The sequence below is a fragment of the Capra hircus genome, chromosome 1, assembly GCF_001704415.2.
Source record: "Capra hircus breed San Clemente chromosome 1, ASM170441v1, whole genome shotgun sequence".
In the NCBI taxonomy this organism is placed as follows: domain Eukaryota; kingdom Metazoa; phylum Chordata; class Mammalia; order Artiodactyla; family Bovidae; genus Capra; species Capra hircus.
Genome location: NC_030808.1, coordinates 5,419,012 through 5,707,369, shown reverse-complemented (window position 1 = coordinate 5,707,369; position 288,358 = coordinate 5,419,012). Strand labels below are relative to the sequence as shown.

Below are 288,358 nucleotides of genomic sequence, written 5' to 3'. Positions count from 1 at the left end.
AATTTGCTGCAACATGGATGGACCTAGAAATTGCCATACTGTGTGAAGCAAGTCAGACACAGAAAGATAACTATATCTCTTATATGTGGAACTATGGGGGGAGAGGGTACAAATGCACTTATTTACAAAGCAGACAGATGTAGAAAGCAAACTAATGGTTACCAGGAGATGGGGGGACATAAATTGGGAGATATGACTGACATACACACACTACTATATATATAAAATAAATAATTAAAATCAACCTACTGTATAGCACAGGCAACTCAACTCAGTACTCAGTAATAACCTATATGGTAAAAGAATGGATATATGTACATGTATCATTGATTCACTTTTCTGTACACTTGAAACTAACACAATATTGTAAGTCAACCATACTCCAATAAAAAGGGGGAAAAAAAGAGAGAGAGAGAGATCCCTGGGTGATTCCCGTAGGCAGTCAAGGCTAAGAGCCAGTCTGGACAATAAGTTCCACAGGAATTCACAAGAAAGGGAGATGACTCCCATCTGGGGAGGACAAATGCTACCTTTAGTTTCTTCTCATATTGTGGAAGAGACATTATGTTCTCTTTAGAAAGTGTCTGTGTATGGGTTTATTATTGTTAACAAAATGACATATTTATACAGCATCCGTCCAAGAAGTAGAGCATTTTTATAGACACCACTTAATCTCGTTTATCTTCAATTCATCCCATGTAATGTAATTAGAAGAAAAATTTATTACAAATACAGACAAAGCAGATCAGTACTTTGCCTGAATTTACACAGCAAGTTTATTCTGAAAATCTGACTCCACTGAATTTGCTTCCCAGAAAGGTTTCAAAAAGAAAAATCTTTAAACAGTCCTGGCTAAAATGAATCTGTTCAACTCTGAAATTTATCCAAATATACAATTAGCACATGCGTACCCCATAATATTCATTGGATATTCATTGGAAGGACTGATGCTGAAGCTGACATTCCAATACTTTGGCCACCTGATGTGCAGAACTGACTCATTGGAAAAGACCCTGATTCTGGGAAAGATTGAGGGCAGGAGGAGAAGTGGGTGACAGAGGATGAGATGGTTGGATGGCATCAATGACTCGATGAACATGAGTTTGAGAAATGAGGTAATATCCTGAAGTTTCAATAATCCTCCTACTTTCCTATTTTACTGTCCCCATAAGTCAACAACATTGAATACACTAACGGGTTTACTCAGCTAAGGTTTTCACCTGTCCAATTTTCCCAGAACTTTCCCACTTTTAGTACTAAAAGTCCAGTGCCCAGTAAACCTCTCAGTCCTGGGCAAACTTGGACAGTCTCTATTGAAAGTAGAAGTAACCATTCTTGGAGCCTGAGAACCTGCATTCCTAACAAGTCTCCACGCGATGCTGAAGCCCTTAGATGCAGAATCACACTTTGAAAATAAATACTGGAGGTACAGAGCTTCTCCGATAGTTGGTAAAGAATCTGCCTGCAATGCAGGAGACCCTGGTTCAATTCCTGGGTCGGGAAGATCTGCTGGAGAAGGGATAGGCTACCCACTCCAGTTTTCTTGGGCTTCCCTTGTGGCTTAGTTGGTAAAGAATCCACCAGCAATGCAGGAGACCTGGGTTCGATCCCTGGGTTGGGAAGATCCCCTGGAGAAGGGAAAGGCTACCCACTCCAGTATTCTGGCCTGGAGAATTCCATGGACTGTATAATCCATGGGGTTGCAAAGAGTCAGACACTACTGAATGACTTTCACTTCATTAACTCAGTATATTCAAAATATTACTTTAGGGATTCCCAGGTAGTGCTAGTGGTAAAGAACACACCTGCCAATGCAGGAGACCTAAGAGGCACGGCATCGATCCCTGGGTTGGAAATATCCCCTGGAAGAGGGCATGGCAAGCCACTCCAGTATTCTTGCCTAGAGAATCCCATGGAGTGAGGAGCCTGGAGGGCTACAGTCCATAGGCTCACAAAGAGTCAGACAAGACTGAAGTGACCAACATACACTGGAGGTACTAGGCAGACTTCAAGTTGAGCATCGGTAACAGCTGGTACAGATGGCACAGCCGCTGTCTTGGCACCAAGGAGCTAGAAGCAGACCATGTTAGGTAGAGATATATCCTAGGGACGAAGACTAACATGGCAGGACTCAGGCTATGAGGAACTGGAGTACCAGCCAGATAATCACAAGAGAATCTCCATCATAAAGAAGCATGACCAGCACTTCCCTGGAAGTCCTGCCCTTCCAATGCAGGGGGCACAGTTTCGATCCCTGGTCAGGGAACAAAGATTCTACATGCCTTGAAATGTGGCCAAAATTTAATTAATAAATAAAATGAAAATTAACAAAAAAGAAAAAATGAGAAAATTCTGAACAGAAAAATATTTTTAAAAAAAGAAATATGGCCAAGACCCTTCTACTAGATATCCAGTTTGCCCAGAACTTTCATGGGTTCTCAACCTTAGATCAAGGCAAAATTCAGTTCTAGGGCAACAGTGCAAGGCTTAGTCACTCAGTTGTGTCCGACTCTTTGCGACCCTGTGGACTATAGCCTGACAGGCTCCTCTATCCATGGAATTCTCCAGAAAAGAATACTGGAGTGGGTTGCCATGCCCTCCTCCAGGAGATCTTTCCAACCCAGGGATCGAATCCAGATCTCCCACATTGCAGGTGGATTCTTCTCCATCTGAGCCACCAGGGAGCCCACAACAGTGCAAGGTCCCAGACTTAATGTCCAGTCACTGGAGCCCCTGAATTAGGAATTCTTAAAGATCCTCTGACAAGGATAAAAGTGTGAGGACCCACCATCCTTGTTTTCCCAGGACTTTCCTGATTTTAGCACTGAGCTGCCAAGGCCTGAGTAATTTCTCGGTCCTAGGACAGTTGGTCACTCTAAAAGTGATCTTAGGAGACCGGAACCCAGATCCACCTGTATCTCCTGGTCTGGTGGCTGCAACCATAAGAGACAAGGGCAAAGGTAAGTCAAAGATTGGCCAGTTGGAGATGTGGGCAGCGAATCAGGATGGTCATATCCGCCTATGGTCTTCAAGAGAGGGGAAAAGGGCAGTCAGAGAAGTAGTCTATAAATGTTGAAGTGCATTTGCTTTAAATGGTCAAAAAACGCTGAACGACTCCACAGGCCTGCAGTTTTTCTAAACTCATGAAAGTGGAAAAGTTCAGCACAAACAGAGTAATCCAGACACCCCGTAGATGGAAGTCATCCTCACTGCCTTTTGACAATCATCACACACACTTAAGATCCCATTGTAAGTATAATCTTAAAGAGCCCTGATATGTACACACACATCCCAATAGGGAAAAAAAATTTTGTAAACATTGGCAGAGTATGCTCTGTTATTCTGGATGCCCCCTCCCCACAAAAAAAATCAGCCAAGTAGAGTAAACATAGTTCAAGATGATTGAAACACCAAAGAATATTTAAATCTAGGAAAACATTCTGTTGGTTGAAACATAATTTCACCTAAGATCCTTAGTGCCATTAGCTAGCATAGTTATCAACATTCCACTAGTAATTAACATTCCACCAGAATGGGAAGCATGAGGCCACTATGGACAAAAGCACATACTATGAGTTATAATAGATTTTTAAGTTGTTCTTCATGAAGGTCACTCATATACTGTACAAAAACAGATTGAGGGGCTTCTCTGTTGGTCCACTGATTACAACTTCACCTTTTATTGCAGAGGGTGCAGATTTGATCTGTGGTCGGGGAGTTAAGATCCCACATGCCTCATGGCCAAAAAGCCAAAACATAAAACAGAAGCAATCTTGTAACAAAGACTTTAAAACTGGTCCACATTAAACAATCTTTTGAAAAACTATATTTAAGAATTGAAAACAAAACATTTTCCAACCATAACAAGGATCATCTTTCAGGAAAGTACCTAAACCAGCATAAAGAATCCACCAGCTAATGCTGAACTAACCCAAATCCCCAGGCACCAAGCATACCTTGCTGAACGCTGCTTACATGGAAATAATCTCCTGGGTCACACTTAAGATAGTCGCTATGGTGATGAACTTCAGTCTAAATGGATGAGGAAAAAGAATGCCCCAGCATGCTGAGTCTTCATGGATTGAGAAGAAATAGATACAACCAGCATCTTCAAAATGCAAGTATAAGGACTTCCCTGGTGGTCCAGAGGTTAAGAATTCACCTTGCAATGCAGGACATGCATTCGATCCCTGATTGGGGAACTGAGATTCCATATGCTGAGGGGCAACTAAATCTGCATTCCACAACTACTGAGCCTTTGCAACAGCTAAAGAGCATGTGCACCTTAATGAAGACCTCAAGTGCCACAACTAAGACCCAACACAGCCACAGAAAGAAGGAAAGGAAGAAAGATGTATGTGAAATATATCGGGGCATCCTGATGGCTCAGATGGTAAAGAATCTGCCTGCAGTGCAGGAGACCCATTGCCTGGAGAATTTCATGGACAGAAGAGCTTGGTGGGCTACAGTCCATGGGGTCACAAAAGAGTCAGACACGACTGAGCAACTAACACACATATACATATTTTAAATGCAAGTATGTTTCTCCTGAATGAGCCAATTGTCCAATAAAATGAAACAGAAGGACCCAAGGAGGACTCCCTCAAAGAGCCTGAGTGAGAGTTCAGAGAAGGAAATGGCAAGTGACTCCAGTATTCTTGCCTAGAGAATCCCAGGCACAGAGGAGCCTGGTGGGCTGCTGTCTATGGGGTCGCACATGAGTCAGACACTGCTGAAGTGACTTAGCAGCAGCAGCAGAGAGTTCAGAGCACACTGAAAAAAGACTGAAAATCTCCTGGATAATCTTGGAGAAAGTGCCAAAGAAACACAGGTTGACTCACTCGTGCAATCACTCATTCAACAAATAGTTTTTGAGTGACATCTGTATGACACCAGATCCAGGTGTTTGAGTATTCCCCAAATTCCTAAGTGGAAGCCTTAATACCGTAATGTGATGGTATTGGGAGGCGAAGTCTTTAGGAGGTGGTTAGATCATGAAGGTGAAGCCCGCATGATGGGTTTTGGTGCCTTTATAAGAAGAAACAAGCAAACTTGCTCTACCTCTCTCTGCCATGTAAGAATACCATGAGAAGTTGGCCGTTGATAAACCAGAATGCGGGCCCTTACCAGACACTGAATCTGCTGCTTTCCCCACTAAATGTGTTACTGAGACATAGAGGGTGTAAGTGGTTGTAACCCCTACTAGACTCTGGGACCTACTCAGCAAACACAATAGCTACACCAGTTCTAAACAATACATCTGGGGGGAAACATTGAAGTTTAAGGTTTTGTTTTGTTTTGTTTTCCAAACTGAGAAACTACTGCACACTGTAATGAAATGTTCTGCTCATTCAGAATTAATCTCTAGAGAGGTGGCTGGCGGAGGTCCCACCTCCCATTATGGAAAAACCCAAGAGGCAGAAGACTTACCTGCTCTAAGTCAGAGAATGGGCCTTTCCTCCGCCCAGGTCTAAGCCAGGCTTTGCCTCCCTGCATTCTTGCCAGAGCCTGGCTCTCCTTATATGTCTATTGATTAAAAAAAAAAAAAAAAAAACTAAGTTAGCCAGAGTCAAATCCTGTATTTGAAACCAAGACTCCTGGGCATGATACATCCACACAATTATATGAGAAAATACCTTTGAAATATTTTTTTAGTGAGTGGGTAGTGGTGTTGGAGAAGACTCTTGAGAGTCCCTTGGACTGCAAGGAGATCCAACCAGTCCATTCTGAAGGAGATCAGCCCTGGGATTTCTTTGGAAGGAATGATGCTAAAGCTGAAACTCCAGTACTTTGGCCACCTCATGCGAAGAGTTGACTCATTGGAAAAGACTCTGATGCTGGGAGGGATTGGGGGCAGGAGGAGAAGGGGATGACAGAGGATGAGGTGGCTGGATGGCATCACTGACTGGATGGACGCGAGTCTGAGTGAATTCCAGGAGTTGGTGGTGGACACGGAGGCCTGGCGTGCTGCGATTCATGGGGTCGCAAAGAGCTGGACACGACTGAGCGACTGAACTGAACTGAGAAGATAGAAAGGGGTGAGAGAAGAAGACAGAAAGGGAAGGGAAAATGAATGTTCCATCCATCAGAGGGAAAAAAGTTTTAAAAAGTGTACTGTCTTTTGATTTCTTTTGGACTCAACTTATGGATCCATGAGCCAATGGCCACTGGTAGTCAGTATATTAGTAGAAATCAATTTGTGGGGACAGAAGGAACAAACACAATGTCATGCCTACACAAACAGCAGCAGGTTGATAATTCAAAACTACAAAAAAAAAAAAAAATCTGTACCCCTCCAAACAATAACTGGTCCCTGACATCTACAGGCCAAGTATTGTCAGACTCATGTCCATGGCTGTCAGTATGCAATGTCATTTTCACTATCTGTGCACAAGTTAGTGGAAAACAAACCAAAAAAACCACTGTTCAGATTCTTTTTTAAATCTAATCTGTGTTGTATAATTGTTTACTAAATTTTTTTTTCTTTGCAGAGGGAACAGGGCTTAATTTATGAGCAAATTGCTAGGGGGAATTTTTATTAACCACACAATTTCTTTTTAAGAGGGTTCATATATTAGAAGAGAACCCCTTCCCTCCTCCTCACCCCTTCTCCCTGGCATTATTGTCTAGAAGCCATCTCTGTCAGAGGGGAGGAAAGGAGTTCCCTTTGGGAAAAGGAGCAACTCTAATTCCTAGGTAATAGAATCCTGACTCTGCTGTGGAAATGTGGAAGAGGTGCCATTAACCTCTCCCTGTTTTGGGATTATTCTTTTAGTCTGGTATTCTTTGAAAGCGAAAAGTGAAAGTTGCTCAGTAATATCCAACTCTTTGCGACCCCCATGGACTATAGCCCATGAGGCTCCTCTGTCCATGGAATTCTCCAGGTAAGAATACTGGAGCGGGTTGCCATTCCCTTCTCCAGGGGATCTTCCCAACCCAGGGATCAAACCCAGGTCTCCCACATTGCAGGTGGATTCTTTACCGTCTGAGCCGCCAGGCAAGTCCCAGGTGTTCTTTAGGGGCAACTAATTTACTAACTTTTTTTAGTATGAAATCTATTTATTCAAAATAATCATTAATCTTTTCTGTTTTCTGAAGTTCATTGCCAAGACTCTTGAAAATGGGCTTCCCTGGTGGCTCATGGGTAAAGAACCCACCTGTCTCTGCAGAAGAAGTGTGTTCAATCCCTGGGTCAGGAAGATCCCCTGAAGAAGGAAATGGCAACCCACTCCAGTATCCTTGCTTGAGAAATTCAATGGACAGAGGAGCCTGACCGGCTACAGTACATGGGGTCACAAAAGGGTCAGACGTGACTTAACAACTAAGCAACAAAAAATATATTATGTGGCACTTCCAGACGTTAAAAGCAAAAATGATGGTGCTTAAGCTCCGGATTTTCAGTTCCGCAGCATAAACACAACATAGCAAGGCACAGACGCTGGGCATTTCTACCTGGAGTCACTCTGCCTTATTATCAGGCTGGACTTAAATATCCTTCCCTGGAAGGGGCACAAAACCTCGCATTGTAAGACAAACGCTCTGGAGTCAGTACAAAGAGGCGCAGTCATGTTTCAGGATGTGGTTTCAGCCAAAGGTGATAGGATCACAAAGCTGGGTTAAGAGAGGAAGAAACAATCAGAAGTTGTCTTGAGTGTCTTCCAGCTACCTGGAGTCTTCCTGTTCTTTTCCCTCTCTCACTCTCTAAGAATCTCAGTTACCGCTGATGGGAATAATTAGTCATAAGAGCCAGAAGCAAAAACTTTGGGACACTTGAGCTCTTTGGAACACAATGTGATAATAGTAGGGAACTCAGAAATGAATCACTGAATCGAGGGTGGATTCTATTACAGCTGAGAACCTGTGCTATGATATTAATTGAAAAGATTGTTCTGAACTATATATGAGTTAAAACACTCTCAAAACATTGTGTTCCACCCAAAAACTATTAACTCTCCAGTAGTCACACCCAGGTGACAAATATTTACTCTCTGGATCTTTGGTCTAGTTCACTTTTCCATCATTAGAAGATTCAACATAAAGGTGTCACATTACATACAGATAACTGTGTTAATGATAATCATCCATTCATTGATTCATACATTCAAGCCTGGAAAAAACATAAACATACATAAGCATGATACATATTCATTCACAAATATCACAAAACCTCTATCTTCCAAAATGATTGATTTGACATGCTTCAGTTGTCTAAGTTTCTCAGTGGGAATTTAATTCCTGGTCAGTATCATGCAACTCAAAATAACCTCAACTGTGGCTGGTACTCATCCTTTGTAAATGGAAAACAGAGAGTTTTCTTTAGCTACTTTCTCTTCACTTCTCACATTAACCTAAATTTCCATATAACCCTTGGCCATGTAATTCTACATAGAAATGTACATATAAAGACATCTACATATATGAGTATTGTTAGTTATTTCACAGAAGTAGATATGCTACAAATGAACCTATCTATGAAACAGAATCAGAGACATAAGGAGTAGACTGGTAGACTGGTGGTTGCCAAGGGGGAGTGTGGGGAGAAGACTGGACTGGTAGTTTGGGATTAATGTAGATGCAAATTGGCATTAAAGAAGGAATAAACAGCAAGGTCCTACTGTATAGCACAGGAAGCTACATTCAATATCCTGTGGTAAATCAGAATGAAAAAGAATGTGTACATATATACGTATATGTCTATATAATTGAGTGATTTCACTGTACAACAGTAATTAACACAACTTTGTAATTCAATTATACTTCAACATAAAATCAATTTTAAAAAGGGAGACAACCCTACAATTTGTATATCTGGCTCTCCTCACTCCAAAGTACCTTGTGGAAGTCACCACTGGTCAAGAGATTAGCACTAACTCATTATTTCTAATAAGTTTTTGCCTCTATAAACATAAAGCCTTATATATAGATGCCTTCTTTTCTATGGAACAGAGTCCATGAACTGGAATTGCTGAGCCAAAAAGTATACGTATTTTTTAAATTTAATAGATGTTGGCAGATGGATTTCCCAAAACCTATAACACTTCATATTTCTACCAACCATGAGAGTAATCCATTCCCTAAGTCACCACCAGTAATAGTACCATAGTTCTTTTCCAATTTTGTCAGTCTGGTGTAAACTGACATTTTATTTTTATTTTTATTTGAATTTTGCTTGCTAATAATGAATTTGAGAATCTTTCTATTAACTTATTGGCCAGTTTGGATTGCCCATTTTTCAGTTATTTCTCTTTTTTGTTAAACGTTTAGCTGTTTTGACAAGTCAGTTACAAATATTTTATTCTAAAATGAATGCTTGTCTATTGTTTTGTCATATCAAGGTTCTTAGTGTCTATAAATTTAAACATGCCATCTTTTATAGCTTCTGGATTTCTATAGCTTCTGAAAAAAGTGGTCCTCAGTGCATAGAATTTATATATTTAGTTTTTAGATCATCTTATATGACTTCAGTGATTTTATTAATATTTTGACCATGTAAGCTTTTTAGCCATCTGGAATTTATATTTAAATATAGAATAAGAAGCGGGGCCTCTTATTCTAGAAGACAGCTCAGTTGGCAGAGCAGAGGACTCTGCTGGAGTGAGTGAGCTGTGGCAATCCTTAGGTTGTTGGTTCAATTCCTGCTGGAAGGACTTCATGTGATCTTTAGGGGTTTCCCCAGTGGCTCAGTTTGTAAAGAATCTGCCTGCAATGCAGGGATGCAGGTTCGATCCCGGGGTCAGAAGATCTGCTGGAGAAGGGGATGGCAACCCACTCCAATATTCTTGCCTGGGAAATCCCACGGATAGAGAAGCCTGGTAGGCTATCGTCCCTGGGGCTGCAAAGAGACAGACATGACTTAGCTACTAAATGACCACCAAGCTTTTTAGACATCTGGAATTTATATTTAAATATAGAATAAGATAGCGACCCACTTTTCTTCCAAATAGGTAGACTATTTTCCAAACATCATTTATTAAATGATTGATTTGATTTCTCCCTAAAATGATCTACCACTTTAGAAATATACATAACACTGGACTCTGTTTCTTCACAGTGTATTCTATTCCTTTACCGATACAATATGACTAAGACACAGTAGCTTAATTAGACGTTCAGGATCTCTCACTATCCGCCCTTTGCATATTTTCTTAGCTATTCTGGGGCATCTGTTCTTCAACATGGACTTTAACCTTCTCTGACCAATCATCTTCCCAGAAAGTACCAATTCTAATTTTACTGCACTATGTTTACACATTTATTAGGTGTATGTACTTAAGGTTTGTGTTATTAACTACTCTTGTCCAACAAGTGTGCTTTCCATTTGTTCAAATCTTCCTTAATTTCTTTCAGTAAGATTTTATCATTTCCCTTATAGAGAAAATGTATCTATCTTACCCAATTAATTTTTAAGAATTTTATATTTTTCAGTGATTGTAAATAAGAAAATTTTCCCATTTCTCTATGTATTTTGTTAAAGTATATAAAAACTATTGCCTTTTAAAAAATTTATCTTGTATCCATGCCCTCACCAAGTTGTCCTTTTCAAATCTAGTGATATTTAGTACAGCATCTTAAATTTTCTAGGTATACAAAATCATCATCAAAAAGAGATAATTTTATCAAATTTTTTCAAAATAAGTTTATATCCTTTTTTTTTTTTTCAGTTGGCTACACTGGGCAACTTGGAGGATCTTAGTTCCCTGACCAGGGATTGAACCTGGGCCCCTGCAGTGAAAGCACCAGGTCCTCACCACTGACCCACCAGGGAACTCACAATAAATCATTTATTTTCTTACCTTCTGTATCCACCAGCACCTCCAAGATAGTGTTAAGCATAATGGTGGTAGTGCTGTCCCTATTTAGCTAATTTAATTAAAACAGTTTTTATGTTTTAAAATTGAAAACATTTGCTGAGTGGCTTTATATTTTCTTATTTCATAATCTATCTTTCTTGATAATTTTACAAGAAATAGCTAATGATTTCTATCAAATGCCTTTTAAGCATCTAGTGGTAAAATTACTTTTTTTCTTCGATGTATTCATAGAATAGATTATGATGATAGATTTCCTGATACTCAAAAACTCATAAAATCTTGAATGGGGAAACTGCTCTGTAAAATGCATTGCAGATACTGTTTTGTAAAATTTATTAAGAGTTACATTTTCCTGAGACTTCCCTGGTGGTCCAGTGGCTAAGGCTCCTTGCTCCCAGTACAGGAGGCCAGGTTCCATCCCTGGTCAGGAAACTAGATCCCACATGCTGCAAATAAGAGTTCACATGCCACAGCTAAGACTTCATGAGACCAAATTAATAAATACTTTTTTAAAAAATTACCTTCTACATTCCTTAGCAACCTATGGTTTTATTTATTGGCCATCTTTAGCAGATCTGTTTGAAAGTTATTTCAGCTTGATATAATGGATTTGAAAGCTTTCCTTCAACAGTTCAAACAACACTGCAGTAATCTACTTTTTAAAGATTTAAATTCTCCAATCCAGGCTTCAACAGTACATGAACCGTGAACTTCCAGATGTTCAAGCTGGTTTTAGAAACAGCAGAGGAACCAGAGATCAAATTGCCAACATCCACTGGATCATGGAAAAAGCAAAAGAGTTCCAGAAAAACATCTATTTCTGCTTTATTGACTATGCCAAAGCCTTTGACTGTGTGGATCACAACAAACTGTGGAAAATTCTGAAAGAGATGGGAATACCAGACCACCTGACCTGCCTCTTGAGAAAACTATATGCAGGTCAGGAAGAAACAGTTAGAACTGGACATGGAACAACAGACTGGTCCCAAATAGGAAAAGGAGTACATCAAGGCTGTATATTGTCACCCTGTTTATTTAACTTATATTCAGAGAACATCATGAGAAACACTGGGCTGGAAGAAGCACAAGCTGGAATCAAGATTGCTGTGAGAAATATCAATAACCTCAGACATGCAGATGACACCACCCTTATTGCAGAAAGTGAAGAGGAACTAAAAAGCCTCTTGATGAAAGTGAAAGAGGAGAGTGAAAAAGTTGGCTTAAAGCTCAACATTCAGAAAACAAAGATCATGGCATCTGGTCCCATCACTTCATGGGAAATAGATGGAGAAAGAGTGGAAACAGTGTCAGACTTCATTTTTGGGGGCTCCAAAATCACTGCAGATGGTGATTGCAGCCATAAAATTAAAAGACGCTTACTCCTTGGAAGAAAAGTTATGACCAACCTAAATACCGTATTCAAAAGCAGAGACATTACTTTGCGAACAAAGGTCCATCTAGTCAAGGCTGCGGTTTTTCCAGTGGTCAGTATGGATGTGAGAGCTGGACTGTCAAGAAAGCTGAGTGCCAAGGAATCGATGCTTTTGAACTGTGGTGTTGGAGAAGACTCTTGAGAGTCCCATGGACTGCAAGGAGATCGATCCAACCAGTCCATTCTGAAGATCAGTTGTGGATGTTCATTGGAAGGACTGATGCTAACTAAAGCTGAAACTCCAGTACTTTGGCCACCTGATGCGAAGAGCTGACTCACTGGAAAAGACTCTGATGCTGGAAGGGATTAGGGGCAGGAGAAGGAGACGACTGCCGGGAGCCAGCGTGAGGAATCCCACCCGTGACAAGGTCATGCGGCAGAGATATGATGGGCAAGGCGAGTCAGATCTCAGGTTTTCCCCCTGGTATTTCCTGAGCATGTACCCCAAAAATCCAAAGTCTGCCAGCCTTTGTACTCTGCTTTTCCACTCTCCTGGCACACTCTGGAAAAAGGCAACTCAGGGCTTTAGTCTTCTGCATTTTGAAAGAGTGTTTCAATCCAAAAACCCCACTGATGACTTTCTAGCCTGCCTGCAGGACTCATACAGCTGCACACGTGATTGCTTGAGGCCTCCCGACCGTGGGAGGCACAGGAAGCTTAAAACATCCTGGAATGTAGGGGCTTCCGAGGAATCAAAATCATTAGAATAGGACTGATTAAAGGCTTCATTTGTTGAGCCAATACTTGCTACCAAATTTTCATATCTTTTGTTTGTAGATATAGTTGGTATATAGAAAAACAGGTAGTAGACCTGGTATTAGCAACATCAGAACTTTGAGTTAAGTACTTTCTTTGTTATAACCCACTGCACCTTTGTTCTACAGGAATGTAACTTTATTTAGTACTTTGAGGGTGATGCAGAGTAAAGAAAAAACACTTCTAGGGAAATAGAGTTTTTTGGTTGATAGACAATTATCCAGGAAGAGAGCCATAAAAATGTTAACAGGCCCCCTGGCCAGAAGATAATGTAAACCTCCTGAGACCTTTTGTATAAGGGAAGATATGCAAGAAAAAAGCCTGGTCTCAATGAGGGTCAGGACTGCTGCCCCTGCATAACTCCGCATATTCCATTATTTCTTTATGTACAACTTGGGGTATATAAGCTGATTTTGAAAAGAAAGTCTTGAGTTTTGCACTGATGCTGGGCTTCCCCATATCGTTCTTTTCTCCCCTTTTTCGGCCGAATTCCCATCTGGAGTGGGGAGGCTCACCATGTCTACTTACTTGTCCTGGCTTCTAAGACCCACATGAAAGGGAGCCTAAGGCGGGGCACCCTTCAATATTCAAGTGGGCACCAGTGGCCTAACGTAGATGGTGCAAACCTCTTGTCTCAAGGTTTTATTGGTTTTCCCCGTAAACCAAGTTATTCAGCTCCTTTTTCTCCACCTAAATTTCCTACTATACTACTTCTTCCTAATCTAATCTTATATTTCTAAATAAATAAGTTTTCCTCACCTATCCATCTCCTCTTCGAATCACCCTGGATCCTCTGGGGCTGGACCCCGGCAGACGACAGAGGATGAGATGGCTGGATGGCATCACTGACTCGATGGACGTGAGTCTGAGTGAACTCCGGGAGTTGGTGATGGACAGGGAGGCCTGGCATGCTGCAATTCATGGGGTCACAAAGAGTCGGACACGACTGAGCGACTGAACTCTACTGAACTGAACTGAACTGAACTGAATAACTTTCGGGCTCAAGATATAAAGAATCTTGATGGCTCAAGTGGTAAAGTATCCACCTTCAATGCAGGAGACATTAGAGTTGCAGGTTCGATCCCTGGGTCAGGAAAATCCCCTGGAGGAAGAAATAGCAACCCACTCTAGTATGCTAGCATAGAAAATCCAATAGACAGAGGAACCTGGGGGGCTGCAGTCCAAGGGGCCACAGAGTAAGACACTACTGAGCACACAACCATGAGGATGATGAATCTGAGAGCATATGATCATGGTGTCTTTCTCACTGCCTCTAAAATGTAACCTAATCTTAAGTCAGCTTTGTTAACTTTTATTTTGTTACGAAATCCTCTATTTTTTTCAAGGTGTTTCCAATTTATTACTCTACTACTGTTACTTATATTTTTGTATCATGGTTGTTTTATTTTATTTTCTATCTGTATTTATTGTTTTTTCTTGTCCTTAGTATTTACCCCTTTTCTAATCCTTGGAGCAGGGTTACAAGGGGCTCATCTATTTTATGGGTATTTTAAATTTTTTTCTTTTGGATTTGTTTATTCTTTTTTCTAATTTTTATGTGTTGTTCATTAATTTCAGATTTCATTTCTTATAACGCATCTCTTGCTTTATTTTGGTTTTCTCTTTCTAATTATTTAAATGGTTTATTATTTCGTCTATTTGGGTTTCTCTTTTAATAACGATGGGATTAAAAGCTAAAGCTCTTCCTGAGTACAGATTTTGATAGCTTCCAAAGGTTTAGATATGAAGTGTTCTCCTTAACACTTTTTCAACATAGTTTGTAATTTCATTTTTAATATTTTACTTGAGCCAAAGATTATCTAACTCCTTAGAAAAAAAGTTATAACCAACCTAGATAGCATGTTGAAAAGCAGAGACATTACTTTGCCAACAAAGGTCCGTCTAGTCAAGGCTATGGTTTTTCCAGTGGTCATGTATGGATGTGAGAGTTGGACTGTGAAGAAGGCTGAGCGCCAAAGAATTGATGCTTTTGAACTGTGATGTTGGAGAAGACTCTTGAGAGTCCCTTGGACTGCAAGGAGAGCCAACCAGTCCATTCTGAAGGAGATCAGTCCTGGGATTTCTTTGGAAGGAATGATGCTAAAGCTGAAACTCCAGTCCTTTGGCCACCTCTTGAGAAGATTTGACTGATTGGATAAGACTCTGATGCTGGGAGGGATTGGGGGCAGGAGGAGAAGGGGACAACAGAGGATGAGATGGCTGGATGGCATCACGGACTCGGTGGACGTGAATCTGAGTGATCTCCGGGAGTTAGTGACGGATAGGGAGGACTGGCGTGTTGCGATTCATGAGATCGCAAAGAGTCGGACACGACTGAGCGACTGAACTGAACTGAAATGAACTGAACTGAACTGAAAGATTATCTAGTACGCTTTTCAATTTCCAAAGAAGACATTTTAGGCCAATTTTTTCTTATGTTTCTCAATATTGTTGAATTTGATCAGGAATTTTGAACTACCAGATTTCTACTTTAAAATTATTGAAGTTTAAGGACTTTCCTGGTGGTCCAGTGGGTAAGACTCTGTGCTGCCACTGTAGGAGGTGCAGGTTCAATTCCTCTTCAGAGAACTAAGATCCCAAATGCTTTGAGGTTTAGCCAAAAAGTAAATAAAACTGTTGAAGTTTAAAAATCCTGACCACTCCCCACAGCAGATCCTACTGAAATAACAAAAGAAGTCACCCTGAGACCCCTTAATGGGACACAGCAACATCTCCATGACCCCAACTAGGTAAGCTGTATAAGCGCCATGACAGCCTGAAACAGATACAAAAGACAGACCTTCACCCTTCATCTTCCCAGTGAAGATTTCTTGGGGTCTCCAACTCTCAAGGGAGATTTGAGGCAGGAGATGGATGGACCCCAGGCTGAGCAGGTGGAGCCTGTCCCCTGTGAACAGATACTCTGAGACAAAGACAATAGCAGGAGGGAGAAGGCACTGAGCCCTGCCCAGATTAGAGATAAAAAGACCCCATAGTCCTCATTCCTGAGGTCAAAGAGACCATCCGGACTGCACACGCACAGAAAGGCTCCTTGGAGGTCAAAAGGGAGGGAGCACCACCCCACAGTAAGTGATGTCAACCTACCCATAATCCTCTTTGCTAGAATCCATCTCGACTAGGAGATGCACACATGTGAGAGAGCCTTGCGTGCTAGTTGCTCAGTCGTATCCAACTCTAGGCAACCCTGAGATAAACTGAAGATGGACTCAGAACCAGATAAAGCAAAGTGACTGGCCAGAGGAAACTGGAAGAAATGCCCCACGAGTGCTCGACTCTCTCTGGGTGTGTGACTCCGAGTTCACCAGCATGTGCTTGTTCACATCTACTCTTTTTTCTCCTGATAAACACTTTACTTATTTCACAACCAAAAAATATATTTTTTTAACTAAAAAACTTTGAGTTAAAAAAATAGTAATAGTAATGAAATGACTGAAGTTTTCTGAAACCAAGTCCAGTATAGGAATAAGATCTATTTTGTAAATGTTCTATAAACATGTGAAAAATATTTATTCCCCCTTGGAAGGATGTATGGTTTAATACACATCTATTAAATAAAGCTTACTGATTGCACCATTCTTTTTTGTATGTCCTTCTTTTGTTTTTAACTAGAGTTGCCCAACTGTGGATGGTAAATGTTTTGTCTTCCACAAAAATGCTATTTTTACAAATTTTTCCTTTATTCGTAAAATATTTTGATTAATTGAAGAAAGTAGGAAAAACCACTAGACTATTCAGGTATGACCTAAATCAAATCCCTTATGATTATACAGTGGAAGTGAGAAATAGATTTAAGGGCCTAGATTTGATAGATAGAGTGCCTGATGAACTATGGAATGAGGTTCGTGACATTGTACAGGAGATGGGGATCAAGACCATCCCCATGGAAAAGAAATGCAAAAAAGCAAAATGGCTGTCTGGGGAAGCCTTACAAATAGCTGTGAAAAGAAGAGAGGTGAAAAGCGAAGGAGAAAAGGAAAGACATAAGCATCTGAATGCAGAGTTCCAGAGAATAGCAAGAAGAGATAAGAAAGCCTTCTTCAGCAATCAATGCAAAGAAATAGAGGAAAACAACAGAATGGGAAAGACTAGAGATCTCTTCAAGAAAATTAGAGATACCAAGGGAACAGTTCATGCAAAGATGGGCTCGATAAAGGACAGAACTGGTATGGACCTAACAAAAGCAGAAGATATTAAGAAGAGGTGGCAAGAATACAAAGGAGAACTGTACAAAAAAGATCTTCACGACCCAGATAATCACGATGGTGTGATCACTCATTTAGAGCCAGACATCCTGGAATGTGAAGTCAAGTGGGCCTTAGAAAGCATCACTACGAACAAAGCTAGTGGAGGTGATGGCATTCCAGTTGAGCTATTTCAAATCCTGAAAGATGATGCTGTGAAAGTGCTGCACTCAATATGCCAGCAAAATTGGAAAACTCAGCAGTGGCCACAGGACTGGAAAAGGTCAGTTTTCATTCCAATCCCAAAGAAAGGCAATGCCAAAGAATGCTCAAACTACTGCATGATTGCGCTCATCTCACGTGCTAGTAAAGTAATGCTCAAAATTCTCCAAGCCAGGCTTCAGCAATATGTGAACTGTGAACTTCCAGATGTTCAAGCTGGTTTTAGAAAAGGCAGAGGAACCAGAGATCAAATTGCCAACATCCGCTGGATCATGGAAAAAGCAAGAAATTTCCAGAAAAACATCTATTTCTGCTTAATTGACTATGCCAAAGCCTTTGACTGTGTGGATCACAATAAACTGTGGAAAATTCTGAAAGAGATGGGAATACCAGACCACCTGACCTGCCTCTTGAGAAAACTATATGCAGGTCAGGAAGAAACAGTTAGAACTAGACATGGAACAATAGACTGGTTCCCAATAGGAAAAGGAGTACATCAAGGCTGTATATTGTCACCCTTCTTATTTAACTTATATGCAGAGTACATCATAAGAAACGCTGGACTGGAAGAAACACAAGCTGGAATCAAGATTGCCAGGAGAAATATCAATAACCTCAGATATACAGATGATACCACTATTATGGCAGAAAGTGAAGAGGAACTAAAAAGCCTCTTGATGAAAGTGAAAGAGGAAAGTGAAAAAGTTGGCCTAAAGCTCAACATTCAGAAAATGAAGATCATGGCATCCAGTCCCATTACTTCATGGGAAATATTGAGGAAACAGTGGAAACAGTGTCAGACTTTATTTTTTGGGGCTCCAAAATCACTGCAGATGGTGATTGCAGCCATGAAATTAAAAACGCTTACTCCTTGGAAGAAAAGTTATGACCAACCTAGATAGTATATTCAAAAACAGAGACATTACTTTGCCAACTAAGGTCTATCTAGTCAAGGCTATGGTTTTTCCTGTGGTCATGTATGGATGTGAGAGTTGGACTATGAAGAAGTCTGAGCACCAAAGAATTGCTGCTTTTAAACTGTGGTGTTGGAGAAGACTCTTGAGAGTCCCTTGGACTGCAAGGAGATCCAACCAGTCCATTCTGAAGGAGATCAGCCCTGGGATTTCTTTGGAAGGAATGATGCTAAAGCTGAAACTCCAATACTTCGGACACCTCATGTGAAGAGTTGACTGATTGGATAAGACTCTGACGCTGGGAGGGATTGGGGGCAGGAGGAGAAGGGGATGACAGAGGATGAGATGGCTGGATGGCATCACTGACTCGTTGGTTGTAAGTCTGAGTGAACTCTGGGCATTGGTGACGGACAGGGAGGCCTGGCGTGCTGCGATTCATGAGGTCACAAAGAGTCAGACACGACTGAGAAACTGAACTGAACTGAACTGATAGTTAGCTGTTTATTTGGTGCAAACAGATTTATAAATGTAATATACTCTTCATAGACTGTCCTTTTATTATTACATAATGTACTTCAGTGCATTTAACTTTAAATTTGACCTTATCTGTCATTAATATTGCCATTTTTTGCATAAAATAAATTGCACTTGTGTCAGAAAAATAGATGTTCTGGGTCTTGTAAAGAACCGCCAAAGAATGTACTCCTTTTGCCGAAAGGATTCTATGAGCCACCATCCATGTAAGTCTTTATACTGTTTAACTAGCCAGCATTCATGTCAACAAGGGCTTCCCTGATAATTCAGTTGGTAAAGAATCCGCCTGCAGTGTAGGAGATCTCAGTTCAGTTCCTGGTTTGTGAAGATCCGCTGGAGAAGAGAAAGGCTACTCACTCCAGTATTCTGGCCTGGAGAATTCCATGGACTGTATAGTCCATGGGGTCACACAGAGTCAGACACAACTGAGTGATTTTCACTTTCATTCATGTAACAAAGCTATAAAAGTTCTAGAACAATGGTCTTGAGTGGTCAGATGCTCATTAAAAAGCGTCCAGATTGAGTCAGGTATTATAGTTTGTTTTGACTTTTAGATGGTAATAAACTCTTGCTTTGTGGGTCACCTTGACCCAACTCAGCCTGTAATCACACTATTAAGAAGACCTTTTATCCTTGCTCTTATCTTGCTGTGACTAGACCACAAAACATCTGCAAAGTTCCACCAGACACTCCTTTTTATTTGAATTTGTCTCGTATCTCTTTGTTCAGTCTTTAATTTCAGCCATTAACACTGCCTATTTTCTTGTAAATAGCTTGTAGGTACATGTTGCTTTGATCCCAGTCTACACTCCCTGTCAACTATATTCCTTTATATTTTCTTCCACCAAGATGTTCTATCTCATCTCTACTTCTTTCTCAACGTGGGTAAGATGAAAGATGAGGCCCATAGAATATCTTCATCACCATCACTCCTCGCCTTCTCACCCTCTGCCTCCAATGAGAACCTTGAGTGCTTCTACTTCCCACTACTCTCTGCAGTCATCAATTCTTAGGTCTTTCTGAGTTAGTGTAGTACATATTAGAAATGTCAAACGAAAAACCTTCTACACAGTAAAGGAAATAATCCGCAAAGTGAAAAAGCAGTCTATGCTAAGTTGCTTCAGTCATGTCCGACTCTTTGCCACCCCATGGACTGTAGCCTCCCAGGCTCCTCTGTCCATGGGATTCTCCAGGCAAGAATACTGGAGTGGGTTGCCATGCCCTCCTCCAGGGGATCTTCCCAAACCACGGACTGAACTCACCTCTCTTACGTCTTCTGCACTGGCAGACAATTTCTTTACCACTAGCGCCACCTGGGAAACCTTTAGGAAATAATCCACAAATTGAAAAGGCAATCTATAAATAGGAAATATTTGTAAACCATATAGATAAAGGTTAATATCCAAAATGCATAACATAAGGACCTCAAAGCACAAAATAGCAAAAAACAAAACCTTCAAAACATCCAATTTAAATATAAGCAAAGGACCTGAACAGACATTTCCCCAAAGAAGATATACCAACGGTCATTGGGTATATGAAAATGTTCTCAACATCACTGATCATCAAAAAAATAAAAATCAAGCCACTATGAGATATCACCTCATACCTGTTAGGATGGCCATTATCAATAAAGCAAATGATAACAATTATTGGTGAAGATATGGAGAAAAGGAAAATTTTATTATGCTGTCGGTGGGAATTAAATCAACGTAGCCACTGTGGAAAAATGTTACGGCAGTTCCCTGAAAAGTTAAAAATAGAATAGATTTACTCTAGCCATTGCATGTCTGGGCATATATCCAAAGGAACTGAAAGCAGGTATATATGTAGTTCCGTGTTCACTGCAGCATTCTGCGCAAATGCCAAGACATGGAAACAACTCGTATGTCCATCAACAGAGGAATGGAGAAAGAAATGCATATACATCCACTGGAATGGTTTTTCACCTAAAAACGGTAGGAAATCCAATCATATGCAACACTGTGATGAACCTGGAGGATGTTATGCGAGGTGAAACAAGCCAGACAGGGAAGAACAAATGCCACATGATCCCACTAATATGCGGAATTTCAAACAGTCTAACTCGCAAGAGCTGAGTGCAGAGGGTAGTTACTGGGTGCTTGGTGAGGGGGCACGGGAACAAAAAGGTACTGGTCAAAGAATACAAAGTTATACAAGTTATGCAAGATGAATAAATCCTAGAAATCTTCTGTACACCATTGCATCCATAGTTAACAATACTAAATTTTCTACCTGAAGCTTTACTCAGAGGCTAAATGTCCTTTTCACAAAAGGACTGAACTTTATATGTAACTTCAGTTCATGAACTTTAGGGGTAAACAGGAAGGAAGAAAGGGAGGGAAGGAGGGAGAAAGACATTTACTTCTGCTCACCATTATTACTTTATTTTCTCCATCTTAAGATTTCGGTTGTGGTTCATTTGTTGTTCAGTTAGAGTATTTTCACAAGTACTGATGGTGAAGGACAGGGAAGCCTGGCGTACTGCAGTCCATGACTGAGCAACTGAACAACAACTTTTGATAAAGAGGTACATGGTTGATAACTTCATGCTCACATATCTTTCATGCTGACAGGCCCTTGATCACTTACTTGAGAATACTTTGGATTGCAGCTCTTTGATTGTTGCTACTCTACTATCAGTTTTCAGTGAATTACTTTCAAAAATAAATACATGTCATTGTCCAGTGTTTATTGGATATTTGCTTTGGTTGTCTGTTCCTCTGCCTAGAGCTTTATAACATTCTCTTCATTATTAAAGTTTGAGGACTTGATTAGTATATGTGTCTCTCTATCAGTATTTGGGCCTTTTTTTATTGGTAAAGCCTATAATCTGGGAAGCCCTTAAAACCTACAATCTTAGGACTTTATTTACTTCAGATAAATGTTTTACTAGTATTTGTTTAATTATGCTTCTCTTCTGGGTTTTTTCCCCCTTAGAAATGCTGATTGTTTCCACAATCAGTTCAGTTCAGTTCAGTTTAGTCGCTCAGTCACATCTGACTCTGTGACCCCATGGACTGCAGCACGCCAGGCCTCCCTGTCCATCACCAACTCCCGGAGTTCACTCACTCATTTCCATCGAGTCGGTGATGCCATCCAGCCATCTCATCCTCTGTCATCCCCTTCTCCTCCTGCCCCTAATCCCTCCCAGCATCAGGGTCTTTTCCAATGAGTCAGCCCGTCGCATGAAGTGGCCAAAGTATTGGAGTTTCAGCTTCAGCATCAGTCCTTCCAATGAACACCCAAGGACAAATCTCCTTTAGGATGGACTGGTTGGATCTCTTGCAGTCCAAGGGACTCTCAAGAGTCTTCTCCAACACCACAGTTCAAAGGGTCTTTTCCAATGAGTCAGTTCTTCACAACAGGTGGCCAAACTATTTGAACTTCAGCTTCAGCATCAGTCCTTCAAATGAATATTCAGGACTGATTTCCTTTAGGATGGACCTGTTGGATCTCCTTGCAGTCCAAGGGACTCTCAAGAATCTTCTCCAACACCACAGTTCAAAAGCATCTATTCTTTAGTGCTCAGCTTTCTTTATAGTCCAACTCTCACATCCATACATTAACTACTGGAAAAACCATAGCTTTGGCCAGATGTACCTTTGTTGGCAAAGTAATGTCTCTGCTTTTTAATATGCTGTCTACATTGGTCACAGCTTTTCTTCCAAGGAGCAAGAGTCTTTTAATTTCATGGCTGCAGTCACCATCTGCAGTGATTTTGGAGCCCAGAAAAATAGTCTCCTACTGTTTCCATTGCTTCCCCATCTGTTTTCCAAGAAGTGATGGGACCTGATGTTTTGATTTTAGTTTCTTGAAAGTTGATATTTAAGCCAGCGTTTTCATTCTCCTCTTTCACTTTCATCAAGAGGCTTTTTAGTTCCTCTTCACTTTCTGCCATAAGGGTGGTGTCATCTGCATATCTGAGGTCATTGATATTTCTCCTGGCAATCTTGATTCCAGCTTGTGCTTCATCCAGTCTGGAATTTCGCATGATGTACTCTTCATATGAGTTAAATAAGCAAAGTGACAATACACAGCCTTGATGTACTCCTTCCCAATTTGGAAATAGTAGCTTTGTCTTACACTTGTTTTTATCTGCCACAGAATCTATGAAAATGTCACATAAAGAATAGACATTAAGACACTTATTGGTGATTCAATATTTTAATCCCTAGATTTTTCCGTATTACCTTAATCATTTCAATAATTGGCATTACCCTAAAACACCAAACTGATTCTTTCCAGCAGATGAAATTGTGAGTATATATTATTTGTTATTCATTTGCTCTTTTATGTATAAACCATTCACTTATCCTGTTTATCTGTTGAACACTGGCAGCTCCATCTATTTCATATGACTTATTGGAGTTATTATACCTATTCATGGGCTTCCCAGGTAGAGACAGTGGTAAAGAACCTGCCTGCTAATGCAAGAATCTTAAGAGACACAGGTTCTATCCTTGGGTCTGGAAGATCCCCTGAAGAAGGGCATGGCAACCACAACCATTCTTGCCTTGAGAATCCTATGGACAGAGGAGCCTGGAGGGCTACATTCCACAGGGTTGCACAGAGTTGGACACAACTGAAGTGACTTAGCACTGCACACACGCATACCTATTCACAACTATTACTTTTTATTAAAGAATTACTTTGGCTAAGAATTGGCCCAGAGAAATCCTTGGGGAATAATAGTTCAAATTCAAGGAATTGGTGACTTAAAATGAGCTGGTCTTTAATTCTGTTGAAATGTAAAAGCCTGTATCTGAAAACAGTGGGCAACATAAGCAAATAGGCAACTTTTAACAGGTAGTACACTTCTATGGCTGTTCACGTAGAAACTTTAATGAATTTTCACAATCCAACCAAAATAGCTTATTAGCATTCCATCCAATAGGGCAAAATAATTTTTCATAGTTTCTAAGCAGCTCTCACATCCAGAGACCATTTTAAAAGTTTATGTTTAACTTAAGACTTAGTCTTTTTCATGTCATGTATTTCAATGGGTATAGTAGCGGTATAGAATGGAAAGAGAGTTTGTAATAGATGATTCAGACTGTGCTCTTGGCCAGACTAGAGAGTAGCTATTGACCTTCCTGAAGCTACTTGTACTCTTGTAACCCCTTGTCCTCTTTGGCAAAATAGGAATAACAACTTCCCACTCCAGAATAGCAGTATAAACTCTGATGGCATGAAGAATTTTTACAGATTTTTCTTCCTTAGAAAACATCTCCTAAAGACATAATGTTATTTCTAGAAAGCTGTGTTTCTAGTGACAGACAACATCTTGCATGTACTTTGTCAATTAAGTCTGTTAGAATAATTAAGTTTATCACAAATATGCCAGTAGAGACAAAGGTCACTGATATTCTAGTGAAGTCACAGATTCAAGTGAAAAGTGGATAGTAAGCTAAGGGTTGGAGAAGGAAAGGGCAACCCAGTCCAGTATTTTTGCCTGGAGAATCCCATGGACGGAGGAGCCTGGCAGGCTACAGTCCATAGGGTCCCAAGAGTTGGACACCACTTAGCGACTAAACCACCACCACCACCCATGCTAAAGGTTATCATGCTGGCATGTACATTACAAGTTTTGGTATTAATGTAATCCCTATAACAAACATATTCTAATGAATAAGATTTACTTTAACAAAACATATAATAAACCAATACAATTTCACATTAAAAAACTATGATGATTACATTTTACAGCCATGTTTAAAGTCAGAAGTTCTCAAAGTTAGAAATCAATGGTCCTTAAAACAGTTAAAGGAAACTTCTTTCTATTACATTTTCCCTAATCTTAGCAAACAGACTTGAAAAAGAAAATTCAATTTTATTATAAAAAGAATCTAGACACAGATAGATATAACTTAAATTTTACACAACTAGTTCTTCATTAAACTGATTAACACAAAGCTGCTAGTTTGAGTTATAATTTCTATTTAGGACTAAATAAAAATATGAGGCTTAGAATTCTCTATTACCAACCTAAAAGATGCCAATAATAATCTTTATAATGATAATGATAATATTGAAAGTAGGTAACACTTACTGAGTACTTAAGATTTTCCAGAATTTTAGTATGAATGTTTTATTAATCCCCAGAACCACAATATTAGGTGGCTACTATTAGGGCTTCTTAGGTGGTGCTAGTGGTAAAGAACCCACCTGCCAATGCAGGAGGTGTGGGTTCTATCCCTGGCTTGGGAAGATCCCCTGGAGGAGGGCATGGCAATCCACTCCAGTGTTCTGTCTGGACAATTCTATGAACAGAGTAGCCCACTGGGCTACAGTCTACAGGGTCACAAAGAGTTGGACACGACTGAAGCAACTTCATCCTGGGTGTTCTTTGGAAGGAATGATGCTAAAGCTGAAACTCCAGTACTTTGGCTACATCATGCAAAGAGTTGACTCATTGGAAAAGACTCTGATGCTGGGAGGGATTGGGGGCAGGAGGAGAAGGGGACAACAGAGGATGAGATGGCTGGATGGCATCACTGACTCGATGGACATGAGTTTGAGTTTGATGGACGGGAGTTGGTGATGGACAGGGAGGCCTGGTGTGCTGCAGTTCATGGGGTCGCAAAGAGTCGGACATGACTGAGTGACTGAACTGAAGCGACTTCATACATGCACTATTATGACATTCATTTCACAGATGAGGAAACGACAAAGAAGTGTGAAATAAAATTCTTATCTATGGCAAGACAAGAAAAATTTACATATAAAAATTCTTCTCTGCCCCTTGGCCTCCCCTCTGCCCCTCCACTGTGCCTTGTATGTTTGCATTATGCATGGATCAAACCTTCCTCATCAGCAGGAATGGCTGCTCAACGATAAATAGCCACATTCTCCCAGCATCAACAAACGAATGCATGGCTAAGTCTCTTCAGTCTTGTCCAACTCTTTGCAACTCTATAGACCATAGCCCACTAGGCTCCTTTGTCCATGGAATTCTCAAGGCAAGAATACTGGAGTGGGTTCCAGTGGGTTCCAGATGCCCTCCTCTGGGGCATCTTTCTGACCCAGGGATTGAACCTGTGTCTTTTACAGCTCCCACATTGGCAGGCAGGTTCTTTACCAGTAGCATCAACTGGGAAGCCCAGCACCAACAAGACAATTTCTTAAATGCTAACATTTCTCTTGATCTTGTAAAGGGTCAGATGACCCACCACGATGGCACTTAAATCTGGATTATGTAAACTGTCAATAATAGGTCACTTAATGTACAGCCCTCTGTACTAAAAATGACCTATATAAGCTGTGTCTTGACTTCTGACAGGTAGAATAGTTCTCAGAGCATTCTGAAATGGTCTTCCATGTTATAATCTTCAAACTTGGTTCAAATAAAATATTCTGATTCTTTTTAGATTGACTGATTAATTTTTCATTGACGGAAGTTAAGGTCACAGAGCTAGGAAGAGATAAATTCTCATCCAACCTATGCCCTTAAGAGTTAAAACCATTTGTACCTCTCATAATTCAACAGCTTGGATTGCCCTTTTTCTCATAAAAGAACTTAATATGACAATGCTATTTTTAATGGAGTAATCTGCATCTTTGATATAGGGTTTTCAGATGCTACTTTCTGGCCTTCCCTGGTGGCCCAGAGGAAGGAAATTGCCTGCAAAGCAGGAGACCTGGTTTTGATCCCTGGGTCAGGAAGATACCCTGGAGGAGGGCAAGGCAAACCACTCCAGTACACTTGTGTAGAGAACCCCATGGAGAGAGGAGCCTGGTAGGCTGCAGTCCACAGGGTCACATGGACACAACTAACAGCAGAGCGCAGGCGCACCAAGCATGGCGAGAGGAGCTACCCCGCGTCCGAGGGGAGAAGCCAGGAGGACCCCATGCTTGAAGGGCAGTGGCCGAGAGGAGCTACCCCACATCCGAGGTCAGGGGCAGAAGCCAGGAGGACCCCATGCTTGAAGGGCAGTGGCCAAGAGGAGTTACCCCACATCCGAGGAGAGAAGCCAGGAGGACCCCATGCTTGAAGGGCAGTGGCCAAGAGGAGCTACCCCACATCCGAGGTCAGGGGCAGAAGCCAGGAGGACCCCATGCTTGAAGGGCAGTGGCCAAGAGGAGCTACCCCACATCCGAGGAGAGAAGCCAGGAGGACCCCATGCTTGAAGGGCAGTGGCCAAGAGGAGCTACCCCACATCCGAGGAGAGAAGCCAGGAGGACCCCATGCTTGAAGGGCAGTGGCCAAGAGGAGTTACCCCACATCCGAGGTCAGGGGCAGAAGCCAGGAGGACCCCATGCTTGAAGGGCAGTGGCCAAGAGGAGCTACCCCACATCCGAGGAGAGAAGCCAGGAGGACCCCATGCTTGAAGGGCAGTGGCCAAGAGGAGCTACCCCACATCCGAGGAGAGAAGCCAGGAGGACCCCATGCTTGAAGGGCAGTGGCCAAGAGGAGTTACCCCACGTCCGAGGTCAGGGGCAGAAGCCAGGAGGACCCCATGCTTGAAGGGCAGTGGCCAAGAGGAGTTACCCCACATCCGAGGTCAGGGGCAGAAGCCAGGAGGACCCCATGCTTGAAGGGCAGTGGCCAAGAGGAGTTACCCCATGTCCGAGGTCAGGGGCAGCCGCCGAGAGTGCCAGGATGCGACGGCACAGGAACGGCTGAGAGGAGCTACCCCACGTCCCAGGCCAGGGGCGGCAGATGGGAGGAGCCACCCCACATCCAAGGAGCGGTGGCTGCACAGGCTCAGGAGGGCCTAGCGGAGCTATCCCACGTTGAAGGTCAGGAACGGCGGCGTTAAGGAGATGCCCCTTGTCCAAGGTAAGGAGCAGTGGCTGTGCTTTGCTGGAGCAGCCTTGAAGAGATAGCCCAAGCCCAAGGTAAGAGAAACCCAGGTAAGATGGTAGGTGTTGCAAGAGGGCATCAGAGGGCAGACACACTGAAACCATACTCACAGAAAACTAGTCAATCTAATCACACTAGGACCACAGCCTTGTCTAACTCAATGAAACCAAGCCATGCCCGTGGGGCAACCCAAGAAGGGCAGGTCATGGTGGAGCGGTCTGACAGAATGTAGCCCACTGGAGAAGGCAATGGCAAACCATTTCAGTATTCTTGCCTTGAGAACCCCATGAACAGTATGAAAAGGCAAAATGATAGGATACTGAAAGAGGAACTCCCTAGGTCAGTAGGTGCCCAACACGCTACTGGAGATCAGTGGAGAAATAACTCCAGAAAGAATGAAGGGATGGAGCCAAAGCAAAAACAATACCCAGTTGTGGATGTGACTGGTGATAGAAGCAAGGTCCGATGCTATAAAGAGCAATATTGCATAGGAACCTGGAATGTCAGGTCCATGAATCAAGGCAAATTGGAAGTGGTCAAGCAGGAGATGGCAAGAGTGAACGCTGACATTCTAGGAATCAGCAAACTAAAATGGACTGGAATGGGTGAATTTATCTCAGATGGCCATTATATCTACTACTGTGGACAGGAATCCCTTAGAAGAAATGGAGTAGCCATCATGGTCAACAAGAGAGTCCAAAATGCAGTACTTGGATGCAATCTCAAAAACGACAGAATGATCTCTGTTTGTTTCCAAGGCAAACCATTCAATATCACAGTAATCCAAGTCTATGCCCCAACCAGTAACGCTGAAGAAGCTGAGCTGAACGGTTCTATGAAGACCTACAAGACCTTTTAGAACTAACACCCAAAAAAGATGTGTTTTTCATTATAGGGGACTGGAATGCAAAAGTAGGAAGTCGAGAAACACCTGGAGTAACAGGCAAATTTGGCCTTGGAATGCAGAATGAAGCAGGGCAAAGACTAATAGAGTTTTGCCAAGAAAATGCAGATGTTACTTTCCACAAAATACTTTTTAATCTCTTTCACCTCATCATACTGCCTTCCTTTATTTATCTTTCCTTTGTCTCTTTTATTGATTATTCCTTCCTTTTCAGTTCAGTTCAGTCACTCAGTCGTGTCCGACTCTTTGCGACCCCATGGACTGCAGCACACCAGGCTTCCCTGTCCATCACCATCTCCCGGAGCTTGCTCAAACCCATGTCCATTGAGTCGATGATGCGTCCAACCACCTCATCCTCTGTCATCCCCTTCTCTTTCTGCCTTCAGTTTTCACCAGCATCAGGGTCTTTTCAAGTGAGTCAGTTCTTCACATCAGGCAGCCAAATTATTGGAGTTTCAGCTTCAGCATCAGTCCTTCCAATAAATATTCAGGAATGATTTCCTTCAGGATTGACTGGTTGGATCTCCTTGCAGTCCAAGGGACTCTCAAGAGTCTTCTCCAACACCACAGTTCAAAAGCATCAATTCTTCAGCACTCAGCTTTCTTTATAGTCCAACTCTCACATCCATACACGACTACTGGAAAAAACATAGCTTTGACTAGATGGACCTTTGTTGGCAAAGTAATGTCTCTGCTTTTTAATATACTGTCTAGGTTGGTCATAACTTTTCTTCCAAAGAGCAAGAGTCTTAATTTCATGGCTGCAGTCAGCATCTGCAGTGATCTTGGAGCCCATAGAAATAAAATGTGTCACTGTTTCCATTGTTTCCCCATCTATTTGCCATGAAGTGATGGGACCAGATGCCATGACCTTAGATTTCTGAATGTTGAGTATTAAGCCAACTTTTTCGCTCTCTTCTTTTACGTTCATCAAGAGGCTTTTTAGTTCCTCTTCACTTTCTGCCATAAGGGTGGTGTCATCTGCATATCTGAGGTTACTGATATTTCTCCCAGCAATCTTGATTCCAGCTTGTGCTTCATCCAGTCAAGCATTTCTCATGACGTACTCTGCATGTAAGTTAAATAAGCAGGGTGACAATATACAGCCTTAACGTACTCGTTTCCCTATTTGGAACCAGTATGTTGTTCCATGTCCAGTTCTACCTGTTGCTTCTTGACTTCCATACAGATTTCTCAGGAGGCAGGTCAGGTGGTCTGGTATTCCCATCTCTCGAAGAATTTTCCACAGTTTGTTGTGATTCACACAGTCAAAGGCTTTGGCATAGTCAATAAAGCAGAAGTAGATGTTTTTCTACAACTCTTTTGCTTTTTCAGTGATCCAATGGAATGTGGCAATTCGATCTCTGGTTCTCTACTTTTTGTAAATCCAGCTTAAACATCTGGAAGTTCGCAGTTCACCTACTATTGAAGCTTGGCTTGGAGAATTTTGAGTACTATTTTGATAGTGTGTGAGATGAGTGCAGTTGTGCAATAGTTTGAACATTTTTGGCATTGCCTTTCTTTGGGATTGGAATGAAATCCTTTTCCAGTCCTGTGACCACTGCTGAGTTTTCCAAGTTTGCTGGCATATTGAGTGCAGCACTTTCACAGCATCATCGTTTAAGATTTGAAACAGCGCAACTGGAATTCCATCACCTCCACTAGCTTTGTTCGTAGTGATGCTTCCTAAGGCCCACTTGACTTCGCATTAAAAAGTCTAGGACCAGGAATTCTCTGGTGGTCCAGTGGTTAGGACTCTTCACTGCAAGGCCCAGGTTTGATCCCTGGTCAAGGAACTAAGTGAGGCTTCTCTAGTCGATCAGCAATAAAGAATCTGCCTGCAATGCAAGAGACATAGGAGACACAGGTTCAACCTATGTGTCAGGAAGATCCCCTGGAGGAGGGCATATGACAACCCACTCCATATTTCTTGTCAGGAAAATCTCATGGACAGAGGAGCCTGGCAGGCTATGGTCCATGGGGTTACAAAGAGTCAGACACGACTTAAGTGACAGACCATGCATGCTTGCAGTGAACTAGATCGCACAAGTGGTGCAGCATAGTCAAAAAAAAAAAAAAGGCTAGGATTAAAGCAAAGAAGAAGATAATATATGCCTTTAGTAATCCAGAGTTATTCTAGAAAATATCAGCATAAGATTTGGGTAGTGATGAGGGAAAGAGAGCGAAGTGACTTGAGGGCATTACTTGTCTAATTCAGGGGAAATATAGACATTGAAAAGTTTTAGGACTCAATAGAAAAATAAATAAATACGACAGGGAGTTCCCTGGTGGCCCAGTACTTAGGATTCCAGACTTTAATTGCCATGGCCTGGGTTCAATTCCTGGTGAGGAATATCCTGCAAGTCACGTGTTATGTTCATAAAAGGAAAAATAAATAGATATAACAATAAACTTAAGCAAGGACCAACCACTGTAAGAATGAAAAGAGAATGTATAGTTTTAAGCACAGAGGAGAAAACTCAATCTATTCAATGGAAAGTGGGAAATTGAAATTATAGTCACAAATTTCCCCTCTTATAAACACACCCAGATGGTGAGTTCTAATAAAATTTAAATAAAAATGCATTTCCCAGTATAAAGATATATATAGTCTAGATTTTGTGATATTTGTGGCAATTTGATTTATTTTTTTTTAAGATTTAAAATGTATTATTTTTTTTTAATTTTAAAATCTTTAATTCTTACATGCGTTCCCAAACATGAACCCCCCTCCCACCTCCCTCCCCATGATTTATTTTATTTTTTATTTTATTCACAGATAGTTGATGCACAATGTTATACGTTACAGGTGTAGTAGAAGGAAATGGCAACCCGCTCCAGTATTCTTGCCTGGAGAATCCCATGGACAGAGGAGCCTGGTAGGCCATGGTCCATGGGGTCACAGAGAATCGGGCACAACTGAAGTGACTAAGCACGCACGCACAATATAGTGATTCATAGTTTTAAAGGTTATAATGCATTTATAGTCTTAAAATACTGGCTATATTCACTGTGTTGTACAATATATGCTTGTAGTTTATGTTATACCAAATATTTTGTACTTCTTAATCCCCTACATTGCCTCTCCCCACCCTCTTCCCTTTGGTTAACACTAGTATGTTCTTTGTATCTTTGAGTTAGCTTCTTTTTCATCATAGTCACTAATTTGCTCTATTTTTAGATTCCACGCATAAGTGATATCATACAATAAAACAAAAAAAAAATGCATTTCCCAGCTCCACCAATGAGACTATGTGAGCTTTGAAGGAGGTTATATTGTCTCTCTGAGTTATAATTTCTTCTTCTGTAAAAGGAAGTTATTATTGTACATAAAGAACTTAGCACAATGTCAGAGTAAAAGGCGCTCAGTAAACACTAACTAAGGCTTTTACCATTCTTACTCATGTTTATTGCTATTTTTACTCCTGTTTCTGCTCCCATTGCTCATGTCTCTTTATAGTCTCCTGAAAGTGTTAGTCTTTCAGTTGCATCTGACTCTTTGCAACCCCATGGACTGTAGCCCACCAGGCTCCTCTGTCTGTGGAATTCTCCAGGCAAGAATACTGGAGTGGGTAGCAATTCCCTTCTCCAGGGGATCTTCCTGATTCAGGGATCGAACCTGGGTCTCCTGCCTTTCAAACAGATTCCCAGTTGAGCCACCAGGGAAGCCCTACTTTCCTGAACCCCTGACAGAATGAACAAACTCACGATAAACCTATCAATAATTTTTTTTGTTTGACTTATGCAAATAATTAGCTTTGGCAGACATGAGGAGTATTTCTTTGTAAGATGAGATCCAGACAAAGAAAAGTTTGTGTGAACTCCGAAGTAAGCCAGAAGTAATATTATAGGGTGGCACCACTATGGAGTAAGGTGCACCAGGAAGTGTGAGTTATAAAGACTGACTGATTTGGGTGTGGAAGTCAAATTCTTGCCCAGTTGGAGTAAGTTAGAAAAATAAGCTGAGAAGAGCTCATCCTTGCTCGAGATTTGCTGGCAGGGAGTCAGGAGGCACATCATTATGTAGGTCTGTACATCAAACCCCTGCATCCTCACCTCTGTTTAATGAATGTTGTTGTTGCTGTTTTAGTTGCAGGTCATGTCCGACTCTTTTGACTCCATGGACTGTCGCCCTCCAAGCTCCTTGTCCATGGGCTTTCCCAGGCAATAATACTGGATTGGGTTGCCATTTCCTCCTTCAAGGGATCTTCCCCAACCAGGGATCAAACCCATCTCCTGTGTTGACAGGCAGATTCTTTACCACTGAGCCACCAGGGAAGCCCTGTTTAATGAATAGCAAATCTCAATTTGAAGTTGGCTTTGCAGATAGTCAGTGCTCAAGAAATGTTTATCAATTTATCAACTTTGGTCATATGTCAGTTTAGCAATTTCAATAATTGTATCAGCCTGTCAACTAGATCATACATAATCATCTTTAGATTCCAAGCATTTCCAAAACTGACATGCTTATCAACATCAGATCTTCAGACTAAGGAGACCCCACTTACTGGAGTAAAATTCAAACCAAGAGTTTATTTTACTCATTATGAATGAACAAAAGAAAATTTGCTTTTATTATCCACCTCTACATAGCTATGGTAACCTGTTCTACCTCTCAGGAAATATGACTTGAAAATTTAGTAGAATACTTATTGGGGACAAGAAAAATGAACACCTGAAGAGGCTGGAAAATATATTGAGGATAAATGCCTAAGCTCATAGCGAAATGTTTGGCAAGATAAAGAATGTCAATCTCAGTGTGAAATACACAGTGGATTCAGTAACTATTTTTCCTACCAAAATTTCTCTTCAAAAAACAAGCAGTGCAGACTAGGCTGTGTTTCATAATGGAAAAAAAATAAAAAGCATACCTTAGGAACTAGTTCAGGGAGATATTTTAGTTGCCTTGCTTTGTTTTTCAGTTAATCATTTGACTATTTTGTGCACTTCCTTCCCTTGGGGAGATATTGTGAATCTGATCTGATTGTTTTCTTAAACCTGTTTCGTGTGTGCAAAATACTTTTGGTATTTGCAAATTTATAAAATGTTCTTAACCTCAAGAGAAAATAAATAAGTTAGAGAAAATTAAAACAAGTTCAAATTATTAAGCACATTTTTTGAAATCCCTCAAGTGTAGGAAGAATGTAGGAAGAAAAGAACAACAGTCAGGCTTGGTCCAGAACCTAGAGAAATCTCTGAAGACGTCAAAAATGATTTCATATGAATATGGTGTATGGTCTTCTTTTTCCCTGAAGATTCTTTTTTTAAAAAAAAAAAAAGAAAAAAAAGGAAGACTTGGATAAAAGCATGAAAGAGGTAAGCTTATCAGAAATCAGATTTGGCAAGGTTATTTTAGTGTATTTAGACTTTCCCAGTCCACCAAACTTAGCATCTAGTGATAATTCAGTTCCTTTCAAATCAGTAGGAAGGGACCCATCTGAGCACTAAGGATGTATAAGAAGATGGACAAGACTGGATTCTAACCCATGCAAAGTAGTTAAGATGATGAAATTGGTTAAAATTTTAAAATGATATTATAATATTTTATGAGATATTATGACATATAACTATGACACAATCATATTACAATGAGAATTTTCAAGGTCATCTCCCATAAATCAAAAGAGATGAACTCTACTTCTGGTCTGTTTAATCCTTCTTAACCCTTAAGCTTTGATCCCACATCTGTTTCATATTCTACAAAACTTTTCAACTTGCTTGTTGCTAATACTGCATACAGGATTCCACTATAAATACCCTTTGTTTTTTCTGATTTTATTGGAGTATAGTTGATTTACAATGTTCTGTTAATTTCAGATGTACAGCAAAGTGATTCAGTTATACATATATATTCATTCTTTTTCAGATTCTTTTTTCATATAGGTTATCACAGAATACAGAGTAGAGTTCCCTGTGCCATACAGCAGATCCTTGTTGTCTATCTATCTTATATATTGTAGTGTGTGTATGCTAATCCCTAGCTCCTGATTTATCTCTCTCCCCTCCTCAAAATCAACACTCCTTGATTTTGGTTCTAAAAAATCACAGAAGGAGAGTCTTTAGCCCCAAGGAAGCACAACATGCAGGGGCAACAGAGGATGGTGGCTAAGAACACAGACTTCAGAGGTGGATGATTTTGGTATAAATCTCAGGGTCACCAGTGGGCAACTTTGGGACAGTTAGTTAATCTCTCCAAGACTCAGTTTCCCCATCTTAAAAATGGGTATATTGGACTTCCTTCATGGCTTGGTGGTTGAGAATCCACCTGCCAATGGAGGGTTCATGGGTTTGATCCCTGGTCCAGGAAGGTTCCACTTGCCAAGAGGCAACTAAACCCACGTACCACAAATACTGAGCCTGCGCTCCCTAGAGCCCATGCTCCACAACAAGAGAAGTCACCAGAAGGAGAAGCCCTCGTATTGCCTCCAGAGAGTAGCCCCCGCTTGCCGCAACAAGAGAAAACTTTCGTGTAGCAACGAAGACACAGCACAGCCAAAAAAAAAAAATAAAACAAAATGACTATATTAATAGTTCCTACCTCATAGAGTTGTGAAAATCATATGATGCAGCAATTGTAAGAAATACTTAGAAAGCTAGTGGAAGTAAATGTTAGCTACATGTTCGCTCTGATTAACTTTTGGTATAGGTATATTCATTCATGCATTCCACAAACATTTCTGGATTGTCTATTCTGCACCAGATGCTGGTCTAGGCACTGAACCTCAACAGCAAATAAGACAGACAAGGTCCCATAGAGTTTCTACTCTCACCTCAACAGGGAAATGGGCTCCTTTAGGAAAGAGAGTATCTAACACCATTTTGTATCTCCCATGGTGCTTTGCACAAGACAGAGGATAGGTGTTTGGGAGGAAATTATAAGTGGAAGAAAAACAGACATACTTCAAAAATCTTGCACTCTTGGGCAAAGAAAATACCAATTATGTAGACACATCAATTCTATTCTTCTAAGAAGATCTGGAATCTAGTCACTTAACATTTCTTAAGAGGACTTCTTGGTAATTGAAAATATAAAGGATTATATGAAGTTTCCACTGTATCATGACCAAAACATGGCATGGTACAGTGGAAACTTCATATAATCCTTTATATTTTCAATTACCAAGAAGTCCTCTTAAGAAATGTTAAGTGACTAGATTCCAGATCTTCTTAGAAGAATAGAATTGATGTGTCTACATAATTGGTATTTTCTTTGCCCAAGAGTGCAAGATTTTTGAAGTATGTCTGTTTTTCTTCCACTTATAATTTCCTCCCAAACACCTATCCTCTGTCTTGTGCAAAGCACCATGGGAGATACAAAATGGTGTTAGATACTCTCTTTCCTAAAGGAGCCCATTTCCCTGTTGAGGTGAGAGTAGAAACTCTATGGGACCTTGTCTGTCTTATTTGCTGTTGAGGTTCAGTGCCTAGACCAGCATCTGGTGCAGAATAGACAATCCAGAAATGTTTGTGGAATGCATGAATGAATATACCTATACCAAAAGTTAATCAGAGCGAACATGTAGCTAACATTTACTTCCACTAGCTTTCTAAGTATTTCTTACAATTGCTGCATCATATGATTTTCACAACTCTATGAGGTAGGAACTATTAATATAGTCATTTTGTTTTATTTTTTTTTTTGGCTGTGCTGTGTCTTCGTTGCTACACGAAAGTTTTCTCTTGTTGCGGCAAGCGGGGGCTACTCTCTGGAGGCAATACGAGGGCTTCTCCTTCTGGTGACTTCTCTTGTTGTGGAGCATGGGCTCTAGGGAGCGCAGGCTCAGTATTTGTGGTACGTGGGTTTAGTTGCCTCTTGGCAAGTGGAACCTTCCTGGACCAGGGATCAAACCCATGAACCCTCCATTGGCAGGTGGATTCTCAACCACCAAGCCATGAAGGAAGTCCAATATACCCATTTTTAAGATGGGGAAACTGAGTCTTGGAGAGATTAACTAACTGTCCCAAAGTTGCCCACTGGTGACCCTGAGATTTATACCAAAATCATCCACCTCTGAAGTCTGTGTTCTTAGCCACCATCCTCTGTTGCCCCTGCATGTTGTGCTTCCTTGGGGCTAAAGACTCTCCTTCTGTGATTTTTTAGAACCAAAATCAAGGAGTGTTGATTTTGAGGAGGGGAGAGAGATAAATCAGGAGCTAGGGATTAGCATACACACACTACAATATATAAGATAGATAGACAACAAGGATCTGCTGTATGGCACAGGGAACTCTACTCTGTATTCTGTGATAACCTATATGAAAAAAGAATCTGAAAAAGAATGAATATATATGTATAACTGAATCACTTTGCTGTACATCTGAAATTAACAGAACATTGTAAATCAACTATACTCCAATAAAATCAGAAAAAACAAAGGGTATTTATAGTGGAATCCTGTATGCAGTATTAGCAACAAGCAAGTTGAAAAGTTTTGTAGAATATGAAACAGATGTGGGATCAAAGCTTAAGGGTTAAGAAGGATTAAACAGACCAGAAGTAGAGTTCATCTCTTTTGATTTATGGGAGATGACCTTGAAAATTCTCATTGTAATATGATTGTGTCATAGTTATATGTCATAATATCTCATAAAATATTATAATATCATTTTAAAATTTTAACCAATTTCATCATCTTAACTACTTTGCATGGGTTAGAATCCAGTCTTGTCCATCTTCTTATACATCCTTAGTGCTCAGATGGGTCCCTTCCTACTGATTTGAAAGGAACTGAATTATCACTAGATGCTAAGTTTGGTGGACTGGGAAAGTCTAAATACACTAAAATAACCTTGCCAAATCTGATTTCTGATAAGCTTACCTCTTTCATGCTTTTATCCAAGTCTTCCTTTTTTTTCTTTTTTTTTTTTTAAAAAAAGAATCTTCAGGGAAAAAGAAGACCATACACCATATTCATATGAAATCATTTTTGACGTCTTCAGAGATTTCTCTAGGTTCTGGACCAAGCCTGACTGTTGTTCTTTTCTTCCTACATTCTTCCTACACTTGAGGGATTTCAAAAAATGTGCTTAATAATTTGAACTTGTTTTAATTTTCTCTAACTTATTTATTTTCTCTTGAGGTTAAGAACATTTTATAAATTTGCAAATACCAAAAGTATTTTGCACACACGAAACAGGTTTAAGAAAACAATCAGATCAGATTCACAATATCTCCCCAAGGGAAGGAAGTGCACAAAATAGTCAAATGATTAACTGAAAAACAAAGCAAGGCAACTAAAATATCTCCCTGAACTAGTTCCTAAGGTATGCTTTTTATTTTTTTTCCATTATGAAACACAGCCTAGTCTGCACTGCTTGTTTTTTGAAGAGAAATTTTGGTAGGAAAAATAGTTACTGAATCCACTGTGTATTTCACACTGAGATTGACATTCTTTATCTTGCCAAACATTTCGCTATGAGCTTAGGCATTTATCCTCAATATATTTTCCAGCCTCTTCAGGTGTTCATTTTTCTTGTCCCCAATAAGTATTCTACTAAATTTTCAAGTCATATTTCCTGAGAGGTAGAACAGGTTACCATAGCTATGTAGAGGTGGATAATAAAAGCAAATTTTCTTTTGTTCATTCATAATGAGTAAAATAAACTCTTGGTTTGAATTTTACTCCAGTAAGTGGGGTCTCCTTAGTCTGAAGATCTGATGTTGATAAGCATGTCAGTTTTGGAAATGCTTGGAATCTAAAGATGATTATGTATGATCTAGTTGACAGGCTGATACAATTATTGAAATTGCTAAACTGACATATGACCAAAGTTGATAAATTGATAAACATTTCTTGAGCACTGACTATCTGCAAAGCCAACTTCAAATTGAGATTTGCTATTCATTAAACAGGGCTTCCCTGGTGGCTCAGTGGTAAAGAATCTGCCTGTCAACACAGGAGATGGGTTTGATCCCTGGTTGGGGAAGATCCCTTGAAGGAGGAAATGGCAACCCAATCCAGTATTATTGCCTGGGAAAGCCCATGGACAAGGAGCTTGGAGGGCGACAGTCCATGGAGTCAAAAGAGTCGGACATGACCTGCAACTAAAACAGCAACAACAACATTCATTAAACAGAGGTGAGGATGCAGGGGTTTGATGTACAGACCTACATAATGATGTGCCTCCTGACTCCCTGCCAGCAAATCTCGAGCAAGGATGAGCTCTTCTCAGCTTATTTTTCTAACTTACTCCAACTGGGCAAGAATTTGACTTCCACACCCAAATCAGTCAGTCTTTATAACTCACACTTCCTGGTGCACCTTACTCCATAGTGGTGCCACCCTATAATATTACTTCTGGCTTACTTCGGAGTTCACACAAACTTTTCTTTGTCTGGATCTCATCTTACAAAGAAATACTCCTCATGTCTGCCAAAGCTAATTATTTGCATAAGTCAAACAAAAAAAAATTATTGATAGGTTTATCGTGAGTTTGTTCATTCTGTCAGGGGTTCAGGAAAGTAGGGCTTCCCTGGTGGCTCAACTGGGAATCTGTTTGAAAGGCAGGAGACCCAGGTTCGATCCCTGAATCAGGAAGATCCCCTGGAGAAGGGAATTGCTACCCACTCCAGTATTCTTGCCTGGAGAATTCCACAGACAGAGGAGCCTGGTGGGCTACAGTCCATGGGGTTGCAAAGAGTCAGATGCAACTGAAAGACTAACACTTTCAGGAGACTATAAAGAGACATGAGCAATGGGAGCAGAAACAGGAGTAAAAATAGCAATAAACATGAGTAAGAATGGTAAAAGCCTTAGTTAGTGTTTACTGAGCGCCTTTTACTCTGACATTGTGCTAAGTTCTTTATGTACAATAATAACTTCCTTTTACAGAAGAAGAAATTATAACTCAGAGAGACAATATAACCTCCTTCAAAGCTCACATAGTCTCATTGGTGGAGCTGGGAAATGCATTTTTTTTTTGTTTTATTGTATGATATCACTTATGCGTGGAATCTAAAAATAGAGCAAATTAGTGACTATGATGAAAAAGAAGCTAACTCAAAGATACAAAGAACATACTAGTGTTAACCAAAGGGAAGAGGGTGGGGAGAGGCAATGTAGGGGATTAAGAAGTACAAAATATTTGGTATAACATAAACTACAAGCATATATTGTACAACACAGTGAATATAGCCAGTATTTTAAGACTATAAATGCATTATAACCTTTAAAACTATGAATCACTATATTGTGCGTGCGTGCTTAGTCACTTCAGTTGTGCCCGATTCTCTGTGACCCCATGGACCATGGCCTACCAGGCTCCTCTGTCCATGGGATTCTCCAGGCAAGAATACTGGAGCGGGTTGCCATTTCCTTCTACTACACCTGTAACGTATAACATTGTGCATCAACTATCTGTGAATAAAATAAAAAATAAAATAAATCATGGGGAGGGAGGTGGGAGGGGGGTTCATGTTTGGGAACGCATGTAAGAATTAAAGATTTTAAAATTAAAAAAAAATAATACATTTTAAATCTTAAAAAAAAATAAATCAAATTGCCCACAAATATCACAAAATCTAGACTATATATATCTTTATACTGGGAAATGCATTTTTATTTAAATTTTATTAGAACTCACCATCTGGGTGTGTTTATAAGAGGGGAAATTTGTGACTATAATTTCAATTTCCCACTTTCCATTGAATAGATTGAGTTTTCTCCTCTGTGCTTAAAACTATACATTCTCTTTTCATTCTTACAGTGGTTGGTCCTTGCTTAAGTTTATTGTTATATCTATTTATTTTTCCTTTTATGAACATAACACGTGACTTGCAGGATATTCCTCACCAGGAATTGAACCCAGGCCATGGCAATTAAAGTCTGGAATCCTAAGTACTGGGCCACCAGGGAACTCCCTGTCGTATTTATTTATTTTTCTATTGAGTCCTAAAACTTTTCAATGTCTATATTTCCCCTGAATTAGACAAGTAATGCCCTCAAGTCACTTCGCTCTCTTTCCCTCATCACTACCCAAATCTTATGCTGATATTTTCTAGAATAACTCTGGATTACTAAAGGCATATATTATCTTCTTCTTTGCTTTAATCCTAGCCTTTTTTTTTTTTTTTGACTATGCTGCACCACTTGTGCGATCTAGTTCACTGCAAGCATGCATGGTCTGTCACTTAAGTCGTGTCTGACTCTTTGTAACCCCATGGACCATAGCCTGCCAGGCTCCTCTGTCCATGAGATTTTCCTGACAAGAAATATGGAGTGGGTTGTCATATGCCCTCCTCCAGGGGATCTTCCTGACACATAGGTTGAACCTGTGTCTCCTATGTCTCTTGCATTGCAGGCAGATTCTTTATTGCTGATCGACTAGAGAAGCCTCACTTAGTTCCTTGACCAGGGATCAAACCTGGGCCTTGCAGTGAAGAGTCCTAACCACTGGACCACCAGAGAATTCCTGGTCCTAGACTTTTTAATGCGAAGTCAAGTGGGCCTTAGGAAGCAATCACTACGAACAAAGCTAGTGGAGGTGATGGAATTCCAGTTTGCGCTGTTTCAAATCTTAAACGATGATGCTGTGAAAGTGCTGCACTCAATATGCCAGCAAACTTGGAAAACTCAGCAGTGGTCACAGGACTGGAAAAGGATTTCATTCCAATCCCAAAGAAAGGCAATGCCAAAAATGTTCAAACTATTGCACAACTGCACTCATCTCACACACTATCAAAATAGTACTCAAAATTCTCCAAGCCAAGCTTCAATAGTAGGTGAACTGCGAACTTCCAGATGTTTAAGCTGGATTTACAAAAAGTAGAGAACCAGAGATCGAATTGCCACATTCCATTGGATCACTGAAAAAGCAAAAGAGTTGTAGAAAAACATCTACTTCTGCTTTATTGACTATGCCAAAGCCTTTGACTGTGTGAATCACAACAAACTGTGGAAAATTCTTCGAGAGATGGGAATACCAGACCACCTGACCTGCCTGCCTGAGAAATCTGTATGGAAGTCAAGAAGCAACAGGTAGAACTGGACATGGAACAACATACTGGTTCCAAATAGGGAAACGAGTACGTTAAGGCTGTATATTGTCACCCTGCTTATTTAACTTACATGCAGAGTACGTCATGAGAAATGCTTGACTGGATGAAGCACAAGCTGGAATCAAGATTGCTGGGAGAAATATCAGTAACCTCAGATATGCAGATGACACCACCCTTATGGCAGAAAGTGAAGAGGAACTAAAAAGCCTCTTGATGAACGTAAAAGAAGAGAGCGAAAAAGTTGGCTTAATACTCAACATTCAGAAATCTAAGGTCATGGGCATCTGGTCCCATCACTTCATGGCAAATAGATGGGGAAAACAATGGAAACAGTGACACATTTTATTTCTATGGGCTCCAAGATCACTGCAGATGCTGACTGCAGCCATGAAATTAAGACTCTTGCTCTTTGGAAGAAAAGTTATGACCAACCTAGACAGTATATTAAAAAGCAGAGACATTACTTTGCCAACAAAGGTCCATCTAGTCAAAGCTATGTTTTTTCCAGTAGTCGTGTATGGATGTGAGAGTTGGACTATAAAGAAAGCTGAGTGCTGAAGAATTGATGCTTTTGAACTGTGGTGTTGGAGAAGACTCTTGAGAGTCCCTTGGACTGCAAGGAGATCCAACCAGTCAATCCTGAAGGAAATCATTCCTGAATATTTATTGGAAGGACTGATGCTGAAGCTGAAACTCCAATAATTTGGCTGCCTGATGTGAAGAACTGACTCACTTGAAAAGACCCTGATGCTGGTGAAAACTGAAGGCAGAAAGAGAAGGGGATGACAGAGGATGAGGTGGTTGGACGCATCATCGACTCAATGGACATGGGTTTGAGCAAGCTCCGGAGATGGTGATGGACAGGGAAGCCTGGTGTGCTGCAGTCCATGGGGTCGCAAAGAGTCGGACACGACTGAGTGACTGAACTGAACTGAAAAGGAAGGAATAATCAATAAAAGAGACAAAGGAAAGATAAATAAAGGAAGGCAGTATGATGAGGTGAAAGAGATTAAAAAGTATTTTGTGGAAAGTAACATCTGCATTTTCTTGGCAAAACTCTATTAGTCTTTGCCCTGCTTCATTCTGCATTCCAAGGCCAAATTTGCCTGTTACTCCAGGTGTTTCTCGACTTCCTACTTTTGCATTCCAGTCCCCCTATAATGAAAAACACATCTTTTTTGGTGTTAGTTCTAAAAGGGTCTTGTAGGTCTTCATAGAACCGTTCAGCTCAGCTTCTTCAGCGTTACTGGTTGGGGCATAAGACTTGGATTACTGTGATATTGAATGGTTTGGCCTTGGAAAAAAACAGAGATCATTCTGTCGTTTTTGAGATTGCATCCAAGTACTGCATTTGGACTCTCTTGTTGACCATGATGGCTACTCCATTTCTTCTAAGGGATTCCTGTCCACAGTAGTAGATATAATGGCCATCTGAGATAAATTCACCCATTCCAGTCCATTTTAGTTTGCTGATTCCTAGAATGTCAGCGTTCACTCTTGCCATCTCCTGCTTGACCACTCCAATTTGCCTTGATTCATGGACCTGACATTCCAGGTTCCTATGCAATATTGCTCTTTATAGCATCGGACCTTGCTTCTATCACCAGTCACATCCACAACTGGCATGTAAATAACCTATATTTTGTTAATTGCATCATTAATAGCATTATCTATTTAGAGCAGCACTATCCAATACAAACATAATATGACCCACTGACATCTGTAAATTAAATGTTTTCATTTCCTATTCAAAAAGTGAAAATAAATTGAAATTTAATACTATTTTGTTTCACCCAGTATGTTCAAAATAGTAATGTTTCAATATGCGATCAATATTTTTAAATTATTAATGAGATATTTTATGGTCTTCTTTACAATTCACAGTATATTTTACACTTGCGGCATATCTCATTTCATAGATACTAAATTTTCAGGCCTCAGTAGCCCCAGGTGGGTGGATGGTGCAGGTCTGAAAGATGCTGGATTTTAAAAGAGCTGCACAAGCCCTGTATGCCCACTACCAGCTCCCTCAGCTTTCCACTGGGGGCCAGTACAAGTTAGCACTTCAAATTAGCCCACCTTTTACATCCGCCATGCTGTGTCTTTAGAGATTTGAAACTGGAGTCCAAAGTTTAAATCGCTTTTCATTGGTCTTAGTTGTACCATGTTAAGAAAATAAACTCAGTGATGATTAATGTACTATTCCCCTATTGCTACTTTAACAAATTACCACAAACTTAGTGGCTTAAAACAATATAAATCTACTCTCTTACAATTCAGGAGATCAGAAGTCTAAAAATGGGTTGGCAGGGCTGCATTCCTTCTGGAGTCTCCAGGGGAGAATCCATTTCCAGCTTCTAGGGCTCACCTGTGTTCCTTGACTTGTTGACATCCTCCACTTAAATTTTTTTTTTTTTTTTTCCCCACTGCTGGGCATGTAGAATCTTAGTTCCCCAACCAAGGATTGAACCCGCCCCTCCTGCATTGGAAGTGTGGGGTCTTAACTACTGGGCCACCAGGGAAGTCCCTGTCCTCCATTTTCAAAACCAGCATCTTCAAACCTTTCTCTCAACCTGCTGCATCCATCACCACGTTTCCTATGCCTGCTCTGACTCTGACCCCTCCCTCTTAGAAGGAACTTTTTGACTATTTTGAATGCACTTCTATAACGTAAGATAATCTCCTAGTACGAAGAACACTAATTTAATCACCTATGTAAAGAATTGATGCTTTTGAACTGTGGTGTTGAAGAGGACTCTTGAGAATCCCTTGGAATGCAAGGAGATCCAACCAGTCCATCCTAAATGAAATCAGTCCTAAACATTCATTGGAAGGACTGATACTGAAGCTGAATCTCCAATACTTTGGCCACCTGATGCAAAGAACTGACTCACTGGAAAAGACCCTGATGCTGGGAAAGATTGAAGGCGGGGGGAGAAGGGGACGACAGAGGATGAGATGGTTGGATGGCATCATGGACACAATGGACATGAGTTTGAGTAGGCTCTGGGAGTTGGTGAGGGACCGAGAAGCCTGGCGTGTTGCAGTCCATGGGGTCCCACAGAGTCAGACATGACTGAATTGAGCTTAAAGTCCCCTTTTGCCAGGTAAGGTAAATTTTCACAGATTCTGGGAAGTAGAATGTGAACGGGCTTCCCTTGTAGCTCAGTTGGTAAAGAATCTGCCTGCAATGCAGGAATCTGCCTTCAATGCATGAGACCCGGGTTTGATTTGTGGGTTGTGAGGATCCCCTGGAGCAGGAAATGGCAACCCACTCCAGTATTCTTGCCTGGAAAATCCCATGGACAGAGAAGCCTGGTGGGCTACAGTCCAAGAGGTCATAGGAGTCAGATATGACTTGGAGACTAAATCACCAACCACAGAATGTGGACATCTTTGGGGGACCATTATCCTGTTCACCATGATTAAATATGTGCAACTTAGGTAAAATTCTGTCACAACACATTTAGTTATGACATCCATCTATATGGGCTTCCCGGGGGGCTCGGCAGTAAAGAATCTTCATGGAATGCAAGAGATGCAGAGTTCAGTCCCAGGGTCAGGAAGATCCCCTGGGGGAGGAAATAGCAATCCACTCCAATATTCCTGCCTGGAGAATCCTATGGACTGAGGAGCCTCGTGGTGGGCTACAGTCCGCAGAGTCTCAAAGAGTTGGACATGACAGAAGCGACTCGTAGATCTACCTGTGACAAAAACTAGCTAGGTCCTAGATGAATCCTTACTGTTTCAAGCAATATCTCAAAAGCATGAATACATAGTACAATAAATGTTAGAAATGTGCTCAGCATTTGTTTTTAATAAGGATTTGGCAGTCTAGAAGTAATTTAAGCTGGAAGCTTGTACTTTTTGATCACCTTCACCCAATTTAAAAGGTACAACAGGTCGAAAGGTGCAAACTTCCACTTCAAATTACCTCTAAAAACTGCCAAATCCTACTTATTAAAAACATTATACAGAGTGAAGTAAGTCGGAAAGAGAAAGATACATATCGTGTATTAAGACATATACATGGAATCGAGAAAGATGGTACCAATGCATCTATTTGCAAGGCAGCAGTGGAGAAACAGACATAGAGAACAGACTTATGGACACAGGGGAGAGGGGAGGAGAGGGTGAGATGTACGCAGAGAGTAACATGGAAACTTACATTACTGTATGTAAAATAGATAGCCAATGGGAATTTGCTGTATGACTCAGGGACTAGGGGCTCTGTATCAACCTAGAGGGGTGGGATGGGGGAGGAGATGGGAGGGAGGTTCAAAAAGGAGGGGATATATGTATACCTATGGCTGACTCATGTTGAGGTTTGACAGAACACAACAAAATTCTGTAAAGCAATTATCCTTCAATTAAAAAATAAATTAATAGCAACCCACTCCAGTATTCTTGCCTAAACAATCCCATGGACAGAGGAGCCTGGTGGGCTACAGTCTATGGAATCGTAAAGAGTCAGACACGACAAAGCAACTAACACTTTGACTTTTGAATGGCTTTCACAAAACAGTGGGGTCCCAGATCCTTCTGGTGGCAACAAGATAGTCACATCCAAAGAACATTTTCTCTCTCTCTCTTTTTTTTTTTTTTTTTTGGCTGCACCGTGTGGCTTTTGGAGTCTTAGTTTCCTGATAGGTACTAAACCCAGGCCCTAGGCAATGAAAGCACTGAATCCCAACCACTGGACCACCACGGAATTCCTCCAGTGAATATTTTCATGGTGCGGATTCAACTATATGCACACTCAGCAAAAAAAAAGAACATTAACAATTCTAATAGTGCACACCATTTTTCTTTCTGTTTTTCTGTTGTTTAGACGTACGTTTTGTGTGTATTAGGTAAGTGGTACAGGAAACTTTGTGTTTCTGCATCCTGGTTTCAGTTCCCGTGTGCCCATCATGATGTGTGCATCTCATCTTCCTGAGTGTGGTTCTAGTGTCTGAAGATAGGTGTTGTCCATACAAGTGGCCCTTTCAAAGCCAGTCACAGAATTCATCTGGGTGTTTAACTGGAAGAAAACAAACCAACCCTCACTCTCTTCCACTGCTTCTGGAAAAACTGCCTCTGTTAGACTTACAGACAGATGATGTCTGGGTGTTGGTCCCAACCCATGGCTGATGGAATCTGAAAGGTAATTTTAACATTGGGCTGGGCTAGTCCATCAGTCAGAAAAGCAAACCACTCTAGATTTTTCAGAGGATTTAAAATGGGGATTTAGGTTATGAAATTGTTCATAGGATGAAGGGGTAAATGGGAGAGGCTGAACTGCCCGGCGATGGGGAATTGAGGGGAAGCAGATACAGCCCCCCGGAGCGGCTCAGATGCACACGGCCTGGTGCTGACTTTGCAGACTCTGGGCTGTCTGCTCCTGCAGGAGCCTGTGCACGTGTGTCTGCTTAGAACACAACGGCTTCCGCCTTGCTCCTACTGCCTTGCCTCCCACAAGTGCCTCCCATGGGCGGCCCCTTAGCAGTACCCTGCTGGCAAAGGAAATCAAGTCCCCAGGCTTCTATCCTCTTCTGTACAGGGGGGAGCATAGAAAAGGAGGTGTGAGTGAACAACATCCCATGCTATGATGTCCCCCTCTGGGCTGAGATGCAACAACCCTTCTCCTGAGGATTCTCTGATGTTGTTCATGTACCACCATGATGTACGATGTTGGTTAATTCATCCACAAAGCTAGACATTCTCCCAAACTTGCCATCATGGGAGAAGGAAGAATACAGAGGGTGAGTTTTAGAAGTCCTTGGTCACCAGTATATCCCCAGACCTATCACGGTGTTGTGCACATAATAGACACTCAATAAATGTTCAGGAGACAAATGAGGATCTTCTTTTCAACAAGTGTTTTGCCCTAGTCACCTCTTTCTGTCTAACAGACATACCAATCTTCATGCTGATGGGAATATGAATTACATGTTCCTTCTGGGGACAAGGGCTTCCCTTGTGGCTCAGCTGGTAAAGAATCTGCCTGCAATGTGGGAAACCTGGGTTCAGTCCCTGGGTTGGGAAGATCCCCTGGAGAAGGGAAAGGCTACCCACTCCAGTATTCTGGCCTGGAGAATTCCATGGACTGTATGGTCCACAGGGTTGCAGAGTCAGACACACTGAGCAACTTTCACTTCTGGAGGACTATCTGGTAGAATACATCAGAGCCTTCAGAATGTACATATTCTGAGTGTCTAAACAGGTCCCTTTCAGGGAGACCAAGAAAAGCCAGGTCCACTGTGCAGCACACAAAGAATGTGAACTAATGCGGGGGCCAAGGTCAGTTCTGCTGTGTCCTCCAGAAACTGTGACGCCAGGCACAGTGTCTGGCATGGAAGGCCACCCAAGACCACCTTTGCCCCCCAGGTAGTGGTGGGGCTGGAACCTTATACACCAAAGAAGGACAAGGAGGCACCTCTCTGACCCCTTCCTGCTGCAGGCGTCTGAAGCAACCCAGGAAGTCAGGGAGGGTCAGAGGGAGAGAAAGGATGAAGGAAGCAGAGTCAGAGTGGAGCAACACCAGAAGGGCAGGGTCCGCTGTGGTCGTCTTTGAAAATGAAAAGGCCACCAGCCAAGGAATACAGGCGGCCTCTAGGAACCGGGAAAGGTGAGGAAGTGAATTCTTCCCCAGCATGCCAAGGAGGAACACAGCCTTGATGACACCTTGATTTTAGAGACCCATGTCAGACTGCCGACCTGCAGAACTATAGCATAATAATTTGCGTTATTTAAAGCCACTAAACTCGCAGCAATCTGTGATGGCATCAACAGGAAACTCCTGCCCTGCCAGCTCTCTCCCCTGTCCCAGAAACCCCAGCGGACTCAGAGGCACAGGCTCTCCATGCCAGGCTTCAAGACCACCAGTGCTCCGTGAGCTGCCCCTGCCCCTCTGTGGATAATCGGGAAGAGGTCCCAGTCAGCCCATGGGGAGTTCAGAGTTCTACCCCGGGCCCCAGTAGGGAACAGGCCTGCCAGCTGCCGCATGTGGAAAAGAGCACTTGTGCTTTGGAGTCTGAAGGGCCTGAATCCAAATCCTGAATTTGCCCTTTACTAAGTGTGTGACTGTGGACAAGACACTTAACCTCTTGCTGCCTCAGTTTCCTTCCGTGTAAACTGGGGAGAGTGGTACAAGCCTTAGAAGACTGTTTGAGTAAACAAGTTCACACAGGTAAAGTGCTTAGAACAGTGCCTGACACCTAATAAATATGCCCAAAAATGTGAGAAAAAATAATTAAAAATTAAAAAGATAAAAACAAATGCTAGGCATTTAGGTTCTGGATGTAATGCACAACACGACGACTATCACAATATAGTGAATATTTGAAAGTCACTAGGAGAGGACTAAAAGTTCTCAATATAAGAAAAAAGTGTGTGACTGTGAAGTGATCGACATTAACGAGAATGATGGTGGTGATCATTTCCCAATACACACATATATCAAATCATTAAGTCATTTGTCTTAAACTTATACAATGTTATATGGCAATTATGTCTCAACAAAACTGGGAAAAAAGAAATAACTTATATTTATGCTCTGGCTGACCTGCCTCTTGAGAAATCTGTATGCAGGTCAGGAAGAAACAGTTAGAACTGGACACGAACAACAGACTGGTTCCAAATAGGAAAAGGAGTAAGTCAAGGCTGTATATTGTCACCCTGCTTATTTAACTTACATGCAGAGTACATCATGAGAAATGCTGGACTGGAAGAAGCACAAGCTGGAATCAAGATTGCTGGGAGAAATATCAATAACCTCAGATATGCAGATGACACCACCCTTATGGCAGAAAGTGAAGAGGAACTAAAAAGCCTCTTGATGAAAGTGAAAGAGAAGAGTAAAAAAGTTGGCTTAAAGCTCAACATTCAGAAAAGTAAGATCATGGCATCCGGTACCATCACTTCACGGGAAATAGATGGTGAAACAGTGGACACAGTGTCAGACTTTATTTTGGGGGGCTCCAAAATCACTGCAGATGGTGACTGCAGCCATGAAATAAAAAGACGCTTACTCCTTGGAAGAAAAGTTATGACCAACCTAGAGAGCATATTGAAAAGCTGAGACATTACTTTGCCAACAAAGGTCTGTCTAGTCAAGGCTATGTTTTTTCCAGTGGTCATCTATGGATATGAGAGTTGGAGTGTGAAGAAAGCTGAGTGCCAAAGAGTTGATGCTTTTGAACTGTGGTGTTGGAGAAGACTCTTGAGAGTCCCTTGGACTGCAAGGAGATCCAACCTGTCCATTCTGAAGGAGATCAGCCCTGGGATTTCTTTGGAGGGAATGATGCTGAAGCTGAAACTCCAGTAGTTTGGCCACCTCATGAGAAGAGTTGACTCATTGGAAAAGACTCTAATGCTTGGGGGGGATTGGGGGCAGGAGGAGAAGGGGACGACAGAGGATGAGATGGCTGGATGACATCACTGACTGGATGGCGGTGAGTCTGAGTGAACTCCGGTAGTTGGTGATGGACAGAGAGGCCTGATGTGCGGTGATTCATGGGGTTGCAAAGAGTCGGACACAACTGAGCAACTGAACTGACTGAACATAAGGAAAGTCAAGATAATAGGTACCTGAATCAAGGCTAGAGAGAAAAATTCTGCACATCTGTATTACCTGTTTTTAAGCTGCTTATCCAAATTTGCCAGGGTGAATCTTCACTCACACTCTCAATTAATTAGTGCCACTTCTAGCATAAGCAAACCATAAAAGTTTATTTTCTAACAAGAATGTAATAAAGTTTCTGATTGGCATCGTGTTCTTTGATAAATTTATGCCACAAAGGAGAAAATATTTAAAATCAAATCGACAAATAGTTAATGAGAATAATATGAGGAAGGCATAGAGTCCAGCGGAGAATGCTTCATAACTTAAACTATAAATTCAACTTTCTTAAGAGTAACAGTTACTTAAAGAATTTCATTAGCAATTATACAGGCAAAATGATTTGACTCACAAACTGCTCATTGATCCTGCTGGAATGCAGTTCTTTGAAGGCTGTCTTTTTGGCTTAACCATCTTCTCAGATTCTATTAATACACTAAAAGAGGCAGTAATTGAAATTATAAAACATGTGGTCCTGAACTGCCTGGAACACCATCTGAACACTCTGGACCCTATGGTCCATAGGGTTGCAAAGAGTTGGACATGACAGAAATGACTTGGCAAGCACGTACATCTTCTTTGGATATACTCACGTGACAGGGAGAGAGTGGAAGACAGCAAACTCTCTGATGTCTCTTCTTGTTGTGTTTAGTTGCTAAGTTGTGTCTGACTCTTTCATGACCCCATGGACTGTAGCCCACCAGGCTCCTCTGTCCATGGGATTTTCCAGGCAAGAATACTGGAATGGCTTGCCATTTTCTTCTCTAGGGAATCTTCCTGACCCAGGGATCGAACTCACATTTCTTACGTCACCTGAATTGGCAGGCAGGTTCTTTACCACTGAACCACCTGGGAAGCTGATGTCTCTTCTTATAAGGACATTAATCCCATCATGAAGGCCTGCCCTCTCATGACCTCCTCTGAACGTAATTACCTCCCAAAGTCCTCACCTCCAAATACCATCGCATCGAGGGTGATGGTTTCTTCGTGAGAACTGTGGGGAGGTGAGGACGCCACACTTTGGTCCACAGGCGGGCAGATGCAAGATGTAGGCAAAGAAGAGTCTTGGAATGACAGTGTATGTTTCAGCAACACCGATCAAAGTCAGCCCTTCGGTCGTCCTCCAGCTCTCGCAGCGACGTCTTCCACACCAGGATGAAGTAAACGCGATTACTGCCGACAGCTCGTATGTCTAGCTCTCTAAACATGGTTTCAATGTGCTACCTCCAAAGCGTGTCTTCTATCCAAAGGTGCAGCTTTGTAGTTAAACAATTACATCTTGAAGTGATGTAACAGAGAAGAACAAACCTGACTCCATGTTACAGCTATTCCTTTAGCTCCAATCTTTGTGCTCTGTTACCTGTGCTTAGTCCTGCTGGTTCTGCAACTTTGGTAAAAATTAAAAAAAAAAAAAAGGAGGGGTTGCCTGTGGCCTGAACGTGCTGCCCAGCTGGCGCTAGTGGTAAAGAACCTGCTTGCCAATGCAGGAGACTTAAGAGATGCAGGTTTGATCCCTGGGTCAGGAAAATCCCCTGCAGGAAGAAAAGGCAACCCACTCCAGTATTCTTGCCTGGAGAAGTCCATGAACAGAGGAGCCTGGTAGGGTACAGTCCATAGAGTTCCAAAGAGTCAGTCACAAATGAAGAAACTTAGCACACAGGCTCCCATATCCTGAATTATATAGAACAGTCCATTCTCAAGGCTCTGACCTTTAACGGTGCAACACTTTCCCAGTCATATAGAGATAAAATGTTGCAGAACAGAGAATAGCATTTGTCTTGTTTATAGCAACGTTGTGACCAGACCTACCTGTGGACAGATGCAAAAGCAAAGAATTCTAGCACCTAAGAGTGTGCAACTTTATAAAAGAAGCCTGAATTCTAACTCAGGTAAGATGGTTCTTGGGTTCCAGTGCACCATCTTCTCAGATGGATGGCTTTCTGAGGAAAGTTGCTGTTCCTTGAACTTGTCTCTAGATTTTTTTGGCTTGTTTTGTGAGAAGTGAAGGAGAAGGCAATGACACCCTACTCCAGTACTCTTGCCTGGAAAATCCCATGGACAGAGGAGCCTGGTAGGCTGCAGTCCATGGGGTCACGAAGAGTCGGACACGACTGAGTGACTTCACTTTCACTTTTCACTTTCATGCATTGGAGAAGGAAATGGCAACCCACTCCACTGTTCTTGCCTGGAGAATCCCAGGGATGCTGGAGCCTGGTGGGCTGCCGTCTATGGGGTCGCAGAGTCGGACACGACTGCAGCGACTTAGCAGCAGTAGCAGTAGCAGTGGGAAGTGAAGGAGATGGGAATACCAGACCACCTGACCTGCTTCTTGAGAAATCTGTAGGCAGGTCAGGAAGCAACAGTTAGAACTAGACATGGAACAGCAGAGTAGTTCCAAATAGGAAAAAAAAAGTACATCAAGACTGTATATTGTCACCCTGCTTATTTAACCTCATGATGCAGAGTACATCATGAGAAATGCTGGGCTGGAGGAAGCACAAGCTGGAATCAAGATTGCCAGGAGAAATATCAACAACCTCAGACACGCAGATGACACCACCCTTATGGAAGAAAGTGAAGAAGAACTAAAGAGCCTCTTGATGAAAGAGAAAGAGGAGGGTGAAAAAGTTGGCTTAAAGCTCAACATTCAGAAAAGTAAGATCATGGCATCTGGTCCCATCACTTGATGGCAAATAGATGGGGAAACAGTGGAAACAGTGGCTGATTTTATTTTGGGGGGCTCTAAAATCACTGCAGATGGTGACTGCAGCCATGAAATTAAAAGACACTTACTCCTTGGAAGGAAAGTTATGACCAACCTAGACAGCATATTGAAAAGCAGAGACATTATTTGTCAACAAAGGTCTGTGTAGTGAAGGCTATGGTTTTTCCAGTAGTCATGTATGGATGTGAGAGTTGGACTATAAAGAAAGCTGAGTGCGAAGAATTGACGCTTTTGAACTGTGGTGTTGGAGAAGACTCTTGAGTGTCCCTTGGACTGCAAGGAAATCCAACCAGTCCATCCTAAAGGAGATCAGTCTTGGGTGTTCATTAAGAACTGATGTTGAAGCTGAAACTCCAATACTTTGGCCACATGATGCGAAGAGCTGACTCATTGGAAAAGACCCTGATGCTGGGAAAGATTGAGGGCAGGAGGAGAAGGGGACGAGAGAGAATGAGATGGCTGGATGGCATGGACATGGATTTGGGTGGACTCTGGCAGTTGGTGATGGACAGGGAGGCCTGGCGTGCTGCGATTCATGGGGTGACAAAGAGTTGGACACGACTGAGTGACTGAATTGAACAGATACAAGCTCGCTGCATGCTAAGCTGTCCATGGGATTCTCCAGGCAAGACTACTGGAGTGGGTTGCCATACCCTCATCCAGGGGTTCTTCCTGATCCAGGGATAGAACCCTTGTCTATTAGGTCTCCTGCACCAGCAGGTGGGTTCTTTACCACTAGAGCCACCTAGGAAGCCCTGTGCGAGCTTGGGACTTGGTGAAAATGTCTGCAGAGATTGAGCTTTCTTGAATTGATAGCTCTACAGAGAAACCAAAAGCTAGGTAGGAATATGACTTTCTTACCAAACCTCACTTTTTAAAATATTCTTATTTTTCTTGAAATGGAAATGGATAGGATAAAGTTTCATAAGCCAGGGAAAAGATGCAGTTTATGATTCCTAAACTAAAATATCACTGTGCAGAAAAGAGAAGTAAATGATGAATATCCACAATGATCATTTTTATGAAAACTTAGTTTCCAGAAGATACTGAATTTTATTCAGGATTAGTCTTTTTAAAAAAAAAAAGGAAAGGGTAGTTATTAATGGCAGAGATTAACTGGAAATGTTTATTTCTGTGCTTTATTCTGTATAAACACAATGTGATTATGCTTTCTGTTATGAATTTCAGTAAAACATGATTTAAGACTACAGCAAGGGTGCCATTAAAATGTGAATATTAACTTTCCAATAATTTCTAGAAATTGAAATGGAATCTGTTTGGCACTAACATAACATTTTGACACCAATGAAAATATTTTATGTAGTTATGTAAGTGATAAAAATAAACGTTTTATAAAAACTTATCCAGAAAGACTTATAACTAGGAAAAACAATCATAATTAACAAGATTTCATAAAGTACACAGCAGCCAAAGACAACTTTTAGACCAGCTGAAAGTGATGAGGTCATTGCTGGTCCTAAGTTCATAAGATCTGAGCACCTGTAGAGATTCTTTTTAAAAGCACTTAAAAGAATTAATTTTCCAACCATGGACAGCCTGATGGTCTCCCTCTTTTATGTGACTCTGTATTGTGCCAAACTAATGGAATTGAATGCATGCTTCAACTTTGCTAGCAGCTGTTCCTATGGTACAGAAGTAAACGTGTAAACCCTACCCGAACCAGCTGGAAAAAAAGATATGAATCTACTATTTCTGAATTTATTATGAAGCCTAGATTTTGTTTCCAGGATAGAATGTGTCCAAAGCAACCAAATTTAAGAAGAGAGTTGTGAAATCATCCAGTAGATGAGTAACCATCTTGACAATTCAACTGGCTAACGCAAACAGAACTGTATTGGCAGGTAACCCACTGTTTACTGCACTGGCTATGCAGTATTGAATTCTTTTTAACATTTTTAACCAAGATTATTATAGCATGAGAATATTAACAACAGCAGTGTCAGAAGGACAAAAACCAGTTTTGTCAAGCATACACGTGCTCAGTCGTGTTCTGACTCTTTGTGACCCCATGGACTGTAGCCCACCAGACTCCTCTGTCCATGGGATTTTCCAGGCAAGAATACTGGAGTGGGTTGCCAATTTCTAAATTTACAAGGTATACTGAGGATATACCTATAACAGAAGACGTTTCATTTACATGCTTATCTTTTGATTCTACATTTATTTTCATAAAAATATTAAAAATTACATTTCTAAAGCTAACCAAATACATACACACACTTCATATATATATATATATAGTTTCAGTTTGCTCTTTAAGCAGTTTTAGGTTCACAGAAAATTGAATAGAAAGTACAAAGTTTAAATATATGTGATGTATGAAACTGAAGCTGAAGCTCCAATACTTTGGCCACCTGATGCCAAGAACTGACTCGTTGGAAAAGACCCTGATGCTGGGAAAGACTGAAGGCAGGAGGAGAAGGGGTCAACAGAGGATGAGATGGTTGGATGGCATCATTGACTCAACGGACATGAGTTTGAGCAAGCTCTGGGAGATGGTGAAGGACAGGGGAGCCTGGCATCCTGCAGTCAGTGGGGTCCCAAAGAGTCCGACACGACTGAGCTACTGAACAAAAACTAAATGTATGTGTATACATTACAACACTACTGATCCAGTCTGGGTTGAATCCCAGGAAATTTCTGTAAAAGATCAGAAAAAGCTATGTGTAAGAAAGTTAATTACAGTGATATTCATAATAGTGAAAACCCTGGAGAAAACTAAATGTTTACCAATTGATATTTATCCATTCCAGATAGAAATTGTTTTATATTTTCAAAGAATAAAAAGCTATATGGCAATTAAGAGGAATAAACTAATTAAAATCTTAGTTAATGTTGAGTGGAAGGAAATTTGAAGAAAAATATGTTCAACCTGTTACCAGTTATACAAATATGAAAACACATAAATTAGATGTTGTCTATGAATGCATGAATAAAGCTTAAAAAATGGGTTAGATGAATACTGAATCCATGAAAAGAAGTTACTTTGGGTTGAGGATTATGAAATGGAACTGAAGGTGAGTACAGAAAGAACACCCAATTCACTTGTAACATTTTCATTGTCATATTTTAAAACTATTTTAAGGAAACGTGAGCAAATACTGTTATTTGTCAATTCTGGGTGGTGGCTATTCAAGGTTTTTAAAAACATTATCCAAGTACTTCGTATTTTTATTTCTCAAATTTAAAACATTAGATGTCAATGTTTTATTGAGAAGGAAATTTCCAAAAGTTGACTCAAAAAGACTGCAAATACCTGAATAGTTTAAAATCTATAGAAGATTCCCCCAAAACACCAGAGAATACCCTCTGAAAACGGCACCAAGCCCAACTAGTCCTATAGGTAAGTTTTATATACTTCAGAAATAATGTCCTATGGAAACCTAACCCTGATACAAAACAGAACTAGTTCATTAGCACTCCAAATTCAGCAGTGCATTTTAAAAATACTTTTTTAAATTTATTTATTTACTTGTGAGGGCACTATGTCTTCATTGCAGTGCCTTGGCTTTCTGTGTAGTTGCAAGCAGTGGCTACTTTCTAGCTGTGATGCAAGGGGCTTCTCACTTCCCTGGTTTCTCTTGTTGCAGATCAACGGCTCTAGAGCTCAGGCTCAGGAGTTGTGGTGCTTGGTGGGGAGAGGGGGTTGTAGACGTCACACATGTGGAATTGTCCCAGAGCAGGGATTCAATACAAGGAAGTCTCAGCAGTGTATTAAATGAAAAAAAAATGCATCCTCTTGCATGAGTGAGGTTTATAAAAAGAGAACATTCATGATACAGCATCAAGAAGGCAATTTTTGTAATATTACTAAAAAATGAAATAAGGGAAAAAATCTTAATCTAAAGGCTCAAGGCTGAACGTTCAACTGATGGAAAGAAAAAAATTCGTTAAATTTGGTAACCATTCTATTATGGATTTTTTTCGAATCCTTGCAAACTAGAATAGAAGAAAACTTCTAAATATATAGAGAAAACATTCTCCTTAGTCAAAAACAACAAAGGCTGCCTCTACCCAGCGCTAGTCCATAAACTAAAATAAAATTTAATATTCGAAAGAAGGAAACAAACGTGAGAAGTTGCTGATTATACAACTGTCTAATTAGCAATGGAAAGACACCCGCGGACCAGCCCTATAAGAGGCTCCGCGCCGGCCCTGATGCCCCGCCCCCAAGCCCAGGCCCGCGCCCTTGCACGTACGCATGCGCAACTTTGGCGCACGCGCGCCGGCCAAAGAGAGGGGAAAGATGGCGGGGCCCAGCTTCCCAACGCCGCTGCACGGACATGTGGGCCGCGGCGCCTTCAGCGACGTGTACGAGCCCGCGGAGGACACTTTTCTGCTGCTGGACGCACTCGAAGCAGCGGCGGCCGAACTCACGGGGTGCGAGGAGGGCAGGGTCCCCGCGGGAGAGGGCTCGGGAGTCCTGGAGAGGCGGCGGCCCAGGACCGAGGCAAGGACTGTCGCTGCCCTCCCCGCGAGGAGGCGGTGTCGGCCCGCCTGGGGACAGCTGACACCAGAATACTGTAACTGAGGGTTTTCCCGTGGATACACACAATCAGTGCGGCAGGGAGCTAGCTGCTTTCTTCCCAAGGTGCTGTTCTGGTTTCAGGGGCTCCGTGCTTCCTCACCACTTCAGGTGTATCATTTCCTATCAGCTGTTAATCTGAAGAGCCTGAAGGGTAGCGATATTATAACACGTTCAAAAGCAAAACGTCCTGAGAACGCTGCCTCGCAATATGACCGTATTTAGTAAATATCAGTGCCCCGTGGCATTATTGAATCTACGCAGTACATAAAAGCATCCTCCAGCAGTGGAAGGGCACCAAAAAGAAATGAGGTTGTAAAATATTGGAGTAGGGGAGTGTATTTAAACCCACTGGATAGCATACTCATCTACCCAGCAAAAGCCTGGCCACGTGTGGTTACTGGGCACTTGAAATGTGACTAGCACTGAATTTTTTTTAAATGAATTTTTAATTGTAAAAAAAAATTAAAGTTACATGCAGCTAGCTACCTATAGAATATACCCTGGCTTATAATAAGTATTAACGTTGATTTGTTGAAGTGCTCATATAGATTTTAATATAAAAAGTGAATACTTACAGTGTCATTTTTTAGATGAAAGCAATTGGGGTAGTTAGATTTAATTATTTTGGGCTTCCCGGGTAGCTCAACTGGTAAAGAATCCACCTGCAGTGCAAGATACCCCTCACTTCGATTTCTGGGTTGGGAAGTTCCATTCCTGGGTTGGGAAGTTCCCCTGGAGAAGGGATTGGTTACGCACTGCAGTATTCTTGGGCTTCCCTGGTGGTTCAGATAGTCAAGAATCCCCATGCAAAGTGGGAGACCTGTACTCCATCCCTAGGTTGGGAAGATTCCCTAGAGGAGGGCATGGCAACTCACTTCAGTATTCTGGACTGGAGGATTGCCATGGACAGAGCAGCCTGGTGGGCTACAGTCTGTGGGGTCCCCAAAAGTCCACACGACTAAGCACACAGCACACACAGATTTAAAGATCAAAAGTTGAAATGGGTTTTTTTCAGGGTGAAACTAACAGCTGTCAGGCTTAGAAGGTCCAAATTGTATTTGTTTATCTCTCTTGGTCAGGTTTTTCTGTGTATAAATTGCCCCAACTCTTATTAAACCAGTTTTTCATTGTAAGCATTGGAACTTTTGGATCTACTGGAATACAGAATGGAACAGTACTGTTTTATAACATATCTTTTAAGATTTTAAAGCACAAATTGCCTTGCTGTAAAAGGAACTATTTTTATTTTAAAGTCTTGGGTATTTCTGGTCATGGAATTCTAATTATTTATGAGGCCATAATAGTTATTTTCAAATAGAAGCCTCCTGGTAAGATTCAACAGACCTTCCTACAACACAGTAAAGCCTTGTCAGATGTACAGAGTGGTTCCAGAAGTTAGAAACCCCTCAAGTCTGTTGTTTTTGAATATTTCATTTGGGAAGTTAGGTGCTAGTGAAGTCGCTCAGTTGTGTCCGACTCTTTGCTACCCCATGGAGTATAGCCCACCAGGCTCCTCTGTCCATGAGATTTTTCAGGCAAGAATACTGGAGTGGATTGCCATTTTCTTCTCTAGGGGATCTTCCCAACCCAAGGATCAAACCCTCATCTCCTTAGGTGCTAGAGTGCCCCTTAAATACCGTCAAATCTATTTCTGGAATGGGGATGATTTGTACTTTTACTATATATACAAGATTATGTTGTTGTTTAGTCACCAAGTCATGTCCAACTCTTCGCAACACCCCTGGACTATAGCCCGCCAGACTCCTCCGTCCATGGGATTTCCCAGGCAAGAATACTGGAGTGGATTGCCATTTTCTTTAGGGAATCTTCCCAACCCAGGGATCAAACCCTCATCTCCTGCGTTGTCAGGTGGATTCTTTACCACGGGGTCACCAGGGACGCCCATGTACAAGATTATAGGGAAGGATAAGTACAGTATAATCAAGAATTTATGTATTTAATTGCATTCTTAAGAGTATTATTAATATTCTAAGGTCAGATTACTTGGATGTTTTCCCAATTCAGTGTAGACATGTATAAATACAGGATTTCTCTGCTGCTCTAAATCTATTATTAGTAGAAGGCAGGGGTGCTCTTGTCTTCCCCTCAGATATGCTGATGGATTCATGAGTTACTTCAAAATGAGAGAAACATCTTTTATAAATAAATGTTGTAATAATACCTTTTCATTTTTAGGAAACACCAAACTAGGAGCTCCTTCTGGGAAAAGCTGATGTCTTCCATATTAATATTTCCAACCCTAAATTAACATTCCATTGTTTATGTAATGTTTTGTGAAAATCAAAAACTATTATTTTACAGACTTCAGTCACACACCCAAAATTTCAACAGTTTTGAACACTAAATGAGCACTAAGTGATTGTTGGAAATTAGCTTATTTATAAATTTCTTTTATATTTCCATGTATTTTCAGGTGAGGGATGATTCTGGGAAATAGACATTAAAAGTAGAATGAGTTATTTTCCATGATGTGTATTTTAATACCACTGTGCTACTATTTATTTTATTTTGTGTTTTTAGAGTGGAAATATGCCTCGAGGTGGGCTCAGGGTCTGGAGTGGTATCTGCATTCCTAGCCTCTGTGATCGGGCCTCAAGCTTTGTATATGTAAGTGTAAGTATACACATTCATCCACACCTTGGTCTAAGAGATTCACTGTGACTATGACTGCTTGAATGAAACCATTTTTGTAAGTGGATAATATGTATCTGATAGTGTCTATTTTAAGTGTACTCTGAGAGTCCCTTGGACTGTAAGAAGATCCAACCAGTCCATTCTAAAGGAGATCAGTCCTGGGATTTCTTTGGAAGGAATGATGCTAAAGCTGAAACTCCAGTACTTTGGCCACCTCATGCGAAGAGTTGACTCATTGGAAAAGACTCTGATGCTGGGAGGGATTGGGGGCAGGAGGAGAAGGGGATGACAGAGGATGAGATGGCTGGATGGCATCACTGACTTGATGGACATGAGTTTGAGTGAACTCCGGGAGTTGGTGATGGACAGGGAGGCCTGGCGTGCTGAGATTCATGGGGTCACAAAGAGTCAGACAAGACTGAGTGACTGAACTGAACTGAGGACTCTGATTACAAGTTATGCCTCCCTAAAAGTGACAAATGCATGTTCAAAATTGTCCCATTATGCTGCATAATTATAGAAGCCACATAATAATTTTAAGTCATCTATAAATTTGAATCATTTTTAGATAATTTATCAGAAAAAAATTGGAACATAATGAAATTTCTTTATAGAAGATTTGAGAATATAGAAAATATAAACAAGAAAATAAAAATCACCCATAAATTTTACCACACGTGGCCCAACTGCTTCATTTCTTTCTTTACTTCCTGTGTTTTTATTTAATACTGTATGATGAGCATTTTCCTTTTAAATTTCATTTTTGGTAGCTGCATAGTATTTCTCCATTGGATTCATAATTTAATAAATTCCTTCAGATATGTTTGCATGTAGCTATATCCTACTCTTGGACTTTACATCAATATAACAATTTTTTTCATTAGTGTGACAAATCCAAATTGTTTTCCTATTCACCATTATTAAAGTATTTCAATTTTTTTCTAAATCTACTTTATATAAAAGGAGTGGGACATTCTTTGAATTTTTATCCATAGACATAGGGTATAGTTTTTTCTTTTCTGTTTATAGGTGCACCGATGTCAACCCTGAGGCAGCAGTGTGTACCCTGGAGACTGCACGCTGTAACAAAGTCCACATTCAACCAATAATTACAGATTTGGTAAGCTGTTACTCTTTGCCCAGCAGTGTAATAATTAATTTTCTTTTCAGTTAAGTTAAGGTCAAGATGATTTACATCAAAGAAACTTGAGTGGTTAATTAATTATCTTTTAACCCAGTACAGTACAGTGCAGTTCATTCAGTCATGTCCGACTCTTTTAACCCACTAGACAAAGTAAATTCTTAACTGATCAGTTCAGTTCAGTTCCGTCGCTAGTTGTGTTCTACTCTTTCCGATCCCATGAATTGTAGCACGCCAGGCTTCCCTGTCTATCACCAACTCCCAGAGTTTACTCAAACTCATCTCCATTGAATCGGTGATGCCATCCAACCATCTCATTCTCTGTTGTCCCCTTCTCCTCCTGCCTTCAATCTTTCCCAGTATCAGGGTCTTTTCCAGTGAGTCAGCTCTTCGCATCAGGTGGCCAAAGTATTGGAGTTTCAGCTTCAACATTAGTCCTTCCAATGAATATTCACGACTGATTTCCCTTAGGATGGACTGGTTGGATCTCCCTGCAGTCCAAGGGACTCTCAAGCGTCTTCTCCAACAACACAGTTCAAAAGCATCAATTCTTTGGCACTCAGCTTTCTTTATAGTCCAACTCTCACATCCATACTTGACTACTGGAAAAACCATAGCCTTGACTAGATGGACCTTTGTTGGCAAAGTAATGTCTCTGCTTTTTAATATGCTATCTAGGTTGGTCATAACTTTCCTTCCAAGGAGTAAGCGTCTTTTTATTTCATGGCTGCACTCACCATCTGCAGTGATTTTGGAGCCCAAAAGTGATTTTGGGCTCTTAAGCTAAAACAATCCACCTTTTCCACAATCCAAAGGAAACTTCTGCTGGCTTGTACAGATCAGGTATCATTCAGTCAGGAGTGAAGAGAATCCATCAAACCAGCTTTAATAAAAAGAGTGGATGGCTTCAGGCACGGCTAGCTTCAGGAGCTCAAAAGATGTTACAGGCATCTTTTTCTTAGTTCTAAACTTCTTTCTAGTAGCTCTGTTCCTCCGCAGTCTTTGGCTGCATAGTAGCAAGATGCTTGCATCTCCGTATCTTATTTCTCAGCAACCCTATAGGGAAAGAAACACTTTCTATTTTCAGTTACTATAGCAGAAACCCCAGACTGAGTACCATTTGTATCAACTTCTGTCATATGCCCATCTCTCAGTCTGTTACTGTGATCCAGGGGGATTAGATACGCACGAGATTGACTTGAGCCTGAGTGGTAGTCCCACTCCCGCAGCTGGGTTGAAATAAACCCTACCCGTACCACTCCTATTGAGGAGTGGAGGTAGAGCTTCCTCAACGAAAGTCAAGGAGACATCATCAGAAGAAAGGCAGAACAGGTCCAAGGCTGGTAAAAACAACAGATGGCAACTCCAGAACCATTATTTTAAGTTACACATCATAATTTCTCAATTCCAGATTTTAGAATATTTTCGATTATATGAGTAAGATTTGGATAATTTTGAACCTTTTTTTACTTATAAATATTAATGACTTTTTCTAAGCAAAAATCATGATAGTATGTACAAAGTGGGCCTAAGACATATACTTTCATGTTGTTTGGCCTGTGTTACTCTTAGACTGATAAAGTTTTGAGGTTTTTCTTTTTTTTTAACTCACAAATGATTTAAGGAATCAAGCCAAAGATCTAAGAAATTTTGTATCACTAGAAGTCATTAGTGCTATTATTAAAAATTAGACTATCAAGAAAGGTACTTAGTTGATTTACATGAAATCAGTATGGTAATTTTGCTCTTGAAATTTTTAATATGTCCATGAAGTGAAGTCGCTCAGTCATGTCCGACTCTTTGCGACCCCCATGGACTGTAGCCTACCAGGCTCCTCTGTCCATGGGATTTTCCAGGCAATAGTCCTGGAGTGGATTGCCATTTCCTTCTCCAGGGGATCTTCCCAACCCAGGGATCGAACTTGGGTCTCCCGCATTGTAGACAGACGCTTTACTGTCTGAGCCACCAGGGAAGTCCTAATATGTCCATAATTAGTATTATATGTTTTTTTTGGTATAACAACAAAACTTTAGAGATAGAAGAAATAAGTCACTAAACTAATACAGTGATAAATCCAGAGTTTATGCCCAGATTGTCTGAATCAAAATCTAGAGGTCTCACAGCTTTTAAAGGTGGAAGTCAGTTCTAAAGCTGTCAGAATCCATTTTGTCAATAGTGAAAGTTGACTATAATACTCAGTGCTGACTTGTGGCTAAGAAAATAGAAAGAGGTAGGTATGAAGTGAAGTGAAAGTTGCTCGGTCATGTCCAACTCTTTGTGACCCCATGGACTATACAGTCCATGGAATTGTCTATGCCAGAATACTGAAGTGGGTAGCCATTATCTTCTTCAGGGGATCTTCCCAAGCCAGGGGTTGAACCTAGGTCTCCCGCTTTGTAGGCGGATTCTTTACCAGCTGAGCCACAAGGGAAGATCACTTTGCCAAACTTTATATTTATTTGTATTCAGAACACTAGATATGAGGCTTCCCTGGTAGCTCAGACGGTAAAGCGTCTGCCTACAAGGCAGGAGACCCGGGTTTGATCCCTGGGTCAGGAAGATCCTCTGGAGAAGGAAATGGCAAGCCACTCCAGTACTCTTGCCTTCTTGTATTCAGAACACTAGATATAGATTATCACAACTATCAAAAACTGTTATTTTGGATAATTGAGTTTGTTTACAAAGTTTGTATTTCCTTTTTAGCTTTAGAAGGAAGTCTTTTTCAAATGTGTCTTACACACTTCCTTACATTCTTTTTTTTTTTCTTACATTCTTAAACTGAACATAATTTTACCTTTTAGTGATTCAAGGCCATTAATATGAATATCAGTCATCATTCTGTACTGTATGTGATGACAAGGCTTATTAGATTCTAAGTTTTTATTTCTTGCAGTGATTCTGAGTTTTTATTTTCTCTCCTCTTTGTCTTTTCACTTGCTTTATGTTGTCATATTTCACTGCTCCTCATAGATAGCACTTCCTCTCTCTTTTCATATGCTTTGTGCTAGAAATGCATGGATGTGTGCTAAGTCAGTTCAGTTGTGTCCAACCCTGCGACCCTGTGGGCTGTAGCCTGCCAGGCTCCTCTGTCCATGGGATTCTCCAGACAAGAATACTGGAATGGGTTGCCATGCCCTCCTCCCGGGGGTCTTCCTGACCCAATGATTGAACCCATGTCTCCTACATTGCAGGCAGATTCTTTTACTGCTGAGCCACCAGGGAAGCCCTTGTGCTAGAATATCAAGCAATTGATTTAGTTAGATTTGTATTTAAACTAAGAGTTTAACAGTTCTGAACAGTTCTATAGAAAGTTGTATCAGTTCAAAGATTTATAAGATGCCAAACAACTGATGTTTTTAGTGTCTCTTCCCACTATTTTTAGTTCTTTTTTTCTTTGATGTGTAATTGTTTCAGCCAGTACATTTACAAGTTACTAAAGAAGTAGAAAAGTACAGCCCCATCATCTGATATTTTTGTCATGAATATATGTTTTCTGTCATCTTATAAAACTTTTCCGTCAGTTGTAGAAAATAAGTATTTAAGTTAGCAGCTATAAATTTAAAGTTGTGTACAAATCTATGTAAAATATACGAGAGCTTGCCTCCTTCTTATTTTATCTTCTAAAAGTGAGCCCAGAGTGTAGCTATTGAAGCTATTGAAGAGTGTTCATTCTGATAAATAGCTTATTTTCCTTGTTTATAGGTGGAAACATGTTTTTTTTTTAATCTGAATCAAAATACAAAAATATTTATATCCATTTCTGTCTTAAACATGGGCTCTAACACACTTTTGTCTAAAAACGTGGGAGAATATATTTAAAGATTGATTGATTGATCTATCCAGCCATCTACTTATTTATTTATTTCTGGGTCCAGCTTAAAATTCTGACTCTCTTGAACATTTTTTAGGTCAAAGGCTTGCTACCAAGATTGAAGGAAAGTGTTGATCTTCTTGTGTTTAATCCTCCTTATGTTGTGACTCCACCTGAAGAGGTAAGACATATGGCAAAATTTAATTACTAATATTTTCAGCTCTTTTCTATCTCAGATCAAACGTACTTCATCAAATGACATCAGTCAGCTGCTAATAACAGACTGCTCTGATTTTACTCTTGTGTGAAAGTGAAAGTCGCTCAGTCATGTCCAACTCTTTGTGACTACATGGACTATACAGTCCATGGAATTCTCTAGGCCAGAATACTGGAGTGGGTAGCCATTCCCTTCTCCAGGGGATCTTCCCAACCCAGGGATCGAACCGAGGTCTCCCGCACTGCAGGTGGATTCTTTACCAGCTGAGCCACAAGGGAAGCATGAGAATACTGGAGTGGATACCCTGTCCCTTCTCCAGCAGATCTTCCCAACCCAGGAATCAAACTGGGATCTCCTGCATTGCATGTGGATTCTTTACCAACTGAGCTATCAGGGAAGCCTGATTTTACTCATAATTGTCTATTATTGAATACTGTTTGGTAGACATAGGAAAGGAGCCTGAAATTAATGGAAATTCAAACTGTGATCCATATCTAGTCTTTAAAATCCCATGTATATCAGGCCATGGTATTTAAATCGTATGTGTGTGTGTACCTTTATCATGAATAACAAATCTGCAAAACAAAATATTTTACTCAGCCTTAAATTCACATAGGAATTATCTCTGAAAGGCTCAGGTATCCTCCTTTCACAGGTATTTGGAAGTGGGGGAAGAGGAGAAACAATTCTCACTTCAGGTAGGAAAAGATATAACCTTGAAATACATAATTATAAAGTTTTCAGTCATGAAGAGGTAAACCATATTAGAAGTGTTAGGTACTCAGTCATGTCTGACTCTTTGTGACCCTATGGACTCTAGCCCGCCAGGCCCTTCTGTCCATGGAATTTCCCAGGCAAGAATACTGGAATGGGTTGCCATTTTCTGCTCCAGGGGATCTTCCTGATCCAGGGATCAAACCCCCATCTCCTGTGCTTCTTGCATTGCAAGTAGATTCTTTACCCTCTGTGCCACCAAGGAAGCCAACCATATTAACCACTTCCGAATTTAAAAAAGAATGGACAAAGCAGACAGAAGTGTAATAATGGACTAACGCTTTCCTTTGAATTATTATACCTATTTTATTCTTTGATTATAAGCAAGGCGGATAAATCTTGCATTCATCTCCACCGAGAAGGGAGAGGTCTGCATTGCTGCTGCCGCTCGTAGTGAAAAGCTGTTTCTCCCTTGACATCAGTTCAGTTCAGTTCAGTTGCGCAGTCCTGTCCGACTCTTTGCGACCCCATGAGTCGCAGCACGCCAGGCCTCCCTGTCCATCACCAACTCCTGGAGTTCACTCAAACTCATGTCCATCAAGTCAGTGATGCCATCCAGCCATCTCATCCTCTGTCGTCCCCTTCTCCTCCAGCCCCCAATCCCTCCCAGCATCAGAGTTTTTTCCAGTGAGTCAACTCTTCACATGAGGCGGCCAAAGTAGTGGTGTGTCAGCTTTAGCATCATTCCTTCCAGAGAAATCCCAGGGCTGATCTCCTTCAGAATGGACTGGTTGGATCTCCTTGCAGTCCAAGGGACTCTCAGGAGTCTTCTCCAACACCACAGTTCAAAAGCATCAATTCTTCGGCGCTCTGCCTTCTTCACAGTCCAACTCTCACATCCATACATGACCACAGGAAAAACCATAGCCTTGACTAGACGGACCTTAGTCGGCAAAGTAATGTCACTGCTTTTGAATATGCTATCTAGGTTGGTCATCACTTTTCTTCCAAGGAGTAAGTGTCTTTTAATTTCATGGCTGCAAAAACCATCTGCAGTGATTTTGGAGCCCCCAAAGATAAAGTCTGACACTGTTTCCACTGTTTCCCCATCTATTTCCCATGAAATGATGGGACCGGATGCCATGATCTTCATTTTCTGAATGTTGAGCTTTAAGCCAACCTTTTCACTCTCCTCCTTCACTTTCATCAAGAGGCTTTTTAGTTCCTCTTCAATTTCTGCCATAATAGTGGTATCATCTGTATATCTGAGGTTATTGACATTTCTCCCAGCAATCTTGATTCCAGCTTGTGTTTCTTCCAGTCCAGCATTTCTCATGATGTACTTTGCATGTAAGTTAAATAAGCAGCGTGACAATATACAGCCTTGACGTACTCCTTTTCCTATTTGGAACCAGTCTGTTGTTCCATGTCCAGTTCTAACTGTTGCTTCCTGACCTACATACAGATTTCTCAAGAGGCAGGTCAAGTGGTCTGGTATTCCCATCTCTTTCAGAATTTTCCACAGTTTATTTTGATCCACACAGTCAAAGGCTTTGGCATAGTCAATAAAGCAGAAATAGATATTTCTCTGGAACTCTCTTGCTTTTTCCATGATCCAGCGGATGCTGGCAATTTGATCTCTGGTTCCTCTGCCTTTTCTAAAACCAGCTTGAACATCAGGAAGTTCACGGTTCACACATTGCTGAAGTCTGGCTTGGAGAATTTTGAGCATTGCTTTACTAGCATGTGAGATGAGTGCAATTGTGCGGTAGTTTGAGCATTCTTTGGCATTGCCTTTCTTTGGGATTGGAATGAAAACTGACCTTTTCCAGTCCTGTGGCCACTGCTGAGTTTTCCAAACTTGCTGGCATAATGAGTGCAGCACTTTCACAGCATCATCTTTCAGGATTTGAAACAGCTCCACTGGAATTCCATCACCTCCACTAGCTTTGTTCGTAGTGATGCTTTCTAAGGCCCACTTGACTTCACATTCCAGGATGTCTGGCTCTCGATGAGCACACCATCGTGATTATCCGGGTCGTGAAGATCTTTTTTGTACAGTTCTTCTGTGTATTCTTGCCACCTCTTCTTAATATCTTCTCCTTCTGTTAGGTCCAGACCATTTCTGTCCTTTATTGAGCCCATCTTTGCATGAAATGTTCCCTTTGTGTCTCTAATTTTCTTGAAGAGATCTCTAGTCTTTCCCATTCTGTTGTTTTCCTCTATTTCTTTGCATTGATCGCTGAAGAAGGCTTTCTTATCTCTTCTTGCTATTCTTTGGAACTCTGCATTCAGATGCTTATATCTCTCCTCTTCTCCTTTGCTTTTCGCCTCTCTCCTTTTCACAGCTATTTGTAAGGCCTCCCCAGACAGCTATTTTGCTTTTTTGCCTTTCTTTTCCATGGGGATGGTACTGATCCCTGTCTCCTGTACAATGTCATGAACCTCATTCCATAGTTCATCAGGCACTCTATCTATCAGATCTAGGCCCTTAAATCTATTTCTCACTTCCACTGTATAATAATAAGGGATTTGATTTAGGCCATACCTGAATGGTCGAGTGGTTTTCCCTACTTTCTTCAATTTGAGTCTGAATTTGGCAATAAGGAGTTCATGATCTGAGCCACAGTCAGCTCCTGGTCTTGTTTTTGTTGACTGTATAGAGCTTCTCCATCTTTGGCTGCAAAGAATGTAATCAGTCTGATTTCAGTGTTGACCATCTGGTGATGTCCATGTTTAGAGTCTTCTCTTGTGTTGTTGGAAGAGGGTGTTTGCTATGACCAGTGCATTTTCTTGGCAAAACTCTGTTAGTCTTTGCCCTGCTTCATTCCGCATTCCAAAGCCAAATTTTCCTGTTACTCCAGGTGTTTCTCGACTTCCTACTTTTGCATTCCAGTCCCCTATAATGAAAAGGACATCTTTTTTAGGTGTTAGTCTAAAAGGTCTTGTAGGTCTTCATAGAACCGTTCAACTTCAGCTTCTTCAGCGTTACTGGTTGGGGCATAGAATGGATAACTGTGATATTGAATGGTTTGCCTTGGAAACAGAGATCATTCTGTCATTTTTGAGATTGCATCCAAGTACTGTATTTCGGAATCTTTTGTTGACCATAATGGCTACTCCATTTCTTCTAAGGGATTCCTGCCCGCAGTAGTAGATATAATGGTTATCTGACTTAAATTCACCCATTCCAGTCCATTTTAGTTCGCTGACTCCTAGAATGTCGATGTTCACTCTTGCCATCTCTTGTTTGACCACTTCCAATTTGCCTTGATTCATGGACCTGACGTTCCAGGTTCCTATGCAGTATTGCTCTTTACAGTATCGGACCTTGCTTCTATCACCAGTCACATCCACAACTGGGTACTGTTTTTGCTTTGGCTCCATCCCTTTATTCTTTCTGGAGTTATTTCTCCACTGATCTCCAGTAGCATATTGGGCACCTACTGACCTGGGGAGTTCCTCCTCCTATCATTTTGCCTTTTCATACTGTTCGTGGGATTCTCAAGGCAAGAATACTGAAGTGGTTTGCCATTGCCTTCTCCAGTGGACCACACTCTGTTAGACCTCTCCACCATGACCTGCCCCTCTTGGGTTGCCGTGGGGGCGTGGCTTGGTTTCATTGAGTTAGACAAGGCTGTGGTCCTAGTGTGATTAGATTGACTAGTTTTCTCTATGGTTTCAGTGTGTCTGCCCTCTGATGCCCTCTTGCAACACCCTACCATCTTACTTGGGTTTCTCTTACCTTGGGCTTGGGGTATCTCTTCACGGCTGCTCCAGCAAAGCACAGCTGCTGCTCCTTACCTTGGACGAGGGGTATCTCCTCACCACCACCCTTCCTGATCTTCAACGTGGGAGGCTCCTCTAGGCCCTCCTACGCCCGGGCCGCCACTGCTCCTCGGGTTGCTGGCCTCCCGGCCGCCGCCCCTGGCCTTGGGCAAGGGTGGCTCCTCCCAGCCGCCGCCCCTGGCCTCGGGTGCGGGGTGGCTGCTCAGGGCCACCGCCCCTGGCTTCAGGCCTGAGGTGGTGTCTCCCGGCCTCCCCTGGCCTCGGATGCGGGGTAGCTCCTCTCGGCTGCCGCCCCCGACCTCGACGCCGGGGGTCTCTCCTCCCAGCCGCCCTGGCCTTGGACGCGGGTTTTCTCCTCCTGGCCGCCCCTGGCCTTGGACATGGAGTGGCTCCACTCGGCCGCCGCCCCTGACTTCCAACGCGGGGTGTCTCCTCCCAGCCGCCCCTGACCTCGGCCGCTGGGTAGCTCCTCCCAGCCGCCGCCACTGACCTCGGACTTGGGTAGCTCCTCTGGGGTAGCTCCTCTCCGCTGTTCCTGCGCCGTCGCAGCCTGGCACTCTCCGCCGCTGCCCCTGACCTCGGCCGCGCTTAGTGCGCCGGGTCGTAGCTGCCCGGATGAAATCATTTTTGAGAAGGAAAGTCATTGTCATAAGATGAGCAACAGTTGAGGGAAATGCAGCTAAATAAAATACATGCAGCTCAGGAAAGCACTATGGAAATAAATATCAAGAGTAACAAAAATGGTTTAGTAATCTCAGTCTTTGAGATGTAATTTAGGAAAATCATTAACAGAATAAAAATTTACAAAAATATGTTTATTGCACCTTTATGTATGTGTCATCACTCAGTCGTGTCCACTCTTTGTGACCCCATGGGCTGTAGCCTACGCGGCTCCTTCTCCAGGGGATCTTCCCGACGCAGGGATCAAACCGGGGTCTCCTGCATTGCAGGAAGACGCTTTACCCTCTAAGCCATGTATATGATGGCAAATAATATGAACCTAAGTATGTAACAGAAAAGAAACAAGTAAATCCTGGTTTATCAGGCCCACAAACTACTGGGAAGCCTAGTGAATGAAGAGGAGATTTTAGGAACATGCTGGCACGATTGGGCTTCCTTTCTGCCATATTCCTACTACTAAGCTATGCGTGTAATTATACAGATAATTGAGTGTGGGCAGTGTCTTGGAATTTGTCACTGTTCCAACAGAGAAAGCTAGTGTCATCCGTTAGCAGAGCAGTTAGCAGGGTTAAAAGGCAGCATAACAAAGATTTCCTCAAGCTTAAAAATATGTTTTACAGTGTGAAACATTAGGAAACGAATTGAGAGACTGTAGTCTCTCTCATGACCTGAACCAGTGGTCTGGAAACCAAATAAATTATTTTGGTTTATGAAGATAAAAAGAATGAAATCATGAAGGTAAAAGTTAGGAAACTTAGAGGTTAGATCCAGGAGATGTAACATACAAATACCAGGAATTTGCACATATAAAAAGTTGTGTCTATACTTACTGTTCCATCCCTAAACGTGAGGTTAGATATTGTGGTTTGAACCTGTGACCTGTCAAGGATTAGGAGCAGGCAGTCAGCAGGCCACCAAAGGTGACCCTCCTCCCGAAGATGACAACTCCCCTCTGTGGCCTGTGAGATTGTGGTTGGTGCCAGGCCATCCTCCTGAAGGGCCGTGTCTAGTGCGAGCAGACAGAGCTGGCTGAGCATCCCCGGAAGGCAGGTAGACAGGGTCCAGCACCGAGGGCTCCTAGTCCATGCTAAACAGGCCATCACCATGCATGCTTTCCACAGAGCAGTGTACCCTGTGAAACATTCCGAGAGTGGGCTCCTCTGAAAAAAGGGAGGAAGCCAAGGAGGAGGAAGACATGAGCCCCAGAAAAAGGGAGTGCTAGGAATGCTAGGAAAGGAAGTCTCCAGGAGGAAGGTCTTGATTAAAACAGAGGAACTGATAAAGTCCTTTCTGTGATTAACTTTGTGTGAAAGTATATGCAGAAGCTTATGACACTATGAGAATAATTTAAATACAAAAAAATTAAGCAAATGGACATGCTGAATGCCCAGCAATAGTTAAATAAGAGATGATACTTTTACACCATAAAATATTATGTAGCCATTAGAAAGGAAATGGAACTATACCTGATCACAGGAAGAGATTTCTATAGGGTATTGTTGAGTGAGAAAAGTAAAATACAAGTAAGAATGTAGATACAATCCTATCTTTGTAGAACATGGACAAAAAAGAAAAACGTGTGTATGTGTATAGAAGATGGGAGGAGAGCAGATGAACAAAACAGTAAAAGGGGAAAGGTACAGTTATTTTTTTTTAAGGTGTATGAACATACTTCTTTTAATTAGACATGAACATGGTTACAGGTATAAAGAAATTACTTTTATGCCTTGACAGATGAATAAAAGTAGAGTGTACAGCTGTACATAGATAATTTAAACTGAAATATGGACAAAAACCATCAAAGGGATTAGGAAGAAAATAATTATATTAGATTTTAAGTAGTTTTTGAGTGATTTATTCAATATATTCCTTAGTTTTAGAAACAATATACAGTGGTAAGGCTCTAAAGACTTTTAATTCTATATAAACTCTCAAGGTTTTGTTTCTATAATAAGATTGTTATAGGAAAAAGTGCTTCCTTATACCTTTATATAATAAATGGGTTCCTAAGAAAGGGCTGTGATACTCTTGAGTATCTAAGAGAGCTGGCTGCTCTGGGAAGTTGTCAAATTTTGTTGCTGTGAAGTAGATCTCTTATAATACAAGTTCTCCCGTCTAGTTTCTTTCTGATTGTTCTGTTTTAAATAGAAGAATTTAAACATGTTGATGGTAACAGCTATTACTAAGCCACATTATTATGTGCAGGGCACTGTTCTCAAACTTTAAGTATACTTCCTCATTTATTCCTAATGGATAAAAAGATTTTTTTTTTGATCATTTTCCTAACTGTACAGATAAAAGTGTTACGTTCCTAATGTTGGAGATGAGAAAGGAAACTACTTCATCAAGATTAGAGACTTATATACAAGGTTACACATGCTAGGAAACAGTGGGGCCCAGATTCAGCTTTACCGCCAGCTCCTCATCAGCCGTCAAATACAGAATACATACCTGTTGGTCATCGTAGCTTGTCAAAAAGATTCCATTATTTTTGTGTGTGTAACTTAGAACAGTCTTTCTAATTGGGTACAGGTCGGGAGTCAAGGGATACAGGCGGCTTGGGCTGGTGGCAGAAACGGTCGTGAAGTCATAGACAGATTCTTACCACTGGCTCCAGATCTCCTTTCACCAAGAGGATTGTTCTATTTAGTCACCATTAAAGAAAACAATCCAGGTAATACAGACCATTTTATCTTTTAACCATTTCCTTAGCTGAAATCAAGGTTACTTGTGTCAAAGACTGTAATTAAGTAACCCAGAATGTTCATGAATGTAGTGCTGACAATGGCTAATACAGACTAGCATTCATGTTGAAAGAGGAGATTTTTAAGAGGTAGATTTTTCTGACTTTAAAGAGTATTGTGTTTTTGAGGGGTTTTCCCCTAATTTATAAACCAGTACTCAAATACAGAGTCTGTAGTTTCTTCTTCTAACACCTGACCTTCAATACTGTGAATTTTCTGTTTTCTAGTCTTTTATGTCATCAGCAGTTCTGCTGTATATTCTTTAGTTCATCTGAAGTTTTATCATGAAAGCTATCTCCTGATACTGATTTTTATATCCTGGCTTTCAGATTAGTTGGTAACTAAATTGACTGTAATCTTTCTTCTCTTTTCTGTACATCTCAGGTTTGATCTTTATGTGGTATGTTATATTCTTAGTCCCTCAGATCACATCATAATTACTAGTGGTGTTGGTTTTGGAGGGGGGGAGGTGGGTTGTGTGTGTGTGGTTTTTTTTGGGGGTGGGGGGGTAACTCCAGTTTCCTGGTTTTGTCTTTGTAGTGTTATATATTAACAAAGGGAAGGTTTTACTTTTTTGAGTGCTCCTGAAAAAAGTAAGCTATTTCGTTTACTGCCACTTTTCGACATCACCGTCTGATTTGCCCATACCCTTGTTGGCATTTTTCATCCAGAAGGAGGAATGTAGGGCAGATATTAGAGTCAGGCAACTCAAAAATGAATCATTTATTGTAATAGCAAGTATAACTCCTGTTTCTGTTGAGTCCAGAGCAGGCTACCACTGCAGCGCAGTCATTCACTCTTGATTAGAGTTCTCAGCAACACCCTGAAAATACAGAGTGCGCTCGTCTATCTGAAGTCCAAGTCCACTTTAATAGAAATTGCATGGTGTTCACTGTTTTCTCAGATGAGTGGAATTTGTAAAAAGTCCATTTATCATCTTACTAAACTGTCTAGTGATCGTGCATACTTCACCAAATGATTTAATTGGATTTTATCTTTTAATTTTCATTTTAGAAGAAATTTTGAAAATAATGAAGACAAAAGGTCTACAAGGGACCACTGCCCTTTCCAGGCAAGCAGGCCAAGAAATGCTTTCAGTCCTCAAGTTCACCAAGTCCTAATCTACAGTGTGTGCTACTTAAAGCGGAATGCTTTTGGCATATTTTGAAACTGAAAGTTTTTTCTTTGTTAACAAGTAAAATTGTCAGAAATTTGTTATCTAGAAAAAGGCAGGCGAGTACAGCATTTCCTTTTACCCAGCAGTCAGGCCTATGGGAATATTTGCACAAATGCAAGTAAATATATATATATATTGAATTTCACATATTTATATGTATTATATGTGGAGAATATATACAGTCAAAATATATAAGTGAAAAAATTGCACTTAATTTTATGTGAAAAGGATGTTCATTTCAGCATTACTTGTAATGGCAGAACAATGAAGTTAACTGTCCATCAGCAAAGGGATTGATAAAATAAAGTACAGTATATTCATGTTACTAAACATCTCCAGCCATTAAACACGAGTCTTGTCTGTATATACTGAACCAGAAGGGGTTCATTATGTACTACTGATCAATGAAAAAAAAGCAAGTTGTAAAATAATGTTAACCTATATGTATATTTTTTAAAAACTAACCAAGAAGGTTTGTGTGTATGTGTATATAAGAAATTCTCAAAAGGTACATGCTGCTGCTGCTGCTGCTGCTAAGTTGCTTCAGTCATGTCCAACTCTTTGCAACCCCATGGACTGTAGCCCACCAGGCTCCTCCATCCATGGGATTCTCCAGGCAAGAATACTGGAGTGGGTTGCCATTTCCTTCTCCAAAGCAGAACAGGTGGGAGTAGAGGAACCTTCATTCTTTTGTGTTGGCATTTGTACAGTGATAATCTATTCTATAATGAAACAGTTTTTTATATAAAAGTTTTTCAAGTTTACATGCTTATTGTCTCCATTCTCTTCTATTTAGCATGGCTTCTGCTTCCATTCTTCTCTCTGGTCACATTTCTCCCACTTTTTATCCTCTATCATATATTTCTATTTTCTTCTTATATATTGCAAACTGCTCTTATTTTTTTTCTTAGATAAGGGAGAGTTGTATGTAAATAAACTCAACACTCAGATTAATCACATAATGTAAGAGCCTAGGGGCTTCCTTGGTGGACCAGTGGTTTAGAATCTGCCTTCCAGCGCAGGGGACGCAGGTTCGATCTCTGGTCAGGGAGTTAAGGTCCCACATGTCATGGGGAACTAAGCTCATGCACTGCAGCAAAAGCAGCCCGCACACCACAACTTGAGAATCCCACATGCTGCAAGAAGCTGCCAGTGTGCCTGCTGCAGCAGCAGAAGCCCACGAACTGCGCCAGAGCCCCAGCGCAGCCAACATGTAAATAATCAATAGGAAAAAGGTTTTTTTTTGTTTTTTTCTTTTTAAAGAGTCCAGGTTAAAGCGTCTGCCTGCAATGCGGGAGACCTGGGTTCGATCCCTGGGTCAGGAAGATCCCCTGGAGAAGGAAATGGCAACCCACTCCAGTATTCTTGCCTGGAAAATCCCATGGACGGAGGAGCCTGGTGGGCTACAGTCCACAAGGTCACAAAGAGTCGGACACGACTGAGCGACTTGACGTATCTTTCAAGAAATGTCGAATTACCTTAACTAAGTTTAGGAACCTCTTCTGTAATTCCCTCCCCAACCCCCATTTAAAATATGCAGTTGACCCTTGAACAACATGGGTTTGAACTGTACAGGTCCACTTACTTGTGCACAGATTTGTTTCAATAAAGACACTGCAGTACTTCACAATCCGTGGTTGGTTGAATCCGTGGAGACCATGGAGGGTCTGGCTGTAAAGTTACATGTGGATTTTTGATGTGCAGAGGGGATCAGTGCCCTAACCTCTGTGTTGTTCAAGGGTCAACTGTATTTATGAAAGTCAGTTAGCAGGACTGTAGGATCAGAGTGAGAGGAATATAGAATTTATTTTTAGTTTGGTTACATTCAGAATCACCTGAGGAAGTTTCAGTTCAGTTCAGTCACTCAGTCGTGTCCGACTCTTTGTGACCCCATGAACTGCAGCACGCCAGGCCTCCCTGTCCATCACCAACTCCTGGAGTTTACCCAAACCCATGTCCATTGAGTCGGTGATGCCATCCAACCATCTCATCCTCTGTCGACCCCTTCTCCCACCCTCAATCTTTCCCAGCATAAGGGTCTTTTCCAGTGAGTCAGCTCTTTGCATCAGGTGGCCAAAGTATTGGAGTTTTAGCTTCAACATCATTCCTTCCAATGATCACCCAGGACTGATCTGCTTTAGGATGGACTGGTTGGATCTCCTTGCAGTCCAAGGCACTCTCAAGAGTCTTCTCCAACACCACAGTTCAAAAGCATCAGTTCTTCGGCGCTCAGCCTTCTTCACAGTCCAACTCTCACATCCATACATGACTACTGGAAAAACCATAGCCTTGACTAGATGGACCTTTGTTGACAAAGTAATGTCTCTGCTTTTTAATATGCTGTTTAGGTTGGTCATATCTTTCTTTCCAAAGAGTAAGCGTCTTTTAATTTCATGGCTGCAGTCACCATCTGCAGTGATTTTGGAGCCCAGAAAAATAAAGTCAGCTACTGTTGCCACTGTTTCCCCATCTATTTCCCATGAAGTGATGGGACCGGATGCCATGATCTTCATTTTCTTAATGTTGAGCTTTAAGCCAACTTTTTCACGTTCATCAAGAGGCTCTTTAGTTCTTCTTCACTTTCTGCCATAAGGGTGGTGTCATTTGCGTATCTGAGGTTATTGGTAAAGACAGTACTTAATACGTCTGTGTGGTAAGCTGAATAATAGCCCCCAAAGATATCCATGTTCTAATCCCTAGACCTCTGTAAATATTACTTTATATGGCAAAAGGGACTTGGCAGAAGCAACTAAGAATTTTGAGATGGGAAGATGATCCTGGATTTTCCAGGTTGCCTCTCAGTGTAATCACAAGTGTATTATGAGACAGAGGCAGAGGGAGATTTTACTACAAAAGAGGAGAAGGTATTATGACGACACTGCTGTCTTTGAAGATGGAACAAGGGGCTGTCAGCCAAGGAGTGCAAGCGACGAGCCCTGGAATCTAGAAATGGAAAGGAAATGATTCTCCCCTAGAGCCTTTGAAGGGCTTGAAGCCCTGCTGTCAGCTTGATTTTGGTCCAGAAAACTGCATTTCAGATTTGTGGCCACCAGAACTGCAAGAGAGTAAATTCCTGCTGTTCTAAGCCACTAAGGTGGTGGTAATTGGTTGCAGCAGCCATGGGAGACTAATACATTATTAGTCAAAGTTCAAGGGTAACTACCAAAATAGTAGAAACAGGAGAGGAAAACAGCAAGTTATAAAACAAAAAGCCTCAATTAATGCTCTAAGACACCACCTTTTGGTCTTTCTGAGCTCTTAGTGAAGGTTTACCTTTAGTAATACTTTTAACTTCATCTGTAGGCCCTGAATTTGATTTTTGCTTAAGACAGCAAAGTGAAAACAATTGAGGCTGAGTCTCACTGTCATTCTCACAGATCTTCAAACTCCAAGTACATTGGCTTAGCTCATCAGCATAGGCAATAGAATTGGCAAGAAGGACCTCACGATTTAAGTGAAGAATGGGAAAAGAGTGTGAAGTATAGGCCACAAGGGAGACTTGTTTCCATCCTGTAGCCCTTGGCGGTGGGTCCTACAGAAAGACTTTTGCAAATGGGCCCTTACAACGTTTGGGGTGTGGACTATCGCATGAAGACCCATTGGCTCCAGTAAGCCAGCATTAGTGGAGGTTCCGCAGGGAATACTGCCAGACTCAGCACTGCCCAGAAGTGTAGAAAGATCGGAACATTTACCCTACTTGAAAGCTAAGAGGTTAACCTGACACAGTTTCACTGTTGGCAGACGAAGGCAGGCTTTCTGAATCAGAGACAAAGAACTTCATTACTCAGCATAGCAATTAATATGAACATCAGCATATTTTCATCAGCTTCCCCATGCCCCTGAGCCTCATGGGAGCACCATGGAGGGGCCCAGATGGGTACCTGCTTACACAGTGGGCTGCATTATAGGAGAGAAAGCCTGGACATGGGAAGGCTCAGTTCTACACCGCAGGCATCAAGCATGCCTTCCCTTTGCTGTGGAGACACACTATGTTTATCAGACTGGAGGATAAGAGTACCTGTTCTTTAGTTGAAACATGTCTTCTCTCTGCTTTGAGAGACACTATCCCTATTTGTATAGTGACCACAGGATGGTCACTATACAAGTATACTTGAAGAGGTAATCCAGAACAGAGAGAAGTTAGTGCCTTGATTTCAAGACATGAAGAAACCCAAGAGACCCATGAAGAATTATGTTCCAACACGAATCTTCAATCAAGTAGGGGAGATAAGGGACTAGGAACAGTGACTGCGTGTCCACAGGGTCTGCAGTGACTGTAACAGCTCATGTGATAAGAGTCGCAGAGCCTGGGTCATCTGAGAGGTGGTTTCCCTGCATGACTGCACCAGTAGGGTGATGGTGGAGATTTCTGGTGAAAGGTTTGGTCCTCCAGGCCCAATCCTATTCAAGTCACCACAACTTGGGCTGTGCTAACAAACTGGTTTCAAATAGGTGACAACTAGGAAAATGTAACCCTTTATCATTGCCAGAATTCAGAATTCATTAGTGAGACACCCGAAGTTTGGTGGCACCACCAGAAGCTTCTGTTACAGCTTTGGAGGGCTATTCATGTTGTGTTGCTCTAGTTCAAGGGCTGGCAAAGCATAGCTCACAGGCCACATCTGGCCCGCTATGTGTTTTGGTGAATAAAGTTTTATTGGACCGCAGCTCTTCATTCATTTGATTCTGTGATATACCAGCAGAGTTGAACAGCTGCCCATAAAACATAAAATATTTACTACCTGTCCCTTGGGCTTCCCTGGTGGCTCAGATGGTAAGGAATCCACCTGCAATGTGGGAGACCTGGGTTCGACCCCTGGGTCGGGAAGATCCTCTGGAGGATCTTACTGTCTTGGATCACTCACTCTGGAGGAATCCAGATGCTATGTTTGCTGGAAAACTCAACCCCTTGAAGACATCCAAGTGGTGAGGGGCCACAGTCTCCTGCCCACAGCCATGTGAGTGAATCATTTGGAAGAATATTCTCCAACTTCAGTCAAGTCTTCAGATGATGACTACAGCCACAACTAACATCTCAACCTCAATTTCATGACAGACCCAAAAGAGAACCGCTCAGTTAGACCCAGCCTCAAATTCCTGACCCATAAAGAAAATGTATCAGGAAATAAACGTTTTTTAAAATGGAAGGCTTGGGATGATTTGCCACATGGTAATAATAAAACCATTAAGTAGCTTTCTACTCAGTGTTGAGCTTCTTAATTTGTAACATGCACTTTGTGGTCAGATGTTGGTTGTATCTTCAATGGAATGAATATTCAAGAGGTTCATTTGCTGTCGTGAATTGAATTTTAAAATTTTAAATCAATTTTGGCACTGATTTAACTGATTTCTTTTGATGTGTCTAATGATACTGGTATAAAAACTGACATTTAACTACAGAGTTCTGCTAATGGGCTTCCCACGTGGCACCAGTGGTAAGAACCCGCCTGCCAAAATGAAAAACATGGGTTCAATCCATGGGTTGGGAAGATCCCCTGGAGAAGGAAATGGCAACCCACTCCAGTATTCTTGTCTGGAAAATCCCATGGACAGAGGAACCTGGTGGGCTATAGTCCATAGGGTCACAAAGAGTCAGACACAACTGAAGCAACTTAACACACACTCTGCTAATGAAACACATCAATTTTTGCTTTTCATGTGCGAACTTAAAATTGGGATAGAAAATAATGAAATTATTTGAGAAAAATCAATTGATTTAAAATGAAGTCATGCTTCACAGAGTGATATGTAAATGCACTTTTTGCAGTAGCTTATAGTAAAGCCATTGTTTTTGAGCAATCACCTTGAAATAATTAAATTCAAACTCACTTCTGCTTCATTGCTTTCTTAAATTAGAAAGAACATTTTTTCTAACACAATACTGCTGCTGCTAAGTCGCTTCAGTCATGCGGATTCTGTGCAACCCCAGAGACGGCAGCCCACTAGGCTCCTCTGTCCCTGGGATTCTCCAGGCAAGAATACTGGAGTAGGTTGCCATTTCCTTCTCCAATGCATGAAAGTGAAAAGTGAAAGTGAAATCGCTCAGTCGTGCCCAGCTCTTAGCGACCCCATGGACCGCAGCCTACCAGGCTCCTCTGTCCATGGGATTTTCTAGGCAAGAGTACTGGAGTGGGGTGCTGTTGCCTTCTCCAGCACACTCCACCCAAATCTGTATGTGCACTATCTCCACTGTGCAGATTTTAAAGTACGTCCACAAATTCTTTGACACTCCTCCCTTCAAAACATGGAACCTACTTTTCAACGTCTTGGGTGTAATTTGGACTTAGTGAGTCACTTCTGAGGATCAGAGTATGCAAAGAGAAAAACAGTAACCACAACAAAGTAGAAATAATAAACACAATGAAGTCTATGAAGAAATTTATTTTATTTTCACTATAAAATAAAAACACCAAAATGCTTCCTGTATTTTTTTACACAAAATCAAATTATCAGTCATATTTAAAACTGTGAAATGAAAAAGTACTTGTGGAAAAGGGTTCAACTAATAGAACCTCATCTCCCAAATACATCTCCTAGAAAACAAAAAAATATAAAAAGTCAATGAAAAACATATTACAAAAATAATCAATAAACCATTACAAGTTTAAAGAAATAATAGGAAAAAGTAATGAAACGAAATCTGAATGGTTAAACAAAGTAAAACCTGCAAAGATTAATTAGACAAATCTTTAGTTAGTTGATCGAGAAAAAGGAGAAATAAATATTAGGGATGAAAAGATCATACTTACAAATAGTGTACAGATACTAAAATTCGTAAGAAAATATCACAACTTTATACCAAGCCATTTGAAAACTGATAAATAATTTCTTAAGAAAATAAAACTAACTTGTAAAAAAAAAAAAGAGTCTATGGCCGTTAAAGAGAGTGAGCTAGTGTAGTCTGTCCACTCTATTTTGCAAAATAAAACCAGGCTTCCCAGGTGGCTTAGATGGTAAAGAAGCTGCCTGGAATGCAGGATACCTGCCTTTGATCCCTGGGTCGAGAAGATTCCCTGGAGAAGGGAATGGCTACCCACCCCAGTATTCTTGCCTGGAGAGTCCCCATAGGCAGAGGAGCCTGGTGGGTTATATAGTCCATAGGGTCACAAAGAGTCGGACACAACTGAACTGACAAATACACACGTGATTCTACAAATGAGTTTTACCAAACATTCAAGAACCCTAACATTTTTTATATGAGTAAGTATATCATTGATATGCTAGTATATCAGTGATACCAAAACCAAACAGAAACAATATAAGAAAATTTTAGGTTAATCTCACTTGTGAATATACAGTACAAGAAAGATTATAGGGTGGTTTGTGAACAAAGATTCAAACTTTGAAAAAATATCTTTTAAATCCACAAATATATTATTAATAATAGTATTGATCATGACCAAGTAGGGTTAATACCAAGCATGCCAGGATGGTTCAACATTAGAAAATCTATTTAGGAAATCATCACAAGGATAATGGGAAGGAAAAAAGAAAACCTTGCCATTTAATTAGATGTAGAAAAAGCATTTGTTTAAACTCACCATCCATTCAGACCTTAAGAAAACAAGATGTGAGATTCTATAGAACTTTTCTCAGAACTACTGTCAAGCAGATTATGATAAAACTTGAGTTACTTAACTATGTAAGGGTTTTAAATTAAGATAAGTGCTATCCAAAAAAAAAAAAAATCTAACTACTTAATTGTAATCTTGTGACAACTGAAAACTCATTTCTAGTAACACATGTTAAAGTGTATATTCTTTTGTTGACAGAAAATGTAACCTCTACATACCTGTGTGGGCCTAGTTTTTAAAAAATATACTTCAGTCAACATATGGCAGGAAATTGAAAGCAGAAGCAGACGTGAGAATCCAGCTGTCTTCCATCAAGTCAGACATTAAAGAAATCTACAAAATTATCAGCTATGTTGCTTTCCCCCTAAACATTTTATTTTGGAAAATATAAATGTTTGTCATAAAAAATAAGCTAGTTCTGTACAAACAGGTGATGGATTTCTTACTGTCGTTAAAAATTAATATGTTTTAAAGAAAATACAATCTTTTCACTTTGTCAGAGCTGTCAGTTCTTATTAGGGAAGAATTAGGGCTTCCCTGGTGGCTCAGCACTAAGAATTCACCTGCAGTGTAGGAACCACAGGAGATGGGATTCAATCCCTAGGTTGGGAAAATTCCCTGGAGGAAGGCATGGCAACCCACTCCAGTAATTCTTGCCTGGAGAATCCCATGGACAGAGGAGCCTGGCGGGCTACAGTCCATGGGGTCGCAAAGATTCAGACACAACTGAAGTGACTTAGGACAGCACACACAGGCTTTGACTACAAACAGTTCTGTTTAACTTCTCTCTTTTCTGGCAATGACTAGGATCCTAGCAACAGGGCCTTTGGAAGACCTGGCCCAAGCAATACAGCAGTTTCTTCAACAGTCCTAGCTCCATGACTTGACTGGCTCACCTGGAAGATAAAGTGACCTGCTATTTGTAACAGATGCTCTAACACCAAATCTAAAGTTAAGAAACATTTTTAACTCTCTAAAACTTTCAACAAAAACCTGTTTGTGTGAGTCTGTCAAACTTGTGTGGTAACTTGCTGCCAACCTTTCACTTACCATTTGTCAGAAAACAATTTCCCAAACAAATTTTAGGTAAGTGTGTACCACTTCACATATTTGAATAAAATAATAGCCAGGGCATGGAAGCAACCTAGATGTCCATCAGCAGATGAATGGATAAGAAAGCTGTGGTACACATATACAATGGAGTATTACACAGCCATTAAAAAGGATACATTTGAATCAGTTCTAATGAGGTGGATGAAACTGGAGCCTATTATACAGAGTGAAGTAAGCCAGAAAGAAAAACACCAACACAGTATACTAACACATATATATGGAATTTAGAAAGATGGTAATGATAACCCTGTATGTGAGACAGCAAAAGAGACACAGATGTATAGAACAGTCTTTTGGACTCTGTGGGAGAGGGAGAGGGTGAGATGATTTGGGAGAATGGCATTGAAACTTGTATACTATCATGTAAGAAACGAATTGCCAGTCTAGGTTCGATACAGGATACAGGATGCTTGGGGCTGGTGCACTGGGATGACCCAGAGAGATGATATGGGGTGGGAGGTGGGAGGGGAGTTCAGGATTGGGAACTCATGTACACCCGTGGTGGATTCATGTCAATGTACGGCAAAACCAATACAGTGTTGTAAAATAAAAAATAGATAAACAAAAATTTTTTTAAAAAATCAGGTTTAAACAAGTGTAAATAAGATAATTTCCAGGGGCATACTATAAATACATTCTTATAAACAGAAATTGCTACATCATTCTTTTAAACATATCTAATAGAAATTAAATACTATAGCAGTTTGATTCCCACCATTATCAATAAAATACAAGAAAGTTCAACAGTCAGACATTTAACATCATTCACTGGATCTGTATTTTTACTCCATTTCCCTTACAGAATTATAGTATATCTGGGGTGCTGAAAATAACTTATTTTATTCCCCCTACAATGTATGTGTGTGTGCGTGTGTGTGTGCGTGTACACACCAAGTCACTCAGTTGTGTCGAACTCTTTGTGACCCCACGGACTACAGCCTACCAGGCTCCTCTGTCTCTGGAATTTTCTTCATCCAGGGCATCTTCCTGACCAATGATTGACCCATGTCTCTTGCATCTCTTGTATTGCAGGCAGATTCTTTGCCACTGAACCACCAGGGAAGCCCTATAATACTGCTGTGTAATAAAAGTATGAATACAAAGTTTAAAAAACTTAATTGATTTTCTGTGAATAAGCTGTAGGTATTAAAAATATTTTTCTAGATTGTTACTAAATAAAAATTAGAACAGAAATGTTAAACATAGAAACATTAAAAATATTATAGGTAATTAAGAATAAAATATTTTAAATCATACTGAGAATTCATCTGTTAGAGTTGAGAGTAGTTTGTAGGGTTTTTTTTAGTTCATAGTTCCATAAATGTATATTACTTATAACTATATATATTACTATTTCTATAACATATTGATATATAACTAAAATAAGACAGCAGTTGACATAAATTCTACTCCTACTTTTCCTGTTTATAGATGAAATCACAGAAAAAACTTTTCATGTAAATATGTAGATAATGGAGTTTCATAGTAACTCAGTCTTTATTACTTGGTGTCACTACCTTCACTAAATTTTTCTGAGTAATATGCTAAATATGAAATAGTGTCTAATGATTTATTGACTGAGAGCTCTATTAGGACTTTCCTTTTTTGACCATGCGGCATGTGAGATCTTAGTTCCCTGACTAGGGATCGAACCCATGCCCCCTGCAGTGGAAGTGTGGAGTCTTAACCACTGGACTGCCAAGAAGTCCCTCTGCTAAGCTTTTAAGCAACTGAAAACCACTGAGTTGCAAACAAGTATTTGTTAGCCATTACAAACGGTTTTTGCAACATATTTCAAATTACCTCTCTAGATTCCCAGGGTTTCTGTTTTCCCCACCATGGCCACTGTAAAATTAGAGCTACATGAGCCAGAATCATGTCTTAATTCTGTAAACAAAAGGAAAATGTGCAAGAGATGGTAGGAAAGAGAACCAGTCTGAGGTGAGTCTATTAACAGGAAGATTGATTTTTGGAGAGTACATGAGAAAATAACAGATTCACTTAAAATTCTCCCTGCACAACAAGCATCCCTTGAAAAGTCTTGGTGTGTTCTATATGCTAAAATCTGATTTAGGTAACATAAGGGTATTTACTATCTCACATTTAGGAGTAAATATAGTATCAATGAGGGTCTCTGCTTATGAATTAAAATGCAGCCACTTCTGCATATTGTCCAAAGTAATATTGATGTATATATCTGAAAGAGAGTTGGAGGGTGTGGACAGTGAAAGTCATCTATCATTCAGAAAGCCTTCACACTGGTGAGGATTTGGGAGAAAAAAAGAAACAAGGTTTAACTCAAGGATTGACTTGGTATATCTGTGTATGTTCTTACCCCGCAAAAATCTGAATATTATATAGTCTCTTAGTGTGAGTCACTTCTGTGAACTATAATTGACACAGAGTCTACAAAGTATCCAGATGAAAAGACTAACTTAAAATCAAACTAAAACACAGTGAAAGTTCCTGAACCAAGACAGATCAGATTCTAGTTTGAGACCAAATAAAAAGGGAAAGTATGGTCTATAGCTGGCTTTGCCAGTGCTTCTACCACACATCCTCTCTCCGTCCAAGCGTGAGATGGTGAGAGCGTGTGAAAGCTCTGCGTGGACTGAGACACGGCAGAGTGATCAAGCGTCCTGAAAAGTGCTCAAGCAGAGATACCAGAGTGCTACATGTGTATATAGTTTGCTTTGAAGGTTATAAAGTTTCTAAAAGAAGAGAGGAGAAAATGAACAGAACTGATATTCTAGGCATAATCTAGGAACCTGTTTTCCTCTAGTGGGAGCTTTGGTCACGCTACAGATTGTAGGGACTTCTGATTTTGGCTATAGTAGACTAACATTTTATCAGGCCAACTGCCCTGGCCAAATATTAGATGTAGTTATAGACACAAAATCCACCTGCAATGCAGGAGACTCAGCTTCAATCCTTGGGTTGGCAAGATCCCCTGGAGGAGGAAATGGCAACTCACCCCAGCATTCTTGCTGGGGAAATCCCAAGGACAAAGGAGGCTGGCGAGCTACAATCCATGTGGTCGCAAGAGTCGGACATGACTCAGCAACTAAACCGGCACCATAGATACCAATATAAAGATGGAGAGCTCTTTATGGTCTACTTGAAAAGACCAGGGCCACCAAAGCAGTAAGGACTGAAGGCTCAAGAGCATGCCCAGAAGGGAAGCACAGAAATGAGGCTATTTAGCATTTGTTTTCCCCTTACGGCAACTGCCAATTCATAAGCAGTGGCCCAAGACTGAAAAGTATGAACAGGCAAAAAGATAGGACACTGAAAGATGAACTCCCCAGGTCAGTAGGTCCCCATATGCTACTGGAGAGAGTGGAGAAATAGCTCCAGAAAGAATGAAGGGGCTCTGAGCCAAAGTGAAAACAACGCCCAGGTGTAGATGTGACAGGTGATGGCAGTAAAGTCTGATGCTGTAAAGAACAATACTGCATAGGAACCTGGAATGTTAGGTCCATGAATCAAGGTAAATTGGAAGTGGTCAAACAGGAAATGGCAAGAGGGAATATTGACATTTTAGGAATCAGTGAATTAAAATGGACTAGAATGGGCGAATTTAATTCAGATGACCATTACTTCTACTACTGTGGGCAAGAATCCCTTAGAGGAAATGGAGTAGGCCTCATAGTCAACAAGAGAGTCCAAAATGCGGTACCTGGATGCAGTCTCAAAAACGACAGAATGATCTCTGTTCGTTTCCAAGGCAAACCATTCAATATCATACTATGCCCCAACCACAAAGCTGAAGTTGAAAGGTTCTATGAAGACCTACAAGACCTTCTAGAACTAACAACCAAAAAAGATGTCCTTTTCATCATAGAGGACTGGAATGAAAAAGTAGAAGTCAAGAGATACCTCGTGTAACAGGGAAATTTGGCCTTGGAGTACAAAATTAAGCAGGGCAAAGGCTAACAGAGTTTTTCCAAGGAACACACTGGTCATAGAAAACACTCTTTTCTAACAACATAAAGGACGACTCTACACATGGACATCACCAGATGGTCAACAACAAAATCAGACTGATTATATTCTCTGCAGCCAAAGATGGAGAAGCTCTATACAGTCAGCAAAAACAAGACTGTGAGCTGACTGTGGCTCAGACCATGAACTCCTTATTGCAAAAGTCAGACTTAAATTGAAGAAAGTAAGGAAAACCACTAGACCATTCAGGTATGACCTAAATCAAATCCCTTATGATTATACAGTGGAAGTGAGAAATAGACTCAAGGGATTAGATCTGATAGGCAGAGTGCCTGATGAACTATGGACGGAGGTTCATAACACTGTACAAGAGGCAGTGATAAAAACCATCCCCAAGAAGAAGAAATGCAAAATGGTTGTCTGAGGAGGCCTCACACATAGCTCAGAAAAGAGAAGCAAAATGCAAGGGAGAAAAGGAAAGATATATCCATCTGAATACAGAGTTCCAAAGAATAGCAAGGAGAAATAAGAAAGCCTTCCTAAGTGATCAATGCAAAGAAACAGAGGAAAAACAATAGAATGGGAAAGACTAGAGATCTCTTCAAGAAAATCAGAGGTACCAAGGGAACATTTCATGCAAAGATGGACACAATAAAAGGCAGAAATGGTATGGATCTAACAAAAGCAGAGATATTAAGAAGAGGTGGCAAGAATACACAGAACTATACAAAAAAAGATCTTAATGACTCAAATAACCATGACGGTGTGATCACTCACCTAGAGTCAGACATCCTGGAGTGTGAAGTCAGGTAAGCCTTCGGAAGCATCACTACAAACAAAGCTAGTGGAGATGATAGAATTCCAGCTGAGGTACTTCAAATCCTAAAAGACGATGCTGTGAAACTGCTGCACTCAATATGCCAGCAAATTTGGAAAACTCAGCAGTGGCCACAGGACTGGAAAAGGTCAGTTTGCATTCCAATCCCAAAAAAAGGCAATGCCAAAGAATGTTCAAACTACTGCATGATTGCGCTCATCTTACATGCTAGCAAAGTAATGCTCAAAATTCTCCAAGCCAGGCTTCAACAGTATGTGAACTGTGAACTTCCAGATGTTCAAGCTGGATTAAGAAAAGGCAGAGGAACCAGAGATCCAATTGCCAATATCCGTTGGATCACAGAAACAGTAAAAGAGTTCCAGAAAAACATCTATTTCTGCTTTATTGACTATGCCAAAGCCTTTGACTGTGTGGCTCACAATCAACTGTGGAAAATTCTTAAAGAGATGAGAATACCAGACTACCTTACCTGACTCCTGAGAAATCTGTATGCAGGTCAAGAAGCAACAGTTAGAACTGGACATGGAACAATGTACTGGTTTCAAATTGCGAAAGGAGTATGTCAAGGCTGTATACCATCACCCTGCTTATTTAACTTCTATGCAGAGTACATCATGAGAAACGCTGGGCTGGATGAAATGCAAGCTGGCATCAAGACTGCTGGGAGAAATATCAATTACTTCAGATACACAGATGACACCACCCTTATGGCAGAAAGTGAAGAGGAACTAAAAAGCCTTTTGACGAAGGTGAAAGAGGAGAGTGAAAAAGTTGGCTTAAAGCTCAACATTCAGAAAACTAAGATCATGGCATCGGGTCCCATCACTTCATGGCAAATAGATGGAGAAACAGGGAAACAGTGACAGACTTTATTTTCTTGGGGTCCAAAATCACTGCAGATGGTGACTAGAGCCATGGAAATTAAAAGATGCTTGCTCCTTGGAAGAAAAGCTATGACCAACCTAGATAGCATATTAAAAAGCAGAGACATTACTCTGCTGACAAAGGTCTGTCTAGTCAAAGCTATGGCTTTTCCAGTAGTCATGTATGGATGTGAGAGTTCGACCATAAAGAAAGCTGAGCACCAAAGAGTTGATGCTTTTGAACTGTGGTGTTGGAGAAGACTCTTGAGAGTCCCTTGGACTGCAAGAAGATCCAACCAGTCCATCCTAAAGATTAGTCCTGAGTGTTCATTGGAAGGACTGATGCTGAAGCCGAAGCTCCAATACTTTGGCCACCAGATGCGAAGAACTGACTCACTGGAAAAGACCCTGATGCTGGCAAAGGTTGAAGGCAGGAGAAGGGGATGACAGAGGATGAGACAGTTGGATGGTATCACTGACTCAAAGGACATGAGTTTGAGCATGCTCCAGAAGTTGGTGATGGACAGGGAAGCCTGGCATGCTGCAGTCCATGAGATCTCAAACAGTCCGATGTGACTGAGCAACTGAACTGAATGGAACTGAAGACTGAAAAGCTAAAGGTGGGAAAAGCTGAGCAGAAAATGGTAGTCCAGAGGTTAATAAGGTAAATAGAGTTGAACACAGTCTTATAAGTGTGGGGATAAACCAAAACTGGAGTTCAAGATCAGCTGAGGTGAAAGAATGCTGGATGAAATGTAAATATACCAACCCTCAAAAGGACTGAAGATCAGTTGTGAACCAGTTAATTCTCCCAGTGATCTGTTTTTATGCAAACTGCCTGCTGCTAGGGTCAAAAAGTAAATCCTTTCTGGACTTTTGGTGGCACAGAGGATAAGAATCCTTCTGCCAAAGCAGGGGACATGGGCTCAATCCCTGGTCCAGGAAGATTCCACATGGCACAGAGCAACAAAGCCTGTGTGCTAGAGCCCATGGTCTGCACCAAGAGAAGCCACCGCAGTGAGAAGCCTGTGTACTGCAACGAAGAGCTGTCCCTGGCTCACTGCAACTAGAGAAAGCCCTCACAAAGCAGTGAGACGTGGTGCTGAGTGTAAAGTACCCAAAATGGCTGGAGCTTGAGCAGGCACCTTGGACCATGGAGTGGAGTCACACATTGCAGATAGTGGAGCAACAACGTAAGAAACCTAGGTCTATATACATATATAATAAACCTAGGTCCATATTCATACACAAGAAAGGTCCATACACATACATAGGAAACCTAGGTCCATCTTCATACACAAGAAACCTAGGTCCCCAAACTGCTTATATCTAGACTTCATTTAAAAAGAGAAATTTCTTTCCTGTGTAAACCACATTTATTTTGGATTTTTTGTCACGCAGAACCAAACCTAATCAATACTGAATTCACAAGAACTTCTCCTAAAACTAAAGAATATTAATATCCTTCTAATACTAGACTAGATCTTGTCTAGTATCCAGAGAATAGTAATAATAATAAAAAATCTTAACAGCAACAACAAAATTTTATCCCAACTTAAAAATGAGCAGGGCTTCCCTGGTGGTCCAGTGGTTAAGAATCCTCCTTGAAATGCAGGGGACACGCATTCGATCCCTGGTCCGGGGAAGATCCCACATGCCATAGGGCAACTAAGCTTGCGTGCCACAACTACTGAGCCTGCACTCTGTAGAGTCCGCAAGCTGCAACCACTGAGCGCACATGCCACGACCGCTGCAGCCTGTGCCCCAAGCCCATGCTCTGCAATGAGAAGCCACTGCAAAAAGAAGCCCTCACCCTGCAACCAGAGTAGTCCCTGTCCACAACTACAGAAAGCCCACGTGCAGCAATGAAGACCCAACCGAGCACAGGCAAAAATGAATAAATTTGAAAAAAGGCTAGACAAGGGTTTAAATGAAATAAAAATGAACAAGATATTTCTCCAAAGAAGATACACAGTCAACAAGTATGTGAAAAGATGCTCAACATCATTAGTCATGAGAGAAATTCTACTCAAACTCACAAGATAATACTATCTACCCACTAGGACGGCTATAATTTTTTAAAATGCAAAATAACAAGTATTGGAGAGACTGTAAAGAGAGTGGATCCCTCAATGACCTTGCTGAAGCAGAATGTAAAATTTGGCAGCTGCTGTGAAAAACAGTTTGGTATTTCCTTAAAAAGTTAAATACAGAATTACCAGCAATTCTATTTCTATGTATGGACTTCCTTGGTGGCTCAGAGGTAAAGAATCTGCCCACAATGCAGGAGACCTGGGTTCGATCTCTGGGTCAGAAATATCCCCTAGAGAAGGAAATGGCAACCCACTCCACTATTCTTGCCTGGAAAATCCCATAGACAGAGGAGCCTGGCAGGCTATATAGTTCGTGGGGTCAATAAGAGTCAGACATGACTGAGCAACGAACACTTTACTTCACTTTCCTACTCCTATGTACATACCCCAAAGAACTGAAAACAGGTGATCATAAAAATAATTGAACACAAATGTCCATAGAAGAAGCACTATTCACAACAGTGAAAAAGTATAAACAACCCAAGTATCCATCAAAGAAGATTGATAATCAAGTTGTGGTATATACATGCTATGGAATGTTATTTAGCCATTTAAAAAAATGAAGTACTGATACATGCTACAACCTCAAAAGCACGCCAAGTCAAAGACGACAGGCATAAAAGGTCATGTGTTGTACAATGCCATTTATATGAAATGCCCAGAATAGGTAAATCCATAGAGACAGAAAGCAGGTTGGTAGTCACCAGGGGCAGCGTGGGAGGTTGGGAAGTAATTGTTTAATGTACCAAATGCTACTAAACTGTTCATTTAAAATAGTTAATTTTATGTTACACGCATTTTGCTTTATTAAAAAAGAGGCAAATTCAGCAAAAGCTATTTAACTAACAAATCCAGTTAAGAATAAAAAAGCCTCTCTCTCCACAGTCCTGATAAAAGACTGACTATTCTACAGCCAGTAAAAAGTGAATTAGAACCAACTCAGAATCTATTTAATCAACAATAACTTGATCAAGTAACCTTGCCTCTGGAAGCCAACCATTCAGTGAGTCTCACACTTTTGAAGGTCAACCAGTCAACAAACTTATCACTAAATCTTCTGACAGCCAGCTGGCCAATGTGTCTTGCCAGAATAACCATGTTTGTAAGGGTGACGTCAACCCACTCCACCTTTGTAACCAACATAACACGAAAACAATACCCAAATCAGAAACCTTATGTAAAATTAGCAGTTGGATTTACTCAAAATGACAGGCCTAACCAGCATTACTTTCCCTTAAATAATACAGATTTTGTTTCAGATATCAAGTGGTAATCTTGATCTCTCCCTTGGACAACCCTCAAATCAAGATTTTTTTAAAAGACCTTACTGACAGTATCCCAGGGGACCCTTGGACCAACAAGGAAGACCAGTGGCCTCTTGAGTCACAGACTCCAACAGTTCTCACATCTGTTGCCAGGTGAGTCTCTCAAAAACAATCTGAACTTTGACTAGGTTCTTTGAGATCCAATTGCTGAATTTATTTTATCTAAGAGTTCTAAACAACAGATCTTTGTATATGGTTACTGAGTACATTAAGATATGAATTTATGATGATCAGACCCATTGCTTGGTTTCACTTTCTTGTTGATCTATTTATATAAATTCTTATCTTATATATTCTTATTTTGTCCCTTACTGTCTTGTATCTGTTGAACATATATGGAAGTGCTTCAGAGGGAACAGATGGAGGCATAAGCTAGGTCTCCAAGTCAACACAAGTTGGCCTTAAAGACTAATGGTTCATTAGTTGGATGAAAACAGGCTGCTAAAATGACTGTGTCAAATTTTGCTTTGAGTCCCTGATGAGATCCTCTTAAGAGTACTCTGCAAGGCCTGGCAATTTGTGAAGTTCATTTTGTTTAGTCTGTATTTCAGGACCAATTGCTGGGGTCCCTGATCACGTGGCTCCTTCTTATCCTCTGCTTCACTGAATTAACAAACAGCGCTGTTCATTAGCAAACACACTTCGCTGTCATTAACAAACACACTTGACTTACATAGTGCCTTTTCCTTGTTGTCACTGATTAGACTATGTCAAAGGCATGATGTTCTCCTGGCAGAATTCTCACAATAATCCAATCCCTTGTGCTTACCTTGATAAAGGGAGATTTTTGCTAAAACTGTCTTAGAATTACAATACCATTATAGGGAACTTCTGATAGATCAAAGTTTATATATTTCAAAAGAGCTCTAGAAAAATAAGGGGGAAAAAGCCTAAAGCATTCAACAGTCAACTGCTGAGGCCTCAAAATGAAACAAAGACTCTTAGCCTCCCTGAAAGAAATACCAGTTAATTCCTATTTTAACTTTCTGAAACCCACCCTGCCTGCACCTTTCTCTCTACCCAGCTGTATCTCTACCATCCACTAAAATTCCTTCTATCCTTCTGCACCTTCTTTTACCTCCCAAACAAGTAACCATTTCCTGCAAGTTTTTCTTAACAGATCATTTACATTATACATATCCCTTTCAAAACTAATATACCAGAATACAGATCTAAAGAAACTGATCTTTGAACCTTGATCTAAAATCAAGTTGAAAGCTTTGATCAAGGATTTTTCTTAACCTTAGGAAGACAGGTTTATACAGAGTTCAGATTTTGTAAGATTTTTACTGTCCTGGACTACTAAGTTTGTACCAACCAGTTCACTTAATTATCAGCCCCTAAGATGAGGGCAAAAGAGTCAAAACCAGCGAAAACAATGACAACAAAAACAACACAAAAAGCTAGGAGATGGCTTAAATATTCAGCTCTTCATAATTCAAGGAATGACCTGGAAGGAGTAAGCCAACAGGAAATGTATGATTAAGGCATTTCAGATGCCTTTCCTTTAGGAAAAGTCTTAATGAAAATCAAAACTATAAACAAACAAACATAAAAAGATGAGGTGAGTAAGTAGCAGATTTCAAAACAAATCCAGAAATAATTTCAAACAACATTCTAGAGTATCCTCAAAAGCAAACATGAAGATGGGCTTCTCCAGAAGTACCAACTGAGATGATCTGCAACATGTCACTAAACACTTCAAAAATCTAGAAATCAAAACAAACTTCTGACCTTCAAGATAAGGCAGATGATATACAAAACAAAAATAAAGACCAAAAGTTTCTCTGTTCTATTAGAAATGGGCAGCTGTGTCAATAATACCATAAGCAGGAAGGCCAGGGGAAGAATTCACATTCTGTAATAACTAAAAAACCGGACAACTAGCCAAAATCTCCCCAGTTACTTACTCCAGGAAACATTAGTTAGTGTTACTCGCTCAGTTGTGTCCGATTCTTTGCGACCCCATGGACTGTAGCCCACCAGGCTCCTCTGTCCATGGAATTCTCCAGGCAAGAATACTGGAGTGGGTTGCCATTCCCTTTTCCAGGGCCCTGGCCTTTTAAATATAGATGAACAACAATATACAGATATGGGTAACTTTACATACTAATAATTCTAGAGCCACAGAACATCAGCTCCCTCAGAGTACTAAAACCACTCAAATGGTGGAAATGTCCAACAATCTTTAATGATTATCTTGGGACCATTATCAGAATTTAGTCCTTTCCTCATGATACAATTTAATAGGTAAGGTTTTGTTTCATAAATGAAACTGCCGCATAAAATTTACTGCAGAATTATTTTTCAAAATTGTGGAAAATGCTAATATGACCAAAGTATAGCTGATTTTGACATACAACTACACTATTCAAAAATTAACCAAAGGATAAGCTACAATCCCAGAATTTTATGGGCAAAAGACCCTCAAGACATAGGTAAAGTATTTGGAGGTGAATTTAAGGGTCTAGGCTGATTCCTCCTAGATTATCATAAGCCTTTCTTTTTGTACGGACATGTAAGGTTAAGCCTATACTGTCCAATACAATAACCACTAGCAACATGTGATTAGTGATCTCTTGAAATGTGGCAAGTGTGAGAAACAAAATTTCAAATTTTTATTTCATTTTAATTAATGAAAATTTCAAAAGGGACACCAGATCCAGTTATTGGAAGACCTTCACGTGCATTTGGGAAAAACTTGGGCATATGAATTTATTTTTTAACAGTAAATTTTCTGAAATCAAAGTATTTCTGATGAAAATTTCCTATCTAAATTGGAATGTGCTATAAATTTAAAATACACTGAATTTCAAAAACAATATGAGAAAAGAATATAAAGTACCTAATTCTTATTGATTAAATATTGAAATCGTACTTTTGATACCAAGTTAAACAAAATGTGTTATTAAAATTTCACCTATTCTTAAATTTTAGGCTACAAGAGAACTTAAAATAGCATATGTGGCTCACACTGTATTTCTATTGAATGGTGCCTGATTAGTCCATGTTATAAGGCAATGACTGTCGCTGAGGGGCAATTTCACCACCTGGAGAACATTTAGCAAAGCCTGGACATTTTTGGTTCTCACAAGGATGGTACACTGGCATTGAACAAATATAGAGGCCAGGGATGCAGCTAAACATTCTATAATGCCCAGGACATTCCCCAAAACAAAGAATTTTGCAGCCCAAAATGCTAACAGTAGTGAGGCTGAGAATTTCTGCTCTAATGGTTTTTCACGAGCATGACAGAAATAAAAAATCTGTTGCCTCCTACAGCCCATCCTTTGAGCCATCAGCTTATTTTCTCTTGTACCAAGAAACTGCAACCTAGATTAATTAGTTGAAGTATCTTCAGAACTTGTACTCAGGTCACCTTTAAATTTGATTGTATCAACCACAGTTTAACATCATAATGCTGAAAGACTGAAAGCTTACCCTCTAAGATCAGGAACGAAACAGATTATCTGTTCTCACCACTGCTATTCAATACTGGAGTTTCTAGTCAGATGTCTAATAAAAGGCATGCAGACTGGAAAAGAAATAAAACCATCACTACTGCCAATGGTAAGACCTTATATATAGAAAATTCTGAGTTACACACACACACACACAAACTATTAGAACTAGTAAAGAAGTTCAGCAAGATTGCAGGGTACAATATCAATGTGCAAAAGTAAATCTGATGATACTATATATCTTCACTTTCTCCTTCTCATTTCACTATCAACTATACACTAGAAATGTATGCCTTCTCATATTCAGAAATTCTCTTAACTTTAGCTGATGAAATAAATTCCCATGGTTATACGTACACAGTTAAAGAAACCCATGCTCAGAACAGATGTGTTGAACACTCCACTCCTAAGTTGTTATAGATAACCGATTGTTAATGGGTCTTAGAGAATGAAAAGGAGCAATACTCTCTGGCTATACAATAACTACACTAGAGTTTTTTAGTATCCAGTACTTAACTAGGTAGACTCCAGCGGTCAAACTTACAGTCTTCTATAGGGTACATAATATTCCTAAATACAAGAGTAAATTGTATACTGCAGCTAGTATTTTTGAGATAACATGTCAATTTGGAATGCCATGGAAACAGGTTTCTTGACCTCCTCAGGTACCTCCATAAAATCTGGACAACAAATATACGAATTACTTATGCTTTTGCGCTACCCAAAGAAGTTGCTCTCTTTAAAAAGAAAGTCACAGTTAAAAAAAAAAAGACACTGTCAAAGCTACTGCAACTAGCTGAACACATGCTAAACACTCTCCTTAGCCCAAAAGTCCTTTTGCAGAAACTTGCGTAAAACAGGTATCAACCCACTCCAGTATTCTTGTCTGGGAAATCCCATGGACAGAAGAGCCAGGCGGGCTATAGTCCATGGAGTTGCAGAATCAGACACAACTAAGCAACTAAAACTTTCTTCTTATAAAACAGAAAAAAAAAATCATGGTGAGGTTCAAGGATTTCATTCATAAACATAAAATTTTTGCCTCTAATTTTAAAAATCATACAGAGAATAACTGGACTGTAAAACCTTAAGTATAAAATTTGGCAAAGCCAAAAGAGCCTCCTGGTCCCACCAGTTAAAGCCTAGGATGGACACCTACCAGATTCTTCCATAAGACAACTCATTATAGTAAGGGCAAATTGGTCATGAGAGAACACAGCAGGGGAAAAGAGAGTTAAGAGAGTTCTTGGACAGCAGAGGACATGTCTATCTAAGAAAAGTCTTAAAGAAGAATAAGACTAGAAGACTACTCACCTACTCTGCAAGATTAATTGTAAAGCTATTTTTTAAAGAAAAAAATATATACGTAGAATTAACACAGATAAATAGACCAATGGAATAGAATACCGAGACCGGAAACCAATACACATACAAGATTTGGTAATGTAAGTGAGGAGGCACTGCAAAGTCAATGGGCAATGGACAGACTGTTTAAGAAATAATATTGTGAAAACTGGCTACCAATATGGGGTAGGATTTCTACCTAACACTCACAAAATTGCGTTTCAGGTAAATTAGGTATATGTTGAAATTCGTAACTTTTAGAACAAAATATGTAATATATACATATATATTTTTAAATCTGAGGGAAGGAACCAGTTTTTAAAAACGAACACAGAAAAGCCTCAGTCATAAAGGAAAAGAATGATCAATCTGACTAAATTTAACAGGAAAATTCTGTATAATTACAGACAGCCAAAGACCATGTTAATGTCAAGCCACCTGCCAGAAGAATCCCTGTCCATACCATGTGCAATCTGCAGGGAAAACAGGCATATAGATAATATATTCACAAATAAAGACCAATAAATATATGGAATAAAGCGAAGATTCATGGTAGCCAGGGAAATACAAATGAAAACAAAGAGCTACTATCTCACAGCTCCGACTGGAAAACTTGAAAAGTGATAAGACTAAGTGTTTTGGTGATGACGTGGGAACACCAGAATCCTCTTGTATCACCATTGAGAGCACAAACTTACATGCCACTCTGGAGAGCAATCTGTCAACATGTAAGAGTCAGACACAACTTAGCGACTGAACAACAACAAAGTCACAGAGCACATATCTAAAATCAGAATATCTGTTACCTGAAATCCCATTTGGGGGCGTGTGTTCAGAATACCTAGCACATTTCATCTGCGTAAGAAAATATTATCAAGAGTGTACACTGGCGGCGCTGTTCAAAACGGCAAAGAGTAACAACTGAAATGACCATTAGTGAGGGAAACGGTAAGCAAACTGGTATAATGATACCAAACAGCAGTAATGTTGAACGGAAAGGGGAACTTACAAAAGAACACATCACAAAATTTTGAAAAACTGCTGTATTATTTATGGACACAAACATGTGGTAAAATATAAAATCTTAAGCAGGAAGGAGTCATACCAACTTCAGGAGGGTGGGCGAGCTCCAGCGAGGGAAGGAGGAGATGGTCTCAGGGAAGAGTACAAAAGAGTAACACTTTATTTCTTTAAAAATCAGAAGCAAATGTGGCAAAATAGTTTATGAAGAGTACAAGGGCATTTATATTATTATTATTGTTATGTATATTTGAAATATTTTGCAATTAAAAAGAATTTTAATGGGCACATATGGTATAACAATCAAATAATTTTTCACACCATACAAACTCAAGTAATGACATTGCTTTAAGCCACAGAAACTTATATACATACATTACAGCATGTGATAAATAAGAGTTAAAAATAAATTCTAAAATTTGCAATTTACATCAGGGCTTTAAATTAACAATTCTGCTAATAGGCTCTGAATCTCATGCAATTTTAAAATGTCCTTAATGCTAGAATTTTTAGGGATGCTCTCGAGTTGTCAAAGCTATATAAACAAATTTAATTATAATGTGATATTCTGAATTTCAGTTTTATTTTGGAAAGCTTCATCTTTAGTGTATAAACAATAACAAGCTTTACATTTGTATTTACAAGTCTCAAAGAAATGTGCCAAGAGTCCTAAGTATGACGAGTAGGCATTTCACTTAATTATACTGTTTCACAGGAGAACCTGATGCCCTGAAGAATAATGTGGAAAAACAAAGCTCCATTATTCCCTTTTCTTTTCTACTTGGGGTCTGGGTCAGAAGCAAGATGTACCACTACTGGAAAAGTTATAAACAAAGCCTTACTATAAAACAATTTTAAAGGAAAAGTGTGTAATTTTCACAAAGGAGTAACACAATCTTTTGGGTTTACTATGTCAGAGAGAGACATAGGAAAAAGAGAGACTATTTTAAGAAAGGGGTTAAGAAGAGGTAGTAGAATTTTGCTATCTGTATTCCTTGAGCCTAAGGCTATAAGATAATAAATACTACAGAGAAAATTTTAGGAGACAGATAAAACTGGGCAGGACACTGCATCTACAATACAACTCAAGATCTTTAACTCACACGGAATTCTTCAGTCTCCACTACAATGCTCTGACCACATTCATACTATTTCAATAATAACCATTTTACCCAGTAGATAGTAAGCAGTAATTTTATTTAACACGAGTTGCTTTTTGCCAATTAAACATTTGCAACAGAGATGATTAGCTGAGTCTTCATGTTACCTTGCTATGAGATAGGCTAATTATTTCCCATGTGATGGAAGACTGCAAAAAATTTATTCCAAGTTCCAAACTTTCACACTTTTATATTTTGGGCACAGTTTTTAAGGGCAGTAATGCTGTAGCAGACCTCACGTCTTCACCTACCCCATTTCAGCCTGTTATATTGAATTATACTTAGTATTAAAATGTCTAACTCGCACTTATGAAGGCTAGAAAAAATTAGCTCCCCTCAACTCTCTCTAATTTAGTGTAATTCTGACCAGTAAGAATAGCAAAATTTGCTTACAAAATTTAAAGCCTCCTACAATGTTTTTATATTTTTTGCTTTTTCCACCATTCTTAAGTTTCAGAAATAGCTCACTATTTCTTTGCTCTTGACAGAGAATAGAAACCACTCTGCTTCATGAATGAAATAAGGTGACTTCTGTTTCTCTCAAATTCTCACCCTCCGGAGACTCACTGCAACTGAGTAATAAATTCACTGACACGTCTGCAATCCAAATTTCACTAGCACAAGGAAATTCTCTTACAGTAAAAAGGTCAGTGTTCTGAATTTAATTTTCTGAATTTCAAAACCCTTAATAAATGGAGGCACCTTAAAGTTCAGTTTATACTCTTTTACATAGGCTTTCAGAGCATGCTTTAAATAGCTTAAGATAAGCTATATTAATAGCTTATGTCATTTTATCATTAAAATAATCTACAAATATCAGAATACTAATTAATTTTTTTGTTGTAACTAATAAATAAGTCTCAAAATATCTGTGGATGTAAATCAACCCTCTCAATTCATTTACCTCACTCGGACTGTTCTAAACATAGATAAACTAACTGAATAAGTTTATCAATATAATATACTTGTGCAATGCTTTCACTAATTCCAACTCTGTACTTTAGGGTTTTTCCATATTTATTGTACAAAGCGATTAAACTATTAATATAAATATTTTTCTCTCCAATATGTAATATTTTTATGTAAAAGAAAAGGTTTCCAAACATTTACAAAGCAATCTAAAGATAAGTAAACCTGATTTTAGGATCATTACATGAACCAAAATAATTTTCCAGAGAAGGCCCTATTTGAAAGTAATGCTCAGTGGCCTCCTCACATTAGCACTTCAAGATGAATCCAAATCCACTGCCTTTGCTTGAATTTCTTCAGGGATCAATTCCAATGAGGGGAAAAAAAAAATCTCAGAAAAAGGTCTCGCGACAGAGTGGACAAGTGGATTTGTTGCTGGATGTAAACCATTTGTACTGAAAAAGAAAAGTCTAAGTGTTAAAAACTTTTTACACTGCCATTTTACATATATGTCTAAAGTAACAATTTTTAATATAAAATTTACTTTATTAATTATACAAAATGGAAATTAAAGCAAACATTTCTTATCAAACTAGCCAAGTTGAAAAGACAATATTATCTTTAAAAAAAAAAAAAAAAGATCCTTTATTGAACAATGATGCTCAGCTTTGCATATTCCATTTAAATAGTGGTAGGTTTTACATAAATCATCTTCCTTTAATCCTTTCAACAACCTTTAGAAAAGTATTATTATCTCCATTTTACAGATGAGAAAACTGGAACTCAGGTCAGCAAGTTGGTGCTTTGCAGACTAAAGTAACTTTAAAATGATTAAAGTAAGAAAAGGGAGACTACTGAAGTGTTTGTTCTTTGCATCCATCTCCAAATCAACACGGTTCAGTGCTCCTTCCAGAGGCCAGTGGTTCTCCGCACTCAGGCTCACGCTCACAAACACGGAGGTGTATAAAGAAACCTGCTGTGACGGGACTGAGCATAGTGAGACTTTCTTTATGATGTCTGAAAAGGGCAAAAAGCTCTGATGCCAGATGGCTCTCAGTTCCAATTTGTTCAGTCTCCTTTATGGTATACATCTTACAAAGCCATCCATTTTTTAAGTGCCAAGGGCTATTTTAGAAACTTCCATTTATTAAAGTGCTTTGATGCCACCAGTCTCAGTAAATTACTAATTTTCTTTTACAGATTTTGAAAAATCATTTTTAATATTTCTCCCATTAACCACAATTAAGAGTTGAACATCCACAGTTTTCCAATATTAATATATGTATGATATAAATAAGCTAGTTTCTCTTTAGACTTACCAAACAAGCTGAATGGAACTTTTTTTTGCACGTTCTACAGGCTTTTTTGGGAAGAGAATAGTTGAAACCGTGAATGACTGAGAAACAAATCATGCAATCTTCAACACCCTCAAAACGTTTGTCTACATTATTTTTCCATAATGCTAAGCCTTCCATAATACTTCCATTCTGTTAACAAGGAAAAAAAAAAACCAATAAAGTTAATACACCCTTTAAATCACCAATATCATCTTTATTCAATTTCACAAATTTTAAAATTGTATTATAATCTGGAGAGAAGAGAATCTGCTTGGCTATATTCACAATTCTAAGTTTTATGAATACTGGTTTTCAAAATGACCTCCCACGTTTTAGGAACCAGGTACGTTTCTTCATTAAGTGTCGACTTGAAAGAAAGGCTTCTGACCCAGTTTTCAATTTTTATAGTCTTAGCTTGTTATTTGATGAAACTTTTTATATAATTAAGTTGTTTGGATCAGTTCTCCTAACTTTCAATTAAAAATGATGACATTAACTATCTCACCTACTCAAATGCTGATTTGTTCCAGCTCTATAATACTAGTGAACAGACTTGTTTTAAAATACTTCTCCTCTACTGTAGAATGCCTGAGAAGCATCACCAGGTGCAAACAAAACTAGAGAAGACTTAAGAATTTGTTTAAAATGCAAAAAGGTCTTTGAAAGTACTGGGATTTCTCTAACCACAGGAGGAGAGGCGAAACGTTAAAGTAAAAGTAGCTCAGAAGACATTCAGCTGTCCCAAGACTTACAAAAAGATTCCCTCTCAAACTTTAATACCAGGTATTGTTCTATAACATCTACAGGGTCAATGAAGAAGAGTTGATTCTTTTCAAACACAAGGGAAAAATGCTATAGAGCATTTTTAATTTTAAAAAATTAAAATAAGCTTGGCAGGGTCAAATCATTTAGACATATATCTGTTTCAGTTTCTGTTTAGTCACTCAGTCGTGTCTGACTCTGTGAAACTGTGGACTGGAGCACGCCAGGCTTCCCTGTCCATCACCAACTCCTGGAGCTTGCGCAAACTCATGTCCATCGAGTCGGTGATGCCATCCAACCATCTCATCCTCTGTCATACCCTTCTCCTCCTGCCCTCAATCCTTCCCAGCATCAGGGTCTTTTCAAATGAGTTGGTTCTTCACATCAGGTGGCCAAAGGATTGAAGAGTCAGCTTCAGCATCAGTCCTTCCAATGAATATTCAGGACTGATTTCCTTTAGGATGGACTGTTTGGATCTCCTTGCAGTCCAAGGGACTCAAGAGTCTTCTCCAGGACCACAGTTCAAAAGCATCAACTCTTCAGTTCTCAACCGTTAGTTTTGGTCCAACTCTCACATCCTTAGTGACTACTGGAAAAACCGTAGCTTTGACTATATGGACCTTTGTCAGAATCAACAAAATACAGTAGCCATTTCTACTGAAGCAGAAGAGAGAAAGTTTCACTGCCGTTTCACACAGTAAAGCAGCGACTTCTCTCTAGTTCAGAAAGCCTAACAAGCATGTACATGGTCACTTACTTGATGGGTGAGGTAAGTGCTTAGCTGAAGCATCCAGTTTCGCCACTGCTGCACAGCCACTCCAACTCTTTTCCCACTCTCCACTGTTATTGAGCCCAGTGGATAATTTGAAGGCAGCTGTATTATAAGTTCAATCACTATATCCTCAATGCTGTAAGTGGCCATGACTTCTCGAGTAGTAGCTCGAGCTTTAACCTGCAACATATGAAAGGTAATTTTTTTTTGGCCAATTTTCTTTTCCTCTCTTTTATTCAAAAACCATCTTGACAGGTTGACAGATAGCAGCCAGTCCTCATTCAAACAAAACACGGGTAAACATATTTACTTATCTAATGTGAGATATTTAAGAAATAGGTTCAAATATCTGACGTGTCTTATAGCGATGTTATGACAAAGATGTTTTTAAAAGAAATGCACTGAAAAAGTATGTTTTGATTATATTAGGCTTGTCATATTGTAGTTTTTGAATAGAAGAGTATAGAATGGGTTATTAGTAATTATCCCTTCTCTTCCAAAGTCAGTGTATCAAATATCACTTCTATTTAGATGTCTTTCAAGTTTTCCCTCGGAGAAGGCAATGGCACCCCACTCCAGTACTCTTGCCTGGAAAATCCCATGGGTGGAGGAGCCTGGAAGGCTGCAGTCCATGGGGTTGCGAACAGTCAGACACGACTGAGCAACCTCACTTTCACTTTTCACTTTCATGCATTGGAGAAGGAAATGGCAACCCACTCCAGTGTTCTTGCCTGGAGAATCCCAGGGATGGGGGAGCCTGGTAGGCTGCCGTCTATGGGGTTGCACAGAGTTGGACACGACTGAAGTGACTTAGCAGCAGCAGCAGCAGCAGCAGCCAAGTCTTTCCCTACCACAGAATTCCCCTGAGCTTTAGAACCAATCATCAACTGCCAGAATATTTATACCTGATCTTGATTTTCTTACTAGGATTGCAAACTCAATAGAGAATACAAATCACCATCCTTTAAAAATTTATTCTTCTGACTTTCATATTCTATGCTAAAAAGTGTAGCATCATCTTAAATTTCTCTTTCAGATATTAATTAGCTGTAAGTTTGCTTAAATCACCACAGAATTTCTCACATCCCTCCCCTTTTAAGGACTAGTCTCACTGATACTGTTTCCCACAGGCCCTCCTCATAATGTCTACACATTATGAGCCTCCCTAACTGCTCACATGAACCCACGGCCCATGCCAACAGCCCATGCTAAGACTTCAGTCACAGCAATTTCACTGCTTTAACTGTGACACCATCACTGCCTCAGAAGAAAAAATTTAGTGGCTACGCAGTACTAAATATTTTAGACTGTTAGTTGATGCCTTTTCCAGTATGGACTCAATTCATCACAGAAGCAGTCTGTTCTCTATTTACCTTCATGAAAACTACTCTATATGAATACTGGGCTACTCATTATTTCTTAAGCAATCACAGAAATTACTAATAGATTCTCATCTTCAAACTTTTTGCTTGTGCCGTGCTGTTTTCTCTATATTAAATGCTGTAACCCATAGGAGCATCCTGCCGATCTCAAAATAAACTGCCCCCATCAAGTCTTACGCAGGCCCCTAAGCCGGATGACCTTTTCCCACCCTAACTGCAGAACACTCTTCCTCTTAATGTGCCACTTTCCAGTTTCCAATGCAAAGAAACATTACCAGTATCACCCCTCTTTCCTTTATCGGACTGCATATTATTACACAACAGGAATGTGACCCTCTGAACTGTCTATTTTGCAGGTGACTGCACAAAGCACCTGGCATCTATACGTATTCTGATATATATTTTGAATTAACTAATGAACGTTCAAAAACTATTTAGCATAGGTAAATGAAATTATAACATCACTTCAATCGATGCATTAATTTGAGATCTGATGTCCAAGAATCAGAAAATAAAGCAGACAATTTCTGTAATTTCTGAACCAAGAGCTACAATTGTGATCATACTCACTACAATGGATAGGCATAATCAACACTGAGACAACTTTTCTAGAAAAAAATTCAAGATAATACTAACCGTCATGCCATTAAACAGCTGTGTACTTGTTTGTACAGAAGATATTTCTTGAAACGAAAGAACACTGCTGACATACTTGCTGGTAAATCTATCTACGATATTGAAAACACGCTTCTCACTACTGTTCCACCACAGCCTAACCATGGCTGGCAAGTCTTTTAATGTCATGTGATAGACTGAACAAGCCAAGTGTGGAATATGGTAGGGAAGAGCTGAGGTATCTGAGGAAAAAACAAATTCTTAGTTAGTAACATGTATCTCTTACACAGAACAGACTAATATGAGTACTTTCCTTGGAAGATCACTTTCAGTTCTTAACACTAGCGCTAGAGCTCATAAAACAAATATACCAAGGAAACCAGAACTCTGTAGAATATTAGCTTTTTCTCCCACATTCGAAATGAACAATTAGAATGGTAGAAAGAAGATCCTGAAGGATACTGAAAAATCTGCCCCCAAATAGCACTATTTTGCAGCAAAGATCACAAATAAAATGAAGCACACACACTTCCAAGAGGAAAAATTAAAGATTCTTTTTCTTATGAAAGTGAACTCGCTCAGTCATGTCCAACTCTTTGGGACCACATGCACTGCAGCCTATCAGGCTCTTCCATCCATGGGATCCAGGCAAGAGTACTGGAGTGGGTTGCCATTCCCTTCTCCAGGGGATCTTCCCAACCCAGAGATTGAACCCGGGTCTCCTGCGTTGCAGGCAGACGCTTTACCGTCTGAACTACCAGGGAAGCCCCAAATTATGAAAAAAATATTGGTGGCCTTTACTTTCCCCAGAGTTCACTGATGTGTTATACAGAAGTTCTAGAGTCCTACTGTACTACTCACAAGACAAAGTTCCAACCTCAGATCTCCAAGGCATTTAAAACAATTCCTATTCTTAGGATATCCTTTTTAACACTGAGGCATAGCTAGATGCATGCATTTCTACCCCTTCAGCTAAAATGTGAGCTCCCGGAGTGAAAAAATAATAAATTTTACTCATCTTCGTTTCCCCAACAGAAGACGATCCACAGGCCTACAAAACATTATTGTCTACAGAGTAAAAGATAATAGTAATCAAGAAACTGAGCTCCAAAAATGAATTAAATTCCTAAAAACTTTAACCGTAAGATCTAATTATTTATTCTATGTAGAGAAATAGGGAAAATCTGGCACTTCAACAATGTTATACAGGGGAACCACGTTTGGGGTTACTCTCCACGTCCTCATGGTAGAGAGTCATACAACCTGACTTGAGCCTCGTCCCCAGGAAGAAATACACACACACATCATACTGACCTCTAATACCCAACTGGAGCTCCTCTGTAAAGAAAGTTCGAGGGTCCTTATTGGAGAGCTCAACAGTTGTCTCTGCAAAGGCTGGATTTTCTGGCATAAGCCTGAACAGGTGATAAAGCAATTTATTCAAACTTTTTGTTTTTCGAAGGTACATTGAATACAGAGCTCGAAGCTGGTGGAAATGAGAGAATTTTTATTAGTAAACCCAATTAAATAGGACATTCAGCAAACCTGGAACGAATTAAAGTATAAAGTGCAAGCTTCCCTGGGGGTGGCCCAGTGGCTGAGACTCCATCCTCCCTATGCAGGGGGCCCAGGTGCAGTCCCTGCTCGGGGAAACTAGATCCCACATGCTGCAACTAAGGTCCAGCACAGCCAAATAAATGAATAAATATTCTAAAATATATATATATTACCTATATATACAGTACAATGTATATATATGTGTGTGTGTGTATATACATATATAGTACAAGAACACGATGAAAAAATGCATTTATCTGAATACTGAGAATGACATGGAAGAGTCCTACAAAATACATCACACAGTGTTACTTTCCAGTCGAGTTGTCTGATGACACTGCTTCCCCTTCTCATATACTAGCAGAAGTTCTCACTGCCCCTTTGTTATCAGACATATGCCTCTAACATCTTTCCCAAACTGTCTCCTATTGGTAAGTTCACCGCCACTTGGGAGTCTGAGCTGAGAGAAATCTATCTGCCCCTGCCCACAGACGCCTCACTCATTCTCCTCCCAAATCTTCCACACCACAGTCTCTCATCTTTCAAAATTCTGCTCAAAACGAATCCCACTGCTATGGCTGCCCTCACCCTACACCAAACATTCCAGCATCCCTTTATGACAGCACAATCTGGCAGCTCAAAACGTCCTGGAGTTGTTTTACAAATCAAGAAATTTCACATAATAATATGGCTTTTTTTTTCTGATTTTTTTCTTAAAAATAGGAAAAATCTGGTACCACGGGGTATACTACAGGTATCTACATGAGACATGTGCTTTAGAAACTCATTCCTCAATGATGTAGTTTTCATTTGTTCACATTTACCTTGCAGTTCTTTGGTATTTGTACCTGTTTTAAAATTCCTTTTTCCACTATGCCATATTGTCTCCTCAGAGTACACAGACACCGTTTTCTGGACACAATGAATGCTCAGATACAAAGATCAAGCCACAGGATCTGGCATTTGGGATTCTTAAAAAATCAACCAAAAGACCTTTACCGTGAAGAAATCTGGAGGACACTACCTTTACCAAGTAACCAAACTTAACATCACCAAGTAAGAGGACACACGATATTTTGTGCTCCTAAGGTGACAGCGAGAACACAGCACCACCATGCAGCAAATCCTCTTGCTGAAAAATAACCAGAATGTAACTAGGAGGAAACTACACACAAACCCCAACTGGAAGACAGTTTACAAAATAACTGACTTGGTGAATGACAAGTAAGAAAAGGAGAGGAATTATAAGCTAAAGAAATATGATAGACAAATACAAACATAATCCTTGACTGAATCCTCAATAGAAAAGGAAATAAAACTATAAAGGACATTACTGGGAAAACTGGGAAATTGTTATCTTTTTAGGGGGCAAATTTTAAATACTAATAGTATTATTGCATCAAAATTAGAGTATAATATCTATATTACATTTATGATGAAACATGTTCTTATCTTAGGAGTTTAGGTGTATGTACATGGGTGCTTGGTTGTGCCTGACTCTTTGTGACCCCATGGACTGTAGCTGGCCAGGCTCCTCTGTCCATGGGATTTCCCAGGCAAGAATACTGGAATGGACTGCCATTTCCTACTCCACTAGATATTCCTGACCCACAGATCAAACCGAGTCTCTTGTGTCTCCTGTGTTGGTAGGCAGATTCTTTACCACTGCACCATCTGGGAAGGCCATTTCTAGGACATAAATGTTTAAGTACTTTTAGCAAAGCATCATGATGTCTGCTGCCTACCATCTCTGCAAATCTGAATATTTTTCAAAATAAAAAGTTGGAAGGAAAGTAGAATTTTTTAAAAAAATTTATTGCATATATCAATGGGTTTTTAAAAAACACATGTTTACTAGCCAGCAGTCCCACTCATAGTATACAACACAAGAGAAATTAAAATAAACGAACACACAAAAACTAAGGCATAAACCTTCACAGCAGCTTTATTCACAATCGGCAAAAAGTGGAAATAACCTAAACGCCCACTGGATGACTGGATAAGCAAAATGTGTTATAGTCATACAATGAACTATGTTTTGGACATAAAAAATGATGCCATACTAACACACGCTGCATTATGAACGAACCTTGAAACCATTGTGCTATAAGAAATAAGTCAGACACAAAAGGCCATATATGTGAAAAGTCCACAGTAGGCAAATCACAGAGACAGAAAATAGGCCAGTGGTTGCAGTGGCCAGGGGGTTTGAAAGGAAAAGGGACAGCAGGTGGGTAAGGGTGTCTTTTTTTGGGGGGGCGGGGGGGGTTGGGAGGAGGGCTGGGTGTTGATGTGTGTGGATATTGAAAATGTTCTAAAATTAGATGGTAGTGATGGTGTACAATTCTGTAAATACACTAGAAACACCAAACTGCACTCTTTATCATTTTTTTTTTGGGCCACACTGGGATCTGAAGTTCCCCGACCAGGTATCAAACTTGCGCCTCCTGCAGCAGAGGCGCCTCCTTAGCCACTGGACCACCAGAGGAGCCCCCAAAGCTGCATCCTTTAAATAAGCAATTTTCTTTTTGATGATATGTTTAATACATCTCAGCAAAACTATAAGACACAGACACACAGACACACAAACACACACGTTTCCAATTCAATTTAATTCACTAATTCTTTTGAGACGAATGTTAAAACCAACCCAGATTAAGGACCAAAAATTTATTTAAAAAACGGTCTGGTTTAGGATTCTCCTAATTACTGTTATTTACTGAGTTATGATGGTTTACTTGTTGACAGCTCAGCTCAACTTCTAGGATCAATAAATGCTGATCTAATTGTGCCCCTCCCCCGCCCTGGCTTAATGAAAAAGATGATGTACTCATAATTTCTGAGTATAAGAATTATATAATTATTCCTAATTTCTGAGTATAACAAGAAATGAAAAAGATGATGTATTCCTAATTTCTGCATATAAGAATTATATAATTATTCCTAATATCTGAGTATAAGATAACAAGAACAAAATTCTTAGATATAAGGCCTCAATATGCTGCAATTTTCTAGAGATCAACAATATTCTAAGAAACAAATGCAGAAGCCCAACAAGTAGTTCTTGAAATATATAATCAGTGAATTAAGTCAAGCTCAAATCACAAATTAAGTGGTAAGACTGAAAATAAGTAAAACAATCTGAACATCTAGATCAGTGTCGCCTCTGTGATTTCATTTTCTCCTTAGATAAACAAATGCAAAAATGTATATGTTGATATATTTGTACCAAGAAATAGATTATTGAGCTTCCCTGGTGGCTCCGGGATAAAGAACCCGCCTGCCATCGCAGGATACATGGGTTTGATCTCCAGTCCGGGAAGATCTCCTGGAGAAGGAAAGCAAAACCCACTCCAGTATTCTTGCCTGGAGAATCCCATGGGCTACAGTCCATGGGGTCGCAAAGAGTCAGGACTAAGTGACTAAACAACAACATGGGTTATTAGCAACAACCTAAGTTATAACTTAAGGATTCTGAAAATCACATTGAAAATGAATGCCATGATATTTAGTCACACTTTAAATATGTAGCGATTTAAGTCTTGTTGTATTAACCTAACACAGAAGTGACCTACTTTATTAAACTGATTCAATGTTTGAAATTTATTAAAAGCAGACATCTGTCTAAAAGAATTTTAACTGGAACAGAGTTTTCCAGCTTCCTTCTTAAACGCGAGACAAGAGAGACATCTAGTGGCTGCTAAAATAATTTGGGCAATATAACTACTGTAGGATATTTTCATTATTTAGTGAAAACAGCTTGAATTACATATGGTAATATTTCACAGATCTTTCTCTAAACACTGATTTTCAAATAAGGTGAATTTCCATTGATATTCCCACAAGAGTCAGTAGTTGACCAAAGGGAAAAAGAAAATAATAGCAAGATCTGGTTCTTTAGAAACTGTTACTATAATAGCACAAAAGTAAATTATAGAAACTGGTTTCCTGAAATAAACAGACTCGGTGGATACATTCACTTAGAAAAAAACTGATCCAAGCATAAAACTGTGGGAGGATGACAAAGTAGAGACAGAAATAAATTTAGCAGAATGTCTGTCATGAGCCAGATAAGATCAGATTAAAATGTGAGGCGAACCAATACAGTATTGTAAAGTAAAATAAAGTAAAAATAAATAAATAAATAAAGCTCTTCAACAGTAATAATGGGTAAATGGAATCTTTGGGAGAAAACATTCATTTATTGTCTTGGTGGTAATGATTTCATGAATGTATCCTTATCCCCAAGGTCTTTGAGTTGTGTATATTAAATACGTACAGCTTTTCACAAGTCAATCATCAATAAAATGGTTTTTAAATATCAAAAATAAAATAAAATAAAATAAAATAAAATGTGAGGCATATCCTCATTTTTCTCCAAAAGGAGGGGAAGGAAAGGGTTTAAGACAGTAAGAGAGAAATACATATAGGACAGAACTGTCAAAAGTTGTCTCATTTTATTTACCTGAGATGAAGCAGCTTTGAAGAAAGTAAGTATTAATTTCCAAGTGAGGAGGTACCCCAGAACATAACAGAAGTCTTCACTCAGTGGCTTGATAGTAACTATCTGTCCAACAGGAATACATCCCAAAACATTCTCTAGTAAGTCCTCTTGAATGCTAAGAAGAGACATCAGTGCAGCTGGTGGCGACCTAAGAATCAACGATTAAACACCACAGTTTTCTTCATGATTTGTCTCTTAACAAACTGACAGCATGTATAAATTTGAAGCATTTTAGAAATATCTTCCTCTTCCTCTATTTTCCAAAAACCATTTTAAAAGTTCCCCTTTATAGGTTTAATTTTGACCCCTAATTTTGTATAAAGGCAATTATAGAGTCTGAAAGGCATAAAGTGATATAGAAATATATACATATATTTTCATATTTATAAATATGTAAGATATGCTATGAAATTTACTCTAGAAGTTAGTACTTAAAGGAAAAACTCTTTTCAGTTCACTGCAGTCGCTCAGTCGTGTCCAATTCTTTGCAACCCCATGGACCATGGCGGACCATGGCACACCAGGCCTCCCTGTCCATCACCAGCTCCTGGAGTTTACCCAAACTCATGTCCATTAAGTCAGTGATGCCATCCAACCATCTCATCCTCTGTCATCCCCTTCTCCTCATGCCTTCAATCTTTCCCAGCATCAGGATCTTTTCAAATGAGTCAGCTCTTCACATCAGGTAGCCAAAGTATTGCAGTTTCAGCTTCAAAATCAGTCCAGGACTGAGTTCCTTTAGGATGGACTGGTTGGATATCCTTGCAGTCTAAGGGACTCTCAAGAGTCTTCTCCAACACCACAGTTCAAAGGCATCAATTCTTCTGTGCTCAAATTTCTTTATAGTCCAACTCTCACATCCATACATGACTACTGGAAAAATCATAGCCTTGACTAGACAAACCTTTGTTGGCAAAGTAATGTCTCTGCTTTTTAATATGTTGTCTAGGTTGGTCATAAGTTTCCTTCCAAGGAGTAAGCGTCTTTTCATTTCATGGCTGCAGTCACCATCTACAGTGATTTGGGAGCCCAGAAAAACAAAGTCAGCCACTGTTTCCACTGTTTCCCCATCTATTTGCCATGAAGTGATGGGACCAAATGCCATGATGTTAGTTCTCTGAATGTTGAGCTTTAAGCCAACTTTTTCATTCTCCTCTTTCACTTTCATCAAGAGGCTCTTCAGTTCTTCGCTTTCTGCCATAAAGGTGGTGTCATCTGCATATCTGAGGTTATTGATATTTCTCACAGCAATCTTGATTCCAGCTTGTGCTTCATCCATCCCAGCATTTCTCATGATGTACTCTGCATATAAGTTAAATAAGCAGGGTGACAATATACAGCCTTGACATACTCCTTTTCCTATTTGGAACCAGTCTGTAGTTCCATGTCCAGTTCTAACTGTTGCTTCCTGACCTGCATACAGATTTCTCAAGAGGCAGGTCAGGTGGTCTCGTATTCCCATCTCTTTCAGAATTTTCTAGTTTATTGTGATCCACACAGTCAAAGGCTTTGGCATAGTCAATAAAGCAGAAATAGATGTTTTTCTGGAACTCTCTTGCCTTTTCGATGATCCAGCAGAAAACGTATATTTCAACCTTTTGTTTTGTAGATGAAAAAAAAGCATATACCCAGAGAGGCTAACTGATTAGTCTGAAGTCCCTGCCTAGCCAGGGGAACAATTAGGGCTAACAAATCCTATCAGGTCCTTTATCAACTAACAAAGGGTTAGAAGATCATAAGACTATATTGTCTTTTAGCACAGTTAAAGAAATGTTAAAGGATACTTAACATTCCTATTAACTCATGGCAATGTAAGGTAATTTTCTTCTTTATGGAAGTAGTGTACTTATTAACACTTTTAGACAAGCTTGTAAGAGTCTCAAGAAGTGAAATACTTGTGTGTGTTGTTGTTGTTCAGTTGCCAAGTCATGTCTGACTCTGCAACCCCATGAACCGCAGCACACCAGGCTTCCCTGTCCCTCATCATCTCCTGGAGTTTGCCCAAGTTCATGTCCACTGAATCAGTGATGCTGTCCAACCATCTCATCCTCTGTCACCCTCTTCTCTTGCCTTCGGTCTTACCCAGCATCAGGGTCTTTTCCACAGACTTGTGTGTATCTCCAGTCAAATTCTCTCTGACATTCTGACTTCAGTCTCTTGTTTAACCTCTGTGATCTTTCTTTCCTCATGGCCTCCTACTACCAGCCCATAAGTCAAAGTTCTCTTCAGCACCACCATCTCATGTACCAACCCTTCTCCATTCCATACCAACCATCAGCAGATTTTACAAAGAACAACTCTCCACTTTACACACTAACCTCTATGCACTTTGGAACTTCTGGAATGGCCTCCAGCTCTGCTTGCTACTTGTTCAGTTTATGAATCAGCTGATGGTATCCCATCTTCTACCATACAATGCCCCGCTCTCCAGAAAATGTCATTTTGAAGGCCCTTCATCACCCTCCAGCTGTATCTTTCACGCTACGCTCCCTGCCTACCCCACACATACTCATTTATTTGGCTGCACTGGGTCTTAGTTGCGGCACGTGGAACGTCACTGCGTTGCGGCACAGGGACTCTCTAGTTGTGGCACGTGGGCTCAGTTGTTTCAGTACGCAGGTTTAGCTGCTCCCCAGAATGTGGGATCTTAGTTCCCAAACCAGGGATCAAACTCACGTCTCCTGCATTGCAAGGCAGATTCTTAACCACTGGACCACCAGGGGAGTCCCTCATTTATTCTTTTACTCAACAAATGAGGATTATTCATAATTATTTAAGGCCAACAACTGGGTGCTGGGGGGAAAAAAGTCAGGAATAAGAGACTAAAAGCCTCACAGAGCTTATATTCCAGTGGAAGATCTAAAAATTAAAAAATATGTCACATGGCAACAACTTGATATTCCCCAAGCATATCATGAGCAGTCATGCCTCAGTGCCTTTGCACATGGTGTTCCTGTAACTTTCCCCTGCCTGCTGAAATGCTCCCTAATCTGAAAGGTCTTCCCTTTCATCAGTGTCTTCCCTTCTTGGCACAGCAGTTGTGTCTCACTAACATCATCCTTTTTCTTGGCACTTGTCACACACTGTCTTCTATTATAGGGTGGTTGTTTAGTCACTCAATCATGTCCAACTCTTTTGTGACCCCATGGACCATAACCCACCAGGCACCTCTGTCCATGAAATTTCCCAGACAAGAATAATGGAGCAGGCTGCCATTTCCTTCTCCAAGGGATCTTCCCGACGTGGAGATCAAACCCACATCTCCTACACTGGCAGGTGGATTCTCTACTGCTGAGCCACCAGAGAAGCCCACTCAGTTTTAGGGTAATACATCGAAATTAGATTATAAGCTCCTTAAGAAAACAGCTTACTTAGCACTATATTCTCCCCTCACCATTTAATTAACATTTGCACAAAGGGGTGCTCAATACATTTTTGAACGGGTATACTCTTTCCCCAGTTACTATGTGGCCAAAGAAAGTTTTACTAAACAGTAGCAAACTGAAAATGACTTCGAAACAATTAGGAGAGAGAGTAACTATCTCTTCAAGTGAGCTCTAAAATTCATTTATATCTTACAGATAAACGTACAAGATTTGTGGAATGAATGTATTCACTAAATTTAGAGCTTTTGCATTGCCTCAGTCTTCTAAAGTCATCATCATGGTTTATGAGAATTTAACGAAGCAATCCAACTTACGATGGTTTGACTTCTAATTTCTCAACACTACTATAGTGTCAAAGCGATGAGTGTTCAGTAGAAACTATACTACAAATTGTGACCTTTTCCCAGACTGGCTATACGCAGAATGATACTCTCTCACAATGCTGGGCAGTGGTGGTGAACTGTAGCTCCCAGTCAGCCACGCAATCACAAAAGTTGAACAACCAAACCACTCACAACCCAGACAACCATTCTGCTTTTCACATTCAGTACAGTACTCAATAAATTACAGGAGATACCGAAGACTTTATCATAAAACAGACTTTGGGTTGGATGACTTTGCCCAACTGTAGGCTGATGGGAACGTTCTGAACAGGCTTCAATAGGCTAGGATAAACTGATGTTCCGCAGGATACATGTATCAGATGTATCTTTGACTCAATGTGTGTTCAACTTACAATGAGGATGTAACCCTGTACATTGAGGAAGACTTGTATTAAAAATAACTTACAAGGCTGGTTCTTCTTCTTCATCTCCATATGACTTTAGATTATCTTGATCATATTGTGGGAATTCAGGCATCAATCTGGAAGTCAGAATATTAAGTTACATGTTTCAATGCCATTCTCCCAAAGTAATTAACCTCCAATTAAAATAAATAAATTAAAAAAAAAGAATATTAAGTTACATGAAATGGTTCATTGTTAAGTCATGCTTAGCAACAGAAAGTCCAATACTTATTCTGTAATGAGTATATCCTTTTACCGAGCTTATTCTGAAATAATCCACTATGGCCAGGACTATATACATGAAAACTGTGCATGGAGAACAGTGACCATTCCTGTTACTGAAACGCTTAGTCAAGCTTACTCTGTTGCTGTTTTTACTTTGACTTTTTTTTTTTAAGTTTTGGTAACTTCTTTCCACTTTTGACTTTTTTTTTAACGACCAAAAATTAAAACTACATATGTGAAAGTCATTCAGTCTTGTCTGATTCTTTGGGACCTCAAGGGACTATACAGTCCATGGAATTCTCCAGGCTAGAATACTGGAGTGGGTAGCCTTTCCCTTCTCCAGGGGATCTTCCCAACCCAGGGATTGAACCCAGGTCTCCCGCATTGCAGGCAGATTCTTTACCAACTTAGCTATCAGGGAAAGCCAAAACTATATTTCATTTTTTAAAAAACCACCACAATACTGATTCAACTGAAAGAATTCTTACTTGTATAGCATATGATAGACGGCAATTTGCACAGGCCGAGCTCTGTAAAGGAGTAATGGGGCTAATGTATTTAACAAAGTCTGGAGGTATTCTGGCAAGTTTGTTTTCTGACCAGCAATCAATCTTGCAGGGAGTTTCTGACTCAATAGCTGATCCTTTGGGATATAAGTTAATGTTTCACACATGGGCTTCAGCATTGCATTCTGAAATGATGTTTCAGATGTATCTCTGTTTTCTCCTGATGACAAAAAGGAAAAAAAGAGTCATACCCCAAACAAAGTGAGTAATACAACTTGACCGATTCATAGACAACCAAATGTTATTTAAGAAAATGAAATAAAAACTTGACAAACATTAAAGCAGTCCAAACTAGAAGCATGAACTGAATATGTATTTCAGATAATCTCAACTATTTAATGACTTCTATTATCTTATCCTTTAAAAGAAAAGAAGTTTGAGTTAAAATAATTTATTCATATTTTCTGAATTAGTATGATTCTAATTTTCAGTGATCTTTAGGTATCTTGTGATGTTTCAATTCTTGTCTGTAAAGCAGAAGAATATACGACGATTCTGAGATGCTAAACTTTCTCTCTGGCTCTTTTACTATTTTGTGTTGTGTGACCTAAACATCCAAAGTTGATTTTGGGGTGTTTGGTGTTGTTTGTTTTTTTAGTTTTTCAAAACAAGTTATTTTCAATGATTCTCACTATTAGTCCCTTTTTCACTTGCCTGTAGAAGTCACCAAAAGAGGTAAAAGCAAACTGTGGATGCCAGGAGAAAAAAATTCTTTCCATTCACTGATTAGATTTACAGGAAGGCTGCCAGTGGTGCCCAGAGTTGTGGAATCAAAAAACGCGCTGAGTTCACAGGCCAAATCACAGCTGACATAGGCAAACAGTTGTACAAGTGGAACAGAATACAGTGCCTGATTCTCATTTGTTGTCTGAGGAAACAAAAATTAAATAGGTAAGCAGACCTCCTGTAGAATATTACAAGTCAAGGCAATAAAGAAAAGTCCCTTTCATTTCTCTAAATTTGAAAATAAGAAACAGTTTGAATGTATATAGTCTCAGGAGACATTTATATATCAAAATAACATTTTCAGAATTAAATGTTAGGAATTAGAATTAACCCATTTATCGTGAACTGTTCTTTTTCATTTCTGCAACCATGAAGGAAAATAATATCAATTACCATATACCAAGTTAAATATATTAAAAGCACATTTATAATCTCAGGAGCCCTACTAATTGGGGATTATTAAGTTATTTTAAAATGAGGAAACTGAGGCTCAACTAGGTAAACTTTAATACCCTAAGCCACACAGTAAACAGCAGGCAGAGTTTGAATCTAAAGATTCAGACCAATTCAACACTAACTGACTTGCTGCATGACTTGCTACCTAATACTCATAGTTATTACACAGCTGATTACTTGGAGTCATAAAAAGAACTCTAATTCCCTCTGAATTTGTTTAATCTTTACTGCACTAGTCTGGCAATAATGAAACAGTACACTGTAAGAACAGAAGCAAAAGACCAAAAACCTTGTCATGAAAAGATAAAACCTTAAAGGGCTATGCTACATTACACTAAAATAAGCTAATGGAGAGACCATTTTAAAAGCAGTTAGCAGAATGGTTACTGAATGATATCAGCAAACATTAAACCTCAATCATTTTACTGATCTGTCAAGCAGCAGTCAGCAAGGAACTTATCTATAAAGTGTTCAAACGTTTGCAAAGGAGCTAACTACAATCATTACTTAAAGAGGATGAGAAAATACTTCTGGCACACAGACACGCACAAAAGCCCAACAACAGTGATGACTCAGAAGGTTAATTTACCTCCAACCAAGCCAACATGGAACACATGATGAAGTCCCATTCGCTCTCTGCCAAAGGAGATGAGCAGTATTTCAGAAACAGGGAAAGGAAACGGATTATTTCTATATTTACAGCCAGTATCTCTGGACTTACTTCTGACAGATTACTGTGATCAAGACAAAAATAAAACATTGACAAATTATACAGACATTCATTGAGAAAAATTTAAATCTTATATACTTAGACTGACTTAAATGCCTACCATCCTATTACTCTATGAAATAGTGACTATAAGACACATAATCTGAGTCCACATCATACACAGAGGGAAAAATAGAAAGTATTACCTACCAACTGAAAAGAAAAATATCTTCGTGATCTTTCTTCCAAGTTATCAGAATTTTTAATAGATCATGTAATAGCTCTCCATCATCTATGCTTTTGGTCTGCAGACAAGAATTGAAAATGGCAAGATGTCCAAAACCTCCTATAGCAAAATTAAAACATTTTAAAATTGTATTGCTACTATAGAAAAAGAAAGCCTATGCTGAGTACGTTAAAGACTTTCTTCAAAAGTGTCCAGGTTAATAACTCTAAAATTAGGGCTTGTAAGAAAGAGTCAACAAATGAGCTTATAAACTCCATAGGCAGGGACCTGCCAACATACTCGGCCCCAAGCACAGAGAAGAAAGTGTGGCGGGGCAGGCAGAGGGAAGCAAGTGAATGATACTATGCATTAAACTAGCCTATGCCATTTTTTCCTCTGTTTCCTTACGTATAGGACTTACTCAGCATACCCACCTCTCAACAAACAAACAAATCTCTAGCTAGAGTACAAAGTTAAATAAAGTTGGAAAATAGAAAACACTGTTTTATAATTCATACATTCACTCAGTAAGCATCTATGTTGGGAAAGCTCGTGTGGGGTTCCCTATTCTTTAGACTCCCTGATTCCTCCTTATTCTTCAATTCTCAGCTTAAATACTGCCTCCACTCTGAAATTCCCAAGTACCTCAAGTATGCCCCTCTCCTCACTCCTCCAGTATCACTTGTTTGTTGCCTTTACAGCCCTAATGTTTGCTACTATCTCATCAGGAAGTAAGCTCCATGAAAGCAGGAACCTTGTCAGTTTTACTCATCACTGTTATGGCCCCCGAACACAATGCCCGAGATGCATTTATTTTGACTGACTAAATAAAGAACGAATAAATGAATGCATACAAGGTACACTGCTAGACAGAAACCAGGGAGAAAGCGGAACAAAACCCAGTCCCTGAAGGGACCTACTCAGTAGTACTGGCAGACTTAAAAACAAATTAGAATAATATGGACAAAAACTGAGACCCAGAGCAGGAAGCTATAGTGAGTCAGAAAAGGCTTCCCCAAGTTGGTATGTGAACTGGGATTTTCAAAAGATCAAAGTCTGCAAGACTAGGAAAGGGACGCTCCAAGGAGTGCTAAGGCACAAAACTGTAAGACAGTGTGGACTGATCAAAATTCATGACAGTTTAGCATGGTCAGGGCCCAGAGTGGAAGCAAAAGAGGTGAAACTGGAGAAATTGGTTGCAATAAGACTTTAAAACATCTTACAGGCCAAACTAAGGACTTAGGTTTTTATCCTATAGGCAAAAGAGAACCAACAAAGAAAGCAAAAATTAATTAATTAATAACAATGTAGTCTTCCTTTAAATGCAGAGGAAGAATTTTTTTTTAATCTTCCTGACAAAATATCAATAGAAGAGGCTTCAAGTTTAATCAGAAACAACTCATGTTCTAATAACCGAAAAGTATTCGTTAGCTAATTCTGCTTCATCACTTGGGCTAGAAGAGAAAAACTAATTGTCAAACCTTAAAAAAATACTCTTCATTTACAGATTATACTACCACCTACCTGACATGGACTCTGAAAGCAGTATTTCCATCTAGCCAACAGCCTACTGCTTACTGACAATCCCCATTTGAGTACTTGTTCCATAGCCACCTTAATCGTAATCTCATATGTCCAAACCTTAACATCATCTCCCTGTACACTCCTTCACCACCTTCCGTCCAGCTCTGAAGTCTCCGGGCAGGGTTTCCTATAAGGCCTCATGGTACTTCCATCTGCCCAATCCAGAAATATAACCACAGAACCCCAGCAATTCTGCTTCCTACCTCTCTCAATTCCATCTCCACTCTTCCATCTGTGCCTAGACCCAAGAGTTCTTATCTCTCATTTTGATTATTTGAATGGCTCTCTATCTATATAGTCTCCTACCCCTAATTCCTCTCTTCTCCCATATCCACCCTTCACACAGCTGTCAAGATAATCTTTCTAATGTGAATATGATAGTCTGACTACTTTCCTACCTAATTTGGGCCACTAGTTCCTTACCTCCTATCACTTAAAGTCCAAACTCCTTAACTGACAAAATAAGGCCTTTATGATCTGTGCCCTGCCATTCTCAAGATCCATATTCTTGTGCACCCTAATACTCTTTGTCCCAACTTTCTACCTTAAATCCAACCAAAATGAAGCTACCTGCTCTCTTCTAGTTTCTGTGTACCTGGAATGCCTTTCTCTAACTATAAGGAAAAGTACCTTTTACCACTACTAAAATATTTCTTTTTGTGAAATAGCCACTGCTATCTCAAAGGAAAGTAGAAAATCTTTTTATGCACCTCTGCACATAAGATATCTTTTTGCTATATCAGTAGTCATATAACTTTATATCTATCTTCTCTACAAAAGAGACTGCCACACGGTCAGGGCTCAATAAGTGCTTGTTAAATTAGCAAGCAAAGGAACTAACAAGAGTACAGAATGTCTGAAAAGTTTAAAACATAACAAAAGCTGTTTCCTCTTTTGCTTTTGTAAGTTCACTCGTCGGTTGACTAGGGGGAAATGATGTATAGCTAAGAAGAGCTACACATGGTACAGAAATGATTAGAGGGTACCTGTGGTTATACACCTTCCCTTAGGCTGCATATTTCCATACTGCAAAGTAACAGTCACTCTCCAATGAATGACACTTACCCTATTGAGTCAACTTGTTATGTAACAAGTATATCAACTAGGAAAAAGGTAGCTATAATTTATCTCTGTCAGATTTGGATTTAGATGTTAAGAAACACTTCTTTCATCTCAAGCAATAATTAAATTAATGAAATACTTATTACCAAGTAACTAACCATTAATATGGCAAACATTTTCCTTGGTCCAGGCCAAAAGGGCAGGTATACACTCAGCAATGAATTCTTTCTTGTCTTCTTTTGACAAAAATGGACAGACACTTTGAATAGTATGCATATTACCTTCTGTTAGTGGAAAAAAACTGTTTAAAGAGGGGAAAAAAAAGGTGTGAATTATATTTATCCTAAATATTTAGTTATTTCAGAAAATTCCTCTTATTCATACAATTTAAAAAGACTAAAATTTCCACAATATAAAATAACTGAATAGAAAAAGAATAAAACAAACTCTGAAAGAGGTTGACACTTGCTGATTCTCTTTGATGCAACTGGACAATTATTTTTTTCTGCTTCTCTTTCTTACATGTTTCTGATATCCAAAAAATAAGCATATATAACTTTCCCCAAGGATGATTTTTTTTAATTATACAAACAGTACATGATTATGCTGTCATTAAGAGCCAACTAATTCAATTTAAACAGGACCAGTGACATATTGCTCATATGAACTGATACTCATATATATGCATATACATACTTGGGTTTTATGTATCTAAATTTTATATTACCTGACACTTATATACTTTCTAGACCACTTTACAGCAGAACATATAGGTAGAAAGTATTCTATTTTAAAAATACATATCTAAATAAAAAACAAAACCAAAATATTTCATACAATCATAATTTAACTATTTTTCTATTAGTGAACATTTAGGTTTTTTCCATCAGATTTTTGCTCTTTACAAATAACACTATAATAATTGTCCTTGAATAAGTACTATTCTGTGTATGTGCAAACATCTCTTTAGGCTAGATTCCTGGAAGTAGAACTTCAAAATCAAAGGATCGGCATGTATTATATTTTGCTAATTTCAAGTTTTTCTTCAAAGAAGAATAATCAATTCACATTTTCACCAAAAATGTACAAGTTTGACTTTTCTGCTCCACACCTAATAATTATTTTTAATTCCTGGCAATAAGGTAGATAAAATATATATTCCTTTGTATTTATCATTATTAACAAAGCAAATCCTTTCCCATTCCACATTTCATAAATGAATTACCTTTGACTGTGTCATCTATGAATTACCTGTTCAAGTCCTTGACACATTCTTCAGTTTGACTAGTTTAATTACTAGAAGTTACTTATATTATGAATATTAATTCTTTATTAATTAACAAGTATTTTCCTCTATATTGTCACCTATCCTTTATACTGTATTTTTATCATAAGAAGTTTTCTTTTTTAACTGTGGTAAACTATGTAAAATTATGTAAAATTTACCATATTATTTTAATTAAAAAAAAATTTTTTTTGGTCATGCCGTGCAGCATGAGGGGTCATAGTTCCCCGACCAGGGATAGAACACGTCTCCTGCATTGGAAGCATGGAGTCTTAACCACTGGACCATCAGGGAAGTCCCGCAGATTAACTATTTTTAAGTGTACAGTTCAGTGATGTTAAGTTCATTCACACTGTTGTGCAACCAACCTCCAGAACTTTTTCATTTTACAAAACTGAAACACTGTCCATTAATAAGAACTCCCCATCTTCCTTCCATTCAGCCCCTGACAACCACCATTCGACTTTCTGTTTCTATGCATATGCCTAAGTACCTCATATAAGTGGAATCATACCGTATTTGTCTTTTCATGACTGCTTTATTTCACTTAGCATAATGTCCTCAAGGTTCATCTACATTTTAGTATGTCAAAATTTCCTTCCTTTTTAAGGCAGAATAATACTTCATTATAACGCATACATTTTTGTTTATCCATTCATCTGTTGATGGACACAAAGGTTTTTGCTTTTACAAAGTCAGGTAACTACTGTTTCTTCTATGGATTCTGGGTTTGTGCTATGCTTAAGATCTTCCTGTGCCAAGACTATACAGTTTCATATTTTCCCAAATACATTTATAGATCTGTTCATTACATTTAATTTTCATCTGGACCTTACTTTCATGTATAATGTAAGGGAGTGGGTCTTACTTTTTTTTTCAAATATAAGTCCAATTTTCCTATCTCATGATCTGAAAGACCACCTGTATCAAAAACTAGATTTTCATTTATGTGTGCATTGGTCTTTGGACTCCATACTTTGATCCAAGGATATATCTATTCACCAATTTCATACTGCTTAATCACTGTGTTGGTAGGGCAAGTCCTTTTCATTTTTCTGTTTCATAAATTTCCTAGCTATTCTTGAGCATTTTTTCCTTTAAATGCATACCATGTTTAGAAGAGTTTGTGAAGTTTTTCAAAACCTGCTGCTGAAATTTTGACTATCATTACACTGAAATTAGATACAACAATTTTTACAATTTATCTTCTCATTTTGTTTTGTGACCTTTAAGTTTTACAATTGCAATTTTTTGTTAAATTTATTTCAAAGTATTTACAGTTTTGTTGTCAATGTGAAAAGAATCTTTTTTCCTATGCCATTTTTAAATTGATTATTACTGATGAATAAAAAAGATACTGACTTTTGTATATCAAGTATATATCCATCTCACTTGTAATTAGCTCTAGCAGTTCTTTAGTTAATTCCCTATGACTCACGTAAACAGAAAAAAATTTTTTAATTATGCTGAATAAAAAAAGTTAATATGAAAGGATCATATGCTGTATGATTCCATTTATATAACATTCCTAAAATGGTAAAAATTATAGAAAGAATAGATTTATTGGTTGCCAGAGAGGAAGAGAATGGCAGGAGGGCAGGTGGCTGTGGCAAGAAAGCGTACCACAAGGTATACTTATGATACAACTATTCTGTGTCTTGGAATGTGGCAGTAACATGTGATCTACAGAGTATATACGTGGATGCAAGTTAATTCAGTCAATGAACTATATCAATGTCATTTCTTGGTTGTGAAATTGTACAAAAGTTATCCAATGGGACCATTTGGAAGAAACTAAGTAAAAGGTACATAGAACTTCTTTGTGTTTCTTATAATTGCATATAAACCTATAATCCACATTAACTGAACTCAAAACAGTAAATTTAAAAAAAATTAAGACTTAAAAATCAAAATTTAGCTTACAATTTTACTGTGCCAGAACATATATACACACACACACACATACGTATACATACACATATATATAATTTCCAAATTCTTCTTGATAAATCTGTAAATTCAAAATGGCTCTTGGTAAATTTCAGGTAAGTGTTTAATCTGAATGCTCAGCTTCCCTAATATAATCAACTCTAATAAATCTGTAGTATGTCCAACCTCACTATCTATTTCTTTGCCTTAAGGAATATATTTATTGTCTTTTTAGAATTCACTTCAGTGGGATGAACCTTATTTTGAAGAGTAAGTAACTTTCTTATCATTTCCATTTAGCAAATAAAGGGATAGAAGGATGTTAGAGAGAGGGAAAAAGATTCTACCTGAGAGATTTCTGGGTAAAAGAGAATAAGCTTATCAAATGCTAATTATTTAAAGCACATACAAAATTCTTCAACAAAATGTTATAAGGTTAAAAACACCTCTTAAAAAAGTATGGGTCCTCAACCTAAAATGATTGGAACTGTTTTACACTCTTTAAGTCTCATATTCTTTCATTTAATTTCCTCATGTCCTAAACCTGTTTTCCTGATTCATTACACAGTTAGTCAAGGGTTGCCAGAGTGACCAATCATGATAAATTTCAAAGTAAAAGTATTTTAAATAAAAATACCCTTCTTTTCTCTTATAATGCTGTTTTACTTCATCAGATGAAACACTTCGGGAAAGGATCAATTTAGCAATAATGAGAGACCAAAGGGTGCCATTTTTCCTGGATCTAAAAAAGAAAAAAAATTCTGTTTTGAAAGTATACTTAATGTTCTGAAACACTTGCTTACCTGGATACCTTTTACAGAACTAAATAAAACACCTTGCAGGGTATAAATTCACACAGTACTTTTGCACGTAAATAACTGCTGTTAACAAAAGGATTGGCAACTTAGGCTTCTGAAACTCCTTTACTGAGCTCTCATCAAGGCATTCTCAAAGCCCCTTAGTCCCAAAAGGGAAAAGGATCTTAAGGATTAAGCTGGAGGATCAGAAGCTGCAGCCGGAAAGAGGACAGAGAAGACCCAGAGGAGACCAAGGATTGGTGAAGCTGAGGAACCAAGGAGGGTATTAACTGAGGAAAGTTCTGCGAGTCAAGTAAGTGGACGGGGACTCGAGAGGAAGACCTGTTCAGTCTGAGGCCTCTGATACTGCAAAGCATACGAAAAATACTACAGGCAAATGTAAAACTCTTCAGGAGAAAGCAGTTCAACAGGACCATTTCAACCAACTAAACATCAGACCACTATAACCTCTACAACGACTCTGTTTTCAAACCTATTTCCTCATCAAGGGGCAAGGGTTTTGTGGTTATGATATTAAGACATACCTGCAATAAATAACATACACGATAAAAGGCTAAATTTTACCTCGGAAATTTTAAGTGGAAGCATGGGTCACATATGACAAATTAAAACAACTTCTACAGGACTCTCTCTCTTCCACTGTCATCTGCCCCTTGCATCATATTCATGGATTTAACAACACAGGCAAAGTACAAATATCTTCCCAGAAGAAGAAATCAAATACTTAGTACCCATAAAGTATTTATCGTTAATGACTAGGATTAATTTAGCACAACCCTCTGATTCAAAGATTAGCATGAAGTGGGCTTACATTTTATAGACACAAAACCATAAACTAGCAAAACAGTCATGAAATAGAAATTGAAAAAAGGTTCCCACCTGTCAAATAACAGCTGCAGAAAGCCGGAAGTATTACCAAGTCCACATAAGTTATCATAAGTGACATTCATTTTCTGAAGCATTTCACAAAATCCAGTTAGGAAAATAGGCGGATTGTCTAATTCTTCATACCACTGCAATGAATAGAGCAGTTCTGCAGCTAACAGAACGGACAGCACATTATCGGGTGCACTCCGTGAACAGCACTTCCAGTTGCCCTCACTTGCCTCCCATTCTCTAACACCGCTGTGCCCACCACTTCTAAAATGTCTATGAACTGATTTCCAGCTCCTTGATGTGCAATTATAATGAAAACTGAGCGTATCAGATACAAAATACCACTCCTCTCCCAAACCTGACTTGGTCCCTTTTCTGGTGAGTTAAGAAAGTGACAGGAACCGAAGTTATCAGAGATGCCAGAAGAATCTTCCTACTGTTTTTGCCACAAATGGTAAGAAGCTGCATCCAGGATAAACAACTAAGGGACCCAAGACCTGAGAAGTTCAAGTCAATGTGTTAAAGAAGAGAGCAGGACCCAGTACACAGGAAAGGGCCTCGGTGACAGACCAGTCTGGATTCAAAAGAGCTGCATACACTGTTATCAACCAGGATACAATAAATCTACCTCAGGGGACTGTTGAGAGAATGACTTAGTCTCACGAAATCTGGCCATACCACAGGTTCTTAATACATAATCAGTCACAACTCTCCAGGTATGGATTTTGGAGTCGAGAGACTTGAAACCTGGTTCAAAATCTAACCCCGTCCCTTGAAAGCTCCAGATTAAGAAAAACAACAAAAATTACTACCCTAATTCCCAGTGTTGTTTTTGGACAAATTCACTGAGTAAAGTAAACAGCAGGCTAAGCTCCTTGATCTTAACTGCAGGTGGAGCTGGCTCACCATAAGAGGTGTTTCCAGCTTTCTTTCACAGGCATATATTCTCTTCTGCTAGGAACCATACTCCACTGAGGGCTTACACAGTGGAAACCTGACACAGGAATTATTCAAGTCCTCTACCTTTCAAACTATTTTGTACAGGTCACATGGTTACCTACAATGCTATACCATTTCCTAGAATGGGGGGTATTTTCCAAATCTTTTTGAAATTCAACATCTGAATGACCACTTGCCAGGGAAAAAATTATAGCCCTAAACAAAAGGACTGATCCAAAAATTAACTGAAAAAAAATTAATTGAAAATTCAGAATCCCTGATGAAACACAAGACTTGATTAACCTCTTTCCTCAGGGTTATGTGCTACAGGGCCTGTTTTTATTGATGTCATGCCAGCTAAAGTAACTGTGGTGGTGGTTTACTCGCTCAGTTGTGTCCGACTCTTTGCGACCCCATGGGCTGCAGCCTGCCAGGCTCCTCTGTCCATGGGATTTTCCAGGAAAGAATACTGGAGGGGGTTGCCATTTCCTTCTCTAGGGGATCTTCCCCACCCACAGATCGAACCTGGATCTCCCATACTGCAGGCGGATTCTGTACCGACTGAGCCACCAAATTCTGCTCTACTGATAACAAGACTATAGCAAGATTTTTTGGTATGATTCCATCTGATTTGCAATGTAACATTCATCTCTTGAGAGGCCTCAATTTCTCATCACTAAAATAATTAAAAGGAGCTGGAGATTTTTCATTCTTTAAAAACTTAAAGTATAATCAAAATTATTTCAAAATTTTAATTAATTTTAATTAAATTCAAGATTTTAATTAATTTAATTTTAACTAGTTCAAGACTTATATGTATTTATCTGAATGCTCATATATAATTACTTACTTATTTTCTCAAGTTCATTATTTTCTAGGACTGTTTCCTTTTTCAGTGCAACTAATATCATTTTGCTCAATAATGCTGAAGTACACAAATGGCTGGGAAGTTTCTTTGTATCTTGCTCTTTAAAATCTGTTTTGAAACCCTCATAATTCAAACTCAATCTTCCTTCTAAAAGAGGCCTATGCAACCACTGTGAAAAAAAAAAAAACCAAAGCATTAAATTATATACAATATCATTCAACAGTCTAAATTATTTACTACCTACACAATTAAGGCAGGGAACAATGATGAAGTTAGTAGACTATCTTCAAAATGTTCTTAGAATAATTTCAAAAAGGAAGCTATTGTTAGTTTACTAGTAAAAGCACAGAAGCCTAGAAATTCGGTTTCTAGTAGCAGAAATTACCAACGTGTATTTTAGGGTACCTTGAGGACAGAACTATGTCCTATTCACTGTCAACTGTCTTATCAACTGCTGTCTTGTAAATATCAAATATCCAATATATAAGCATTCAAAGGCAGAAAGGGAAAGTAAGATACACATTTCATTTACATTTTTTCTTTCCCAGAATACAATTAAAATATTTAAACCTGCATGAAATACAAACTTCAGAATGATATGAGCACTCTCCAATATCAAACACACCTGAACGGGAAGAGACTGTCTCATTTTTTCCCATTCGCTGTTGTCTGGCATTACACTTCCAATATAAGCTCCCAGGAGATTAGCATCTTTACTCTCTAGAAGCACATTTAGCAAATCATCAACAGCAGACAAGAGCACCTGAAGACTGAAAATAAAGCAAGGAACTTAACTGCTGTAGTTATGCTACAACCAATCTGAACACCCGGGTAAACATTAAATACCCTATCAGGTAACAGTTTACCTGAGCAAAAAGACAAATGAAAATAAAGGTAAGTGACACCACCACCCTCCTCTCGTGACTGACACACAATCAAATAGGGGATTTCATCCAACATTCATAATTTGAAATTAAGTGCTGTTTCTATTTCAGAATGAAGGAGACCTATTTTAGATCAGGTATTTCTGAAATACCTCATTTCAGAGATATTCAGCTACTTCATTTCATGAAAAGAGCATGACACTCAGAGAAAGATTTAACCCAACCATGGCAGCTCTGGACGTGTTCTCTTAGTTTTCATTTTTTTATATATTTGTGGATTTAAGTACGAGATGTGAAAAACATCTGCAATTTCAACCACTTACAACAGTGTCTATCAGATTCCCCCCCAAGAAACCAACAATGAAGGACAGTCACTGTCTGTGGTGGCCGTGAGAAGTTACAGAGTCACAGCCCACACCAGTGCAAGACCAGGACAGAAACCTATCACATCAGTGACCATAGTCAGGAGCTCAGCAGGGAAGCGAAAATAAATCATTCTTCAACTACTTGAGTTCAAACGGATGTTCATTAAAACAAAATCCTTTTGGAAAAACCTATTTGGATCTTCTCTTAGAATCCTGTAGGTTTCTTACATAACAAGTCATTTTTCACAGGCACTCACACTAATCATGAAAACTTATTTAAGGACAATGATCAGTTATTAAAGAGAATCTCTGCAACGGAGCATCAGAAAAAGGTTACCTTGTGACATCCAAAGTCGAAAACTGAACTTGGTTCTTCAGCCACAGAGCAGATAAACGTAGGAAAGTGCTCTGTTTAAATGTGTCGCCAGTTCGATGAACCAATAAATTCACACCAGAGAGCCAAGTATTTTTCAGTTTACTGATGATGAAGTCTAAAATCAAGATGTCAACAGTAATTTGTAGTCCCTCTAAACTAACTATCAGCAATACAAAATGCTTTAAAGCACTCACTGTAGATCTGAGATTTTTAAGGTTATCATTAGGAAAACATAAAACTATTATTTGCTTGCCAAAACAAAATAACTATGTCATAAATATGTGATACAAGCTAGTTCATGCCATACAAATGTAAAAATGGTAAGAATCTCAATTTCATTCTAATATATACCAAGATTGAATGTTTCTAACTATTAAGAGAATGAGATATTAATATATCCCTTTATGAATATGGAAACTGAGGCATCAAGAAATCAGCAACTTGCCAGAGATACTGAGTGAAGGGGTTAGGACTAATTCATCTATCACAGCTGCTTCTAAACGGTTCACTCAACATCAAGTCAGAACTTGAGACAAAAGGTCTACATTCATCTTGGTTTGGAAACTGGGTTTCTAAAGCTCAAAGTGTTTTAAGATTTGTAGCCCTTTACTCGAAATGCTTTCAACTCGCAAACACATTATGATTCAATTAATAAAGCCTGGGCACTTACACTATGAAGGTCAGAGCCGGAGAATCCCAACAAAACATTTGAGCAGTAGGCTATTACCTGGCAAATGTGTTTTTTCTTTGCTCTCAGCACATAACTGAAAGAGAGTTAATAATAAATCTTCAGATGATGGCATTAGCAAGCATCCTTTCGCTGAGCTGAAATAGTTATAGGCCACATCACAGATAAAAGACACTGATGAGTCATTATTTTCAGCTTCTGACAATTTCTTTGCTTTGGATAAAGTTTCATGAAGTTTAACAATAATTCTTTCAACATAAACTTCTCCAATCAAGTAATCTAGAGAAAAAAATTCAGACAGACAAAATATAAATAATATTAACAGTGAATTTTCTTTTTTTCAACCTTTGTTTTTCCTTTTTCAATCGGTGTATTTTAATACTTCACTTTGGGTTAACATTCCACCTTGTCTCTCCCTGTGTTTTTTAAAAATCAGGGTGTTTATGTATTAGATAGAAGAAAATTACATCAATAAATCAATCTGTTCCGTCACACATAAAAGCCTTCATATAAAAAAGTTTTAAATTAAGGAAAAAAGACAAAATTAGAGTGAACAGTTAAATTCAAATCCCTTTAAAATATAAAACGAAAAGCATTAAACATCTCAAATGTTACAAAGGAGAAGGGGACGACAGAGGACAGATGGTTGGATGGCATCCCTGATTCAATGGACATGAGTTTGAGCAAACTCCTGGAGATGGTGAAGGACAGGGAAGCGTGGCGTGCTGCCATCCACAGGGTTGCAAAGAGCCAGGCACAACTGAGAGACTGAACAACAACAGGGTGTTTACAAGATTAAGATATCTGAATGAACTGAATCTTGCTATTCTCAACTAATACTATGCTAACTGAATAACATGGAATCCCCCCAAAAAGGTGAAAAAAAATGACTTCCTTCCTACTGAAAAAACAAGCCATATTTTTACCTACCGTTTTTAACATGTTGGGATAACACCAAGCTTAAAAGAGTCCATCTTTCTGAGAAGTAAGGTTCAGAAGATACTGTGGATTCCAAATCTTTGTTACAAAGATGCTCTGCCAAGGTTACCAATTTCTCTCCAAGGATATCTCCTTTGAGCCAAGGTGTTACTAAAGCATGACTATCTGAACTAGAGCATGCCTAAAACCATAAAAATTGTAGTAAAGATTAGGATCAAGATTAAAAAAACAAAGTGTACCTGCCCAAAATATTACCTACACCTTAGTACCTCCCTTCATCAGCATGGACCCAACTTTATCCCCCACTCCTCCTCCTCACGTGCTAAGAAAGCTGTTATCTTCCCTACTCCCCACTAAGTCTCGCTTATGTACACTTCCATGCTTTGTTCATGCTAGCTTCCCAACCATAAATACGCCCTCTCTCTTTTATTTATCGAAATTACATCCATTACTATATTCAGTATAAATCCCACCTGCTTTGTGAAGTCTCCCATAACAGCCCATACTCATCACTGCTTTTCTCTGAATTTCTAGAGCAAATAATGTTTCATCTGTGTATGTCTTATTTCCAATGAAACTGTAAGTTCCTTGAGAGCAGAGACTGTCTTAAACTTCTTTGATACCTGCTATCAACACTGTAGATATGTTCAATGAATAATGAATGGATGAACTTTAAAGACAGATTTTAAAATGCTCTACAAATATTAAATTGTTGTTCATTAATTTTGTTAAAATTAAAGAATAATTAACATATAACAGCAGTAAATTACTTCAATATGAAAAATGGGACTTATTATTTGCCCAAATTTTATGAAATAGTTACTGAAGCCAGATATCTGACAGCAACTGGTTTATTTTCAGGTGGTGGGGAAGGCAAGGAAAAAAACTGTAAATCCACCCCCAAAAGCATGGTGATCCATGTTCCCAGAGCTTCTTTTGGTATAAGGGCTGAGAAGAAAGGAATTTGCAACCTGGTTCATTTCAAAGCAATCTGGAAAAAAAAAATCCAAATGCAGATTGGGTAGTGTCTGAAAAACTATTTTATCTCCTTATTTAAAATATTGTAGGTAACGAGAGCTTTTATTTTAGCCCAAACTTTATCACTATTCTGGCTTTATGACGTTATACAAAGCTCTTAATCAACCCGGACCTATTTCTTAATGAAAAAAAATGAACATTAACTTGGACAATCTCTAAGGTCCTCTCCAGTTACAAAATTCAGGTTTGTTTTTAAAGAAGTTGGCTTTAGGACTCTGCTCATAAAGTATGAAGTTGCATAAAAACATAAGAAAAACTAGAATTTAGATGGCTATTAATATTGGCTTTCCTAAGATAGCTTACCAAATAAAACCTCTCTATGGAATTCTATAGAATCCAGAAAGTAAACTCCTGAATAAAAAGTCTCTCAGGTTATCAAGACCTGAAGTCCAACTCCTCAATGTTTTAACACTTTCACAGAAAGAATCTGACCAGAGGATAGGGAAGCTAGTTAGGCATGAAGTACAGAGGCAAACACTGGCTATGAACTCCCAAACCCTGCCGAAGCCTTCCAAACAGAGATATCTGAACTATGCGGCAGCGACCTCCCTAAGTTGGACACAGATGTATCAACCTTCTCTTATCAAATTATTAACTACTTTTGCTCTGATTTTAGACTTTTCCAGCAGCTTTATCATAATTTGGCTTTTCATGTAGGCTGCCTATAGAGAAAGAGGTAATGGATAAAGTAATTCAAATGGTGTGCCTGATAAATTATATTTCTCATTGAAAAACAGTAAATCAATACTCAGTGTTTACTCTGTAAAAAATAAACTGTTGGGGGAAATGGGAAGTTTTTGCTTAATGGGTATAGAGTTTCAATGTTGCAAGGTGAAAAAGTACTAGAGATAAGTTGCACAATAATGTAAATATTAACACTTAACACTTCTAACATTCACTTAATATTAACACAATACTTCTAACACTACTAACCTGTACTTAGAAATGGTTAAAGATGATAGAGTTTATGTGTCTTTTTACCGTAATTTTAAAACACAGGAAAAAAGAAAAATTTTTGTAAACTAGAGTTATGTATGTAAAATTTTAAAATGGAAAAATGCTTTTAAAAAAGGAAAACTTTTAGGTAACTAGTCATAATATTTCTTTGGTTGGAAAAGTGTTACATTATATAATTTACAACTTCATTAGGAAAAAATACTTAAGTCATTTAGAGTATTTTCTAAATTGTTTATGTTCCTTGACTTCTTTTTATTATTCTCATCACCAATTTTCTTCCTTAGTCAAATGGCAAGTAAATAAAAGTGGGAAGACTTTAGTTTGCCTGTATAGTACTCTAGGGCAAAACAAACAATTTACTTGTGCATTCTACTTAAAGCTAGAAACACTCAATCCATCTCTACAGATGAAGAAATAACTAGGGTAACAGAGAGAACCTTAGCTTAAAATATAAACTAAGATAAAAGATAAAGCATTTAACTCTTCCTTTGTTACCCACTAGGGAAGAAACATTAGATTTTCAGGAATCTGCTCATTCTTCCCTGATATTCCTAACCAGAAAAATAATTCTATAGAAAGGTGAACACCGTTAAGTCTTCCCAAATTATGAGAAGAAAGTTACAATAATAAGGAAGTTCTTTAACAGAGACACCTGACCTCGTACTAGTACATGAATATGGCCGTTTTTTTTTTTCCCCCTACACCTATAAATACAGAAAAAGGAGAGTATCTCTAAGGTACCTTTTCAATGATCTGAAGAACAGAGTTCCATTTCAGCTCCACCTAAAAGAAGAAAAAGAGAAACAATCTGCTAGAACAAACAGTAACTGGTAAAACTGTTTACAAGTAAAGTGAGCGTGAAATCACTACAAAACTAAAATGCTTTTTAGCTAGTCCAACTTTAAAGAGTCCAACTTTAAAGACTGCAAGAACTTACCCTTTCATTACCAAGTTTTTGTCATCTTAACATATTTACTCTTCACTGGACAGCAACCCAGAAGTCTCACACACTTCTTAATCCCAATCAAGAAGATACTGTCGGCAAACTGACATTCATAGTCAAGAAACAATCCCAAATCACCCCCATCCGGGTCTCATTCTACTCACACGTTATCAGTGCACCAGTGTAAACCACTACAGTTTAGAGAGAACAGGAGCTTCCCAGGTGACTGGGCGGTAAAGAATCCACCTGCCAATGCAGGAGACGCGGGTTCCGTCCCACCTAGGAGGATTCCACACGCCGTGGAGCAACTAAGCCCTTGCCCCACAACTACTCAGCCTGGGCTCTAGAGCCTGGGCGCCACAACTATTGGGCCCGTGAGCCACACCTACTGAAGCCCAAGTGCCTAGAGCCTGTGCCCCTCAAGAGAAGCCGCTGCAGTGAGAAGCCCGCGCACCACTAGAGAGGAGCCCCCACTCGCCACAAAAGTCTGCACAGCGATGAGGACCCAGCACAGCCAAAAATAAATAAAAATTTTTTTAAAGGTACAGAACAGTAATACCTCAATAAGATCATCCAGAAGAGCTTTTCTTTCCACGTTACTGTCACAGCAACAGAGGGCACTGTACAGAATGTCCACCAGGAACCCAGCATCCTTCCTCTGATCTTCATTTAGCCAACCTGTTACTTTCTGGTATAGAAACTGTACCGCGGGATTTTTTTGTACAAGTTTGGCTATTTCAAGAGGCTTGCCTCTGACAGTGCTCTGTTTTTCATCACCTAGCAGCACTTTAAACACTTGGCTTGATGAAAACGAGTTGAGCAGGGTGGAAAGAAACCTGAGATGTTGCTCCGACTTCTGTTCATTGACGTAATTAATGCTCATCTCTGCCAGTTTACAGACTAAGTCTTCCAAAGGTTTTTTCCTCAGCGGGGATATACAGTTGGAGCAACTCGGAGAGACAGAAGGTTCAGCCATTAACTCAGAGCCTTCACTGTTCTCTCCCTCTGAGGAGACACATTTTTCATTCTCCTTATTATTTTCAGGCATCTCATCAGCAAATCTAACCTTACCAACTTTTTTTTTATTCAACTTCAAGGAGCTCTTCGGCTTTTGAAGGACCTGCAATAGGTTAGAAACACCCAAAACTGACTTAACATCAGCTTCTGGCTCATTGATTTTCTCAACACAGATCTCTGATAGCTTTTCCCAGAAATTCAGCAGCACTTTCTCCAAGTTGCGGGCTGTTTTATCATCTTTTTCCAAATCGGCTCTGGCTTCCCAGGAACTTAAAGTTTCTGCTAAATGGTTAAATAGCTGCCCATCTTGCAACTTTGGGTCTTTGAGAACTGCATCAATAAAAGGAATCAACTGAAAGAGAGGGCAGAAATATAAAAGTTCACTTTTCAGGAGAAATAAAATTTGAACCTTATTTGTAAAGCATTATAAATTTTCTTATTTAATAACTGAAAAACATGATTTTCCCCCCAAATTCTGACAAGAGTTAAGTTGAACTGGAAAATAATTTTCACATCATTCAAAGAGCCTAATGATTTCATTGTTTCTCCTGTGAATTACTTTTTATGATATAACTGACCAAGATTATTGGTCCTCAACAACTAACGGTTTTCTTTGTATCTTCTGAATTTACTCAAGTTTTTTGCTTTTCTCTGAACCAATATGAAAGAAATATAGGACCCACAGAATTCAGAATGCTTTCTCTTAAATTACAAAGGTAAGGAAAATTAAATATCTGAGATCAACTAGAACTAGGCTTCTATAATCACAGTAATTAATTTCCTGCCTTAAGGAACCTTATTCCAGAACCCGCTCTTATCACTAGTCCTAAAAGCTAAGCACAATTATTCACAAAAGGATAGATGTACTACATATTTTAGAAGGAACAAGATGATTATTATATAACTTAAACTAAAACACAAAAGACCGAAAATCACATCTTCTAAATTGTTTTGCATTTCAACTCTCTAAAACAGGGTTTGCACAACCAGACAATAACTAGTCCTTGGACATTATGGTATCATGCTAGTAACTAATAATACAGAAATTTTTATTTATCTGGTGTCAGTAATACATATTACTGTATAAAAATTTGCAAATCATAAAAATGAAATCTTTACAAGGAAGGCTAATTAATAAAAATGACAGAAACACAATGAGCTTGATTCTTTACACATAGTGTGCAAAGGCACTGATGAGCTTTACAACATAAATACCTGATCATTGACGAGCATCTCTTCTATCGCTTCCTCCCCTAAGTTTTGTTGCATTATAAAACGTAAGCATTCAAAAAAAGCAGATATCACTGCTGAGCACTCTGAAAAGCTGGTTTTGGTTCTTTCTGTTGATAGCCTAAGAAATAATAAATACGTGTGGCTTATTCTTTCATGAAAAAGAAAATAAGCAATTCAAAAACACCAAACTAAAGACATGGAAAACGATTTCTAAAAAATAAAATTCTTAAATGCAAAACTAAGGCCAACCAATCAAAATACAGCCCAATTAGAATATAAACTTGAAAAATTGAAAAAAAGCATATTTTAAAAAATAGGTCAACAGAAGATAACATTTATTTTCTATTCATGAACGAACCCACCTGCAAATTTCAAAGAGAAGACTTAATCAAATAAAGATAGTAGTGTCGTGAAAAAAAATTTTTTAATCATTAATAAAACTGGGTATCTTTTACTAATTTCAATAAATACACTGAAATGACATTTTAAGTGCGAGTTTAAAGAGCTATTATATTTAAGTTAATGGAAAACCCGTCACCAGTTGATTTTCTGCATTTGGGCATTTGTATTTATCAATACACTAAAAAAAAAGGGTCATTGACAAAGAGCCTATTCCACCTAAACGGTCTTACAATACTTTACCTCACTTTCTGCTATAGTCTATCACTGCAGACTTGAAAGCACCACAAAAAAGAATTCCAGTTGTTAACTGTCTGAAAACTTTATAAGTGTTTAATGAACAGCAAAACAATTTGAGAAAATTTAAGTATGACAACAACTACGTCATTCTGTCCATTTATAAAAATAAGAAAAAAAATCTATTCGGCTTTTAAGGTCAAGAATTTAAATTCCTGGGGCTTCGCTGGTGGCTCAGTGGTAAAGAATCTACCTGTCAATGCAGGAGACACAAATTCGATCCCTGATCCAGGAAGACCCCACATGTCGCAGAGCAATTGTACGCCACAACTACTGAGCCCACGTGCTACAACTACTGAAGCTGGCGCTCCCTAGCGCCCAGGCTCCGCAAGGAGAGAAGCCACTGCAACAAGAAACCCATGCACCGCGACTAGAGAGGAGCCCCACAACCAGAGAGAAGCCCAAGCAGCAGTGAAGACCCAGCACAGCCAAAACTAACTATAAATAAAATTATTTAAAAGCACACACACACACAAAACTTAAATTCCTTACCCTGCAACTAGGGAGGTGAGAAAATTCTTGAAGAAATCCAACTTTGGATCTGTAATGGACTGAGGGAGTTTGCTGATGAAGGGCAGAAGATAAGGATATATGACAGTAGCCAGACCCCGACCTCCTTCACGAACCACAGCTGACAGCTTGGGAAACACACTTTTTTTTGCATTTACATGAAGCCAACAGTCCTTAAAAGAAAAAAAAAAAGATTATAATGGTAATTAGACATCATAAACATAGAGAAAAGAAAAAAAAAGATTAAAAAAAATTATAATAAAAAAAGATTATAATGATAATTTTAAAAAAATTATAATGGTAATTAGAGAGCATAAACTAGAGAAAAGACACAAAGACTCTCAAAAATAAAATTCAAGTATTTTACCTAAAGGGGGTAAAAAAATCTGTCACTACAAACTAAAAATTTGAAATTATAAGAAATTTATTACATATGGTAACCAAGTATCCAACATGCTTCCAGGACAATATGCATCAAAAATAATTATTTAACTTGAAAGATTCCTAAAAGAGCTGCTTTCTAAAAGTGACAGCAATTATTGCTGTTGTTTAGTCTCTAAGTTGTGTCCAACTCTTGTGACACCACGGACTGTCGCACAACAGGCTGCCCCGTCCCTCACTATCTCCTAGAGTCTTACATGTAAGATTCAGATATGTTGACTTCATTAAGCCGTATAAGAATTGATATTGACTAAACTGAAAGCTGGGCTGGAAGAAGCACAAGCTGGAATCAAGACTGCCGGGAGAAATATCATTAACCTCAGATATGCAGATGACACCACCCTTATGGCAGAAAGTGAAGAGGAACTAAAAAGCCTCTTGATGAAAGTGAAAGTGGAGAGTGAAAAAGTTGGCTTAAAGCTCAACATTCAGAAAACGAAGATCATGGCATCTGGTCCCATCACTTCATGGGAAATAGATGGGGAAACAGTGGAAACAGTGTCAGACTTTATTTTGGGGGGCTCCAAAATCACTGCAGATGGTGATTACAGCCATGAAATTAAAAGACGCTTACTCCTTAGAAGGAAAGTTATGACCAACCTAGATAGTATATTCAAAAGCAGAGACATTACTTTGCCAACAAAAGTTCATCTAGTCAAGGCTATGGTTTTTCCAGTGGTCATGTATGGATGTGAGAGTTGGACTGGGAAGAAAGCTGAGCGCAGAAGAATTGATGCTTTTGAATTGCGGTGTTGGAGAAGACTCTTGAGAGTCCCATGTCCTGAAAGGAGATCCAACCAGTCCATTCTGAAGGAGATCAGCCCTGGGTGTTCTTTGGAAGGAATGATGCTAAAGCTGAAACTCCAGTACTTTGGCCACCTCATGCGAAGAGCTGACTCATTGGAAAAGAGTCTGATGCTGGGAGGGATTGGAGGCAGGAGGAGAAGGGAATGACAGAGGATGAGATGGCTGGATGGCATCACCGACTCGATGGCCATGAGTCTGCGTGAACTCCGGGAGACGGTGATGGACAGGGAGGCCTGGAATGCTACAATTCATGGGGTCACAAAGAGTCGGACATGACTGAGTGAATGAACTGAACTGAACTGAAAATAAAATAAAAACTCTATTTCATTTTATAGTCAGTTTAAGATTTATACCAAGTTTTGGATTAAATATTTGATGCCCAAGAAAGCATTTTTCTAGCAAGTTTTAAAAATTATAACCTGATAGGCTCTCTTGCATGGTATGTAAGGCTTCTAAAACACAATTAAAGGAACTTCCCCGGTGGTCCAGTGGCTAAGACTCCATGCTCCCAATGCCAAGGACCCAGGGTCCCATCCCTGGTCAGGGGACTAGATCCCACAAGAGGCAACTAAGAGTTCATGTGCCTCAACTCAAGATCCCAACTAAAAGACCTCACATACTGCAACTGCAGATCCTGCATGCACAACAAAGGTCAAAGATCCTGCATGCTGCAACCAAGACCCAGTGCAGCCAAATAACTATATGAAAAAAAAAAAAAACAATTAAGAAGATAAGTATTTCCGGATATACTAAACGTACCTCTCTTAACTTACCTCAACAGTTGTAAGTGTATAAAGTACAGCTTCCCAGAGAGCTGGGCATACAACAGGGTCACTGTCATCGATGCTAAGAAGAACAGACGGGCTCACTTTGGAAGCTTCATCTTTCATCAACTGTGGAATACGCTGGCACAAAGCAGAAACCAACTCAAAATAGGCTGAGCGGATCTGAAAGAAAAAGTGGAAAGCTGACTTAAAGTCTAGAAAAGATATGACGAAACTTTTTTTTATTTACGGCCATGGCAGGTAGGTTATTTATACTAACCTTCCGTATATAAAACTAAAAGGGTTGGAAAAAACTTTTTAAGAATCTTAACATTAAAAAAAAAACCTTAAGGATACCACATGGCTAAAAAGACATTAGGATCTACCAAGCCAAAATTGAAGGCACAAAGGATCCAACTTTCTTCTTCTTTGGCTTAAGCAAATAGAAGTCTTCTCCAGTCTCAGGAGCCTTCATTTGGGGACTCATATCCTACTAATATACTAGTCAGCACAAAGTTGAATACAGCCAAACAAAAAATAAGATACTATGAGCTACTATGAGCATAAACAAAAGATAACACAGAGACCTGAGACTTTAAAGTTTAGAATTATCTGTCAGTTACAAACTTCCTAGCAACAACCTTTGTTACATTTAAAGAAAGGAAAGTTTAAAGAAATTTGAAGGGAAAAGGATCTTAGAAAAAGCACAGCAGATCTGGAAAAGAACCAAGTACAATTTTTAAACTGAAAGTAAATACACAAATAAATAAGAGCACAATTCGTAGTTTAAGAGCATCATGCCAACACCACTTCTATTCAACATAGTACTGAGGACATAATAAATACAGAGGAAAAAGGGGGGCAGGGGGAAGAACTGGAAAGTAACCCGTTACTATCTATAATCATAGCAAAATAGTAGGCTATAAAAATATTAAAAAAATAATTTAAAGGCAAGAGTTGCTGGATACAAAATTAACAAAAGCACAGCATTCCTATACAACAGTAGAAACAAAACAGAATGTGGAATTAAAAATAAATTCACAATAGTAACAAAAACCACATTCAGTATGCAGCATATTATAAAATATTATTCCAGGATGCCAAGGGCCTTATATAACCTAAAGAATTCTGAAAAAGAAGAGCAAAGTTGGAGGGTTTCAAGACTTACCATAAAACAATAATAAGAGTATGGTATTGGTATAAAGACAGGCATAAGATGTAATGGGAGAAGAGCCCCAAATTAAAATCCCACACATATGTTCAATTTAATTTTGACAAAGAACAGGGCTGGGGTGGGGGGAAGCAGAGAGTTAGTAGTCTTTCAACAAATAGATACCTATACAAAAATAAATCTGACTCTCACCTTTATGCCTACACAAAAATTAACTCTAAATGGACCTAAACTATAAAACTTCTAGAAGAAAATATTAAAAAATCTTTGTAACTTTCAAGTAGTCAAAGATTCTTTACATAAGACATCAGAAGCATGAAGTGTAAAAGAAAAAAATTGATAAAAGGACTTCAAAATCATCTACTCTACAGAAACCATGAAAAAAGTGAAAAGGCAAGCTATATGCTAGAAGAAAACAGTCATGATGTTTTATCTGACATCATACTTGTACACAGGATAAAAAAAGCACATTCATAACTCAAAAATAAAGACCAAAAACCGAACTTAAATAGGCAAAAGAATATGGACTAGTGAAATAGTGAAACTGATACATTGATCTTCCTGGAAAGAACAACTACAGACTCTATGAACCAGACCCAAAAAACTATCTGAGGACTCTGAGGACTGAAATACACATTTTGGAGGAGGCGACATCACTTGGGAGGAAGCAATCCACACAGACTGAGTTCCCATTTTGTTCAGCTTTGCCCTGAAGGTGGCTACAGTCACCAGCACAGAGGCACAGGGGCAGCTACAGCTGCCTGAATCCTTCTGGGTGGAGGAACTGAAGGAACTAGGAAAAGGAGCCCAGGGTAACCAAGGCGGCAAGAGAGTGGCAGGGAACTACAGAGAGAAGACAACCCCCTCATTCTGAGTTTAAATAGCCCGAATCTACAGCTGACACTTGAACCATGCCCACTGCAGGCATGAGTTTGAGTTTGCTGTTTGAGTCTGACCAAGTTGATTGCCCACTAACACAAACATATCAACACCCTTTGGAGCAATGTAAAATAATCCTGTCTCCAAAACATAATGTTCCAGGTGGTAATCTAAATATTTATAACCAAGATAAAACTAACATCACTCAACATACAAAAGCCAAGGAAATGTGATCCCATCTCAAAGCATAAGATAATTAACTGATGCCAATCACAAGATGATCCCGATGTTATCATCAAGACACGGACTTTAAAGCAGCGATTATAACTATACTCAGCAAGGTAAAGGAAACTATAGCAATGAATGGAAAAACACGAGACAAATGTCATTATACATCTGTCCAAACCTACAGAACACACAGCATCAACATGGACCCTAATATAAATTCTGGATAATAATGATGTATTAACGTAGGTTCATCAGTTGTGAATAAAAAAAAGTTTCATTCTGGTAAGGGGATGTTGATAATGGGGGAAACTATGTATGTGAGGTATATTTGAAATATCTGCACATTTTCCTCAATTTTGCTGTGAACCTAAAACTGCTCTTTAAGTATAAAATTTCATCAAAGAAACAATATAAAAAATCAAGTAGAAATTTTAGGTATAAAAGATACAACATATTAAATTTAAAATGAGCAAAAGGGTTAAAGAGACACCTCAAAAAAAAAAAGGAGGTGGGGGGAATTCCCTGGCAGTCCAGTGGTAAGGACTCAGCACTTTCACTGCAGGGGCCTGGGTTTGATCTCTGGTTACAGGACTAAGATTCTGCTTTCCCACTTGCCAAATGATATGGCCAAAAAAAAAATAAAAAAAGATATACAATGGCCAATAAGCACATTAAAAGATATTCAATATCATTAACCCTGCTGCTACTGCTAAGTCACTTCAGTCGTGTCCAACTCTGTGCGACCCCAGAGACAGCAGCCCACCAGGCTCCCCCGTCCCTGGATTCTCCAGGCAAGCACAATGGAGTGGGTTGCCACTGCCTTCTCCAATGCGTGAAAGTGAAGTCACTCAGTCGTGTCCAACTCTTAGTGACCCCATGGACTGCAGCCCACCAGGCTCCCCCGTCCCTGGGATTCTCCAGGCAAGAACACTGGAGTGGGTTGCCATTTCCTTCTCCAATGCATGAAAGTGAAAAGTGAAAGTGATGTCACTCAGTCGTGTCTGACTCCTAGCGACCCCATGGACTGCAGCCTACCAGGCTACTCCATCCGTGCGATTTTCCAGGCAAGAGTACTGGAGTGGGGTGCCATTGCCTTCTCCACATTAACCCACATTGAGGGAAATGCAAATTAAAACCACAATGAAAAGTCTCTACTCCAGAGGTCAGCAAACATTTTCTTTAAAGAGCCAGAAAAGAAACATTTAAAACTGTGCAAACCATACGGTCTCTGTTACTACTTTGCTCTGCCACGGTAACATAAAGCAGCCACAAACAATAAAAAATGATTCACAAAAATAGGGCAGCTGTACCAGATTTTGATCCATGAGCTGGAAGTTGCTGATCCCTGATCCCACATCTGAGTAAGGAGATAGAACTAAATACCTCATACACTGCTGATTAGAGTGGAAACAGTACAACCACTTTGAAATACTGATACAAGCAACAACAAAGAATCTTCAAAACATTATGCTGAGCAAAAGAAGCCAGATACAGGGAACTCCCTGGTGGTGTAGTGATTAGGACTCCAAGTCCTCACTGCCAAGGGCCCAGGTTCAATCCCTGGGCAGGGGAACTAAAATCCAACAAGCTGTGTGGCATGGCCAAAAACACCCCCAGCCAAATACAAAGTAATAAATAAATAATTTTTAAAAAATTTTTTAAGTGAGAAAGGACTTCATAAGGCAAAACCAGTGGTTTTGATTACATCGAAATTAAGATTTATAAATAAGAGAGGACACATGAAAGGTAACAGAATGGGAGATAATTTACAATGCCTGTAAGTGACAAAAGGACTAATACTGAAAATACACAAGGAACTCCTGTAGAAGAAGAAAAAGAGAATTCTAGTAGAAAAAAAAGGGAAAAAGATATGAATAAGTAGTTTATAGAAGAAACACAAACATTTCAAAAGCTTATGAAGAGATGGTAAGTCACCAGTTAGCAGAGTAATTAAAATTAAAGACAGCTTCATTTGATACCGATAAAAAAAAATTAGAAGTTGAATGATGCCTAGCCCTGGCTACAATATAAGATACATATTAACAGTATTCATCACCTATTGCTGGTTGAGCCTAGAGCAATGCAGCCCATCAGGTGAGTACTCTGATGCTACTTCAGCAAATTAACTATGTATATACTCTCTGACCCAGCAATTCAAAAATTAAGAGGATTTCAGAAAAAGAAATTCTCACAGATCCAGGGATACATGAATGAAGATGCTAACTGCTGCCTTATTTGTGGGAGCAGGGAGTCCGAGGCAACCAGGGTGTCTATCACTGGGGAAGTGAGCAGGTATAAAATGGAACAAATGCAAACTTGTGAATACTACCCATCAGTGAGAAGCCATGGGCTAACTATCCAAATACAGGAATGTGAAATAGCTCAGTACTTTCAAAAAAAAAATTGCTAAGTAAAAAGCAATAAACGAGATGAAATATAACAGAAATCGTTCATGTGAATTAAAAACACATAGGTTGGGACATGCCTAACAAAGAAAATTAGATAAACGTCATTCAGGCATGAATGCTGTGTGGGAGTTCAAAGTTAGCGAACTAACAATATATGTTAATTAAGGTGTCTTTAAACAGAGAAACATAAAATAAGGTAATGTACTGACTGATTACCAAAACTGTTGTGATCAGAGACTCACAGGAACCCTAAGAGCAATGCTTCAGTATTTAGGGTTTGTGCATGTCACAGCATGTAATTACCATAAACAATGAGACAACTACACAAGCAAAAGCACAGAGATTAGTCACATTTAGAATGGTCAGCTGGTGGAGGTGGAGAATGGAGAAAGACAAGAAGGAAAAAACAAACATATTAAATGAAAAAGCCTTACACACACACACATACAAGTTTTAAGGTGCCATGAACAGAGGAAGATGATGACTCAACTCTGCATCCAAGGTCCAAATAACTAAGTAAAAAAATGAAAATACAATTAACATTCTAGTAAGAGAGGCAATTCAGTCCCAGCACAAAAATGTGTTTGCAGAGTTTTAAACATAAACAATGAACATTAAGCATAAATAAAAACTAACAAGATCGGGGAGAAAAAGGAATCAGAGAAATGTCTTAAAACCAAAAGTTTAAGATACCTGAGGTATACTGTGTTTTCCATACTTCCAAAACTTATTCTGTGATAAAAGAGACTTAAATTTCTCCTCCAGAGAGTCAAGCTCATTTTCAGGTAACAGGCAAAGCAATTTCTTTAATGCCAATAAGGAACAAGTTACGACTCGGTAGAATTTAGCATCTCTCTCTTCCTCTGGAACAGTTCTTAATGTAAAAAGAAAATAAATATACATAAGGATTGAGGATAAGACAAGCTACATATGCAGCACTTCTATTTTAAATGTTTTATTGCTGAATATCTATCAAAGTTACTTTATTTCTATATTCATTCTCCCTGTGTCAAACCCTCACACAAAATACAAATACACATACAATTTTAATCACATATTTTTTGAATAATACCAGGTTAAAGCAGCTGAAAAGGAGTGGCCTGATATAAGTGTATATGTATACATCACTCTCAGCAGCAGTTAACTGGATGTTTCTGGAGAATAAATAATACTGCATCTAAGACTGTTTTCCCTTACAGACTCTTAATAGCTTGATTAGAACACAAGAGTAAAAAGCAAATGGAACTTCTTAGTATTCTTTAAATAGAACTATTCACAGTTCTTCAGTTATTTTCATCCAGACCTTAAAATGATTCCTGCTATGACTGTCAAAAGGCAAACGTGGGGAAAAAGAAAAAATCTAAAAACATCTCTTCGTAAAAGAACCAAATGTGTGAGTTCCCAGATAATTCAAATTAAACAGAGGGACAACTTGCAAGTAAAAACACTTAAAATTGCACCTGGCAAATAGTATTGCATTAAATATCTTCATCTCTACATTCCGAATCCTTTTTTTTTTTTAAGAATCCCTTTTTACAATGTCACATTGAAATTATCCCCTTGTTACCTATGAGTACAACAGAGTTTCACTTAACCTGAGTCACAGAGACACAATACAACTTACTGTGGGTCACTGAGGGTATCAGGTGTTTCTTTGATAAGATGATCCTGTAGCACCTATGGGGGGGGATTGAGATCTTATTGAACTGTCGATGGTGAAGAGACAAGAGTAAAAACTACATCTTACCTAAAAGTTCTTAATCCTCTTCCTCACAAAAGAAGCAAAACTAAAAGGTCTGAATTTCACCAATTTTTTCCCCTTACTAATTCCCAAGGTTGGCAGCTGTTAGGGTAAAGAAGGATAGGGTACTTCTTTCAAACATCTCTAGTTTCTGCCAAGAGGACTTTCTCCCTAAATAGTCTTGTCCTCTTGCTTTTTCATTCCTCTTTGCACGCAGCAGTGAAGTGAAAGGGCGCCTGATCAGCAGGTCTGGGACAGAATCAGGCTCTGCTCCCCTCGCCCTGCTTTTTTGAGCACCTCCCTCCTCACAGGGAAGAGCACACACTGTGTCCCGCTCCATCACAGAGGAAGGCCGAAGGCTCCAACGGAAATGCAGAGGAAGGCTGCTTATTTCTGGGCTGGAGTTCGAGCAAGTCCACTGCTCCAGTATCAGTCTTATCAGCAATAACAATAGCCCGCTAAATTTACTGAGCTTTTCCACCCACCTTGCATCCCTTGCATTAATTAAATGAATCCTCACAGCAACTCAGTTAAGTACCCACTTTAACAGATGAGGAAATGGAGGCACAGACACTTGCTGGTGGCCAAACACCCCAGCTAATGGCAGAGAGGGATGGGACCCAGTGGCGTGAGCCAGAGCCCATGACCTCTGCCAGACACTATGACATTTTAATCTCATTTGTCTTACTCCTCTCTAATAAACTGATTCTGAACGCAGAAAAGTTCAAACCGGTATCTGCATAGCTGTGACATGGCCAATTAAAGGTGAAATAATACAGGAACTAATCCACATATTCAATGATCAGTTATCCAATCATAACAAAGCCAAGAAGGAAAAAAAAAACTATGAAGAACCAAATTAATTGTCTCAAAACTCATTTTCTAAAACTCTTAAAGTGTCCAAACTCATGACACTTCACTCTCATAACATTTATGCTCGATATTTTAAATAAACCCATGATTCCTAACTTACAGTTGGGTCAGAGAACTCCCTTTGAGACTATGATTAAAGCTACAAACCCTCATCCTAAAAAAAGAACTTTGGTCCCCAGAAAAATAAACAATGGAAGAACCAAGAATCTAAATAAGGAACTAGAATGCATATGTGTGCCTGTGTAAAGATATGCTGGGTGAAAAGATCAGATATGTATGTAATAAGGGATAGTGAAGAATCCTGCAGGCCAAGAGAAGCAATTTCAATTTGTAAGGGTAATGGGAACTACAGAAAGGCTGATTAATTTAAAGAAGGCAGGAAGGGAAGGAGGGAGGGAGGGAGGCAAGGAGAGGGGGGGATGTTTAAGCAGGATTATACACGGGTGCTAAACAAGAGTACTAAATAGGGGAATGAATGAAAGCATGATTTTTTTTTAAACCTCATCTCTCCTCAACGGACTCACAGCTCACTTATTCTTACTTCTTGCTATAAAACTAACAAGTCTGAAATTTACTTTTTCTAGTTCATATATTAGGAATGGCAAATGAGGGAAAAAATGAAAAAAAAAAAACGACAGTATTACACACAAACTGCAAGTCACAAAAGCTATGGCCAACATCAATTTGGTAAAGGTGTTGGCCAAGTGTTGGAGAAATGTATACCTGTTAAGGGGAGTATAAATTTGGATGGCCTTTTGAAGGGCAATTTATCCATATCTATAAAAATTTTAAACGTTCTTATCCTTTGACCCAACATATTGAATTACTAGAAGTTCTGGTAACTCCCATCCTTACAGGGTATGAAGAGATCTATTCAAAAATGTTCACTGAAGCAGTGTTCGTTACCATAAAAAACTGGGGGAAAACCCCAAATGTATACTAACGTGAAAGATGTTCAATAAACTGTAGTATATTAATACAAAGGATTATCAGGATGAAATATATCTGTATACATGTATTGATTTGAAAATATGGGAGAAAAAAAAGTTTAGATTTAATTTTTAGATGGACTGTTTTTTTAGTTTTATATTACAAAGCACATACCTCAAGTTTTTTAGACATGGTAAGTTAGATATTAAAATAAAGAAGGAAAAACCTAAATGATTTAAGAGTGATCCAATCCGAAAAGTTTATTATGTTTAAAAAGCCAAAATGGTCAATTTTGTTATACACCATTTAAAAAAGGCAGTCTTCCACTGAAAATGTTTTCATTTCTCATTCCTTCACAATGCTAGGTGAAAGAGGTGCCTTTGTGATATGCCTCATATCCCTTAAATACTTTAAAAATTAGATATGGAATGGTTCCTAGGACTTACACTTGTGATTTCATCCTTACAAAATGCTATGGCTTCAGGTTGCTTGCTCGGAGGGAAAGCTGCTTCAAAGGCATCTTTTGCTGCAGAGGCAGCTGGTGTGTAAGTATCACACTGAGCCATCAGCCAATAACCCATTAAACTTTTTAAATAAGGAGCCAAGTGTTTCTTTACTTTAAGGATAAGTTTTTCAAAAGCTTGCTGTGTGGCTTCTCGAACCCGGCGGTCATGATCCTATTGAAAACACAGTAAGGTTTAAAACAGTTCTAACCCATAAAAACAAATACAGACATTTCTGGGTATGCTATGAACGCCCATTAATAAGAATTCACCTATGTGCAGAGCTAAAGGAAAATCCATAATTACATAGAAAAATTGATTAATTCTTCCTTTTTCCCAATGAGATAAAAAGAACTACATTCAAGATGGAGTCAAGGCTACTTCTGGGATAATGAAGCAATTCATTCTCATTCTTCCAGAGTAAGTATACAAAGAAATTACATTGTCAAAATTTGTTGCTATTTAGTCACTAAGTAGCCTCCAACTCTTTTGCACCCTGTGGACTGTAGCCAGCTACTCTCCTCTGTCCTTGGGATTTCCCAAGCATGAATACTGGAGAAGGTTGCCATTTCCTTCTCCAGGGGATCTTTCAGACCCAGAGATCGAACCTGAGTCTCCTTCATTAGCAGGCGGATTCTTTACTGCTGAGCCACCAGGGAAGCGCTGTCAAAATCTACTATCACTTAAAAGTGTCTAGGGGGGCTTCCCTGATAGCTCAGTTGGTAAAGTATCCGCCTGCAATGCAGGAGACCCCAGTTTGTTTCCTGGGTTGGGAAGATCCCCTGGAGAAGGGAAAGGCTACCCACTCTAGTATTCTGGCCTGGAGAATTCCATGGACTGTATAGTCCATGGGGTCTCAAAGAGTTGGACATGACTTACATTTTCACTTTTCAAAAGTATCCAGGTAATTCTACAGTAACAACCTATTTTCTGAAAACACATACTCCTTTGCACAACCTACATAATCTAATCATACTGCATGATTGTATAACCATACTGACATAACAATCCATAACCCTCAGCAAAAATGAATCATATAAATTTGACAGTCCTCATAACTTCAAACAAAAACAAAACATCAACACAACAGAAATAAAATAGGAAAGTCTGAATACTTACAAGTGAAATTTTGCAGAAAATTCTTGGCCAGTATGGAAGAACCCCTTTTACAATTTCTGTGTCTCTCTCTGTACACATGGTTCCAAATTCCTGCATAGCCTAAAAGTAAATTATTAAAATCATTAGCCAATGAATCAACAGCCATGATATTAACTATTGATTATATTTCTAGTTTTTAAAATTGCAGAAATCTTTTATGTAACATGAGAATACTTTGTTCCTGTTTGTGCCATATAATACTAATCTTAAGAGTTCCATCACAGATTACTACGGGAGAAACTTTTTCTTTTTTTCCCCTCTTTTTAAAAAATACAAAACATATACAAACAAAAAAACCCATTTACAATTATAGGGTCAAAATTACATTATCCAATAGGAAAAAATGTAAAGGCAGAATTCCAAAGTGATTCTAAAAAGTGCAAAGCAACAAACTAACTTATAATCCAGAAGACAAGTATAAAATGTATCAGAAAAAAAGTACACTTGTAGAAGTATTTATTAGTGGTAAACGATTTCACTGTTCTTTATATAACCTATGCTAATGATGGGTATTCCCTGGCGGTTCAGTGGTTAGGACTCCACGCTTCAAACACAGGGGTCACAGGTTAGATCTCTGGTTGTGCAATCTGGCCAGGGGGAAAAAAAAAAAAAAACCAATGACATCTTAACAAAAATATTTTCTTGATCATTTTAATGAAAACAAAACTTGCTTTTAGTTTTGTTGTGACATCTTTCTTAGAAAGTTTCCGCAGCACCATTCGGAAATCAGAATCCACAAGACTGTCTATTTCTTCAGCTCCTTGAATAGCAGGAACATAGCCTAGGTCACTGTGAAATGTTCCAAAACCAATAAATCCAGGCACTGTTCCCTGTTCCTTGGCAAGGAGTTCTGCAGCTCGGCCACTGTTTGAAGGCTGGTGAGAGAGTAGGGAGAAAAACAGTCAGAGTTCAGGAAGAGTTCAAAATTTAACTTTGAGTTCTTTAGAATAATTCCCTGACAATTCCCACAAGGAAGCAAACTCATTTGAGGACATTTTTCCCCTAGCCTATGCCTCTATTGTAATATTCCCCAAAGATGAATACTTCTGTTACAAATACTTAATGATCCTAGGAGCTATTTCCCGGTTTACCAAACATCAGAACAATGTTTTTTAAGTTATGACTACAAGCCATTAGGGGCTTTTCAAACGGCTCAGTGTGTAAAGGATCCGCCTGGAATACAGGAGACATGGGCAGACGTCAGCATGATCCCTGCATTGGGAAGATCCCCTGGAGAAGGGCATGGCAACCCACTCCAGTTTTCTTGTCTGAAGAATCCCATGGACAGAGGAGCCTGGTGGGCTATGGTCCATAGAGTCATAAAGAGTCAGAAACACTAAAGTGACTGAGCATGCACACACACACAAGTCATTAGAGGTTCCTGATATCAACTTAATAGCCTGTAGGTCATTTTAAAGAAATAGAACAAAATTTAAAATATCAGAATACATCACATGTGGTACGAATAAGTACTGTTTTGTGAAATTTTTTGTTTCAAATTTTTTTTATAAATAGTATATATACACATATATGTGTGCTGTGTACTGATGCAAAATTAAGTCTTAAATGGATTGTATCTTTTCATTCATTCACTCATTCAAGAAATTACTAAGCAACTATCACAAGACAAGTCTAATGACAGCAACTTCTAGACCAAGAGTTCCCTGTGGGCAGACACACTCATTTCCACATACTAAAGCCTAGCCTAATGGGCTAAAATGGTTACAAACTACATTAGTTATGGACATAAAAATAAATACAGTGGTCAGGATATAAGATACATTCTTTTGTTTTGAATGATAGTCAGTGGTTTGTTGGAAGGTACATAATATGGTAGCTTCCAGTAGGATTCTTTGCGACAGATACAGAAAATATCTAAACTGTTGAAAGAAATTAATGTATTCATTGTCATCTAATAAGAAAATGCCTCAGTTCAATGTCCAGGATGACATCACAACCCATCTAAACTCATGTTTATTTCTCTGTAAGAATGTCTGAAAATACAAATGTGTGGTTTAGTTTGCTGATACCTAGAAAAACTGTGTTTGGGAAACTCATTTATCAAGTGATTATCATCTGGACTACTTTCTGAACTGAAATGAATGACCAGAAATGAAAACGATGGACTCATTTTTTCCCCCCAAAACAGAATCATTTAAGACTAATTTCAAAAAAGGTTTTCTATTTTGAGACTTAATTAAAATGAACGAACATTATTCAGTCCACCTTTCTCAATACTGATACATGAATAAAGAGCTACAGAGGACTTAAGCATCCACCCGCCAGCGCAGGGACATGCATTCAAGCCCTGGTCCCGGAAAAGCCCACATGCCGCAAGGACACCACGCCTATGCGCCACCACTGCAGTGAGAAGTCCACCCAGGAGAACTGGGAAAAGCTCGTGTGTAGCAACGAAGACCCAGCACTTTGCTTTTAGAAAACAAAAGTAATTTATATTTTAAAGGACCTACAAAGGAAGTCAGTGAAGTATAACTCTGAAAACCAACAGTGATGACACTAAGACATTGGAATTTTCTATATAACCTCATGAGTGAAGTTTCATTGTGAAACAGAATGAAATAGTATAAAAAGCTGAAGGAGTCAAGGCTGAACTGACCTTAAGATCAGAGCTGACAGTGCAGAAGAAAAGGTATCAGATTTCTAGTTTCAAAAATAACAAACTATTCTTAACTAATTATATCTTTTTCAAGGTCTACTTTGAATTTAAAATGTAGTTACTGTTTCTCATTACTTTCTCCATTGTGGATTAGCTACTTGTACCCACAGTTCAAAAATTAAGAACTTGGATTCTATTTCTGGCAGTTAATTTTCTTATACCACACCTACTTCATTCTTTTGTGCCCGGCTTCTAGAGGCATTTGAGGTGGCAACCCTGAGTCTACAGTTTAAAAACCAAATTCAGGACGACTTTCAAGATTTTCACCACCTGGACTCAACCTCTCCAGTCACCTTCCTGTCACTCTTTTCTTCCCTCGTCCCATTACCCTCCTCCCCTCTCTTAATTTTGTTCCCACCATGTGTGTTCCAGACCCAAATTCAATACAAAGGTCCCTGCCTATGTTATGCCTTTTCACAATTTGATCTTTTTTTTTCTTAACAGCAAACTTTTAAAAAAATTCTTTTTTATTGGAGTATAGTTGATTTACAATGTTTTGCTATTTTCAGGTATACAGCAAAGGGAATCAGTTATTCAGTTCAGTTGCTCAGTCAGGTCCGACTCTTTGAGACCCCAAGGACTGCAGCACGCCAGGCTTTCCTGTCCATCACCAACTCCCGGAGCGTGCTCAAACTCATGTCCATCAAGTTGGTGATGCCATCTATCTCATGCTCTGTCGTCCGTCCCCTTCTCCTCCTCCCTTCAATCTTTCCCAGCATCAGGGTTTTTTCAAATGAGTCAGTTCTTCGGATCAGGTGGCCAAAGTATTGGAGCTTCAGCTTCAGCATCAGTCCTTCCAATGAATATTCAGGACTGATTTCCTTGAGGATTGACTGGTTTGATCTCCTTGCAGTCTAAGGGTTTCTCAAGAGTCTTCTCCAATACCACAATTCAAAAGCATCGATTCTTCGGCACTCAGCTTTCTTTATGGTCCAACTCTCACATCCATACACGACTACTAGAAAAACCATAGCTTTGACTCAACTCTTCGCGACTTGATGGACTGTAGCCTGCCAGGCTTCTCCATTCATGGGATTTTCCAGACAAGCATACTGGAGTGGGTTGCCATTTCCTTCTCCAGGGGATCTTCCTGACTTAGGGATCAAACCCAGGTCATCTGAATTGCAGGCAGACTCTTTACCTTCTGAGCCACCAGGGAAGGTGGCTTAACATGATATAACAGTAACTAAATCATTACTTAGGGTGAAGTCATGAAAACATAAAGTTTTCAAACTACCAAAATAATAATTGATTTCAGGAAGAATCATCAAAGGATGCTCAAAACCATTAAGTGATATTCTTTAAGAGGTTAGTCCCAATCTCAAACTATCATCCCACAGATTATTTGTTGATAATCAGTGGAAAAAGAAACCTATACAATGAACATCAGCTTAATCAAGTGATTAAACATACACCACCCATAATGGGACAGGCAGGTACCATGTGTCTCCATGGTGTGAAAAGCACTAAGAAAGACACATCACCAAGGAAGTATTTCTGTCAAAAACTGTTTAACCTGAATCTAATTATGAGGAACAATTAGACAAATCTAAGTTAAGCAAGTCAATTGCCTACATTCTGCCAAATTGTTCATGCTATAAAAGAATGCTCCTCCAAAACACAAACAAACAAAAAAAGGCACTAAGAAACTGCCTAGATCTAAACGGAATGAATGATCCTTCAATGGATCGCCAATGTTTTTAAAAGTGTTGTATCTAAGATAAAAGTTATAGAGACTACTGAGATGACTACAGAAATGTGAATATATTATTGTATATTATTAGATAATAGTATTATGAAAGTGAAAGTGAAGTCTCTTAGTCGTGTCCGACTCTTTGTGACCCCGTGGACTGTAGTAGCCCACCAGGCTCCTCCGTCCGTGAGATTCTCCGTCCATGGGATTCTCCAGGCAAGAATACTGGAGTGGGTTGCCATTTCCTTCTCCAGGGGATCTTCCCCACCCAGGGATCGAACCCAGGTCTCCTGCATTGCAGGCAGACGCTTTAACCTCTGAGTCACCAGGGAAGCCCCCACCATATGGTTAAGCAAAATACATATATTTAGAAAGAGAAAGCAAACGTGACCAGATTACCAACTAGTTTGTGTGTGTGTCTTAAGCTACTTCAGTTGTGTCCGAATCTTTGTAACCCTTGGACTGCAGTCCGCCAGGCTCCCCTGTTCATGGGATTACAGGCCAGAATACTGGAGTGGGTTGCCATGCCTTCCTCCAGGGGATCTTCCGTACCCAGAAATCGAACCCGCATCTCTTGTGGCTCCTGCATTGGCAGGCCGGTTCTTTACCACCAGGGCCACCTGGGAAGCCCTACCAATTGGTATTTCTAGGTAAAGAATTTATGAGTTGTTGCTCCAATATTCTTGCAACTTTTCCTCATATTTGGAATACTTCGAAACTAAACATTGAGAAAAAATTTTTAATAAAAAATTAAAATTAAATTAGGATGCAAGTAAAGTATTTAAAAGAGTACTGATACAGCCTAGTTACTGTTATTATTGTTGATATTATTAACTGAAAGAAAACTGACAGATCTAAGAAAACCGTGGTACTGAAATCACTAGAACTGGATCAGAAAGAAGCATCTTCATGAAATTAGACTGTACCATTAAAAATCTCAAGTATCGTAAAAAAAACTTTATAAAAAATACACCATTACGACATTCTCAGTCTTGTATGTTTAGTCCACACTGGGGTTTAAACAAGCATTTAGTGAACTTCTGCTATATGCCAGTCCTTGTTCTAGGTCCCAAAGATAATAAATAGCAGCAGATAAAAACACCTACCTTCATAAAATAGTTATATCCTATACTAATATTCTAACGAAGCAAGACAGTAAATGAAGCAGGGCAATCAACAAATAGTATGTTAGAAGTCAGATATGCAATGGGATAAAATAAAGCAGGAAAAAAGAACAGGGAGCGGTGGGTGGAGGGGTGGTGGAGGGGAAGGCTACAACTGAAAATAGGGTGATCATGGGAGACCTCACTGAGATGTCTCGGGCAAAATTTGGAGCCACCTAACAAAAGAGAGTCGGGAGCCTGCCATGCAAGGTCAAGGTTCGGGAAGAGATCAGTTTGGCCTGATGGAGTGAGAGACAAGGAAGCTGAAGATGGGGTCGGAGATGCAAAGGGGCCGGAGCGGAGCCCATATCGTGTACATATATCATCGTAAGAGCTTTGCCTATACCCTGATGGATGTGGGGAGCCACAGATTTTTGAGCGAAGGAGCGACGTGATCAGAGACTCCGTGCACTCCAGGCTCACCTTAACTATCTCCCACTCCACTCCCTTGTTCACGATGCTACCCCCTGCTACCCTGGCCAGGTAACCTTCCAGGGGAAGCTGACACTGAACCAATTCTTAATGAAAACGGGGAGGAGTGGGGGGTGGCTAGGAAGTGTGCTCAGCTGGGGACAGCTGGACACGGTAACATCTTTTCCCTCTGCTTAACATCCCCATTCTACTCAGAGATATCCCACCCCGCCCGCAGGGACGCACACACAACAGAGAGGTCACACTGGACACGCAAACACATGCCACTCCACAGTCGCGCTCAACACAATCTCCACCCATGCGCCGGGAAGACAGAGCCAGTCGCAGCGATGAGAGGACTCCCGCGCCTGCACTCACCCTCAGATTCCCCTTGGTCCTCTGCTTGTTCTTCCCGCCCATGGTCGCGGTCTCAGCCGCTCTCACAGCCCGAAGCCCCTGGGTTGACACAGCCGGGCCACAACTTCCGGCCCCTGCCACCGGAAAAGGGCTCACAGGAACAACCACCCCCAGCCCGCCCCTTCCGCCACCCACCCCGCCCATCTCCCGCCCCACTTCCGCCCCCACCTCCAGCCGCTTCCGGGACCATCCGCTGCGGGAAACGTCACACTTGGAGCCACGCCCATCCGAGTGACGTAACTCCTGCTCAGTAGGAAGCCACGCCTTGGAGACCCAAGGCGCCAAATGCTGCTTTCCTCGCTTTGCTAAGGCAGCAGTTGTTCCCTCCTTAGCGATAGGAGAATTTCTAAAATTCCTGCATGTCCCCACCTCCTCTGATTCTAGCCAGTTCTGCATTTAATTTTCCTTTCTCTTATCTCCACCAGCTTCCTGCTTATTTAGAACTTGAAAACACGTGTTTCATACCAGTAGTCATGTATGGATGTGAGAGTTGGACTATACAGATGAGCGCCGAAGAATTGATGCTTTTGAACTGTGGTGTTGGAGAAGACTCTTGAGTGTCCCTTGGACTGCAAGGAGATCCAGCCAGTCCACCCTAAAGGAGATCAGTCCTGGGTGTTCATTGGAAGGACTGATGTTGAAGCTGAAGCTCCAATTCTTTGGCCCCCTGATGCGAAGAGCTGACTCATTGGAAAAGACCCTGATGCTGGGAAAGATTGAAGGCGGGAGGAGAAGGGGGCGACAGAGGATGAGATGGTTGGATGGCATCACCGACTGGATGGACCTGAGTTTGAGTAAACTCTGGGAGTTGGTGATGGACAGGGAGGACTGGCGTGCTGTGGTTCATGGGGTCACAAAGAGTCGGACACGAGTGAGCGACTGAACTGAACACTAAAGCTAGCATATGATAGGTCCTATTTATGAGACCTGCTGATTGCCGTGTGTGTACAGTTTTAGGACATTCGCAAACGTCTCATTTAATCTTTCCAGCGTCCTTTGAGATAGGCATGATCCCATCCATGCTTATAAACAGAGAGAGTCGGCAGAGTAAATCCTCTTGCCCTGGCTCCTGCTGCCAATGCACAGTGTAGACAGGACTCGAACGCAGCTTTTTCTGACTCTGCTCCTAGGTGTTAACTACCTGCACCGTGTCCCAAGCAATGCAGGGCTCAGAGCCACTCGGGCTTGCTTGTATTTCCAAGTGGCATCACATCATAGTGGCAGAGTTCACCCTGGCGACGTCTACTGTGTAAGGATGTGTTCCTTCCCTTTTCCCCTTTTGCTTAAGCAAAGGAAGCTGCTAGAGGAGAGTCTGAGCCCTTGATCCTCCATAACTGCTCACTTATAAGTAAAATGAGGGCTTCCCTCGTGGCTCAGCTGGTAAAGAATCTGCCTGTAATGCGGAAGACCTGGGTTCAATCCTTGGGTTGGGAAGGTCCCCTGGAGAAGGGAATGGCTACCCATTCCAGTATTCTGACCTGGAGAATTCCATGGACTGAATAGTCCCTGGGGTTGCAAAGAGCTGGACAGGACTAAGCAACTTTTCACCAGCAATAGGAGACTGGCCTGAGCCAAATGGGAGGTATTTGCATACAAGGGTAGCAGTAGAATGACATGGTAGTGGCTGAAGGAAGATGGGAAAAATGTTCAGTTCAGTTCAGTCACTCAGTTGTGTCCAGCATCAGGGTCTTTTCCAATGAAAATTTTCCATTTTGAAAATGTTAGACCTTTCAAAATGCGATTATCACCATCTCATCTGGATGTTTCTTACAAATGCATACTGTCAGGCCCACTTTGGGACTATTAAATCAGATTTTGCATTTTTAACAATGTTCTCAGGTCTTGTTAAAATTTGAAAAGGACCAGAGTGATTAGCTATGCCCGTTTACTAAATTCTACTTATTCTTACTTCAAAATAACTAATGATTTTATTTCTATTTTCTTGACACTATCCACATTTCATAACAAGGATCCATACCTCTTGATGTGGACCTTCAAACTATTCCAAACCACACAGGTCTTTGTTTGATTTTCCTAAAGCCCCATTTTATTATTTTTGCGTGTTTGAAAATAGTCTCCATTATGTAACAGTTTCCAGTGCTCATCTTTTTCAGCATTACTTAATCTTTTGAAGATAAGACCCTTTTAAAAAAGAGTAATCTAAACAGTCCCTACCAAAAGAGGTAATATTATGTCATGGTCAGTCATTTCAATCATGTCTGGCTCTTTGCGACCCCATGGACTGTAGTTCCCCAGGCTCCTCAGTCCATGAGATGCTCCAAGAAAGACTACTGGAGTAGGTCGCCATTGCATTCTCCAAATATTATGTCAATTCCAATCAAAATATCCATAACGAATGTCATCCAAAGAATTAATGAACTTCAGAAATATGATTTAAATGTTTACTTGGAAGAATAAAAGAATTAAAAGGATATTTTTTGTAAATAACAAAGAGAAGTTTGTCATGTCAGATTATAACATCTATTTTGACATTATCAAATAATAAACAGATTTTAATTAAAGATAATTGTCTAATTCAAAACGCATAAAAATTAAAACAATGTAGATGCAGTACCTAGGAGAAAAAGGCTACAAATCTTAGGGTCATAACTAGAAAGAGGATGGGAAATTACAGTAGCTGAGATGTCAGCTCTCAAAAGCTAAGTTTGAAACCTGTATACTCCCAACAGCATCCTCAGTGAGATTTTTGTTTTCAGATATCTCGAAACTATCTCAAAAGCTCATACGAAAGAATAAAGGAAGATATTTCGGAAAGCAGGCATAATAATGGTTTGTCCTAATAAACTTCAAAACTCAAGATACTGCCAATACTATCCTAACGGTGTTGTTAGGACTAAACTGAAATAGAATAGCAAATCTGGAACTCACACTCAGGCTTTGATGAAAGTGGCATGTCCTATGTCTGAAGACTATAGATTATTCCAAAAAAATGACTGAATTAACTGCTTACCTTTTGAAGAAATAATTTGAGTACCTACTTCATGAAAGTGTTAGTTGTTCAGTCCTGTCTGTTTGCAGCCCATGGACTGATATGTAGCCTGCCAGTCTCCTCTGTCCATGAGATTCTCCAGGCAAGAATACTGGAATGGGTTGCTGTTCCCTTCTCCAGGGGATCTTCCCGACCCAGGGATCAAACCCAGGTCTCCTGCGTTGTAGGCAGATTCATCACCTACTTCATGCAGCACTCTAAAATGAATTGCTCTTGACTGAATGTTAAACATAAAGCCATAGGGACTTCCCTGGGGAACCAGTGGCTAAGATTCCGAGCTCCCAATGCAGGAGGCCCAGGTTCGATCCCTGGTCAGGGAACTAGATTAACATGCTGCAGCTGAGACTTGATGAACCTAAATAATTTTTTTAAATGATGTCATAAGATAGGGCATAGGAACACATACATTATGAAAGTACAAAGAGATATATGGGAATGATAAATTCTTTAGGGTGGGGTTAATACTGCCAAGGAATAGGGTTGTAATCAGCAAAAGTACACAAGAGGCTTTCAGCCACACTTGTGTAATAGAATGGTAAAGTTCTGCTTGTTGGCTAAGTTCTCTTAAAGGAGTTGGTAAGACTATGACTTCATTTTTTACTTCTTTTCACCTTTTTCTACAAGGTAAATGTTCATAGTAAAATAAATAGTATGGATGTTACATATCTATTTCATAATAAGATTTTTTAAAACAAAAAATTATGAGGTTCTATAGACACATTTTCAAATTATCCTGGAGTAGGGAAGTATTCTTCCCAGTCAATGAGCCAAAGACAGAAGACCATAAAGAAAATGACTGATACATTTAAGTAACATTAATTTGAAAGTTTTTTTTTTCTATGTCAGAAAAAAACAAATAGACAAACTTGGGGAATATCTGCAACATTAACTAGTTGTTAATAAGCTTACCATTAAAAAAATTATTACAGGGAGCTCCCTGGTGGTCCAGGGTAAAGACTTGGCCTCCCAACACAGAGGCTGTGGGTTCAATCCCCGGTTGGGGAGCTAAGATACTTTTAGGCCAAAAAACCAAAACATAAAACAGAGGCAATATTGTAGCAAATTCAATAAAGACTTGAAAAAACAAATGGTCCACATTAAAAAAAAATCTTAGAGAAAGAAATAACTAAGGTTAAAATAGTTCTATTTTTAAAATTCTTACAAAAAATATTTTAAGGCTGCCCATTTAAATAAAAATTAAGTAAGGCATAAACAGGCAAACCACAGCAAAAGAAATATAACTGACCAGTACACATATAAAAAGTTATTAACTTACACTAAAAGTCAAATGAGGTGAAGAGCTAAGTCGCTTCCTTCGTGTCTGACTCTGTGACGCTATGGGCTGCAGCCCGCCAGGCTCCTCTGTCCATGGGTTTCTCTAGGCAAGAACATATGTACATTACCTGGGGACATATGTATACCTATGACTGAATCATCTTGATGTTTGACAGAAGACAACGAAATTCTGTAAGGCAATTATCCTTAAATTTAAAAATAAGTAATTTTTTTAAAAAACTGAAAAAAAAAAAAATACTGGAGTGGGTTACCATGCTCTTCTCCAGGTGATCTTCCTGACCCAGATCAAAAGTCAGATGAAGATAATATAAAACAATATAGAATTTTTTTCCAGTTGGCAAAATGATAATAACCGATGTGAGTAAAAATCTAGGGCAAAGGAAATTTTATGTCTTTACAATTTTCATTTCTCAACCTTTCACAAGTACAATTAGCAAGACAAATCCAGAACTTCAGAGTGAAATTCTGCTTCTTGAAATCTAACTTGAAAAGATAATAATGGATGCTCAGAGCAGCTTTGTTTTTGAAACTACAACTAACCAGTGAACTGCTGAAATCAATTACAGTACACTCAGACAACTGAATACAAGATAGTCTTGAAAATATTTAATTTCATGGAAATGTTTACAACCTATTGTTTCATCAAAGAAGGCAGATAGCAAAGCAACACGGACACTATGACGTGTGTTAAAAAACAAAGACCACATATACAAAAATAATATACTAAAAAAGCATAAAACAAAAATTTTTCTTCCTGGGAACAAGGTTATGGGTGAGTTTTATATCCAGTTATTTGTACATTTTATACAATGGTCACCTTTTCAGTAAAAATATATTTCACAGATTTACTTGCATATATTTTGGGATGTAGGGAGAAAACGAGTTTACAAAACTCAAAACGCCAAACACCCCAGAGGAAAAAAAATTAAGTCTCCATATTGCATGAGCAAAACTTGTATATTTAATCATCCAAAGCAAATGATTCTTCTGGGACTATTTGAAAATAGATAGTCTGAAAATATTTTAATAACAAAAGTGATGGTCTATCAAAATTTATTTTTTCCAAGAAAGTATATATTTGTATAATTGTATCACTTTACTGTAATAGAGAAGTTAACACATTGTAAGTCAATTATATTTTGATAAATTTTAAGAAAGAACTCTGATAAAACGAACTTTAGGTCAATAAACAAGAATTTTTTTCTAAACAAATAACTTTTTTTCTATCATATTTTAATTTCGGTTAAATTTAGTGTTATTTAAAGAATCATTAATTCGAATTTCAAAATATCTCAAGACGACAATATTGTTGAGCACTCCGGTCATTTAAATTTCTCTGAAAAGACTTCGATTCGTTTCAAACAATAGGGTATCAGTTTAAAACGAAATAAAAATAGTTTTAATATTAAAAAAAATAATTAAGCCTCCATTTCAGTAATTCCTTGGTTAAGATCCAGGGACAGACACCCTGGTCCTCAAAGACACCATTCAGGTCCCTGGAGCATCATGCCTCCAATTATTCCAGCTGTTAGCAACACCTGGGCAATCCCAAGAGAATGTGGGTCGATGCCATTTTTTCCCCCGAAAGATAAATATTAAAAAGAAAAAAAGCGCATCTCAACACCAGAGAAGCCTCCGTCAGGGTTGGAGGATGCCCGCCTGAAGGACGAGCCCACCGGGAGCCAGGGTCAGCACCCTGCCGACAGAGCAGAAACCAGCGCCCCCTGCCGGACAGCCTCAATACGCCTTTGCCCCTAAGAGGGAGCGTGCTTCCGGGGCGCATGCGTGAAGTCACCATAGGGGCCTCCCAGCTGCGCAGGCGGAGGTCCGGTGACTGAACGCTGCGAGCGTGTGAGCGAAGCGCGTGAAGTCTGTGTATTTGGGAGCATCTCGGGACCCTGGTGTCCGTAGGCAGCCAGTCACCTGCTTTACGCCGCTGAGCTGGAGTCTTCCCTCCTCGGGTTCTGCTCCTCCAAGGAGCAGATGTCTGCCTTTGACATTTCGTAGAGATGGCAGAGGCAGAGGACTTGAAGGCGTACATCCCTCCTACGACGCGGTGGGTCAGATTGCCAGATGGTGCTAAAGGGGAAGACTCCTGGTGCCCCTTTGCAGAATTTTTGTGGGCTTAGATCTTCACTGGTGGCTCAGGCGGTAAAGCGTTTGCCTATAATGCGGGTAGAGCCGAGTTCAATCCCTGGGTCGGGAATATCCTCTGGAGAAGGAACTGGCAACCCACTCCGGTATGCTTGCCTGGAAAATCCCGTGGACAGAGGAGCCTGAAGGGCTACAGTCCATGGGGTCGCAACGAGTCAGACACGACTAAGCGACTTCACTTTCTTTTTTTAAGTAGTTGTAATCATTGTTTCGGGGGGACAGGTGACTGGCAAGTAATGTACCTGTACCTGTCCTTCAGTTCAGTTCAGTCGTGTCTGACTCGTTGCGACCCCATGGACTGCACCAAGCCAGGCCTCCCTGTCCATCACCAACTCCTGGAGTTCACCCAAACTAATGTCCATTGAGTCGTTGATGCCATCCAACCGTCTCATCCTCTGTCGTCCCCTTCTCCTTCCTTCAACCTTTGCCAGCATCAGGGTCTTTTCAAATGAGTCAGTTCTTCCCATCAGGTGGCCGAAGTATTGGAGTTTCAGCTTCAGCATCAGTCCTTCCAGTGAATATTAGGGACTGATTTCCTTTAGGAAGGACTGGTTGGATCTCCTTGCAGTCCAAGGGACTCTCAAGAGTCTTCTCCAACACCACAGTTCAAAAGCATCAATTCTTTGGCGCTCAGCTTTCTTTATAGTCCAACTTTCACATCCATACATGACCACAGGAAAAACCATAGCCTTGACTAGATGGACCTTTGTTGGCAAAGTAATGTCTCTGCTTTTTAATATGCTGTCTAGGTTGGTCATAACTTTCCTTCCAAAGAGTAAGTGTCTTTTAATTTCACGGCTTCAGTCACCATCTGCAGTGATTTTGGAGCCCAGAAAAATAAAGTCAGGCACTGTTTCCCCATCTCTTTGCCATGAAGTGACAGGACTGGATGCCATGATCTTAGGTTTCTGCATGTTGAGTTTTAAGCCAACTTTTTCACTCTCCTCTTTCACTTTCATCAAGAGGCTCTTTAGTTCTTCTTCACTTTCTGCCATAAGGGTGGTGTCATCTGCATATCTGAGGTTATTGATATTTCTCCCAGCAATCTTGATTCCAGGTTGTGCTTCATCCAGCCTAGCGTTTCTCATGATGTACTCTGCACAAAAGTTAAATAAGCAGGGTGACAATATACAGCCTTGAAAGTGAAGTCGCTCAGTCATGTCCAACTCTTTGCGACCCCATGGACTGTAGCCTACCAGGCTCCTCTCTCCATGGGATTCTCCAGGCAAGAATACTGGAGTAGGTTGCCATTTCCTACTCCAGGGGAATCTTCCTGACACAAGGATCAAACCCAGGTCTCCCACATTGCAGGCAGATACTTTAACCTCTGAGCCACCAGGGAAGCATACTCCTTTTCCTAACTGGAACCAGTCTGTTGTTCCATGCCCAGTTCTAACTGTTGCTTCCTGATCTGCATACAGATTTCTCAAGAGACAGGTCAGGTGGTCTGGTATTCCAATCTATTTCAGAATTTTCCACAGTTTTGGTGATTCACACAAAGGCTTTGGCATAGTCAATAAAGCAGAAATAAATGTTTTTCTGGAACTCTTGCTTTTTTGATGATCCAGTGGATGTTGGCAATTTGATCCCTGGTTCCTCTGCCTTTTCTAAAACCAGCTTGAACATCTGCAGGTTCACAGTTCACATATTGCTGAGGCCTGGCTTGGAGAATTTTGGGCATTACTTTACTAGCGTGTGCTGCTGCTGCTGCTAAGTCACTTCAGTCGTGTCCAACTCTGTGACCCCATAGACGGCAGCCCACTGCCGGGGTCCAGCCCCGGTGGATCCAGGGAATTCGAAGTGGGGACGGCGTTGGCGAGGAAAAACTTATTTATTTAGAGATATAAGATTAGATTAGGAAGAAATAGTATAGTAGGAAAATTAAGTGGAGAAAAGAGGCTGAATAACTTGGTATACGTGGAGAGCCAATAAAGTTCCAGACAAGGAGCTTGCACCATCTACGTTAGGCCACCAGCGTCCGTTTGAATATCAGAGAGTGCCCGGCCTTGGGCTCTCTCTTACGGATCTTAGAAGCCGGGACAAGTAAGTATACATGGTGAGCCTCCATGCCCCAGATGGGAATTCAGCTGAAAAAGGGAGAAAAGAACGACATGAGCAAGCCCAGCATTGGTGCAAGACTCCAAAAACTATTTTTCAAAATAAGCTTATATACCCCAAGTTGTACATAAAGAAATAATGGAATATGCAGAGTTATGTAGGGGCCGGAGTCCTGACCCTCACTGAGACAAACAAGGCTTTCTTTTTGCATACCCTCCCGTATACAAAAGGTCTCGGGTGGCTTACATTATCTTCTGGCCAAGAGGCCTGTTAACATTTTTATGGTTCTCTTCCTGGATAATTGTCTATCAACCAGAAAACTCCTTTTCCTTTCAAGTGTTTTTTCTTTACTCTGCATCACCCTCAGAGTACTAAATAAAGTTACATTCCTGTAGAACAAAGGTGCAGTGGGTTATAACAAAGAAAGTACTTAACTCAAAGATCTAATGTTGCTAATACCAGGGCTACTACCTGTTTTTCTATATACCAACTATATCTAATAATAAAAGATATAAAAATTTGGCAGCAAGTATTGGCTCAACAAATGAAACCTTTAATCAGTCCTATTCTAATGATTTTGATTCCTCGGAAGCCCCTACATTCCTAGGATGTTTTAAGCTTCCTGTGCCTCCTGCTGTCAGGAGGCCTCAAACAATCACATGCGCAGCTGTACAAGTCCTGCAGGCAGGTTAGAAAGCCATCAGAGGGGTTTTTGGATTGAAACACTCGTATTATGCCCAGGAGATTTATTATCTAAAAGCTCTAATCTTTTCCAGAAAATGGTGGTGGAGGTACAGTCCCCTTTAATGACAGAAGAGTAGGTGGAAAGCATAACACAGTAAAGCAGGCAGACTCTGGTCTTGGGGGGTGGATGCTCAGGAAATTCCAGGGGGAACCCCTGAAGCCAGTCATGTCCTTGCGTTTTGTGAGGCTTCCTTCCGCATGACCTTGTCACGGCGGGATTCCTCACGCCGGCTCCCGGCAGCCCACCAGGCTCCCCCGTCCCCGGGATTCTCCAGGCAAGAACACTGGAGGGGTTGCCGTTTCCTTTGTGTGGTAGTCTGAGCATTCTTTGGCATTGTGTCAGTTCTTCTGTTCTAGCAACTCTTGGCTGCCTGGTAGCTTTAATGATGCATTGTTGGGTTTCCCTGATATACAACTTTCTTTAAAAAAGAAATCTGTGCTTGTTACTTTTATAGAGGTGCCAAAAGTAATCATCAGTTCTGCTGGACAGCAGATAACAGGTTTTTTTTTGTTTGTTTGTTTTTAATGCACTCTGTCAAAGTAATGTGCAGGGGGTAGGTTTGACTTTGTTAATCCAAACTAAATTTGGTTTTATGAGGTTAAATTTAGGGTTTTTTATTTTGTTTTGACTTAAGAAAACTATTGTTTGTACCAGAATTACTTTTACAAATAAAAATGTCTATGTAGCAAGTTTCCTGCCAACACTGTTGGTTTCTATAGATTCTATCGATTATGTTAAACAAAACTTGAGACCAAGACTTTCTTTTAAAGATTTATCATTTCTTTACAGATGATTTCAGTTCAAGATACTTTTCAGATTAATATGTTGACAAACTGTCCATGTGGGATAAACACCATGCAATCATACTGAATAATTTTACATTTAAGTATGTTTATATATGTAGTACATTGGTTTGGTTGGTTAGTCACTAAGCCATGTCTGACTCTTGTGACCTCGTGGACTGTACCCTGCCAGGTTCCTCTGTCCATGAGACTTCCCAGGCAAGAACACTGGAGTGGGTTGCCATCTCCTTCTCCAGGGAATCCTCCCAGCCCAGGGATCACACCCCTGTCTTGGCACTAGCAGGCACTGAGCCACCAGGGAAGCCTGTAATCATTGGTATAATGAAAAAGGCTATATTGCCTATTACATTTAACTTTAGTTTCTTACAGTTTTTACTGTGTCTTTTACATTATATAATGTAGGCAGACTATGTAACTTGCTGTTTTCTTTATTGAAGTATTGACTAATACTTCGATTCATTTTCAGAGAAAATTTCTTAATTATGCAGCTGAAAACTCTGTACTTCTCTTGGTCACTGTGTTAATAGTTCAATGTCTAAATTTGACAGTAGTCTGTGAAGAAAGCTTATAAAGCTACATTATTGTAGTCAATGTTTTTATATCTCGCTTGAGATCTATATATTTATACATACAATGTGTTTTTCATTAAAATAATGTACAAAGAGTAAAGAAGTTTTAGCAGTTTAGCCCCGCTGAAAGTAACATGGGCATCACCTGGCCCCCTTGGTGGCTTGTTGCCATGTCGGTATCACGTTTGGTGGGGTACTCATCCAAACCTGGAAGTGGCGGGGGAAGTCAGAAACTAAGGTACAGCTAGTCCATCTGGCTGTGTGGTGGCAGCTGAGGAGGGCCTGGCATTTCCAGGGCAGCTGACAGGGCACCAGGGAGGTGGGCAGCAGGGGGGGAACCTGAGAAGGCATGTAAGACTTGCATCCATAAACACCATTTGGATTTTTCCGTGTGTGTATATCCAAGGTCTATCTACGTTTCCTTGTAGTTCTTTTTCCCCTTTTTGTTTTCTACCTACACTTAGTGATGGCCACAGAAGTTGCCTCTGACTGTTTTACTAAGATAAACAGTGTATTGTGCCCCCGACTCTGACCTGTCCCTCTATCAGAGTCTGACTCAAGGAACACCCAACACACAGGATCAAACTGGGTGCTAGCAATTAGTAAATATTTAATCATCACTTTTGAAACTGGTTTATGCAGGGTCTCGAAAACCAGGTTGTGTGTTTATTTGAGTGGGTCAATTTGCTGAAAGTAGATTTACAGAAAGCCACTTGCAGAATGAAAAAAATGTGTCAAAATCCAATTTGCCAAAAACAAATGCTCTAAATTACCAATTCCATGCATGCTTGAGACCTATTAAAAAGTCTTCTAAGCCTTCTCTGAGGTAAGCCAAGGAGCAGGGCAGAGCATGAGCATACAGAAATAGAGATGAACTGCAAACTCTGTTTAAGAAAAATCCCACGTGTCTTTGTACCAAATGGCTGGGGTACATGCAAAACTAATGCTCTGAAAAAAATCTAATTGGCAAACTCACTTTCAGCTGCTAGTAACAGGCACAGAAATACAAATAAAACTGGTTTTATTTCTTAATAAGCTGTCTAGAGATAGGCAGGTGCTAGTGTTGGATCAGTGGTTCAACTGCTTGAGGATTGGCATCTCTGTGGCTCTCTTCACCCCTTCTTCCTTCATGGCTGAAAGGACGATTGCAGCTCTAGTGATCATTTTGGTGCTTGTGACAGAAGAGAGGGAAGAGGTGCCCTAGCTGTACCTATCACTTTAATCAGGGAAGCAAAAGTTTTCCCAGAGGTTCCGTGGTCAAAGCTGTGTCCCCCGGCCACCCTAGCTGCAAGAGTCTGAGACAGTGAGCATTTAGCTTTTCCAGGTTCTTAAGTGGAGACAGATACAGGGGAAAGGGGTTGGGAATGGTGGCAAGTTGGACCACCAATGTTATAATTAAATATAATTAACTTCTTTTTCAAAATAGGTAGCTTGTAAGTCAAGAAATGTCTATCAACAATTTTAAGATTATAAATTAAAACTCAGTTCTAATCATGACATATTTTTAACAGATGCATTTCTGCTACATTGCTTTGCCTTTTTTTTCCCTCCCTAACATTCTAGAGTGGGACTAAAGTCAAAATCTTTCAAGCAAAAGAGAGGAAAAAGTCAAAAGACCAACAGTGGCAAAATGCTTTCAGCCACTCCCCTGCTCACTGTCCTTCCACACCAAACAACATCTGGAAAACATTCCCACATTTGTTGGCATTCAAAAACTGATACAGCTGACCAAAGTCCATGTGGTTTCCTCTGGCTCCATTAACACTGAATACTTTTTCTTCAAAAACTGAAAATTTTCTTTGTCTCTCCATGTCCTCACTCGTACCATCAAAAGGAATATCTTCTCGATGGCGAATTAAAATTCTCTTCCAGTTTAATTTTCTGAGCCTGAAAAGAAATTTTCAGAGTAGAAAATTTGAAAATATGTATTCTAAAGCCCCAAAAGTAGAAGTTATAAAATAGATTTATCGATGCTTTTTCCTAGAAGTAAAGAAATGTCCTTTGATCTCACATGGATTTTATTTTAATCTAATATGATTCCAGTAATGTGTGATCAGTCATGTCTGTTTTACAATGCTATGGACTGTTAAGCCCACCAGGCTCCTCTGTCCAAGGGCTTTTCCAGGCAAGAATACTGGAGTGGGTTGCCATTTCCTCCATATCCCATCCCCAAACTCATTTACTGCTATTATGACTGCCTGGTATCAGCATTTTACAAATGTAGAAATTCCTGAATCTCAACTTCTTGAAGGGGCTTGTGATTTAGGGTATCAGTAGAGAAATAAGATTCCCTAGTGGCTCAGACAGTAAAGAATCTGCTGCAATGCAGGAGACCCGGATTCAGTTCCTGGGTCAGGAAGATCCCCTGGAGAAGGGAATGGCAACCCACTCCAGTATTCTTGCCTGGAGAATTCCGTGGACACAGGAGCTTAGCGGGCTACAGCCCATGGGGTCACTAAGAGTCAGACATGACTGAGCGACTGATACCTTTCATTTCTCACTTTCAGAGAAATAAGATTAGAAATCTTGTTCCAGAGGGTAACCACAACTTACAACATCGCTGAGAGAAGAATCAGATCCATAGAAATGGAGGGGACAGTAGACAGTGTTGTGGGCAGGGGCAGGATTTAATGTCTACCTACAGAATATCTTCTCTGTACCGTGTGTCAGGTGAGAGGAGTACACTGACCAAATGTGAGTGCTGTTTTAGACTAAATCCTGATATGACTTCAGGGACACACGGATTTCCACATCTCTAGTATCATGTGATACACGGCACAGTGACAGACTTTTTTTCTTGGGCTCCAAAATCACTGCAGATGGTGACTGCAGCCATGAAATTAAGAGACACTTACTCTTTGGAAGGAAAGCTATGACAAACCTAGACAGCATATTAAAAAGCAGAGATGTTACTTTGCCAACAAAGGTCCATCCAGTCAAGGCTATGGTTTTTCTGGTAGTCATGTATGGATGTGAGAGTTGGACTATAAAAAAAGCTGAGCGCTGAAGAATTGATGCTTTTGAACTCTGCTGTTGGAGAGGACTCTTGAGAGTCCCTTGGACTACAAGGAGATCCAACCAGTCTATCCTAAAGGAAATCAGTCCTGAATATTCATTGGAAGGACAGATGCTGAAGCTGAAGCTCCAATACTCTGGCCAACAGATGCAAAGAACTGACTCATTGAAAAAGACCCTGATGCTGGGAAAGACTGAAGGAAGGAGGAGAAGGGGATGACAGAGGATGAGATGGTTGGATGGCATCACCAACTCTATAGACGTGAGTTTGAGTAGACTCCAGGAGTTGGTCATGGACAGGGAAGCCTGGCGTGCTGCAGTCCATGGGGTCGCAAAGAGTCAGACATGACTGAGCGACTGAACTGAACTGAGTATCGTGTTGTATACTGTAATAATTGACAAGGCATACAGAAGTTGTGAGAACCCTGGACTTCTCTGGTGATACAGTGGATAAGAATCCACCTGTGCAGGAGACACAGGTTTGATCGCTGGTCCAGCGAGATTCCACATACTGTGAAGCCGCTAAGCCCATGAGGCGCCACTCCAGAAGCCTGCATGCTTTAGGGCCCGCAAACCACAGCTCCCGAAGCCCTGCCTGGCGTCTTAGAGCCAGCAAGTCACAACTCCTGAGCCCATGTGTCTAAAGCCTGTGCTCTGCTACAAGAGAAGCCACAATGAGAAGCCCACAGACCACAACTAGAGAGTAGTGCCCACTCACTGTAAGAGGAGAGAAAGCCCGCACATAGCAATGAAGACTTAGCACAACAACAAAAAAGGTGGTGATAGCCAACCTTGACCAGAATTCTTCACAGGCACTCTGTGGGCCTTCCACACAAACAACACCAGGTTTCCCAGGCATGCTAAACCCAGAGAGGGAAAGCTCCTTTGCCCACTCAAGAATATTCTTTCTTTTGTATTTGTTGTAGATATGATGGCTGTAGATCCAGAGCCTTGTGAGAACGTGGTCACCTGGCTGGACTGTACTTCCTGGAGCAGGGGATGGAGTGACGTCTTTGCTGATGTAGCCAGAAGCATGTTCTCGAACCCACTCTGTGGCATTCAGTATACAGACATCTCCGAGACAGTTCTTTTGTAGGTATGCAGTCAGATCCGTGTTCAGCTGAGCCTGCTCGGATCTACTTAAGAATTCTGACCTGATGGAAAAGATATGGGATTAAACATTAAATCAATTTTCTCAGAACAAACTTGAGAAGTGCTTTTGTTCTCAGATTAGTTTTGACCTCTAAAGTTGGCCAGGGTCTGTAACATACCTGACAGTAATTTCAGGCAGAACTGCAGGGTATTTAAAAGGAAGAATACAGGCCAGAGAAAACATCACCTGATTAAAAAAAGAGAGAGAGAAAAATTGCCCTAGGTGCTGTTTTAAGTTGAGACATATTTCAATGCTTCCAAAAGTAACACTGAATTACCATTGCTTCCTCAGATACGTCCAGGTTCATACTGATTGTAAAGTAAACTTTTGAAGATCGTCCTTCCATGGTCCTCTTTTCAATGCACTCTTTCAGTTCTGCTAAAGCCAGCTGGTCATTCATGATGAGCTCGTTCTCACCAGGGAACATACTGGCCAGCAGGTCCAACTCAGAGAGTTGGGCCTCTGCCTGGTCAATCTCAGTCATTTCGGGGTACCTGTAAGTTTCTAAGAAGGTAAGGATAAGAGAGACATTTATAAATACAATCTTGGGAGAACTCAACATCAGTACATATTGAACATGGGTACTTACTGAAAATCTTAATAAAATATGACATTTAATCAGCATACCTTCTGTGTTACTTTCAGATGTAATATACTAAGGATCGAAAGGGGTTTCCCTGGTAGCCCAGTTGGTGAAGAATCTGCCTGCAATGCGGGAGACCCAGGTTTGATCCTTGGGTCAGGAAGATCCCCTGGAGAAAGGAATAGCAACCTACTCCAGTATTCTTGCCTGGGAAATCCGATGGATAGAGGAGCCTGGCGGGCTACAGTCCATGAGGTGGCAAAAAGCTGGATGTGACTGAACGACTAAACCACCACCAGGGATCCAAACTACAGGACAACCCAATGACAGTGGTAAAACTCCAAAGAAACCCAGGCACCAGATTTCTCTATAGATAGTTGATGTGGCGTCTTGAGATACCACAATGAGCAATTACATGGAAGTAAACTAATTGTGTAGTCAAAAGTCATATCAATGATATAACCAGGAGAGAGGCTCTGACTGGTTACCTTGGAAACTCAGAATGAAAAGAATAAGGAAGAAAGTTAGATGTGTGGTCATTTTTTTCTCTTAATATTCATTAGTTTTTAAAAAACAGAAGAATATGAAAAACAGAAAATAAAGGCTAATTATCCCATAGCTCAAGTAACACATGTCAACAACAGCAAAAAGTTACAAGATTATAAAATTCAAATGACGGAGAAAGGTTAAAAAGTGAAGACACAGTTTGCTGCTGGTGATTGCTTCCCCTAGCTAAGCCCCCTTATCCAAAGCAGAGATTTTGGTGTTTCAGAAACATTTTGGGCATTACACATATACCATGGTGGTATAACATGTAAATAAATGTAGAGAATGAAATATATTATTAAAATGTATCTAGAAGGGGTGATATTTACAAATCTTTTGTCCTTACTTCCTAACTCTCTCCCCACCAAATATATTTTGGAGATCTATTCACTGAAAATTTGAGATACCAAGGGAACATTTCATGCAGAGATGGGCTTGATAAAGGACAGAAATGGTATGGACCTAACAGAAGCAGAAGATATTAAGAAGAGGTGGCAAGAATACATGGAAGAACTGTACAAAAAAGATCTTCATGACCCAGATAATCATGATGATGTGATCACTCATCTAGAGCCAGACATCCTGGAATATGAAGTCAAGTGGGCCTTAGAAAGCATCACTAAGAACAAAGATAGTGGAGGTGATGGAATTCCAGTGGAGCTATTTCAAATCCTGAAAGATGATGCTGTCAAAGTGCTGCACTCAATATGCCAGCAAGTTTGGACAACTCAGCAGTGGCCACAGCACTGGAAAAGGTCAGTTTTCATTCCAATCCCAAAGAAAGGCAATGCCAAAGAATGCTCACACTACCGCACAACTGCACTCATCTCACATGCTAGTAAAGTCATGCTCAAAATTCTCCAAGCCAGGCTTCAGCAATACGTGAACTGTGAACTCCCTGATGTTAAAGCTGGTTTTAGAAAAGGCAGAGGAACCAGAGATCAAATTGCCAACATCCGCTGGATCATGGAAAAAGCAAGAGAGTTCCAGAAAAACATCTATTTCTGCTTTATTGACTATACCAAAGCCTTCGACTGTGTCGATCACAATAAACTGTGGAAAATTCTGAGAGAGATGGGAATACCAGACCACCTGACCTGCCTCTTGAGAAATCTGTATGCAGGTCAGGAAGCAACAGTTAGAACTGGACATGGAACAACAGACTGGTTCCAAATACGAAAAGGAGTATGTCAAGGCTGGATATTGTCACCCTGCTTATTAAACTTCTATGCAGAGTACATCATGAGAAACGCTGGACTGAAGAAACACAAGCTGGAATCAAGATTGCCGGGAGAAATACCAATAACCTCAGATATGCAGATGACACCACCATTATGGCAGAAAGTGAAGAGGAGCTAAAAAGCCTCTTGATGAACGTAAAAGAGGAGAGCGAAAAGTTGGCTTAAAGCTCAACATTCAGAAAATGAAGATCATGGCATCTGGTCCCATCTCTTCATGGGAAATAGATGGGGAAACAGTAGAAACAGTGTCAGACTTTATTTTTTTGGGCTCCAAAATCACTGCAGATGGTGACTGCAGCCATGAAATTAAAAGACGCTTACTCCTTGGAAGAAAAGTGATGACCAACCTAGATAGCATATTCAAAAGCAGAAACGTTACTTTGCCAACTAAGGTCCGTCTAGTCAAGGCTATGGTTTTTCCAGTGGTCATGTATGGATGTGAGAGCTGGACTGGGAAGAAGGCAGAGCGCCAAAGAATTGATGCTTTTGAAGTGTGGTGTTGGAGAAGACTCTTGCGAGTCCCTTGGACTGCAAGGAGATCCAACCAGTCCATTCTGAAGGAGATCAGCCCTGGGATTTCTTTGGAAGGAATGAGGCTAAAGCTGAAACTCCAGTACTTTGGCTACCTCATGGAAAGAGTTGACTCATTGGAAAAGACTCTGATGCTGGGAGGGATTGGAGGCAGGAGGAGAAGGGGACGACCGAGGATGAGATGGCTGGATGGCATCACAGACTCAATGGACGTGAGTCTGAGTGAACTCCGGGAGATGGTGATGGACAGGGAGGCCTGGCGTAATGCGATTCATGGGGTCGCAAAGAGTCGGACACGACTGAGCGACTGAACTGAACTGAACTGATTCACTGTCAGCACATAGATTGATTTATTTCATTCTTTCTGGTGGTTGACTCTCATAGTGAATCAGATAGATATGTTACAATTTATTGCATTCCAATTCTACTGATGGGCACTGGCTTTTTTTCCCACAGTTTTGCTATTACGAACACTTCTATAATGGAACTTTATGAATACACACACACACAAACACACACAGTTTGGTGAGCTGTGAATAATATATACACAAGAGTAAGTTTGCAGAGGTGGCTGACTGTACAGCATTTTACAAGTTTGGATATTGTCAAGTTGCCTTCCAGAAAGTTGCTACGTGGAAGTTTAAAATTTTCACACAGTCCCCTGCTTTAAAAAAAAAATTCTTGGCATATAGTCTTTATATGATGTTCTGTGTCTGTGTGAGCCATTCATTCGTTTTTACTTTTAAGGAGGCAGACTCACCAGCCTTTTCTTTTACAGCTTTTGGACTTTGAATCTTTGTTGGAAAAGATTCTTCCCCACTCCAAGGTTATAAAGATTACAAGATGCTAACCAAAATAGGATTTTAAAACATTTTTTAGAATTTGATAACTTGATTTTCATTTGCAAGAAAGTGCAGGGCCATCTAATAAAACACGGAGGCTGAGCACAGGTATTTATTTCTCTTTCTCTCTTTTCCCTCCATTAAAATTAGAGTAAAGGAATAGATTCTTAAATATAAAGGGACAGGAAATGACAGATAAATGCTGTCAACAAAATACGGGAAGATGGAAAGGGCTGAATGAGTCACAGCTAACTTAGATTTCAGCTGTCTTTCCTTTATTAACTGCCTGGTCAGGTGGGGAAGGGAACTGCAGAACTTCAGAAGGGCTCAGGACTGTCAACACCAGCTACTTTGGAAAGCTGCTCTGTGTATGCCGCAGAAAACATGAATTTGTTGAAACTCTAGAGTCTAGACTTTAGACTCTCTTTCAGGGTTTCTTAATATTGGCACTACATATATGATGGCTGAATCACAAATTATAAGACTGTTGTTCTAAATGTATGTAGAAGAAAAATTTAAGATTATTATATCGTTGAATTAAAAGTGACATAAGGTTTCTGTATTTTACTGACACTGGTAAAATATGACACCAGCAGACTAGAATGGGCTGCTGCTTCTTCGTGTCAAGTCTGGGATATTTGAGGCAAAAAAAAACAAATATCCAAAGGAGTGATCGTCACGTCCTTCCTTGGGTCCTGAGGTCCTTCACTGATCTGCCACCCTCTCTCCACCTTTCAGAATATTGTTGTCCTTTATATATATATATATATATCTCATGATTCTTTTGGGGAAGACTAGGAAAAATATCCTGAAAAGTGGAAGTCCCTCTGACATAATATTTTTAATTTATCAAGTTGGCATTAAAACAAAAGAGAAAGGGGGAAATGTTGGTATAAGGAAAGCTGATTTAAAAATGCCAATCTTATGAAACTGCCCTAAAGAAAAACCAACACATAAAACTGTGTTTCTAAGGATGGTCACTGTTAATAATAAGAAAAAAAATCAGAAATGGATTAATTGTTCAGCAACAGAACAGGAGTTAAGTAAATACATAGGCATACCTTGGAGATACTGCAGGTTTAATTCTAGACCAACATAATAATGTGAGTATCACAATGAAGTGAATGACACAAATATTTTGATTTCCCAGTGCATATAAAAGTTATGTTTATACTACACTGTATTCTGTTAAGTATGCAGTAGAAATATGTCTAAAAAAAAACAATGTACGTACCTTAATGATCTTTTTGTAATAATGACATCAAAGATCACTAGTCACAGATCACTATAACCAATTTGGTAATAATGAAAAGTTTGAAATATTGGGAGAATTACCAAAATGTGAGAGAGAGACACAAAGGGAGCAAATGCTGCGGGAAAAATACCACCAGGAGATGTGCTCAAGAGTTACAACAAACCTTCAATTTGTAAAAAACAAAAAACACATTATCTGCAAAGTGCAATAAAATGAGATATGCCTGTACACCCTGTATACCCAAACAGTAGAAGATTATGAAATAACTTAAAAAATGGATATTCACATTGATGTTCATGATGCATGGTTACTTAAAATAGTAGACTATAAAAATAAAAAATAAATGAAAATAGGTTGTACAACAATATAAATAATCAATAAATAATATTACTATTCCTTCTTACCATCACACATACATGAAAAAAAAAATCACAAAGAGAATTCACCAAACTACTAACAGTTGGCTAATGTGGGTTGACAGAAGAAGAGAAGGATTTTCATTTTTTAATTTGTATGCTTCTGTATTGCTTGAAGTTCATGATTAGCGTGTAGTACCTCTAAATTCACTAGAAAGGAATAAGAGTTATGCTTATGAATGGAAAACTGAATCCCACTGATACAGAGGAAACATGGCTTACCTTCTCAACGAGAATTTACTCTGGGGAATCAAACACCATTATTTCAGTTGGTGGTGTCTTCATGGACTTCCTTTTCATCTTTGGTAAAGGTTGATTGGGCAGCTATTATCTGTAGAGCTTCATCCTTCATTCCTTCCTGGAACTATTTAGTTTGAAGATCAGGACTTATATCTAATAAAACATAGAACAGTGAAGGTAAAAAGGCCAAGTGTTCAGTGACGAGTATTATCACAAGGATTAAAATGAGGGCATGATCAATAAAATGGGTCATCAAAAAAAGATTTAAGGAAGGTGGCACGATTTGAGTTGAGCCTTAAAGGAAGGCAAAGACTTAGACAAGGGAGGAGGAGGCATAATGTGCCGAGGGAAAAAAGGTGTGCAGGGCAAGAAAGCACAAGAGAAACAGCATGGACCTGAACCTGTCCCTTCTTCACAAGTCCAGCTGCCCAGGTATAATTCAGGGATTCATCGTTTGGAATATTTTCCCTTATGCTACTTATTGTTTGTCCTCTAAACCCATTCTTGGTCCTTCTTTACCCTTCCCTGGACTCTGGACAGTTGACCTCCACAGCCTATAGCACACAAGTCTTCTGCATTTCTTGTGGTTGGCCAGTGCTCTGGCTGGAAGTGGGAGGATGAGAGGAGAAAGAAGCCAGGTTATTTCTTCATTATTCTTTCCCTGCTTTGGTGGGATTCTGACAATAACCTATGACCAAGCTCCTGCAGGCAGCCCTTCACTTCTTTAGCTCCAGTAGAACTTTCAGCCTAGAGAAAGTCATGGTTCCTTTAAATCTGGCCATACCTTGGGACTTCCCTCGGTGGTCTAGTGGTTAAGACTCTGTGTTTCCACTGCAGGGGGTGTACGCTTGATCCCTGGTCAGGGAACTAAGATCCCCGTGTACCGTGCTGCTGCTGCTGCTGCTAAGTCGCTTCAGTCGTGTCCAACTCTGTGCGACCCCGTGGACGGCAGCCCACCAGGCTGCCCTATCCCTGGAATTCTCCAGGCAAGAACACTGGAGTGGGTTGCCATTTCCTTCTCCAAAGCATGAAAGTGAAAAGTGAAAGTGAGGTCGCTCAGTCATGTCCGACTCTTCATGACCCCATAGACTGCAGCCTACCAGGCTCCTCTGTCCATGGGATTTTCTAGGCAAGAGTACTGGAGTGGGGTGCCATTGCTTTCTCCGCTTGTACTATGTGGTAAGGCCAAAAGATATATATGTAGGGGTGTGTGCGTGTGTTTGTGTCTGTGTGCACTTAGTCGCTCAGTCATGTCTGACTCTTTGTGACCCCGTGGACTGTGGCCCACCAGGCTCCTTTGTCCATGGAATTTTCCATGCAAGAATAGTGGAGTGGGTTGCCATTCCCTTCTCCAGGGGATGTATGTATACACACACACATATATCTTCAGAATATATATATGTGTATATATATATCTTCAGAAATATTTAAAATCCCTGGACTATTAGAATTCCTTATCTTTTCTAGTCCTGTTGGAGTTGGGGAACTAGGAAACAACTTGTTAGATGGTTATTAGAGGAGGTGAATTTACTTTGGTTTTTATCATAGTGGTTAAGTATACTCTGTTGCCACACTGCCAAGATGCAACTCCTGGCTCTGCCACTTACCAACTGTGTGACCTGAGGCAGGTGGCTTAATTTTCTGTGCCTTACTCTTCCCATCTCCAGAATGGGAATGACAGGGCTGCTGTAAGTTATTAAATGAGGATGTGTGGCAAGTACTTAAAATGATGCCTGGCAACAGAGCAAGTGCCATAAAGAGCTTGCTGTTTTTATATTCAATCAACAAATATTTCTTGGGTACCTATTGTATGTCAAGCAATAAGACTGTAATGATGGACTAAAGTAACAAAAACAAAAAAAATCTCTGCTGTCAGAGATTTAACCTAGTGGGAGCAGACTATGATAACAGCACACACACACACACATTGCCATGCCCTCTCCCTGGGGATCTTCCCAACCCAGGGATTGAACACACGTCTCCTGCAGCTCCTGCACTGCAGGCTGATCCTTTACCACTGAGGCACTGGGGAAGCACCTCATACACCGCTCCCCTGCACCCCACATATATGTCCAGTGAATAACTGTTATGAAGAAGGTAAATAAGATAAGGTGCAAGTTGCTGGGGGTGGTTCAATTATACACAGACTGGCCAGGGACAGCCTTTTTGCTAAGGTGACTGCGGGGGAACGAGACTTGAAGGCACTGAAGAAGAAAGCCATGTGTTGAAATGAGCAAAAAGCCTTCCAGGCAAAAGGAACAGCATGTCCATAGCCCAGGAAGCACGATGATGCTACACCAGGTGGCTGGAGCAGTGAGCCAGGGGCAGGGTTTTAGGACAAAACGTTAGAGAGGAAATCAGGGGCAGTCATGTTGGAACTCAGGGAATGGCTAGGATTTAGGTTTTTCAAAAAAATATATTTATTATGTATTCGGCTGTGCCAGGTCTTAGTTGCAGCACTGGGGATCTTGCAGCATTCGACCACCGGGTAAGTCCCAGGATTTGGGGTTTTATCCTGACTGATATGGAAGGCCACTGAAGGGGTCTGACTTATCAAAGGCTCACACTGCTGGGAAGAAGGATGGAAGCAGAGTTAGCAGGTAGGCACTACAATGATATAAGGAGAGATGATGGTGACTTGGATTAGGGTATGGTAGCGGAAGTGGTGAGCAACTGTTCGTGTTCTAGGCATATATTAAGAGTAGACCAACAGGATCATTGATTAATTATATGTGATATGTAAGAATAACTCCGAGGCTTCCAGAAAACTGCAAGAACGGACCTGCCATTTATTTGGATGGGGAAGATGGTGTAAATCTGAAGCTTGGTCTTAGACAGACTAGGTAATGAAATGTCTGTCAAGCCACCTAGTAAGTAGAGACGTCCAGCAGGCAGCTAGATGAACAACTATGGAGTTTATAAGAGATCTGGCTGAAGATGTAATTTAGGGAGTACTGAGCATTTCTCTAAAAGCACGTTTGTTTAGTTAGTCCGGGAGTGAGTTAATTCGGGAACAGACCTCATTGAGTTTGGAGGTTTGGGTCTCAGCGACGTATGGCTGGACAGCTACCGGAGTGATGTCACAAATAAATGATTTGTCCAGTTATTTTCGTAGACGAGGTTTCAGTCCCAGAAACACCTTGAACAGGATTTTCTGACTCTTAAGGTTTTAGTGAATATCACTGTAAGAACGCAGAGTGACACCAGCTTCCTTTCTTTTATCCTTGCAGTTTTTTTTTTTATTTTGACTACTATTTTTTTTTAAAGGACTCGGCTGTCCAAGTCCTAACTTACTCAGAAAGTTTCCCCTGGCCCCTATCCTAACGACAGCCCATGTTCAGGATGTGTGTGGGGTGTGTGTGTTTGGGGGAGGGGGCGGTGCGGCGCGGTGTAGAAGAGACGAGGGTGGGCGGGGCCAGGAAACACGAAGCTAGTTCTAACCAATGAGCAGTGAGAAGTTAGTGGGAAGGCGGGGCCACCAGGTCGCCGAGTTACCGAGCGGTGGACTGGGCCGCCGCAGCCTAGGAACTCCCGGCCCGCAGGTGGAAAGAAGACTCACCTCGAGCCATGGACCCACTCAGTGCTGTAACCCCGCGTTTCCTGGCTGCATAAACGGCTCGATTCTTATTCGGAGACACCCTCAAGGATCCCAGGGCTAGCGAACCGGAAGCCGACAAACAACCTTGGTCCCGCCGCCTCTGGAGAGTGAGACACCGCCCTCCCGGACGGGCGCATGCGCGTTCTCAAGCCCGCGCGTCCCGGAAGTCGGAGGTGATAAAACCTGGATCCCTGGGCCCGGCTTCGTTTCTGACAGCCGGATAGTTTTTGTTCCTCCCTATTCGTGTTTCCCAGCTGCTGCCACTGTCAGTGAGAAGCATGGCCGGCAAGTTTCCTGGGTCAGGATATGGTTCACTGAAGCATCGCCCCTCAAATTCGAACTTGTGGCGGAGTCCTTCGGGGATCTTGGTATAACGCAGATGGGATTCGGAAGGTAGCCTTGGAGTCCCACGTTTTGCATTCCTAAGAGCTTCCCAGGTAGTAGCGGTCCTGCTGGCCCCTGAACGACGCTGAGTAGCAAGGCAGTAGTGACAGGTGAGCGTGGATGGTGGCCGTGGCGACCCTAGGAAGGACCCTGTGCCAACACAGAAATTTATCGCCACGGAACAAGGACAGTTTTAAGCTGACTCCCCAACACGAGAGTAATTAAAAGATGTTTTTCCTAACCAACTAAATATACGCAATGTACCTTTTCCTCTATGTTACATATTCATTGTAGAAATCTCATAAGATTTATCGCCTGATATTGGGTCTTTCCTGGCGGCTCAAACCACAAAGAATTTGCCTGCAATGCGGGAGACCGGAGTTTGATCCCTGGGTTGGGAAGAGCCCCTGGAGGAGAGCTTGGCAACCAGCTCCAGTGTTCTTGCTTGGAGAAACCACATAGACAGAGATGCTTGGCGGGCTACAGTCATAAGGTCGCAGAGTCGGACACGACTGAGCGACTAAGCCCAGTACAGCACAAGCTGGTATTAATATTAGGTACTATCATTGCTATTTTTTTTTCTTTTTAAGATGTTTTTAAAGGTCTTCATAGCTTCATCTTTTACATGGTGTTTTGTGAGCATTTTTCAGTGTCATTAAATAATCTTTCTCCAACTTTTATGGAACATTTCAAGCATTACAGCAAAGTTGAGAGAATTTCAAATGAAGCAGTTCACAAAGAAAGGAGAAGGAGGAAGTTGATTTTGCTCCCCAAAGGATTTTTGGAATGTCTGAAGACATTTTGAGTCGTCACAACTGGACGGGTGTGTGCTTTGGGTACCTAATGGGTAGAATCCAGAGATACTGCTCAACTTAGCAGGGTACACCAGGGTATCCCCCCTACAAAAAATTTGCTGGTCTAAAATGCTGGTAGTGCTAAGGTTAAGAAACTGACCTCAACAATGCCTAACTAGCTTTGTCATAAATCTAATTCAGCCATCCCATCTCTTATGCCTTTCAAAGTAAACTGCAGACATTAGTCTACTTCTAAGTACTTAAGCATACATAACATTAGGATTTCAATTATGTAGGGTTTTTTTTAAGTAAAAAGGAAATATATATCTTAAATGTATATTTGCTGAGTTTTGGCAAATTTATACACCTTGGTAACTCAAATCCTATTAAAATGTAGAACATTACAGCACCCCAGAAAATTCTTTCAGATTTCTTCCCAGTCAGTCCTCAAGGAACTCAACAGGCAATTATTAGTCTCTTTTTTTTCTTTTTTCTTCCACACCATAATTAGTTTTGCCTGTTCTAGAACTTAATACGGGGAAGACAATGGCACCCCACTCCAGTACTCTTGCCTGGAAAATCCCATGTATGGAGGAGCCTGGTGCCCTGCAGTCCATGGGGTTGCTAAGAGTCAGACACGACTGAAGTGACTTAGCAGCAGCAGCAGAACTTAATAGAAATGGAATTATCCAGTAGGTACCTTTGTGTAAGGCTTCATTGTGTGTATCCATGTTCTTGTGTGTATCAGTAATTTCTTTTATTCCTTAGCTGTATCCACTCAGTGACTATACCTCAGTTCTTCCATTCCTCTTTTGATGGAGACATGGGCTGTTTGCAGTTTTTTGGCTATTATGAGTAAGGTGTGAATAGTCAAGGACCAGCATTTCTCATGACTGAATTTCTTCAGTATTAAGCATTATGTTCCAAATACTTCTAGGTTCTAGAGATATAGCCAGGAGATATAGAAGAAGACAAAGATGCCCCCATCTCAAAGAGCTTAGGTCTGCTTGTTTCTGGGGCAGGGGAGAAAGGAAATGGCACCCTACTCCAGTATTCTTGCCTGAAAATCCCACAGGAGGCTGGTGGGCTACAGTCCATGGAGTTGCAAAGAGTCAGTCAAGACTGAGTAACACACACACCTAAGGTCAGGGTGGTGGGGCAGGGGGTAAATACATAGGTAACTATGAAACAAAGATACCAGGTGGTGATAAATGCTGGGTAGAGAAGTAAAATAAGGTGATGTGAGCGATAGGGTAGCCATGTTACCTATGTTTTTCAGCCAATTTCTTTATGTCAAAGTGACTTTTAAAGTGTGAACAGAATTAAAAGCTCAAAAGTGAATGGCATTCTAGGTGTGGTACAATGGCCCTAAGGCCATTTTAGAAAAGAGGGAAAAAAAAGGCCTTTGTGCTAAATGATGAAAACTTAAAAAATTATATAAGCAGTATAGAGTAGGAGAGCCGTTTACCCCCCAAATTTAACCATCATTACTCTGGCCAATGCGACAGGTTAGGGTGCCCCTTTCTTAACCTACTTTTATCAGATTACTAATAACGATAACTATTCATATCATGTTTTTATTGTGAATTACCTGTTTATATCCTTTGCCTGCTTTTCTATTGGGACCTGCATCTTTTCCCCTAGCGATTATTGTGTCTTCTGCATAGGACTAAACTCCAAGGCGACGAAAGCCTATGTTTATTTCACTTTACAGAGGGCTTGGCACTTAACCTATTTCTAATGCATAAACAATAAATATTTGTAAATTTTACCTTGTCAGCAAGGTTATTTCCAGACTATATACTCAATTTTAGAAGTCCGGCTGGTCAGAATTCGGGAAAATGAGTAAAATTTAAATGTCCCCCTTCAAATGTGATGTGTTTGAGTAAGGAGACTCAAATGTCTGACCACCCCCAGGTACCAATACTTTAGAACTGTTTACCCAGAGTCGCTCAGTCGTGTCCGACTCTTTGCGACCCATGGACTGTAGCCCACCAGGCCCCTCTGTCCATGGGATTCTTCAGGCAAGAATACTGAAGTGGGTTGCCATTTCCTTCTCCAGGGAATCTTCCCAACCCAGGGATCGAACCCAGGGCTCCTGCATTGCAAGCAGACGCTTTAACCTCTGAGCCACCAGGGAAGTCTCCTTAGAACTATTTAAATAACCCAATAACCACAGTGGGTCCAGTGGTAAAGAACTCGCCTGCCAATGCCGGAGACACAAGAGACATGGGTTTGATCCCTTGATTGAGAAGATCCCTTGAGTAGGAAATAGCAACCACTTCGGTATTCTTGCCTGGAAAATTTTATGGACGAAAGGAACCTGATGAACTGCAGTGCACGGAGTCGCAGAGTCCGCATGACTGAGCGCACATGTACCTAATTACCGGAAGCGCCGGGGGCGGGGGGGGGGGAATAAACATTGACAGCCAGGTCAGTTGCGAGCCACCGCGTTCAGACTTCCGGCGCGAGTCCCGCGCAGGCGCCAATTAACTAGCGTCAGTGCCGCCGGGCCCAAGGGGCACAGCCGCTTCCCATAATGCCGCGTACCGGAAGTTGTTGCTTTCCAGGGGTCACGCTGGCTTCTGCTCTGTCGCTTTCAATTCGTCACCGGGGAGGAAGACGGAGCAGGCTGCCCGGCCCGAGGGCCCACTAGGGGATGCAGCAATGGGCGCTGTCGCCGTGGGTGAGTTCCGCTCCCACTGCCTTCGCAGTCACCACTCGCATGACTTCCTCCGCACCCGGGAGCCCGAATTTTCCTGCCCCGACCTCGTTCTCTCCTCGAAGGCCCCTCTGCCTTTAAGCACGTTACCTGGCCTCGGCCCAGTACCGCGTTCTCATTGGCCTCACGTCCTGTCAGTTCCAGGAGCTGACCAATGAGTTGTCGGTGCTGGCGCCCTCCTCGACCCAGTGGACCCCGAAGTTCCCCCCGTGGGTGCGGAGCAGTTGGAAGGGAAGGGGAGGTGTGGCGGACTTCGTGCGGCCGGGGACTCTTCTTACGAGTTGGCGCTGAGTTTGCCGCCGTGTCCGCTTGTTGGTTATTAGGGCAGGCAGGAGCTGTCGTCTAGACGATTCAGTGCTCCCAGGGTAGGACACATCTTCGCGAAACTTGAAAGCCCTGTTTTAGCCCCGCTGACAGAAGTTTTCCAAACGCATGCATGTTTAATGGATCCCAGGCAGGCGTGGGAAATACTGGAAGGGCGGAGAGGGAAGGGAACTGGGTTAATATGAGAGCCGGCAAGACCAGCTACTTCTGCGTGGACCCCTGTAAAGAGTAATTTGGCCCAGAAGGCAACGCTCATCTGAAGACTCGCCTGAAAAATTGAGTAGATTTATGGATGTTTTATAGATGATAATACTTACAGTACTGTTTTCACAACTCATTAGATGCCCATTATAGTTGTCAGAAATTTATTGGGAGTTCTTTTTTTCCACATTGAAGCAGTCCCCCTACTGTCCTCTGCCTGCAGCAATTACAGTTCGTCTTTCAAGTTTTCCTTTGGCGTCTGAGCGACTAGCAGGTCCCAAACCAGATTTGCTAGTGCTGTCTTCACTGCTGCAGAGTTCTTCCTTCTTTACCTTTTTCTTTCTCACCGGAATTTGTGTGCTTCATTCTTGTACACCTACCTTTGCACCTTGTAATCATCCTTAATGCCACAGGTACTATTCTCTTTTTCTGTTTCAATGCAAGTAGTATTTCTTGATCTGCTATATGTTAACACTATTCTAATGCTGTAGGTGATTCAGAAGTAAGGCCTAAAACACTTTCTTGCTCTTAGAACTTTAGATTCCAAATAGAGAAATGACACATGTCCAGGTAAAAGATTTAAGAAGCATCTCACTTAGGTATCTGATTAGGGTACAAGATGAATAGCGCACACTGAATCCTGGGAAAGCAGAGTTGAGTGGTTTATTTAAAGTCAACTGGTTGCCTAAGGCTCCATTGAAATGAAAATCTTGGAGGAATGGGGAAGATTTGGATAGATGGAGCGAACTCCCAGCTAGAGAGTAAAGGCTTAGAGGTGGAAGGCAAGGTATTTTGGAGTGGAGGGTTCAGAAGAGTCTGTGGGATTCTGCCTTGGAACCAAAAGATCTATGATTTAAGTTCCATTTCTGCCACCCTGTGATCTTTCATCATTTTGAGTTTACTTCTTTAGCACAATGCTCCATTTAAAGGCTTTTGTGAAAATCAAATGAGATATTTATGAAAAGGCTTTGAAAATCCGAAGCACTGTATGACTAAACGTTAGTGGTTCTTTTCTGAGAAGTAATGAGAGTCAGGGTTAGGAGGGTGTTGAGGACAATTTATAAGGGACCATGAGTGCACAGCACAGGAGAGTGGGTTGAAAAACTGTCAAGTACTTTGAATCAGGAGAGTGATTTGATGCAAATGGCATCATTGGAAGACATTGTCTGTACTAGAATGCAGCACAGATTAGAGGGAGTTGGATTGGAGGGAGGCAAGAACTTGGGTGCTGTTCCTCCCCACCACCTCCGCCAAATCGGAATATACCCTCATTTTGTATATAACCATATAGTTGTGTTCTGTTAATAAATACATTGGTTTTGTATAAATGAAACTTTGTTAATGTTTGTTAAAATTTGTTAATCTTTGAAAAGGGTAACAGTTAATGATTTGGCACTCATTTTTCTTACAAACCTTGTGGGATTACTGTGAATTACCCTCACACATTAAGAACTAAAGGAGGAATATTTTTAAGACTGTAAACCAGAGCAAGATGACAGCTACCTTTCAGAATTAATTGGGAAGTGTTTTAAAAATATATGTCCCATGTCCTACTTTCCACTTACGGAATCAGAATTTTCATAAGCATCCCAGGTAAAATAATTATTATAGTCATTTAAGTAATTTTGACACCAAGTTATTCTAATGTATGTAAACTACAACTTTTCAACATCATTATTAGGTAGACCTGTATGTACTTTCAGTATTTTTCATGTATTCTGATTTTTAATTGTTGACTGAAGAGGTGATTTGATGGTAGCTAGATTTGTCATTCTTGCCTGGAAAAATCCCATGGATGAAGGAGCCTGGCAGGCTACAGTCCATGGGGTCACACGACTGAGTGACTTCACTTCACTTCAGATTTGTCATATTATTTCAAACTGATTTTGTCAAGAATATAATAATGTAGATGGCTGAGAATACAGATGTAGTCAGTTTTCAGTTAACATCCATAGGAAGTTCTGGTATGGGAAGATGCAGAAGTGTATCATACTATATGTTTGGCTTTGAAACTATTTTGCAAATTTTCTAACTCCCTCTAGGAGATTGTTTTCAGAATTATTTTAATTTTCTTTGAGAAATTGTAAATCTAATGCATTGCCTGCAAGAACTAAGAAAGATAGCTTTGAAGAAAGGGAAATTAAAGTTTCAAAGTGCTACCACCATTCCACATTTATGTAGTGAGAAGTTGAGTTCCTAATAGTGTAAAGTGTTAAGACTTCAAGATCTGTGTAAGAAGATACAAATTCTCTCCAGACCTTTACATTTATTGAAAACCTCTTAACATTACTAAGAATCAGTTTCCTAAGCTATGAAAAACAGAGGTAATACTCTGCTTTGGGGGTTCTTATTGAAAACAATGATACATGTGAATGGTCTTTGTAACTTATAAAGTATGATAGATACACAAAATGATGTGGTTTAGTTCCGTTACTGCATCCTAGAGAACTGTAAAACTTTTTTTTTTTTTTGGTCAAGCTAACTTTGTCTTGTTTTCTAGATTGTTATTTTGTGTCAGTAAGTAACCCCTAAAGTGCCAACATGGGAAAGAAACGGACAAAGGGAAAAACTGTTCCAATTGATGATTCTTCTGAATCTTTAGGTATATTTCACCAATTAAATCTTTAAAGTAATGTTTGTATCCCTAAATGGACATCTATTTTAATACGTAAAAATTGGGTCAAAGTGTTTTGATTATGTTATTTTGTAATTTGCATTTTAACTTAATGTTTGTATAGACATGTAATTTAATAGTCTGCACAACATTTTTAATGGCGTGATATTTATTCCATTGATATAGAAGACTATGGGTGCTTATTTCATGATTTATTTGGTTAATCCTCCACTGTTATAAATGTAGGTAATCTGTAACTTTTCAGTGTTATGAATGGAGTGATAGTAAATATTTTTGTAGCTCAAACTGTGCACATCTAGTTATCTTCTTGGTACAGATGCTAAAATTAGAATCGCTGAACTGAGATATAAATATTTTCAAGATTCTTTTGGATCTGTTGCCACTCAGAGATGTATTACTAATGTAGGGGCCCCCTAGCAGCATAACAGAGTACTCATTTCTCTGAACCTTTAATGACACAGGTTGGTATTATTTGTAAAAATCTTTGCTGATTTCCTAGTTGAAAAAGAATATTTTCTTTTTTCAGTTTGTGTTGTTTTTGACAACTTACTGGGCTTTAGTAGTTTTTTTACATGGTCTCATTTGCATTTGTATTCTCTTGGTGCATATTCATTGGACATAAAGCTAATCGTACCACTTGATGAGTTTCTAAACCTCCAGGAGCCATGAAAGAACTGAAGCCCTTTAGAGTGGCTTGCATAGCCTGTTACTGATCTGGCCCCAGCGGGGCTTTCAGTCTCCGGTCGTGCTGCTCATTATTTCACTTGTGACTGCCATTCTGAGAAGAGAGCATGCACTTTTACATTTTATACCTCCATCCCTTTGTTAATGGGATGTGGCCTTTTCTGGGTCAGGAAGATCCCCTGGAAGAGGAAATGGTAACGCACTCCAGTATTCTTGCCTGGAGAATCCCATGGACAGAGGAGCCTAATGGGCTACCATCGATGGGGTCGCAAAGAGTTAGACACAACTGAGCAACTAAGCACAGGGCCTTTTCAGATTGTTTACTCCATGAAATCATAGTTTATGAGCTTGGAATTAAAAAGACTTAAATCCAAATTCTAGTATAGCCACTCAGTAGTTATGTGACCTTGGGCACTAACTTTGAGGTTTCTCATCTATCATTGGGGGCAGTACAGTCTGCTTTTCGTGGTGGTTGTGTAGATTAAATGAGATGATATGTGTAAACAGTTAGCACAGTGTCATGCTCATCAGTTCAGTTCAGTCGCTCAGTCGTGTCCGACTCTTTGTGACCCCATGAATCGCAGCACACCAGGCCTCCCTGTCCATCACCAACTCCCGGAGTTCACTCAGACTCACGTCCATTGAGTCAGTGATGCCATCCAGCCATCTCATCCTCGGTCGTCCCCTTCTCCTCCTGCCCCCAATCCCTCCCAGCATCAGAGTCTTTTCCAATGAGTCATCTCTTTGCATGAGGTGGCCAAAGTACTGGAGTTTCAGCTTTAGCATCATTCCTTCCAAAGAAATCCCAGGGTTAATCTCCTTCAGAATGGACTGGTTGGATCTCCTTGCAGTCCAAGGGACTCTTTCAAGAGTCTTCTCTAACACCACAGTTCAAAAGCATCAATTCTTCAGCGCTCAGCCTTCTTCACAGTCCAAATCTCACATCCATACATGAACTCTGGAAAAACCATAGCCTTGACCAGACGGACCTTAGTCAGCAAAGTAATGTCTCTGCTTTTGAATATGCTATCTAGGTTGGTCATCACTTTTCTTCCAAGGAGTAAGCGTCTTTTAATTTCATGGCTGCAGTCACCATCTGCAGTGATTTTGGAGCCCCCAAAAATAAAGTCTGACACTGTTTCTACTGTTTCCCCATCTATTTCCCATGAAGTGATGCAACTGGATGCCATGATCTTCGTTTTCTGAATGTTGAGCTTTAAGCCAACTATTTCGCTCTCCTCTTTGACTTTCATCAAGAGGGTCTTTAGCTCCTCTTCACTGTCTGCCATAAGGGTGGTGTCATCTGCATATCTGAGGTTATTGATATTTCTCCCGGCAGTCTTGATTCCAGCTTGTGTTTCTTCCAGTCCAGGGTTTCTCATGATGTACTCTGCATAGAAATTAAATAAGCAGGGTGACAATATACAGCCTTGATGCACTCCTTTTCCTATTTGGAACCAGTCTGTTGTTCCGTGCCCAGTTCTAACTGTTGCTTCCTGACCTGCATACAGATTTCTCAAGAGGCAGGTCAGGTGGTCAGGTATTCCCATCTCTCTCAGAAGTTTCCACAGTTTGTTGTGATCCACACAGTCAAAGGCTTTGGCATAGTCAATTAAGCAGAAATAGATGTTTTTCTGGAACTCTCTTGCTTTTTCCATGATCCAGCGGATGTTGGCAATTGGATCTCTGGTTCCTCTGCCTTTTCTAAAACCAGCTTGAACATCAGGGAGTTCATGGTTCACGTATTGCTGAAGCCTGGCTTGAAGAATTTTGAGCATGACTTTACTAGCATGTGAGATGAGTGCAATTGTTCGGTAGTTTGAGTATTCTTTGGCATTGCCTTTCTTTGGGATTGGAATGAAAACTGACCTTTTCCAGTGCTGTGGCCACTGCTGAGTTTTCCAAACTTGCTGGCATATTAAGTGCAGCACTTTCACAGCATCATCTTTCAGGATTTGAAATAGCTCAACTGGAATTTCATCACCTCCACTAGCTTTGTTCATAGTGATGCTTTCTAAGGCCCACTTGACTTCACATTCCAGGATGTCTGGCTCTAGATGAGTGATCACACCATCGTGATTATCCGGGTCGTGAAGATCTTTTTTGTACAGTTCTTCTGTGTATTCTTGTCACCTCTTCTTAATACCTTCTGCTTCTGTTAGGTCCATACCATTTTTGCCCTTTTTCAAGCCCATCTTTGCATGAGATGTTCCCTTGGTATCTCTAATTTTCTTGAAGAGATCTCTAGTCTTTCCCATTCTGTTGTTTTCCTCTATTTCTTTGCATTGATCGCTGAAGAAGGCTTTCTTATCTCTTCTTGCTATTCTTTGGAACTCTGCATTCAGATGCTTATATCATTCCTTTTCTCCTTTGCTTTTCACTTCTCTTCTTTTGACAGCTATTTGTAAGGCCTCCCTAGGCAGCCATTTTGCTTTTATGCATTTCTTTTCCATGGGGATGATCTTGATCCCTGTCATGCTCATAGTAAGTGCTTAATCAGTATGAGGAATGTTTATGATTATGCGTCTCTCCCAAGATTGCACAGGCATCACCTCTCCGGTGAGCTTTCGTTGACTTCAGCCTTCTCTTCTTGTGCTGCTGTAGCATGTCTGTAGCACTGCTCCCTAGGTGGCACGGTGTTAAAGAATTCGCCTGCCAATGCAGGAGACACAGGAGATGGGTGTTCAATCCCTGGGTTGGGAAGATCCCCTGGAGAAGGAAATGGCAGCCTACTCCAGTATTCTTGCCTGGAGAATCCCATGGACAGAGGAGCCTGACGGGCTACAGTTCATGGGGTCGCAAAGAGTTGGACATGACTGAGCGACTAAGCATCCACGCAGATGTATAGAGCATGCCTAGAGATTCTTGTGCATTCACGTATTTGCTTCTCCTGCAAGAATGTGAGCTGCGCAAAGAAAGAGCTGTGAGTTGGTCAGGTTTTCAGTTATATTGTCTATTACAGTGCCAGACATGCAGCAGTTGTATTGTTGACTGAATGAGGGACCTTCTCTGCAACCTTATAAAATGAAGAGGATAATAGATACAATTAATAAATTGAAGTGAATTTAGGGTGGTGGTGGTTATACCTAGAACTTCAAAGCTTGTATAAGATCTTTCTTACATAATCATCTCATGATCAGATGTCAGACAAAAATTTAAGTTTTTAGGTTGTCTAACAATTAGTTTATAGAGTAAATTCATTTTTGAAGTTGAAATCAGGTGTAAGTTTTGAGATTAACTGAAAAAAGTCATATTCTACCTCATATTTATTATTTGTTTTAATAGAACCTATGTGCAGACACATTAGAAAAGGATTGGAACAAGGTAATTTGAAAAAAGCTTTAGTGAATGTGGAATGGAATATTTGCCAAGATTGTAAGACGGACAATAAAGTAAAAGATAAATCTGAAGAAGAAACAGAAGAAAATCCTTCAGTTTGGCTGTGTCTTAAATGTGGCCATCAGGTATGCTTAGATTCTGATCGATTTGGGATTGTATTAAACTCTCTGAACTTATTTTAGAAGATATTACCTAAAAGCATGGTATGGGTGACCAGAATGTGTGTTGGCGTAGTTTGTGTTCCCTGGGGAATAGGTTCTGAGACTTGTGTGTAGGGGGTTTATTGGGAGTATTCTCGAGTACTGTACTAGGAAAGCAGGGAGAGAAGCAAGCTTAGGCGGAGGCAGTGCTCCAGGTCCTCAGCTGAACCCACAGTGGAGTCTGGTCATCAGGGAAATCCTGAACTGCGGCACGGGCCCAAGTCTCTGTCCTTGTGCCTAGACCAGTCATTGGATGTTGGTTGCTTCTGGGGAATGGAACTGATGGTAAGGAAGGCAGCTTCATTGCACTGAGGATAATTCTTGGGGATGGACAGACTGAGCTGTGACCTGTCCCCAGGCCACATTACTGGCCTCTGGGGAATGAATACCTTGGGTCTGGTGGTATCTGGTTGGCAGAACGGTCACAGGTATCATGATACTAAAGGTCAGGAGGGCCTCTTAACCAACCTTGGTGGTGGTGTTTACCTGTTAGGAAACTGGACTGAGCGGTGGTAACATTTTCTAAAACTACAGTGTAGTATCACAACCAGGATATTAACATTGATACAATCCAACAGTCTAATCAGGTCTCCCCAGCGTTACTTCTCTTAGTTCGTGTGAGGGAGTATGTGTGTTGTGTATGTATTAAGTGCTGTTTGGTTCGGCAGCTGTGTAGATTTGTATCCATCACCACAGTCAGGGTATTGAAAAGTTCTGACATCATATGGAGCTCTTATGTTGCCTTTTAAAAATCATACCCACCTCTGGACTGCCACCCTTCCTCCCAGCCCCTCACAACATCTCGTCTGTTCCCTGCTCCTAAAATTTTGTCATTTCAAAATGCTGCATAAGTGGGATCATGTGATACACAACATTTTGGGACTGACTCTTTTTACACACTTGAAGGTTTTCCCAAGTCCTGGGTCTCAATGGTTGCTTCTTTTTTATTGCCAAGTGGTATTCCATGGTAGAGGTGTACCACGGTTTGTTCACCCATTGAAGGACATCTGGGCTGATCTCAGTTTGTGGTGATCATGAGTAAAGCCTGCTATGAACATTTGTGTACACATTTTTTTGTGAATTTAATTTAAGATTTCATTTCTCTGGGGAAAATGTCCAAGAGTGCAATTGCTGGGTAATATGATAATTAAATGTTCAGTTTTTAAGATACTCCCAAGCTTTTCCAGAATGACTGTCCCATTTTATATTCCTCCCAGTAGTGTTTGAGTGATCCACTCGCTCCATCCTTGCCAGCATTTAGTATTGTCACAGTCTCAAGTTTTAATTTTAAAATTGTAAGAATGGCAGGATTTCTTGATCCACTTCCTTATTCACTGTAGATTGTGAATTCTCTCCTGGTGAGTTTTTGTGGCTTTGAGTTTTATGATTATGATTCTCTAGGGCTGTGGCAGAAATTCTCAGGAGCAACACGCTTTGAAGCACTACATGAAACCAAGATCTGAACCTCATTGCCTGGTTCTTAGTTTGGACAACTGGAGTGTATGGTGAGTTTCAACTCCTGTGCCCATTTGCTGGAAATTATTTGAAATGTTGGAGAATGGAGGTGTTTGAACTGCTTTAAAGAGCAAGAAAGTTTAAATTTTTGAAGTATTTGTTTACATACCGTCACTTTCAGGCTTCCCCATTGGCTCAGTAGTAAAGAATCTGCCTGCAACCCAGGAGATGCAGGAGACTTGGGTTTGATCCTTGGGTTGGGAAAATCCCCTGGAGGAGGAGTTGGCAACCCATTCCAGCATGCTGCCCTGGAAAATCCCACAGACAGAGGAGCCTGGCAGGCTGCAGTCCACGGGAGCACAAAGAGCGACACAACTGAGCTACTGAGCTTACATGCACGCATCACTTTCAGAAGGCTAGAGAGTGTGATGTTATGAGAAGCTTTTGCTTAGTATTGTACAAACACAACAATTATAGCATGTAGAAGACATAGGAATTTTTACCCTTTGTTTTTCTCTCGTGATATTACAAAGCATATGGTAGAGTTGGGACACTCAGAACAAATTCCAGATAAACTGAGATAATAAATTTTGGCAGTGAATCTGCATGAAAATGTTAGGCTGGCATTTTTTGTCTTTTAACATCATTAAAATTTCGCATCTTTAACAACCGTTCACATAGCACTGCTCACTGACCGTGCACATGTGCTCTCACTTCAGTTGTGTTCGCCTCTTTGTGACCCTGTGGACTGTAGCCCACCAGGCTCTTCTGCCCATGGGATTCTCCAGGCAGGAATACTGGCCTGGGTTGCCTTGCCCTCCTCCAGGAGATCGTCCCCATCCAGGGATCAAGCGTCTCTCATGTCTCCTGCATTGGCAGGCAGGTTCTTTACCACTAGCGCCCCCTGGGAAGCCCATTCACTGAACATCATTTGTCAGTTGTAAAATTTGTTTATTTTGATAATGTAGGTCTGTAATTTAACATATGATTAGAAAAAACTTTCCCGTTGTAAACAATCATTTCTGCAACATGTTTGGAGCATTTTCGCAGTATTTGTATGGAGCTGTAGTTCAGGCTAACTTAAACGGTACAGCAGAGTTAATATGCATAGTCTTCTTCAAGAGAACATAGCGTTTTTATTTTCAGCTTCTTTACTGGAATAGTTCGAGGGTTGCACACTTTGGGTCCCCTGAATTAAAATTAGTCTCCTTCTGTGGTTGTCAGTTTGTCACTTTTCTTCTCTGGGATCTTTTGGGACACAGGTGTTACCTATGTGACGATGAAGTCCAGTATTGTAATTCAAACCGACTGGGTCAGGTGGTTGATTATGTTAGAAAGCAGGCTGGTAATACAACTCCAAAATCAGGTAAAATCATTTGTTTCTTAATATGGACTGTAACGTTGATATATATTATCTGTGGGTATTTAGTTTCACATACTGTATCATTGCATATAGCTGAATAACATTATTAATGATTGATTTCAAACTATGAAACTATCTTTGGTTAAGAATGTAAAACAGTAAGAACATAGACAATTATAAGGAGTTAGAAGGGAATCTGAGAAGTAATATAGTCATGTATGATGAAGAATCTGGGTTAGCGATGAGCAGTAACTCCACACTCCCATAGCCTGGCACAGGGCTTAAGGCAGACCTGCCTTATAATAGATTGGATGATGTGAAAGTTGGTGATGGACAGGGAGGCCTGGCATGCTGCAGTCCATGGGGTGGTGAAGAGTAGGACTGGACTGATTGAACTGAACTGAACACTGTTTGGATGATGTGAAAGTAAAGTGCCTATGATTCCTTCAAAAGGCCAGATACTTCTCGGGTATTTTTCAGTCATTATTAAGTTAATAGGGTTGATTTTCATCATCTGCTTTAAAAGCTCCTTTAGATTTTTACAGTCCCAGAGGTATCTTTTGTGGAGCCAGAATTGTTTGTTCCTAACTTCAAGATTAGTTATATATATATATATATTTTAGTTAATGTGATTGGCTGCACCGGGTCTTAGTTGTGGCATATGGCATCTTTGATCTTGGTTGCACTATGCTGGAACTTTTAGTTCTGGCATATGGGATCTAGTTTCCTGACCAGGGATTGAACCCAGGCCCCTGTATTGGGAGTGCAGACTCTTAACCAACAAACCACCAGGGAAGTCTCCAGGGTTAGTTTTCCACTCTCAGACTTCATTTAAAAATTTACTTCATGTCCATGTTCTTTGTTTGATTGCTTTATACTCTGATTTCACAGGGTAAGATTGCTCATTTGTAAAAAACATTTGTTCAGTTAAAAGGGGATTTATACTGAATACTGTTTGGTTTGCCTATGTCAGTTCTGAATATTTTTGGTTTATTGGTTTTTCTCTCTTGATGGTAATTTATTTGTAATAAAACATTTATAATCAAACAGGTGGCAAATCATGTTATTAGGTAAAATTCACAAATTCTGGTCCCAAGTATATCTTTGCATTTGGTATGGGTGTCTTGCACATTTTGCTAAATCATTTCTTTTTCTTCTTTTTTTTTTAAGCAGCAAAAGATAATGGTAATATTGAACTTGAAAATAAAAAGCTAGAAAAGGAGAGTAAAAATGAGCAAGAGAGAGAAAAAAAGGAAAACATGGCGAGAGAAAATCCTTCCATGAATTCTACTTCCCAAATAACTGTGAAAGGACTCAGTAATTTGGGAAATACATGTTTCTTCAATGCAGTTATGCAGGTGCCAGTGTTAATATTTCCCCCCTTTAAAAAGATCTTATTATTTTCCTCATAATGCTGGGATGTTTTTGCATATTTGCTACGGATAATATTGAGCTTTTCCCTTACACGTAGTTTCTTCCTATGTTTTCAAAGAAAATTCAAGGGAATGTTTACTTTACGTGACAGTAAAACCCTGTGCTAAGCACTGGCATGCCAAGGGGTTCAAAACAACCGTGGCCCGTGCCGTCACAGAACTGTCACTTGGGTGTTAGAAGCACAAGGGAACCAAGTACAGAAATAAATTCCTGGCTGCATGTGGTGGTGGTGGTGGTGGTGGTGGTGGGGGTAGGGTAGCTACTTCATAGAGGGGGTTGGGAGAAAGACCTGAGGTGATGGCTAAACTCAGGACTGAAGTATTTATGAGCCAGGTGGGGTGGGGGAAGAGCATGATGTTGCTTTGTGTGTAACAGACACAATAAAAGTTGCAGTGTTGATGGTGTTTTTCTGTTTTGGAAGAATAGACACTTAAAGTATTTGACTGAATTGGTTTGCCTGTAAATAATTTTTCCTTTCTTTTCCATCTGCATTCCAGAATTTGTCACAAACACCAGTGCTTAGAGAACTACTAAAAGAAGTGAAAATGTCTGGAACAATTGTAAAAATTGAACCACCTGATTTGGCACTAACAGTATGTACTTTAAATTTTTCTTCTTTTCTTTTCCTCTCTGAGTAGCAGCATTTTAAATTATTTTTAAGAACTGGTGCTCATTTTCACCTTTTTTATTTGTTTTAAGCTACCAAGTTAAATTTTCAGGCTAGTGGATATTTATGAGGGGCCTTTGTGTGTGTTTGCTCCTGAAAGCCCTTCTGCTGTGCTGAGTGTTTGGCTTCCTTCTGGGGAATGCTGCCTATGAAGCTCTGAGCACTCATTATCAGTTTGAACTTCTTTTAAAGTGACTGATATGCTGTGTAGCGAAATGAGTTTTACCTTCTCCATTTTTATTATCTACATTTCGATTTAGCTCTTTCAGTTCCTAGGCAGTAAGTTCCTGATAAGAGGAAACAATAAAACTGAATTCTTTATCAAAATAGTTTAGGACTAAAAGCTTTCTCCATCTTTTGATGTACATTTTGAACTTTTAATTGGAACAGCTCTATCAGGAACATAGGAATATAGGTTGACGAGTTGCATTTTGATAAACAATTCTAAAATTTGACTGAAGAAAGTAATTTTTATTCCCATATTCAGGAACCCTTAGAAATAAACCTTGAGCCACCAGGCCCTCTTACGCTAGCCATGAGCCAGTTTCTCAACGAGATGCAAGAGACCAAAAAGGGAGTCGTGGCACCCAGAGAGCTCTTTTCTCAGGTCTGTAAAAAGTGAGTATCCGTATTGACTGTGCTTTCAGCACCGCAGTAAGACACTGGGAAACACGATGAAAAATTAATAGGAGTAGAGTTAATGCAGCAGATAATATTAAAGCATGGTTTAAAAACACATATACTTTGTGTGAAAATTAAATCTGCCAAGAGTGTTGTTGGACTAAACAAAAATTTTGAGAAATTGGAACATGCCAAAATTTGGGATATGATCCTAAGATTATATAAAAAATAGTTTCTTTTAGTGGACTCACCATAGTTTTTCTTTCTTCCCTGTAGAGCAGTGCGATTTAAAGGCTACCAGCAACAGGACAGTCAGGAGCTGCTTCGCTATTTATTGGATGGAATGAGAGCAGAAGAACATCAGGTTAGCATATTTTGACCAGTGTATTTTATAATCTTATCTTCATTAACTTTTCTGTCATTTGATGTTAATAAGGGTTATTAGAACAATGAAAACTAGTTACTGAGGCCATTATATTAAAATTTTTTTCTTCACCAGCCTTTTCAACCAGTGTATTTTCTTTCCTTTTTTGTATATTTATTTTTCTTTTCTTTTTCTTGGCTAGTATATTTTAATTATTAAATGAATGAAGGGAATTAAAAATGATTCTTTTCAGGATGCTTTACTTTGCTCGCTGTTTGCGTCATTATTGTTCACTAAGGGTTGACATTGTAGCCTATGTCAGGAGAGAGAGAGGTATGGAAAATATTCCTCCCCAGACGATTCCCAGTTGCAGTGCAGCCTTACTCTTACTCTGAGTGTGATTTAACACTCTTTTTAATCTGGGAAGTATTTTTATTTTGTAAGAGTCAGGGAGCATTTGTTGCATTGTAAAATTTTTGTCAATTGCCAGGATGTAATTTTGGGGAGGGTGTGTGTAGATATGATTAGTAATAGTAATAACACACTGATAACGATATTTATGTTGCTTTTATTTTTTGTCAAGCACTGTTCTCAGTATTTTGTGAATTACCTTACTCAGTCCTTACAACCGTTCTGTGAGGTACATGCTACTGTCATTTTTCTCACTCTATAGATTATGAAGCTAGGATATCCAGAAGTTCATTGCCTGGTTCAGGGTCACCCAGTAGTGATGGAGCTGAGCCTTGAGCACTGGAGTCTGTCCCTATAGTTCTCTGCTTCTGGGATTTCAGGTGGCTCAGGAATCTGCCTGCCAGTGCAGGAGAGGCAAGAGATGCAGGTTTGATCCCTGGGTCTGGAAGATCCCCTAGAGGAGGAAATGGCAAAATTTTGCATGGGAATTTTCTGCAAGTATTCTAGCATGGGAAATGACAGACATGGACAGAGGAGTCTGGCAGTCTGTAATCCATGGGTTCACAAAGAGTCAGACATGGCTTAGCAGCTGAGCACACGCGCACTGTGCTTCTAGAACATGATATTTCAGTGGTCTTTTTCAAAGGAGGTGGGCATGTTCTGAGAAACTTTAGTTCGAGTAGGTTAAAATCTTGAAATGCTAATACAGTGCCTTTGCTCAAGGGTTAGTTATTGTTTTTTAAAGTATATTTCTTTTTAGCTCCTGGAATTGATTTTGAAAATGTGATTTTAAAAATACTGATTTTTATTTGGTAATTTTGAGGTGCTAATATTTGATCATTTTCTTTACTTGATTACATATTTTTTAAGGAAAATAACTATATATTTAATAGTATATATATTTATTTTATTACTTTTAGAGAGTGAGTAAAGGAATTCTTAAAGCATTTGGTAATTCTACTGAAAAAGTGGATGAAGAACTGAAAAATAAAGTTAAAGGTAATGTCTGACTTCTTGAACTAAAACAGTATAGTTGAAATCCTATGTACATTAAAACAGGACTGTTGGCACATGTATTTTAAATCCGCAGTTATTAGTGTATAATTTTTCTTTATCTCTGTTGATTTAAAAAAATTATTCAGTACTCCAAAGGTAAATACTTTAGGAAAATTTAACCTAGGTGTATTCTTTTTATGTAGTATTATGGTAAAATTTATAAACATAGAGCTAAGATGACATCCCAATTTTATTTTTTAAAAGCTTAGACTTTATGTATTTGGCCCTGCCACGTGGCTCGAGGGGTCTTAGTTCTCCAACCAGGAACTGAACCCAGGCCTCAGCAGTGAAAGCCAGAGGTCCAAGTCCTAACCACTGGACTGCCAGACAATTGCCTCAAAAGCTTAGACTTTAAATTGTTAGTGATTTACACTTGTCTTTGCTAGTTATCAGCTAGTTTATTAATCATGGAGCTGACTTTATTCTTATTGTTGTGTAACATTTAATGATTTAGGAAAGGTTTGTTGAGTAGAGCTGTCTGTGATGATGGATTACTTCAGTATTTCTGCTGTCTGATACAGCAGCCATATGTGGCAATTGAGCCCTTGAAATGTGACTGGTGCAAAAAGAGCTGAATTTTTATTTTCATTTGATTTTAACCGCTTTAAATGGCTCCAGTGACTAGCAACTACTGAATTGTGAAGCACAGCTTGGAATCTACACAGAGCAACTGTTTGCCTCCTCAGTGCCCTTGGTGCTGGCCTGGCCATTAATGGAGAGAATCTAGCCTGCTCAACTGTCTGTCACAAAATGTGTTTCTGTATAAATGACACCTGTCGTTCTAACAAGGCTTACACATTTCATGTAGCTAGAAAATTGGATGGCTAGGTAGTAAAACCCCATCACCTTATGCTAAGCGTACCAAGGTTGTTCCTGGGGACATAGAGAAAGAAAAGGAGGATTTTGTCTCAAATACTTTCCTAAGGGCTTTTTGTTTTTGTTTTGATTTTGAATGGAGTTCACAAAGCAAGTCACTCTCAAATCTGCTGCCGGTGTCTGAATACCAGAGCCAGAAGTGAGCTAAATTATCATCCTGCGCAGCCCAGTCTGCTCATTTCACTTTTGGTAGTTAAAATATTGATGCACAGAAAGTCCCACTGACTTGGCACAATCCATTTTGCACTGACTAGACCCTAGATAAGAATTTGTGTGTGTGTGTGCAAGATGTGTTAAATTGTATCCTGCTTAGAATGCTGGAGTACATTCTGCTGACTGTAGTATAAAAATAAAATTATGGGAATTATGAGTAGAGAAAAACAAGTCAATAGGAAATTAAAAATAAAATTTCAGGGTTAGATAGGTAAGTAAGTAGTTTCATCTTACTTCATTAATTGTGTACAGGTAATTGATAGCCTTTTTTCCCCTTATAGAGTATGAAAAGAAAAAATCAGTACCAAGTTTCGTGGACCGAATATTTGGTGGTGAGCTGACTAGTACAATCATGTGTGATGAATGCAGAACTGTAAGTAGATGCAGTGCAGACTGGATTTATGCATATTAATAGAGGATAGTTCGTGAGTTGTTTCTTTTGGAAACAGAAACATCTGGTTAGTTTTGTAAGATATTCTTTTTGAACTAAGTATGCATAGTTTTTTGCTAGAACTATGAACATTCCTTATATCAGGAAGAAGTATAATATTTTAATTTCTTATACCTAACCCAAAGTCCTCAACACTGTGTAGTATTTCATATTCTTAAGCCTTTATTTTAAAATTTAGCCCCCCTCCCCAAGATTTTACTATATGATGTTTAAAGTGAATCTTTTCCTCCTTTTCTCATCATCTTTTTTGGTTGGTTAAGGTCTCCTTGGTTCATGAATCTTTCCTTGATTTGTCTCTGCCGGTTTTAGATGATCAGGTAAGATTATTGAGTTTATTTTATGTAAGTAGATTGTTTTCTTTCCTGTACTAAATTTTGTGAGGGAGGGCTTGTTACCGTTTCCAAGTTTGTACTTTACTAGGCCTTGCATGGAAAAAGTTTTCTTAATATATGTGAGATAGAAGAGTTTTAAAGATTTGAAAAGAGAATGATTAAATATATGTATTTGTGTATATATATATTTTTATGTGTGTGTATATGTATGCATTTTAAAGACTATGTTTTGAATTGGTTACGGATGACTAACTTGGTTAGTTTACATATGGGGAAGTATTTATTTCATATAAGTCATTACTATTTTCGTTATTTAAGATTAACCAGAAATCCCTTAAAGTTTAAGTTCATAAATATTAACAGAGAGTAAGCCATATAAATTTAGTTCTTATCAAGTAATATTAGGAAAAAAAATAACATTATGAGTATTGGATAAATCATTATTCAACTTAATATGAATTGGGGGGGTCCCTTTAAATCACTAAGTGATTACCGAAGTTACTATGTCTTACCAAACATACTCTTATTTTTTCTTTTCTTTAAAACTGTCGCTTGCATGAGAAGAAAAGAATAAAAAGGAATACCTGTAGTTGGACATGTAAATCACTTATCAACAGAAAGTGCATTTAGAAATAGATGTAATTACAGCATGGTACAGCATGTATCTATTACAACTCACTATAGTCCTTTCTGTTACACTCACATGTTAAATTGCCTTTTTTTTTTTACTGTTTTGTTTGTTTGCTTGTTTTCTCAGTATGTGAAGATTGTTTTCTAGTGTCTCAGATGAATTAATTTTGTCCTGGATATGTTTCCAAACAGTATGAAAAATAAATCTGGTGTAAATTAGGAATAGAAAACTGTTTAGGTAACATGAAATCTCTTTACAAGCGGTAATAAAGTTTTATTTTTGGTCCATATTCTCTCCATATTTTAAGAGTGGCAAGAAAAGTATAAATGATAAAAATCTGAAAAAGACAATGGAAGATGAAGATAAAGATAGCGAGGAAGAAAAAGATAATGACAGTTACCTAAAGGAGAGAAACGATATTCCTTCAGGAACAAGTAAGCACTTACAGAAAAAAGCAAAGAAGCAAGCCAAGAAGCAAGCCAAGGTGGGTAATTAGGAGGAAAACTGTACTTGTCTAATTTTAACTTTTAGACTATTGAGTTTGAAGTCTGAATGACACTGGTAGACATGTCTGTTATTTTATATACAGCACTTTATTTATTTATTTTTTGTTTTGTTTTTGTTTTTTATTTTTTAAATTTTAAAATCTTTAATTCTTACATGCGTTCCCAAACATGAACCCCCCTCCCACCTCCCTCCCCACAACATCTCTCTGGGTCATCCCCATGCACCAGCCCCAAGCATGCTGCACCCTGCGTCAGACATAGACTGGTGATTCAATTCTTACATGATAGTATACATGTTAGAATGCCATTCTCCCAAATCATCCCACCCTCTCCCTCTCCCTCTGAGTCCAAAAGTCCGTAATTTGACAGGCTTCCCTGTTGGGTCAGAATCTGCCTGCAATTCGGGAACCTGGGTTGGGAAGATCCCCTGGAGGAGGGCATGGCCACCCACTCCAGTATTCTGGCCTGGAGAGTCCCATGGATAGAGGAGCCTGGCAGGCTGCAAGTCCATGGGATCACAAACAGACACGACGTGACTTTCGCTTTTACTCGATTTGGCAGTTATAGAATTAGCTCATGTGGTATTCTCTGCAGTGAAATTTCTTTGAGAATATGTAAAGAAAATGTTGTTCTTTAAAAAAAACTGCATTACTTGTCAAGAATTTTTTTTTAATTTATTTTTAAGAATTTTTTAAGTTTCTAATAGATTAACATTTAAAAATATAAAAGGTATACAATAAAAGTCTTCCTCCTTGTATGATATATTAACTCTCATTAGTGTCTTATTTGTGCTGGAGATATTTTGGGAAAATACAATCAAGTACAAATATGTGGTCTTGTGTTTTCCTGGTTTTAAAAATTATGCACATTGTTCTGGTCCTTGTTTTTTTCTACTTAGTTAGATTCTTGGAGATCTTTACGTTTCTTCATGTTTCAGGACGCAAAGATTCTTTTTTTTAACAATCATGTAAAGAAACTCTACTTGATGCTCTGTGGTGACCTAAATAGGAAGGAAATCCAGAAAAAAGAGAGATATGTATAGGTGATTCAGTTTGTGGTACAATTAAAACTAACCCAACATTAAAAAGCTACTATACCCCCCAAATTTCTTTTTAAAAAGTTACATAGAATTCTGTTTTAGTAGTAAATGTTGTTCAGTCACTCAGTCATGTCCAACTCTGCGACCCCATGGACTACAGCACGCAAGGCTTCCCTGTCCTTCACTATCTCCTGGAGTTTACTCAAAGTCCATTGAATCAGTGATGCCATCCAACCATCTCATCCTCTGCCATCCCCTTCTCCCACCCTCCATCTTTCCCAGCATAGGGTCTTTTCCAGTGAATTGCTGTTCGCATCAGGTAGCCAAAGTGCTGGAGCTTTAGCATCAGCATCAGTCTTTCCAGTGAATATTCAGGGTTGATATCCTTTAGGATTGACTGGTTTGATCTCTTTGCAGTCCAAGGGACTCTCAAGAGTCTTCTCCAACAGCACAGTTCAAAAGCATCAGTTCTTCAGCACTCAGCCTTCTACAAAATATAGTTTAAAAGATATACTCTTAAAAGATGTGCTATAGTTCATCTGACCATTTCTTTATTGATTTGGATATACAAACACCTATGCTCTTCTGCTGTAATGGCCAGTGCTTCTGTGAAGAACCCTATACATATGTCATCTGTAGCGTATATTTTGAGAAGAGGGATTGTATTTGTAGTTTTGCTAAAATAATTGCCCTCCACAAAAGCTATACCAATTTATGTTCCCATCAGCAACATATGAAAGTGAAGTTAAGCATATTTTTATGTTTAAGGGCCATTTGTGTTTCCTTTGAAGTATTCGCTCATCTTCATTTTTCTTTCATGTGTAACTACTTTTAACTGAAGCGTCTCAGAAAATATTTGTGTCCAGGGCCCTGTATGTGCCCCTTCAACTTTCTGGTATTACAAATTAGCCTCATGGGGCTGTCCTTTTATGACAGCTCAAGTGCTAACCCTTTGAGTCTTCAGCCATTCCAGTAACAGGAATCTCCGTGAAACCCTGCCCACACCAACCCCACACCCCCATGCTGGGACAGAGGCAGCAAACAGCAAAGAAGGTGGTTTAAGTGGCTAGTGATTTAAGTGTTCTCTGTACATGTGGCTTCCTGCTGCTTCTCTGATTTGGGGCTGTTTGTTTCCTGGAATTTTATCCTCCATCCCTCTGCTTGTCCTTGAGTTTTCGGATTGTTTTTTTTATCTCTTAAGTGAAGCCTTGATCGTGTAGTTACAACTCACATGGATACATCCCTTCCTGATGTATGTGTCGTCACTCGCCCCCCGCCTTCACACATGGCTGCTTGGGTTCAGCAGCCTCGCTGCTCTGTCTAGATCTAGACTGCTCTGTCTAAATTGTGCCCATTTTTATTTGCCCCTGTGTGACAGTTTTTTGAATATTGGTAATGGTTTACCCCTCCTTTCACAGAACTTTTCTTTATAATTATTTAATCTCTTTGACAGTAAAGGAACTTTTCTGGGAGTGAACTCTTCCTTATTATTTATTTTTGATTGATAAATAAGAAAATCTAATGTGGTACATGTATGCTTTTTCTCTCCCTCTATTTTTTAACATTTTGTACTTTTTACACAGAACCAACGAAGACAACAGAAAATTCAAGGGAAAGTTCTTCATTTAAATGTCTATGCCGTTGACCATCCTGAAGATAATGAATGCGAAGTTGAAATGTCACTTCAGGGAGAAGCAGATATTAAGTCCAACCATATCTCACAAGAGGAAGTTGCACCTAAAGAATATTGTGTTAATCAGGAAGATTTGAATGGCCATGAAAAAATGATAGAAAGTATAACTGACAATCAAAAATCCACAGAGAAAGCAGCTATGAAAAATGTCAGTGTGGATAATGATCTGGAGGTTTTGGCATCGTCTGCCACTGAATGTCCTAAGAATTTAAACGGTGCCTACCTGAAGGAAGGGAGCAATGGAGAAGTGGACATTTCCAGTGGTTTTGAGAACCTTAACTTGAATGCTGCTCTGCAACCTGACGAAATAAATATAGAGATTCTGGATGACGATCCTACTCCCGGGACGAAGGTATATGAGGTTGTAAACGAAGATCCAGAGACTGCTTTCTGTACACTCGCAAATAGGGAGGCTTTCAACACCGATGAGTGTTCAGTCCAACACTGTTTGTATCAGTTCACTCGAAATGAGAAACTTCGGGATGCTAATAAACTGCTTTGTGAAGTGTGCACGCGCAGACAATACAGTGGACCAAAGGCAAATATGAAAGGTATTTAGATGCTTCACAGAAAGTAAAGTTAATGTTCAGTAGAACAGTTTGCACTGCATCAGTAGACTGTTAACTGTTTTAATTGTGCCAGGATTTGGATGGAGTCACTAAGTCCTTTTCTGTGTAAACATTTTCACAGAAGGGTGGGTAAGCAGAGTTCACTGGCGTCCCAGTAGTTGGGTGGGGCAGCTCGCGCTCTGCTAGCAAGCGCTCCCGTGAGGAAGTCGTCCTGCTGAGCTGTTGTCTCCACAGGCTCCTCACGGACACAGGCTGTTTCTGTGTGTCCTTGGTTTCCTCTCACTTGTGATGGCCCTCATCCCCCTGCATCCAGGAAAACACGCTTGAACTCTTCAGTGTGGTGACATCCCAGTGCAAGGTCCTGGGAGCACAGTGCTTCCTTGCAGGCTTCTCCAGATACAGACAGAAAGATATTAGTAATTCCTCTCCTACCCCTAGCCCCCACCTTTTTATTTTTATAGATTGGGTTAAATTGGATAGGAAGGGACCATAGATTCCCTAAGGATTCTCACTTGAATTGTTGAAACACTTGACAAGTCTTTCTCTCCGTTATTTTTGCTTTATTTATTTACAGACAGTGAATCATGTTGATTTTATAGCATTTCTGTTTGCTTTAGTGCTGGTGTCAGTGGACTATGGTTTGTATTCTAAACTTGGCCCACCTCGTTTTTATTGTCATCTCTGAGCTAAAAATATTTTTTATAGATGAACATTTGAAAATGATTTTATGATAGAAAACATTAACTTTGAACCCCGATTAATTACCTCTCCAAACATAATTGTATTCTTCTTTTCAGTAGACTGCAATTGTACTCAATTATTTTATAATAGTAAAAATTTGTGGAAATTTTCTCTCGTGTATTAATACATATAAAATAGCCTTGATTTTTGCCTCTTGGTCCAGAAACCTAAAATATTTATTATTTGGTTCTTTCCAGAAAGCTCACTAATCTTTGACTTAGATGTTTTGAAATGATTTTATAGCAGGTGTGAATGCTGAAGAAGTCTAAAATGACGCTCACACTGCTAACATTTGGTTCTTTCTGTAGGCGAAAGGAAGCATGTTTACACCAATGCTAAGAAGCAGATGCTAATTTCTCTTGCTCCTCCAGTTCTCACTCTTCATTTCAAGAGATTTCAGCAGGTACCCCTTGTTTTCTTACCAAAATTTTGTTTCAGATATGTAACACCTGCTTTGTTTGTTACTGTCTCTACACATTAAGTGTGTGTGGTTTTTGTTTTCTGTTATTTCTTAGTTCTGACTTCATAGAGGTAGGAAAGTAAAACAGTACTTTGGTGTGTGTGCTCAATTGCTCAGTCTTGTCTCACTTTTTGTGACCCCATAGACTGTAGCCCATCAGGGTCCTCTGTCCATGGGCTTATTCTGGCAAGAATACTGGAGGTTGCCATTTCCTCCTCCAGGGCATCCTCCCACCCCAGGGATTGAAACTGAGTCTCCTACATTAGCAGGTGGATTGTTTACCACTGAGCCACCTGGGAAGTCAAAACAGTATACATATGGGTAACACAAAAGGGTTTGATGAAGATAACGTCAAGTTGGAAGAGAAATTTAGGCACAGTCCCTCCTTAGTCTTACTACATGTTGCTCTTTTTAGATATCAGGTCAGTCGCTCAGTTGTGTCCGACTCCTTGCGACCCCACGGACTGCAGCACACCAGGCCTCCCTGTCCATCACCAGCTCCTGGAGTTTGCTCAAACTCATGTCCATTGAGTCCGTGATGCCATCCAATCATCTTATCCTGTCGTCCCCTTCTCCTGCCTTCAATCTTTCCCAGCATTAGGGTCTTTTCCATTGAGTCAGTTCTTTGCATCAAGTGGCCAAAGTATTGGAGCTTCCTCTTCAGCATCACTCCTTCCAATGAACACTCAGGTCTGATCTCTTTAGGATGGACTGGTTGGATCTCCTTGCAGCCCAAGGGCCTTTCAAGAGTCTTCTCCAACACCACAGTTCAAAAGCATCAATTCTTCAGTGCTCAGCTTTCTTTATGGTCAAACTCTCACATGCATACATGACTACTGGAAAAACCATAGCTTGGACTACATGGACCTTTGTTGGCAAAGTAATGTCTGCTTTTTAATATGCTGTCTAGGTTGGTCATAGCTTTTCTTCCAAGGAGCAACTGTCTCAATTTCATGGCTCCAGTCACCATCTGCAGTGATTTTGGAGCCCCCCAAATAAAGTCAGCCACTGTTTCCACTGTTTCCCCATCTGTTTACCATGAAGTGATGGGACCGGATGCCATGATCTTAGTTTTCTGAATGTTGGGCTTTAAGCCAGCTTTTTCACTCTCCTTTCACTTTCATCAAGAGGCTCCTTAGTTCTTCTTCACTTTCTGCCATAAGGGTGGTGTCATCTGCTTACCTGAGGTTATTGATATTTTTCCCAGCAATCTTGTTTCCAGCTTGTGCTTCATCCAGCCTGGCATTTCGCATGACATACTCTGTATATGTGTTAAATAAGCAGGGTGACAGTATACAGTCTTGATGTACTCCTTTCCCAGTTTTGAACCAGTCCATTGTTCCGTGTCCATTTGCTTCTTGACCTGCATACAGATTTCTCAGGGGAGATGTAAGGTGGTCTGGTATTCCCATCTCTTGAAGAATTTTCCAGTTTGTTATCATCCACACAAAGGTTTTGTTGTAGTCAGTAAAGCAGAAGTAGATGTTTTTCTGGAACTCCCTTGCTTTTGATATGATCCAACGGATGTTGGCAATTTGATTTGGGGTTCCTTTTGGGTTCTTCTTGGGTTTTTTCTAAATCCTGCTTGAACATCTGGAAGTTCTCAGTTCATGTAGTGTTGAAGCCTTGCTTGGATAATTTTGAGCATGACTCTGCTAGTGTGTGAAAGTAAAGTGAAGTCGCTCGGTTGTGTCGAACTCTTTGTGACCCCACAGACTGACTGTAGCCTATCAGGCTCCTCCGTCCATGGGATTTTCCAGGCAAGAATACTGGAGCCGGTTGCCATTTCCTTCTCCAGGGGATCATCCTGACCCAGGGATTGAACCCGGGTCTCACGCATTGTAGGCAGACACTTTACCGTCTGAGCCACCAGGGAAGTCCACTAGTATGTGAGATGAGTGCAGTTGTATGGTAGTTTGAGCATTCTTTGGTATTACCTTTCTTTGGGATTGGAATAAAAACTGACCTTTTCCAGTCCTGTGGCCACTGCTGACTTTTTGCAAATTTGCTGGCATATTGAGTGCAGCACTTTCAAAGCATCATCTTTCAGGATTTGAAATAGTTCAGTTGGAATTCCATCACCTCCACTAGCTCTGTTCCTAGTGATACTTCCTAAGGCCCACTTGACTTTGCATTCTAGGATGTCTGGCTCTAGGTGGTTATCACACCATCCTGGTTATCTGGGTCATTAAGCATGTTTTTTATATCACTCTTTTGTGGTTTTGCCACCTCTTGCTAGTATCTTCTGCTTCTGTTAGGTCCATGCAGTCTGTGTCCTTTATTATATTAGCATCTTACTCTAACCCTTATTTCAGATTTAACGAAAAAAGACCATTAGTTCTCTCTCATACTTGGCAAATTTGGCATTTTCAATGTGTGTGTAGTATCTTATTTTTACTGACCCTTAATAATAAGGCATTAGTACCTTGGATTTCCATCTTTTTGGTGACTCCATCTTTTCTGAAAGACTTTTAGCACGAGCAGTACCAGTTGTAAATTCAGTTCTAGATTCCCAAAGTATTATTAGAGCATTTTCTCTCCTGTGGTTGGTGTGAGCTTGACTTACCTGAGTGCATCTTCATGAAGTTTGCCAGGCTTGGTTAGAGTGAGGCCAAGGAGTGTGCTTCACAGAATTCTGCTAATGCTGAGTTTTAAGCACTCAAGAGTCTCTTGTCTAATTTGGCTTTTCTGGATGGTTAAAGCAGAAACATTGAGAATGTTCTTATAGGAACAGCTTACTCAATCTGGACTGTGTGTGGGTCTGGACTGTGTGTAGGTGCACTTAGCAAAAACCAATCAACTGGAAGTTAGCAGTGAGGGAGCTAGAGTCTTTGGAGACAACTGAACTGGGACTGGGTTATTGTTCTTCTGGGCATTGTGGTGGGTCAACAGTTCTCTTAACCATGTGCAGTTTTTCCAGGAAAAGAACTTAAATCTACTATCCTTCTTTTTCAGGCTGGTTTTAACCTACGCAAAGTTAACAAACACATAAAATTTCCAGAAATCTTAGATTTGGCTCCTTTTTGTACCCTTAAGTGTAAGGTAGGTGAAACTTGCCTTTTTGGGGAAATCTTTTAGAGGGAATCAGCTTATTACCAAATGCTCCAACAGCAACTCACATAAGTATGAAGTTGATTAAGAGCTGCTGAGTACACTAAGTCTTTTGATCTTTGTACCTTTGTAATTTCAAGATCTGTGATCAATCATCTGCAACATAGAAAAGGGAGAAAATTCCAGTTCAGACTCATGATTTCTGCATTCTCAAAGGTTAGAGACCTTTGGCATAGTTTACAGTTATCTTGCCTAGAAATAACTTTTTTGAATTCTGTTCACCTTTAAAGAATGTTGCTGAAGAACATACTCGGGTACTGTATTCCTTATATGGAGTCGTTGAACACAGTGGTACCATGAGGTCAGGGCATTATACTGCCTACGCAAAGACAAGAACTGCAAACACTCATCTCTCTAACCTTGTTCTCCACGGTGATATTCCACAAGGTAAAAGGTTTTACAGAATTCTAGTATTCAGCAGATATTTATGGCAAAAACAAAAAAGGCTGAACTTGAATTTTTCCATTCCTATTTAATTTTACATTTCCTTTCTGACAGATTTTGAAATGGAATCAACCAAAGGACAGTGGTTTCACATCAGCGACACTCACGTGCAAGCTGTGCCTACAACTAAAGTACTAAATTCACAGGCTTACCTCCTATTTTATGAGAGAATACTGTAACAATTTCAAAGTGCTTTCTCTGGAAACGTTTATGGCTTTTATAATGGCTATAATAAAAAAGTAAAGACTAACTGTAAATCGTGTTCACTTAAATACATGCCAGAAGAAATCATGTTTACTGAAATACTGGAGGGAAAATATCTAAAAATTTACAGTGGTTTTGTATTGTCACAATGGTTGGTTTTTATCCCTGCTTCCAATTTCTGGAAAGGATTCTGAATTACTTAAGTTCTCAATAATATGTCGGTGTGGTGGTTTGCAACACGTCAATAAAATTAATTACCCCCAAAATTTGCTTTATCAGTAAGTTGTACTGACATACACTACCAGAAAACATTAAAAAAAGTTTCAGACTGCCTAACAAAACTTGAAGTGTTAGTTAAAATGAAAGTATTAATTTTATAACCATAGGGTATTTGATTTGGCAGTAACATGCATGTAGTTCTGCTGCTGCCAAGCAGCGTGCATACGCTGGGGTGTTGGTTGAACTCAAGCCAGTGTTTCCAAGGCACATACAGCTCCAAGAGCCTTAAGAATACCAAAACTGTCTAAACTTCGTGTGAGGTTCTCTATTAGAATTTCTTTTGATGAGTTTATATAAGGCCCAGTCAGCCATACTGCATCTAAATTCCTTTGAAATGCCAAAAACTGTATAAAAGTGTTACTCAGTGACCTCATATAACCAACACATAGTAGCATATGTTCTGTAAAGCAAGTTTACTTTTTAGTGTTCTTTGCTTTTTTCAAACCTCCACGGTATAAAAATTTATACGTCGAGGCATTTTTTCAGTTGCATTGTAAGTATCTTTTGTTCTCTGCTGCTAAAATATATGTATTTAAAGTCATCCATTCAACACATCATTCAGTGCTAGTGAAGTCACCTGTCAGGGATTTTCAGAGCTGTGAAAAAATACTAAAAATCTAGTCCAGGGAATGACAGACTTCCTACAGAGCACTTCCTATAATTAGTAAATGTCTCAGAGGCCTTGCAAGCCACTTCGTCTCTGTCGTAAGTCTCCCAACTCTGCCTTTCCCTTGTAGAAAGCAGTCATAGACAGGATGTAAATACCTGATCACATCTGTGTTCCAATAAAACTTATGTACAGACAAACAGCAAGCCAGATTTATACTGCAAACAGACCCCCTGATAACTTGGGTGACTTCACTTAAGTGCCACAGTTTTTCATGAACAAGGCTGAGACAATCAAGACCCAAGAACAGTGGTCCTCAGACAAAGAGGCTTCGATAATAACGTTTATTGCATCATCCATCCAAGGATACAAGATACAAACACAAAACACTTCTTAATTTAAGGAGAATATGAAAACATCAGGCAATTACTATAGTACTACTACAAATACAACCTTCACCTACAGTAAAAATGAAACCATTCAGTCATTTTGGTCTTCATCCCAGTCTTTCTTCCCACTTGGAGGCTTGGGCCCACCCGCTGGTTTTGCCATGATGATCTGCAAAACAAAATTCACAAGAGTACACTTATAAACTCAAACTTCAGAATGAAGAGAAAGAATATTTCTCTGAGCCTGCTTTGTTATTAAACAATCACCACCAATGAGCAATCTGTTATTACACTGCATATGGAACACTAGCGCGATGTTGGTTATCATCCAGCAGGTGAGCTTTCCGTTTTCTGGACATTAAGAGCAACAAAATTCACATTCATTAGCGGGAGGCCTTCTAAGACATGCATTTCAACAACCCAATGTGCGGAATGTGAGAAACATCTGCATGCATCACTGCCATCAATCAGTTTGGCACCTGATTTGCTATTTATATATGAGATTCGTCTTGCCAACCATCTTTATCCCAATTTCCTTGTGGTTTAGGAGCTTTAGGTCCACCTGCCAGTTTTGCCATTATAATCTAAAGTGGTCGATAGGTAAAATATATTAAAGTTCAACAATGATATTTCCTAGTATTCTTCAAGTACAAGAATTGTGTTCATAAACAAAAGTCCTAGCACCTAGCTGCCTGGAAACTTACATGCCAGAAGCCTCATTTATTGAGAATGCACTAACACCATTTTATAAGTATAATTATCATCTAGCATTTTTAAAGGATTTATGTTTGGGCAGAAAAACATGGTTGCAGCTTTGGGGTCAAATGAATTTGGGAGAAGTTAAAGTTAGTTGGCTTTCCACAGAGTAGAACTCTTAAAACCCTATACATAAACCCTAAAAAGGAGTCCCCACCCCTTTTTAGAAGCTTTCATAAAGAAATTGAAATTCCTGCAATAACATTTTACCAGTGAGTTAAGTGTTAGTTGCTCAGTGATGTCCAACTCTTTGCGACCCCATGGACTGCAGCCCATCAGGCTCCTCTATCCATGAGATTTTCCAGGCAAGGATACTGGAGTGGGTTGCCATTTTCTTCTCCAGGGGATCTTCCCAACCCAGGTATCGAACCTGGGTCTTCTGCATTGCAGGCAGATTCTTTACCAACTGAGCTACAAGGGAAGGCTTTGTACCAACTAGGGATAAATTCAGATTGTATTAAAAGCAGCAAGTATAATTGTAGAACCTAAGTATACTTCAATTAAGAAAGCAGACTGATGGGCCCCTTTCGAGTTTCTGATTCAGTGGATCTGGGAATTTGTATTTTTAACAAGTTGTTAGGTGATGAGGATGCTATGGATTAGGGGACAATTTGAGAACTAGTGAATTAAACACCTGAACAAACACTAATCTGGCCCTACTACAATGTTCAATGCTGAAAACTTTTCAAGTCCTTTTCTAAAATCCATACTATGCAAAATTAGGTACAACTGCTCAGAGGTTAAAGCATCTGCCTGGAATTCAGGAGACCCAGGTTTGATCCCTGGGTCGGGAAGATCCCCTGGAGAAGGAAATGGTGCAACCCACTCCAGTACTCTTACCTGGAGAATCCCATGAAGGGAGGAGCCTGGTAGGCTACAGTCCATGGGGCTGCAAAGAGTTGGACATGACTGAGCGACTTCACTTTCACTATACTGAAGAGTACAAGCTCGTTACAGTTGGATGGGTTCAAGATAGGTATGTACACAGTGCTAATGGCAAAAACAATGAACATCCTCCCTTAGGGTAAAACATAACACAAGCCTTCCTAGGTTAAGAAGTACCTGTGTGAGAAAGGCACTTGTTACTGGCTAACTGGCACGCAAAATATTCCTTAGAAACTTCTACTGTGAGACTTTCTGCTTATCTCATGCTTCAGTCTATTTAGCTTCTCCTGTCCCCTTCTACTTTTTCTTGGGGCCCCCATTATCTCTGCTTACAAACTCCAAAACCATTTTTTTCTAAAAACTGTATGATGTACTGACATAAGAATACACAATTACTAAATCCAGTCTATGGATCTCCAGTTCCATTTCTGGGCAGCTTATATAGGAAAGAGTTCTTTACCGAAGTGAAACCTGTTTTGCTGTCATTACAACCACCTGGTCCTTGCTTAGAATAAGTCCAATCTCCTTTCCATTTCTATGTAAAACTCTATTTCTTTTCCATTTCTACCTAAAAATTGCTTCTCCCAAGATTAATTTGGCATGATTTTCATTTAATGGATTTACACTATGGCTCTAGCAATTAAAATTTTCTACTCTATTTGAAAATTATTCATTGGTTAATAATCACTCCTAGAATTCTGTAAGAAAATAGATTTCATTAAGTTTACTAGAAAACACTTTTGAAAAATTGTGATTTCTGATTTAACTCAATTTGAAATAGTCTTCACCACTTTTGCCTAATTCCTCAAAAATATTAGCAGAAATACTATAATTTTAACACCTGAGGACCTTAAAACCCCCAAGACAACATCTGTCACAGAAGAACGCTCTTAACCACCAGGCCGGCCCTGTCATCTCCACATTTCCTTGATGGTGGTACAGACTGTGGTCCAGACATTACCCCTCAGATGCCTTCCAAGAACCTGAGTGGACACCTGAAACAGCACAGTAAGAACTCTCTATATATAACAACACTCTGCTTTTTCTCACCCGTACAAGTCTATCAATCAGGTACAGTAAGAGTGTATTCAAGTTGGCAGCATCACTAACTCCTGTACTTTGGGACTGTGTGCTAAATCACTTCAGTCATGTCTGACTCTGCGACCCCATGGACTATAGTCCACCAGGCTCTTCTGTCCATGGGATTCTCCAGGCAAGAATACTGGAGTGGGTTGCCATTTCCTTCTCCAACTTTGGGACCAGAAGTAAAATATGTTGATCTGATCATTGAAATGGCTAAGAGACAATGTACACAGCGTGGATATGCTGGATGAAGGGACAGTTCATGTCCTGGAGCAGGACAGCATGAGATTTCACCATGCTACTGATAACAGTGTGCAATCTGAAAAATATGAGAATTTTCCAAACAGTAGTCTGGTATAATAGATGAATTATGGGTAAAATGAAACCACAGAAAGCAAAACTGCAAACAAGGGAGAGAATACTGTAGTCTGTAATGTCTGCTTCAGGGTTTTATGACCCTTCCATATTCCATATGGAACTTCCTCCTTTAAGAAGGGTTTTTAAAACTATGAATCTAAATGAGATTTATTTTACCCATTTCAGTTCCCAAGTGGCAAAGGAGTCTTTCATTGGAAAAATAATTTTAAATTAGTTGAATCAATACTTTCAACACAATGTGTAATTATAACAGAAAAAGAGAACTTTTGGGGGGAGGGGGAAGAGGAGTACTTTACTTTGAATACAGAGAACACTGTGTTTTAGTCCCATGAAAATATACTTTGAACTACATAAAAATTAGTATTTTTAAAGATCAATATTTCATTTCTCACTCACCTGATCCACTCTGAGAACAGTGACAGCAGCATTAGTAGCCAGTTTAATAGCCCAGTATTTTCCCAGGTAAGTATCTAGAACACCAGCTTCCAACATGTCCTTTACAGCAGGAACTTCAGCCTGTCAACAGAGAACTGTTCTTATGCTTTCATTCTAAAGGTTTACGTGAAAATATTTATACTCAATAATAGAAACATGGCTACTTGAATAAAACTAGAATAAGTAGCTAGGCCAAGTACAACCCTATATACACAATAAAGCAGAAGGATAACTAAATTCTCTATCAGACAAACTGAAAAAGCTGTTAAGAAAATCCTGTGCTCACAAATCAGAACATTTTCTGATTTTCCTTTTAACGTCTATTTTTACATTGTACATTCACAAAATAAAGTTCACTTTTTTCCCCTCCCAAATACCTCAATATCTAATCCAACGTTTTTATTTCCTTCTTGATGTACTGCATAGAGTTTAGAGATTACTTCATTGGCCTTAACTCCAGAGTTTTCTGCCAGTGCCCGGGGAATAGCTTCAAATGCCTCTGCAAACTTCTTAATGGCATACTGTTCAAGTCCAGGACACGTCTAAAACAAAAACGTGCTCATTACTCAATTTTATTCAGACAAAAACAAGAAAGTCAGTTTATACACAGAAAGCCATGTACCTCTCCATACGATGTGATCTGTTTGGCTAATTCAATTTCTGTGGCTCCACCTCCAGGTACAAGACGTTTATCCTATAACATATTGTTAAAAAAAAAAGTTACCAAGAAGCAATGTCCAGTTTCCTAAATCTTTTCAGATTCCAGCACTCCACCAGTCTTAGAGGGTTAAATCTGATTCAGTTACAAATTTTATAAAACTTGAATTCCAATTAAAAAATGGAGTGATCTGGACAAGCTATCTTACCTCACCATAGGGTCTGGTATATGAAAAAGAAGAATCAAAGTGAAGAATGGGAACAACACTGTGCAGTTACTTACTTTTCACAAATCCAGCAACAAGAATTTACTGGATAAGAAACTGAAGTGCAACAGAAGAAAAACCACCATAAACTCTTTAAGACAGTCAAAAAAGGAAGCCTTGATTAGCTGCTCCTTTTCATATTTCATTTTAGAAAATTCATTAGCAACAAACACTTAAACGGAGTCTTACGGAAAAAGGTGCTGTGCTTTACAAAAGCCACTTGTGTTTTTCATTTTGAAGTTCTCAGGATATTTAGGAGTCTGCCAACTGTGCTTTTGAGGACTTAAAATTACCAAGTTACGATGAATGCTAATACTGACCCTTGTGAGAACTTTGAAAGTATTAACACCATCATCTACTGCCCTCTCTATATCATCCATCAGGTTGTCTGTAGAGCCTCGAAGCACTATGGTAGAAATGGCACCATCTTCCTTTTCTGTCAATGAATTAAATATATATTAGGAGATTAGTAAAAGAAAATGAACTCCCTACACATCAAATATGTACATTTTACCATGATTACTCACCATGCTTAAATACAACCACTTGTGTATCTCCCACCTCTGACAGGTAAACACTGTCACAATGCCCCATTTCTTCAAGGACAGGAGGATTCTGTGAGAAAACGATTCTTGTAATAAAATAATCTGAATAGGTTCAACTATCTTTTAATAGTGCCCAAAATACATACCAATCTAGGAAGAGCTGTAGCACCAACTGTTTTGCATAATCTTCTGAGATCCCATTTTGAGTTCAGCCTTTAAAAAACAAATCAAACGCCTTAATAGTAAAACACATGAGATTAAATAGGAAACTGTTCATAGGGCCTCAAGGTTCAAGCTCAGAATAGGTCTGGACTGCGCTGTGCAATCCAGCCACTTATGTTTATGGAATTATTCTAGAATTAACGTTTTCAAGTCTCCTTAGGATATCAAGGGTTTGTAGTTGTAAAACACAAAGGAAGCCCTGGCACATAGAAAACTTTTGCTTTACTCTGGGCAACTGAATGTTCAGTGAGAAAGAGAACAGTGATTTCCTCTGCCCATTATATTAAGAAAGGTGGGAACGGTTAAGTTGTCCAGGGTAATCCATAAACAAAGTTATGTTCCTAACCCCACACTCTAGCTAACAGTGTGTACCAGATTTGTGTCTGGTCTCTTAAGCTCTTCCTCTGGCCTGGAACACTCTTCCCTCTCTCTCTTCAATTAACATCTGTTAACTGGTCCTTCAGCTCTCAGTCTAAAGGTAGGTTTTCTCAGATATTTCCTATTCCCCTAGACCAAATGAAGTCCACTTGCTACACTGTCTAATACCTCATGCTGCTGCTGCTGCTAAGTCACTTCAGTCGTGTCTGACTCTGTGTGACCCCATAGACGGCAGCCCACCAGGCTCCCCAACCCCTGGGATTCTCCAGGCAAGAACATGGAGTGGGCTGCCATTTCCTTCTCCAATGCTTGAAAGTGAATAGTGAAAGGGAAATTGCTCAGTTGTATTCGACTCTTTAGCGACCCCATGGACTGCAGCCCACCAGGCTCCTCCGTCCATAGGATTTTCCAGGCAAGAGGACTGGAGTGGGGTGCCATCGCCTTCTCCCTAATACCTCATACTCCCCACTTTTAACACGCTCAACAGTCTTTATGGTGTGCTGAATTTATTTGTTCATTGTTTCACCGCCCAAAGTCATTTACAATCTGGAGTGACAGAATGCAGTCCTCTCTTACCTCACCAACATGATATTGTATTTGTTTGCATAGTGAAGAGCCATGTCTGCCACTCTGCCACCTGTTACTACAACATTTGCACCAGTATCAGCAATAGCTTTGACTTGCGCATCCATGAGATTTTCTTCTCCCTTACTAAAATTCATCAATTCTTCAGCACTCTTTATCAACACCGTTCCCTAGCAAAATAAGCAAAGATTTTCTTTAAAACCATTTAATCACTTTGGTGTTCAAAGTCACAGAATAACATTAAACAATTTAAACATGCACATATAACAGAATACAAAATCTGTACGAAACTAACAGAAATGCAGCTTGCTCCTAGACCAACAACCTCTCCCTCCGCCATACTCAGCACTAATATATTTGCTCTTTGACAGGCACTTTTTGTGGAAAAATTAGAGAAACTCTATACTATGAGAGGTCAGTTCTCTTCTAATGTCTTCTAATGTCAACTAGTGTACTGAAGCAACACTGTGATTCTCAAACTTCCTCTAAAATGTGGACTAAATGACCAGGCCCATCCATCCCCAAACCTGTATAATTTTAAAAGATATCAACCGCTCAAGATCTCAAGAATTCCAGGGATGAAATCAACAGTGACTTATAATGTTCAGACTTACTATGTATTTTCAATACAAACTTCCAATTATAACTGTTACTAACTTCAAACTATGTCAGCCTATTTTTGTTTCAGGATGCTACAGAATTTCAATGTTATTTAAAAAATTGCAATGAACAGCACACAAATACTCATTTTTTCATTGAACATTTAACCTGGTGAATGCCAAATTCACTGGATTAAGAGCAAACTCCACCTCAAAATGTTACTGAAAAGGAAGCCCAAGTTTTTACCTTCAAGATTCTGAAATCTACATACCTTAGTTTCTGTTATCATGCCATCAAATGGACAAGAGTACACTGCTATTTTTGCATCCTTGACAGATGTCACATCGCCTTCAGTTTCCTTCTTAAAAACCATACCATGCAGTACTGAAGAGGAATGCACACCAGAGCCCTGAGGAGTCAGATACCAAAATCATCAATGATTTCATGAAAATAACATCAGGGCTAATTGACTGTTTCTACATGTACCAAAAATATTCATTACTAAATAATGTACTACAGCAAGGCAGGGACTCTTGGGGATGATAATACAGTGATGGACAGTAAAGCACAGCAGTCTGTTCATTGCAGGGATCACTTTGGCAACGAGCCACAGTTATGGACTGGGATCCTGCAGTACACTCGGGGAAAAATCAAAGAACTGCTCTAAGCCATTCATTCACTCAGCACCAAGGTACCAGGCTGGACTGTCAGCGACAGGGACAGAACAGGGATCAACGCCAAGTTTCTGATTTCACACACACAAACCACGTAACGGAGTAGGGGAGGCAGTATATGGATGGTCAGAACACACAGCATGTATATCACACACACAGCTAGCGCACGTACTTATGTAAGTTAAATCTGACTACGTTAACAATCACGTCTATGTGTAAAACCAATAGTTACAGGTTTTACTGTACCAATCACAATTTTCTATCAAGTATATACCCTTTAGATATTAAAAGTATGAATTTTATTATAGAGCAACAGAAAAACTTGAACCACATTCAAAAGTTCCTTCTAAGCTCATTTTTATAAGTCAGCATATATGAAGAACGCAAATAATTAGTATTTTGCTTATGTACTAAACCTTCCAACTGTTATGGAAAAGTGATGACAAAAATATGTTGATATCTTTTTAAATTCAAAGTAAAGGTATTACAATTTAGCAATATCAAAATCTTAAACAAAGGCAGGAAGTCTTAAGTGTCTAAAACTTACAAGGTAAAATTTAGATTAAGAGATTTTTGGGGGGAGCGGTGGGGGGAGAAGAAAAAATAGACCTATCTAGATAACACTGATGCATTTCTAAACTTACCAGAATCTTACAAACTCTGATGTTATCAACATTGAAATGGCCAGAGTCAGGAAAAATGGATACTGTTAAGAAAACAAAGACATATCAAAAGATAAATTGGGAAAACAGAGAAAATAGCCACATGAAACATTTTAATTTTGGATTTTTTCATTTACTGATATATACTCACCACATGCCTGAGCTATAAGCTTGGCCAGAAACACTTCATTACCATATTGTTTACTCATTACAGAGGTATGAAGTAGAGACGACACTTCATCAACATCCCGTAGATTTTTTGCAGAACAACATACCAAGTCAGGAAGAATCTCATGAGCTTTTCTGCAGGCTATTTCATAACCTTCTATGACCTTAAATGTAAAGAGCAAAAATACTTCCTCAAAGGGCATAATTTTGACGTGTCTTAAAGTATCTCATTTTGGTAACCCAACAGATATGATATTTGCAATAGAAAAAGACAAAACACACTCCCAGAGTAACATTCACAGCAAAATCTAGTATTTAAGAGCACAGGCTTTGACAGCCCACATTTGAACCCCAACTGCCATTACTAGCTACTCGAGCAAGGTTTTTCTAACTTAAGGCTCACTTTCCTTATCTGAAACAAATTGGGATTACTTTTAATAGGCCTCACTCACAGGGTTCTTATAAGGGCAGAATGAGACACTGCATGGGAAGCACATGTACTAGAAACCCTGACCCAGAGAAAAGTGCACAGTACTAGCTATTACTATAGCACTATCTTAAGTTTGAAACAGTAGGTATACATACGTAAGCAAATTTTAAACAGGGGTAGGTTATAAAATATACTCACCTCTGAAACTGACAGGCCAAGTCTGAGAAGCTCTTCAGCTAATTCCAGAAGAGCTCCAGCAAAAACCAGAACAAAGTTTGTGCCATCTCCAACCTCTTGCTCTTGCATGTGAGAGGCCATTACAATCATTTTTGCAGCAGGATGCTGTACCTGGTAGAAGGGGTTTGAATTTAAATAGCAAGTTAAACATTTGACCCTTAAAGCAGTATGAAAAAATTTCCTTTCCATTTCTTCTTAAATTAACAGACTCCAATCTCCTATGGGTTAAGTAACTCTTCTGATCTCACCTATAGTGTGGTCACAAGAAGACAATCCAGGTACCCTTATAACCATCAGGACGAATGCACCACCATAAATGACAGTAACTTCACAGGGCACTTTCTTTCAACTGACTGAGGTCAGTCACTCAGTATGTACACTGTATACATAAAGTTCCTAACACAATTACAGGTTCACTAAATTAAAAAACAAAGTAATTCCAACCTAAAGCACTTTTAAAAAAAGGCTTCAGAGGTGCTAAAGTAGATGTCATTTAGCTTGGTGATAAGCCTCAATATTTATGTATATCTTCATTGAAAGGGGTTATCAATTATGGTCTAAAAAATCAAAAATTAAAATATTTCTTAAAGTGTATAAAAATTTGAAGTGGTCCTTCCCTAGAATTTAAGATGCTTTTTAAAGAAATAAGCAAAGAGTGACAACTGACAGCACTGAGAAAACTAAATAGCTGACACTGGTTTATTACGAAGACAATATCCCCACCATACTTAAATAACTCCTGAGAACATCACAGAGTACAATGTTAACCTTCATAATGACAAGTCCCTCCACAAATATCTCGTCGATCTGTTTTGTTCAATATTATTACTTTAACACTATATCATTATTTGGGCTTCCCTTGTGGCTCAGATGGTAAAGAATCTGCCTGCCATGTGGGAGACCCAGGTTCGATCTCTGGGTTGGGAAGATCCCTTGGGGAAGGGCACGGCAACTCACTCCAGTATTCCCACCTGAAGAATCCCATGGACAGAGGAGCCTGGTGGGCTATAGTCCATGGGGTCACAAAGAGTCGGATACAACTGAGTAAGTGACACTCTCATATCATTACTTAAGAAGATGGAGAAACGTTAACTTATCTATGGAGTTCTGACTAAAGAATTAATCCTGGTGCTTTAAGAAAAATTCCCTGAGACTGAACATATCCTTCAATTAGCAGCTGGCTGAGGAGTGGTTTTCCATGTGTGATCAGGTGCCAGACTGTCCTCATAAACCCAACTCTATACCATCAAAACTGTAGGTGAACAAAACTCCACCAACTGATTTAATTTCATGAACACAATTAAAACAAACCCATCTTAAATATCAGCTGTTTCTACATTATAGAATAATTCACTTTAGTGTCACGCTCTAAAGAAGACAACATTCAATTTTATATTATCAGCAAATATATATGTATATTTTATCACAGCCAACCTCTCCATAAATAACAGGAGATTTTAACAGGAGCAAAGATGTGAAACATAAAGACGATTCTCTATAATTAGGAATATCTATAGCATGAATTTTCAAGTTGGGAATTTAAAAAAACCCCTTATTATCCAATGTGAATGAAATAAAGGTTATTCGATGTTAGAATACACTGAATTTTTGACATCACCAAAACATTTCTTGGGTTTTTAAAAGAAATAACTTACTTCTAGCTCTCTTAAAATAGTCGCTGCATCATTCGTCACAAACAACTTCTCCAGATGGTTGATAACCATTTTGTTCATTCCTCAAAAATAGTTAGAAAAAGAAATCCATTATCACTCAAACCCTTCTCCAGACACCAAAGAAAATCCAGTGAAGAAACAAAAATTTGCTATCCATTCCTTGAAATAACTTTGTAAGAACTCAAAACATACTACCTATTCTTAAAGCCACAGCTCAATGGCTTCCCCTGCCTGCACACCTGCATTATTTCTTTCCTGCCAATTTCATATTTTTTCAATCAACTTAAATTATATTGACATGTACAAAGACTAAAATTATTTACTTGAAAGTGTGTTTGTTTTGCTTATTCCATAAATTTGTATCAATTAATTCAGTTGATGGGAAGCAAGAGAGAATTTTTCTCCCTTAAATTATGTCATTTTACATAAGAGAACTGTTCCACAGCTGTAACAATGGTACTACCTCAAAGGTGAAAGCACCATAACTTTTCTATCCTCTCAATAGGACAAAAAGTAACATTTTGATTACAACTTTTCTAAAAAGATCCGAACTGCTGATTAAAGATTAGGAAACCTGTACAGGAGTTACTGAACTGTGAAATGATTTTCAACACCATAGTGTATTATGGCTAAAACTCTCAATTTACATATAATATCCTCAAACAAGTTTCAAAGAACTACTACACAAAATTCTATTATAGTACTGTATTTTTAATAAAACATGAATTTAGAAATTACCATTTGGTCCATATGCTGTACGAGTTGTTTGGGCCAGCTCTTTGCAAGCCTGTATGTTCCTGTACACAGCCTCTTCTAATCCTGAAAAATGCTGTAGAAGAAAATTTCTGATTAGGCAGGACAATGAATCTCAATAATTTCTTCATCTGTAAAATAATAGTACCTGTCTCAAAAGACTTGACATTATCAAATGAGATTTATGTATGTAAAGCATGGTATTTGGTGTTTCTATGATACCAGATACCATCCTACTCCACAGATTTGTCCACAAATTGAATGAATAAGGCATGACATTTTTAGGGACCATGAGTACCTACTTACACATCAAAACATAAAGCTTAATTTTTTTTAGTTTAGTGAAAAGCGCAGAGAAGAGTGCTAAGCCTGATTAGAGAAAGCATATGAACCATTGCAGATTATAAAAATACCTTTCCAGAGTCTACCAATTCTTTCTAAAAGCTGCAATGTGGTATGAATGTGATCAAAGGGAATTAACGTATTTGCCTTATACATTTTTAGAACTAAAGCATACAGATTTTGAATTCTCGTTTGAACTGAAACAAACTGCTCGTTTGTACACATTAATTCCAACGTGTATACACTGAAAACTGAACTGCTCACAGTACTCAAATTTTCAAGTTTTACAATGAACTTCTTTTAGACATGGGATTTACTTGTGAGTCTCAGATAAATTTCAAGAGCCTACTGTTCATGTGAACATGTTTTTTCTTACTGTTTTAACAAGTCAAACTCACTTCATCCTCAGTGAGTTTGGTCCCTTACTGGTCCCTTAGCCTGAAACATTTCTGCCTTTAATCTTGGCCACTAAGCACAGAGCTGAGAGTTCTTTCCGTAACATTTTATTTACTGTTCTACCCCAAACTTTCCTTTATAATTTTTTTTAGAGGCGCACTTTCAATTTCCTTTATTATTATCTGAAATTATCCTTCTGCTTATTTGGTCACTTATTTCTGTCTCAGAAGAATAAAAAAAATACGGCCACTTCCCTTTTAAAAAAAAATTAGTTCATGTCATTTTCAGCAAAGCTCTTTCACCAATACTTACAGTAAACCTCCTTACCTACTAGAGTCACGTTATCCCCAAAGTGCATCCTCGCCAACAAGAAACCTAGTTCCCTCAAACTGTTATCACAAATGGAACCACAGTATCTACATTCCTTTAAGCACAGCAAGTCTGGGGGACAATAAGGGAACGCAACTATTTGAACGTAAGAGACACACTTACAGTAGTGTGTCTAAGACATTAAAAAAACAAACAAAAAACCATGCTGTTGAAATTACTTTCAAGATCTCGCCATAAAACAAAAGCTTTACTTAGGTCAGGGTGTCACTTACTCTGTTGGTTACAACTATTTCCGTCCAATCTCCCCAACTGAAAGATGAGGAAAGTAAGACCCAGAGGATTAAGTTTTACCTCAAGCTGGCTAAGTTCAGAACAGAGCCCACTGGGATTCTAAGATTTATCCTATAATGCACTATTTCTGCGAACTAAATGGGGAGCTCGCCGTTTCTCATTTGCAAGAGTTGCCGCGTCCCTCTCCTCCCTGGACCACCCGCTCCTGGAACCGTTTCGCAGTACTCAAAGCAACCTCACCTACGTTATTTCACCTACTTCGCGCCCCTCAAAGGAGAGCCTCCTCACTCCCGTTTTACTGATGGAGGAAAAACGCAAAAGCGGCCTTCACACCCTGTAAGGCTACAAAGCAAAAAACGCGCCGCCTGCGGCCTCGTCGCCCACTCGCCGTTTCTGGCCGTTTGCCCCCCTCTCCCGGGTTCATAAAAAAAAAACTCGAAATGCCCGCGGCGCTCCGCGGCCAAGCTCTCCAGAGAACACCTCCCTTTCTGGAATCTTCTTTCCCTCCGACCGCTATGTCGGGTGGGCACGCCGGGCCCGTTGGTAGGCTTTTCTTCTTGGCTGCGGCCGCCGCGGCTCTCCCACCCCACTCCCCCTTCCTCCTTTTCTTACCTTCGCTCCCTCCTTGAGCATCTGGGCAAAGCCCGGGGCCTTGGGGACGTGGAGCGCCATGACCAGTCTGCAGGGTGCCGTTCACGCGCCCTCTCAGAAGATCCTGGAAGAAGCGAGAGGCGCGCACAGCTTCCTGGGAACGTAGCGTGCGGCCGGCTCACGCCCCTCCTCTTTCTTCAGCCGGTCCCGCCCTTTCCCCCGGCGGCCTAGTCTGTGAAGCCTCGCGAGAAGGAGCAGTTCGCGCCGCCAGAACTGAGTTGACGATGCTCGAGCTGGTCGATCGATGGGGCGGCTCGATCGGGCTGGGCCTTCTGTCTTCCTGCCGACGCACGCGTAGGCTGCCTGGCGGATGTGGCTCGCTCCGGAAGGTTGTTCCCTTCGCTTAGACTGATAGGCTCTGTGCTGGGGACTTTTGAATTTTGTCAGTTTTGTCCTTGAGTTTTGCCACTCCCTCCAAGAGTAGCTTCCGTGTAAATCTTCCAGAGCTTCCCACAATATCAGCCAGGTGGGCACCCCTTTTTTCCCGAGGCCGAGGATCTGCCTTCATCCTCCAAATCTGTGGTTGAACTTGCGCTCACACTTGGGTCCTGTAGCAGCTCTGGGGACTTGAAGGTGACAAATGAAAATCTGAAAGGAAAACTACGTACTGAGTGCTCATATGTGCCAGGCCCCGTTATTTGCTTTATGTGCGGTATCTTAGCTAGTGGTCAATCTTTTATTAATTACTTTGCAATTTACAATTTAGTTTGTACAAGATCACAGCGCTAGTAGTGTTAAAACTAGGATTTCTACCCAGATTAGATTGCAAAATGCACGTTGTTAGGCAACTGTATTCCTCTTTCCTCCTTTTCTTTATTCTTCTGTTTTTTGGCCGCCCCACAGGCATGTGAGATCTTATTTCCCCCGCCAGGAGTGGAACCCCGCCCCCCTGCAGTGGAAGCATGATGTCTTAACCACTGGAACACCTGGAAAATCCCTTTCCTGCTTTTTCTTGGAAATATAAACCCCTTTTACTTTCCCACAGTCCTTTAAAACCTGACCTCTGTGTCATCCCACATCAGCACATGACTGATTTCAAAAGACTGAATAATGACAGAATACTTCAAAGAATAATTTCACGCAGTGAAAGTAATCCACTCTCCTAGTAGAAAATATAGACAACTGAATAGAACGTTTGGCTTGTCTTTTGTTCCTTGGTCAGACACTTGCAAATGATTTATTTTCCTTAAATCGGGACAGATTTAGTGTGTCTTAAGGAATAATCAAATGTGTTTCATGTACTATAACTTTTTCTAATTAGCACTTAAGTGCATAATTATTAAAAAATATTTTTGCGAGCCATCTCTAACCAACTGGTATGTGAACCACCTTTTGGGAAACATTCAGCGATCCTCAAGGGGTGGTCCAAGGACAACAGGAGATTTCCTTATGCTTTAGCCAAGAAATAAGTGAAAGTGAAATCACTCAGTGTTGTCTGACTCTGCGATTCCATGGACTGTAGCCTAGCAGGCTCCTCCCTCCATGGGATTCTCCAGGCAAGAGTACTGGAGTGGGTTGCCATTTCCTTCCTCAAGCCAAGAAATCATCTAACTCAAAGAGAGCATTGCTTATAAACGTAACCAGCAACAACAACAAAACTGAAAGAGATTAAAGATGCCATGATAAAATTTTAATAATAATTAAGGTATCAAGTCTTGGTAGAGACCATGGTAGATAATTTGAGGATAAAACTATTGATGAATCAAATTTCCATGGAAAGTTTTAATAAAAAATTGATCTGGGGACTTCCCTGTCAGTCCAGTGATTAAGACTCCACTTTGACTGCAAGGGCCGTGGGTTTGATTCCTGTTAGGGAACTAAGAACCTACATTCCGTAGCAAAACTGCCAAAAATAATAATAAAAGTAACCATAATAATAACAGTTTGAGAATTGATATTAATTTTAGTAAATTAAAAAGGAAATGGGAATGAATAAATTAGTTAAAATCTTCTGTATGGTAATTGATCAAGAATTAAATTGATTTAATTGCTAAGAAGAATGCTTTTTAGATAAAAATTCATTTTGTGTTACTTGGAGTAGATGATGTATTCATAATTGTGGAATTAAAAGCTCAAGGGCAAAATTTCCACTGGATCCAAATAGCCAAATATTCCTCACCCAGACTATAAAAGTAAACACACTCAGTATGGCTCGGGGCCTGGGTCCTGGTCCCTGCTTGCGGCACCTGTATCTTTGCCCTGTTGGCCTTCCTCTCCGTCTTCTGGCCACAGAAGCCGGAATAGTTCATCCTGTCTGCTTTACCTCCGCTGCTTCAAGGTCTCAGCCTCTGCTCTCCTCTGCCTAGAATGCTCATCTGCTCCCCTTTGGCTGAGTTAGTTCTACTTCAGTAAACAAACGCTTACGCTAGAAAGCCTTTGATGACTCCCAAGACATTCCCTGTGAGTCATTCTCACAGCTTCTGTGCTTCTCCTTCACAGCACTTATCCTGGTTATGACAAAACTTGTTGCAGTCTTTCCCAACTGGTAGATAGGCACTGTATTGCCAGCATATATCACTGGACGTTGCATGAAGCAGACTTAACGGATGGCTAAATGGATGTCTGAGTGTTACTGAAAGGTGTGGGGTCTGGCTGCTCACTGCTCAAAAGCCAATAAACAGGCCAGTTGGTGGAAAGGAAAGTTTGCTTTATTTCAGACGCTGACAGCTGGGCAGGAGGGTGGACCTCTATCCCAAGGCCGACTCACCCCACTGGCAGCCAGTGGGGCGAGAGCTTTTATAGACAGAAGAAGAGGGCTACGTGCAGAAACATCACAGTCAGCTCTGACAGTCATCTTCAAGTTGGTCAGCAGTGGTCTGACCAGGGTCATCTTGGTTGTTTTAGGTACAATTAATATTCAGTTCTAGGGCAGATTTGTTTCCAGTGTGTTGAGGCCAATTCTCGGAATTGTGGCAGCCCATGTCATGGCTACAGTCTGGTCATCAGGTAATTAACTTCTCCACCTGGTAGGGGTTTCAGAATCTATAATAGACAGTTCATAAGATATGGCTCAGAATGTTCTCTACAGCACTAGAGAAAGAACTAAAGGTCCTTGACTGTGCTTAATGAGTGCATTATTATTATTTGTTCTCCTTTGACTGTTTTCCTGTTTTCACATGTTCTCATTTCTCTGATTAAACTTATGCCTTGACTAAAATTTTCCACAAACAAAAAGCAGGCTGAGGACACGGGGTGGAACAGGGAAGGCCCATCACGTCCTGCTCCATTCTATGAAGAGAAGACCAAAGAATTGGGAGATGAGGTTTCTAGTCATCTCTTTACATGCTGTGAAACCAGAAAACAACACAAAGCAATCAAGAGGGTTTGCTCAGGAGCTTGCAAAGACCAGGGAGACACAGTTCAGTCCCTAGCATTCTCTATGCTCATAGGAACATTTTTGTCCTGATTACTTTAGCTGATAAATCAGATGAGATTTGCCTTGATGAATGTATTGTCCTTATCGGATCACCCCGTCAGCTTAGGTGTTGGACCACCTTTCTGTCTTTTGAGGCATTTATTCTGTGGATCCTATAGTAGGAAGAACTGTTTAAACATCTGGTCTGTTAAATAACAAATGAAGACATTCCTTAAGCCTCAAGTCACCAGGAGCCACTTTTATGGGGGCACGCTGAATGGTAAATTTGTCACCAACTTGATTTGCATCTAGAGGCTGCTTTTTCACGTGGGGTAAACCTGGAGAAGTCACTTTCCTCCATTCTGAGAGTAGTGGTCTATGAGTTAGGCTCTCTGAGGTTGCAAGGAAACAAAATGCTGAGATCACTTGTGGGGGTTGGTTATTAAGAATCACAAAAATGTAAGAAATCACACAAATATCTTAGAGCCAGGTGACTTTTCATATATACAGATAGGGTATCTCTGAGTTACCAATTTCGTATCTTAGTTTATCTCTGTTTCTATGCATTCCATCAAGCTGGCATTTGATTCTCTTTACCTCTTTCAGCTGATTTTTCTTCTTTCCTCATCTTAGCTTTGGCTGGCATCCTTTTCTCTCTTTCTTTTAGTTTTTCCACCCCCTTCAGATGGGTCTCTGTGTGTTTCATTCTTAAACATCCCAAGAAAAAGGGTCTGGTTCATTCAATATATTGCTGTCTAACAACTCTGCCCCCACCCCAGGTTTGACTGAATTCTCATCAAGGATACTACAAGCTTCTGTGGCTGCCTAGGCTGAAACAAGACTCCCTGGTGACCAGTGGACTAGGATCACCTGTGACTTTAGTATAAAGAAAGCTTTGCAGCTGTTTTCTGTGAAGATGAGCTCTGCATGCGCCTGACATTCAGAGTTTCATCAGTAGTCCAGTCAGTCTGTCCAAGACTAGGCTGTAGTTAGCATCTCCCTTAAAGCCTTTCTGGATCCAGGCAAAGTAAAAAGAAAAGTATATTTAATTGTAGGCTTCCCAGCTGGTGCTAGTGGTAAAGAATCCACCAGCCAATCCAGAAGAGTCAAGAGACAAGGGTTCAATCCCTGGGTTGGGAAGATCCCCTGGAGGAGGAAATGGCAACCCACCGCAGTATTCTTGCCTGGAAAATTCCATGGACAGAGGAGCCTGGCGGGTTACAGTCCATGGGATTGCAAAGAGCTGGACGCACAGCACACACAGCACAACACACAGTGAATCACTTCTTGGTCATTACCATTCTGAGGATGGAGATCGTGGACTGGATGCAAGTGACCGTTTCCCCCTCAGCTGTAAACGTTGGCTTAGCTGTCCCATGACTATTTATAATTGAGCTGGTTCAGTTACAGAGATGAGGAAGGTGAAATGGAGTGAAACAATGTATTTAAATTCTATTCTGAGGCCCTAGATCTCTAGAGATTGATGAAATCTCTTAGATGACTTGAGAGAGAAGTTCCCCTTCAGCTGTTGTGAATGGATTGTTGATAAACTAAAACTATGTTTATCAGTCCCTCTCTTTAGTAAAATTAGAAGTTACTGCCTTAGTTCTGCTAGATTGGCACACAGATGTGGTTCTCAGACCAGAGAGCTGAAACTGTGTGTCCAGGTTTCCTTGCAGTTATATACGGATGTGAGAGCTGGACCATAGAGAAGGCTGAGCACTGAAGAACTGATGCTTTTGAACTGTGGTGTTGGAGAAGACTCTTGAGAGTCCCTTGGACTGCAAGGAGATCCAACCAGTCCATCCTAAATGAAATCAATTCTGAATATTCATTGGAAGGACTGATGCTGAAGCTGAAGCTCCAGTACTTTGGCCACTTGATGAGAAGAGCTGACTCACTAGAAAAGCCCCTGATGCTGGGAAAGATTGAGGGCAGGTGGAGAAGGGGGCATCAGAGGATGAGATGGTTGGATGGCATCACCAACTCAAAGAACATGAGTTGGAGCAAACTGTGGGAGATAGTGAAGGACAGGGAAGCCTGAGTGACTGAACAACAACAACTTGCAGTTATGGTTCAGGATATAAATAAGCCTCCACCAGTCAGAGACCTTATGTGAGGGCTGGAAGGTGGTGGGGAGACAGAGTCTATTTTCATGCTGCTTTGTTCTTCCAACAAGTAGAGTCTTGAGACGATGCTGTTTCGGCATTACTGGTCCACCAGTTACTCTGCGTGTGGTGTCAGCTGTGGTGATGGCGAAGGCTTCTTATCCTGGCTTCCTACTCTTTGCATCACAGCTGCAGTGGTGTGTTCTTGATCTCAGGCTGTCCAGTGGTGAGTCCTGATTCCAACCTTTCTGATCATACAGGAAATATAAGCTCCCAAGGTGGGTCAGTTCTGAGACACCTAGCTAAGATTTATTCCTGGAGGCCCACCTGAAAACTTGCTTCTCCATTCGTCCATGGTGGACTTCTGAAGCATCTGGTTCCTTGTATGAAAACCTTTTCTGTCTCTGATACCTAGAGTGGTTTCTGTTTCCTACATGGAATGCAGATGGAAGCAATTGCTGTGTTTGTGATAGTGGGTGGGCTGAGGGCTGATAGGATAGGAATCCTCAACTGAGACAATTATTATTCTCCAAGAGGCTACCTGGAAATGAGGGTTCCAAGAAAGCAAGCAGAAATGGGCAAGTGCCTTGTCAAATCTGCTTCTATCACATTGGCCAAAGTAGGTCCACTCCCAGGGTCAGTGTAGGAGGGCAGCCTCAAAGGGTGTAGACAGAAGGAAGCATGATAATTGAGGACAAGCGTGCAGTCAGTATACCAAAGGAACTGATTTACCGTGTAGGATTCACTGGAAAGTAGCATTGCTTAAATTAAAATTTTCTTTTAGTGCACGACTGATATTTTTTGTTTCCTTGAGCCGCAGTGAATGGCTGATAACATCTATATTGAAAAGATTCAGGCTGAAAATTAGCATGGTAGTTCTTTGCACTGTAGAACTTTGGTGTCTTAGTTCAGTTCAGTTCAGTCACTCAGTTGTGTCCGACTCTGCGACCCCATGAATTGCAGCACACCAGGCCTCCCTGCCCATCACCAACTCCTGAAGTTTACCCAAATTCATGTCCATTGAGTCAGTGATGCCATCCAGCCATCTCATCCTCTGTCATCCCCTTCTCCTCCTGCCCCCAATCCCTCCCAGCATCAGAGTCTTTTCCAATGAGTCAACTCTTCACATGAGGTGGCCAAAGTACTGGAGTTTCAGCTTTAGCATCATTCCTTCCAATGAACACTCAGGACTGATCTCCTTCAGAATGGACTGGTTGGATCTCCTTGCAGTCCAAGGGACTCTCAAGAGTCTTCTCCAACACCACAGTTCAAAAGCATCAATTCTTCAGTGCTCAGCTTTCTTCACAGTCCAACTCTCACATCCATACATGACCACTGGAAAAACCATAGCCTCGACTAGATGGACCTGTGTTGGCAAAGGAATGTCTCTGCTTTTGAATAAGCTATCTCCTTCCAAGGAGTAAGTGTCTTTTAATTTCATGGCTGCAATCACCATCTGCAGTGATTTTGGAGCCCCAAAATTAAAGTCTGACAGTTTCCAGTGTTTCCCCATCTATTTCCCATGAAGTGATGAGACCGGATGCCATGATCTTCGTTTTCTGAATGTTGAGCTTTAAGCCCACTTTTTCACTCTCCTCTTTGACTTTCAGCAAGAGGCTTTTTAGTTCCTCTTCACTTTCTGCCATATGGGTGGTGTCATCTGCATACCTGAGGTTATTGATATTTCTCCCGGCAATCTTGATTCCAGCTTGTGCTTCTTCCAGTCCAGCGTTTCTCATGATGTACTCTGCATAGAAGTTAAATAAGCAGGATGACAATATACAGCCTTGACATACTCCTTTTGCTATTTGGAACCAGTCTGTTGTTCCATGTCCAGTTCTAACTGTTGCTTCCTGACCTGCATATAGGTTTCTCAAGAGGCAGGTCAGGTGGTCTGGCATTCCCATCTCTTTCAGAATTTTCCACAGTTTATTGTGATCGACACAGTCAAAGGCTTTGGTATAGTCAATAAAGCAGAAATAGATGTTTTCCGAAACTCTCTTGCTTTTTCGATGATCCAGTGGATGTTGGTAATTTGATCTCTGATTCCTCTGCCTTTTCTAAAACCAGCTTGGACATCTGGAAGTTAACGGTTCGTGTATTGCTGAAGCTTGGCTTGGAGAATTTTGAGCATTACTTTACTAGCATGTGAGATGAGTACAACTGTGTGGTAGTTTGAGTCTTACTTTTTCCTTTATTTATATTTTGAAAGAGATACAGAACTTTTAAGAAGGCATGATATTGGTGCTTCCTGAAGATATTGAGATGGTTGCCTTGGTTAGTTCCTCAACTTTCTCAGCTTTTACTTTACTACACAGACTATCTGTACCCCGGATTCTTGTTTGAGAATATAAGTTTTAACCATCTTTTATCTTTTATCAAAAGCCTAGTTGTAAAAATTAACATTTGAGGGAAATTCCATTTAGCTAATAAGTTTTGCCCTGGGATCAAGCCAGAACATCAACATTCTAGTTCTTTGGAGGACTGAGTCTGACAAAATGCATTTTTGGTATCATACCATTATCTTATATGAGTTGGCCAAAAATTTCGTCAAGTTTCTTTCCACAATGTTGTCATGGAGTAGCAAAGGAATAAAGAATAGGAAAGGCACAGCCAGGTGTAACAGCCTCTTAACTTTATTCTGGGCCTGCTTTTTGTGGATGTCAAGCATTTCGTTACACAATATCCTTTTTATATGCACGCATGTTTAGTCGTGTCTGACTTCTTTTGGCCGCATGGACTGTAGCTCACCAGGCTTCTCTGTCCATGGGATTTTCCAGGCAGGAATACTAGAGTGGATTGCCATTTCCTCCTCCAGGGGATCTTTCCAACCCAGGGATTGAACCCGTGGCTCCTGCAGCTCCTGCACTGGCAGGTGAATTCTTTACCACCGAGTCACCTGGGAAGCCCTTTCCATATGACCTGTGGGGAAAATTAATCGTTCAACCATTGTTTTTATCTTATGATCCCGATGAGTCTTACAGCTTCCTCATTTCTCTGTTAAATTACTAGAAACCGAGGCAGTGTGTAGCACAGCTCTACCAACTGTATGGTGTGACGTTTCTGTAGACTATTCACTAGTTGGTTTTATTGTTTTCTTGCTGCTTCTTTCTTATTGCCCAGACCATCTCAACTTAAAAAAAAAATTTATCAATGTCATTTATTTTTATAAGTCACATCAAATCCTTTATGGTATGAGCTGAGTATTTTTTTAAGTGTTAGTTTATGGGTTTACAGATACATTAGGGATGATTAAAGGAGTTAGAGGCTTTATTGCAGAATGACCTTTTCCCTTTCTTTCTTCCTTCGTTTCTTTTCTTGCTAATTTAAATAGAGAAATTGACAGTTTTGCTAGAAACGCTACCACACTATAAGTAACACAAAACCAAAGTGTAAAACAAGCTTGAGACCTTCTTACATAACCATACATTAATTCCATTGAAAACAACGAGGGGCTGGGACTTCCTTGGTGGTCCAGTGGTTAAAACTTCTTGCTTCCGTTTAGGAAGGTGCAGGTTCCATCCCTGTTCAGGGAATTAAGGTCCCACATGACATGGGGTGCAGCCAAAAAAAAAAAAAATAGTAAAGGGAATCAAGGATGATTGTAGAATTTTTTTAAGATACACACATTCATTAATTCATGTAAAACAGTTCCCAATTTTGTTTAGTTATTTAGCGCATGAACTAGTAGTTATTTCTGTGGCTGGATTAGCAAGGTTGCTTGATATTTCAGATGCTTGTCGGCCATCATCATTCTCATTGGTCCTATTCTTAATGTTTTGGCTATTTTTGTTGCAATGATTTCTACTGGGATTTTCATTAGGATCAGTCATTAGTCTCAGGGGAATAAAATTAAGAAGGATCTATGTGTCTATTTATGAAATGGTTGGGTAAAGCAACTACATTTTCTCATTGCTATCTGACGGAGCTGTTTTCTCTTCCTTAACAGACATTCACTCTTCTGAATCTATTCCAAGCTGCACTGCCAAGATGAAAGTTAAACTGCTTCAGGTATCTTGAAGAAGAAGAAGGAGACAGGTTACCAAAAATCCCTTCCTATACATACATATATATATATATATATAGGTCCCCCTACGACATCATCCAGGGATCTTTGACAACTTAAAACAGTTTAGCAACAGTTAGAAATTAACTTCCTGAGATGAATAAGGAAATGTACTTAGAAAGCCTAGAAAGCAATATGTGTTAGAACATTCAAGGCAAGGTTTAGAGCATGTAAAGTCACTCAAGATGATTCTCATACTTCGCAAAAATTACAAAGGAAAAAGGAAAAAAAAATAGCAAGGAAAATATGTGTCTCCAAGCCTATGCACTTTCTCCTTACTTGAAATCTGGAATGACTCTTAGGCCTTTGCTTGGGGCCTTTGGACTGAGAATTGTGAAATAATGCAGCTTATTCCTAGAAGCTTTATCTTGTGGTTTCTCAGACAGATCAAATGCCAGCAGGTGTGGGCAAGCGCAAGCCAAGAACAATCAGACCAAGTGACAGATAATAGCCAGACAGACAAGGACACGACATACTTAAAGGAAATTTGAAAAACTAGAGAAACATAATTGACGCTATTTAGTGAAGCCATTGCATATATCAGTGTTTTAAAGTGATCATTGGCTATAAATGAAGAAAATAATGATTCTTGCATTTCTTTAAGTGGTCATTGATATATGAAATACATTTAACTTTTGTCAAAAACAATGGCAAATTTTGAAACATTTTCTGATTTTGGCTCTTGATGGCTAAGCTTCACTTGTCTGGAAAATTCATTTGTAAAAACAACCTCATTCCTCTCATATTATATATGACTGAAAGGCCATTATATTTAACATTTTGTGTGTGTGTGTGTGTGTGTGTGTGCTCAGTAGCTCAGTCGTGCCTAACCCTTTGAGGACCCCCTGGACTGTAGCCCACCAGGCTCCTCCATCCATTAATTAAATGCTAATGACATGGTCAGGCTTCCCTGGTGGCTCAGAGGTAAAGAATTCGCCTGCCAATGAAGGAGACACAGGAGATACAGGTTAGATCCCTGGGTTGGGAAGATCCCCTGGAGGAGGAAATGGCAACCCACTCTAGTAATTCTTGCCTGGGAAATCCCATGGACAGAGGAGCATGGCAAGCTACTGTTCAAGGGGTTGCAAAGAGTTGGACACAACTTACCATACTGAATAACGGCACCAACAAATGACATGGTTAGTGTGTTGTTTGAAGCAATGTTGTGACAGCTGTGATGCAGGATCATGACTCTTTATCACTCTATGTGAAAGACAACTAAAGTAGTTAAATTCTTTCAATGCAAGGCAACTAGACAGTGCAGATAACTGAACCTTCAGTAGTTACATGGGCTGTGGTGGCAGGTATTACACCGTGCCCTCCTCCAACCTCTTCTCATAAGACCGACAACTGTGGTCCTGTATTTCAACAAAAATAGGGTAGGGAAAATGTAGAAGAGCAGTAGAGAGAAATGAACCTTTGGAAATCTCTGCACCAGCTACTGCCATTGGCAACTTCCAAGCACTCTGGGGCAGGTCAGTTGCCTATTTGTCGAGGTGCTGATTGAAACTTTGGGACACTGGTTCTATCCCTTAATACAAAGCCAATTTTGAGCCAAGCCATTTAAGACCTTTTGAAAATGGACTCGAAAATAGCATGTGATATCCAGAGGAAAAAATAAACCATGATTTAGTAAATGAAATGATCCTTGGAGTAAGGACTGCTTTATATGGTGTTCTCCCAGAAGTGAAGTGCACAGATGATGAGTGTGGCCAGGAAAAAAAAAAAAATCCTTGATGCACCCATGTGAGTTCCAACCTAAATGGATTTCTCCATGTTCCTACCTCAGTGTTTGCTGCCCACCTGCTTTGGGAAGTAGGTGGAGAGAGTCTCAGCAGGTGTGGGAAATAGGGAATCCACTTTCCCAAAGATGCGCTGGGAGAAAGTATGAAATGTCTATGTCATTTGTGATCATGGAGCTTGGGATTGCCCTTTCAAATTCACTTTGCCATAGGCAGATGGGAAAAATCAAGAATGGTGGATAGGGGTGGCCTAAGATTTGATTTCAGTTTTAGTTGATGATAATGATAATAAGGAAGATATCACAGTAAAACATGCCCCACGGTGATGAGAATTTGGCTTTATGGTGATTGACAATTGAGCCTTGTGCCCTGGTTGGGCCTTGTTCTTTCTACAATAATCTTGACCCTGAATCTTATAAGAAGGAACATTTTGGACCTCCCAATATTATACACCTGGGTTTAAGGATGACGTTGTCACCTCTTGCTGAGTGTTTACTCCGGGCCATGTCTTCCTGGTGCTGAGCCCTTCACATTTTTATCTCATTTAATCGTCATAGCCAGCCTAATGGAAAGCCTCTAATGCCTTCACATTGGACTTAAAATAAAAACGAAGCTCTATTACGGGGCCTCGAAAGCTCAGCATGATCTAGTCCCTATCTACTGCTTGTCCTGCTCTGCTTTTTAAATGTATCATTTATTTATTCATTCATTCAAATTTTTGGCCTCCCATGCAGCATGGGGGATCCTAGTTCCCTAACCAGGGATCAAACACACACCCCCTACTTTGACAGTGCAGAGTCTTAACCACCAGGCCACCAGGGAAGTCCCTGTCCTGCTTCCTTTTCTCTCACTCTGCCACAGTCACACAGGGCTCTGTTTCGTTCTTGGAACACACAAGCTCACTCTCACCTTTCCACCAGCTGTTTCCTCTGCCTGGACGGCTCTTCTAGACGTCAGCATGGGTGGTTCCTCTTGTCATTCAGGTCCTGGATTAAATCTCACCTCCCAGGAAAGGTTTCTTTGACAACTCCATCTGAAGCATCTACTCAATACCTCTTTCACATCACACTGTTTTATTATCATGACATCTAATATTCCCTGAAAATGTTTGTGTTAATTAATTAAAACTTTCTCCAACAATGTAATATGAGAATTGTTGCTGTTCAGTCGCTCAGTTGTGTCCGACTCTTTGCAACCCCATGGACTGCAGCATCCAGGCCTCCCTGTCCATCACCAACTCCTGGAGCTTGCTCAAACTCATGTCCATTGAGTTGGTGATGCCATCCAACCATCTCATCCTCTGTCATCCCCTTCTCCTGCCCTCAATGTTTCCCAGAATCAGGGTCTTTTCCAATGAGTCAGTTCTTCATATCAGGTGGCCAAAGTACTGGAGCTTCAGTTTCAGCATCATGTAATGTAATCTTCCTGAGGATTTGGACCAAACATGTTCTTTATTATTATATTTCCAGATCTTAGAACAGTGTTTAGCACATGGTAGGGATTCAATCAATGAATGAACTCCAAATTTTGGATCAGGAAGCTGAAGCACAAAGAGGTTAAGTTATCTGTTTTATGCCACACAGCTCCTAAAGTCTCGTGCAGTATCTATTCAGGCTTAATTCCAAAGCCAATTTTTTTAAAACCACCCTGCTTTAAGACACTGATTAAGAGATCTCTTTACAGAAAACCTGGACTCATGTAGAGGTAAGAGCTGAAGACTAAACTGAGATGCCCAGGAGAGGGATTCCGGTTGTGTTTAATCTACTATCTAAGTTAATTTGTTAACTTATTGAACCACTCTATTGAACCACTTTATTGAACCACTGTGCATTAAATAGTGTCCATATTTCTCAAAAAGTGCTGAATTTCAAGACTGCACTCAGGAGAGAGCAAAGTGGGAAAAATACTTCAATTTTATTCTAATAGTTTTGATCAAGATAGATGCTTTTATTTTTTTCAGCAGTTTAACTATGAAAAGTGAAATTTAAATAGGCAAACAACTCAGGCTGTTCTAAATATGCTTGATTAAGAAAGTTAAGCATAAGCAAAAATATCAAATAAATACTATCACTTTTTGTTATGCTCTCCGGCAAGTGTTTATTTTAAAATATGTAATCCGTTTTCACAAAAAGCACACAAGTTTGCAGACTTGCATTATATTTTCATCATATTTTGAATTGTGTGTAAGGATAAATATAATTTCTGGATTCTTGTAAGCTCTTCTCATAAGCTCTCCTTAAGTTATTTCACATCCTGCAAAGTTTAATTTAAGCACGTTAGTTTTATTTGATAGTCTAAAAGGAATGAAATTGGTTTTAAGATAAATTATGCTGCAAATAATAAAAATGATAATAGGAAATGTATTCCATAACACTAATGCTATATTTCTTGAGGCTACTGAAGTCCAGTTACTACTATCGTTGCAGGCAATCTTAGGCTACAGTTGATCAATTTAGGAAAGGAGTTTTGGGGGCCCAAGGGAGAGTGCATGTGTGTATGTGTGTTGAAGAAGGCAGGGCCAGTCCACCTTTTGTGATCCTGCTTTCTCTGATCTCATTACGACGTGAACTTTCCTTTGTTTCCTTTTTCTTTAGTTTGGAATCTTGGGGTGTGACTGACTGTACCAGTGAGTAAGTTACCTGTTTCTTTTTCTTTTTTGCAACAGAGAGAACTAATAAGATACTGGTGCTGGGAATACTGGGCCTGGGTATCCCAGAGGAACCTCTTCTCCCTAAATGAAGAAGTTGAGGAAGGCTGCTTATTCTTGTTGGGGAAAATGAGGTGGGCTCCTGAGATTCCAAGTTGGAAGTATTACGGGCCTTTTCCTATAAAAATACTATTACATATTATTTTGATAGAGTAGAAATAATTATATTGTTAGTAGTCTGTCTCAAATCCATTTTAGGTTAATGCATATTTGTATAGTTGCAAGCCGGTCCAGGAACAAATGAGAAAAGATGTCTAATTCTAAACAACCAACATATCAACTGCCTCTGGGAAGATAACCCGTTCCTAAGTCAACAGCTGCTTATCGTTCTGAACTTGACACCATTAAGTTTCTAGCTGATGAACGTTTGTAGTCTTAAAAGTTCTTGACCTTATCTGCTAGGTTGGTCTTAGACACACGAACCTCATAAAGAAATCGTACTGAAACAAACAGCATAGATCTCTAAGTTGAATCTCACCTTGTGCTGTCTTTACATAGGATTTATAAAAAGGGTGTTTCTGAGCTATTGAAAGGGTGAAAGAAAAAAAGATGGAGGGAAGGATGGAAGAAAGGAAGGAAGAAAATGCCGGAGGGAAGAAAAGAAAGAGTTGACATGACCTAAAAATAGCTTTCATATTATTAAACCTGTTCCCTTGCCCTAATTTCCATCCTCACTTAATCCATGGTGCAAGTTGTACCTGCAATAATGTGAAATGTAACTCATTCATTCATTGTTATTTTTAGGCTCCTCTGTGCCTATTTTTCTTAAAACATTACTAAGTAGCCAGCAGAGGGTGCTCTTTCCCTAATTTAAATTTTTCCGAGGCGGCCTTAACCAAAAAATGAGTTATTGCTTTTTAAGACCAAAAACTGTCCTTCAGTGAAAAGAGGTGAAGGACCTACAACCTCTCTTTTCTTTCCTCTTCCAAATGTTACAAGATGGAATATATAAAAACGCATAGGAAGTGCAGTCTCTTTTAGCTTTTTTGCTAATAGAAAAATCTAATCTTGATGGTTTCTGTTCTTCAGTGGAGCTAGGATTATCAAGCCTGTTCCTCTCTCATAAACAGATGATTTTTCAATTTGCTGCATCCTGGGAGCTTCCTGTTTCCTCAACCTGTGTGTGTGTATTCTTCCCTCCTTCCTATACCATTCCTGTCCAATAGAGATATAATACAATCTGCATGCATAATTTAAAAAGTTTTCCATAGTCACATTAGAGAAGTAAAATGAAACAGGTGAAATTAATTTTTAAGTATATTTTGTTTATTCCATTGTATCCAGTTTTAGGTCTTCCCTGGTGGCTTAGAGGTAAAGAATCTGCCTGCCAATGCAAATGAAAGTGAAAAGCGAAGTCACTCAGTCGTGTCCGACTCTTTGCGACCCGTGGACTGTAGCCCATCAAGCTCCTCCATCCATGGGATTCTCCAGGCAAGAATACTGGAATGGGTTGCCATTTCCTTCTCCAGAGATGGGTTCAATCCCTGGGTTGCTCCCCTGGAGAAGGAAATGGCAACCTATTCCAGTATTCTTGCCTGGGAAATCCCATGGACAGAAAGAGCTTTATGACCATGGGGTCACAAAAGAGTCAAACATGACTTAGCAACTAGACAACAACAAAAATCCAGTTTTTATCATTTTAATGTGTAGCTATTATAAAAATGGGGCTTCCCTTGTAGTTCAGTCAGTAAAGAATCCTCCTACAATGCAGGAATCCACCTTGAATGCAGAAGACCCGGGTTTGGTTCATGGGTTGGGAAGATCCCCTGGAGAAGGAAATGGCAACCCACTCCAGTAATCTTGCCTGGAAAATCCCATGGTTGGAGGAGCCTGGTAGGCTACAGTCCATGGGGTTGCAAGACTTGGATGTGACTTAGCGACTAAACCACAGTATGAAAACGTTAACAAGACATTTATTATTATTTTTTTGGTACTGAGTCTTTTAAATCCAGTGTGTATTTTACACTTATGGCACAATTTAACTTGACCTATCACTTCCAACTGCTCAATAGTCACATGTGATCAATGGTTACAGTATTGGACAGTCCAACTCTATACCTTCCCTGTTTCTTTCATCATTTCCCTATCCCTAACAAAGCTGAGCACCGAAGAATTGATGCTTTTGAACTGTGGTGTTGGAGAAGACTCTTGAGAGTCCCTTGGACTGCAAGGAGATCCAACCAGTTCATTCTAAAGGAGATCAGTCCTGGGTGTTCTTTGGAAGGAATGATGCTAAAGCTGAAACTCCAGTACTTTGGCCACTTCATGCGAAGCATTGACTCATTGGAAAAGACCCTGATGCTGGGAGGGATTGGGGGCAGGAGGAGAAGGGGAGGACAGAGGATGAGATGGCTGGATGGCATCACTGACTCGATGGATGTGAGTTTGAGTGAACTCCGGGAATTGGTGATGGATAGGGAGGCCTGGCGTGCTGTGATTCATAGGGTTGCAAAGAGTCGGACACAACTGAGCGACTGAACTGAACTGAACAAAACTAGTAGCAACAGTATATTACAAAATGATGCTATGTCTGCTGGGACTCTTTATGTCTAATTATCTACGAAGGAAACATGACAAATGACTTGCATTGCTTTGAGTGACTGTCATTTACGCATTCCGAGATCTTTACATAGAAAGTAAATATTTCCTAGCCTGTCATTTTTTAAGCAGCTCTAATTCTATCACAATAGGAGGTGTAGATTTGACTCAGACTCCTCAGTTTTATTTTTCTGAGTGTCTGTTTTCAAATACATAACCACATATCTATTGTGTATTACCTATAAACCAGAGTGTGCATGCTCAGTCACTCAGTTGTGTCCGACTCTTTGTGACCTCATGGACTGTAGCCCACCAGGCTCTTCTGTCCATGGGATTTTCCAGGCAAGAATACTGGAGTGAGTTGCCATTTTCTACTCCCAGGGATCTTCCTGACTCAGGGATCGAGTTCACCTTTCCAGCATTGGATTCTTTACCACTGAGTCACCTGGGAGGCCCTCATATACCAAGGACTTGGTGCAAATTATTTATCTGGCTAAGTCGCTTCAATTGTGTCCAACTCTGTGTGACCCTATAGACGGCAGCCCACCAGACTCCCCCCTCCCTGGGATTCTCCAGGCAAGAACACTGGAGTGGGTTGCCATTTCCTTCTACAATGCATGAAAGTGAAAAGTGAAAGTGAAGTCACTTAGTCGGGTCCGACTCTTCACGACCCCATGGACTGCAGCTTACCAGGCTCCTCCATCCATGGGATTTTCCAGGCAAGAGTACTGGAGTGGGGTGCCATTGTTCATTTAATTGTCACAATAGCCCTTTGGGTTAGTTCCTATTATTAATATTATTACTTCTATTTTAAAGATGAGGAGACTAAGGACAGGAAGGATTAGGGAGTCATCCCACGTGACCAGCCAGGACATAGCAGAGAAAGGATTTCATGCTGGATCTTCAGGCCTTCAGATCCCAGCTTCTTTAATTTTGTGCTTGGTATTTCCCAAGTTGTGAGTATATTAACTGCAAGTTTAGGTTGTTGGTAGGGCTTCCCATGTGGCTCAGATGGTAAAGAATCTTCCCGCAGTGTGGTAGACCTGGGTACAATCCCTGGGTCGCAAAGATCTTCTGGAGAAAGGAATGGCTACCCGCTCCAGTGTTCTTGCCTGGAGAATTCACTCCAGTGTTCTTGCCTGGAGAATTCACTCCAGTGTTCTTGCCTGGAGAATTCCATGGACAGAGGAGCCTGATGGGCTATAGCCCATGGGGTTGCAAAGAGCCAGACTTGACCGAGTCACTAACACATTAGGATGCTGATAAAGAGTAGAATTCTACAGATGGAAGTAATCCTAGAGTTCCTATAATCAGTTTTCTGTTTTATAGGAAACACACATATACACATACTCAAGAACCCAAACCTGAGGCTGAGGGAAACTGAGTCATTTCTCCTTTGACTATTCAGGTCTGGAACCCAGGCTTTCTGACTCCAAGCCCAATGCTCTTTCCTCAGATTAAAATATCTCTAGAGTTAGACCCCAGTCTATAGGACCATTAGCCATCCTCTCTCAAAAGGAGGCAAGAGGTTTCAAATTCTTGTCAGGATGAAACAGAACTGACATCAGAAGGTTTGTTTGAGGTCATTTGTCTCATGGTGACTTTCATTTGGCCTTGGTCTTTATTTAGCACTTCAGTTTTATGCTCAGTGACAAGTTTGGCCATGTCAGAGGACCGTCCAAAGGTCAGCAAGCTGGCTGCTGGCGATGGGATGCTCCCTCAGAAGCCAAAGTCTATTACTGTGCCGTGGAAATCCCCAGCTCACCTCTGCAGGACGATTGCGTCTTCTCTCTGGAAGTTGTGGGTGTTGCAGGCTTTCTGCACCCTGCCCCCTGGGAGCCCGATGCCGGCCATTCAGCACTTCATACTGTGGGGACCTGGGTCACGGCAGGTCGAAGGCTCTCTGGTATTCTGAGCATCCTCTGATTCGCTTTCATTTTCCTGTCGGGGGGTTGTGGTCTAGAGGAGAAAGACTATTCTTGAATTGGTTAATCGTGCTATTTTTCTTCCCTTCTCTGATTTGAGTACAAATCTCCCCGACATCTTGCCTAAGGCTCATGATAATGCCCAGATAGCTTTTATTTCCAAGTAATAGCTCATGCCAACATCTGTAAATAGGCTTCCTCTAATCTTAGATGTATGACATATTTTTCATATTAAACAGAATGTTGAAGTATTCTTACCATGATAACTTTTCAGCTAATCTTGAATTTGTTCCAAGAACAATGATACTGTTCAAGGCTAGACACATCCCCTCCATCACCTGCTTAATAAGATAATTTTCTTTATCTGTAAAAAGGGAGGATATGGGTTTAAGTTTCAGCTGTGCCACTTAGCAGCAGTGACCTTGAGCACATTGAGTGACCTCTATGAATTTCAGTTCCCTTCCTGGGTATACCAGGTATATGAGAATGACGATAGTTACCTTCCTTGTAGGATTAAGGTGAAGAGCAAATGACACATATGAATGTGCTTTGTAAGGCATAAACTATTCAGATCTTCAGTTCAGTTCAGTTCAGGTGCTCAGTCATGTCTGACTCTTTGTGACCCCAGCAGCACGCCAGGCTTCCCTGTTCATCACCAACTCCCGGAGCTTACTCAAACTCATGTCCATTGAGTCAGTGATGCCATCCAACCATCTCATCCTCTGTCGTCCCCTTCTCCTCCCATCTTCAATCTTTCCCAGCATCAGGGTCTTTTCCAGTGAGTCAGTTCTTCGCTTAAGGTGGCCAAAGTACTGGAGCTTCAGCTTCAGCGTCAGTCCTTCCAATGAATATTCAGGACTGATCTCCTTTAGGATGGACTAGTTGGATCTCCTTGTAGTCCAAGGGACCCTCAAGAGTCTTCTCCAACACCATAGTTCAAAAGCATCAATTCTTCAGCACTCAGCTTTCTTTATAGTCCAACTCTCACATCCACACATGACCACTGGAAAAACCATAGCTTTGACTAGATGGACCTTTGTTGGCAAAGTAATGTCTCTGCTTTTTAATATGCTGGCTAGGTTGGTAAAAGCTTTTCTTCCAAGGAGTAAGACTGCAGTTTTAATTTCAAGACTGCAGTCATCATCTGCAGTGATTTTGGAGCCACCCCCCAAAATAAAGTCTGTTGCTGTTTCCATTGTTTCCCCATCTATTTGCCATGAAGTGATGGGACCATATACCATGATCTTAGTTTTCTGAATGTTGAATATTAAGCCAATTTTTTCACTCTCCTCTTTCACTTTCATTCAAACCTTAGCTTATGACATATTATCACCTATCTGTGAACAGATGCATGCATATATAGTTATATATAGATGTGACTGTTTCTATGCCATGAGATAGACTTGGATCAGTCTCAGTCATAGTTATCACTCTAGAGCAGTGGTTCTCAACTGGGGGCAAGTTTGTATCTCAGGATGTCTAGCAATGCCTGAAAGTGAAAGTGAAGTGGCACAGTTGTGTCTGACTCTTTGTGACCCCATGGACATGGGGTCTATAGCCTGCCAGGATGGAGCCTCCTCCATCCATGGAATTCTCCAGGCAAGAATACTGGAGTGGGTTGTCATTTCCTTCTCCAGGGGATCTTCCCAACCCAGGGATTGAACCAGGGTCTTCTGCATTGCAGAAGACTCTTTACCCTCTGAGTCACAAAAGAAACTTTGCAATGTCTAGAGATCTCTTATTTTATTAAAAAAATCACTTATCTATATATATGTCTGTATTGAGTCTTAGTTGTGGCAGGAGGGATCTTTAGTTGCGGCATGTGAACTCTTAGTTGTAGCACGTGGGATCTAGTTCCCTGATCAGGAATTGAATCCCGGCCCCCTGCATGGGGAGCTTGAAGTCTTAGCCACTGGACCACCAGGGAAGTCCATGGAGATATCTTAGAGTGTCAGATGAGGGATGGTGTGAAATCTATTAGGCAGAGGCCTGAGACTCATTCAAACATTCTACCATGCACAGGGTAACTCCCATCCAAGACTTTTCTGTCTGAGAAAACTTCCTTTAGGGCATTACTTCTCAGACTTTAGCATCCATCAGTGTCACCAGGGAAGCTTGTTAAAACACAAATTGCTCTTGTGTTTTAACTCCATTGCTACATTTTCTGATTCAGAAGGTCCAGGGTGGGGTCTAAGAATTTGCATTTCTAAGATGGTCCCGGGTGATGTGGTCCAGGAACCACACTCTGAGAACCACTGCCGGAGACAGTTCCATCCATCTGCATCAATTGATTTCAGAGCCCACTTTGCTTAGCCTACCGAGCAAGCTAGTATTTTTACTTGTTAAATGGCATCTAACTGGGACTTCCCTGGTGGTTAAGAATCTGCGTTGAAGTCCTAGGGGCACAGGTTCGATCCCTGGTCAGGGAATTAAGATCCCACATGTGGTGGGGCAACTAAGCCCACATGCCCCAATACTGGGTCCTTGGGCCACAACTAGAGTGTCCATGTGTTGCAATGAAAGATCCCACATGACCCGACAAAGATCCCACAGGGTGCAACTAAGACCCGATACAGTCAAATAAATAAATAAATATTTTAAAAAACATGGTACAAAATTTTTACCAGCTAGTGGAGGAGTCCAACACCAGGTCTAAATCCCTGGTGTGATCTGTCTTTATGTGATCGGAAGTGATGACAAAGCTTTGCCTGGTGGGCCTTGTGGAGGGAAGCGGCCCTGTGCACTCCAGACTTGGTACATTGCAGTGTTCCAGAAGGAATGGCCTGCAAGGACTCAGGTGCCCCTACCCCTGCCTGATCATAGACTTAGCTCCTTCCAAGCTATGTCTTGTAAGCTCCTTGGTTGCTCCCAAGCTGATGCCTCTTTACCGAGAGCCTTGGCTAAGATACTTCTCCCCCTGACTCATGTCTCCATTTCTAATCCTCTCCCTTCCCTGTTTCCCCAGCCTGTGGGGTCCGTAAAGGGGGAGGAGCCTTCGGTTTGCAGCTCCTTTCGCTTGTGGACTGGCCTCTCTGACTGGCCTGTGCTGCTGTTTTCTCTAATATTGGAGCACAGGCAACCGGGCTTCCCTGGTTGCTCACGGTAAAGAGCCTGCCTGTCAGTGCAGGAGAGACAGGCTTGATCCCTGGGTCAGGAAGAGTCCCTTCCCCTGGAGAGGGAAATGGCGCCCCACTCCAGCATTCTTGCCTGAGAAGTCCCATGCACAGAGGAGCCTGGTGGGCTGCAGCCCATGGGATGGCAAGAGTCAGATGTGACTTAGTGACCAAACACCAATAATAGCTGATTCACCGCCTTGTGACAGTCTCAGGAGCACCGCAGAGTGACTCAGCTGTGTGTATACATGTATCCGTTTTCCCCTACACTCCCCTCCCATCCCGGCTGCCACATAATATAGAGCAGAGTTCCCTCTGCTATACCGTAGGGCCTTGTTGGCTATCCACCTTAAAGACAGCAGCATGTACGCGTCGATCGAAACTCCCTAACTGTCTCTACCCCCTTCCCGCACCGGCCGCCCGCCCTGATACTTGGCCCTCTGGCAACCATAAGTTCGTTCTCTAAGTCTGCTCACGAGTGCTCACGTGTGCTCTTTTGTGAGGGAAAATGGAACAGAGGGGGAGCTGGAGCCCTTCTTTTTTGCCTCTTCCTTGTACTATTGTACAGGCTTCCCAGGTGACTCAGTGGTAAAGAACCCTCCTGCCAATGCAGGAAACGCAGGAGTCGCCAGTTCGATCCCTGGGTCGGGAAGATGCCCTGGAGAAGGGGATGACACCCCACTCCAGTATTCTTGCCTGGATAATTCCAGGGACAGAGGATGGAGTCCATAGGGCTGCAAAGAGTCAGACACGACTGAGCACACACCCACATACACTGCTGTGTAAGTGAATAAAGTCTTGATTATCACTCTCAGTTTGATGCATTGTCCTCATTGACCTCCTTGAAACCTGATTATCTGACAGTAAGTATTGAGTAGTATTAAGCATTTTCCTATACCTGTAGTCGTCTCTCAACCTATGTGCTGTCAATACAAATGTGATGGTGAAAAATATCTGGTGTCAGTGATTACTCCAGAGCAGTGATTCTCAACCTTGGCTGTATGTTGGCATTGCCCTACCCAGGGATCTTACTAAAATGCAGTTTCTAATTCATTAGATCTGAGGTGGAGCTGGAGATTCTTCACTTCTTCAAAACTCTGAGATGATGTCAAATCTGCTGGTCCAGGGACCACATTTTAAGTGGCAAGACTAATGTTTCAAGAAATTAACAATTTCATTAAGACAATTAGAATAAATACACAGAGACCCGCAAAACAGTTAAAGTGATACCACTCAATGGTGTCAGCTGTTTCTAAGATTGAAAAAATGAAGTGAATTATAAGACACAGTGGTGCTCAACCCAGGGTGCCTCTGAGGAGTTTATAACTTTTAGTAAAGAAATATATTGTTGGAAGCAGTTGTTAAGGGTGAGATGTAAACTGAATCAGGAGTTGAAATAGCATAGTTCCAGATTAGTAATTGACATTCTGAACTCTGGGTTCTTAGAGAAGCTCATGTCTACCAGCTTGATTCTGTCGGTTAAGAAGTGGGGATGAAAACATATACTACACTCCACCCAGTTAATATGCACATAGCCCATCACAGGCAAAAATCACAGGCCTGGGTTTCTCAGGAAGGATGCAGATTCTGAAGAGGGAGGATCTCTAGACAGTGGGCATTTTTACAAAGAAATGACGGAGCAGTCTAAAGGTACAAACCTTCAGTTCTAAGAGAATAAGCTCTTGGGAGGTAACATAGAACATGATGAATATAGTTAATGACACTATTATATATTTGAAAGTCTCTAAGAGAATAGATCTTACAAATTCTTAATGTATTGATACAGCCATATGGAGAGCAATATGGATATTCTTTAAAAAACTAGGACTAAAACCACCATATGACCCAGCAATCCCACTACTGGGCATATATCCCAAGGAACTCATAATGAAAAAGACACATGGACCCAATATTCATTGCAGCAGTATGTACAATGATGAGGACATGGAAGAAACCTATATGTCCATCTACGGATGAATGGACAAAGAAGTTGTGGTACATACACACAATGGAACATTACTCAGCCATAAAAAAGAATGCATTTGAGTCCATTCTAATGAGGTAAATGAAACTAGAGCCTATTACACAGAGAAGAAAGTCAGAAAGAGAAAACAAATACTGTATATTAATGCTTTTGCAGAATATAGAAAGATGGTACTGCTGAACCTATGTACAGGGCAGCAGTGGAAACGCAGACATAGTGAAGGGATTTGTGGAGACAGTGGAGGAAGGAGAGCATAGGATGAATTGGGAGAGTAACACTGAAACATAGACATTACCGTACGTAAAATAGAGAGCCAATGGGAAATTGCTGCATGATGCAGGGAGCTCAGACCCAGCGCTCTGTGACAGCCTAGAGGGGTGGGACGGGGTGGGAGGGAGGCTCAAGAAGGAGGGGACACATGTATACCTATGAGTAGTTCACGCTGATGCATGGCAGAAACCAACACAATATTGTCAAGCAATTATCTTCCAATTAAAAATAAGTAATTTTTAAAAAGTATCTTAAAAAATTCTTCAAGTAAGAAAGCGAATATGTAACCGTGTAAGGTGATGGCTGTTAACTAAACTAACTGTGGTGAGCATTTCACATACATGCATCAAATCATCATGTTGTATACTTTAATACAACATTGCATGTCAATTGTATTTCAATAAAACTAGGCAAACAAAGAAATGGTGAATCCAGTAGTCATGTATGGATGTGAGAGTTGGACTGTGAAGAAGGCTGAGCGCCAAAGAATTGATGCTTTTGAACTGTGGTGTGGGAGAAGACTCGAGAGACCCTTGGACTGCAAGGAGATCCAACCAGTCCATTCCGAAGGAGATCAGCCCTGGGATTTCTTTGGAAGGAATGATGCTAAAGCTGAAACCCCAGTACTTTGGCCGCCTTATGCGAAGAACTGACTCATTGGAAAGGACTCTGATGCTTGGAGGGATTGGGGACAGGAGGAGAAGGGGACGACCAAGGATGAGATGGCTGGATGGCATCACTGACTCGATGGACGTGAGTCTGAGTGAACTCAGGGAGATGGTGATGGACAGGGAGGCCTGGCGTATTGCCATTCATGGGGTCGCAAAGAGTCGGACACGACTGAGCGACTGAATTGAACTGAACTGAATATATATATATATATATACTATATACAGAGAAGACAATGGCACCCTACTCCAGTACTCTTGCCTGGAAAATCCCATGGACAGAGGAGCCTGGTAGGCTGCAGTCCATGGGGTTGCTAAAGAGTCAGACACGACTGAGCAAATTCACTTTCACTTTTCACTTTCATGCATTGGAGAAGGAAATGGCAACCCACTCCAGTGTTCTTGCCTGGAGGATCCCAGGGACGGGGGAGCCTGGTGGGCTGCCGTCTATGGGGTCGCACAGAGTCGGACACGACTGAAGCGACTTAGCAGCAGCAGCATATATACTATGCTTTGACAACACTTAAAGGTTTGTTGGTTTCAAATGAGAAACTATAAGGGAAAACACCATTCACTTATTTGTTCATACCAACTATGCATTAGATGCCTACTCTTTGCTCCAAATTTTGCTAGATTCTGGAGAATATATCAGTGAAAAAAGGGTATAGTCCTTGACCTCATAGAGCTTGGAGTCCAGTGGTGAAAACAAACATCAGAGAGGAAATAATAGTAAAGCTGGGTGAGCATTATGACAGAGGAAGCACAAATTACTGGTGGAGCTCTTAGCAGGTGTATGCCCTTCATCTGAAAGTCAGGGAGGACCTCCGTAAGAATGTAATATTCAAGGTGATATTTGAAGGCCAGGGCTCCAGGCAGAAGGAGGATATGCCAAGCAGTGAAAGAGAACAGTAACCAGAAAGAACGTCTGAGTATGGCTGGAGCATGGAGAGAGGAGAGTGTGGATCCTTGTGAGGTTGGATAGGTGCTATATTCAGGACACATTTGGTTACAGGTGGTAGAAGCCCAACTTTCAGTAAAAGTGAAAGTCACTCAGTTATGTCCGACTCTGCAGCCCCATGGACTGCAGCTGGACAGATTCCTCTGTCCATGGAATTCTCCAGGCAAGAATGCTGGAGTGGGTAGCCATTGCCTTTTCCAGGGGATCTTCCCAACCCAGGGACTGAACCCACATATCCTGCATTGCAGGCAGATTCTTTATTATCTGAGCCACCAGGGAAGCTCCCATCTTGTAGAGCTGAAGTATACGAAGGAAATTGTTGCCTGGTTGAAGTCCATAAATGGAGCTGGTCTCAAAGCGAGTGAAATGAGATCATCAGGTCTGCTTCTGGAGTGGGTTGCTGGGCCCTCTTCCAAGGGATCTTCCCCACCCAGGGATCAAAACCTCATTTCCTTCTTCTCAGGTGGATTCTTTACCACTGAGTCACCTGGGAAGTCCTGCGTTCTGGTCTTAGTCTCCTCCATTTCAGAGGCCCATCCTTCGTGTGGATGGGAAACGGAAGGGCGTGATTAGAGACAGCTCAAGATTAACAGATCCCAGTGCAGCTACTACAAAGGAAATTAGGCCTCCTTTCTTCTAGAATATGTATAAAATCTCAGATGAGAATGCTGATTGCATCATGTATTAATGCCATTCTAGCCTATGATTGAAATCACTCAGTCGTGTCCAACTCTTTGTAACCCCATGGACTGTAGCCTACCATGCTCCTCCATCCCTGGGATTCTCCAGGCAAAATAATGGAGTGGGTTGCCATTTCCTTCTCCAGGAGATCTTCCTAACACTGGGATCGAACCCAGGTCTCCCGCATTTCAGGCAGACGCTTTACCATCAGAGCCACCAGGAGTAACAGGCAAATTTGGTCTTGGAATATGGAATGAAGCAGGGCAAAGGCTAATAGAGTTTTGCCAAAAGAACGCACTGGTCATAGCAAACACCCTCTTCCAACAACACAAGAGAAGACTCTACACATGGACATCACCAGATGGTCAACACTGAAATCAGATTGATTATATTCTTTGCAGCCAAAGATGGAGAAGCTCTATACAGTCAGCAAAAACAAGACCGGGAGCTGACTGTGGCTCAGATCATGAACTCCTTATTGCCAAATTCAGACTTAAATTGAAGAAAGTAGGGAAAACCACTAGACCATTCAGGTATGACCTAAATCAAATCCGTTATGATTTTACAGTGGAAGTGAGAAATAGATTTAAGGGACTAGATCTGATAGATAGAGTGCTTGATGAACTATGGATGGAGGTTCGTGACATTGTACAGGAGACAGGGATCAGGATTATCCCCATGGAAAAGAAATGCAAAAAAGCAAAATGGCTGTCTGGGGAAACCTTACAAATAGCTGTAAAAAGAAGAGAAGTGAAAAGCAAAGGAGAAAAGGAAAGATATAAGCATCTGAATGCAGAGTTCCAAAGAATAGCAAGAAGAGATTAGAAAGCCTTCTTCAGCGATAAGAAACAGGAAAACAACAGAATGGGAAAGACTAGAAATCTCTTCAAGAAGATTAGAGATAGCAAGGGACTATTTCATGCAAAGATGGGCTCAATAAAGCACAGAAATGTTATGGACCTAATAGAAGCAGAAGATATTAAGAAGAGATGGCAAGAATACACAGAAGAATTGTACAAGAAAGATCTTCATGACCCAGATAATCACGATGGTGTGATCACTCACCTAGAGCCAGACATCCTGGAATGTGAAGTCAGGTGGGCCTTAGAAAGCATCACTATGAACAAAGCTAGAGGAGGTGATGTAATTCCAGTGGAGCTATTTCAAATCCTGAAAGATGATGCTGTGAAAGTGCTGCACTCAATATGCCAGCAAATTTGGAAAACTCAGCAGTGGCCACAGGACTGGAAAAGGTCAGTTTTCATTCCAATCCCAAAGAAAGGCAATGCCAAAGAATGCTCAAACTACCGCACAATTGCACTCATCTCACGTGCTAGTAAGGTAATGCTCAAAATTCTCCAAGCCAGGCTTCAGCAATACGTGAACTGTGAACTTCCTGATGTTCAAGCTGGTTTTAGAAAAGGCAGAGGAATCAGAGATCAAATTGCCAACATCCGCTGGATCATCGAAAAAGCAAGAGAGTTCCAGAAAAGCATCTATTTCTTCTTTATTGACTATGCCAAAGCCTTTGACTGTGTGGATCACAATAAACTGTGGAAAATTCTGAAAGAGATGGGAATACCAGAGAAACCTATATGGGAATACCTCTTGAGAAACCTATATGCAGGTCAGGAAGCAACAGTTAGAACTGGACATGGAACAACAGACTGGTTCCAAATAGGAAAAGGAGTATGTCAAGGCTGTATATTGTCACCCTGCATATTTAACTTATATGCAGAGTACATCATGAGAAACGCTGGACTGGAAGAAGCACAAGCTGGAATCAAGATTGCCGGGAGAAATAGTAATAACCTCAGATATGCAGATGACACCACCCTTATGGCAGAAAGTGAAGAGGAACTAAAAAGCCTCTTGATGAAAGTGAAAGAGGAGAGTGAAAAAGTTGGCTTAAAGCTCAACATTCAGAAAACGAAGATCATGGCATCTGTCCCATCACTTCATGGGAAATAGATGGGGAAACAGTGGAAACAGTGTCAGACTTTATTTTGGGGGGCTCCAAAATCACTGCAGATGGTGATTGCAGCCATGAAATTAAAAGACACTCCTTGGAAGGAAAGTTATGACCAACCTAAATAGCATATTCAAAAGCAGAGACATTACTTTGCCAACAAAGGTCTGTCTAGTCAAGGCTATGGTTTTTCCAGTGGTCATGTATGGATGTGAGAGTTGGACTGTCAAGAAAGCTGAGCACCGAAGAATTGATGCTTTTGAACTGTGGTGTTGGAGAAGACTCTTGAGAGTCCCTTGGACTGCAAGGAGATCCAACCAGTCCATTCTGAAGGAGATCAGCCCTGGGATTTCTTTGGAAGGAATGATGCTAAGGCTGAAACTCCAGTACTTTGGCCATCTCATGTGAAGAGTTGACTCATTGGAAAAGACCCTGATGCTTGGAGGGATTGGGGGCAGGAGGAGAAGGGGACGACATAGGATGAGACGGCTGGATGGCATCACCGACTCGATGCATGTGAGTCTGAGTGAGCTCCGGGAGTTGGTGGTGGACAGGGAGGCCTGGTGTGCTGCAATTCATGGGGTGGCAAAGTGTTGGACATGACTGAGCGACTGAACTGAACTGAGCCTATGGTTGTAGCTGAGAGATCATAGGCTTACGGTGATTAGATATCCCACCAAACTGATGGGGAAAGGTATATTACCTAAATGAGAAAAGAGTTGCTCTTATCAGAAAAAAAAGGGGGCACAGAGAGGCTGAACCGACAGAACCAAAAGATATTCATTTCAAGTAACTAGTTGGAATATGGAGGGAGTATGCCTGCCACAATAAGACCTCGATCTTTGCCCTAAAGACAGTTTAGATGAAAGGTTTAGTTTTGAATACATTGTTGAGATGTATGTAGACTATGTGGTAACCAGCAGTTATGGAGCTCACGTAAGGATAATGAGAAAAGAAAAGATAGGAAGAAAAGAAAATATAAAGATTTCCAAATAAATTGAAAATATTACAATCACACACAAAATAGGAAATAGAAAAAAATTAAAGTTTATTTTCACTTTTAATATCACCCCTGCAATTCCCCTTATGCTGACCTTGAGATGTCTGCTAAATACCTGTGTTTTGATGACACCTCCAGTTCCTAGGTTGGAAGAAAGTCAGATTTATTACCAGTGTTTAGGTCGTAGTCTTTTTTCTGGGTCCTTTTGAAATTTATCATTTCCCCTATAGACATTATGGTCAAGCACATGCTATATAAGTTACCACAACAATTGATTTCACATGAATTAGGCAGAACAGCAATATTCCAACTTAATTAAAGCATGCAAGGACATAATTTATATGATGTTTACAATTGGTCAAAATGGGTTACCCATTAATGCCATAACTTTGGGATTAATAGAAGCAGAAGAGTCTTTATCATTTTTTTTCCCATGCTTTTAGCTCAGTCATCAGAAACTAGGCAAGCTGTTAAGATTAGACAAAGTCATAAAAATATATGTGAAAGCAAATTGTAGTTTCTTCAAATTGTGTCTGTATAACTAAGGAAATCAACCCTGACTTTTCATCGTAAGGACTGATGAAGCCGAAGCTCCAATTCTTTGGCCACTTTATATGAAGAGCCAACTTTACGGCCCAAAGACCCTGACTCTGGGAAAGATTGAGGGCAGGAGGAGAAGGGGATGACAGAGGACGAAATGACTGAATGGCATCACAGACTCAATGGACATGAGTTTGAGCAAACTCCAGGAGCTGGCGATGGACAGGGAAGCCTGGTGTACTGCAGTCTGTGAAGTCGCAGAGTCAGACATAACTTATCAATTGAACGACAACTTGAAAGGATTCTGGAAGAAAAATATCTAGGTGAGTCTGTTATCTAGATTTGTGCTGTTGAATATGGTAACTATTAATATATAAATTTCAAGTGTTATATTAAATACAATTAAAAATTCAGTTCCTAGTCACTCTGCTCACACTTCATGTGCTTAATAGGCACATGTGGCTACTATCTAACACATTGGACAACACCTATACAGAACATTCCCATCATCGCTGAAAGTTATTTGGACAAAGCTAATCGAGACACCATCGAAGGGTCAGGTTCCCTTTCTTCAGGACGAAATAAACTAAATACAAATTTTTAAAAGGGATTTTTCTCTCATCTCATGCCCCAGAGTAAATTCTGTCAACTGTACCTGGAAAACACACTCCCAGATCTACCCTCTTCTTTCCTTTTCTGCTAGTCCAAGTCATTATTATCTCTCATTTGTACAGTTGCAGTAGCCTCCTGAACTCACCTCGTTTCCATTCATTCCATTTATATATGGTCTCCATAGGGCAGCTGGGGTGATTTTTAAAAAATAGATCAAATGTAAATTTCTTAAAAAAAAAAAAGTGCAAAAGAAGAAACTCAAACATTTATTGAATTGCTACTATTTGCACCACTCTGTGCTGTTAAGTGAGCTATCTTCTTTAATCTTCATAATAATACATGAGGGAGGGACTCCCCTTTTGGTCCAGTGGTTGACAATCCAGCTTGCAATGCAGGAATGTGGGTTCTATCCCAGGCGAGGGAACTAGGATCCCATAAGTTTTGGAGTAAATAAGCCCCAGCACCGCAATTACTGTGTTTACCTAGCAAGTGGCGAAGCTGTCAAAGAAATGAGTGAATGATCAGACAGCAAAGTCCGCACGCTTCCAACGAGACTGACTTGCCAAACATTGTTAAACCCTAAAGGAAATTTGTTATTGGGCTTCTTGCTTTTGAGGAAAAGAGGGACTCTGTATTTTTATCTGCCCTATCTGTTTATTTATGTGGACTTTGCATCCTTAGTTGAGGACAGCACTCTCCTGATCAGATGAGAGTTGAGTGAGTTCTGACATGGCTTATACTGAAAGGGTTCCCTCTCTGACATTATCCTAGACTTTAAAGCAATGGCTCCCCACTTTTGGGGGCTTGCTGTGTTTCGTCGCTTCAGTCGTATCTGACTCTTAGCAACCTTATGGTTTGTCTGCCAGGCTCCTCTGTCCAGGGGATTCTCCAAGCAAGAATACTGGAGTGGATTGCCATGCCCTCCTTCAGGGGATCTTCCCGACTCAGGGATTGAACCCATGTCTTCTGTGTCTCCTGCAATGCAGACAGACTCTTTATCACTAAGTCTCCAGGGATGCCCTTTTGGGGCTTGAGTCATAAAAGAGTTTTTGAAGGCATACAAAAAGAGTTTGAAAGAGTAAAAATAGCACACACATAGAAAGCCAGTAAAAACGATAAGGAAGCATAATAAAGTGAAACAACATCTCAGGACAGAACCACAATTATCACACTGTCGATCATGGAGTTTCTCTCTGAAACCATGCCACCCTGTGCTGCACTGGACGGCACGTCCTGTCACATCACTGTGTTCAGAGTATGCAGACTGCAGCAAAAAGGAAGTCTTAACACTTCTACTATCTTTGTTGTTGCTGGGGGGATCTCTGTGAAGAGACTGCCCCATAGCAGTTGGTCAGAGTAGAAGGTTCCTTGTTTTCTCCTACGAAATAGACCTCACCCCCCTTTTATCCTCTGAATGGCAGACTGGGATGTACAGGAAATTGTCTGCATCAACTACTATAACAGTGGAGATTCCTAAGCTTCAGTGGTTTTGAACTTCATGTCTTGGGTTGGATTTTAACTCCAAACAGCTCCGTGACTCTTTTCTCTTACATAAGGCATCTCTTGCTTGTTTTCCTAGTAAGTGACCCTGAGATCCAGGGATCACAAGATAAAATCAAGATAAAGAGGATATTTCTGCACATGTCTCGTAGGCCCCTTTGCTAAATTCCTCTGTATTACGTAGGTTCTCGTCCTTCCCAGGTTTCTAAGCCTCTGGCCATGGAGAGGCTCCAATTTATGTTGAGAGTTCCCATCAGCACAAACTCATGCCATAATGCTGTTTATACATTTTTTTTCTTCTTGATGCACATTGATGCACATTTTCCTGCCAGCCAGTCTCAGGTTCTGTATGTTTCAAGGCCATGCTGTTCAGAGGGTGAGTGTCAGCATCAAGTCGAATGATTCTTTAAAAACAACAGATAATTCCACTTCTGAGTATTTATTAGAAGGAAATGAGAACACTAATTCAAAAAGATATCTGTGCCCCCACATTCTTTGCAGCATTATTTACAATAGTCAAGACATGGAAATAACCTAAGTGTCCACTGATGGGTAAATGGATAAAAAAACTGATATATACAATGGAATAGTATTCAGCCACAACATGAAGAAATGCTGGAGACATCTCTGGTGGTCCAGTGGTTAAGACTCCACGCTCCTACTGCAAGGGGTGCAGGTTTGATCCTGATCAGGGAAGTAAGATCCCACATGCCTTGCAGTGTGACAACAGCAATAAAAGAAATCTTGCCATTTTTGACGACATGAAGGGACCCTGAGTGCATTATGCTAAATGAAATGTCTGAGAAAGACAAATGCTGTTTGATCTCACTTTTCTGTGGAATCTGAAAAACAAGCCAAAAAACAACTGAGTTCATAGATACAGGGAACAGACTGGTCGGTGGTTGCCAGAGGCAGAAGGAGAAAGGGTGTAGGTAGTCTCAGGTACAAACATCCAGTGACAAAAGAAATACATCCTGGGGATGTGATATTCACCATAGCAACTAAACAACATATACTGTGTTGTGTATTTGAATTGGAAAATTCCTAAAAGAGTGGATCTTAAACGTTCTCATCACACACAATTGTTAACCATGCATGGTGACAGATGTTAACTAGACTTCCTGTGGTAACCATTTCAAAACATATATAAATAGCAAATCATGTTGTATGCTTGAAACTAACATCATGTAATATGTCAATTACATCTCAATTTTTTTTTTTTTAAACAAAACCTTTTTTCCCCTCAAATTTCCTTCTGAGAGGAAACATTCAGAAAGATTCTCCAGGCCTCCTCCCAGCCGAGTTCTGGTTTACATTTAAACTAGTAGAAAGACCCCTTCCACATCTTTGAATGTATTCACATTGCCCGACCCCGTGTAAGCTGGGAAGCGCACAGCAGTCATTGCATTTCTAGAGGTGGGCGGGCTGAACCATAAGCGAATCCTCCACGTGGAGGCGAGCTTTGCTGTTCCCCACGCTGTGCGGGGCAGCCTTACCCACATACCGCTAATTTGAGAACCTCCTTTGCCCAAAGAGAGAGCTTGTCTGGATTAGAAACTTGACACTGTCCTGGGCTGGTAATATTTGCACTCACACACAGGAAAGGATTGCGTATTTGTTGACCTGCCTACACGACAGAATCCATGTGTGGCCATCTCTAATTACAGCCATCCAGGAAGCATCACCCCCAGAGGGCGAGTGCTTGTAAGCGCGGGCTAATCTTCATTAACCGAGATGGAGGTTCTCTTTCTGTCTCTGCCGTCTTCTAAATGGTATCTGTCCTGCAGTCTTTTTTTTTTTTTTCCAATATTTGTTTATTTTGAGTGGGACAGGTCTCAGCCGCAGCACGCAGGTTCTTCATCGCGGCCCCTGGATTCTCTAGCTGTGGCACATGGGTTTAGTTGCTGAGCGGGTATGTGGGATCTTAGTTTCCTGACTAGGGATAGAACCCACGTCCCTTGCATTGCAAGGTGGGTTATTAACCACCGGACCAGCAGGGAAGTCCCTTCCTGCAATCTTTCATGCCTTGGCAGCTCACGGGGCCATCCTATGGGGGCACGTGGGCCTAGGTTTGCCCCTGATCAGATATACTCAACAGTTATTCAATCATTTTTGTGAATAAACAGCTCTCCTTAGACCCTGGGTCCCACACACAAGGGGGCCTGGAGAGCCCCAGGTAGGACTTCTCACGTGAGAAGCACCATTTCCAAGAAGGGAAGCAACTCAGCTGTAGCCATTTGATTTCTACCCAGGTCTCAGATCCCCTGGAGGAGGGCATGGCAACCCACTCCAGTATTCTGAAGCCTGGCGGGCTACAGTGCACAGGGTTGCAAAGAGTTGGACACGACTGAAGCGACTTAGCACACTCACACTCCAGTCGGTGGGATCCCACTGCTGATTGGGTTTCCCAGGTGGCGCTAGTGGTAAAGAACCCACCCGCCAACATAGGAGACACAGAAGATGCAGGTTCAATCCCTGGGTCAAGAAGATCCCCTGGAGGAGAGCATGGCAACCCACTCCAGTATTCTTACTAGGAGAATCCCATGGACAGAGTCTGACATGACTGAAGCTACTTAGCACACATGTGCTGTGGTGCTGGAGAAGACTCTTCAGAGTCCCTTGGACTGTCAGGAGATCAAACCAGTCATTCCTAAAGGAAATCAACCCTGAATATTCATTGGAAGGACTGATGCTGAAGATGAAGTTCCAATACTTTGGCCACTGGATGCCAAGAGCCAACTCATTGGAAAAGACCCTAATGCTGGGAAAGATAGAAGGCACGAGGAGAAGCGGGTGACAGAAGATGAGATGGTTGGATGGCATCACCGACTCCATGGACAGGAGTTTGAGCAAACTCCAGGAGATAGTGAAGGACAGGGAAGCCTGGTTTGCTGCAGTCCATGGGATTGCAAAGAGTTGGACACGACTTAGCGATTGAACGGGCTTCCCTGGTGGCTCAGAAGGTAAAGTGTCTGCCTACAATGCGGGAGACCCAGGTTCCATCCCTGGGTCGAGAAGATCCCCTGGAGAAGGAAATGGCAACCCACTCCAGTACTCTTGCCTGGAAAATCCCTTGGACTGAGAAGCCTGGTAGGCTACAGTCCACGGGGGTTGCAAAGAGTGGGACACAACTGAGCGACTTTCCCTTAGCGATTGAACAGGAGAACAGCAACTGCTGATTAGCCTCTGAGCCAATCCTGATCTTTTGCTTTCTGTCTCTAGGGCCCCACCTCTGGAAGCAGGGGTTGCCCTGGGGGATTTCAGGCCTAAGGAAGGTTTTTCCTTCTGATTCTTCTCAGTCCTTCTGTGGATGGTTTATCCTTTCTCTTCCACCCCTCCCCAACACCGTGCTGATTATTAACCTTCCCAAGATGAGGTGTTGCCCTTCTTGCTGATCTTGGCGCAATCCAGAGAGCTCCTTGTGCTCTGAGCTGAGCTGAAAAGATAAGGATGAGGTCTTTGGCTCTGGGGAGGAGTTCCCCGCTCCTCTGTTGAGTCATACCTATAAACCTGTAATATGCCAGTGAAATCTGGTTAATGATCAGAAGGACATTCAAGCTGCATCCTTGAGGAAGGAGCTTGGAATTGTTTACCTGGAGGAGAAGTGGGGTTCGGGGAGAGATCCCAAGCTGTAGGGATAAACATCACATACAGAGATAGAAAAACACGTGGAACACTGAGAACTGTGTGCTCTAGCCCAGCAAGCTCCTCTGTCTATGGCCTTTCCCAGGCAAGAATCCTGGAGTGCATTGCCATTTTCTCCTCCAGGGGATCTTCCTGACCCAGGGATTGAACCCATTGAACCCACGTCTCTTGCATCTCCCGTAACAACAGGTGGATTCTTTTACCACTGAGCCATCTGGAAGAGCTAAAAGAAGTTCACTTCAGGGACATTCTTTCTTCTTCTTTTTTAAATGTTTGTTTATTTGGCCGCATAGGATCTTAGTTGTGGCACACAGGATCTTCACTGCGGTGCATGGATTCTCTAGTTGCTGTGCATAGGCTTAGTTGTGATGTGTGGGATCTTAGTCCCCCAACCAGGGATTGAACCCATGTCTCCTGCCTTGCAAGGATTCCTAACCACTGGACCACCAAGGAAATCCCCTGCAGGGATATTCTGTATCGTAGCTTATTCTGGAAGTTCTGTGCAGATAGGCCAGTGGGAGAACAGAAGAGGTGATATTCAAGAGTGCTTTAAATCATCTATCCCTGATACATATGAGTGAGGGTGAGTCCTGTCCGGTTACCCCTTGGCTGGGAAGCATATGACCATGCACTCTAGCTTTGCTGGAAGAAGGCTACATGAAGGGAGTTTCCATTTTAGGATATCCCAGAAAGAAATTTTTTCCTTAAAGTATTGTTGAAGGTAGCTCATGAAAGTAGATTCTAGGCAGTCCTTACCTGGCTCCTGGCCTTTTCTCCCCATAATTGGGGTCCCTGCATCTCCCTGCGTTCCGATCTGTAGGCTCATCCCAGTCCCCAGGCTCTAGAATCAAGCCAGAAAGGGCTACAGGTAGCCCAGGTGGAATCTCCACTTGTATTCTAAACAGGCACCTTCCCGTGGGTGGTCCAGGGCTTGGCAAGCCCAGTGCAGCTTTGTAAGTGCCAGAAATGGCCCTTCTGAAAAAGAAGATGCTCACTTCTTCAGGTAGATGGGGGCTCAGAAATAGGGTCATGGCTTGGACAGCAGAGGTGAGCTGGGTTTTGGCCCCTTCCCACTTCCTTGGTGGCACAGTGGTAAAGAATCCATCTGCCAAAGCAGGAGACACAGGAGATGCAGTTTCAATCCCTGGGTGGGGAAGATCCCCTGGAGGAGGAAATGGCAACCGGCTCCAGTATTCTTGTCTGGAAAATCTCATGGACAGAGGAGCCTGGTGGGCTACAGTCCATGGGGTTGCAAACAGTCAGATACCACTGAGAAACTGAGTGCAAGGAACACCCACACACTCCTTTTAGTCTAGGGCCCTTGCACTGATCACAGTCTACACAGCTACACAAGGCAGTCCTGAAGCATAACCGGTGGTGGGGAGCCTGGAATCGCAAGACTTGGAATCAGATCTCGCCTGCCACTAGTTCCCTGTTAGACTCGGCTCTGGGCAGGATTTTGCACTATGATTGAGCGTAACTGGGTGACCCAGTTCTGAGGAAGTCTGAGGACTTCTAGGGAGAATTTTCTGCTGTCACTACTCTCACCTAACTTTGGTAGTTGTCATGTGGGGCTGTGATCTATAGATTTGTAGCAGCCATCTTGAGACCATGAGGAAATAAAGTTATAAAAACAATAAGGGGACATCCCTGGCAGTCCAGTGGTTAAGACTGCATTTCTGCTGCAACAGGCATGGGTTTGCTCCCTGGCTGAGAAGCTAAGACTCTGTATACTGAAAGGCACTGCCAAAAAATAAAATAAAAACAATACGAAAGCTAATAGAAAGCCCTGATTTTACTGAGAAGCTAAACTAATTCTGCTTCTGGACTTCTTGTTGTTTGAGAGAATAAATGCCCACTGATTAAGCCATTTTTGTTGAGTGTTCTATTAATGGCTAATGAAAATGTCTGATAAGGAAACTATGACTTGCCAAGTACTGTATGAGGCCTTTGTAATATTCATAACAAGTTAAGCAGTATGGACTGCTCTTCTTGTTCTTTTTGAATATGAATTTCAGAAACATAATGTGTTTTGCCCAACAACACTGGATTTCTGTTGCCCCTTAGTCTATGGTATTTTGTTATGGCAGCTTCAGCTAAGACGTTTATTTATTCACTTCTTTCAGTCATGATGAGTGGCTTGCTCGATCTTACTTCCCGGACCAGGGATAGAACCTGGGCTCCTGCGGAGAAAGCTCCCAGTCCTAACCGCTGGACCATCTGGGAATTCCTCAAGACACTTATTTTATGGCCTTTGATACCAACTGCCTAATTACCCTCCAGAAACTTTATAGCAATAGGCACCCCCATCAGTAGCATATAAAAATATACATTCCGCAACACAATCCGGAGTGGTTAACATGGCGGTGGCCGTAAGATGCTTCGGTAGAGGCCTGCAAAGAAAACAAAAAAAGGTACTAAAGAAAAAGCATCAAATGAGAAGAAAGATGATATAGAAAAAATAAAGTCATATCCTTTTATGGAAGGGGAACCTGAATTCGATGTCTACCTAAAATGCTTATACCCAAGGCAGATATATGAGGTGGAAAAAGCTGTTCACTTACTTAAGAAATTTCAAGTTTTGGACTTTATAAATCCAAAGCAAGGTGTTTATCTTGATTTGACACTGGATATGACACTGGGGAAGAAGAAAAAAGTGGAGCCATTTACCAGTGTTCTTAGTTTGCCATACCCATTCATTTCAGAAATGATTAAAGTTGCCGTATTTACAGAGAATGCATCAGAAATTAAAATAGCAGAAGAAAATGGAGCTGCATTTGCAGGAGGCACTAATCTCATTCAGAAGATTTTGGATGATGAAATTCAAGCAGATTTTTATGTAGCTGTTCCAGAAATAATGCCCGAGCTTAATCCATTAAGGAAGAAACTGAGAACAAGATTTCCTAAGTTTAATCGAAATTCTGTTGGCCGGGACATCCCCAAAATGCTTGAATTATTTAAAACTGGACTTGAAATTAAGGTAGATGAAGAAAGGGAGAACTTTCTGGAGACCAAAATAGCAACACTGGATATGCCAAGTGACCAGATAGCTGCCAATCTGCAAGCCATTATCAATGAAGTTTGTAGGCAAAGACCACTGAATTTGGGACCTTTTGTGGTACGTGCTTTCCTTCGAAGTTCAACAAGTGAAGGTTCGTTACTAAAAATCGAGCCATTGTTGCCTAAAGAAGTGGAAACCAAAGAAAGTGACAAAAAAGGTGTGTAAACGTGTTGCATTGTGAAATTATTCTCACTGGATCGAGAAGCAACAGTGAAAATTATAAAACTGTCTGTTTTCTAAGTTTGATGTCTTATTATTGATCATCATACGTGAAAGTAAATTTTAACCCTGGAAAATCTTAGAACACTTTCAAAAATAAGGAAATAAAATTTGCTGTGTGTCTAAACCTAAAAAAAAAAAAATATATATATATATATATATATATATATATATACATCCATTCCTTGTTCTTATACCAATAGACATAGCCATATGCGCATGCTTAGTCATGGTCAACTCTTTTTGACTCTATGGACTGTAGCCCATCAGGCTCCTCTGTCCATAGGATTCTCCAGGCAAGAATACTGGAGTGGGTTGCCCTTTCCTCCTCTAGGAGATTTTCCCAACCCAGGAACTGAACCCAAGTCTCCTGCATTGGTAGGCGGATTCTTTACCACTGAGTCACCTAGGAAGCCAATACTTACACCAATACTGCATGTACTCTTAGAAGACCTGAATATGAATGCAGTCCACCCTTCAGCACCTGGGTAAGCCACTCTCCCCTCTGAGTCTCAGTTGTCCCACTTGTCAAATTAACATAACAATGATTATCCCAGCTTTATTGGTGCCATCTCACAGGCCCATTGACAGTGTCAGTGAGAGGATACATTTTGTAAACTGTAAAACACCAGCGACAGTGCTTATGTTTATTCATCTTACTGCCCCAGTAGAATAGACTATAGAATGTTTTGGAGGTTGAATGAAACAGTCTAATATTGCAGTGTTAAATGGACTCAAATGGCATGTAAAGTAGTTAAAATGAGATATGCAAAAATACATAGAGTCCCAAAGTTCAAGTTGAATCTAAATTCATTGTAGACTGGGCCCAAACCATTTTCTAATTCTAGAAGAGTAGCTCAAGAGTCCATGAATTTCCTGTTCTTCATTGCAAAATTGTATTTCTGTGCCCCTAGTCTGTATCTTCCTATGAGGTTGATGGGCTTCCCTGAGTGGATCGGTGGTAAAGAATCTGCCTGCCAATGCAGGAATTTCTGGTTCAATCCCTGGATCGGGAAAATCCCCTGGAGAAAAAAATGGCAACCCGCTCCATTATTCGTGCCTGGGAAATCCCCATGGACAGAGGAGACTGGTGGGCTGCAGTCCATGGGACGCAGAAGAGTTGGACACAACTTAGCGACAAAAACAACAAACAGTAACAAACGAGGCTGACATTCTTTTTTTTTTTTTTTCAATTGGAGTATAATTGCTTTACAATGTCGTGTTAGTCTCAGCTGTACAATGAAATGAGTCAGCCCTATGTATACATATAAAACTCCTCCCTCCAGGACCTTCCTCCCATAAACAACATGAAAAGACAACTCTCAGAATGGAAGAATATCTGCAAGTGAAGCAACTGACAAAGGATTAATCTCCAAAATATACAAATAGCTCATGAAGCTCAATATCAAAATAACAATGCGTGCATCCTAAGTCGCTTCAGTTGTGTCTGAGTCTTTGCGATCCTATGGATTGTAGCCCACCAGGCTCCCTTGTCCTTGGGAATCTCCAGTCAAGAGTACTGGAGAGGGTTACCATTCCTTTCTCCAGGGGACCTTCTCCACCCAGGGGTTGAACCTGGGTCTTCCACATTACAGGCAGATTCTTTAACATCTGAGCCATCAGGGTAATGGGCTCAAATCTTGCCTCTGCTTTTAAGATAATTTCTTTTCTTTTTTCTTTGCTTTCCCCCTCCTCCTCTCTAGTGTCCCCACATTATACACTTCTCCTCCCAATCCATGTTAACAAAAATGTCCTTTAACATTTTCTTCCAACCTCACACCATCCACTCAAATATATACATGCAGAAGCCCACATATTTCTAAGTAAATATTTTATACAAAGAAATCATGCTTTTTTGCATCATGCTTCTTTTCACTCAACAGCTCCACATACTAATGCCTCCAAGACAGTTTCTATGGCTTGGATTCATTCTTTTGAATGTCTGTAGGCCATTCTCTCATAGGAAAACAATGTGACTGAATCAACTGTTCCACCACTGATGGACAGTCACTTTGTTTTACCGTTACATTCTGTGCTTCAATAAACTGTCTTGCACATAAATCCTCTGCACTGCAGCTTTCAGCTTTAAAGTGTAGGCTCCCAGGAGTGAAATTTCTGGGCAAAATATGGTAGAATTTAAATTTTAATTGATATTGTCATATTGCTCTCCAGGAAGACATAGCTGTGTGTTTTCCTCATAACCCTGCTAACAAGAGATGTTACCTGTTTTAAAAGGTTATCTGTCCAATGATGTATAAAGTGATATTGTATTGTGTATTTAATTTGCATTTCTTTGGTGCTCAGTAGATTTGAGCACATTTTTACTTTTCTTCAAACCTTCTCCTACTTGTACCCATTCGCATTTTGTTTCCCTGTTACTGTTTTCCATTACATCCTAGAACAAGACATTTTACTTTAAACACAAAAGGAATCTATCCCTTCACTAAAAAGCACATCCATTATATGAACATATGTTCATATATCTCACCAATTATATATGTCAATCACCCGTATTAATTACAAATTTTGACTAACGTCATTAACTTTGAGTTACATTTTCTACTTTTTCACCTTCACTTTCACTCCTTTATTCAAAATCAGTGGGACTAGTTCTTGGATTTTCTCATCTTCCCCCAGGTCCACTTCCCATTTCCATCTGTGTGCTCTATCTGCTGGTAAATAATTAATTTTCTATTCCACCCTTTCTACTGAGTTCTTCCATTTCTACTTTCATGTTCTTCATTTCGAAAGAAATCTTCCTTCTCGGAATGGTTCTTTTCTTTATACTATCCATTTTGTTTCATGGGTGCAATATGTTCTTTTAAATCCAAATGTGTATATACAGAATATTCTCTCTCTACATAGAATCTGAATGTGTATACATATTTTTAATTATTACGTTTTTAATTGGAGGACAACTGCGTTACAATGTTGTGTTAGTCTCTGCTGCACAACAACATGAGTCAGCTATATGCCTGCATATCTCCCCTCCCTCACGACCCTTCCCCCCACCCACCTCATGCCACCCCTCTAGGTGGACACAGAGCACTGAGCTGAGCTCCCTGTGTTATACAGCAGCTTCCCACTAGCTATCTATTTTATAGATGAATGGATAAAGATATGGTACATATATGCAATGGAATATTTGTTGTTGTTGATGTTCAGTCGCTGAGTCATGTCTGACGCTTTGTGACCCCATGGACTGCAGCACACCAGGCTTCCCTGTCCTTCACCATCTCCTGGAGCTTGCTCAAACGCATGTCCATTGAGTGGGTGATGCCATCCAACCATCTCATCCTCTGTCGTCCCCTTCTACTCCCACCTTCAATCTTTCCCAGCATCTTTCCCAGGGTCTTTTCCAATGAGTCAGTTCTCATCAGGTGACAAAAGTTTTGGAGCTTCAGCTTCAGCATTAGTCCAATGAATAGTCAGAACTGATTTCCTTTAAGACTGGCTGGTTTGATCTCCTTGCAGTCCAAGGGACTCACAAGAGTCTTCTCCAACACCACAGTTCAAAAGCATCAATTCTTCAGCGCTCAACTTTCTTTATAGTCTCTCACATCCATACATGACTACTGAAAAAAAACATAGCTTTGACTAGATGGACCTTTGCTGGCAAAGTAATGACTCTGCTTTTTAATATGCTGTCTTGGTTTGTCATAGATTTTCTTCCAAGGAGCAAGGGCCTTTTAATTTCATGGCTGCAGTCACCATCTTCAGTGATTTTGGAGCCCAAGAGAATAAAGTCTCTCACTGTTTCCATTGTTTCCCCATCTATTTGCCCTGAAGTGGTGGGACCAGATGCCATAATCTTCGTTTTTTGAATGTTGAGTTTTCAGTCAGTTTTTTCACTCTCTTCTTTCACCTTCATCAAGAGGCTCTTCAGTTCCTCTTTGCTTTTAGCCATAAGGGTGGTGTCATCTGCGTATCTGAGGTTATTAATATTTCTCCCAGCAATCTTGATTCCAGCTTGTGCTTCATCCAGCCTGGCATTTCGCATGATGTACTCTGTCTGTAAGTTAAATAAGCAGGGTGACAATAGGCAGGCTTGACATACACCTGTCCCAATTTGGAACCAGTCCATTGTTCCATGTCTGGTTCTAACTGTTGCTTCTTGACCTGCACACAGGTTTCCCAGGAAATGGAATATTACTTGACCATAAAAAAGAATGAAATGGAGTCAGTTGTAGTGATGTGAATGAACCTAGAGCTGTCATACAGAGTAAAGTAAGTTAGAAACAGAAAAACAGATATCATATATCAATGCATGTATATGGAACGTAGAAAAATGGTGCTGATGAACCTGTCTGCAGGGCAGGAATAGAGACGCGGACGTAGAGAGCGCACTTGTAGACATAGTAGGGGAAGGAAAGAGCAGCACTGACGTGTGTACATTACTATCTGTAAAATAAGTGACTTTCTCGTAATTAGTATGCAGTTACGGTTTTGTTTTTTAACCCTATCTGAGCATCTCTGCTTTGTAGTTTAATGATCGTGTGTGCTGGTAGAGTCGCTTCAGTTGCATCTGGCTCTGTGCAACCCTATGGACTGTAGCCTGCCTAGCTCCTCTGTCCATGGGATTCTCCAGGCAAGAATACTGGAGTCGGTTGCCATGCCCTCCTCCAGGGGATCTTCCCCACCCAGGGATCGAACCCAGGTCTCTTACATCTCCTGCATTGGCAGGTAGGTTCTTTACCACTAATGCCACCTGGGAGCCCTTAATGATCAATGCATTTCAATTTATTCCACATTTGATTTTATATTTTACAAATACTTTATATTTTTAATTTTATATATTTAAAATAAATAAAAATAAATAAAAATTTTATATAAAAATATATAAAAATTTTGACTTCTTTTTTCTTTTTCCTTGTATTCATTCTTTCTTGTTCATAATTTCTATACTTTTCCACTGTGTCTTCTCTTTTTGATCCTCATGACTATATAACGTATTTCTCTACCACTGTTGGAAACAAGATACCATTTATTTCCCTTATCAAGATGCTCTTTATACTTTGCCATCATCCCTCCCGTCTTGATTAGCTGACTCCCCCAGAATACCTTTACTCTTCCTTCCACCTTCCCTCCCAGCAAATGAGACCTTTGGAACATTTACTCCAAATCCTCCTTACCTCCCAGCTTTCATTCTCAACTCCACTACTTTGGGGTGAGATAGTGGAGAATTTTTGATTCTGCACTCCTGTTAGAATTTCTTCTTGCAGTATATTTTTTCTTCAAGAGTGCCATTATGAGAACAATTCAGGGTTGTGTTTAAAGAACATGAGATCTGGAGCCAGACTATGCGGGTTTGAATATGGGCTCTGCCCCTTCCCTGTCTTGTGACTGTAGCGAAAGTCACAAGTTAAATAAATCTAATCAGTCTGCACTTCAGTTTCCTCCTTGGTGAAGTGGGGTTAATATTAGTATTGTTCTCATAAGGGATTTCGTGAATGTTTAGTTACTGAATGACCGGAACTTAAAACAGCATTTCTTTTATAGTTGAGTAAGTAGTTATTAATGCTTTTATACACATTATTAGATATTAAGTCTTTGTTCATTTACATATATATTATCAAGATATATATGTGTATAGCTACACTACATGTATATATATATATACATACATACACTTCCTGGGAGTGAGATGGTAAAGGTGGGTGGCATATTTAGAGGGTCTGGAGTAAGGTGGGTCTTTCAATATGGTAGAGGTTGATTGGGCTTCGGGAAAGTTTGTAATATAGTAATTGGGAGACGTAAAGAGAGTTGTAAGGCCAATCAGGAAGCATACACACTCATCTGATAAATTGGTTAATGGAAATGTTGTTCTGAGAAGGTGATGTTTGCTCTGATGAGGTCTGGTGAGTGGTCTAGTGCTTGGATAAATGACTTTTTTTTTTTTTTTTAAGAAGTTTCCAGAAATGCTTAAGTTACTTGCAATTTCATCTTCCAAGTTTCCTGGAATAGTAGAGCGATGTTAATGTAGACAGTGAGCTGTGTGGTGATAGATGGTTCCTGGGTTCGGGGGTCAAGGTCAGACACCATTCTCTCATGCTTGTCTGCTACCAGCCATAGTCTTCAACAGGTGCATCTTCAACTCTGCTCTTTGAGGGTCAGAGTTTCTGACTTTCGGCTGCACGCAGAGCAGTGATGCCACTAAAAGGAATTCAGGGCCAGATCGGAGGGACAGTTTATCTCACAAAAGACAAAGGTAGAATGGATTTGAGAATGGGGAAGACTCTTTGGAATCCTTACTTGGTCCCTTACAGTTCTAAGCAGGGAGATAGGTTGGAAGACCTTCTAAAGAAGACTGTTGTTGGTTAACTGACTGAATCTTTAAAGTCATAGCGACTCATACGATTAAGCAGAAAACCATAATAATCTAAGAACACTGGGATCCTGTTGGATTTACCAAATCCGATTAGCAAATAATATGCAGGTTTATAGTGAAAGACGAGAAAGCCTGGCATGCTTCAGTCCATGCAGTTGCAACAAATGCAGGTTTATCTGAGAGTCAGTTCAGTTCATTTCAGTTGCTCAGTTGTGTCCAACTCTTTGTGCCATGCCAGGCTTCCCTGTCCATCACCAACTCCCAGAGCTTGCTCAGACTCATGTCCAGAGAGTTAGTGATACCATCCAACCAACTCATTCTCTGTCATCCCCTTTTCCTCCTGCCTTCACTCTTTCCAAGCATCACGGCTTTTTCCAATGAGTCAGTTCTTTGCATCAGGTGGCCAAAGTATTGGAGTTTCAGCTTCAGCATCAGTCCTTCCAACGAATATCTAAGGACTGATTTCCTTTAGGATTGACTGGTTGGATCTCTCAAGGGACTCTTGGGAGTCTTCTCCAACACCACATTTCAAAAGCATCAATTCTTTGATGCTCAGCTTTCTTTATAGTCCAACTCTCACATCCATACATGACTACTGGAAAAACCATAGCTTTGACTAGATGGACCTTTGTTGGCAAAGTAACATCTCTGCTTTTTAATATGCTGTCTAGGTTGGTCATAGCTTTTCTTCCAAGGAGCAAGTGTCTTTTAATTTCATGGTTGCAGTCACCATCTGAAGTGATTTTGGAGCCCCCCCAAAAATAACATCTGTCACTGTTCCTCATCTATTTGCTATGAAGTGATGAGACTGGATGCCATGATCTTAGTTTTCTGAATGGTGAGTTTTAAGCCAGCTTTTTCACTCTCTTCTTTCACTTAGTTCCTCGACCAGGGATCAGACGCACACTCCCTGCAGTGACAGCGTGGAGTCTTATCTACTGGCTGTGCTGTGCTTAGTTGCTCAGTTGTGTGATTCTTTGCGACCCTTTTAACTGTAGGCTCCTCTGTCCCTGGATTCTCCAGGCAAGAATACACTGGCGTAGGCTGCCATTTCCTCCTCAGGGGATCTTCCTGATCCAGGGATCAAACCTGTGTCTTCTGTGTCTCCTGCATTGCAGACTGATTCTTTACCTGCTGAGCTATCAGAGAAGCCCTTTAACCACTGAACCACCAGGGAATTCTCGGAGTAGATTTAAAAAAATTTTTTGTAAACTTAAATGACCTATATTTGGGAGATAGTTTTATAATTAATAAAAACAAAAGATTTTTATTCTGATATTTAAAAAGTCAAAAGCAGAATGCAGACAGAAAACTAAATAGCAAATATGAAGATAATGATGATAACTCTCAGAGTCTACAAGCTATGGCTCTGGCCCTGGACTCACAAGGAATGTCTGCAGTCCATCCCCTTGAGCTCATAGATTTTTGTCAAAGCAAAACACCCACAGTTCCCTTAGATAGAAGACAGAGATGGGAAGGGTCAGGCAGGAACTCTGAAAGCCAAAGGAGGCAAGATGCTTCTCTCAACGGGGGACTTGACCTTCGACTCCGGGCCCTCAGGAAATCTTGACTCTTTTCTTTAGTATTTGATCCTTAGCTGATGCAAGCCTTTTATTTATGTTCACCCATTGGCCAACAGGCCGTTGGGCTGTTTTCACATCTATAAAAGGCAGTGCAGAGTGTTTCCTTTGATCTGACCCGCCCCTGCTGTGGCTTCGCCATTCCCAGCTAACTTGGTCTTCCCCATGTAAGGGCTCTGGATCCCACTCCTAAAAGCTCTAATTTGGGGATTAGAGCTTGAAATAGCCCCAAAGGTATCCTGTTTAGCTTGTCATTTAAATAGCTAAGCCCCTGCCATGGCCATTTAAAACCCTCTCACCTTTCATTTAGCTAAGCAGTTCTTTTTTCAAATTAGGCTTGTTTGTGAATACAACATCTCTTTTTCTTTATCCACTGCGATTCTGCATCTATAAAAAGCATTGATTGAGGGAAGACAGAGTGAAATCAACACTCCTTTTAGTAAACGACCTTAGCTGGGATTGTAGAACTAGCTGAGAACTGATCATAATGGCTTCCAGCATCTCCCTTGTGGCTGCAGAGGCATGTAGGGTGTGACTCCTGGCTCCAGGAATGACTAGCTTTTTGACTTTGGGCAAGTTACTTAACTGCTCTTTGCCTTAGTTTCTGCACCTGTAAAATGGGAGTGTTGCTTGTCCGTAGCTAAATCGTGTCTGACTCTTTGTGACCCCATGGACTGCAGCATGCCAGGCTCCTCTGTCCTTCACTGTCTCCCGGAGTTTGCTGTAACTCATTTCCACTGAGTCGGTGCTGTCACCCCTTTCTCCTCCTGCCCAAAATCTTTCCCAGCATCAGGGTCTTTTCCAATGAGTCGGCTCTTCACATCAGGAATGACAAGCTTTTTGACTCTGGGCAAGTTGCTTAATCTCTCTTTGCCTCAGTTTCTGTACCTGTACAATGGGAGTGAGAACAGAATTAATCCCCTACCTGGGATTGGTTGCATAATCTGTAGAGCTCCTTGTTTAAATTCTGATGTTATCAGAATGCTGGGCCCGGTTTCTAGGTGGTGGGAGCAGAGCATTAAACCAAGCATGAGGTCCTTCTGAGCATAAAGCCACTGTTGCTGCCCAGGAAGCTGGCCCTGCTCCTAGCACAGTTGTGAGGATTAAATGAATTATTGCATTTAAAGTCCTTAAAGCAGTGTCAGGCACATATGCAACCTCTGTAAATGTTATTTAAATCTAAAAATAAAGCACTGGATGAATTGGGAACTGAAGAGTTTATTGACAGCTCAGGAAACAGTGAATTGGAGGTAAAGTGAGGCTTAGTCGGGGTCTCTTCTATGTAGGGCAGTTGTGGTCATTGGTGTCTGATTCTTTACAGTCCCACGGACTGTAGCCTGACAGGCTCCTCTGTCCATGGGATTTCCCAGGCAAGAAGCCTGGAGTGAGTTGCCATTTTCTTCACCACCAGGTCCTATGGTTCCCTGCCTAATTTATTTATTAATAATATACTCTATGCTTTCTCCAGTGAGATTCATTCAATCAGTATTTTTTTAATGACCTTAATATTCCCTGCGCAGTGATAGACAGTGATAATACATAGCTCATGAGTTTTATTTCATTTACTTGTTCTGTTCTCTTTATTTAAAGTGCTGTAAAACTCTAGAATAGACCTCAAGATATACCAACTTTGTCATTGGACAAGACATGGAGTTCTTACCTTATTAAGCCATAAGAATTTAGAAGAGTCAAGAAAATGATGTTGGAATCTTGCTATCAAAATATGAATGAAACGTGAGTATGAATTATTTTAAGAAGATATTGGGAGATTGGGGTTGACATATACACACTGTTGCTGTTGTTGCTATTGCTAAGTCACTTCAGTCGTGTCTGACTTTCTGTGACCCCATAGACAGCAGCCCACCAGGCTCCCCCGTCCCTGGGATTCTCCAGGCAAGAACACTGGAGTGGGTTGCCATTTCCTTCTCCAATGCATGAAAGTGAAAAGTGAAAGGGAAGTTGTTCAGTCGTGTTCGACTCTTTGCAACCCCATGGACTTGCAGCCTACCAGGTCTTCCGTCCATGGGGTTTTCCAGGCAAGAGTACCGGAGTGGGGTGCCATCATCTTCTCCATATACACACTGCTATGTATAAAATGGATAATTAATGAGAACCTATTGTGCACAGCAGGGAACTCTGTTCAATGCTTTGTGGTACTCTAAATGGGAAGGAAATCTAAAAAAGAGGAGAATCACGTGTATGTGTAGCTGGTTCCCTCTGCTGCACAACAGAGACTAAGGCAACATTCTAAAGCAACTACACCCCAATTAAGAAAAAGATCAATGTAGATATAAATGTAAATTACACATGAGTTTTCTCATGGGATGAATCAGGGGATAATTTAGGTGAGCCAAAAGAAATCTTCTAGTTCTAACATTAGTAATATAATTACATGTATCCCAATTCTTCTTTCTCACTGCCCATGTAGACACAACTTGAAAGTCCTAGTTAAAATTATTCTATTTTTTATTCTTAATGTGCCCTTAAAGAAAATTATTAAAACATCTCAGATCAATGGCAGATAAAATTTTCTTAAAATCTTAGTTAAAAAAACCTAAATGGAGCACAAAATACTATTCTGTTGATATTCTGATTCATCTTCATTTACTTTTTTCTTGGTAAAAAGGGAATGTCATTCTTCACTGTGAGTTTCAGAATCTAAATGTGGAAAGAGAATTCTAAAAGCATGCTAATTAGGCTCGGAAGAGAGTTCTTTAAGATTTTGAATATATAAATAATTTTACCACTCAAAGTATGAATTAGCTATAGTTAGTCCAGAGGACTTATTTATTTAGTTTTTAGTCCAGAGAACTTTTTAAAGCAATTTACTTTTTTTCCTGTTCAGGAGTGTTTTTCTGCCATTTTCCCGGAACTCAGACCAGAAAGGGCCCTATAGTACAGACTTGTCTAATTTGAATTGTTTGGATTAATCTGACAACCCATGAAGTATCCCTTTGATTCTTATCTCGGTCATGGTAACCTTGGAACAGATTTTTCATTGGTTAATAAAGCAAGCTCTCCTTTCATACACAAAAGCACTTGTGAACGCTGTCCTAATTATTGATAGATTTCTTATATTTAACATATTCTCCAATCTCAAAAGGAGATAATCTCCTGTCCTTCACTGGGATTTGTCTGTTCCAGGAAAATGTCAATTTCTATTTGTAAACTCTTCTAGGAAATCTTCATTCTCCTTTAGCTGGAGCAATGATGGGAAGCTGCTCCTTCTCTGATGGGCTTAACAATGCTATTTCTGCATCTCATTTGAGAGGCTGGGCAGCCATTCATTTGTGGTTAATACTGTAATTCTTAAAATGTATTTTTAAGAAGGGGATGGAAATAGCTGAAAGCTCCGTTTTAGTCTGAATGCTATCACTGCTCAGGCACATTCAGAACTGTCAGCAAAATGCTGTCTGTGTTGAGCAACGCTCATGAATTGAAAGTAGCTAAGCTAAAAAAAGGGAAATTGACAGGTGTCTTATTAGGCCCTAGCTATTAGTCATTTTTGTATCTGTACAAGTAATTGACACTCCACTTCTAAACAAAGAGGGTGCATTTGCATGCTTTCAGGAAGAAGTCCTGCTGGGTGATTCTAATACACTATTTTAGGACGTCATGGCTTAATTTGTAAAATGTTTTGATGAACCAAATGTGATCTCTTCCTTGTCACTTTTCTGGACGTCCTCAGGGTTCACAGTATAATCAAGGACTGAATGGATTTTGCTCGGGTATGAAATATCTGATGACTCAGGGAGTTTGGCAGTAAAATTGGGGGTGGTGTTGGTAAATGGCTTCAACAGGAAAAAGAAGAGGGATTATCTCGCTTCTGTTCTTTTCTTGACAATTGCTGTAAATATATTTTTGGTTCATTACACCCCAGTTGACTCTTTACTGAATCAAAACCAGGGAAGGAATTCTGAAGACAATTCTTTTTTCAATTAGGGGTTGTTCCATTTCCTAAAATGAAAAAAAAAAAAATTAGAATTGTAAGGAACTTTAGAGCATCAATTTTAAATCTTTCCCTTACAGATGAGAAACTGTTGGTCAGAAATGTGAAGTGGCAATCTCAATGTGGCTAAATGAGATAAAGACAGAATGGAGATGAAAAGGTTACTAAAACAGTTTGATAAAATTTATGGAACTAGATTCCTCTTTGTTCTATCTTTGTGTTAGTGACTTTTTCCACAAAGAGGTGAACTGCTAAAACCACATCATACTCCCCACTTCTGCATTTTGGAGTCACTTTACTTTTGACCCTGCCTCGGAAAACATGGAGTATGTCTAAACTGATAATCTGATGGCAAAGTCCGAGTTGGTGATTTGATGAATTAAACACCACCACCTCAACAATAAAATGTTTACCTACCAACAGCTTCTCATTTAGGTGATTGCTGTAACTTCTTAAGCTGTTGATCGGTCTTTGTGACATTATTCAGGAATACTGTAACCCCAAAGTGACTGTGCCCTTTGGGTAAACTCTATTGTCTCCCTGTAACCAAAGGGAAGTGGGTCCGCCAGGAAAAAGTTGGGAGCAGCACTACATGTAGCTAAGTGCTTTACATGCAAATGACCAAAGAGCTTTGGGAATACCAAAGGTAGAATGATTATGCAGAGGAGGTGACAGCAGAGATAGCCTTGATCTGTAAGAGTACAAAATTGACACCAAGACTGAACGCTGAAAGCTATCCTCTAGGCGAGAGTGAGTCAACACGGGGATCTTTCACCATTCTAATTGCTATCTCACTTTTACATGGACTTTGACTTACATTAAAGAATCAAAACCCAAACAAACAAAACAACGCTGGAGGGCTCAAGCTTCCTCCTTGCCATATTGAAGACTAGCTCCATTTCTTTGCAGTCTCCAGTGACATTTGTGAGAACTACAAAAACATTTCTGGCCACTGATTCATTTTTTTTCTCATTTTCTGAGAAGTGTAATCTGCTTTGATACTCAGCCTTCCCTGCTTGTAGTTTGACTCAGCCCTCTCAGGGCTACTATTAATAATTCTCTCTTACCACTTTCCCACTTTCTTTCCAGCTCACAAAATTTTGTTTCTATTGTCTTCTTTCCCATTCTCCACTTCCTTATGAATTTATACCTAAAAGCACAACAAAAGCCCAAACAAACAAAAAATACAACAGCAAAAGTTTATTATTTTAGTAGAAGGATTTTGAAAACAGAAAAATGTTGAAGCTACCATATTTACCTGGAAGTTTCTTTAGAAACAGAGCTATGGATCTTTTTCAGTTCAGTTCAGTCGCTGTCATGTCTGACTCTTTGTGACCCGTGAATCGCAGCACTTCAGGCCTCCCTGTCCATCACCAACTCCCGGAGTTCACTCAAATCACGTCCATCGAGTCGGTGATGCCATCCAGCCATCTCATTCTCTGTCGTCCCCTTCTCCTCCTGCCCCCAATCCCTCCCAGCATCAGAGTCTTTTCCAATGAGTCAACTCTTCACATGAGGTGGCCAAAGTACTGGAGTTTCAGCTTTAGCATCAGTCCTTCCAATGAACACCCAGGACTGATCTCCTTTAGAATGGACTGGTTGGATCTCCTTGCAGTCCAAAGGACTCTCAAGAGTCTTCTCCAACACCACAGTTCAAAAGCATCAATTCTTCTGTGCTCAGCTTTCTTCACAGTCCAACTCTCACATCCATACATGACCACTGGAAAAACCATAGCCTTGACTAGACTGGCCTTTGTTGGCAAAGTGATGTCTCTGCTTCTTAATATGCTATCTAGGTTGGTCATAACTTTCCTTCCAAGGAGTAAGTGTCTTTTAATTTCATGGCTGCAATCACCATCTGCAGTGATTTTGGAGCCCCTCAAAATAAAGTCTGACACTGTGTCCACTGTTTCCCCATCTATTTCCCATGAAGTGATGGCACCAGATGCCATGATCTTCATTTTCTGAATGTTGAGCTTTAAGCCAACTTTTTCACTCTCCTCTTTCACTTTCATCAAGAGGCTTTTTGGTTCCTCTTCACTTTCTGCCATAAGGGTGGTGCCATCTGCATATCTGAGGTTATTGATATTTCTCCCAGCAATCTTGATTCCAGCTTGTGCTTCTTCCAGCCCAGTGTTTCTCATGATGTACTCTACATATAAGTTAAATATTCAGGGTGACAGTATACAGCCTTGACGTACTCCTTTTCCTATTTAGAACCATTCTGTTGTTCCATGTCCAGTTCTAACTTTTGCTTCCTGACTTGGATATAGGTTTCTCAAGAGGCAGATCAAGTGGTCTGGGTATTTCCATCTCTTTCAGAATTTTCCACAGTTTATTGTGATCCACACAGTGGAACTTTTTAACAATTAAAAAAAAATTTTTGTATTGAGGTATAGCTGATGGTGGCTCAGACAGTAATAATCCACCTATAATGTGGGAGACCTGGGTTTGATCCCTGGGTTGGAAAGATCCTCTAAGAAGGGAACGGCAACCCACTCCAGTGTCCTTGCCTGGAGAATCTCCATGGACAGAGGAGCCTGGTGGGCTACAGTCTATGGGGTCACAAAGAGTCAGACACGACTGAGTGGCTAAGCATAACACAGCATGTAGCCGATTAACAATGTTGTGATAGTTTCAGATGAACACTGAAGGGATTCAGCCATGCATATATATGAATGGATCTTAATTAGTAGCTTTTGAAGTTCATAAAGTACTGTTTGAAATAAAGGCTACAAAATCACGAATGTCCTCTAGAACATATTCATTACATAAGCTGACTGATGGCCCTACATCTGTGAACTGTATGAGTTGGCACAGTGGGCAGTGGGGTTATCTTGGAAGTGATTTCTACACTAGTTTGACCAGTAACACACTTTATACTGAGACAGAGAACCACGTAAATGTATGGATGGTAAACGTAGTCCCAATGCAACTTCCATTTAGCCAAATTTTCACAACTGCTCCATCTCCACTCAAGTGTGGAAATGTGACAGAGGGGATGTTGGATGGTAAAGGACAGAAGTCTTAACAAATACATTGAAAATAACCAGCTGTCTTGGTGCTTTTGGATAAATCCATTTTGAAGCAAAAAGCCTTCTTGATTTCCTAGTGATATGAGCCCATAAATACTCTTTGTTATCCAAGCCAACATTGCATTAGTTTTTGACTCTTGCAATGAAAAGAAGACTAATTTAGATCTAAAACTTCTTTTTTCTTTCCTCTCATTCACATGGGAGATTTGCCTGGCCTTTGGTCTTCTCCTGCCTAGAAGGCTCTCCAAGTGAAGACATGCACTGAAAGGGCAGAAAGGCACTGTATTTAATGGATCATGAAGCTCAGTGTTTGGGATTTTTAGAAACAGTTCAATGAGTTTCCTTAACAATTTTAGTGAAGTTGTGACCTTAATATTGAAGCTCATTTGAGAAATGTGTGAAAGCCACTCAGGATACATTTCTTTAGGCCTTTAAATTTTAACAGGCTTGTGTTCATGGGTTAATAGGATACAAAGGAAGCAGTTGTGGTTAGAACCAAAAAAGGAGGCCAACATTCACAGATGCCAGATGTTCAGCATTTTTCTCAAATAATGTACAAAGGGTGAGGATGTCATGGACACCACTCAAACATGAGTTTCAAAGCAGGTCACAGAGGGGAAAGTCCCACAATGAATCAAGTGTCCTGCATGTGGCAATGTGGACAGGAAGAACCCTAATGGACCGGTACCAGAGAGTGAGGAGTCCTATGTTCAAGCTGTGTGCACTTGCTTATTCTCAGGAAAGCAATCTGTCATGTTAAATTAATGTGGTCAAATTGTAGTTTAACTTTGGTACTTTCAGTTCAGTTCAGTTGCTCAGCCGTGTCCGACTCTTTGCGACCCCATGAATCGCAGCACTCCAGGTCACCCTCTCCATCACCATCTCCCGGAGTTCACTCAGACTCACGTCCATCAAGTCCGTGATACCATCCAGCCATCTCATCCTGAGTCGTCCCCTTTTCCTGCTGCCTCCAATCTCTCTCAGCATCAGAGTCTTTTCCAATGAGTTAACTCTTTGCATGAGGTGTCCAAAGTACTGGAGCTTCAGCTTTAGCATCATTCCTTCCAAAGAAATCCCAGGGTTGATCTCCTTCAGAATGGACTGGTTGGATCTGCTTGCAGTCCAAGGGACCCTCAAGAGTCTTCTCCAACACCACAGTTCAAAAGCATCAATTCTTTGGCACTCAGTCTTCTTCACAGTCCAACTCTCACATCCATACATGACCACTGGAAAAACCATAGCCTTGACTAGACGGACCTTAGTCGGCAAAGTAATGTCTCTGCTTTTGAATATACTATCTAGGTTGGTAATAACTTTTGTTCCAAGGAGTAAGCGTCTTTTAATTTCATGGCTGCAGTCACCATCTGCAGTGATTTTGGAGCCCCCCAAAATAAAGTCTGACACTGTCTCTACTGTTTCCCCATCTATTTCCCATGAAGTGATGAGACCAGATGCCATGATCTTTGTTTTCTGAATGTTGAGCTTTAAGCCAACTTTTTCACTCTCCTCTTTGACTTTCATCAAGAGGCTTTTTAGTTCCTCTTCACTTTCTGCCATAAGGGTGGTGTCATCTGCATATCTGAGGTTATTGATATTTCTCCCGGCAATCTTGATTTGTATTCAATTTGTAAACCTAGTTTTATAACAGCGTCATAAACTTTTATAACTCTAAAACTCTTTAATAAAGAGTTCCTTAAGAAGCTTGCACACAGTTTTAGCCTGTCCTTAAGTAACATTGTTATCAAAATCATCTAAGTTAATATTGGAGAATGTTTTCTTTTAAGAATAGAAGACACACATATTCACTGCCTATGAAGTAGTCCTGCAAAAAACAAAATCAAGTTTGAACCTGATCAAATTTCTCGAGCTCATTGTTGATTTACAAGTAATCTAGAAGACAGAGAAGTGTGATAAATGACATGATGGGGGTACAGTTGTGGGAAACTGTGGTTTTGAAAACAAATAAACTGCCCCAAATTAGTTGGCAGTGGTACTTACAGATTTTTAAAAATGCAATAAAAGTAGCAATCAGTTCTATATTTGAAACTTGTTTGGGTCTTGATTAAAAATAAACAATAAGCTAAAAAATAATAGAAGACATTTGTGAGAAAACCAGAAGTTTTGAATGCTGTCTGGATGTTTGATGGTGTTGCTATTGCTGTCGTGTTTGGCATGAGAGTACTCTTTTGTTGTGTAAAAGAGGGGAGTGGTCTTACCTGTTGGGGAATTTTACAGACAATAACTTTTTGTTTTCTTTAAGATAACATGAAAATGATAAACTAAATTTATCTGCTCTATAGTAACAAGTTTTAAAATTTTGTCTCAGCAATCCTTCCAGATTGTGTTCTTAGAAAAGATGCAAATGTTGAAATACAAGATCAACATGACTTCTCATAGTCAAGAATATTAAAGGAAATTTCATTCTCTCTCCAAAAGCTCGATGTTATTTTAGTTACTTTAGAAATGGGAACATGTAAATCAAATCTGTTGTTGTTTAATTGCTAAGTCATGCCGACTCTCTTGCAACTCCATGGACAGTAGCCCACCAGGCTCCTCTGTCTGTGGGATTTCCCAGGCAAGAATACTGGAGTGGGTTGCCGTTTCCTTCTCCAGAGGATCTTCCCAACCCAGGGATAGAACCCGTGTCTCCTGCATTGGCAGGTGGATTCTTTACCACTGAGCCATCAGGGAAGCCCAAATCAAACCTAGCCAACTACAAATAATATGTGTGAAGTGTGAAGTGTTAGTCACTCAATTGTGTCTGACTCTTCACGACTGTAGCCTGTCAGGCTCTTCTATGCAGGCAAGAATACTGCAGTGGGTAGGCATTCCCTTCTCCAGGGTCATCTTCCTGACCCAGGGATTAAACCTGGGTCTCCTGAGTTGCAGGCAGATTCTTTACTGTCTGAGCCACCTCATATAGAATTTGAATAGTTTTTTGTTATAAACTTATAATATATAAACTTATAATTTGAATGGTTTTATATTATAAGCTTATAATATAAATCCATTCAAGTCCTATATGAGATTGGAAGGCAAAACAATTCCCCCCCACTCCCCGCAACACCTATACTATATTATCCCAGTTTGGGAAAACTTAACTTTTCCTTTGCTTGCTTGTTGGCTAATTCTATAGGTTAATAGGGTGAAAACTATGGACCTTGGTTTAGATCTGTCCCACTACCTGTTTTGGTGTGGTCCATGAGCTAAGAATATTTTTTTAATTTTTAAATCATTGACAAACATTAATAAGAGAATAATATTTGGTGACAGTTGGAAATGGTATGAAATTCTAATTTCAGTGTCTATAAATACAGCTTTATGGAAACACAGATGAGCCTGTTTTTACTATTTTTGTAAATAAAGTTTTATTGGCATCCATCGATCCATTTATATCTTGTCTATTGCTGCTTTCCATGATAGAAATGACAGAGATGAGCATAGTCATTACTCAGTAGTGGATTGGTTCCAGCAAGCCCCATGGCCAAATCCGTGGATGCTTTAGTCCCTTATATGAAATAGTGTAGTATAGTGTTGTGTGTCTACAAGTTCTGTATCTCCAGATTATACATCCGTGGATTCATGGAGCCACAGAGGTTGAACCCATGCGTGGATTCAGAGGGTCCACAGTAAATGCCACAGAGACCATAGGGCTTCCTAAGCCTAAAATATTTACTCTCTGGTCCTTTATAGCAAAACTTTGCAGACCACTGGCATAGGTGAAAACACTGAAGTCTCAGAAGTGTTTGGTCTCAACTTGCACAGCTTTCTGAAGGCAGAATCATAATTCAGACTTAGATCTTCTAAGTCTTCCAGTGCTGTTAGTCTTCCCTATATTTTGCCCTCTTGAAATCATAATTTCTACTCATATAGTGCTTATTATCTTTCCAGCACTATTATAATTACTTTCCTTATATTATCTTTTAATCATCAAAATTGCCAATAAGATAGGCACTGTAGTTATTCCCCATAATTGGGAAAATTGGGGCACAGATTTGTTAACTAGGTTTATGAAAGTCCCACAACAGCAAGAGACAGAGTCAGGTTGGGGACCCAGGAAGCCTGGCTCTTAAACACTGAGTAGTGGGAAGGAGGCTCAAGAGGGGAGGGATATATGTATACTTATAGCTGATTCACTTTGCTGGTACAGCGGAAACCAATACAACATTGTAAAGCAATTATCCTCCAGTCAAAAAAAATAAAAAGAAAAAAACACTGCATAGTATTCTGTCCCTTTCCATGAGAAAAACACCAAGCCCAAGAAACAGAACACTTTTGGGTGGTTTAGTGCTTCTAGTTCTAATGCCTCTCTTGAGTTTTATGATATAAAAATGATAGAGAGTTGGTCATTCTGCTATCTCAACCGTGCAGTGAACTTGGGCTAGGCAAGTGGCTCCCAGTCACCTTTAAAATAAAAGACTGTGACAGTGTACGACCAGAAGTTCTTGGAGGAGGGCCACCTCGTTCTTGCTTTGGGGCTCCCATCTTCACGCTATGATCTTTCGCTATATTACGAAGACAAGCAGGTTTGGGAAGGAATGGCAACATCACTGCAAGTAAAGATCACAAACAGGCTTCTCTGGGGCCGAGGGAAATCCTAGCTGAGGTTTGACCAGGGTCAGGAGCAGAGGAAAGGACCACGCAAAAGAGCAACTGTGTGAGACCCTCTCACCGCATACACAGGACCTCAGATGCTTTCTCACACTTCCACTCTCAGTCCTGGAACCAAGGGAAGAATCTAACCTCCTGAATCTGTTGCAGGGAAAAGCCAATTCTTTGTTGGAACTGTTCTTTTTTTTTTTTTTTGGCTTGCTTTTCGTAGCATTTGCCAACAAAGATCTGTCTAGTCAAAGCTATGGTTTTTCCAGTAGTCATGTAGGATGTGAGAGTTGGACTATAAAGAAAGCTGAGCACCAAATAATTGATGCTTTTGAACTGTGGTGTTGGAGAAGACTCTTGAGAGTCCCTTGGACTGCAAGGAGATCCAACTGGTCCATCCTCAAGGAGATCAGTCCTGAATATTCATTGGAAGGACTGATGCTGAAGCTCCAATACTTTGGCCACCTGATATGAAGAACTGACTCAATGGAAAAGATCCTGATGCTGGGAAAGATTGAAGACAGGAGGAAAAGGGGATGATAGAGGATGAGACAGTTGGATGGCATCACCAACTTGATAGACATGAGTTTGAGCAAGCTACAGGAGTTGGTGATGGACAGGGAAGCCTGGCGTGCTGCCATCCATGGGGTCGCAGAGAGTCGGACATGACTGAACAACTGAACTGAACTGAACTTCCGGAAACTTTGCCATTATAATCATATATAATGGCCTGCCTCAGAGAGTCCTTTCCCTCTACGTTAAACTAAAATGCCTTTGTTCAGAATCCTGTACGCCTGTGGATGGCAGGAAGAAAGAAAGAAACACATCCTTTACCTGAGGCTTGCCATCCTAGGAGATATTTGCAAGATGAATGGCCTTTTTACTTTGTTTCTTCACCTCTCCCCATCTCTGATCTGTAAAAGAAACTGACCTCCAGACCCCAATAAGAGGGTTAATTTGAGACATTTATCTGCCCTCTTCTATTCCTTGCCCCAACACCTCATCTCCAATTCATTGGCCTGTCATGGGGTGAAGAGCTTGGACTTAGTAACAAATCTATTCAGCTTTTTTTTTTTTTTTTTTTAATTAATTAATGGTTGCTCTGGGTCTTTGTTGCTCGGCGGGCTTTCTCTAGCTGTGGCAAATGGGGACTGCTCTTTGTTGCGATCCAAGGGCTTCTCACTGTGGCGTCTCTTGTGGAGGAGCACAGGCTTCGGTAGTTGCAGGAGGTGGGCCCAGCAGTTGTGGCATGTGGGCTGTAGAGCTCGGGCTTAGTGGCCCTGTGGCATCCGGAATCCTCCTGGACCAGGGATCGAACCTGCATTGGTAGGCGGATTCTTATCCATTGTACCACCAGGGGAGTCCTACACAGCTTTTTTTTTTTTTTTTAAATTTTATTTCTTTATTTGCTTCTGCTGGGGCTTAGTTGTGGCATGCAGAATCTAGTTCCCTGACTAGTGATCAAACCCCAGGCCCCCTGTATTGTGTGTGGAGTCTTAGCCACAGGACCATCAGGAAGTTCCTTTACAGCTTTATTGTGGTGCATGTCGTAACAGATTTGCATTCACTAGCTCAAAGCAGCCTGCTAAAATCCCTGTACCTTTTTGCTTACTTAAGTATTTATTCCCTCGTGTTTGTTTCAAGCAGATGTACCAGTCCTTTATATTATAGAACAATAGGGTTCAGAAGGAGCTTGGGGGCTTTTGTGTGATTGGTGGAAGAAAAGTCTGACATACAAGAAATTTTTTGTGGGGATGGAGTTGGAGGGATGAAGAGATAATTTTTTCCAAGGAGACTGCTCCTGCCACTCTAGGGGAGCTATGTCTCCTGGAGCTTCAGATTGCGGTGAGGTGAGGCAGGAGCTGGTAAACTATACCCTGTGTCCTCAATGTGTCCAATTCTTTGTGACCCCAGGAACTGTAGCTTGCCAGGCTCTTCTATCCCTGGGGTTTCTCCAGACAAGAATACTGGAGTGGGTTGCCATGCCTTCCTCCTGGGGATCTTCCTGACCCAAGAAGTGAGCCTGTGTCTTTACGTCTCCTGCGTTGGTAGGTGGGTTCTTCACTACTAGTGCCAACTGGGAAGTAAACTGTGGCTGTGGGGCAAATCTAGGCTGCTATCTGCTTTTGTAAATAAAGTTTTATTGGAACCCAGATACGTCCATTTGTTTCCTGCTCTTGTAAATCAATGGAGGCCCTCCATGCAAATAGATCTTTTTTTAAAAAAAAAAGCATTATTTATTTTTGGCTGTGCTGGGTCTTCGATGCTGCATGCAAGCTTTCTCTAGTTGTGGTGTGCAGGCTTCTCACTGTAGCGGCTTCTCTCATTGCAGAGCATGGGTTCTAGGTGCACAGGTTCCGTAGTTGTGGGGCGCTGGCCTAACGGCTCCTTGGCATGCGGATTCTTCCCGGACCAAGGATTGAACCCGTGTTCCCTGCATTGGCAGGTGGACGCCCATCCACCGCACCACAGGGACATCCCAAGCATATCTTGTCTGTGGCTGCTTTTATGCTACAGCAGAGCTGAGTAGCTGTGGCAGCGATCACAGTAGTTCATTCAGTGTGGGACATTTATTATTTGATCCTTTACCGAAAAAATTACTGCTGATGATTTTAAGGGAAGACTAATTACTTCACTATCATAAACCATTTCTTTTTTGGAGATTATAGGTTGCATATGTCAGATAGCAGGGGGAAACTAACTTTAAATTACTGATGAAGATGTCTTTTAAGCCATTCTCTAAATGCTGCACAGAAATTGTTTAAATTTCTGTTTACATTTTTAAAATTTTTAAAATGGTTAATGTTTACATTTATAAAACCCTGGACCCAATCCTAGCCATGGCAGAGCCATGGGAATGGGTATTTTTAAAAGGCATGAACCCGGAATGAGGAAGTTTGGGAAATACTAGCCTGGTACATACCAAGTCTTCCCAAGATGCCTATTGAATTGTGTCAAGAAATTGAGATCACATTAATTATGACAACAGTCTGTACCCTGAGCTGCTGTGTGTATTATAAACCACAATTCGGAAGCAAGTCAAGGGCTCATTATTTGAAAATCTCCTTGATTTCTATTAAAAATAACTTTCCAGGACTCTCTTGGTGGTACAGTGGATCTCCTGCCAACGCAGGGGATACAGTTCTGATCCCTGGTCCTCTATCCCTGGTCTGGGAGGATCCCACAAGCCTTGCAGCAACTAAGTTCTTGTGCCACAACTACTGAACCCATGTGCTTAGAGCCTGCGCTCTGTAACAAGAGAAGCCACTGCAACGAGAAGCCTGTGGCACCGCACGCAGAGTAACACCCGCTCGCTGCAGCTAGAGAAAGCCCTCAAGCAGCAAGGAAGACCCAGCACAACCAAAAAGTAAATAAACAAAAAACCTTACAAAAAATAACTTTCCATGTAACAATAAAAACCCATTTACTGCTGAAAAGGAGAAAACAAAAATTTTACATGTTGCTCCTAGCCAGAGACATACTGCTAATCTGTTGATATTTTGAGGTACACACCCTATTCTTTCTGGATTGAATTAGTATACTTCTATTGAATTCTTAAAATACCATGTAGTTATTTTGGGTTACAATTGTGGGAAGGGATTTCACTTGGGTTTCAGATTTGTTACCCTCTTGGAAGTGTTTAGATAAAGAGCCAAGAAATACATCACTGCTCCCATGGGAACAGAAGAGCTGGTGAATATTATTTAAAGCCTTGAATTTGCGTGATTGGGCCTGGACAGAGCACATTTAGAATATATAGATGTAGTCTTTTTGTTCCTTTGTTGTGATTGTCATTGTCCTTTAATGATGTCTTTTCTTTTGTATTTCTTTACCAACTGGGCATCATCACACCACTGCTAATGTCATGAGAGTGTAGCTGGATATAGCAGACCACACAATAGGTGGTCCCCAGGACTGCTATGAAGATGCTGGAGAATTATCTGAATAAAAACCTATGCTACATCTGTCAGGTGCTTTTGACAACATCATAAGAGGTGATATTTCTGTTGTATCTAGCATATAACTGCCTTTTTCTTTCTCTGGTTGGCTCGCCAAGGGCTTTGATGATCAGGGCAGAGGAAAAAGATGCTACCTCCTTCTGAGGCCTTCCATTATGAAGGGTCAGTTTCACTGGACTCCAGATGCCTTCAGTTACTGATTCCCTGATTTGGGAGCCAGTGCAGAATTGGTATCCACTTCCTCATCAGCACACACAGGATCCACCAACTTCAGTTTCCTTGAAGTTGAACTTAGGTGTCACAGTAAAGATGGTGTCGGGGGAACCTAGATGCAAGACCATACCTTCGTCTCCTTCAGACCCAAACTTGAGAGTCAGGCATTGTTATTTGCTTATTTTTGGCCATCCTTGGCCTCCGTTGCTGCTCATGGTCTTCCTCTAGTTGAGGTGAGCAGGGGCTACTCTTTGGGTGTGTGGGCTTCTCGTTGAGGTGGCTTCTTTTATTCCAGAGCACAGCCTCGAGGTGCATGGGCTCAGTAGTTGTGGCCCATAGGCCTTGACTGCTGGCTCAGCAGTTGTGATGCACAAGCTTAGCTGCCTTGCAACCTGTGGAATCTTCCAGGACCAGGGATCAAATATGTGTCCCCTGCATTGGCAGATGGTTTCTTAACCACTGGACCACAAGGAAGTTTGAGAGTCAGACACTGTTAACAGAACAACCCAATCTGATCTCTCATACAGAGTGCCTCCTGGTACAGTGGAAATAGCGTGAACCCAGGGATCGAATCCAGGTCTCCTGCATTGCAGGCAGATTCTTTACCAGGGAAGCCCCAAAATGAGAGAACCTGAATCTTTCCTGGGTCGTTATTCCATAATGATTATTTCTCCTTGAACCTGTTACTTAAATCGTCTGAGTCTCAGTTTGCTCATCCATTAAATAGAAATGACAGGATTGACCATGTTTATTTCACAGGATTATTGGGAAGATGAAGATGAACCTCTTGGATAAGACTCTTTGATAAATTTTAATGCAATAGATAAATGATGTTTCCATAAAATAACATCAAACAGTATAATAATTTCTGAAAAGATTTGCCGTTAGAAATGCAAATCGGCTTATATGTGAATGCTTTTAATCATTTGCATCTATACCTCTTATTACTGTCCCTGGGCTTCCCAGGTGGCGCAGTGGTAAAGAAGCTGCCTGCCATTGCAGGAGATGGGTCAGGAAGATCCCCTGGAGGAGGAAATGACAACCCACTCCAGTATTCTTACCTGGGAACTCGCATGGACAGAGGAGCCCGGTGAGCTACAGTCCATGGGGTCGCAAAAAGTCAGACACAACTGAGCACACACACACACACACACACACACACATACACACACTGTGTATAGCATAACAAATTAGCCTTTTATTCATTAGAGCAAGGAAACTTGCTATATCCTTTTACTTATTTATTTAACATTTCTTGAGCAATTTAAAGTTTACAGGGAAAAATGAGTGGAAATCATGCAGCTCCCATCTATCTCGTCCCTCTACTTCTCCTCCCTTAATTTCCCCAATTCTTAACATCTTGCATTAGTATGGTACATTTGTTACAATGGATGAGTCCATATAGATACATTATTATTAACCAAAGTCTGTAGTTTGTAACTGTTGGTGTTGTACATTTTATGGGTTGTGACAAATGTATAATGACATAAATCCATCATTAGAGTGTCATACAGAATAGCCTCACTGCCCTAAAACCCCACGAGCCATCTATTTATCCCCCTCTCCCTCTCCACCCCTCTTCCCCTCTCCCCAAACACCGTTAACTGCTGGTCTTTGTACTGTCTCCGTAATTGTGCCTTTTCCAGAATGCCTTGTAGCTGGAATCATACAGTATGCAGTCTTTTCACACTGGACTCTCTCACTTAATAATACACACTTCAGCTTCCTCTGTGTCTTTTTGTGGCTTGATAACTTATTTCATTTTATCACTGACTAATATTTCATTGTGTGGATATACAGTTTGTTTAGCCATTTACCTATGAAAGGATGTGTTGTTTGCCTCCAAGTTTTGGCAATCATGAATGAAGCTGCTGTAAACATCTGTGTGTAAGTGTTTGTGTGGACACAAGTTTTCCGTTCCTTTGGGTAAATACCAGGCAGTGTGACTGCTGGATCATATGCTAAGAATATGTTCAGTTTTGTAGAAACCTACCAAACTGTCTCCCAAGTGGCCACACCATTTTTCATCCTTACCAGTATTTGGCACTGCCAG

The 288,358-nt window shown here is 40.3% G+C and overlaps 6 protein-coding genes, 1 long non-coding RNA gene and 1 other non-coding gene across 13 annotated transcripts; 4 read left to right on the top strand and 4 right to left on the bottom strand.

Annotated features, from left to right (window-relative positions):
* N6AMT1 (N-6 adenine-specific DNA methyltransferase 1 (putative)) lies at positions 57,177 to 75,173 on the top strand. The gene is made up of 6 exons (XM_005674721.3): positions 57,177 to 57,327; positions 60,017 to 60,103; positions 61,160 to 61,250; positions 65,180 to 65,263; positions 73,016 to 73,157; positions 74,242 to 75,173. Exons 1-6 carry the CDS (start codon positions 57,194 to 57,196, stop codon positions 74,346 to 74,348), a joined length of 645 nt encoding a protein of 214 aa, XP_005674778.1. The 5' UTR covers positions 57,177 to 57,193; the 3' UTR covers positions 74,349 to 75,173.
* LTN1 (listerin E3 ubiquitin protein ligase 1) lies at positions 98,129 to 155,481 on the bottom strand. Its single transcript, XM_005674720.3, has 30 exons — positions 155,292 to 155,481; positions 149,641 to 149,844; positions 148,931 to 149,029; positions 147,755 to 147,985; positions 145,389 to 145,441; positions 144,458 to 144,638; positions 139,088 to 139,261; positions 137,049 to 137,239; positions 135,843 to 135,978; positions 134,170 to 134,979; positions 133,409 to 133,450; positions 130,664 to 130,853; positions 129,773 to 130,012; positions 129,007 to 129,160; positions 128,046 to 128,190; positions 127,403 to 127,589; positions 125,617 to 125,776; positions 124,557 to 124,661; positions 120,864 to 121,006; positions 118,044 to 118,179; positions 117,714 to 117,858; positions 116,597 to 116,810; positions 115,865 to 116,102; positions 115,154 to 115,228; positions 110,940 to 111,126; positions 106,232 to 106,403; positions 104,939 to 105,159; positions 102,906 to 103,100; positions 101,369 to 101,536; positions 98,129 to 100,504 (listed from the first exon to the last, which is right to left on the bottom strand). Exons 1-30 carry the CDS (start codon positions 155,472 to 155,474, stop codon positions 100,442 to 100,444), a joined length of 5,442 nt encoding a protein of 1,813 aa, XP_005674777.2. The 5' UTR covers positions 155,475 to 155,481; the 3' UTR covers positions 98,129 to 100,441.
* Positions 166,596 to 180,116, bottom strand: RWDD2B (RWD domain containing 2B). The gene is made up of 6 exons (XM_005674719.3): positions 179,347 to 180,116; positions 175,770 to 175,940; positions 170,411 to 170,637; positions 170,252 to 170,319; positions 169,772 to 170,134; positions 166,596 to 167,852 (listed from the first exon to the last, which is right to left on the bottom strand). The coding sequence occupies exons 3-6, from the start codon at positions 170,615 to 170,617 to the stop codon at positions 167,618 to 167,620; spliced, it is 873 nt and encodes a 290-aa protein (XP_005674776.1). The 5' UTR covers positions 170,618 to 170,637; positions 175,770 to 175,940; positions 179,347 to 180,116; the 3' UTR covers positions 166,596 to 167,617.
* Positions 183,094 to 209,575, top strand: USP16 (ubiquitin specific peptidase 16). Of its 5 annotated transcripts, XM_013964771.2 has the most exons (19): positions 183,125 to 183,249; positions 184,034 to 184,223; positions 186,311 to 186,412; positions 190,415 to 190,593; positions 192,070 to 192,173; positions 193,386 to 193,489; positions 194,657 to 194,844; positions 195,418 to 195,513; positions 196,075 to 196,205; positions 196,485 to 196,572; positions 197,904 to 197,982; positions 199,410 to 199,501; positions 199,840 to 199,896; positions 200,850 to 201,026; positions 203,671 to 204,331; positions 205,399 to 205,493; positions 208,506 to 208,592; positions 208,892 to 209,048; positions 209,160 to 209,575. In XM_013964771.2, exons 3-19 carry the CDS (start codon positions 186,352 to 186,354, stop codon positions 209,282 to 209,284), a joined length of 2,481 nt encoding a protein of 826 aa, XP_013820225.2. In that variant the 5' UTR covers positions 183,125 to 183,249; positions 184,034 to 184,223; positions 186,311 to 186,351; the 3' UTR covers positions 209,285 to 209,575. The 5 variants fall into 5 exon arrangements, with proteins under 5 accessions (XP_005674773.2, XP_005674771.2, XP_005674775.2 ...); XM_005674716.3 differs by lacking the exon at positions 184,034 to 184,223 and having other exon boundaries at positions 183,094 to 183,249; positions 194,660 to 194,844; XM_005674714.3 differs by lacking the exon at positions 184,034 to 184,223 and having other exon boundaries at positions 183,094 to 183,249.
* CCT8 (chaperonin containing TCP1 subunit 8) lies at positions 210,526 to 224,213 on the bottom strand. 2 transcript variants are annotated; one of them, XM_018049476.1, is made up of 16 exons: positions 223,943 to 224,115; positions 221,957 to 222,047; positions 221,201 to 221,280; positions 219,507 to 219,656; positions 218,862 to 219,042; positions 218,693 to 218,754; positions 217,646 to 217,783; positions 216,766 to 216,944; positions 215,736 to 215,802; positions 215,572 to 215,659; positions 215,365 to 215,480; positions 214,744 to 214,815; positions 214,499 to 214,663; positions 214,083 to 214,202; positions 211,064 to 211,168; positions 210,526 to 210,753 (listed from the first exon to the last, which is right to left on the bottom strand). In XM_018049476.1, exons 1-15 carry the CDS (start codon positions 224,000 to 224,002, stop codon positions 211,076 to 211,078), a joined length of 1,662 nt encoding a protein of 553 aa, XP_017904965.1. In that variant the 5' UTR covers positions 224,003 to 224,115; the 3' UTR covers positions 210,526 to 210,753; positions 211,064 to 211,075. The 2 variants fall into 2 exon arrangements, with proteins under 2 accessions (XP_017904965.1, XP_005674770.2); XM_005674713.3 differs by lacking the exon at positions 211,064 to 211,168 and having other exon boundaries at positions 223,943 to 224,213.
* Positions 211,690 to 211,761, bottom strand: TRNAC-GCA. Its single transcript has one exon. It is a non-coding gene; the product is annotated as a tRNA-Cys (tRNA).
* Positions 224,210 to 234,104, top strand: LOC108636233. The gene is made up of 3 exons (XR_001918203.1): positions 224,210 to 224,447; positions 229,519 to 229,670; positions 233,394 to 234,104. It is a non-coding gene; the product is annotated as an uncharacterized LOC108636233 (long non-coding RNA).
* On the top strand, positions 261,758 to 262,772 carry LOC102183637 (39S ribosomal protein L1, mitochondrial). The gene has a single exon (XM_005674711.3). It carries the CDS (start codon positions 261,842 to 261,844, stop codon positions 262,586 to 262,588), a length of 747 nt encoding a protein of 248 aa, XP_005674768.2. The 5' UTR covers positions 261,758 to 261,841; the 3' UTR covers positions 262,589 to 262,772.

What these genes read in the sequence shown, in the direction of transcription:
- N6AMT1 (XM_005674721.3), top strand. Translation starts at nt 57,194, where the DNA reads ATGGCGGGGCCCAGCTTCCCAACGCCGCTGCACGGACATGTGGGCCGC. An exon ending in AACCAATAATTACAGATTTG is followed by an intron (nt 61,251 to 65,179) that starts GTAAGCTGTTAC and finishes AACATTTTTTAG; the next exon opens with GTCAAAGGCTTGCTACCAAG. An exon ending in TTGTGACTCCACCTGAAGAG is followed by an intron (nt 65,264 to 73,015) that starts GTAAGACATATG and finishes AATTGGGTACAG; the next exon opens with GTCGGGAGTCAAGGGATACA.
- LTN1 (XM_005674720.3), bottom strand. Translation starts at nt 155,474, where the DNA reads ATGGGCGGGGTGGGTGGCGGAAGGGGCGGGCTGGGGGTGGTTGTTCCT. An exon ending in GAAAACACAGTATACCTCAG is followed by an intron (nt 139,262 to 144,457) that starts GTATCTTAAACT and finishes TTTTTCTTTCAG; the next exon opens with ATCCGCTCAGCCTATTTTGA. An exon ending in AGAAAAAACACATTTGCCAG is followed by an intron (nt 129,161 to 129,772) that starts GTAATAGCCTAC and finishes TCTTGATTTTAG; the next exon opens with ACTTCATCATCAGTAAACTG.
- RWDD2B (XM_005674719.3), bottom strand. Translation starts at nt 170,617, where the DNA reads ATGACTGAGATTGACCAGGCAGAGGCCCAACTCTCTGAGTTGGACCTG. An exon ending in ACGTATCTGAGGAAGCAATG is followed by an intron (nt 170,320 to 170,410) that starts GTAATTCAGTGT and finishes TTTTTTAATCAG; the next exon opens with GTGATGTTTTCTCTGGCCTG. An exon ending in TGTGAAGAATTCTGGTCAAG is followed by an intron (nt 167,853 to 169,771) that starts GTTGGCTATCAC and finishes ATTTCTTTTCAG; the next exon opens with GCTCAGAAAATTAAACTGGA.
- USP16 (XM_005674714.3), top strand. Translation starts at nt 186,352, where the DNA reads ATGGGAAAGAAACGGACAAAGGGAAAAACTGTTCCAATTGATGATTCT. An exon ending in GTCTTAAATGTGGCCATCAG is followed by an intron (nt 190,594 to 192,069) that starts GTATGCTTAGAT and finishes ATGATTCTCTAG; the next exon opens with GGCTGTGGCAGAAATTCTCA. An exon ending in CACCTGATTTGGCACTAACA is followed by an intron (nt 195,514 to 196,074) that starts GTATGTACTTTA and finishes TCCCATATTCAG; the next exon opens with GAACCCTTAGAAATAAACCT.
- CCT8 (XM_018049476.1), bottom strand. Translation starts at nt 224,002, where the DNA reads ATGGCGCTCCACGTCCCCAAGGCCCCGGGCTTTGCCCAGATGCTCAAG. An exon ending in CTTTCAAAGTTCTCACAAGG is followed by an intron (nt 214,816 to 215,364) that starts GTCAGTATTAGC and finishes AATATGTTATAG; the next exon opens with GATAAACGTCTTGTACCTGG. An exon ending in ACGTTGGATTAGATATTGAG is followed by an intron (nt 214,203 to 214,498) that starts GTATTTGGGAGG and finishes CTCTGTTGACAG; the next exon opens with GCTGAAGTTCCTGCTGTAAA.
- LOC102183637 (XM_005674711.3), top strand. Translation starts at nt 261,842, where the DNA reads ATGGAAGGGGAACCTGAATTCGATGTCTACCTAAAATGCTTATACCCA.